The 215,918-nt window shown below is 39.1% G+C and overlaps 8 protein-coding genes and 1 long non-coding RNA gene across 11 annotated transcripts in view; 2 read left to right on the plus strand and 7 right to left on the minus strand.

Moving 5' to 3' along the window:
* The window catches only part of LOC118826918 (H-2 class I histocompatibility antigen, Q9 alpha chain-like), a 17,556-nt gene extending 835 nt beyond the window's left edge, over window positions 1–16,721 (minus strand). The window contains exons 1-8 of the mRNA XM_036597981.1: window positions 16,636–16,721; window positions 14,114–14,374; window positions 1,556–1,828; window positions 978–1,256; window positions 743–844; window positions 595–627; window positions 444–507; window positions 1–300 (exon numbers count right to left, since the gene is read on the minus strand). The exon at window positions 1–300 is cut by the window's left edge and continues 835 nt beyond it. Coding sequence (XP_036453874.1) covers window positions 473–507; window positions 595–627; window positions 743–844; window positions 978–1,256; window positions 1,556–1,828; window positions 14,114–14,374; window positions 16,636–16,696 — 1,044 coding nt within the window. The 5' untranslated portion in view covers window positions 16,697–16,721 and the 3' untranslated portion in view covers window positions 1–300; window positions 444–472. The remainder of the gene's footprint in view (window positions 301–443; window positions 508–594; window positions 628–742; window positions 845–977; window positions 1,257–1,555; window positions 1,829–14,113; window positions 14,375–16,635) is intronic.
* Window positions 16,722–45,165: 28,444 nt separating this feature from the next.
* LOC118827413 (class I histocompatibility antigen, F10 alpha chain-like) lies at window positions 45,166–55,201 on the minus strand. The gene is made up of 6 exons (XM_036598769.1): window positions 55,100–55,201; window positions 51,041–51,187; window positions 50,030–50,290; window positions 47,079–47,354; window positions 45,557–45,853; window positions 45,166–45,441 (listed from the first exon to the last, which is right to left on the minus strand). Exons 2-6 carry the CDS (start codon window positions 51,099–51,101, stop codon window positions 45,356–45,358), a joined length of 981 nt encoding a protein of 326 aa, XP_036454662.1. The 5' UTR covers window positions 51,102–51,187; window positions 55,100–55,201; the 3' UTR covers window positions 45,166–45,355.
* Window positions 55,202–61,841: 6,640 nt separating this feature from the next.
* Window positions 61,842–70,240, minus strand: aldh3b2 (aldehyde dehydrogenase 3 family, member B2). Its single transcript, XM_036598828.1, has 10 exons — window positions 70,100–70,240; window positions 67,303–67,498; window positions 66,265–66,375; window positions 64,255–64,375; window positions 63,974–64,059; window positions 63,604–63,685; window positions 62,732–63,121; window positions 62,379–62,545; window positions 62,182–62,281; window positions 61,842–62,086 (listed from the first exon to the last, which is right to left on the minus strand). The coding sequence occupies exons 1-10, from the start codon at window positions 70,150–70,152 to the stop codon at window positions 61,887–61,889; spliced, it is 1,506 nt and encodes a 501-aa protein (XP_036454721.1). The 5' UTR covers window positions 70,153–70,240; the 3' UTR covers window positions 61,842–61,886.
* A 1,325-nt stretch (window positions 70,241–71,565) lies between these two features.
* ube3b (ubiquitin protein ligase E3B) lies at window positions 71,566–93,589 on the minus strand. 3 transcript variants are annotated; one of them, XM_036598398.1, is made up of 27 exons: window positions 93,465–93,589; window positions 92,660–92,822; window positions 91,421–91,623; window positions 90,497–90,614; window positions 89,960–90,019; window positions 89,750–89,854; window positions 89,493–89,589; window positions 88,573–88,658; window positions 88,403–88,485; window positions 88,183–88,288; window positions 86,333–86,453; window positions 85,645–85,822; window positions 84,901–85,070; window positions 83,706–83,873; window positions 82,855–83,026; window positions 82,455–82,573; window positions 82,031–82,145; window positions 81,346–81,445; window positions 81,055–81,174; window positions 80,633–80,809; window positions 80,053–80,301; window positions 78,496–78,561; window positions 78,349–78,407; window positions 77,300–77,482; window positions 76,739–76,850; window positions 76,374–76,466; window positions 71,566–75,779 (listed from the first exon to the last, which is right to left on the minus strand). In XM_036598398.1, the coding sequence occupies exons 3-27, from the start codon at window positions 91,579–91,581 to the stop codon at window positions 75,588–75,590; spliced, it is 3,210 nt and encodes a 1,069-aa protein (XP_036454291.1). In that variant the 5' UTR covers window positions 91,582–91,623; window positions 92,660–92,822; window positions 93,465–93,589; the 3' UTR covers window positions 71,566–75,587. The 3 variants fall into 3 exon arrangements, with proteins under 3 accessions (XP_036454291.1, XP_036454292.1, XP_036454293.1); XM_036598399.1 differs by having other exon boundaries at window positions 92,654–92,822; XM_036598400.1 differs by lacking the exon at window positions 93,465–93,589 and adding an exon at window positions 93,334–93,452.
* Window positions 93,590–94,678: 1,089 nt separating this feature from the next.
* On the plus strand, window positions 94,679–100,720 carry kctd10 (potassium channel tetramerization domain containing 10). Its single transcript, XM_036598585.1, has 7 exons — window positions 94,679–94,764; window positions 96,092–96,305; window positions 96,963–97,132; window positions 97,489–97,575; window positions 97,756–97,808; window positions 98,050–98,245; window positions 98,748–100,720. The coding sequence occupies exons 1-7, from the start codon at window positions 94,762–94,764 to the stop codon at window positions 98,964–98,966; spliced, it is 942 nt and encodes a 313-aa protein (XP_036454478.1). The 5' UTR covers window positions 94,679–94,761; the 3' UTR covers window positions 98,967–100,720.
* A 1,247-nt stretch (window positions 100,721–101,967) lies between these two features.
* myo1ha (myosin IHa) lies at window positions 101,968–126,179 on the minus strand. Its single transcript, XM_036598481.1, has 33 exons — window positions 125,982–126,179; window positions 120,093–120,248; window positions 119,804–119,919; window positions 119,271–119,469; window positions 118,505–118,585; window positions 118,035–118,214; window positions 117,694–117,792; window positions 116,824–116,937; window positions 116,559–116,630; window positions 115,810–115,929; window positions 115,473–115,540; window positions 114,909–115,014; window positions 113,992–114,072; window positions 113,595–113,686; window positions 111,901–111,995; window positions 111,253–111,299; window positions 110,987–111,067; window positions 110,189–110,294; window positions 109,978–110,095; window positions 109,641–109,754; window positions 109,444–109,520; window positions 109,122–109,190; window positions 108,927–109,011; window positions 108,289–108,451; window positions 107,873–107,956; window positions 106,667–106,760; window positions 106,404–106,459; window positions 106,092–106,227; window positions 104,998–105,068; window positions 104,719–104,816; window positions 104,256–104,263; window positions 102,953–103,044; window positions 101,968–102,074 (listed from the first exon to the last, which is right to left on the minus strand). The coding sequence occupies exons 1-33, from the start codon at window positions 125,985–125,987 to the stop codon at window positions 102,048–102,050; spliced, it is 3,111 nt and encodes a 1,036-aa protein (XP_036454374.1). The 5' UTR covers window positions 125,988–126,179; the 3' UTR covers window positions 101,968–102,047.
* An 11,342-nt stretch (window positions 126,180–137,521) lies between these two features.
* Window positions 137,522–145,895, plus strand: foxn4 (forkhead box N4). The gene is given in 9 exon segments (XM_036598353.1): window positions 137,522–137,586; window positions 142,017–142,183; window positions 142,489–142,637; window positions 142,961–143,044; window positions 143,567–143,688; window positions 143,805–143,901; window positions 144,296–144,503; window positions 145,041–145,442; window positions 145,625–145,895. Coding segments are annotated over 9 exon segments (1,545 nt in total). The 3' UTR covers window positions 145,876–145,895.
* Window positions 141,842–144,312, minus strand: LOC118827131. The gene is made up of 2 exons (XR_005008844.1): window positions 142,487–144,312; window positions 141,842–142,164 (listed from the first exon to the last, which is right to left on the minus strand). It is a non-coding gene; the product is annotated as an uncharacterized LOC118827131 (long non-coding RNA).
* A 2,833-nt stretch (window positions 145,896–148,728) lies between the features above and the next one.
* acacb (acetyl-CoA carboxylase beta) lies at window positions 148,729–201,896 on the minus strand. The gene is given in 57 exon segments (XM_036598354.1): window positions 148,729–149,891; window positions 151,170–151,306; window positions 151,450–151,620; window positions 151,942–152,096; window positions 153,029–153,141; window positions 153,500–153,677; window positions 154,519–154,654; window positions 154,912–155,008; window positions 155,149–155,245; window positions 155,785–155,905; window positions 156,163–156,306; window positions 156,955–157,065; window positions 157,165–157,285; window positions 157,979–158,076; window positions 158,465–158,734; window positions 158,985–159,107; window positions 159,826–159,981; window positions 160,191–160,394; window positions 160,748–160,903; window positions 161,145–161,360; window positions 161,441–161,482; window positions 161,625–161,681; window positions 161,918–162,025; window positions 162,181–162,280; window positions 163,028–163,171; window positions 164,732–164,755; window positions 167,605–167,723; window positions 167,980–168,069; window positions 168,859–168,972; window positions 169,077–169,190; window positions 170,481–170,605; window positions 172,018–172,106; window positions 172,756–172,856; window positions 173,760–173,948; window positions 174,226–174,372; window positions 175,024–175,158; window positions 175,483–175,633; window positions 176,507–176,652; window positions 176,737–176,818; window positions 178,151–178,254; window positions 179,129–179,157; window positions 179,160–179,278; window positions 179,718–179,881; window positions 180,039–180,200; window positions 180,527–180,697; window positions 180,957–181,166; window positions 182,769–182,879; window positions 183,636–183,745; window positions 184,551–184,649; window positions 186,145–186,226; window positions 186,870–186,979; window positions 187,217–187,355; window positions 188,180–188,312; window positions 197,227–197,421; window positions 197,677–197,807; window positions 198,726–198,911; window positions 201,641–201,896. Coding segments are annotated over 55 exon segments (7,008 nt in total). The 5' UTR covers window positions 197,736–197,807; window positions 198,726–198,911; window positions 201,641–201,896; the 3' UTR covers window positions 148,729–149,761.
* Window positions 201,897–215,918: the final 14,022 nt, after the last annotated feature.

A 215,918-nucleotide genomic window follows, 5' to 3' on the forward strand; every position in this document is an offset into this window, starting at 1 on the left:
AGGTCAACAGAACAGCAGCAAAGACATGAAAACATCATAATTATCAAACTAATCAAACTCAAATACAAAACTAATTCAAACCCTCTTAACCCTTTTAACTGAAATAAAAATAGTTTCAAAATCAAAAGCTCATCAAGTCAAGCACAGCACAGTTACCACCCAGATTCCCAAAATGTGACAGGTTTGATGAAGATCGCATTAATATTGTTTAGAGAAGTAAATATTTGCAGATATTTTGTGTAATTTATGTGCTGTTTAAATGTTCTCTTCATATCTGCCCCATCATCCATTCTCCATCACCTAAAATAATAAATACAAAGACATCATGAATGTTCTGAAATATGTAATGTTACATTAGTCTTTCACAGACAGAGCTTAGTGAATACGCAGCATAGAATCAGCTTTCTGTAAAATAAATATCACAGTGTAAAGAAAAGACTCACTCTCTCAAATCAGCATGAGGACATTGTCTTTAAGAGTTGTTGGATGATGAGTCTCCCTCAGAGGCTGTAAGACAATAAAACATTCAAAATGCTCAAATGTTCATGATAATGTAGACTAAAAGATACAAATACATAAAACACGCTCACTTACGGGCGTTTGGGTTTCCCGAAACAGGTTTGAAGCCTGAAAAACAAATGATGAAAGATATTAACTTCTTATAATGTTCATGTTCCATCCCAAATGACACAGAGCAGTTCTCATCTGCTTATCATGAATCAGGGTCTCTGTTCTCCCTTACCAGACTGCTTCTTCTTCCAAATGAAAACTCCAACACATCCAATGAGGACGAGGAGCAGAACAGCCACGACTGCACCAATGATGATACCAACTGACCCTCCACCTGAAACACCAGAGTGTTACATTAGGAGACACTTTTTTTTAGTTATTTTTAGCTTATTGTAAACAATAAATAAATAAAATAATTTAGAAAATAAAAATGCACAGCTTTTTCCTTCAGTACTAGAAGGTCCCACCTGTCTTGAATGGCAAAACCAACTCCTCTTTCAGGCTGCTGTGCTGAACGACACAGCTGTACTGATTCTCCTTCAGCTCCTCAGGTGAGACAGTCAGAACGCTCCTCTTCTGGAAGGTTCCATCCTGGTTGGGTAGCGTCTCTCTGAGCTCCACGTCCTCATGCAGATCCTCGCCATTCTTCTGCCAGGAGATCATCACTGCTTTGGGGAAGAAACCTGTAGCATGACACACCACTGGAGAAGAAGAGTCCTTCTGGAACAGGTCCACCTTAGGAGAGACTGGAGAGAGAGAGAGAGAGAGAGAGAAAGACGGGGGGGGGGTTAAGTTAACATTAATAATCTGTAATTATATTATAGTCAGTAATATTCTGATGACAGGAATTCATAGAATTTCACTGATATATGATACTCATGTGCAACACTGGTGAAGGGTATTGTTCAAATGTATAAAAGAGATTTTCTTATCAGCAGTGCAGCTGCAAAAACATGTGGAGCGTGCTGCTTTTTAAAAATCTGTCCATAATACTGGAGACATGATAATAACAGTGACAGTAACAGGGTTAGATCTCAGACCTTACCTTTCCTCTCCAGAGTGGATCTGCCATAATCCACATACTTCCGCAACCACTCAGTACAGGTGTTCTCCAGGTAGGCCTTATTTCTAGCAGCTACTCCCAGGCCATCCCACCTCTGTTTGGTAATAACAGCTTTAGAATTAGGTGCTATATAAGTGACAGCATTTAGATCCAGAACAAGGAAGTCTTCTCCATCATAACCGTACTGCCTGTATCCTCTAATTGTTCCATCATCATGCAGCTCACAGCCGTACATCAACTGCACTGTGTGAACTCCTGCAGAGACACAAACACATGAACACATCTCGGTTATTACACGGCCACATGAAATGTGTTTTATAGGAAGTACCTATTTAGCACATTAATTCAAAGTAAGCGAACCAAAGCCACCAAGTTTTCCACATAAGGCCTACTTATGAATTGGCAGATCTAAGAAGGATCTAAGAAAAGTAGAATACAGGGATCTTGAACAAGCTTGGGGATAGACCTTCCACTGCCAGTGAGGTTAATTTATTTATTTTTTTATTTATTTTTAAAATAATATATTTATTTTTTTGCAGTGTATTACTAAGCACTTGAGTTTTTGATTTAATCATTTTTTTAATTTTTGCAATTTGGACATTTTGGGCTTTGGAGAAACTGGGAGGGGGGGCATGGAATACTGTTAAAATTTGATGGTGTGAGGGTTCTGTTTGTTGATTATAAATTGTGTATGTTTTGTCAGATACATTTAAATATATAAAGCATTTGGTTGGCAGAATAAACGGGGTCTGTTAGGTTTTTTGGTCCGCATGTGTTTTTGTGTTCGTCCTAATTCATCTCCTAATCATAAGCAATGTATTCTCGAATTATAAATGTAACCCCTAAATCAAGGTGATTGTTACACAGTACTGTGAGGAAAATTAACATCCATCACAGATCCACTACTACAAACAAAATCTTATTCAACATGCTCAAACCTTGTCTTTAAATTTGACTTTTTTATTTAAATATGACTTTGAATTATTTGGTCCACCTGAACACAGTCAGCATCATTTTAATAGAGTAGATATAAAACCTTCATCTGAGGGGCTTCAGATTTTTCACAGTCAGGGTCTCAGAACAGTTTAATCCAGCTCTGATTTTAATCCACAATTATTGTTCATGTACTGAATTTCACATTTTCACATTTTCTAATATGTTAAACTTTATTTCTAATATTTATTTCTAATATGTTAAACATTTCAGGCCGATAATTTAAAATACCTCATTAAGACATTAATAATTAATTCGATAAAAATGTAGAAATTCTACATGAATCATACAATATTAAAAAAAATTTATCATGACTGAAAGTTGATCTGCAGTGTCATAAAAATACACTAAACTGTTCTGATAATTTATTATATATTTCAAATATATAATTATATATTGATCATTCAGTACTGTGATCTTTTAATATTGATCTTCATTTCTGAGTTTATTGATTTTATATTTAGAATTTTTTTTTCATTTACATTATTATTAAAATACAGTGTTTCTCATTATTTCACTGTCTGACTGTTAGGATGATTTAAACGAGTCTCGACTAATTAAAGAGCTTAAAGCGATTTTATCAAATGTTCAAGTTCAAATGTTCCACAAACACTTTACTGTAATAACTGTATTAACACTGTTTTACTGTATTAAATCAGTTATTTTTCACAGTTAAGTCTCTTTATATGAGTTTTCTCTGATCCACAGGAGCTGAAACACTTATAAAAATAAAATCACTGCTTTTCTTTATTAAACAGTCTTTCTGTTATTAGTTATAATCATACTGTAGTTTATTATACAGCCTGAAGAATCAGCTGTAATCAGTGTTACACTCTGCAGTGTGACTCATTTCACTGTGAGCTGAAATGGCTGTATCAGTTCTACAGTATCTTTACTGTAGAGTGAAACACAGCAGCTCTCTGGCTGGTTGTTACAGTGAGTTGTGAGGTGTGTAATGTGCCTGATCTGTGTGTGTCCACTGTATTAAACTGTATTAAAACTGTAACCTTTATTAAACTGTATTAAACCTTATGTTAACTGTGTTAAACTGCATGTAAACTGTATCTGTGACAGTGTTTTGATCTGGATTCAGAGAGTAAATGTCTTTCATCACGACTCTGAAACTCCAGCTGTCCTGAATCGTCTTTCTCTGTGGTGAAACACTGTAAACTCACTGTAAATGATCTTCGTTGTTTCTACAGCATCATTACTGTGTTCTGAAAACTGTTTTGTCTTAAAACTGTTCTATAATATCTCGCTGTAGATCTTAAATGCATTCTGGGAAATATTTTCCGTATTACAGTGTTAATGTTTTACTGAAGATCTAAACAGTATTAATACCTGACTGTAGATCTAAATACAGTAATGTAAACTGACTGTTATTAAACCTGATAAAGTGAATGTACACATGCTACACAACTCCATCTCACACTGTTTTTATTTCTAATCAGCTCTTCTACAGGAAAACAGCTCATAGTCACTCAGTGGCTGAGTATCAGTGCTGCAGTTCTGCTTCAGTCTTTTGAGTTTGGGCTGAATACGTGAGTCTCTGTTCAGCACCTCACGACTCACAGTGCAGCACTTCAGCCAGGGACACCCTCAGTGTTTTGTACTGAGAGAGGGAGAAATATTTCCTGTTTAAACTGGTGAAACAGAACATTTCAGTAATGAAGTCTGACCAACATCACTGTAACACTGAAGTGAGAGCTGCATGACCTGTGTATCAGAATCAGCTGAGATCTGGGCTGATATGTAGCTGACAGGTCATGAACACACTGAGACCACAGAAATGAAGGAGTCGTTCTGGATGAATCTTCTATATGAATTTTAGGTCTTATTTATTTCTGACAAGTTAAACTCAGGAAATAAACAGGAAATGCAGAGAGACGTCATATCTAAGTGTGTCCTCTGTAGAGGATGAGTTCATTTATCTTCACTTACAAAGTTAACAAAACACAGTTTAATCAGGGGCGTTCAAACTTTTGCACACGACTACATGCTGTCAGTTGCATTATAGTGTAGCCTAAAAACAGAAGAGCAACAAATAAGATAAAACACTTTAAAATAAAGATCAGACTGGAACAATAATCAGCTATAAACTCTAATAAACTGATCTTAAATCTTATAATAACCTACAGTGATGAGCAAATTTACATTTATTTACATTATTTAATCTCACACACAGTTAAGGGTGCACATATTTATGCAATTCTACATTATTATTATATTTATCATCTCACAGTAAAATCTGTCTCAAAAACAGAAGAATCTCATAATACTATAAATACAATCAGGTTAAAAAAATAATAATAATAATAATAATTATTATTATTATTATTAATAGAATCTGAAATAAGTTAAATATCTTACATAAAAATAAAGCAATATTTGAGTTTAAACGTTTTACCCTCATAAACAGACGCAGACCTGCATGAAGAAATATAAAGTATCACTTGTACAATTTAGAAATTTTATTTATTTTACCGTTTATTCATATTTACAGTTATTATATCTTATTAAAACGTGTTTAACACTGAAGCGGTCAGTGAATGTCCATCACACAGGAGCTCATCTGTGATCTTTATATATTAATCATAGTGGTCAATCACTGTACATATTCATTATAGCGGCTCTTATTCTGGAAAAAGCTGAAGAAAATAAAAGAAGTTCCTAAATAAACTCTTTAAAGTGGATTTTTAGATGTGATGACGTTTTAAAACCATTTTAGGCTGAAACTTAAAATACTGCATTTAGAAATTAATAATTAATTTGATAAAAATGTAGAAATTCTACATAAATCATTTAATATTTAAAATATTAATCATGACTGAAATTTGATCTGCACAGTCATAAAATATATTAAACTGTTCTGATAATTTATTAACATGAAACTGTTGATTTAAATTAAATTATTATTCTCGGTTTTTAATTTATTCACTGTAAAAATCTCAGTTCAACCTAAAAAAACTTAATTTGGTAACAATTTAATAAAGGATTTTATTTAACACAAACACTTTTAATGAAAAACACAAAGTAAAAGTTAAACTCAGAATCTGAAAATATAATTCAATATATTAAACTCAAAATAATGAGTTTATTAAACTTTAAATTTATTTATTAAATAATTTATTATTTATTTATAAAAAAACTTTTAATTTATTTGTTAACTTTTAATTTATTTGTTAAACTATTTAATTCATTAAATTAAACTCAAAATAATAATAAACTTCAGTTTATTTAGTTTCACCTTTAAATTACTTTCAGTGTTATGAAGGAGATTTTTACTGTTAAAATGATGAAAATGACAATAATAATAATAATAATAATAATAATAATAATTTGGGTGTTCAGTCAAATTGAAATATTTAAACTTAAATATATAAATATTTTATTTATTTGTTTAGATAATTTGTTGAATTAATTTATATGATTATTTATATTTAACTTTGGTCTGATTTATTTGTGTTTTACATCATTAAGATGTTTCAAATGAACCTCAGTACTGTAGTTACAGTAGACGGTCAGACACACACTGATAGAGGGATTTAAAGTCTCCCTGCATGAACAGCGTCTTCAGCTCTGTGTTTAGAGAGATCAGAGAGAGACGATCAGCCTGATTCTCTACCAGCTCAAACTCACACGCTGAGAACATCATGGACTGAAGCTCAGCCTCATCACTGAGGCACTGAGTCTGAGTCTGAAACTGAGGGCAGCTGCTGGACGTCCTGCTGTCCGAGCTGCCTCATTGGTCAGGGCCTCAGACGGCCTCAGCTTCGTGATGAAGGCATCTGCAGCTGAATCGGGCTCGAGACTCACTTTGAAGGCAGCGATACGTCACGTCGTTGCTAAGATACACAGCTCACTGCTAGCTGTTAGCGTTAGCATCTTTTACCCAGAGATAAATGAGTTTAATAAGTCCAGCATACGGAGCTTTATAAACTAATAAAAGTACTGAGTTTGGACTCAAACTGGTCTCTCTCTCCTCCACTGACTCAGCGCTGCTGTTTACTGATAACTCTGTAACCACATCAGCTCTGACACAGAGGATTATGGGAAATGTAGTCAGTGAAGGACACATCTACACTGCCTTCAACACACAGCTGAACGGAGGAACCTCAGCAGCAGCGTTTCATACAGACAGTAGATCCAGACGAGACCGGCTGCCTTCCTGCCTCTGAACTCTGTCTGACTCGCAGCGTTCATTACCTTTCAGACTCTGACTGAACACAACACCACCAGCAGGTGGAGCCACTGCTGCACTTCCTCCACTTTTTCTGATCTCAGGTTTTAATATGGGCTCTTATAAACACCAGAGCTCCACTCTGTCCATCCTGACCTGCAGGTGGAGAGTCTGATCACTCTGTTCTCTCAGCTGGTGACGTCACTGTAAACACTGCAGCTCCCACAGATTAAAGATCAGATTCATTAGAATCACATTAATCATTCATATTAAACAGGGTTTCACCAAATAAACCATAATTACCTTATTTACAGATTATTGTCTGACATTTTATATTATTTTAAATAATTATAATTATATATTTGATCATTCAGTTCTGTGATCTTTTAACATTGATCTTCATCTCTGAGTTTATAGATTTTATATTTAGAATATTTTTACATTTACATTATTATTAAAATACAGTGTTTCTCATTATTTCACTGTCTGACTGTTATGATGTTTAAAAGAGTCTCGACTAATTAAAGAGCTTAAAGAGATTTTATCAAATGTTCAAGTTCAAATGTTCTACAAACCCTTTATTAAACTGTAATAACTGTATTAACACTGTTTTACTGTATTAAATCAGTTATTTTTCACAGTTAAGTCTCTTTATATGAGTTTTCTCTGATCCACAGGAGCTGAAACACTTATAAAAATAAAATCTCTGCTTTTCTTTATTAAACAGTCTTTCTGTTATTAGTTATAATCATACTGTAGTTTATTATACAGCCTGAAGAATCAGCTGTAATCAGTGTTACACTCTGCAGTGTGACTCATTTCACTGTGAGCTGAAATGGCTGTATCAGTTCTACAGTATCTTTACTGTAGAGTGAAACACAGCAGCTCTCTGGCTGGTTGTTACAGTGAGTTGTGAGGTGTGTAATGTGCCTGATCTGTGTGTGTCCACTGTATTAAACTGTATTAAAGCTATAACCTTTATTAAACTGTATTAAACCTTATGTTAACTGTGTTAAACTGCATGTAAACTGTATCTGTGACCATGTTTTGATTTGGATTCAGAGAGTAAATGTCTTTCATCACGACTCTGAAACTCCAGCTGTCCTGAATCGTCTTTCTCTGTGGTGAAACACTGTAAACTCACTGTAAATGATCTTTGTTGTTTCTACAGCATCATTACTGTGTTCTGAAAAGTGTTTTGTCTTAAAACTGTTCTATAATATCTCGCTGTAGATCTTAAATGCATTCTGGGAAATATTTTCCGTATTACAGTGTTAATGTTTTACTGAAGATCTAAACAGTATTAATACCTGACTGTAGATCTAAATACAGTAATGTAAACTGACTGTTATTAAACCTGATAAAGTGAATGTACACATGCTACACAACTCCATCTCACACTGTTTTTATTTCTAATCAGCTTTTCTACAGGAAAACAGCTCATAGTCACTCAGTGGCTGAGTATCAGTGCTGCAGTTCTGCTTCAGTCTTTTGAGTTTGGGCTGAATACGTGAGTCTCTGTTCAGCACCTCACGACTCACAGTGCAGCACTTCAGCCAGGGACACCCTCAGTGTTTTGTACTGAGAGAGGGAGAAATATTTCCTGTTTAAACTGGTGAAACAGAACATTTCAGTAATGAAGTCTGACCAACATCACTGTAACACTGAAGTGAGAGCTGCATGACCTGTGTATCAGAATCAGCTGAGATCTGGGCTGATATGTAGCTGACAGGTCATGAACACACTGAGACCACAGAAATGAAGGAGTCATTCTGGATGAATCTTCTATATGAATTTTAGGTCTTATTTATTTCTGACAAGTTAAACTCAGGAAATAAACAGGAAATGCAGAGAGGCGTCATATCTAAGTGTGTCCTCTGTAGAGGATGAGTTCATTTATCTTCACTTACAAAGTTAACAAAACACAGTTTAATCAGGGGCGTTCAAACTTTCGCACACGTCTACATGCTGTCAGTTGCATTATAGTGTAGCCTAAAAACAGAAGAGCAACAAATAAGATAAAACACTTTAAAATAAAGATCAGACTGGAACAATAATCAGCTATAAACTCTAATAAACTGATCTTAAATCTTATAATAACCTACAGTGATGAGCAAATTTACATTTATTTACATTATTTAATCTCACACACAGTTAAGGGTGCACATATTTATGCAATTCTACATTATTATTATATTTATCATCTCACAGTAAAATCTGTCTCAAAAACAGAAGAATCTCATAATACTATAAATACAATCAGGTTAAAAATAAAATAATAATAATAATTATTATTATTATTATTATTAATAGAATCTGAAATAAGTTAAATATCTTACATAAAAATAAAGCAATATTTGAGTTTAAACGTTTTACCCTCATAAACAGACGCAGACCTGCATGAAGAAATATAAAGTATCATTTGTACAATTTAGAGATTTTATTATTTATTTTACCGTTTATTCATATTTACAGTTATTATATCTTATTAAACGTGTTTAACACTGAAGCGGTCAGTGAATGTCCATCACACAGGAGCTCATCTGTGATCTTTATATATTAATCATAGTGGTCAATCATTGTACATATTCATTATTGCGGCTCTTATTCAGGAAAAAGCTGAAGAAAATAAAAGAAGTTCCTAAATAAACTCTTTAAAGTGGATTTTTAGATGTGACGACGTTTTAAAACCATTTTAGGCTGAAAACTTAAAATACTGCATTTAGGAATTAATAATTAATTTGATAAAAATGTAGAAATTCTACATAAATCATTTAATATTTAAAATATTAATCATGACTGAAATTTGATCTGCAGAGTCATAAAAATATATTAAACTGTTCTGATAATTTATTAACATGAAACTGTTGATTTAAATTAAATTATTAATCTCAGTTTTTAATTTATTCACTGTAAAAATCTCAGTTCAACCTAAAAAAACTTAATTTGGTAACAATTTAATAAAGGATTTTATTTAACACAAACACTTTTAATGAAAAACACAAAGTAAAAGTTAAACTCAGAATCTGAAAATATAATTCAGAACTAAATTAAACTCAAACTGATAATAAACTTCAGTTTATTTAGTTTCACCTTTACTTTCACTGTTATGAAGTAGATTTTTTTACTGTTAAGATGATAAAAATGACAACAATAATAATAATAATAATAATAATAATAATAATTTGAGTGTTCATTCAAATTGAAATATTTAAACTTAAATATATATTTTATTTGTTTGTTTAGATAATTTGTTGAATTAATTCACATGATTATTTATATTTAACATTGGTCTGATTTGTTTGTGTTTTACATCATTAAGATGTTTCAAATGAACCTCAGTACTGTAGTTACAGTAGACGGTCAGACACACACTGATATAGAGGGATTTAAAGTCTCGCTGCATGAACAGCGTCTTCAGCTCTGTGTTTAGAGAGATCAGAGAGAGACGATCAGCCTGATTCTCTACCAGCTCAAACACACACACTCACACACACTCACACACACACACACACACACACACACACACACACACACACACACTCACACACACACACACACACACTCACACACACACACACACTCAAACACACACACTCACACACACACACACACACACTCACACTTACGCACACACTGATGTAGAGGGATTTAAAGTCTCCCTGCATGAACAGTGTCTTCAGCTCTGTGTTTAGAGAGATCAGAGAGAGACGATCAGCCTGATTCTCTACCAGCTCAAACTCACACGCTGAGAACATCATGGACTGAAGCTCAGATACACAATTTCCTGCTGCAGCTCTTCCACTTTACTCTTTTCTCTCTTCTGCTTGAGCAGAAATGTCAGATTATGTTAAAACATTGTTTGAAGTACACATTTCCCCATAGCTTTCATGGCTTTCACACAGAATTCTTTTATTTATTTGAAGCAGACTGTTGCAAATACTAAGTACAGTTGTCTTCAATTGGATTTAAAATATGACAAGAATGGGCTATAGTCATGTGCAAAAATGTGGACACCCCTAGTCAATACATATTTAGTTGTTTTTCTAAGTAAAAAAAGAAGTTAATTAAACTACTGTATGGAATAAACTTAAATATGGCATTTTTTTTTTTTTATAAATCTTGATGCAATCAGAATTTATTTGCTGAATTTAAATTTTCTAAAGAAATTAACCCATACAGGTAAAAAAGAACATGTACATACATATACAAAACTGGTCAACCTTTTAGTCAATCCGCTGGTGTTATTTTTTGTAAAGTTTTTGATTCAATCAAGTTAAGTGTATCCAGTTCCAGAGTGTAATAAATTCTGTGACCCTTTGAATCTTCTCAGGGTGTTATGCTAACACACAGCCAAGAGCTCATCTAAGTGGCTGACTGAGGATCTGAAAGTAAAGATAATTGACTCTTACAAATCAAAAGAAAACCACAAAAGATATCTACACACTTTCTGAAAAAATATCAACATCTGAATCCTGCAACACAACACTTGGACAAACCCATTTTGGAAGTACCACAGTTTGATGAAAAAACTGAACCCTTTGGCCACAGTGACCAAAACATATGTTTGGAAAAAAAAGGAGCAGCAGTTTTTAAAAAGAACACCTTATGATAAGCACAGGGGTGGATCTTTTATGCTTTGGGGTTGTGTGGCAGCAACTGGCACATAAATTGAGGGAGTAGAGGGAAGAAATTGGGATAAGAAGTGAAGAAGAAGTTGAACATTGTAACACAGTTTTTCTCAATTGCATAAAGATGTTCCATGCTGTTACACAGTTCTGAATATGTGAAGCCCATGTGTTTTTTTACTAGTGTCAGTGCAGCGAAACTGAATACAATTCACTGCAGTTCTCTCTCATTACTAACTGCTTATACACTTTTTGCAGAACACTCTATACATCTCTAACCACAATCATCCCTTATTAAATCTTTTTCAAACATAAAGGCAGAAAATGCATAAATTTAGAAATCTTGATTTTACATTTTACATTTAAACTGTGCAGTCTGTGATCTGTGCATTCTGTTGTCTGTCTACACTCACTTGCAACAAAATTTTACAATCACAGTCTTTACTGAAATGGAGGACAGTCAGCATCTCTACGTGCTCTTGTGAGAGACTCACTCTCCTCTGAGAGCAGATACTCCCTGTTGCAGAGAAGATGTGCTCTGATGGAGTGGATGGGAAAATGGCTAATGTTTGTGGCAAACCTGTTCTCTATGAACAGTTAAATTTGAATGAACATTTCATTTCAACGGTAACCCTTCATGGTGGCAAACATTCAAGGAAAACAGGAAACTGTTTATAACTGTTGCAAATGTTCTCCTGTGTTTGCCAAATTTGAATTTTGATGTCAAGACAACGATGCACTGTTTAAAAGTGTAAACATTACTTGTAATGCGAACAGTGTAGTATGAATAATAGTTACTTGCTTCTCCGTTCCAGCTCAATTAACGATTCAAGAGAGCAGCATTTCTAAATAGAAAATGTTACAGCTCATAACATTAAACAGGACGGCTTTTAACATTAACATTAGCTAACTAGCTCACTAGCACAACTATATTACAGAGATGAACCTTCATCCAGTGAGATGCTCCAGCATCAAGGATGTGCTCCCATGGCAGCTAAGGTCGGCTTTACAAATAGCACAACTGACAACCTTGTTTTCTGAGTTTAGTGTGAAATGCTCTCACACTTCTGAGGATTTTGTTCTTGAGGCTACCACTGCGCTTTTGTCAACCCTCCAGTGAGCGGTACTGTAAAAACGTTCCTAATGAGCATGAGAAACACCTGCGATGACATCACCAACTACATGACTATTAAATTAGTTGCCAACAAATAATTAGTTTTAGTCAAATAATTGTTGCACCTAATCACCCTGCTTCAGATTATGGAAGATGCATTTAGGAACATTAGAGTCAGGAACTGAACAGGACTGAAAAACACATTCTGGACATGGCCGTAACTAGCTATGTGAACACCGAGGTCCGGACCTCGGTAGAGTCAGAAAGATTTTTTTTCACTTTTGCCCATTCATGAAATTAAATGTAGAAACAGCACCATCATAATAATGTGGTAGTCTACTCAGGGCTATAGTCACGGTGTTACAAACCTACCCAAATGGGGACAGACTGTTTATTATGTGTCAATTTTATGCTATATGAAATTTGATTAGATTTCTGTGAGCGCTGTCACGGTATTACAACCAATCAAAATCTGACAAGCACCACCTTATTTTCCTCAACCTTCCAATTACTGCTTAGCTCACATGCTATAGGCTGACATATAACATTGTTATGATAAAAATGCAGCTAGCTAAGACTTTATGAGCACAATTAACACATTAAGATTGTAAAATGCAAACCCACTAAAACAAGTAATAAAGCCATCTATGTAAAATTCAGTAAATGTATATGAAGTTTATTTTCGTTGTCTCTAGTCTGTGTCTGTATTTTTTGTAGTCTAAAGACAGAAACAACTCACAGGGACTGAAGTATTTTCTCAGTTTCTCTCTGTATTGTGAAAAACCTGATTTATTACAGAAATTCATACAATAGATGTGTTTGGTATTTTGATGTGAAAGAGTTTGTGGTTTTGTAACCAGATGTTCATTCTTCTCTCATATGGGAGAATTTACTAAGTGTTTAGAGAATGTAATTACTTGTTTTCAGTTCCCACACACATATTTTCTTCATTTGGATTTATGCTCGGTTCTCTCCGAGATACAGTGGCTGCTTCACTTGTAGATGGCCCAGCCTTGATTTCTATCTTTCGTTTTGAAAGAACAATTAGTGAGCTCAAAATAAGTATGATGTTTTACTTTTGCAAATAATCAGCAATATTTTTTATATTTAAAACTACATTTGCTAAAATGCCTTAATAGTCCATGGGGGCCCCGGCCCACAAGTTTAAAACCAATACACTACATGTTTAAATAAAAGCTGCTCACTGCTGGACGAGGATCTAATTGATCTTCCCATAATGGCTTAACTGGGTATTATTTGTTTATAGATGGTAACAAAATTCTCCTGTATTTTTTACCTTACTGTGGGCTCTGAAAGAGAAAAAAGGCAAAGAACCACTTTCATAATCACAGTTGTCTGCATTTTGTCAGCATTTTGACAGTCTAGGTTTACTCAGTAATAAAAAGTCATTGTATTTTGGTGGCACTCACTGTAATCACTGATAAATTAAATTCTGAAGCATGACAAGTTTTTTGAGTGAATTATGTTCTTTTTCCAGGTAAAAATACTTAGTTGTCCTGCACAGTATAAAATTGATTTCGTGACTATACTTAAAGATTTGATCATTTCAACAGAAAATGTGCCAAAGCAATTGAAACAAAAGTTCCAAGTGTGTTTATACTCACCGCCAGTCTGATTGAAACGCTTCATCAGAACATCCACATTAGCTTTGAAGGTCTCCTGAGAACCCTGCATAATCTGTGTCTGTGAATTCCAATAATCTTCACCCACATTCTTCTCCATCCAGTCTGTCTTTGGGATCACTTTCTTGATGTCACTAGAATACAGCACAATCTGCTCTCCGTCCACAATACCAACAGCAGTGAACTCTGGGAAATTAATTCCTGGCGTGACTGCAGTGTAGAAGTTATGCAGAAAGTGGCTTTCTGAAAAAAGTAAACAGCAATTTAAATTATTGCGACAAAAACAGTTAGCATATATGCAGTTATGTTTTAACTGAAGTTTGGGGGGAGGAGCATGGCTGAAATCCCTCCTTCTTCCAATCTAGCACCCTATAAATTCACATCCTCACCTTCCATTCCCCACCGCCCCCCATCTCCCCTCCTCACAGTGATTAGATTATGTGTACCAATCCGATATCAGTCCTTTTTTTAAAAAAAATCATTTCTGTATACCTCACTTTGTCTAACATGAAGCTGTAACTAGAGCAACCGAGTAATAATAATGAAAATTATTAAGAATGAAGAATAAGAATGAAATATTCCAAAAATGTTGTTAATAATATGCTTCTGGATAATGCAACAGCAAAATAAACAGTAACTACAGTTCCAGTGTAATCTTTTCAGTGCCAAAATAAAGCTGTAAAATCTAAACATTCAAAGAAAATGTGATTTACCCTTATATTAAAAGTTGCTGTACTACTAGCAGCTGTATCAAGTGTAAAATACCTCTATATTGGAAACATATTTGTTATTAGCCAGCATGAGTGGTGCTACTTGTTAGCTGACGTTTGAATTCAGCATTTTTAAAATGAGGCAGCCTTATTATTCATTTCATACTTAACCACATTATTAGACTTTAGTTTAACTACAACTATTTTTTGTCTACATGAAATTGATGATAATGCAAATGTGTGAAATAGTTTTTCGCTTGCAAATCTGACACAGTACAGAGAAAAGTTCCTGAATGGGGTATTTATTCTGGTGCTGAAAAAAGGCCTTCTGCACCTCAGCGGTATGCGGCCAATATCGGCATGAAGCCACACACATGGTGGCACCGTGACTGTGGCTTTATCAGTGTACATAGTTTTTTTAAGGTGGAGAAAGGCAGGAGGTCACTCTGTACTCTTTCATTTTCGTTGTACTATACTGAGTTCGTCTGGAATTTAACTACAAAATATTTGGTGTCCATGGCTTCCAAAAGAATTGGGTTGGGAAAATTGAACTCTTCACTGAGTGTTCTGTTCACTGCTGCGGAACAAGTGGATCTCAAGGGAAAAAATAAAGTACAAAATGAAGGCGTCATTAGGGGCCCTTTAAGTAAAGAATATAATGTCCTGGTTATTTGTGTAAGAATATTAAAGCAAACAACAAAAAGTGTTAATAGTAATGCCCTTAAAATAGCATTAACAACAACAATAATAACTATTATTATTACTAGTCAGATGTTTTGCTGACTAATTAGTCACACCTCAAAGAAACAAACAACAATTATTTGTAATTAAAAAATAATAATGTCCTTCACATTCGACAGCAATAATAAAATTAATTACATTATTATTATCACTATGATCACATATATGTCCTATCCAATACCTTAACGTTTAATTAGCCACAACCCAAATAACGTCACCAGTAGTTAGGCAGACTGAACTTTCCCATGTTAAAAATGAAACTAATCCCACTTCTTCGTTCATCACAATAATGATAATAAAAATTATAACAATAATAACAATAATAATAATAATAATATTTCATCATTCGTAATAAACATGCTTTACAAATATCCGATGCATTCTTAACTGAATTAAAGACATAATTGTGAGTCTTCTTGAAGTATTATCGTTGGCGAGAAACACACCTCCAGCATACCATAAAAAAGAACATTTAATTAAAGAATGCTCACTGACTACAGAAGCTTTTTTTACAAGGTCAAACTCATTTAAATCATTTCAGTTACATCACTTTACTGATTTTAAGCATTTACTTTTTAGAACAATAACTGTAAGACACTTTATCTCTAACAATGTTGCATTGTAGCCTAGCTGCATACAAACACTTACAGTGAAGTTTTCATTCTATTATTTGCAAATAACTGTATTTTAACCAAAATTTTATATTCAAAACAGAGCAGTTTACTTACTCTTACGTTTCAGCCTTTTAACTGTCCTGTTGATGGGTTTCGGTGTTAAATATCCACAACCTCTTTATTTAGAGTAAAATTAAGCTGTGTAGTTAAACCAGTAACATCTGTAACAAATTGGGAATTCCTCTCCAATATGGATAATGTGATGTAGTTACGGCACTGCATTCATCGATATTTAACCTAGTCCTACTGTTCCATGAATTGCTTCATGCTTCAACGTTTTAATACTTGTTTAAAATGTTTCAGCTAGTTTCTATAAATTTTATTAAAGCATTTTCTACAATCAGGCTTTAAACCGTTTATTATAAGACTATGAACTGACCTGCCGAAGACAGCTGAAGTGTAAAAGCGAAGAAAATGAGGGACTTCATGATCTGCTCCATGTCTCACTGCAGAGTAACCAAAACTAAGGGCTGAACATGCCAGGAGGTGTTTATATAATTGAAATCTGACCAATGAGAATTCAGGATGCAGGAGCTCTGGCCAATGAGAAATAAGGAGTCAGTATCAGCGTCATCAGTCTCTAAGCAGAGAGGAGGAGAGCAGGTTGATACTGAAACTAAAAGACTGCAGATCACAGAGAAGCAAACAGTTCTATATTAAAGCAGAGCTGTAATTCACCTCCACAATTTAGAGTGTTTCTGATCTAACTGACCTAATGACAGGATTCAGGACAAGAAAATCACTTAAGTGTACAGAGCAGACTGAACTACAGGATTGAAAATGGAAAATTATCTGAAATCACTAACAAGTGACTAAAATATAGATAAAATATAACTTCATATATAAAATGAAAAAACGTGCATTGCAGGTAGTATGTACTTGGACGGTGTTTTTAGTTTTCACAGAATATCAGAATAGCATTCCTATTGCAGTGTCAGCATAGAAGAAGACATGAAGGCCATAATTTCTGCTCAGTGGAAGCTCTTTATTAAAACAGCCCACAGAAAAAGTCACTTCTCTCACACAGAGCAAGTGGCAGCCACCAAATAGCACCTCCCTCAAGGGTCAGCCATCCCAGTGACCTACACAGTCCAAACAAAGTCTCAGCCAACCACAGGAAGTGCCACGGGATGCCCGTTCCTTGGAGGCAGGTGCCCCAGTCCTCTCTTGGGGCCACGTCACATGTCACATGCCACTTCTCCCACACGGAGCAAGTGGCAGCCACCACAATATTCACTAAGTACTTTATATGTAGCTGGAATGAAATGGCAGGAATTTTGCAGGAATTTTGGGGTTACTAGTCAGGAGAACATAGAAACAGAGGAATCGGAGATAAAATACCATCACAATTAGAACAGTGAAACAGCAGTGTGTGCATGAGACATTACATTCAGTAACAATATGAACAAACACTACAGTGTAAAATGAATGCATGTAGATCAGGTTATTGTAGAAAGAGGTGAAAAAGTACAGAGATGCTGAATTTAAAGGGGCCATATCATAGAAAACCGACAACTAAAGATTTTGGTATGTATTTTATAAACACTGTTAAAAAGTTAAAATGTAGCCCAGAATGCTTTTTGAATGAGGGACAGGCAATCAGATCGGAGCATATTTACATATATCAGTTTTTAAGGCACACAAACAGCCTGTCATTACAATACATACATTTTCATAGCTATGCTGACAACACACAGTTATACATTTCCACTCCTGATGATCAAGACTCTGTAGACAGACTGACCAGCTGTGTGTCAGATATTTCTCAGTGAATGTCACAAAATTTCTTACAACTTAATGACAAAAAAGTGATATACTGATCCTTGGTACTAAAGCGCAGCTTCGTACACCAAACCTGAAGTAGGAAACCAGGGTTTGATCTTAAACTCTGAGCTATTATTATTATTATTGTTGTTGTTGTTATTATTATTATTATTGTTGTTATTGTTATTGTTATTATTATTACATTCAGAACAGTACTTCAGCTCCTGAGTGGCGCAACCGTTGGCCCTATCATCAGGAGATCATTGCGAATTCGATTCCTGGTTATGCTACAGCCGTCCGTAGCCGGGAGTCCAAGAGAGCACAATTGGCCTCGCTCTCTCTGGGTGGGTAGGATGGCCCCTCCTTCCCCCCCCCATCACTCAGCGCGATGCTAGTCAGCGCAGGCGTCTGTTAGCTGACGTAACAGATCTGGCGGTTGGCGCTTTCCTCCGAGCGCGTTCGGCTGTCCAGTGACGTTGCGTGAGCGGCAGTTTGAAAAGGAGCGGTGGCTTCACAGGTCTCGGAGGAAGCCTGTGCTGCCTTCGTCCTCCTAGCCTTGATAGCATCGTGTGATTGTGGGAGTCCTAACTAGCGGGTGGAATTGGAGATGACTAAATTGGGGAGATAATTGTGTTAAAAATCAAAAGAACAGTACTTCAGTACCGTCATACATCTAAGCTTCACTGCACGTTTTATCTGTTTACTCACACTCACTCATTAGCTTACACTCACCTCAGACTGTAAATGTGGGTTACCTCAGTGTATACAGACGTCTCCAGAATCTGCAGCAGCTGTTTACCTTGCATTGATACATTGGATTGATACATGAGAAATTATTGTGTATGAGGAACAGGCTGCTTTAAGGAGTCACATCTGCCATGACATACTTGACTTGGCACCCTAGATAAACACAGATAATCATGACTACTAATTTGTGAATCATTTCATGTCATTCGCTGTCCTCATCCACCTTAGTGAACCTGCTTTATTTCTAACACACAAATAATAAGAACTACTTAATGTTTGTACAAAATGCACTCAGAAGAAAAGGAGCTACGCTGGCTAATGTGCAGTTTATCTTTTGCATTCTCATCTGATATATGAGCGCATAATCTGAAATATAGCTGTCTACATTCACTGTTGTGACTGTGATAAGCATACCAATACAAGGCAAACTGAGCAGGCAAAAATTAGCATCTGTCTTAATCTGTAGCACTGTTTTTTCCCCCATATGCTCTGGAAAAGTGAGCTGCCTTTAGCCTTTCAGTGCCGTTTTATCCGCATAACAGCTCCTCTTCCTCAGCCAGTGCCTCTCTATTTCTGTAATGTTATTATTAAACAGTGGACAGCCACAATTTTAAACTAGGATCTCTCATTTACTCAAGAGCCAGCTTGTTTGCACAGCTAGTCTGTTAGCTAAGCCATCTAACATTAGCTTCACCCAACGAGTTACAAACACAGCCTGTCAGGTCTTGGTAGACAAGCAAACTGCCTAAATTTCACCACAGGAACCATTTATAGAGATCTACATATACAAATATGTTAAATGTGTTACATAAATATGACAAGGATACTATTTGGTAAATCAGTGCTTCTTGTATTTAGAAGACATATACAAAATATATATAGTGTGTGTATATATATATATATATATATATATATATATATATATATTACATATATTGTGATGAGGCAAACATGTTGCCCATCACCAGAGACTATACGTGTGTGTAATACTTACCTGAACACCTACCTGTAATACTCACTCATGTTGTCTGTTTCCTAACACCAGCAGCAAAGGGAGGCAGAGCAGACGGAGCTCACTCATGAGTGTGCCGGAGGGCCCACGGCTAGCTCATGAGAGGGGTGATGTCTCTACCTAGGGCACAGAAGACAGAGTGAGATAGACTAGTAAAAGTGCACACCGTATGAAACATCTTCCCGGTAATGTCATACATTAAGGCCTGGTGATGTGAGATTATGATTTTATCTACCCTTGTTTTTAATCCACTCTTATAGGACAGCAACACCCCTGCAGAGTGGAATGGTTTAGCTCAGGTGATGCAGGGGTGGGGCTAACCCTATAAGAGGTAGGGGAAAGGTGTAGTAGGGGGCTCGACGATACTCACCTCAGACTGTGAAGAGACTGAGGGGAAGGGAGTAAGAGCCAAGCTAGAGAGAATATAGTCCTATGGCCTTGCGGCCTAAGACTCCTTACCTGGACTGATCGAGTCAGGTCAACATTTTACCCACCACTTACTTTGTTTGTGCAGTTTTTCTTTTGTGTGTTTCCACCATGTAAATAAATCTCACTGATTGCCAAGAATCATCCAGAGTCGTCACATCTTCAGTCTGCAACTGCGTTCCAACACCCATTCAGTCACAATCTACCCGGTGACTCCGTGTCTCCTCATGGGGTCCGGCAGAGCATCGTCACATATATATATAGTAATACCATTGTTTTATTTTTTTTCTTTTTATAATTTTTACCCCGATTTTCTCCCCAATTTAGTCGTCTCCAATTCCACCCCGCTGGTTAGGACTCCCCCAATCACATGATACTATCAACGCTGGGAGGGTGAAGGCTAGCACAGGCTTCCTCTGAGACCTGTGAAGTGCTACCGCTTTCTTTTCGAGCTGATATGTCAGATCTGTTACGTCAGCTAACAGACGCCTATGCTGACTAGCATCGCGCTGATGGGAGGAGAAGGGCAGCCATCCCACCCACCCAGAGAGAGTGAGGCCAATTGTGCTCTCTCGGACTCCCGGCTACGGACGGCTGTAGCATCACCAGGGATTGAACTCACAATCTCCTGATGACAGGGCCAACACTTAGATGGTTGCGCCACTCGGGAGCCCGTAATACCATTGTTACTTGGTCTTAGAGGACCAACCCATATTCCCTCATTTTTGCCACTTTGCCATTTCATACCTTATACAAAAATAATATTTTGGTTAATCAGACTAAAGGCATTCTGTCTAAATTTACTTAATCACAAAACTATAAACAATGATATGTTACAATTCAGTGACTCTTCGTATTTTCATAGAGAAACATACGAAAAACTTCTGCAGTTGCTTAAAACTAGTCAAAATAAAAATTAAACTCTTAAAAGAGCATGTTGACTTAACAAATCAACGTAGAAAAAAATAAAACAAACAGTATCAAACTCCATACCTTCTTAAATGCTCAGTATGTTCAATATTTAGAAGAGAGTATACAAATGTATGAGTATGTTTTTTTGTTTTTTTTTCACAGAGGTACATACATCTGCATAAAGGGCTAGGCAAGAATTATACTGAGGACAGGCAAAGGATCAAACACTCATGACCTTTCTGAAGTTATAGAAAAACACATAAAATATAAAAGAACACAAGACAGGAGGAATGCCCTCTTGGGAATGCATTACATGTACTATGGCAGTAGTTGTAAAGTATAAAAAATGCCAGTGTGTAATTTCACTTTACTTCCCATGAGAGAAACCAAAAATAAAATGAATTACTACCAAGTGAAGTAAGCCCCAGTGGACTGATCATATTCTAATCAACTTCCCATTGATTAGGTTGAATAGAAAAGAAATTGCCATCAAAACCGGCTATGTCTTTCAAATACACACATGTCGTTTTGATGTCTGAGCACTTAATGAGTTGCACATTGTGAAAGATGGCATTCTCCTTAACCGGATGAAGTGGCTCCTGTCAACTACTACAAGTGACTGGATCAATGAATGTATAGCCGAGTCTAAAAGCTTGCCCTATGTCAACAAATGATCTAATTAATGGTATGGTAATGGTATGGTATCCTTCATCCTCCTCATCCACTGAAGAGCACGATGGTCGGTTTCCAAGGTGAACTCTTGCCCCAGCAGGTAGTTTTTCAAGGAGTCGAGGGCCCACTTGATAGCCAATGCTTCCTTTTCAACAGTAGAATAGTTCTTCTCCCATGAGAACAACTTCCTACTAATGTACAGGATCGGACGTCGTTCATCCCCTTCTCCCTGCAGAAGGGTGGCTCCGAGTCCTGCCCCAGATGCATCCGTTTGTACCATGAACGGCTTGTCCCTTTCTGGTATTTTCAACAGTAGAGCTGAGCATAAACATGCCTTCAGATCTTGGAAAGCCTGCTCACATTCTGCCGTCCATTTCACTCTCTGTGGCTGGTCTTTCCTTGTCAGTTAATGCTACTGCTCTACTGGAGAAGTTGGGTATGAACCGTCTGTACCATCCAACCAAGCCTAGAAAAGATCTCACTTTCCTCTTGGTAGTTGGCTCTGGGCTGTGTTTGATCGCCTCCACCTTGTCCACTTGAGGTCTTAGCACTCCATTGCCCAAGACATACCCCAGGTAGGACACTTCAGGTTGTGTGATGCTACACTTTGTAGGATTGACAGTTAGGCCCGCTTCCTTTAGTCTCTCCAGTATCAGCTTCACATTGTACATGCTCCGTCCATGAGTTGCTGTAGATAACTTTATCACCGACCTTCAACGTTCTATCTTTGGCTGTAGCATCATACCATCTCTTCTGCTTTTTCTGGGCTGTTGCCATGGTTTGCTGGACCTGTTCTGTGAGCTGCTGCATCTTCTCACGCATTTTCAGCACATATGTCAGAATGTTCATCTATTGTTCTGGCTTATGTTCTTCCCATGCCTCTTTGAGCACATCCAGCAGGCTTCGCACCTCTCTCCCATACAGCAGCTGGAAAGGCGAGAAGCCACTTGATTGTTGTGGTACTTCTCGGTAGGCAAATAGGAGATATGGTAGCCAGTCATCCCGGTTGGAACCTGTGTCTGACACAAACTTCCATCAGTCTGGGGGTGATAAGGAGTAGTCCTGATACCCTTGATGCCTAACAGTTTAAGCACCTCTGTTAAAAGTCTAGATGTAAAATTAGTGCCTTGGTCTGTCAGAATTTCATTAGGGATGCCTACTCGTGATATCATTTGGATTAAAGCATTTACAGTTTGCCTTGATTTTACTTTCTTCAATGGAAAGGCTTCAGGGTATCGGGTTGCGTAATCGCAGATAACAAGGATGTAGCGGTTGCCTTTTTGAGATCTTGGGAGCGGACCTACTACATCCATCGCTATTCTTGGTAACGGCACCCCGATAACTGGCAAATTAATAAGTGGTACCCTATCAGACTGTTTTGATGGTGCAGTTAATTGACACATAGAACACTTTTTGCAAACCTGACCACGTCTTGGTGCAATTTAGGCCAGTAAAACCTACTTGTTAATCTCTGAATGGTTTTCGTATGGCCCAAATGGCCTGCCCAGGGTTCAGTATGTGCTCATGTTAATACCTTAGTTCTGAGTTTGGAGGGAATTACCAGCAGTTCCTGTCCTGCTTTAATTTTATATAACTTCCCTTCTTTTAACTCAAAGTGGGACTCAGCCTCCTTAAGTGGGGTAGCTTCATCGCACAAAGCAAACACTGGCTTCAGTGTAACATCCTCCCTCTGCATTTTACCAATATCTGCCAGTTGGACTAAATCCTCACAATTAAACTCAGGCAATTGTTCTTTCAAGTTTGTATCTTTTATTTTATCCTGTCTCCACTCTGCCTTTGTTTTCTTTCCCCTGGCCCCTAGTGGAAATGGTAATTGTGCAAGCAACTGTTTGTTTTTGTCTGTATTATAGGATTTAGCTTGCCTACGAGTGGCTACCAACACCTCAGCTGTAGTGTTTTGCTCATTCAGTAGGTCTAATAACACTGGGACATCTCTCCCCAAAATAACTGGGTATAGCACTTTCTCTACTACTCCCACAGTTAACAGATAAACCTGTCCTTTGATATTAATCTGCACTTCTGCTGTAGGATAGATTTTTTCGTCACCATGAACACATCTCACTTTTACACTCCCTGCGTGTAGGGTTTGAGTGAACGGCAAGCTGTGTTTGGTTATTAAGGTTTGGCTTGCTTCTGTGTCTACTAAAGCCTTAAGACTGTGCTTGCCTATTTTTACTTGAATGACCACCATTTATGGCACTTTCAGCATCACTGTTGGGCTTAGGGGTGTAACACAACCGGCTAGTGCTACTTTTGGTCATTCTGCATTCTCTACTTATGTGCCCTTCTTGTCCACAATTATAACATTTAACACTCCTTTCAGCACCACGTTTAACGTTGCCACTTTTACCCATGAATTTAGACCAACGATTCTTATTCCTACTATCACTAAGGGTATCAGGACTTCTCGAAAAAAACACCATCAAACTTACTTGATTTCTGTGCTGTCATCTAGATTCTGTCTGCATCGTCTCTGAACTCCCTCTTGGCCTGCCTACTAGATGAATAGCCCAGTCTTCTTATGGCCAACCTGCCGTTTGAGTTATTCTTTCAAACATTGCCAGATAATGTTCTATGTGATCAGACTCTTTCAGTTCAGGCAGTCTTGGAGTTGGTCTAGAAGCACTTTGCATTAATATTGCGCCCCTCTGTCTTGTTTCAGGATGTGCTGCCGTGAGTGGCTGATCTCTTGTCAGTCTTACAATTTGTTGTTGTGTGTCTGCTCTTTCGTGCTGCACCGAAGTTTTGCCATGCTGACTTTGCTCGCGTTGTGCAGACTCCTGAAGTAGCGTGAACTGATGTTGCAACGCTCATCATCTTTGTTCCTGCTTCTCATTGGCCCGCTGTTCTGGGTCTTTCTTCTGAAGCCGGTTCGGGCGTGTGGCGTTCATCTACGCACCCCTCTTCTTCGGCGTCTGCAGCTTTTTCCGTGTTTTCCCTGGCTGCCTTCTTCAGTGGCATAATTGAAGTCTTTTCTACTTAACTGTGTGCTTTGCTTTTTGAAACTTTCTTCTTCACAGCTTCCAGTGGGCTCTGTCACACATTCAGAATAAGCTCCCTTCGCAGGCACCATAATGGACCCCAGTTTCTTACAGAAGATGCAGCATGAAGCAGTATATGGACATTGTATGAGACATTGCACTTTCCATACAACCTCTCAAAATGGTCAACAAAGGTAAACAGCAGCACCTCTGCATTGTTGATATCATCCAGTGTAAGGTCAGCATTTAGCAGCAAGTATGTGGCTTGAACTAAAAGGAGTAGATGTTCAAGATATGGTTGTGATAAAATACCACTTAAACAGGGAAGAATATAAAACAAGAGAAAGTGCCTGAACTCTGAGGCTTTCCAGTATTTTCAAATGCTGATGGAACGTGGGGGTCTTGTTATACTGACTGGAGATTCACAGCAGCCATTTATCAACTTTTCCAAGGTCTTTATCCAAACACCATGGTGGTATTTAGAATCAAACCACAGTGTTACAAGTAGGCACGTTACTCCCAGTAGAGTAGCATGCATACAAGCAAATGCAAAGGGAGCGATCATGTTAAAATATGTCAACAAACATTAATGACAAAGGTCCTTTAACACCTTTGACATACATTCCTGATGACACTGCTTGTGCTGCATTGAAAGTGCTGGTTGTGATCTTGTTGTTTTATTGTATTGATGTATACACACGAGTAAACCCATTGCCCTTCTCAACAACTTCCCCTTTTCAGATCAAATCAAATCAAATCACGTTTATTGTCACATCACATTTACACAGATGGAAAGTGAGTGAAAATCTTAGGTGCATAGCCCCCTTATAGAATTTAAATACAAAAAAATATATAAATATCTAAGAAGAAAAAGAAATATATATACACCGACTCTGAATATACACATGTACACAATATACACTAGTATTGCACTATTCCAATGTACAGTTGTACAGTAATAAGTTATGAAATAAAACTATGAAATGTACTGTTATACACATTCCGTATGTGCAGTTAGTCTGAGGTAGATAAATAAATGAGATGCAGGTACTCAGGGGATAGAATACTGATATAGAAATCTTCTATATATAGAAGATGTACAACATGTCAATCTATATGTGTAAGTACAGAGTTGCTAGATTGAATTTGCAGAGGATCAGAGTGAGTCTGATGAAATGTGAATGAGGTGTAGATTGTCCATGGAGATCATCATGATGATGACTCAGAGGTGCAGTGACAGGCCTATAGACCGATACACCAGCACTACTGGCTGTTCAGCAGCCTGATGGCCCGGGGGGGAAGAAACTGTCTCTGAACCGGCTGGTTCTGGACTTTATGCTTCTGTACCTCCTCCCGCTCGGCTGCTGTGAGAACAGACAGTGGCTTGGGTGGGTGGAGTCCTTTAGAATCCTCCTGGTCTTCCTCAGGCAGCGGCTGGTGTATAAATCCAAAAGGTTTGGAAGCTGGACCCTGGTGATGTGCTGGGCTGTCCGCACCACCCTCTGCAGAGCTTTCCGCTCAATAGCAGTGCAGTTTCCATACCAGGTGGTGATGGAGCCTGTTAGAATTCTCTCCACAGTGCATGTGTAAAATGTTCTGAGGATGCGGGGGTTCATGCTGAACCTCCTCAGCTGCCTGAGGTAGATGTCAGTTCCTCTGAGATGTGAACACAGAGGAACTTGAAGCTGCTGACCCTCTCTACAGTGGCTCCGTTGCTGGTGACATGGGGGTGCAGTTTTGCTTCCTGAAGTCCACTATGAGCTCCTTGGTCTTGTTGACATTGAGAGAGAGGTTGTTCTCCTGGCACCAGTGTGTCAGGAAGCTGACCTCCTCTCTGTAGGCCTCCTCGTTGTCATTGGAGATCAGGCCCACAATCGGCCCATCAGGAGGTTCAGGATCCAGCTGCACAGAGAACTGTTCAGACCCAGATCCCAAAGCTTAATGTCAAGCCTTGAGGGCACGATGGTGTTGAATGCTGAGCTGTAGTCCACAAACAGCATTCTCACATACCTGTTCTTTTTGTCCAGTTGGGAGAGGGCAGTGTGTAGAGTCAGGGCTATTGCATCATCAGTGGATTTGTTTTGTCTGTAAGCAAACTGCAGTGGGTCCAGAGTTGGCAGGTAGTGAGGAGCAGATAAAGTCTCTGACCAGCTTCTCAAAGCTCAGTCAAAGTTAGTCAAAGTTAGTCAGTGTGCTGTTATATTTGCATTTTTTTACGGGTTACACTGGCAACATTTAGTGCAAAAGTAGTTACAAATAAAAACAAAATTAACAAAAAACAAACAGAAGTTAAGGGAGCTTGCAACACGGCAGCCATGCTCTGCGCGATCTTGGAATCATCTTTTTGGAATCGACTGCAGATCGTAGAGGAGTATTATGAATGAATACTATGATTTAATAATGATGAGATTCAGGAGAAGAGAAATTCTGAACTGTACAGAGGAGGTTAAACCACAGGACTGAAAAAGAAACACTGAGTTAATGATCTGAAATCACTAACAAGTTATTAATAAATACAGAAAACATGCATTCTGTTTTCACTCTGTACTGCAGCTCACTGGATCTGACATGAGGTTAAAGTGCAGAATGTAAGAGTGAAATGTATCCACTGAGTCCTTTACATGTAAAGGAAATGTGTTGTGTCAGTGTTCAGGAGAACAGCAACACAAGGTCTCAGGGATGAAATACAGTCACAATTAGAGCAAGTTTAATGCACATGAGTGGCAGAGATTACTTTCTCTCATGTCACATGTTACAATTTTGTTTTTACCACTACAGTGTGTTGATATGTGCAGAAAGATGACTGTACTGCTGCCAGCAATAGGCTATAATATGATTATTATTATTGCTTGTCAGTATGCGATTGTCTTTATGTAGCCAGTGCAGGTCAACACAGTAACCTTCTTTCTAAACAATAACAAATAAATGATGAATAATTTTGTTTCACATTAACCTATTATACCTAACAGAAATATTTAATGCAAGAAGTTTGTTTCTAGAACAACTTAAATATCCTGTTTTATTTATTTTTCTTTTAATTGTTCTGTAAAGCATGAGCCCCAGACTGTGCAGCATGGTTGGAACATTCAAAAATAGTCTTGCAAAAACAAACATTTGAATAAATAAAAAGTATATATATGATAGTGGTGATGTGCCTGACACATTGCTTAGTGTGCTGCCATGGTACTGCTGAACAGCCCTCTTGTAATCCCTGACCACCAATAACGGTAGTCAGACAGGGTCCGAAAACGTGATGATCCAGTCTGAGCTTTTTACTGCATTTTACTACACAAGTATATGCAATATTCTGTACATATGATGATGTAATTTTGTGTGAATTTTGTGTTTGCCTCCTACACCACCAGTTTGTCATCCTGCCCACAGGTGTATGGAATTGTCCTGTGTGTGTAAGTGAGCGTTTATGAATCTTACATCATATTAAAAATGAAGAGTCTTCACACTGAATTGAGATAATAAGTCATTGAATTTATTAATAGCAATAAAAATAACACATTACCAAACAAATTAAATCTGTTCTATACACGATTTGAAAAGAATCCACCTTTGATTGTGTCTAGCTGTGCACCAGTATCCCCACCATTCATCATTACTGAGGATAACGTTAGATCTGTTTTCAATATACAAAACCCAACCCTGGACCAGACAAGCTCTGCCCTGCTGTGTTAAAACATTGTGCTTCTCAACTGGCTTCAGTGTTGACAGATATATTTAACATCTCTCTCAGTTGGTGTGTTGTGCCACAATGTTTTAAAGAATCAATCATCATTCCTGTGTCTAAAGTTGCTAAACCACTTCACTGAATGATTTTAGACCCATAGCACTTACTTCACTGCAGTGCTGAGAATGACCCACCACCCAAATAAGAACTGCTCTGTGGTGGTCCTGTGGGGGTTTATGTTGATTTAAGTGAAAATAAGTTATGTACTCTAAAGATGACAAACTTAAATATGGCAGTTTTCAGCTAATTTTAGTTTAGCACATTGGAAAACATAAAATATAAATGTGGCATAACTTTTGAACAGACCACTTTTTATACAAACACACACATTTTCTAAGCTGCTTATCCTTCTGGGCCACAGGGGGAGCTGGAGCCTATCCCAGCAGTCATTGGGCAGAAGGCAGGATACACCCTGGAAAGATCACCAGACCATTGTAGGGACCACTTTTTTATAGTTTTGTTAAATTTATTAAATGTTAAATTCAATAAATAAACAATAATTGTGCATTAAAATTTGCAGAAATGTGTTCTATATACACTATATTGCCAAAAGTATTTGTTCGTCTGTCTTCACACGCATATGAACTTAAGTGACATCCCATTCTTAATCCATTGGGTTTAATATGATGTCGGCCCACCCTTTGCAGCTATAACAGCTTCAACTCTTCTGGGAAAGCTTTCCACAAGGGTTAGGAGTGTTTATGGGAATTTTTGACCATTTTTCCAGAGGCGCATTTGTGAGGTCAGACACTGATGTTGGACGAGAAGGCCTGGCTCACAGTCTCCGCTCTAATTCATCCCAAAGGTGTTCTGTCGGGTTGAGGTCAGGACTCTGTGCAGGCCAGTCAAGTTCTTCCACACCAAACTCGCTCATCCATGTCTTTATGGACCTTGCTTTGTGCACTGGTGCGCAGTCATGTTGGAGCAGGAAGGGGCCAAACTCCCCAAACTGTTCCCACAAAGTTGGGAGCATGAAATTGTCCAAAATCTCTTGGTGCTGAAGCATTAAGAGTTCCCTTCACTGGAACTAAGGGGCCGAGCCCAACTCCTGAAAAACAACCCCACACCATAATCCCCCCTCCACCAAACTTTACACTTGGCACAATGCAGTCAGACAAGTACCGTCTCCTGGCAACCGCCAAACCCAGACTCGTCCATCGGATTGCCAGACGGAGAAGTGTGATTGGTCACTCCAGAGAACACGTCTCCACTGCTCTAGAGTCCAGTGGCAGCGCTTTACACCACTGCATTCAACGCTTTGCACTGCGCTTGGTGATGTAAGGCTTGGATGCAGCTGCTCTACCATGGAAACCCATTCCACGAAGCTCTCTACGCTGTTCTTGAGCTAATCTGAAGGCCACATGAAGTTTGGATGTCTGTAGCGATTGACTCTGCAGAAAGTTGGTGACCTCTGCGCACTATGCGCCTCAGCATCCGCTGACCCCGCTCTGTCATTTTACGTGGCCGACCACTTCGTGGCTGAGTTGCTGTCGTTCCCAGTCGCTTCCACTTTGTTATAATACCACTGACAGTTGACTGTGGAATATTTAGTAGTGAGGAAATTTCACGACTGGACTTGTTGCACAGGTGCCATCCGACCACAGTACCACGCTGGAACTCACTGAGCTCCTGAGAGCGACCCATTCTTTCACTAATGTTTGTAGAAGCAGCCTGCAGGCCTAGGCGCTTGGTTTTATACACCTGTGGCCATGGAAGTGATTGGAACACCTGAACTCAATGATTAGGATATGAAGAATGAAGAACTATTGGCAGTAGAACTATTACCAGTAGTTCACTGTAAACAGGTTTAAAGTGGGTCAAAGTGTAACACTATTATAGAGTGGATTATATTTGAATCTTACCACTGTGTTCAGAATGGCTCAATCGTTAATTCATTCACTACTCACTACGTAGCATGTGTTCTATAGTGAACTGGGTAGGGAACAAAAAAAGTGATGGATATTTGAGTGACGCATTGATCGTCTGTCGCATAAACAAATCAAACATATGAACTACTGACCGCTATAACTGATTTTGGAAAATACTACAGTTTTCAACAGCGAAGAAGCTTTTTTCAGTGCCAAGTTCACTTTTTCAAAACTCTTCACACCCCTCTCTGCAGAAACACACAGCTGAGCACGGCAGCTTATTTTGTACTCAAAATGCTCTACAGCTATAAAACACTGCAGAGACAACTCACAAGGAGCTCCCTTCATCAAAAACATCAACACTAGAGTTCTTACCACAGAAATACTTCATCAACCAGAGCACAGTCACCTCACAAACATTAATAACTGCTGGCATTACAGCAGATCTACTATTTTATATAAATTCATGAAGTAGTAAAGAGGTATTTGCTCTGTAGTTTTGTTTTGTATTTGTAATTAGTTAATTATTCTTTGGATGATCATGTAACAACATTATAAACAGTGGAACAGAGCAGAAGTTGATTTAAAGTGTTTTTAAAGATTGATTTGATTATTAAATATTGATTTTGTTCATCTAAACTGAAATTTTGCCTTTTTGCTGTTTCATTATTTTTTTTTTATTTGAGTTGACTTAAAACACTTAAATTGCTTGTCACCACATGAAATAACATTTTAGTTTAACTTACAAATGATTTTTTTAGTGAATAAAAAAACTACATCAGAAAACCATTAGAAGACAGAATGGTGTATATTTATTGAATATGTACAAATGTAATAGAAAAAAAGTAATAGAAACTAAAAAATCCAGTACTTTACAGTATCCGGCAAATAAAAAATCACAGATACTGTAAATGTTACCCTTGTCTCAGTTGTTCAGCCACACTGTAAAAACTGTTTGTCAGTTCAACCTAAAAAATCTGTTAATGTGGTAACAACCTAAATAAATACTGTGAAGTCATCGCATTACACCCAATCTCCTCTCTTGTTTACACACATACGAATAAGCACTTGTTTATTATGTTCTGGGCCTGTAATGGATCCTCCATTGTCACTACAGAAGTGACCCTTTTTTATAGATGCTCAGCTCATCTCAGAAGGGTATTGGCTGTGACTGGCCTTATTAAAAATACATTCAATCAGCTGTTTGTCTCCATAACATTATCATTATTTGGGCTTCAGTTGTCTGATACAGTATTTGTGATTTAGCAAAGTGATATGCCATTTATTTTAATGTTAGGTTCTGGAGATAATTATAATTTACTGAATTTATTTACTGAATGTTTATTTACTGAATTTAACATAAAATAAAAAATAAAATGTGGCCTGTGCAAACGTTATGGCACATTTTACATTTTATGTTTTATTTTTTCCTATATGTGAAACTGAGCAAATAAATAAAACTTTTGTGTGCATTTCTCTACTGTTCTGCAATTTTATTTCTATTCGAGCAGTAATTTATCTATACTTCTCTTCCATTCTTCCATCACTGAGACAGACCATCAAACAGAAGATAAAACTGACCATTCTATAAGTGTCATGATGCCTAAATGTCTCATAACAGACCAGAATAGACTGTGCATCATTGTGAGAAGCTGATTACCGCCAGTGAGTGTCATTTATCTTTTTCATGCGAGTGATCTGAAGTGTCTGAAGTGTACTTTGTTACTGTTTATTAAAATCATCTACAAAACATCTACAAAAAAAATTTGTAGTTGTCTACAGTATGCATTTGATTAAATCTAGCACATCATCATCACTCAGTTTCACTTTCTTCACCAGAACTGATACAGCCAAGTGTAACAGTGTGGTGTGAACACTTGGCTGTATCAGTTCTGGTGAAGAAAGTGAAACTAAGTGATGATGATGTGCTAGATTTAATCAAATGCATACTGTAGACAACTACAGTACAAAGAACTGACTTCAGTACAGCAGTGACTGTTAGAGCTGTTTTGCCTTTACTGGTGAAAAAAGGGAAATAAACTGAGTGTTGATGTCAGACAAGGTCAGACTGTGCTGAGTGGAGACAGTTCACACTGAATCTGTTTGTGTTTGGTACAGTAGATGAATATTCATAAACACTGAAGAAATGGAAGAAATGTGTCCTCAGATTACGTCTGATTATCACACTTATAAAATAATGTGCTTTGATAAACTGTAGGTGATTCTCTCTGCTCTTTCTCAATGCTGTACAAAGTCTGTAAACTCCCTGGTGCTGTTTGGCACTCTGTGGACTATCTTGCCAAACCTGTTTGTGTGCCAGAGCTCTGTGTGCCAGAGAAGAATGAAAAGTCCCCTTTGAATAAATTATATATTATATATGTTATATTATATTTTCTGTGTCTAATCAAAGTTATTTGGGTACGCTTAAGAAATTATTTTCAACCAAAGACCTAGAAAATCAGAAAATCTCTGACCGAAGATAAGAAAGTGTGAGAGAATCACACACAGAAATGACTCATATAGAATAAAAACTAAAAATCTAAAAGTTTCACAATTCACAACATGCTGAATCAGTGAAATTTTTAAAAAGATAAAACTAGGATAAATTTAAGTTTGACGTTAGTTAGACAACACAGCCTCAGCAGCACTGTGGTGCTTCAACACAACATTGTTAGACTACACAGAATTCTTTGTAGAGAAATGAACTGGAGAGACAACTCTGTAACAAATCAGGTCATAACAGGTCGTTTATGATATTGACGTTAGCAGAGTTGGGATTTCTGGGGGTTTCCCTCCACTGAACTTTTCAAATACACTCTGTGCTGTTCTACACACTTTACTATAGAGGATATGTTTACACACATTATTGCCCATCAATTTTACCCTGTGCAGAGATGATATCTGTGACTATGACAAATATCCACTTGTAAAAGACAAGGCCAAAAACTACAACTGAATGCCTGTGATCTTCAACCCCTCAGATGGATGTCACTGCAAGAGCTCAGGAATATTTTGATGAACCACTGTCAATGAACACTGTCAGTCACTGCATCCACAAATGCATGTTAAGACTGTGCTATGCACAGTGGAAGTCATATGTCAACAACGTCCAGAAACGCTGCCGACTTCTCTGGGCTCAAGCTCATCTGCAATTGGACTGATGCACAGTGGAAACCTTTCAGATTATTTATGGAAATAATGGATGTTGTCTTCTCCAGGCCAAAGAAGTAAAGGACTATCCAGACTGTTACCAGTGTAAAGTTCAAAATCCTGTGTCTGTCACAGCATGGGGGGGGTGTTAGTGCCTATGATATGGGTTATTGCACCTCTGTGAAAGCACCATTAACACTAAAAGACATGTATACATTTTGGAGCAACATACGCTGCCTTTTAGATGTTATCTTTTTCAGGGATGACCATGATTACTTCAACATGACAAGACCAAGAAACATTTTGCTGGTGTTACAACAGCATGACTGCATAATCAGAGAGTGTGAGTGCTAGACTGACCTACCTGTCTCTTTCAGTGCATTTCAGTACATTTCTCATTTCTCCACTGATTTCCTGTTCAGTCAACATATAAGCAAATAAAGTAAACATGAGGTAATTTCTCTGTGTGAGGCAGCAAATGAACAAGCTCAGCGTCATGAGTTGCTGGGTAGAGATGGACAGAGCAGGTTGATGTGTGAACTGAAAGTAGAGCAGCGGAGAGGAAAACCAGCTTTACTTCATTCTACAGATCTGGGCTGGTTTTACAAAAGCATCTTGGCACAAAGATGATTCTTGAAGTTGATCTTCACAGTAAGATGCTTTTGGCAAACTGGGCCCAGGAATGTTCATATATGTGCTTATTTCTCATTTATCAATGAAAAGTCTGTATCCATATAAGTAATAAGCTGTTTATCACTGTAGAGTGTTTTTATCCCATAATACCACTGCAACACTGGACTGTATAAATTCTATCACAGTTAAACACTGAGGTAAACATGAGGAATCATGTTACCCCTTCATTTTAAATTTGTAATTTGATGATTTGATACAGTATAAGGCTGATTGAAGGGGCTGAAGATGATGCTGCTCTCAGCTTTTACACTGAGCTTCACCTGCTAAAATAGCAGAGACACTAAAGCCTGTGTGGTGAGTTCTCTTTAAGAAAAATGTCCTTTTCCCTGCAGTCACGCCTGGTGAAGAAAGTGAAACAAACTGAGTGATGGTGATGAGGTGGGGGAGGGGAAGATCTGTTCTTTATATAAAAGATTAGGCCTGTTTCATTCAACAGAGGTGAAGTCATTTTACACTGCACGTTTTCTATTGATCACAGGAAAGCGAACACCTATGAATGCTGATTAATCTATAATATTTTTAACAGTGTTGTCAGATACTTTTTCCTTGCCCAAAACTTGAATAAACAACATGTACACTTCCAGTGAATACTTTGAACCCAAATGATTGAGGCCGTGCTTCATAATCTTAAAGATATTTATCTAAAATGTGCTTAAATGCTTGATATTTAACAAATACAGATCAATATAAATAGTAAATGTGATGCCTGTGGATAATTTATTACCAAAACAAAATATTGAATACATCTATTTGGAAATGTAGTTTTCAGCAGTCAGCATATGTGTATCTTCTTCAAATCTGTTGACAAAGTATCTCAGGTGGCTCCTCATGATGCTGCTTGAGAGAATGCTGGAAATGCATAAAGCTGCATCAAGACAAACAGGGCTACTGGAGAATCCAAAACAGAAAATAGCGCTATTAGTTCATATATAATTCCATATTTAATGGTTTTGACATCTTGTTCTATGTTCTAGTTTTGACTGGTATCATATTAAGACAAAAACACTTTGAAAATTGTAAAGATATGAACAGACATATGAACAGTGTGTGTAGTCTAACACACAGTGGCCTTTTTGACTGCTCTCTTTGCAAATGGGAACACAATAACATACTGCATCATGAGTTGCTGGGCAGAAATGAAGAGTGGAGGTTGATCTCTAAATTGAAAGTACAGCAGGGGAAAGACTGGGATTTTTATCTTAGGTCTGTTTTTTCTTGAATGTTCTTACTGTCTTCTGCTGTAATGATATTATTAGTGTTTATTATAAAGAGTTTTAAGCAATATTGTCTCAGTAAACTGAACTGCCATCAGTACATCAGTGAGTGTTAGAGCTGTTTAGTCTTTACTGGTGTCGAAAGTGAAATAAACTGAGTGTTGGTGGCCAGATGAGGTCAGATTATACTGAGTGGAGACGCTTCACACTGACTCTGTGTTTGATACTGTAGAAGATATTCATACACACTGAAGAAACAGAGGAAATCTGTCCTCAGGTGACGTCTGTTTATCAGCCTTATAAAATAATAGACTGTGATAAAGTGTAGGTGTGTCTTTCTCTCTTTTTATTCCTTCATATTTCTGTATAAGGTCTGTAAACTCCAGGCCGTTTGGCCCTCTGTGGTCATGTTCATGTCCTGAGGGGATGGAAAGTCCCTGCAGTTCCAGAATAAACACAGAAACCCTTTCAGTTTGTTCAGACGAAGAACAGCTCCCCCTACAGGCGACTGTACAGTTATTAATCACATCCAGCTACTCACTGGATCAGTGGTGACACTAAAGAAGATTTAACATGCAGAAAATAAAAGAGCTCAGTAACTGTAGGACACTTCTCATTAGAACAACACCAGGAACATTACAGAACAGAAACATTACAGCTACAAAATATTGAAATATATCACAGAAAGAGGAGGAACAGAACTAGATATTAAGGATCAGTTGCATCTGAAGCCCATCAGAAGGCCTAGTTCAGCTCCCTCCTTCTTCCTATTCCTCAGAACAGATCAGTAAAGGACTGAAATGTTTTACATAGTTACTTAGTCGTAAATTAAACACATTTTCTAAGTTGTTTATCCTCCTGGGTTGCACAGGGTGCTGAAACCCCAGCACTCAATGGGCAGAAGGCAGGAAACACCCTGGACATGTCACCAGTCCATCACAGCGTAGACAGACAGCCATATACATTCACATACATCCACATACATAGGGCCAATTTAGCATCTCTAGTTCGCCTATTCGCCAATTAGACTACATATCTTTGGACTGTGGGAGGAAACCCTCTCAGACACGGGGAGAACAATCGAACTCCACCCTGAGAGGACCCTGGTCACCCATCCAGGAAAACCAAACCCAGGCCCTTCTTGCTGTGAGGCTCTACACACTGTGCTACTGTGTTGCCCTTCATCATAAATCAAGTCATTAAAAATTATAATCAGAAATGTTCTCAAATAAAAGTGAAAGTGCTCCTCCATGATGTAAAATACTCTTCTCTTAAATCACATGTCAAAAGTGGAAGCAAAGATATTTCTTAAAATGTTATAGCCTATTGTGTATGTTTAAAACAGAACCAGAATATCTGAATATCTGAGACTTACAGGTGAATTAGCATAAATTTATTATCACACAGTTGTCACAGCAATTATTACCAGCATATCAGAGAGTTAGTTTCTCACCCTGTAAATGCAGCTAATTGAGACACTGTTATAGGTAATGATTTAAACAGTTTTTTTAATCATCCATGTCAGTGAGAGAGTGTTTACTAAACACTAGTCTTCTAGTTCTGGAATTAAGAGCCCTGCAATAAAACATCTACTTCATACATTCATCTAAATAGATTTATCATAATCTGTGTAACAGAAACTAATTTTTCCACAGTTTTAGTAATCCCTTTTTGGAAATCTAGCAGAATTTGTAAGTTGGAAAGAGAGGGCACTGATACTGTTCAAAACTTGTAAAATGTAGGATTGAACAGTTTAACTCAGTAGATGTTTTATAGCAGGGCTCTAAATTCCAGAACTAGAAGACTAGTGTTTATGCAGAGAAAACACCAAACTGTGCTGGACTTCAGCCCTCCAGGACCAGAGCTGAAGAGGAATGTGTTATAGAGGCTCTCACTGAAGAAGGAATGTGCATCATGAAAGTGATTTTATACATATGGCTGCGCATAGGAACCTACACCAGCACACTGTGATTTTGGTACAACACTCCAATCACCCTCACTATCGTGATTCAGGGAGAGGGATATTTTATTATATTTGAAGCTATTTGCTGCATTCAGCCAAAAAACTACTGTAGACATCAATCAAATTATAATGTCTCAGGCATCAGGCAGTGATTCATAACCTCTTAATGTAATTACTTTTAGAGGTGGATGTCTGGTTCCTATCACCACCACTGTGAACAATTCTGACTGGGTAAGTTTCTCTAGAACAGAGCGTTTCACACCAAACCACTCTGAACGACTCTGTTTACACCTTAAACATTTAATTATACAGACTGTCAGCATAATGTACAGTATTCTTCAGTACAGCAGTGACTGTTCGAGCTGTAAAACAAAGCAATAAAGAGGGTGTGCCAGTTCAGATGAGGACATGCAGGCTGTGCTGAGTGGAGACGCTTCACACTGACACCAGTTTGTGTTTGACAGAGTATAAGAATATGAAGTGTGAAGCGTCTCCACTCAGCACAGTCTGCATGTCCTCGTCTGAGCCCCCACACACCACACACATAGTTTCTTATTCTCGTTTGTTTGGGAATATCAGCAGAACATTCACTCACACAAACAATAAGGAAGAAATCTGGCCAAATCAAGCTCATTCATTAAGATTCATTTAATTAAGCTGTATTTGTTGGCCATGTGTTCTGCGTTTAGATTCCCTCTCCAGCTCAGCACATGAGGCACACGATTAAACACGAGGTCTCTGTGTGTGGTGGTGTATGAACATGTTCTGAGTCACGAGTTGCTACATAAAGATGAGTAGAGCAGGCTGATAAACTGAAAGTATAGCAGTGGAGGGGAAAACCAGCATTAATCCGTTCTAACGATCTGGAAGTTTCTTACTTCAATAATGATTAACTATTTCTCAATAATCACGAAACCAAAAACAGTCTATGTCATCAATATAAGTTATTCAAAGAGTGTTTTCATGAGAAATTAGACCTTAATGTTTGAAGTTGTGTCCAATTACCCCCACTTATTGTATACATGTGTTTTTGATTTTTAACAGTCTTGTGGTTGCTTTTGGTTACTGGATGTGGCCAAAATATATTTTCAATCATATAGTTTTGTTTTTAAACACACTGTAAAGGGGAATTCCACAATTTTGCAGTTTTTCATAATGGTTGAGGTGTAAACAGAGTGATTCAGAGTGGTTTGGTGTGAAATGGTTCAGATGTCTTTACAGTGGAGGTGATAGGAACCAGGGGTCGCCATGACTACAACACAAATATAGACATTTTATTTACTATCCAAAACCACCAGTAAACCTACACGAGTCTTCTGAGTTTATATGGAATGTTGATGATGGGAAAATAGTCATAAATCTGAAGAAATACGAGGTGATTTACACAAATAGCTTTACCTGCTAGAACAAGAGAATCTACAGAGTTGTTATTTTGGGAAGAATGTGGTTTTCCCTGCAGTCACGCCTGGTGAGGAAAGTGAAACAAACTGAGTGATGGTGAAGAGGTGGGGGAGGGGAAGATCTGTTCTTCATTTTTTAGAAGAAATTTAATTCAGTAGAGTGAATATTTTCATGTAAAGTCATTTTACACTGGACTTTTCACACTAAACATAAAGGGAAGTCAATGGTAAATTAAATTAAAACTACTTTTTATAGTGGAGAAGAAAGAACTGATTGTTCTTGAATAAAAGACAGAATGTTGTACACCGTGAGACGAACATCTACTTTACATTTACTTTCCAAGTTTACTTTAAAGACTATATTCGGTTTGCAGAGTGAGTGCCTCCCTAAACAAGGCCTCTCTGTGTGAATGAAAGCAGAGGAAAATGCTCTGCATCACGAGTTGCTGGGCAGAAATGAAGGGAGCAGGTTGGAGAAGGTCTGGCTCACTGGTGTTCAATGTGTTTATCTCGAATTTCCTTGTCACTCCTTCAAATTATACGGCGGTTAGAGCTTTAATGCTGTAACTAGGAGTCAGACACCTAAAGAAAAATGTTGTAGGCATCACTGGTTTAGTAAACAGAGCTGCCTTCAGGAAAGTAATGATTATTTGAACAAACTAACAAAGCCTGAGGGGGAAAACAGGGTCAGATGAGGACAGGAAGATTGTGCTGAGTGGAGACGCTTCACACTGACTCTTTTGTTTGTGCTTGAAACAGCAAAGGAAAATCCAGACACACACAGAAGTACAAAGAAGAAATCTGCATTCAGGGTGATAAACATGACCTGTTTATCAGCCTTATAAAATAACAGACTTTGATAAAGTGAATGCATGTCTTTATCTCTCTCTCTTTCTCTCTCTCTCTCTCTCTCTCTCTCTCTCTCTCTCTTTGTCTGTCTGTCTCTCTCTCTCTCTCTCTCTCTCTCTCTCTCCTTTCACAATGCTGTATAAAGTCTGTAAACTCCCTGGTGCTGTTTGGCATTCTGTGGGGAATCATGCCAAACCAGTCTGTGTGCCAGATGGTGATGGAAAGTCCCTGCAGTTCTAGAACAGTCGCTGAAATGCTTTTGGTCTGTTAAGATGGGGAACAGCTCCCTCTGCTGGAACTACAGTGCTTCACTGCAGTTATAGTCCTCTAAGTTACTTGGTGGTTGACCACACCAAACCATAAACCACCTTTACTGACCATAAACCACAATTAGTAAACAAAAACACAAACCACCTTTACTGAAAACACTTCTGGTTTGGCTCTCATTTTGCAGCAGTTTAGTGTTAAAAATCCAGTCTCAGGACAAACACCACCTCTACATGAGGGTCCTGGCATGAAAAAGTTTTGGAACCCTTAAATTAAACTATGTGCGTGTGTTCTGTCACTGTGATTACAGCTATAACTCTAATACTAATAGCAATAAATCTAATAATAATATTTAATGACCTGATCTTTCCTGGCATGTGTCTGACAAACACCATCACTCTATTGAGGACTCAAAAAGTTGCCCTTATTTATGGATCTGGTCACTGTCTCAGAGGTCATCATCTACTTCTTCTTAAGCTGTGGGCTTCGCTAAACCTGTGGTCACTCATGGTCGAGCATTTCTGTTCACCTGTTTGAGCCAGACTGGCAGAAATGTGGACACTCTATAATTAAACATTTGAAGTGACGTCATCTTTCCACCATTTCATGAGCTTGAGTTATTTTCCCGCCTCTTTCTCTGTTCAGAGCCTCTGTCTCCCCCTGCTGGTGACCTCTGCGTCTGTTCATGCACTGAGTTTAAAAATGGGACTTTTTTACATACCAGAGAATTCATGATTTAAATGTATGTTTTACAAGGATTAGTTCTGAGAGACTAAACTGAAAATATGAAATATTATCAGACTTTTGATTTCAAACAGAAACTGGTTGAATGGAAGATACAGATTGTAAATAAATGGGATTAATGGTTAATTTTTAATAAAGTTTTCATCATGGTACTAAAATCACATCCTTCAGTTAAAATGTATTGTTTTGACAGCAGCGCAACAGTGTGTTGGAATCAAATTCATCCCATAATTTCTCATCATAAGATTGTTTTCACTGAAAGTGCTTTCTAATAAATTCAGTGATGTTAGTGTTCAATAAGGCTCAAATTAAAGAGTAAAGAAACAGAAACGAGCCTGTTTAGAGACTGAAACCAAACCATGAAAGAGGCTCCAAGAATTAAAAACACAATATCTGCACCTAAATGACTCTGTGTGTGTGTGTGTGTGTGTGTGTGTGTGTGTGTGTGTGTGTGTGTGTGTGTGTGTGAACAGATGCTTTAAATAAAAATTTTGGAAGCAGAGGACAAATTTTATACTGTATTGTGTACAGTTCGGGTTCAGAGAATTTTACAGTAAGACACAGTGATATTTTCTTGTATACAATAAACAATAAATGACACAAACTTTCCTGAACAGACTGTAATGTTTCTGAGAGGATCTGATCCAGTAGCGTTGCTGAAAACAAGCAGAAACCCATAAAAATCTAATGAACATTTCCATTTTAACATCACCTCAACACTTTACTATACTCAGTCTGGCAATCATTGCGAAAGGGTTTATGGCCATGAAGACCTAAAACAGGGTTGTTCACCTTGGCACCATGGTGTATCCATGAATCTGGGGGGTGGAGCTTCTGAAAGAGCACTGAAGGGAGGGGTGTGTTTGTTTTGCTACTGAGTTCAAATATCAACAGTCATTCTTCAGAATCACTTGCTGCATTTATAAACGAGGCATCCAGCCCCGCCCTCGATCGGTATCAGCTGTCGGCTGATCGTGGTGAAAGGCGATTGGTGATCAGTATCGGCCCCAAAAACACAGATCAGTCCATTTGTAGGTTTATTTCTATTTTTCCCAAACCTGCAGTGGTTGTGCACTCAGAGGTGGGCAATATGGCAAAAAAGTACCGTGATAAGTTTTCAAAATAAGATATGTCACAATACAGGACTGAGACTAAATGATGTCGAGACCAAGACAAGACCGAGACCAGACTCCAGTACTACAGCTCTAGCGATCAGGCTGCTGTGTTAAAGTCATTAATAAAAAATACAGCCCAATGTAACTGAGCCTGCCCCAGGGACAATTTCAGTTTTTTAGCAGCATATTAAGCATTTAGAGCTCATCAAAAAGGGCACTATTCATTTTTAGACAACAAAAACAAGCCCTCCACCCACCATGTACGTGGTGCTCAGTGCTGTAAACACTAGAATAATCTGCATAATTAAAGAAGGGCACTGCCATTTTATTCATATAGTCAACACTAGAACAAATCTGATATTCAGTTATCCAGAGGAAGAGCATTATTCTTTGGTAGGCGAGGCGCTTTAACAGGACATGAAAAGAGAGAGAGACAGAGGGAAGAGGGATTATTTTTTATGCATTATATGCTGCTCAAAAAAACAGCACTTAGTTAAAATCAAGTAAAAATAAAGTGATGAAAAGAAATAATCAATGAAAATAAGCTCACAGTCAAGTAATAAAGCTTATTCTGATAGCAGGGTCACCCATACATGTGGAAAACATGGAAAATACTAGTAACTAGTATTTAATAGGTAAATACATGGTACTTACATGTAATTTTCTGGTGCATAGTTTGCATAAATAGTAAATTATATAAAAACTACCAGGTACAAACAGCAGGGCTTACTCAGAATTTAATGGTAAATATGTACTACTTGATAGATATTTTGCATGATCAGTATGTAAATACAATGTCAGAAATAAGTATATATAAGCTAAAAAATAGTGGTAGGTGTTTCAGTAAATATATGCATACCCAACAGGAAAGTACAGAGTAAGACAGAGTAAGTACCTTTATTCCAGTACAGTAATTCATTCCATATTAATTAGTATGTTTACAAGTGAGTCTTCTGTAATACTGTAGTGTAACTTTGTACATAGTAATTACACAGTAACCTCTTATTTTCATATCATACGAAGAAATTAGCTAGACATACTACCAGGTACATACTAGCACTCTGTGATAAGATGAACAAAGGACTGTAAAATAAAGTGTAACTTTGTACATTGTAATTACAGAGAAACTACCTGTATTGAGCATAACCCTGACTCATAATACCAATTAATATGGAATGAATTACTGTACTCGGAGGTACTTATCAGGTACTCAGTGGTTGGTGCCCTATGATTTTACACTATTGTCAACTGTACCTGTAAACTACTCTTTTCTAACACATAAATATGTATGTACTGAAGCAGTTTGCAGTACTTAACCCATTTTGTAGGTTCTTAGCCTAAACTGACGACCTTATTTTTTCACATTAGTTACTCTGTATTTTTATACTGAAGTTGCAAAGGATGCATATAGTATTAAATGTAAGTACATTGTTACTACTTGATATTAAATTCTGCATTATATTAAATTCTGCTGTATATACCTGTCATGTATGTGGAAAGTATGTACTAGAAAGTTACTTGTAAGTGCTCCATATTTATCCATTACATATTAGGCATTTACTGTACTGTAAAATAAAAAAAGTGATATTCTCTAAACAGAAAATATGCAATTTACAAGTTTTATTTTATTTTTCAATGAAATACAGAAACACATACAGGCTTTTAGTAGCATAAAGCCATGTTTAATGCTAAATTAAAACAAGCACAGACAACTAGCAATTAGCCTTTAGCTACCACAGTACAAAAAAGAGCTATGAAAGACACTGTGAAGGAGTCTGGAAAATATTTAGTATTCTAATTAGCAAAAGTTCAGAAAGACAAATAAGTTGGAGGGTCATGCTAAACCTTCACTCTCACAGCCCATCAGGTTATTAATAATAGAGGATACATATACTAAAGAGGGAACGTACTGTAGCTAACATTGTGTCCTAATAGCAAGGAACGCAAGAAAGGGACAAAAACAAAACCAAAATGCTCCCATTATAATCCATGAGCAGCAGAGTGCGATGTGCCATTTTTGATGGGCCCATTACTGCCATTCCAACTTTAGAAGCCGTGTAAACGCCTGTATCTGATTACATTCCCTATCGGAAAGTTTAAGTACGTTCTGATCGTGTTCGCCGCGTCATAGTGAAAGTTTATACCATTCAACATGGCGGAGCAGAAACTGGTCTGCAGAGGATGATCTTTAAAAGACGGCGGTGGGACGGACGTCCAGCATATATGTCTCAGAACACGACGTCTTCCTCTCGGCCTTCTTTAATAAGGACATGTGAAGGACGTCTTCCTGAGTCTGACATCATCAGTAATTAAAAACAAAAGCACTGCTCTCTGCTACTCGTCTCACTCTGACGGGACTCACATGATGCTCGTTGTCATGGTAACGTCTACACTAAGTGGTACTTTTCGCATATTTGTAATTTTGGATTGGATTACTTGTAGTGAGATTGTGAACGTAGATTAGTATATAAACACCTCAGTCTTATTCTATAATCGGAATGTATTCAAATAAATTGGCAAAAATCTTTGCATGTAAACACAGACACTGATTAATAAGGATATGTAGGTAGTTAGCTATGTAGACCCTGTAGATGCCCAACACCAGGGGGCGGTATAATGCTATTTTAACTATGTTTAGATTACTGATGTTAAATTTTGTGATAAGCCAGTACGCGCTCTATTAAGTCAATGTCCCAAAACCACAGCTGAACAGCTCCATCAGTAAAGAAGCTCTTTTCTGATAGATTCATGTTTTTGTTTACATGTTGGCTTGATGTACGTACTTGATGTTTCCAGTGTGGACATTCTGAAAACTTTGCGATGCAACACTACATTTGAGCGCTCGCTTGCTGTTAGGTTTAATGTTGGGAGAACGTGGGAACCCAAAAAGCGAAATAATTACAGTTTATCTTTGATAAAGCGGTATGCAGTATTCCCAACATTTCAAGAATACTTACAGCGGTACTTGTAGCTGTAGCTGTGTTCTTTACAACTGTCATACATCAAGATGACATATTACCTTTTTTGGTATAACCTAGATCAGAACCTGAGGCTGAAAGAGTGAGATAGATTATGATAGTCTATTATAGTATTGTATTGTATTGTATTGTATTATAGTATTGTAAAAAACAAAGGACAACATACAAGCAAAATACAAATTTCTTTGCAAAACACAATAACATTGTCAGGAACAACAAACTGGACCAGCAAATATGACAAAATCATGAACACAAAGTCAGAATGGAAATGTGTGAGATTCCAAGTTGAGTCTCGAGGCTTTAATAGAGACATTAAATTTCCTTTCATTATTAGCTGCAGGCATTGCATTGAACAAAAGCAGAACCCAACTAAAAACTGTTGACACAGCTTCAAATAACAAGTCTTTTATTACAGAAAATGTTTCGGTCTAAAGGACAGAACTCAAGAAGTCGTACTTGAGTCTCAATCACTGATTGGAGTCCCTGACTTGAGTCCATATTAAAATCTGCCTGAATTGAATTTAATTAAACTGTTAGCTGGATACTGTTAAACACACGGTTAGATCTGAGCTTCACACGTTCTCTCACATCTTCTTCCAAATGAAAACTCCAACACAGCCAATCATGAAAAGCAGGAGAACACCCACGCCTGCGTGAACGATGACGCCAACTGACCCTCCATCTGAAACACCTGTGTTACAAAATTGTACATTTTCATTAGCTGCATATTTAATACTGTGATTTTCAAAGTAACAGTTTTTTGCCCTTTAGAATCAGATCGGTACCTCGTGGCAGGACTCTGTGATTAATCACCTGTAGCACCATCTCCTCCTGAAGGCTGATGTGCTGAATGACGCAGGTGTAGTTGTGTTTGTTCAGCTCCTCAGGTGAGACAGTCAGAACGCTCCTCTTCTGGAAGGTTCCATCCTGGTTGGGTAGCAACTCTCTGAGCTCCGCATCCTCATCCAGATCCTCTCCATTCTTCTGCCAGGAGATCATCACTGCTTTGGGGAAGAAACCTGTAGCATGACACACCACTGGAGAAGAAGAGTTCTTCTGGAACAGAAACACTTCAGGACGGACTGGAGCGCGCAGTAGAGATAGAGCACATGAATATGTTTACAATCCCTGGTATTGAGGACGTACAATTTGCAATATTCTGAAATTTATATGTGCAATATACAACAGTACTAAAGGATAAATTACAAATGTTGAAGACCAGCAAAGTACACATTACCACCCACAGTGGACAGCGCAGTGGCCGCTCACAGGTGCTTAATTATCATGACCGGCGGCATCTGGCTAGAATTATCCATGCAAGCAGACAAGCAACTCTGGCAGAAATCACATCCACATTCAATGCAGGAGGCTCCACACATATCCCACAGGTCAGTGCAGCATTCTTTAGCTTCCATGGGATTTGGGAGCAGAAGACCCACCAGAGTGACTCTGTTTACACCACGACACCGGACACAGCGCCTCACCAAAGCTCCTGGGGTTGCTAACTGGACCCTAGAGGACTGTCAACATGTGTTGTGGTCCGATGAGTCGTGGTACCAGTTGTTTTGGGCTGATGGTTCGTGTGTGGCGCAGACCTCATGAAGCCATGGACCCCAGTTGTCAACAAGGCACTGTGCAAGATGGTGATGGTTCCATACTGGTGTGGAGTGTGTTCTCATGGCATGGGTTGGGTCCACTGGTCCGCCTAAAAATTTCATTGACCAGTGACCGCTATCGCTCTGTGTTACTGCTTGGTGACCTTTTGCAGCCCTTCATGGACTTCATGTACCCCCAAAACGATGGGATATTCCAGCAGGATGATGCACTGTACCATCAGGCCCAATTTGTCCTGAACTGGTTTGAGGATCATTCTGGAGAGTTCTGACGAATGGTGTGGCCTGCAGGTTCGCCCCAATCGAGTATTTATGGGAGGTGGTGGAGAGGTCCACTCACAGCCGAGATCCTGCACCTACAAATACCACAGTGCTGTGGGTGGCTATCCAGACAGCATGGCTCAACATCCCTCCAGACATCTTCTGTCCACTTGTGAAATCGATGCCACGTAAAGTTGCACTTTGCTGGACTAGAGGGGTTTTACACAATACCAATTCCTGTCCCATGACTTTTGGCACATCAGTGTAGGTGAATTTTACTGTCTATACTATCAGCAATATTATACCATGTTAGTAACAGTTACTGTCAGTGTTGAAGGGAAGGGTGTTTGTGATTAAATTACGAGCAGGTTTTCAGTGATGAGGGTGAAACAGTGAGAGTGAACAGTTACAGTAACAGATCAGATCACTGTACCTTTCCTCTCCAGAGTAGATCTTCCATATTCCACATACTTCTGTAACCACTCGATACATTCATTCTCCAGGTAGTTCTTCCAGCTGTTAGTCCGACCCACATTAGAATCCCACTTCTGTTTGGTAATAACAGCTTTAGCGTTGGCTGCGGTCCAGGTTTCAGTGGTCAGATCCAGACTGATGAAGTCTTCTCCATCATAACTTTCCTGGTGGTATCCTCTCTTGGTTCCATCATCATTCAGCTCACAGCCGTACGTCGCTTGCACTGTGTGAACCCCTGCAGAGACATGATTGCACATATATCATGTTAAGTAAAGTGATTAAGTGAGGTCAGTGTCCATCGTGGAGCAGTCACTGCTGAACACCTGTCAGGTATTTTTTTAGCTGCACTATGTAAGACTTATTTTTGTTGTTAAAATTGAAAGAGGCTATTTTGTGTCTTAACTTGGAAAATTTTGTTTCAATTTTCTTAAACCTCAACAAGTAGCCTGGATTAGTTGCCGTTATTTATGCTGCTAAATCTGAAATAATTTAAAACATTCTGTCACAGAGAAGTTTGCATAGGCAGATGCAGCTGTCAGTATCTGGTGCCCACCACATAGCATATGGTGCTCACCACATAGCATCTCGTGCTCACCTGATACCATCTGGTGCCCACCTGATAGCATCTGGTGCCCACCACATAGCATATGCTGCTCACCACATAGCATATGATGCGCACCTGATAGCATTTGGTGCTCAACACAAAGCATATGGTGCTCACCACATAGCATCTAGTGCTCATCACATAGTATCTGGTGGCCACCACGTAGTATCTGTGGCCCACCATGTAGCATATGGTCTGCATCTGATAGTATTTAGTGCCCACCACATAGTATCTGGTGCTCAACACATAGCATATGGTGCTCACCTGATAGTATTTGGTGCTCACCACATATTATCTGGTGCTCACCTCATAGTATCTGGTGCTCACCTAATAATATTTGGTGTGCACCTGATAGTATATTTTGTTTTGTTTGTACAGATCATTTCCAGCCAAATCACTTTAGACATATATTCAGGTTGTGATTGCAGATATACAAAAAAAAACTCAATTACTCAAGTAGTTTTCCAAAAACTGCTTATTTATACTTTCTTGAGAACCGTATCTGGATTATCACTACAGCACGTACAGGATCAAAGAAGGTCCGGCTCGATGTTTAGGTCTCAAATGCAAAATGAACACTGTACTGATGAAGATATGATGACAATAGTAGATCGTTCTGACTGAGTTTTTTTGAAATACCCTTTCAATGCACTCGCAATCATCAGATTCATCCACTCTAGGAAGGGATCCAAAGCACAACCCACATTACAAAATGTTCTTCCACACCTTGCATGCAATTACACATTTCCACCAGATAGGGTTGGTGTATCATAATGGTAATAAGGTATACCGCGGTATTTAAAAATGATGGCGGTATTTTAAAATCACGAGGTGTCAAATTTGTGTTCCACGTCTGAACGACCAAATAAACACATTTGACCTATTTATTTTTCAGAGGACTCACTGATCGGTGCTGTGGGAGCTTACTGATAGGTGGCACTGATAGAAAGAGGGGTAAATCAGAGCCAGGAAGACCCTCAGAAAAACTAAAAGCCACACATCATGTAGCATCACATATCAGAGCACTGCTACAGAACACATGCAGTGAGGATGCCAAGTACAGGCCCCAAGTACATTTTTGATCAAAACTACTCAAATTCATAAATATATCAAAATTCTGTTAGTGTTTACATGTTAAATGATGTTATATCTGAGTAGCCCAGTGGCTCCTAAACAAATTAATAGTATGACTTTCTCCTGTAAACATTTTGTTATTGTAATTGACTCAAATATTCATTGTAAAAAATAAAACTAGCTTAGGATTCATTGGATTAATGATATATTTTATTACAATCTGCAAATATCTTAATATGTTTAACATATTTAATAAAGTTAATGTGTGCAATATGGACTTTTAAGGCCACAAAGAAATTAGAATTATAAGCACTTTGCCCTGTAATTGGAAGAACACAGGTTTAAATTATTTTTAAAAGGCCTGTATCATGTAAAACTGAAACTTCCTTGCTTGTTTTTGAAACTGGAACTTTGAAAACATACCATTCACTCTCCGGTTCATACATGCATATGGAAACTAAGCTATAAAAACACCCATTCACACTGAAATTAGGAGTGATTTAGGTTGCTTTTTGAATGAGACAGCCAATCAGAACAGAGTTCAGTATTAAAGACGCTGTAAAAAACAGCCTGTTTAATTCTAAGAGATAAAGAGAGAAAATGGTCATATAGAAATATATTACGTACACACAGCCACACAAATGTTACTCAGGGGAAATCTCCAAGTCAAATGAAGGACACGGGTCCTTTAAAGTGTGTGTGAATGTTCAATCTGTGTTCAGACTGATGAGATGATTCAGTGAGTAAAAGGAGCAGAATGAGAACACGTTAAATCTGATTCAGATTATGGATTAAGACTGAGATCTTTATATGCTCATTTTACTCAAAAATCTGGTATCTGGTGCCTATCAGATAGTATCTAGTGCCCACCAGATAGTATCTGGTGCTCACAACATAGTATCTTGTGCTCACCACATGGTATCTGGTACTCCTCACATGTTATCTGGTGTGCACCTGATGACATCTGGTGCTCACCACATAGCAAATAGTATCTGTTGCTCACCACATAGTATCTAGTGCCCATCACATAGTATCTGGTACTCATCATGTTATCTGGTGTGCACCTGATCACATCTGGTGCTCATCACATAGCATATAGTATCTGGTGCTCACCACAGTATCTGGTGCCCACCACATAGTATCTAGCACCCACCAAGGGGTCAGTTTGGCTTTTGCCAGTGGGCGCTAACGTTAGCTAGGTTAGCTAGTGTTTAAAGCGTCTCCATGTTCACCTCCAGTGTGATTGAAGCGCTTCATTGCTGTAGCCAGATTAGCTTTGAAGATCTCCTGAACTCTCAGATGATCCTGTGTCTCTGCGTCCCAGCAGTCCTTATCCTCGTTCTTCTCGATCCAGTCTGTCTTTGGGATGAACTTCTTGATGTTACTGTCATAGTACACAAACTGCCCTCCATCCACCAGACCCGCCACAGTGAACTCTGGGAAGTTAATTCCCGGTGTGACTGCAGTGAAGATGTAGCGAAGAGAGTGGGAGGCTGAAAATGTAATCAAAAATTTGTCATGAAGGAAATATGTATACAGTGAACAAATATGCAAACAGTCACCACAACCTCCAATATTGCAGCTCCATCAGCCACAACACTCGAAAAGACCAAACAAACAACAAACCAGTGCTGATATCAGTAATATCTTTTAAATTAATGTAATTCATTATTACTCATTTTTAATAAACAAAACGGATCTTGATCACTTATCCTGCAGAATAAGTTAAAGACACAAGCAAGTATTGATTTTAGTAATGGCCTTAAAATGAATGTTATTACTATTATTGTTATTAACAGTATTAACATTATTATTATAATGTTATTCATTTTTATTATTAAGCAATCAAATATGTTTCCAGTCAGGTGACCGGCTGAATAGGTTAATTAGCCACACCCCCAGCATCAGTCAAACAGAATGACCCTCTCAGTGTTCAAAAAGGGAACCTAATCTCATTTCTTTCTACACATTTCTCATTATTAACATGATCTATAATTTATTAACCCCTTAAATGGCCAGAGTTCCATTACACACTTCTATAACTTAATAATAGATCAACCAGTTCACTCTGAAGTCCCCGTAGATACTGAATAATAAGCCTTAGCATGTAAGAAGCCTGGCATTTTAAGGGGTTAATGATTTTAATGCACTATTTAAAATGTTTCAGCTAGATTATAAAAATGTTTAAAAACATTTCCTACAATCAAGCTTTAAAACGTTTATTACAAGGACTTTAAACTGACCTGCTGAGGCCAGTTGAACTGTAAAGGCGAGGTAAATGAGGGACTTCACGATCTGCTCCATCTCTCACCACAGACTGGCATCAGAGCCAACCGACAAACATTTGGCAGGAAGAAATCTGACCGATGAGAATTCAGGATCCAGGAGCTCTGGTCAATGAGAAATAAGGAGTCAGTATCAGAGTCATCTGTTTCTAAGCAGAGAGGAGAAGAAGAGCAGGTTGATACTGAATGTGTAACCCCCAGTTTCAGTACCGGTTCTAAAAGCCTCCGTCCACTTGGACACAGCATTTCTCTTTGTGGGGAATCCCCCGCGCCATTTTAAGGGCAGTTCCATTACTTTATTAGCTGAAGTGATGGATGTGAGATGAGCCCTCGGAGGGGCGAAGGGATTGAGCGAACACCAGTGTAGACTTCAGCAGCAGAACTTACCCAGAAATCATTGCAATCTGATGCATTCCCCTTCTCAAACCCTAAAGTCACTGTGGACAAAGCTGTTCATAAGCTGAACTCTACTTTAAAGTGATTAACATTCCAAAAACCGTAATATTCAATTTGTAGGTTACAAACTGCTCCATCTGTTATTCATGATGACCAATACAATTTCAGCACTTTCCACTGCTGGCTGACTAGCATGCTAAAGCGTACACGGTTAACAAGAACCAAAAGAAAAGCACTACACCACGGTTCTGCTCCAAGTTTATAGCCGGGCAAAGCAGTTAGTCACACACGTTGTGTGAGTTATGTTCAAACATCTTAAACGCTTTGCATTGCAAAGTATGCAAGGCTAGCCGATCAGCTCGCTGAGGCGAGGGCGTTTGAATGATTCACTCCTCACTGTCCCTCCTTCCATACTGCAAAGAGTGGCCACCTGTGTGATGCAGGACTGATGCACATCTGAGTGGTGAGTCAAAGTGGGACAAGGGTTAAAAAAAGAATTGAAACAGAGCCAAACACAGCAGATCATAGAGGAGTGACTTAAGCCCTATTTGAATTAGTTTTACAAGAGGAGGTCCGGTATTGTAATATGGGCTTGATTTCATGGCCGATTCATACGGGATAAGGGATCCCAAAGTAGCCCAAACAGCCCGGATCAAGAGATCATCGTGTGGGCATTTACAGCGGCATTATAAGACAGGTGCCACTTCTGAACAATAACATGCTGTATGGCTGACTGGCATAGCCTAGCACTAGGCTAGTAAAGTGGGTGTTTGTTCAACTTGCCAGATGTCGCCCCAACAAGACAGAAAACGCACTGCCTTGAGAGAGGAACTTTCAAGTTGTTTCATTTTTCTTCTCCGTGTAATTCAGCCATCCCCAAAATTGTGGATTTTTATCAGTCTTGTCATGAACTCGAGGATTAAGAGTCAAATCGAGCTTCATTTTAGGTGACAGCCTTGTCTTCACAAAAATGAAATAAAGGGAGGCACCGTTTTCTACAAAGCTGGAGTCAGCTTCTTATTCGCCAGCTTCTAGTTCGAATTTTCTCATTCCACTTTACATGGTGCAGCAGTTACTGAACTAAAACAAGAAGCTGGCGAATAGGAAGCCAACTCCAGCATTGTCAGTTTTCTACTACCCAGTTTTGTTATTATATCGCTGAGATGTCAATTCAGGTAGGATTACTATTGCTGAGGCTCTCTGAGTTTATAAATTATAGGAGGTACTTTGCTCCAGAATTATTACTTGGCAGACCTGTAAAGACTACAGACATGGCAGATTTGTACTGGATTAAAATCACAGAGCAAATTACAGTTTGTCCCCAGGTAATACTAATATATATATATATACTACTAAACTAAATATAAACTATATAATAATATAAACTACTATGCTGCTCAAATAGGGCTTAACATTTATTCACTGAGTACTTTACATGTAAGATAAATGTGTTGTGGTGTCAAAGCTCAAGAGAACAGAAACAGGAGGAATCAGAGACTAAATACAATCACAATGAGAGCAAGACAACAGCCAGGTCACATTCAGAAACAATATAAACAAACACAATGTAAAAATAATGCATGTCCACCGTATATACCATGATATTACAGTCAAGTGGAAAGCGCAGAGAAAAAGAGTACAGTGAGAGTTTGGGTGCTGCGTCAAAATCTTATTTATTAAAAGTGGAAATGTTGAACCAAAGACATACTTGAGCGAAAGCCAAAAGTACATATTTTTTAAATGTTAGTAAAGTTCAAAAACACTTGAACACTGGAATAAAATTCCACAATCCTATCACCAGTGCAGATCATGAGTGTGGTGGGGTGACTAATGAGTAGTACTGGTCCTTACACAAGGGAAAATTAGCATGAATTAGTTGTGGACAGTTTCATTTCTCACTGATTTAAACTTTGTTGGATGTTTCAATAATAAAACAAACCTATATTAAAATAACTGATATGAAAATGACTGATTATGCCAAAGGTCTAAATGTAAATACAAGGGGTAACTGTTATGTTTTTTCTCTTTTATTTATGGAGACACAAATTAGCTTTGGGAAAAGAAGTGAAGACTCAAACACAGACATCCTATAATAGGAACAGAATAAAATCATTACACTATAAGAAAACAGACTTATTGTGCTTCAGCATTCTGTCTTGGGGCTGGGGTAGGGAGAAGATGACTTCTACATCACACACAATAGAGGAAAAAATACAAGGAAAAAAAACAACAAAATATCTTCGTAATTTCTCCTAGAAATCAATGAGATCAGATTGAAAAAAGACGGGCCCAGTCAAAGCTGCTGGAACCGCAGGTGCGAGCGAGCATCTGACCCACCACTTTCTTTTTTTTTAAGGATCTAGTTATGATCTAGTTATGACTCCCCCAGTCACATGATTCCATCTGTGCCAGGAGGGCAAGCACAAGCATCCTCCAAGTTATGTGAAGTGCCACCGCATCTTCAAGGTGCCACTATACCTGAAGGAGAACACTAACCGCCAGTTCTCTTACATCAGCTAACAGATGCCTGTGCTGGCTAGCATTGCATTGACTGATGGGGGAGAAGGAGGGCCATCCTACCCACTCAGGGAGAGCAAGGCCAATTGTGCTGTCTTGGACTCCCGGCCGTGGATGGCTGTAGCATCACCAGGAATCGCACTCATGATCTCCTGTTGATAGACCAACGCTTAGACAGCCGCACCACTTGGGAGCGACCCACCACTTTCTGATTGAGCTCAGATCACTTACATCGTAAAGAAACTACTCGGAGTGCCAACAGACACAAATAGAGAGAGCGTCAAACACATTGGTGGAACCAATCAGAATCTCCATATCAGCTGGGGGGCATTTCCCAAACAGTAAAGCCTTTGTGAGTTGGTGTTCAGTGAGAGGAGCTGCAGCTCACTGATCTGGTAAAAGTGTTTTTTACTGCGATACAAGAGCTAAAGCACAGTCACAGTTTATGTTACTACACTGTGTGAATGTAGTAAATGTCAGTTAGAATATTTCTTACTGCCACATCGCTAAAATAAGGTTGTTTTCAGATCTATCATGGTTGCCGCGGATGTGTTTAACTTTTCTATTAGTTCAGTGAACGCTCCACCCATATTCAGATCTGCTCTGAAGAACTAATTCACAAGGGAATTCAACGCCAGTGTGGTTTTCTCAGTGCGCATTCGTACTGTACTGTATGCCTGATTCACACAGACCGAGCTGCTGTTATGACAAAAGACAAGCAATAAAATAATAGCAAAGATATGCGTTAGATTTTGGCTCATTGATTCCACAGCGTAGGGGAGACTGGGGACGGTTACAATACGTTTTGAACTATTAGGACAAGTCCAACCACATTTTTATCAATTAAACTTACACCCCAAAGCTGGGGACAGTTGCAACATGGATCAGGGATGGTTGCAAAATGTTAAAATTACAATAGATTTCACTAATTGACTTTTACTCTTTGTCTCAATAATCATAGCATTCTGAAAATATACATTGTTTTACAATAACATCACCATATTATTTATTTGTACAACATCATAGTATTATTTATTTATTTATCAATATTAATCAAATGACAGTTATTGAGTTTTGTTTGTTTATGCATAGAATGTAGCCTACCTTGAGTCAGTGCGCAGATGTTACAGATGCTGTTCAATCTCTCTGCATTTCAGTGTGGTGGAGATGTGGAACAATTTGCAATGCAGCAAACTAAAACAAAACTGCAGCTGTTTTAAAAACAGATTTTTTTTTTTTCACACTTCAGTGAACATGAACTGCAACCTTGGGTTTCCTGAAAGGCGCACAGACATCCTATAATGACACAGCTAATAAGCAAACACTCCCCACACACACACCCACACACACACACCCACACACACACACCCACACACACATTCTCACACAGAATAATGCTGGTTGTTAATGCAGTGCCATCTGAGGGACTGAAGGTCATGGGCATTCGGTTGTGGTTTTTGGCCTTGTCCTTTACGCACAGAGATTCCCTGAGTCTTTTGATGATATTCTGCACCATAAAAGAGTGAAATACCTAAAATCCTTCCAATCGCTCATTGAGCAAAGTTATTTTTAACAACTAGTTGCAAACGTCCCCCATCCTATCACCCGTGACAGAACATCATGTACTAGCTAGACACACTGACCCTGGCACATGCTAACCACATCACTTAGAAGTTAACAAAACAGTGACTCAAACTAAATAAGTTTTGATTAATTTGTACGAAAACTCAGGACAGTACGACAAAACAGTTCAATAAATGCAGCAGCAGATGTTGAAAGTGCCGTCTTCCTGGTGGGGGGGGGGTCTAACTGAGCACGTGCAGTATTAGTTTCATCACTCTAGCATGTTTCTGTTTGGAGGAATCAGACTTGTTGCAACCGTCCCCAGTCTCCCCCCATTTGATGATTTTGGCTCTGCGTCAGTGACCTGACCGTTCACGTTTAAACCGACACACCAATCACTTAGAAGGAGATATCAAGTATGACTTATTGGGGTTGCTATGATTGTGATACACTTTTTTCTATTTTTTTCTATTTTCTTGGTGGCACTTGTGAGAGTAACAGAGAACCTGCCTCCTGCTAAACTGTTGCAGACTTCAGAAAATGAGCTGGGTACAAAAATAGCCTGATGTACTTGATGTAGAGATGTTAGCTACACTAAAAAAATGTAGACATGTTAAGAAAACAGATCAAGTTTACATGGATTTGACCTATTTTATAATGTACTTAATGTATTAGCATTGAAAGAACATAATTAGCCCCAAGCTTTAAATCAACCACATTTAACAAGTCAAGTAAAAGAGAATGAATTGTGTTTCTCTAAGTCAGATTTCCACTTGCTATGGGATGCATGCTCACGTCTTTTGTAGTTAAAATAAAATAAATACCATGTTACTCAACTATTTTGGGTTAGGGGGATGTTTTTGATTATGTCTTGTATTCAGAGATTTTATTGGCTCTTGGCTCCATCTCTTTGTATATTGGGCCCCTGTTCCACTTGGTATTTCTATGTAGTCTTTCCTCCTAGGCTATCTTCTCTTAGGTTTATACTCATATTCTGGTCAATCACCTACCCTCGTTATTGTTGGCAATTCCACATTCTCCATTGCTGAGTGTGGTTCTAAACTGCCTGGGCACTACAATGTCCACTTTTAAACCAACTCCAGGAAGATAATTTGAACTAACTTAAGTCAACACTAGTAAAATCAAGTTTTAAGGACTTGAGTTGGAATTGTGATAGCAGATTAAGTTTATCCAGTTCAAGTAAATTAAAATGAATCAACAAAATTTGCCTTATTTTGAAGGAATTTAATTCAGTTAAGTTTAGGTAAAGAATGATTTTTTAATGTAGTAGTTTACTATCCGTGTGTGAAGTTCAGGGTCAGCCTTTGTGCTTTTTTTGTTTCTTTTTTAAAATGTAAGTTCTGTCCCACCACTTTTGGAGGAGTGGTGCCACCTCTGAGCCCAGTAATCTTACTGATGCCTCCTCTTGAGTTTTAGTAGAGATCTTAAAGTCACACACTCTGCTCTAATTTGCTGAGATAATAAAGCCCATGTTTATCTGCAGCTGAACTAAAGACAGGATATGAACTCAACCACTTCTCTGGGCCAGAAGTATCACATGGTTCCCTTTTGTCATTTGTTGGTTACTGCACAAAACACGTGTTCTCACATGATGCAACAGACAGATGCAAAAACTAACCATCACATGAAAATTCTTGGCTAATAAACACATGTTTGTGGGCGTGTGGCATGGGTGCTTACAGCATTTATTTGGCTAACTTAAAGTCTAAAGTATCCAAAGCTTCCCAGCAGTTTAACATAACAAGCATTAACATTCTCCAGTTTTAAACTAGAGTGATGCAGCTCGGTTTTACAGTTACATTATCAATTCAGGCTGAGTGAGTTCAGTTAAACAGATGGGGTTGAACATGATGAAAAGAAAGTGTGGTCATGTATGTGAAGGCATTCATTTAGGAGGATCCATCTCATCTGTAACATGTTCTCTTCCTTGTTGTCCTTTTTCTACTTTCCTTGTCTACTTCTTCTGACTTCCACTCTTCCTCTGGTTCTCGCTTGCTTTTTGTTTTCCATTTCACCATAAATACTACAGAATGCCTTTTTATTGTATGTAATCAAACTGCAGTTTCAGTTACAGTGTTTGTTTTTACCTGTATGTGTTAACACAGCTTGTTAGTGTATAAACCATGACAGCAGTGTGTTATCTGTGTTTCACTGTAGTAACTGGAGCTTTGTGTTCTAAATGGTGGAGCTTTCTGCATGACAGCCTGTGTCAAAAACAATGTTTTGTTATGACACTTGGGTTTCCTGTTACGTTAAAAAAAAAGAGAGAGAGAGATTAGTGCCTAAATATTTGATGAAAGAGTTTTCATTTAAGCCACTGGTGAAAAGCTTTGAAGAATTGAGTTTAGAGTCAGATAGATTAGTTTTTAACATGAACATGCAAAGAAGTGAAACTCACAAATAGCTGTTTTTTCCAGTTTTTAAAGATAAACAAAGTAAAAAAGAAAGAAAAATTAGTCACAGCCATAAAGTAGGAAATGAAATGACTCTGATAAAAATAAGTTAGTGAAAATAAGTTAGCACATCATTTATAGAGGACACACTTAAATATTCCATTTTCTGCTAATTTTAGTTTAGCATACTGGAAAACAAAAATATAAGCCCATTAACATGTCAACCTAGCATAACCACTTCATGTAATAACTAGAGGTGGACGTCTGGTTCCTATCACCACCACTGTCAACAATTCTGACTCAGTTTCTCAGAGCATTTCACACGAAACCACTCTGAATACCTCTGTTCACATCTTAAACATCTAACTGTCTTCAGTACAGCAGTGACTGTTCGAGCTGTTTAGTCTTGACTGGTGAAGAAAGTGAAACAAAGTAATGAAGAGGGTGTGCAGGTTCAGACGAGGACATGAAGGCTGTGCTGAGTGGAGACGCTTCACACTTTATATTCTTCTACTGTGTCAAACACAAACTGGTGTCAGTGTGACGCGTCTCCACTCAGCACAATCTCACAAATACCATATACCACACATACATGTTCTTATTGTTTGTTTGGGAATATCAGCAGAACATTCACTCACAAACAATAATAAGGAAGAGAGCTGTCTTCAGGCAATATTTTTGGTGTGTGGTTCATTAAAATTATTGTCAACATTAATTATTTATAGAGGCTTTTCATGAAAAAATATCACTGATCTATCTTTTAAGGATATGACCCCTCATTGTTTGAAGGGGAGTCCAATTATCCCCACTCAATGCATCCATGTGTTTTTGTTTTTTTTTAAGTGTGTCAGTTGCTTTTGGTTGTTAGATGTGGCCAAAATCAGATTTTTTTAATCATGTTTGTTTAAAACATGGTTTAAAGGGGAATTCTACAATTTTAGTCATTTATTTCTGTATAATTCAGTGCTTGAGATGTAAACAGAGTCATTTAGAGTGGTGTAATGTGAAATGGTGGATTGTAGAGACTCAGATGTCTTTACAGTGGTGGTGATAAGAACCAGGGGTCACTGTGACTACAACACAAACACAGACATTTTATTTACTATACAAAACCACCAGTGAACCTACACGAGTCTTCTGGGTTTTATATGGAATGTTTATGATGATAATATAGTGGAAAATCTGAAAAAATAAGAGGTGATTTCGGTAACAGCTTTACACAAATAGCTTCACCTGCAGGAACCAAATAAAATCTACAGTTTTTAAGGAAATGTCTTCTTCCCTGCAGTCATGTCTGAAGAAGAAAGTGAAGCAAACTGATTGATGGTCATGAAGTGGGAGAGGGGATGATCTGTTATTCATTTTTTTTATTTAAAGACAAATATTTAAGATGTTTAAGTAAAGTTATTTTTTTGTAAGTAGTCATTTTACACTACTTTTTCCACATGGAACATGAAGGACTATGGTTGACTATAAATTGAATTAAAACTGCTTTTACAGTGGAGAAGAAATATTTTTTTCTTTAACAAGAACTTGAATAAAAGACAGACATTAATTTACTTTATATTTACCTTACAAATTTACTTTAAAGGCTGTATTTGGTTTGCAGAGTCAGCGTCTTCATAAATCAATGGTAAATTAAAACTACTTTTTACAGTGGAGAAGAAAGAACTGATTGGCTGCTTGAATAAAAGACAGAATGTTGTCTACAGTGAGACGAACATCTACTTTACATTTACTTTCCAAGTTTACTTTAAAGACTGTATTTGGTTTGCAGAGTGAGTGCCTCCCTCTCTGTGTGAATGAAAGCAGAGGAAAATGCTCTGCATCACGAGTTGCTGGGCAGAAATGAAGAGAGCAGGTTGGAGAAGGTCTGGCTGACTGGTGTTGAATGTGTTTATCTCGAATTTCCTTGTCACTCCTTCAAATTATACGGCGCTTAGAGCTTTAATGCTGTAACTAAGAGTCAGTCACCCAAATAAAAACGCTGTAGGCATCACTGGTTTAGTAAACAGAGCTGCCTTCAGGAAAGTAATGATTTTTTGAACAAACTAATGAAGCCTGAGGGGGAAAACAGGGTCAGATGAGGACAGGAAGATTGTGCTGAGTGGAGACGCTTCACACTGACTCTTTTGTTTGTGTTTGAAAGAAAATCCAGACACACACAGAGCAAAGAAGAAATCTGCATTCAGGGTGATAAACATTAACTGTTTATCACCCTTATAAAATAACAGACTTTGATAAGGTGTAGGTGTGTCTTTCTCTCTGCTCATTATAAAGTCTGTAAACTCCCTGGTGCTGTTTGGCATTTTGTGGGGAATCATGCCAAACCAGTCTGTGTGCCAGAGCTATGTGTGTCAGAGGGGGATGGAAAGTCCCTGCTGTTTTATAATAGACACTGAAATGCTTTCGGTTTGTTAAGATGGGGAAGAGCTCCCTCTGCTGGAACTACAGTGCTTCACTGCAGTTATAGCCATTAAAGTCACCTGGTGGTTGACCACACCAAACCATGACCCACGTATGATGAACACACTTGCGGTTTGGCTCCCATTTTGCAGCAGGAAATATACGATTTTGTCCTAGAAATGTATTGTGCTTCCACAGTCAAATGGTGGTCACAACAAATACTAAGATTTCTGCTGCACAGCCCTCCATGTCTTTGTGGGGTTTTAGTCATATCTTCACAAAGTGTTGCGAGGGACAAAGCACAGATATCATACTGCTACTTAAAAACAGCAGCATTAGATTTTAAATGTCTACATCAATACCTTTCTCTGCATTGGCCTACCTGCACTGGGTGTTAACAGCATCTGCACTTAATTCCTAAAACCTGGCCACCTCCTAATCTTTCTTACAGCACTCATTCAATGAAGTCTGGGAAGTTTCTCCTCTATATTCCTCCCTGTGTACTGTCGGTCCTATTGGTCTCACAGCCAGACTCTCCTACACTGGTTCCCCATATTTATCGACCTGTCTGACTTCTCTATGCCGGAAAAAACAAAGCGATTCTGCATTTGAACCCAGCCTCATTTGTTTCAAAACACTCTAAATAAAAATTCTGACAAAGCATTCTGCATCTTTATTTTATCACAACATTATAGTTACGTGAGATCACCTAGATTTGAGATTACACAGCATGTGCTGGTCTGTTTTCGTCAGAAAAATATTCTCACAGTTCAGTTTTTCTTAGCCTTAACTATGTGCATTATGCAAAACATCGAAAAGCAGTTTTTCTTTCAAAATCTAGAGGCATAGAGGGAGTGCCTTGTACAGAATGGCATCCGAAGTGTAGATCATCTACACACATTCGTTAAAGAGCTCTGGGTTAGACATTTCTCTCCTTTAATTGTTGAGTTAAATACATTACAGGACAAAAGTATAAAAGCAAGCAGTCAATCAGCCAATAACCAACACTGCAGTGAGTTAACTGATATCTAATCTGGCCAAATCAGGTTATTCCAGAATATTCTACTGGTGCTGCAGTGCTGTACCTTTACTCTCTTGTACTCTAATTAAGCAGTTTTTAATTCATCCACACTCCTAATGTAACACAGCTGACTGAGCTGATGAAGCTTCAGGAGCATCTGAATTGGAGAATCGGGTGGATCTGATTAGAGCTGCAGTAAAACTCTGCAGGAGAATCAGCAGCAGATAAACTACATAATCTCGTAGCAGTTATTACTATGCAGGTTTTGCCTGCTACTGTTTAATCAAACCATTTTGTTGTAAGTTATAATAAGCATAACTGCCAATTATCTATTAAAAATAAAAAATATGGATATTTTTACAAAGCTCGTATTGCTTTGAAACTTATGCCATGTAGGGTTTATGGCTCATTTTTATTATGTGGAATGTGTGCTTGATTCCTGAAGAAGACCACCCTTTCTGTCTTTGTGCTCCATACAGTTCCCCTCTCATAGTATGGAGCACCAGCCCTGACTCCTCAGACTCAGCGAGCTGGCCAGTGTAGCCAGGGACAGGTTCCGGTCCTCGTACGGCGGGTAGCGCAGGTACGTCACACACTCAATGCGCGTGCTCCTCAGCAGACATGACTTCTTGTGAGAGAAAGCGTCAAAGCTGTAGCGGCCGTGGTACGAGCCCAGCCCACTGGCACCTGATGGTTGTTAGAGAGTCAAGCTTAGCCTTTTAACAAAAAAAAACATTTTGGCATTTTATACTAATCTTAAAAAAGTGCTGAATGTGTCTCACCCACTCCTCCAAAAGGCAGCCCCACCATCACGCTCTGCAGGGCGCTGTCGTTAGAGCAGAAACTACCACTGCACGTCTCAGCCATTAGCTTAGAGATCACCTGCAGAGGGGGGTTAAAAGAAATGCTTTGTGAACTCATCATGTACGCCTGTGTGAATGTGATGTTGATCGTGTGTACCCAGGTGTGTTCAGTTCACCTTGCTGTTGCTGGAATAGACATAAACACAGAGCGGCTTCTCCCTGCTGTTGATGAAGGCTACGGCCTCATCTGCGCTCTGGACACTCAGGATGGGCAGGACAGGGCCAAACACGGCCTGCTGCATGATGGGGTCGGACTCTACCACATCCACCAGAACTGTGGGGGCTTTAGATAGAAGATGTAATTGATTTTATTTTCTGTATATAGTCTGTGATAGAACTACAAAGTGCACCTATACGGTAAGTGGAGATAATAAATTGTTCTTTGAGTGTAGATACCTAATAAATGAAGTGCTCAGTGAGTGTTTAGTACATTTGGTGTGAGAAGAAAACTATTCTTTCTTCCACTCACCTATATATTTCTCTGCCTCGTTCACCTGCCCACCCACTGCCACCTTCCCGGACCTCCAGAGGGCTTCCCTGACCCTGCTGAAGTTCTCCTCGTTCACTTGTCGCCCGAAGCTCTTGGATTCGCGTGGCTCAGAGCCGTAGAACTGCTGCAGGGCACAGCGCAGGGCCTGCACGAGGCTCTCACGGGCATCTGCGTGGCAAAGGACATAGTCCGGGGCCACAGCGCTCTGGCCGGCATTCTGGAAGCGTGCCCAGGAGATGCGGCGGGCCGTGGTGTTGATGTCACACTGACGGTCCACATAGCAGGGGTTCTTCCCACTCAAGACCAGCGTGGTGCGGGCGAGAGTGCGCGCTGCCGCCTGGGCCACTTTGAGCCCATCTTCCCTCGTGCCTGGAAGACCAGAATGCAGTTACAGTGGAGTAAAGCAGATTTAACACTGTGGAGACATTAATGAACTTAACATGTAGTTTGTGCCTTATTTTACAGCACTTTTGCTTATTCTACTATCCAGTGAATGCCAGAGGAGAATACGTTTGATTATATATTCCTCATGTTTTTAGGACAGTGGTCACCAATCCAGGACCTGGTGATCTACCTTCTACTTCCAGCCACAATCTGCTCTAGCTAAATAACTTCTTCATAAATCCTTAACTGGCTGGATCAGAGACAGCAGGTGCTAAGTAAAAGAAGGACAGCATGTTGATACACGTTGGATCTAAACTCTGCAGTAAATGAGATCTCCAGGTGAGGTTTGGTGGCCATCATCTTAGAGGTCTTGGAATATAAAAGGTGTATATGACAAAGCTGTTACTGTTTTAATCTGAACATATCTGAGGGAAAATATCTGATTTATTTAGATTCAAAGACTCTACCTGAGAAGAAAACGTGATCAAATTTTAGATCCACAATCTCAGGAACCTCATGGCCTGCAGCTAAAACAGAGTGGTAACATTCCTGAGGAGACATGGACAGATTTTCTTCAAATTAGTTAGCCTTTCTGGATACTCATTGCAGGGCTTTTATGCCTCTTTGATACTTTTTTTTTTTACTTTTACATATAAGTTAAAAGGAGAGCAGAGAACAAGACAATACCAACAATCTTGGCGTTTGAAGGAATCCATACTGTTTACAAATTTTCAGATTTTCCATACTTTTTCTGGTGCAAGAACCAAGTAGAAACACTGCTACTTAGCGCACAACATTAGGACAGACCTCTAAAACATGTGTAGTGTGGCGTCTTACATTATCCAGGTAAGCAGGCAGGAGTCGGTGCAGAAGCTCAGCAGTATGAGAGCAGCTTTCTGATGGGCAGATTATCACACAGTTTCCTACAAAACAAGCCAGAGATTCTTAGCACTTCAGTGCGAAACTCCAGGCCTGCAAGGTTAAGTTTAGTTTATCCTGATTTAGCACACTTGATTCATCTCAGGCGTTGGAGGGTTGACACCAAACTGTACAGGGATGCTCATGATCCTGAATTTGATACACCTGTATTAACCACCACTTTGAAGATATACTCTTACCTGCTGCAATAGCCCCCACTAATGGCACAAGGCAGAGCTGCACAGGACTCGTCCAGTTTCCTACAATTAGCACTACTCCTAGTGGCTCGCTGACTACCATGCAGTCATCAAACGCTGTGGCCTGGGACAGACAGGAAAGCCACAGGGTAAATAATTTGCATCTTCAAGCAACTTTCACACCACCATAATCATCACATAACAACAGGAAGACATAATATGACACTGTAAAAAGAGATATTAAAGTCAAAATAAGATGGCTTCAACACTAAATAAAAATCCACCTCCCTTTTCTAGAATATCAAAACTGTATACAGAGAAATTTTATTTCCTTAAAGCTGGTTGTTCAGCCCCAAACCACATTTAGCCTTTTATGGACCAAATAAACAAAACAAACTCCAATTAAGCTGCCACCACATGTGGTAGTTCAGGAAGGTTCAGGAATCTGAAGAATTAAATTACTAAAATACTGCTAATCTGTGTTAAAAGGCTGTGTATTACAGAGTTAACCCCTGAAGCTCCAAGTTTAATCACGTTAACTTATTATTCAGTAACTACAATATTCATGTTACCTACTATGAAAACTAATATGATACTAATAATATTTTATGAGAGTGACCAATTGAAGTGTGGACTAATTAAATGGGTTAATATACTGATGAAGTCTCAAAGTCTCCAAACAAACCTGAACAAACACTGAGATATGTTTGCTCTAAAGCAGGGATGCCCAGTCCCGGCCCTGGAGATCTACCACCCTGGAGAGCTCAGATCAAACACACCAGGCTCTAATCTGTAGATGCCCCTGAAAGCCTTCATTACCTGGATCAAGTGTGCAAGATTTGAGCTAAACTCAGCAGGGTGGTGGATCCCCAGGACTGGGACTGAGCACCCCTGCTGCTGAATTCTGAGTTACTGTATTTGCTAACACTCATTTTAATACATCAGTAATATAAACAATATTACAGAACAGTGTTAATGTCAGATAATTAAGTTTTTTCTAACTAACTTTTGTCAGTTAGCCAGATAACTCAGATTGAACAGGACAATATAGTGCTCACACTGGCAATTAAAAATATTAATTGTGATAATTAATATTAATGCATTGGTATGCATCACATCATTTGTACTGTTCATTAAAGTTTTCTAAAAACCCTGTGTACAAATCTTGTGAGACGAGTTCTCCCCAGATGCCACTTTAACATTCAGTGGCTAAACAATTTTTTTTTCTAGTTTGATTATTTGAGGGGGTTTTTTTGCTCGCTTTAAATGGACCTACATTCATGCTTTGTCAAGTATGTCTGCACTGAACATATTTTAAAGTCTGTTTACTTTTTAACAGTAAAATATGTTAAAATGTAGCAATAGTAGCTATGAGAGGATAAACCTGTCAGAATTTTACAGTTACATTACACCATCCCATCTTCTCTGTCAGTCTGATCTCAGGGCCTTTTCCATGAAGCAACAAGAGAACCAGCGATCAGTAAGAACATGCAACCAGGTGCTGGTACAGTCACCATTATTTGACAGGCTGGCGAATAAAAATGCTAATACTAAGCCAAGCCTGTGTGAGAGAGCACCTGTGAAAATCTGTGCTGTAATCTGCTTTGACTGGCTGGAGGAAACACAATGTGGGGCTTTGTGGCTGAAATACAGAACAGCGTTTCTGAGTCACACAAAGCCTAATCTGAACAAAACTATATCCATACATCTCTCTCTCCTCTCTCTCTCTCTCTCTGAAAAATCTTTCTCTTTAAATTTCTTTATCTTCCCTCTCATTCTCTTTTTCTCTCTATTATCTTTTTCTCTTTTATTACAATTTTCCATTCCTGGTTTTATAGCATCTCCACACTTTAGTTTTCTTGCTCCAGCACTCCGGCACTCGGCACTCTCATTTTAATGTCATGAACAACATGGGAAATTACCTTATGAGATGAATCAGAAAGAAAAATTGTGAAATGCAGTCTGATTTCCAAGAGCAGGATCGGGGAACCCTGTCTTACAGTCCTCTCTTACCCAGCTGCGCTCCATGCGTTGGGGCTCCATCCACTTTTTCAGGTTGCTGGCTGCATGAAGCGCTTCATTTTTCACCACCATCAGCTCCGACATTACAGTCTCAAAGCGAGGCTGAAAAAATATAATGATATAAAATCTTATTTTTTCTAGCCAACTTTTTTTGACAGGACAAGAATCAGTCTTATAGCCTTATAACCACCACAGAAATGTACTTTGAAAGCTTTACTGCATTACAAAAATAAGCAAACACACATTTAGAGGGTTAAATCACTTTCATTATACTTCATACACTCCTGCTTATAAGATAGTTCAGTTAATTCAGTACACATATATCTTTCGGCTTTGATATGTTAAAATGTCATGAATGCTCTAATTATAAAAATATGCCTCAACGGCTGAAGCTCTTTCTTCTCCTTTCTGTCTTCTTCTGATAATTTCCATGTCAACCTTCCACTTCCTGTGACAAAGTTTTGGCACCACCTCCCCAGCTCCTCTCTGTTCCTCAGTTCTATCTCTGTTCAAGGGGGGGTCCGGCCCTCTAGCTTAAAGTACACCGCACAGAACTTCAGCCCAGGGTCTCAGAGTTCTCTCCTTCCTACAGCCATATAATCTCTACTCACACTAAAGATGACTGATCTCAGAAAAGCACACTAAATTATGTATAATGAGTCGGATACTAGCATTAACTTAACCTGAGTTGCAGTTTCAGTGCTCTAAAGGTTTCATATCTCAATGAAATGGACCATGAATTGACCACTGACAGTGGTTTCACAAAAAGACTGAAATTAGAGAGCCTCAGAACCGACAGACCGTCGATACGTTACAGTTTTACATTTTCATGCACTGCTTTGCACGTTAATGTCCTTTTATTTTTCAATACTGTATTGACATTGTTAGATCTTTAGTTGTTTTAGCCTGTTCAACAACTTAAACAGGCTAGGTTTGATTAAGACTATGTTTGGGAACACCATGAAGTTATTAAATGATAAATAATACACTATGAACTCTTGACAAAGCTTGCATCTCAAGACTTCCTACCTTTTTGAGGTCGCGGTCGAGAGCATCCACAAAGTCGCACTCATGCTCCATCAGCATCCTCACTAGAGCCTCCAGCTGGGCCAGCCTGAAGCTCTCTGGAGCCATGCGGCCAGCATGGAAAGCAGCTCTGGCTCTCTTCAGGACTTCGGAACATGCTGATGGACCTGACTTCTGACACGGCTCTCCGGTCCTGGTCCTGCAGGAGAACAACAGCTCAAACTAACCACCATACACTCAAAAACATGCAGCGCAGCGCACTGTAACTTAGTAACTGCTTAGTCACTGCAACATAAGATGTCAATCAGTATATTTTCAATAGTTAAATAAGCTCCTTTGTTCATTTTTGAAGGTAATGATTGACAGAGACTGTTGGCTCCCACACACCCGCCCTCTGCCTTCCGGTTAACGCACCATCGTGCAGTGAAGTGAAGCCAATTTGCTAGCATCAGCTAACTGATGAATGGTTAGCTTAAGCATTCAGGGTATTTCTATATGGTTACATTTCAGTGTTTTACTGCTCTACCACACCAGATTTACATTTAAAGATGCTAAAGATTCGGGTAACTATCTGGCTTAGCTAACTACGCTAACGTTAGTCAGATAACTAACTTAGTAGGATATTTTCTCTTTCTTCGTAGTTAACGTTGGCTTACTACACACATTTGCTGCTTTAACGTTACCGTCATTTAAAAGTCCCTTTCAGCCTAAAAGGCGTTTTCTTTTCTTAATCTTTGGTAGTTTTTTAAATAAAACTATACTCTGGTCAGTAATCAGATGCTGGGTTAAACAAATAGCAGCTAACGGATAAATACGTTATAATTTAAATTAAAAATGAAACGGTATCTCCTCTGTGATTGGCACTGAAGTGTAAAAGGTCATACATTCAAGAGATTTTCAGTATTTTCAATATTTCTGCAGTATTTTTCTATGTTTTTGCATGTAAACAGAGTCATTCAGAGCGGTTTGGTGTGAAATGCTGCATTCAAGAGAAACTTACCGAGTCAGAATTGTTCACAGTGGTGGTGATAGGAACCAGACGTCCACCTCTAAAAGCTCCCTCACAGAAAGTTACTACAGTAAATGTTAATAAATTTGCTGTCTGATGTCTGAGACACTGTTTTAGGATAGTTTTGAGAAGTTTTTGGCCTTAAAATCCATTCGTGGTGGAAGGTAGTCCAAAAGGAGAATCTTATTATTTCAGATTTTCCACTATTTTCCATCATAAACATCCATATAAACTCAGAAGACTCGTGTAGGTTCACTGGTGGTTTTGACAGTAAATAAAATCTGTGTTGTAGTCATGGCGACCCCTGGTTCCTATTACCACCACTGTAAAGAAAGCGTCTGTACAATTTCACACCAAACCGCTCTGAATGACTTGCATCTCAGGGATTTAATTACGCAGACAGTTTAAGAATAGGTGAAATTCCCTTCTAAGACCCTTTGTAATTTTTTTAAACTAGCATTCCCTCAAAACTCTTTTACCTCCTGCATGTTAGTCGGCCGTTCCTCAGACACACGGGGCAGGCTTTGGTTTTCTTCACCCAGCTCAGACTCCCAGCACTGCGGGGCTCCATTAATACACAAACTCCTAATCTGACTGACTAATACATAAGACTAAACCACAAACTGAGATTAGCGCTAATAAGAAAGCACAGCCCACTTAAAGAACCAATCAGTGCTAAATGAGACACGAGACGTAATGACATTCTGATTTTATACTGGTTTTGATAGAACAGGCCAAATGCAAAAGACTTTCCTTATTTATTATAAAGAGATCAAATTATATTTTGTTCATCAGGCAGCTTTCATATCATTTATATCATACAGATCCTGTTTTACAGGCAGCTGTAAATATATATGTATTTATATAAATCTTGTCGCCATCTGAATAAACAGATGCATCTCAAAAGTATGAACTTTACCGGAGAAGGAAAAAACATGAACTTTTTAATGTAAGATAATAAATAAACAAATAAGGAGCATTTCTACTGGTCCATTCATCATGATTTTCACAGTGTTAAGGACAGCTCCCGTGTCCACATGATGTAGAACAATAAAAATCGATAAAAATGGCGATTTTTTTTTACAGTGACAATATATAGTAAATTCTATATTTTGATCATTTTTTAAATATTTATATTTTTTACATTTTTTCTCTATTTTTCCTGATTTTTCTTTCTACCCTTTTCTTTTTTAAAACATAAATCGTTTTATTTTATTCTTTTTTGCCACGCTCTTTTAGTTGTATTGTTTTATTTACATGCACTGTCATATTGAGCACTTATGTATGAAAAGTGGTAATAACTATTATTATACATGAGACTACATTACAGGAATGGTCAACATGATGATATTACTGTTGTGATAAATTATGTCACAGTACAATTTTCAGAGTATATCTTGATTGTAATTAGTATTTCTAGAACATTGCACAACTGCACACATCCTGAAAATACAGATTTAGACCAATTATAGGACACCTGTAAATAATAACACCCACTGCGGAGTACCTGCATAAACAGCATAGTAACATTATTAATTTGAATTGTCTGCCTGTTCTTTCATAAATAATTTATGTAAGAATACATGAGTACTCATTGTTTTCATACTTTTCAGCCCTAATGTTTTGCTGGTGAATTTTGTTTGCTCCAGATTGCTCACAAAGTGGTCTGATGCACATTAAATGTGTCATGATTTCTGCCATATTGCCCACTGTTGATATTTCATCATTACCTGTATTTTAATATGAGGACCCCAGTGAAACAGGCAGAGAAGATTACAGAGACTCACTCACCTCCGTAAGGCTTTAAACCAGCGGGTGGGAGACGGGCTCGGTGGAGAATTCATCACTCCTCAGGTTCAGACACTCCACAGCCGTCAGAGAGTGAGTGAACATCAGAACTCACAGCAGAGGAACCACAGAGGAGCTCACGGAGATCTGAGCTTCATCCAGACAGAAGTGCACTGCAGGCCTGCAGCAGAGAAACATTGTGAAATAAGCAGCAGACGTTATATAAACAGCTTTACCTGGAACACTAGCACACTGTACACATGTGATTCTGTTACACGGCCATAAAGGACATTTCACACCAGTTTCAATGCATTCCCAGCATTCTCCAGCACAGCTCTGAGGAGATCTCACAAAAGCTGTCGTCCATAAGGTCCAGGGTGACACTAAACAGTACTGTACCTCAGTCAGACACCATGGTTTATTTGTTAAGGTTCCAGTCAAAACAAATTTAAGTGCAAGTTGTTTATTTCTTAAGAAAAAAAGCGGAAAATATCTCCTGAATAGAAAACTACACAGAAGTTTCAACAGCTAAATCTACTCTCAGCTGTCTGAGTGTTCAGTGAGTCACTCTTTCCCTTTATTCCAGCCTCCATTCTTTTCAAGAGACTCACTTTCAGTTCCTCAAATAATCTGCAGACACACCTCCAAAGATCAGTCTTAGAAGCTGGTTGATCATTTTCTGAAGTAATCAAACACATTCAGTGGTGTTGAGGTCTGGACTCTGGGGTGGTCAGTCTATTGTCCAGCTTCTTTGTTTGATGTGTCCGTCTCCTTTTCTCAGTGAGGTTCTTCTTGATCAGCTACACATCCTTTCAGACCCACAGCGCTGAGTCGTCTTCTCACAGTGGAAGGATGAACAGAAACACCTGTGGATGTTTTCAGATCTGAAGCAGCTTGATTTTCTCCTCTCTCTCAAAGTCGAAAGCTTTAAGTGCTGTTTATCTGATGGGGGCAGTTTTGGTGTCTGCCAGGTCTTCCAGGTGGTTGTTAGGAGACCAATTTCTCTGTAGTTTTTAATTGTTTTTTGAGCTCCAATTTTGGAAACGCCTGTTTTTTACTTATCGTGTTTCCTCAGAAATATCTCCTTAAGCCATTTTAGAAAAGAACGGAAGCTGTAATAAAGGCAGAAGGTGGACAAACTAAAAAAATCTTTATATTGATAATATGACTTATTTTGTTTCATTGTTGGGTACTTAAAGGTGGTAGATACATTGTTTGTACACATCTTTACCTCTACCTTGCAAATAAAATTACCAATAAAAAAAACAAATGTAATTCAGGTCAGTGATAAAGGCCTCAAGGCCCCATTCTCTTCAGAATAGCTGTAAAGGATTGAGAATGTCCCTTATAATCCTATTTTCTCCAGTCAAGAGTGCATGTTCACACAGTCACATTCAAACACCTCCGTACACTCAGTTATTTAATTTCACTTAAAAATATGTGAAAAATGAAACACAGACACACTTTGGTTGTTTAGTAAAGATTTTAGAATATTCAAATGTTTACAGGATTGACTGGATCGACGTTAGGTTTACACTTTACAGAAGAAATATCACTGTACACATGGAGAGGTTTACAATGAACCAACGAACGTTTTCATTATCATAACGTCCTGCAGTTCACGTAGTGCAACCGAGCTCAAAAACACGTCCTTTTCTTCACACACAGAAACGGAGACCGAGAAGCTTCCTGGACTTTTCACTCCGAAAAGGGGACAAAAATAGCAAAGACTTAATGACATCATTAAATTCAGAGGAGTGACCTCATCACACAAGCTCCGCCTGCCTCCAAAGCCCTTGGGGTCAGCTCAATAGGAGCAGCATCGTCCACTTAGCCACACAAAACGATCAGGATATTTGTGTACATATACAATAGCGGTCAAAAGTCTGGATAAACCTACAGAAGGACTTCTTCTATCGCCATTTCACACATTTTAGAATAATAACGAAGACATCAGAACTAATTTGAATCTTCTATTTTATGTTCTTTAGTAGCCCCTTTTGGTTTGATGTAGCTTTACACGCTCTTAGCGTTCCCTCAAGTAGCTTCATGATCAGCCACCATAGATACTTTTCCACTTTGAATCACTTAACATCTGAGCTACTGAATTATGCATAAGATTATGAAGAAAGTACACTCAATCTGGCGTATCCACTTTAGACTGGATTGAGGTAAGAGGGCAAAATGGCAGATGCAGTTAAAGCCACCAGGTTTACAGCTGTGGCCCTCAAACCCGCCTTCAGGTACCTCTGCAGTGCACGGTTTAGTGACCTTGATCCATCACACCTCGTTCAATCCATCAACTGACCATCAAGCTCTTTATGAGCTGAATGAGGGACATAAAATGCTAAATATGTTTGGTGTCTAAGGTTTGCTTTTTTAGCCTAGCACTAAAGCTACAAGGCTAATGTAGGCCAGCTAATAAGTTCATATTAGCATTGTGCTAACTGCATTCCTATATCATCACGTTTGCCTCAAACCAAGCTACATTAGCTTTGTAGTGCTAAAACTAAAGAATTAATCTTCAGACACCAAACATTTCTTAGCTGACTAAGAGGAAACGGTGTAGACTTCACTTTAAAGTGGATAACCAGGCAGTGCAAAGGCTTCCCGCGACTGGGTTTGGGAACCTGCCACTTGTAACAGTTCATATTTAAACGACAGATGGCAATCTTGTGGTTAAAGGGGTACAACTGTACAACATGCTGTACAAATGTGTTTTTATACATATTTAGGGATACAGTCCAGTACTGCACCTACTGGGCACTGGCTGAGGGAAAGGTTTGCATTCAACGGCGCTTCTGAAAAATAACTATTGCTCTTTATCAGACCCTTTAAAAAAACTTGTAAGTCTCATCAGAGTTTTAGCAAGCTAACGCACCAATCGCTGCTCATAGAGTTTAGGAACCCTGTTTAAAAAAATTAAGGTAAGCTTTTTCTGTGTGACCAGTTGTCTTTTACGGTACTGACAGTGCTGAAAGAGACAGGCCCAGTTTCAACACTGGTTTTAACACACCCTCGCCAACTTCGACCCACCACACGGACGTATGTCACATCTACATTACACAAGCGCAGAAGGAGAGGACAGCGAGAAACGCACTCGGCCTCAGCTAGATTAGCCTTAATGTGCTAATTAGCTGTATTTTTTTAAGAACAAACATAATATATGTGTGAATAACTTTGTATGACTACACATTTTGGTGTAAAGCAGTGGTTTAGCCTTAAGTATGCTAACTAGATATACAGCAAAGTTGTATTAGCAGTCATGTTTAAGAGATTTAATGGTTTTCAACCTAAAGCCACTGTAGTTTTACAACGTTATTCATTTTAAAGAAGTTTACTGTTGTATGAAAAGCTTTGTCCACCATTTTTTCAGGTATGAAAAGGGAAATGTGCCTAAAGCTAAAGTCACTTTAGCTGGACTTCAGCTTCACCCCTTCACCACTCCAAGACCTAATCCAGTAAACTTCACGTGAGCTTCATTGAGATTCTCCAGAGGGCCATGTGGACGAGGGCTTGTTAAATCTGGTATTGAAACAGGCGGAGAAAGAAAACCCTCATTTTCAAATTCAGTAACAGCCTTAAGTTCACAGGTTTGATTCATCTGTTGACATCATGCTAGAGGAGACACTGTCCAGTTCCAGGCTCTAAGGCATGCTTCGTCCAGTCTGTTTGCAAGGACGTCCATCAAAACACAATCAAAATGTTCTCACTCATCAAAACCACGGACGGAGCCTCCATCTTTTGGTCCAGTCTGTTCAGCGTCCTCCTTTTGAAGAACCGCTGAATAAGCTGGTAGCTGGTCTGAAACGCATATGGCTTGTTTCCAGTGTAACACTCTTTAAAGACGAGTAGGAGAGAATGTGGGTGGTGATCACTACACGGATAATCTGGGTGCGGTTGAGTGATACAGAAGGTAGGATTGATACGAAGTCTCTCTTTATCATTATTTTGACTGTTATGGTTTCTGGAGAGATTATAGTTGGGTGAGCTCCAAGATATGGGCCACATTCACAGTCCTCCACAACCAGATACTGCAGATCTTCCATCATTACATCACCTAGGAGACATCAAGGTCCATCCACTGCTCAGATTGTTAGCTTTCAGGGAACAGGAGAAGCAGGACAGGTCAGATTGGGTCATCACAGGATTTACCATGTCATAATTTAGCATAGTCAGATAGGACCCATACGGGAATGAAATAAGAGTTGACTAGATGCTAAAACAATGAAACAGCACTAGTGACAGACAAAAACACTGATAAGAACAAACAGCCCCGACTGCAGAAGGAAGTGGAAAATAAAGAAGTTTGTTAAGAAATAAAAACAAAGTGAAAATTACTTCCTTAGCATCCTTCAATGTTTTTGAAAAAAAAGACACAAAATAATAAGAAAACAATCATTTTACTAAAATAATTCATTTTACCAACAAAAGAACGCTCCGCTACACAAATTCGGCTTCACTTGTTTAACAGACTGGTTTGCTTCATTGTTTTTAAACAGCACTGTGCTGGAAATATTCACTGCAACCTACTTTATTCTAACAATATGGGGAAATACTGAACTATTTATTTTCTTTCTACACATTCAAAACAGTCCGATCATTGTGTGTTTTTGGATTTCTGTTTTGGAGCAATAAAATCTGTTAAACAAGCGTTCAACTTCAAATGGACGTAAGAGTCGAACTTCAACCAATTTTTTTAAATATTGTGCAAAAGCCTCTTCAATTTGCGCTCTCCTTCTGTAGTGTTTGAGGAAAAATATTGGACAGAAAATTGAAAATTTGTTATTCTAGCTATTTCAATGTGGGGCCACAATATGAATAACATCATCAAAGTTCTACATTTGTGCAATTTATTTGCACAATTTTTTTTTACTATACAAAAGTCTCAGTAAGCCTCAGAGAAGCTTCAGTAAGAAAGTTTATATGCGTGTGAGAGAAGGCCAAGTTTCTTCGGTGTCCTGTGGTTGCATGGCTTGTGTTGTACGTGTATTGCTTTCCAATGCAGAGAGGGTGAGAGAACACGTCTCCGCTTGCAGGCCTGAGAAAGACTGGCATAGACTTTCAGCAGTTTTATACATTTCCTCACAATGAGTAACGGTCCAGGAGTGCTAGCGATGAGGAAAGAAGGGACGATGCATTTCCAAAACTCCCATTTGAAACACTGAGAGGTCTGGATCTGCAGTTGTTTTGTGACTGATCTGTGCAGGCATCTTCAAGCTGAAATGTACTTTATACAGGTAGAAGGTCTAATGGTGTGGATGGATGGACTTCCTGCCCAGACAGGTTGAGTGTGAGTCTCCTGGATGAAGAGGCTAAGGCCTGTGGAGCTCCTTTGGCTTCAGATGCTGAGGAGAAGATTAGAAGATCCCTTTCAGAGCGATGTGGGACAGTAAAGAGTGTGTGTTTTATGAGTGTAATGGACACGCTGTCTGTGTGAAAGATCTTGGACACACACACTCTGGCCAGTTTGTGAGTGTGTGATTGTGTGTTAGGAGAGCTCGAAGCCCGTGTTCATGCTGATGGCGTAGCGGAGCTTGTCTCTGAGGATGCTCTTCTTGCTGTAGTTGGGCAGTTTGAGCAAGTTGAAACAGGTGGATGATGTGGGCAGGCGACCCCCGGGCTCTTTCTTCCGGATGGTGAAGAAACCCCTCAGCACGCTGCCCAAGGTGTCCCCCGTGTCCTACACACATAGGAACAAACATATTAAGAGTGATTCAAATCAACAAGGATCAAAAGGCAGCCTGAAAGCACAGGTCAAAGTGCTTCACATGTATGATGGTACCAAACATTGGTATACTTAATCGTAAAAGCCCCTGGGAACCTTAAAGCCAAAGGGGACCTGAATCTTTTTCTTTTTAAGTAGGGTTAATCTTGCTCTTGTGGGCACAATATATACATGTACAAGCCCACAAATACCAATAAATGGCCAAAAAGTGTAATGTAGCCTGGACGGTCCTGGACGGTGCATACGTCAGCCTCACTAATCACAAAGCTGTCCTGCCCACACAACTCTGGCAAAAGTCTCTTTCTCACTTCAAGTCGGATAAACTTACCCAGAGAAAGCTAACCACCAAGCGAAAGTATTAATAACTACTAGCAAGCATGAGGCCACACCTGCACTACCGGAATGCACAATGAATGCATTCTTGTTGGATATTTAAATTAACACTCAATTTTAGTATCATACAAACATTTTAATAATTTACTCTGTATTCCCTGGGACCTTAAGTCCATGCATCACTTCTAGAAGAATTATTGTATTTGCAGATCTGACCTGATCATCAGAGACTTCCACACAGCGGATGGAGAAGGGGGGTTTGAGGTATGCAAAACCCAGCAGAGGAGGTCTGGAACAGCTGGTTACAAACTAAAACACACCATCACAAAAACAACACCAGTGTGACTTATAAAGCTTTACAGAAGACATACAAAACAGGTTTACTGCAGACTTTAGCTGTACATGAAGTCACAGATTAAGCCCTGTCATCAAAAATCAGCCTTTTCTTAACAGGAAACATTTGTTTGTATACATGTATGTACACATCCATATAAATGTAAAGAATCATTTCCAGAGGTTATTTGCCATTTAAAACCCTGTTTAGACTGGGCCAGAGTTTAATCTGTGCTGTAGAGAATCACCTTGAGGAACATAGCCCTCTCTTCAGGAGTGAAGTCACTGGACAGGATGTCCCACAGCCAGATGATCACCCTGTGGCTGCTGTGGAAGCCTCCATAGTACACTGTGTGCTTCCTGGTGGACAGAGAGGAACACAAAACATCTCGTACATCAGCTCTTTATTACAGATACTCATAGCGCTGGTGGTAGTGCCTGATTATAACGACATATCGAAATCCCACCTCTATTCTTTTTTTCTGTTGTTCAGAAGAACGTTCAGTTGAATGGGACAAGTACATAATCAAAGACAACAACTGTACTGTGAACAGTGCATGTTTGAAGCACTATACTCATTTAGCTAACTAAACTAAACAGGGTTTTTTCTTTTAACATTTTGTCTTGCATTGTAACCATTGTAAAGTTTTTTTAAAATCCAAAAACAAAACTAAAAATAATTAAACAAATAAATAAAAATGGTGGCATCTTTTGACCAAATATCAGTGAATATCACCAAATTTTAGCTGCTTAACATGAGTATCAGAACATGTTTACATCATTCAACTGACATATTGTACAGCACGTACTTGAGGTCGTCCAGGTCGATCTCAGCGTTGTCCCCAGAGATGAGTCTCTGCACCTCGGGCGTGGAGAACATATGCAGCCACTCGGGGTTGATGATACTCCGGAAGCCCCTGATAAACGCCCCCGTCTGGTCCTTTATCTGCGTGTGCATCCGGAAGTGAGCCATCAGGTGGATGTAGCTGATCCTGCAGAGACAGAAGATACACTGTTAACAAAGCACATACTTAAGGCAAATAAGCTGAGACAAAATATGTTTGTTTATTTCCTCTTTATTTAATTTTCTGGTGCTTTGATAGGTAATCTAAAATTGCATCCTTTTGCAAAAAAATTGCAAAAAAAAACAAAAAAAAACAACATTGATAAGGCCTGACCTCAGAACAGAAAACTGAAAGAGAAAAATGCAGTTTAATTACTAAATCTTCATCATACTTTAACTCAGGCATGTCAAACTGACCTTCTGGGCCAAAGTGCTGCAGAGATCAGTGTTTACCCTCATCTAACGCCCTGAATTCAGTTCATGAAGGCCTTGATACTTAGCTTATGAGCTGAATCAGGTGTGTTTAATGAGGCAGTGTACTGAAATCTGCAGTGTTTTGGCCTACGAAGACTGGAGCCTGACACATGTGCTCTAGATCCTATATTAAGCATTAAGCAGACTGTAACCAGAGACATTACAAAGGAGGAGGAGACCCAGTGGTTTTATGTGTTATTTGAGCCAAACGCAACAAGCTATTTATGATGCTATCAAATTTTACCAACGATTTCAAGTATGTTTTTTGAAATGTTAATGTGGCTTTTAGTTTTGGATTTATAGGTCTCTCCCCATTCAAAGAGATACAAGTGTGGTCTTGTATGACAGGGGCAATTGCTAATTCCTTCCTTTACCTTTCAAGTAACATTTACATGGTGGATGATCAATTAATCATTTTGAACTATAAATACTGTGCTCTGCTTTAGCAGCAGCTGTAGGGATTTCTGTGAGACGCTCGTGAACAGACAGAACAACGCTGTCCGTGCAGTGTCACGGCCTGTGTGAGCATGAAGTACTCACTTGTTCTCATTAGTGACGGGCATGGTCTTCCCACCAGGAATCAGCTCATGGCACACTAACTGTGGGGGAGAGAGACGGTAACAATGTGATATAAAAGAACTGCATGTCTATCACGGGACTGGAGAAAACGGAGCTGATGTTCTTTACCTGACCCATGACGTCCTCATCATACGACAAAGTCAGCCCTAAATCACTCACATCTCCATCATAGCGCTGAAAATCAATCACACACATATTACCACCTTCATGTGCAGCAGGAGATTATATTATACAGTGACATTCATAAGCCACTGAAAACATCTCTGTACAGCAACAAAGTAAAGCATACACCACTGTAGATTCTGAATTCTCTGAATATCCTAAGAATGAGGCTGCACAGTAAAAATATGTGAGGCAGTAATGGCTACATTCAGAGAAATCTGCATTACCATGAAAAGCTTTAAAAGGTGTATATATATATATATATATATATATATATATATATATATACACACACACACACACACACACACACACACACACACATTGATTTTTGTAGGCCTTAATAGGAAAAAAAAGATTAAAATGTGCTCGCAGTTATGATGTACGCAGCTATATTAATATTAATAATAATATATGAATGTAACATTACTTTTATTTTGATGTGTTTGCACTTTTGTATTTTTGATATTTGCTTAGATTTCTGCTTACACAGCAAAAAGAAAAGAAGAGGGTCTGCACACCCAAAGACACACTGTACACACTGTAGTCATTATTTATCCGTTTCTCATATTGTCATTGTGATATGCAAAATATTTATTAATATCTCACTGCATGCCCATACCATGCAGCCCTAATAGCACAGTCTAAACCACTAGAAGTCCAGAAGAAACATTTTATGAAAAAAAAAGAATTTGCTTCTTGTTATAATGAGCTTTTAGTGTTAAATAAGGTGCAATAAACAAATATCTTTGAAGCTCTCTACAAGTTGATGCTTCAAAAGGAGACTGATTGCGCCCTCTACCCACATTCAATAATATTAGCAAGTTAACACAGTGGAGTTGAAAATGGGTGAAGCTAACAAGTCACAACAACGTCCAATCTCCTGACAAGCACATAATCTGTATGGCTGTTGTGTAAATGTAGCTGAATCTGGTCTCTGTTTTGTTTTTCACAGTAAACCAGACCCAATCTAAAGCATAGCAGTTGAAAACAAAACAGCGAGACGGTGGCTAATCGCATCTCTGCTGACTGAATATATGGATGGAGGTGTGGCCTCCGTGTTCACAACAGAGAAGGATGAAGGAAGGTTTGCAGAGAGTAACTAATCTAGGAAATTTGAGTTTTGGCTGAAGCAAAAAGGTAAATATTCATTTATTGGTCATTATATATTGGTCACTGCTTACAGTGCTGTATGTTATTGTCTTTATTGCTTTATGCTGTAAAAAAAGGCTTTGCCCATAGAATACACTACAGTCAGAGGACAAAAGAGCAACATAGACTGAATATTCAGAAACTGATTTGGTTAGGCCAGTGAGCTTTGTATGGCTCCTCTTTTTCTCTTAGTTTATGTCATTGCACTGATTCGATGATGTACCTCATTGACCTGAAGAGATTAAACTAGATGTCAATAAACGTGTTTAGAACTTAAAAATTCCCTGCTGTTGGTCTGCAGTGCTCACACACACAGCTTTGAGAGTGTTTCTGGACATATCAGACTCTGACCTTTATGGAGGTGAGGTTCTTGTAGAACTCAGAGTCGAGTGAGGGCAGCTCGTCGATGGAGCTGTAGAAGGAGCTGTGATGGTGCCCCAGAACCTGGCTGAGGAAGAAGGAGGCGAAGGGCACGTCCACCACGATGCCCTCGTACAGCGCCTTCCCCAGCATCTTCCCCACAAACTCAAACAGCTGCAGGTGGTTTTCATGGATGTTGGATGTGGGCGAGGGGTAGAGGCGCTCGTTCCCGCTGGTCGTCTGGAAGAGGAAAGGGCAGATAAGGGACTCTCACTATGGAAGCATGACTATACTCGTTTAAAGGTTACTCACACATTTAATTAATCATAAAAAAAAATCTGTCCTTTGTTGACATTAAAATAAATGGAAAAGAGTCTGAAGCGCAGACCCAAACCCATCGGAACAGAAGATAAATGAAGGTAGACAAGGTTACATTCTGTAACGTAATCAATCATGAGGAATAACTCTCAGTGTCTAACGATCAACACCTATACAGACTTTCTTATCCTGCTTACAATTTTACTGTGTAGAACTTGATGAGAAGAACATTTCTGGTGGGAATGCTAAGTACCTTGAACAGGTTGAGTGCTGGGTTGAAGACCTTCTTAATGATCTCCTCCAGAAACTCTTTAAACACTCCATCCTGATCGATTCCAGCCTCGTCCACTCCCAGATCATTCACAAACTTCACCCGGATCACACCCTTAATAGAGTTCACAGGCAGCCTACGCAACTGGTCATAGCCATCCTGGAAAAAGAGAGGGAAATAAAGACAGAAAGAGATAAATACATGCTTATGTTAATTGATACAGATATTTTACAGACTGTTAAATAAATAAATAAATAAATAAATAAATACTGATGTGAAGCACTAAAGCTACTTGGTTGCTAACAGCCCCCCCTTGTGATGAATCATTAGCTTGTGAGCAAGTGAGGAACTTACAGTAAATCATGTCTATGATTGTGTTTTGCATCTAAAATAAATAAACTGACCTCCAGCATGCGCGAGCGGCGGATGGTTATGTGAGTAACGTGTGGGGAGGCGGAGCTCGTCTCCACCAATCCCAGAGTCTCCTTCTCCTTCGTAACAATGTTCCGGAACAGCAGAACCCTCTGATTGGACAAAAATAAACACATGCACGAATTTCAGTAAATAAATATATACATACTGGACTATTAAAGCAAGTTCAATTAACCGTTTTCCTGACAAAACTGAAAGTCAGTCCAGAATTTCAAATTAATTCTTCATTATACTGAGAACCAGTTCTGAGGAGTGTGACTGACGTTCTTGTGAGGGATGACGTGGGGGATGTACTGCAGCAGCAGCTGGGCTCTCTTCTTGCCTTTCTCCAGCTCTTGGAAGAGCAGACTGGGCTTCAGGTCCCTAATTCAACATACATACCGAAAAGAGCACTTACATTTCTAATTCAGCAATTTGAGAACAAAAAAAAAATACTACTGTACCCAATTCAGCCACGTTTACATTTTTCTTGTAATAAATTTTAATTTTTTTGAGGGGGGGGGGAGGGGCACTTATAACACATTTGTGTTGTTTTTACAAAAATTAGAATTATAATAACTGTTAGAGCTTTGATATGACAGTTTTTCAGCCATTCTTTATCCCTTAGAATTAAACAGACTGTGATACTGTGCCTTTAAGACTGGTATATGCAAATCAGCTCTGTTCTGATTGGCTGACCTATATTGTGTCTCATTCACAAAGCAGTCTGGGCTGAAACACTATTTATAACTGCATGAACATACATTTTCCAGGGCTAACCTGCTGTAGTGCTAAACAGACATATATACACACAAAATGTGCTCATTTTTCCTGACACAAAAACACCAAATTCAAAACAGGCTGTTTTTGTAGCTTGTTTTCCACATATGCACTGTGTGGACCGTGTGGACTGGGGAGTGTATGGTACATTCTGAAGCTGCAGCGTGGGTGTGAGAGGTTGTTACTGACTTGCGGAGCCAGTGCTCGTCGGGGGTGAACCTCCTGCGACAGTCTCTCTCATACAGCACCATCAGCCAGCCGTGAACGCTGTGGAACAGCTCCAACTTCTCCCCCTTCGCATTCTCTACAACACACAGTAAACACACAGGATGTTTATTTAGTGAAGAGATTTGATTTCAGAAATCTGAATGCTTCAGAAACCATTGTTCTCAACGCGAGGAGACGTCTGCCAGGAAAATCACAGAGATGTGTATCTGGACAGTACTAAAAAGTTTGGACCACCACAAGAAAAAAGGAAAAAGAAAAAGCAGGAGAAAAACATTGATATAGCCAATGTGGGTGAAAATAGTCACAGAATAGCACCTGTAAAATTGGACATTACTCCACTGCTTTTCTGAAGCCAGTTTTTGCATATAAGACTCAGTGAACTCACCCAGAATGCCGTCCCAGATCATTTTGTACACAAATGTGTTTAGAAATGATGAGATGGTGATGAGCTCCTCCATCTTGAAGGAAATCTGCTCCTCATAAACTTCAATATCATCCAGGATTCTGTAATAAAACACACAATACACGTTAACCATGAAGAGACCGCTCTGTTGGAACTGGAGGACAGTGATTGTTTCCATCAGATCAATGGGCAAGAAAATTAAACAGAACACAGGTTATTTTGAGGCTGAAAAGGAGACCCTCCCGAACTTCACGGTTGGTAGTTTTTCATTGTTGTCAGTTTCTTGGGCCATGAAGAAAGCGTAACTTAACATTTCTGTAACCAGGAAACGCTCAAAGCTGTTTAAATGGTTGTTTTTTGTTTGTTCATGTGTAACACTGACGTTATGAGGTGTCTGGAGCAGTCACAGAAGAGCATGAGCATGGCCAGCAGCTGCTTGGACTCATCCGTGTCATTATTCAGACACTCCAGGAAGAGTTTGAGCCCCCCCTGGGGGCCGAGCTCACAGATGAACGCCCACAGCTTTGGCAGAAGATCGTCCAGATACGTCAAACCTGCACAGGACATACGCACATACAAAACATTACACTTTATCGCCTTATACCTGCAGAATTATTACATTATGAGACTCATTATTCAGTAATTATATGGAAAATCATGCAAAGAGCTATTCATAAGTAAACAATGAGAGCCTGGATGACAAGTCCAGGCCTATTAAGTGGTTAATACACAACAAATCACATTAGTGGCAGGAATGAACTGTCACTTTAAAAGGATGGTTTGACAAATCTGTGCTAAAGCAATAAAAATGGCAAAAAAACAAAGCATAGCTTATATCTTTTATTCTGGTCAACCACACTAACACAGTTTGATTAAACTTTCACTTTAAGGGCCTGTATCAAGGAAAATGAATTTTCCTTACTTTTTTGGTTTGATGTTACACGGAAACCGCGTTAAAGTTATTTAAAGAATAAAGAGAGGTTGGAAAAATATAATATAAAAATGAATTCTCACTGTTTTTGGCCCATAAAACCTCACAAATGTTATAAGTGGATCTCAAGGGAATAAAAAAAAAATACAAACACAACTGAAAGACAAGGTCCCTTTAAGAAGAGACCCACTGTTCTGCAAGTTATGCACTGTTATGCTAGTGTAAAATATATCTCATTAAATAAAAATCTGAGTTTGTTTAGTCGTACTGATTTCACATTTGACTAGTGTTGTGAGGCTGACCTGTGAGGATCTGCAAGCGGATCTGTGTGAGTGTAGTAAGGGCTGTTTGATACAGCACACACACACTGCACACTTTCTGCACCTCCGCTGAGTCCACCCTCCGCCCCCCCACCGGCTTCAGGATGTTCCGCACCGACGCCGACTTCTGGAACGCCCGCTTGAACAGATCTGCACCAGAAAACAGGAGACAGAGTGAGCATTCACAATTTAACATGCGGAATAAACTACTATACTAATAGTATTTAAAGGAGCCTTAACCTATATTTTTATATTTTCCTATCTTTATTTTTCCAGCGGTGCATTTATAACATTTTGTTTTTTTATGTACCAAAACCAGTCATAATTAATTTTTTTTGTCAGTTTCTAAGCTCTCTTTATTCCATAGTATTAAACAGGCTGTTTTTGTTACTGTGTCTTTAAGATTAATATATGTAAATGACTTCTGTTATGATTGGCTGGCCTGTATTGTGCCTGGGCTGAAGTCCTCCTTAGAACTTCGAAGTGAATGGGTGGAGCTTAACTGCTGTAGGCTGGATACGTAAATGAGTTGATTTATGCAACATCACACACACACACACAAAAAAGTTTTTTCCACACCAGGGTCCCTTTAAATAAGGCTTCCATATGCTGATTCCAGATCTTTGTGCCTTTTTCTACATACTATTAAAGTTTTTTTTCTTACACACAAACTTTTGTCCTTCCACTCCATATACACATAATTCACAGTTCATACAGTACAGTGGTCCACAAGTATTTGCACATGGGAGTTTTGGTGCCCATATTAAACAATGAATAATGTACTGATTTTCATCACGTCTTTATAACACACAAACAGATATTCAGTTCATGTGAAAAAAAATATATATGGGAAAAAAATATTTTCCTAAATGTAATTGGATTTGCTGTGACACATGGTCACACAGGCCTTAACTGATATCCTTAAAAGCCTTGAGGCTGAAGCTCTAGCATTAGCTAGAAAATAGTCACCAAGTTAGTAGTCAGTTGATATAAGTTGATATCACTAAGCACTAACCTTTGCACCTAGGGTAAACACTATGCTCAACAATTACATCTAACAGTGCCCAGAACATGTACATGATAGACCACTTCTAACATTCAAAGTGTGACAAACAATAAGAAGCTTGTGCCGAGCTCTGGTTCAGTAGTACAGAAAAAGAAGGAGGTTCTGACTCACTTTTAACAGGCAGGTTGTTCTGTAGTGTGTTGGGCTGAGGAGAAGGGGCAGGGGCGGGTTCCTGGACCTCGAGTTTTTTGCTGAGGACGTCACAGAAGAACGTGCAGATCACAGGAACTCCCCACAAACACTGCAGCTGCTTCGTCACCAACGGCATGGACTCATTCAGCCTGGAGGAAGCGAGATTTATTATTGAAATCAAACATTTTTTGATATTGATACTGATCACACACTGTCACTGTTTTCTCCCTCATCCTCTTTAGAGTCAGGAACCATTGCAAAATTACCGGAAGAAAAAGTGGCGCTATTATTATTACGAGGAGTGTTAATAATAGGGCTGGACAATACGACAATAATTATCATTATTGTGATAAATTATGTTACAATATGCCTCTCTGAGTACACGGTGGATATTATCAGTACTTAAACAACACTTACAAACAGCATGTCTGATTACAAAGAGAGCATATTTAGTCCTGTTTAACTGGACACAGTGCTGTGTAGTACGTTAAAGGTTAAACACAAATCAATTGGACAAATTAATCTCTCTCAAATTAATCTTATCAAATGTCAGAAGAATAAATATTGTGACTTATTGTGTAGTTCTTGAAGTATTATAAAATTACAGACCTAATTGTCAATGTTTTTGTTCAGTACTGTAGCTAAGAACATAAAAAAGGGGAAAAAGGAGAAAAGGAGCACAACGAACAAACAGAGTGCGTGTGTTGTGTAAACAGGCCGTACCCGTAGTCCACAGTCTGGGAGAACCAGCCCAGCACTGGATGCCAGTGAGTGAGGTTAGACTTCTTCTGAGAGACGTATCTCTGACAGTAGGACAGCATGTCCGTCAGATCCTTCACAAAGTGACCAGCCTCCTGTTCCAGCACCTTCACGTTCAGGTAGCCCAGCTGAATCAGGTTACCTGCACGCGCGCACACACACACACACACACACACACACACACACACACACACACACACACACACACAGGTCTGGGTCTGCATGTACAATGCATGTCAGCTGTCAGCCCATCTCAAAACAACCTGACTCTCTCTCTCAATTATAGTTTAATACACATATTAACTGTGTTTTTTTTTACTAAATTTTTTACTAATAAAGTAAAAATACATTTCTTCAGTATTAAATAAAAACAGCATGATTACTGGAAGAATATTAAACAGTAAGAAAGAACAAACAGACAAACTGGTGTTGTTTCTGACTTTTGATGGTAGAAATGTTTTATACGGGTATCAGTGAATTTATATGTTTGGAGGCTGTGAATCTGAGGGATTACTGTCTCTACTGGTTGACATTTATGCATTACATAATGCGCTTTTGCACTTTTCTAATTTTATACATACCAACAAGAACACAAACCCACACAGAAATAACACACACACACCTGCACACCTACACATGCAGTGAGTCTTACCGAGTAAGCAGAGTGTATGGCTTCCCTCCAGACACACACAGATGTCCGAGCACTGCTCTTCACGACTCAGGAACAAGATAAACTTACGCATGAGGTCATGAGTCTGGATGGTGATCATACACTGTACACACACAAAAAAATATATATATTTACATGTTCCTTTAAATGATTTCAAGCTGGGGGTGGAGAGGGGACATCTCACAGAACATGATCTCTCACTTCAGCCAGATAACTTAAGTACAAACTCAAGTCTGTCCAACAGGAGGAGATCCTCACTTCTGGCTAAAGTTATCGGCTAACTAAAAAGTCCTACTTTGTAAAATACTCCCCTTATAACAGTCTAAGCTGAACTTATTTGATGTGTGTCGTATTTGTGTTGATACATAACTGTCTTAACACATGAGAACATGAGCTGGTTGAGAAATGCTGCACAGTAAAATAGAAGATAGGACAGGACTCAGCTATAGAACACAGGAAGCATCCCAGTGAGGATTAAAGGACTAACTGAAACTTGTGACATGCCACTAGAGTGATAATAATAGCTTACAAACTCAACTTCTTTAAAAATATGTGATTGGCTGCCTTTCACTATGTAAAGATTTGAGCAAAAGTCACAGCTCATCTATTATGTCTTTATGTGGTCTGGCTCTGGGTGTTATACAATGCAGTGATAAAAGATGATGAGTGGTGCTTACAGATATCGATCAGTGCTGGAAGTCGCTGACATTCAATGTCAGCAGCAATGAGTGCACAATTCTACCCACTAGCTGGGTCTCCTCTCTCACACGTTAAGCCACAGCACCTCTTTACAAACTGCTGCAAATGTGTCACTGGATAGTACAATGGGCATTTCAGCCAATTTGATACATTCGAAATTTGTAAAGGCATTATTTGAAATATACTGACATAGTTGAAAAAAATGTAAACATTGAAATAACAATCTTATTATGTATTATATGTAAACCAGACCCTGACCACAAATCCATAGTAAGTGACATGGCTTGAAATGTACACAGATAAAGGTGTTGATCCCTTATCTAAAGATAAACAGACAAAGGCAAATCGTCATTTATATCAGCTAACATGACCAGCCCAGTCACATCATAACTTACTTCACCTCGTATCTTTTGGCTGGAGTTTTTGAAAAGTTAGTTAGGTAACTCTAAATGTGATAAATTCACTAAATTAACCTTTATTTCATTAAATCTTTATTATTATAGTATAAATGGACTTGAGCTTCTTGTTTATCAGTACTTTTCCACAGTGCTTCCTATGTGCCATGGCTGCGCTTTGTACTATCTTTGTAATATATGCACTGAGCTTCTTGTCTGGTGTGCAGTAGCCTTCAGACGGCTGCAGTAGTCTGTCTGTTTCTTTCTCTGGACTAAACAGATAAGGAACTCGACCAACACATAAGACACAGGCTCCACGCTACCCTCTGGTGGAGTGTAGAGCTCAGACATGATTCTTCAATATGAGATTGTAAAATGTTAGAGAGGAGACAATTTGCACACCAAAGATGCTAATTTTATTATTCAGCCATGTTTCATTACTACTTGAAAATTCTGACTCCTCCCTATTGGACAGCTCAGCACACTTGGAGGAGAAGTCTCCCTGCTAATTCTGTTATGTCAGCTAGCAGACACCCATGCTGGGTGAGGGAGGACCATCCCAACCCACCCAGAGACAAAGACAAAGGACAGTTATATGCTGTCTTAGACGACCAGCCACAGATGACTTTGGCATTACTGGGGATCAAACTCACAATGCACCTTCATTAAAAACAAAAGTCTCAAATATTTATGTACACTGTGTTCTGTATGTAATGCGATGTGTGTGTGTGTCCTTACGTCTGGAGTGAGCGTGTTGAGGTGGGAGATGACGGCAGGGACGGACATGATGTGGATCAGGAAAGACCTCAGCAGGTTATCGGAGAAATGAGCTGCTACAACAGGTCTGCAACACACACACCCAACAAGATTAAAAAAGGCTAATCCAATATAGCTTTTTCCAGAACAGATGCATATCACTAACCGGACATGAAAAAATGTGGTTTCCATGGTAACTGACCTGAGTGACAGTGTGAAAATGGCTGTGAGTGTGCCTTTGGAGAGCGAGGGCCTGGACCGCGCCAGCCCATTGGTCAATAAAATCTGCATTAAAAATCAGAAAGCAGAGGAAATAAAAAGCTCACAGTTCAGAAATAAATAACCGTGAAATATATTTAAAATGACCTGTACCTGTAGGACAGAGTAGAATCCCTTCTGGTTCAGGTGGCCCATGATGTTCTCACATATCCTGTTTAAAGCAGGTTTCAAGGCCTCTCCTTCATAGAGACAGAGAAAAAGAGCAATATTTCCTTTTACCAGCAGACCTTTGTTTCAAAACAGTGTCTGTGTACTTCAGTTTGAGTCTGTAGGGCTGCAGAACTGCAACAGATTTAGCTCATGAGGGATTGTGCTGATGATTAAAATCAGGGGCATTAGTACCGGGAAAGCACTGAACTGTGCAGGATTTCTCAGTAGGCAGCAAAAAAGCAATATTTAGGGAAAAAAAAATAATTAACACAAAATTTCCCCTTATCCTAAATGTTGTTAAAGCTTCACTGTGTAAGATTTGGGGATTTGGCAACCTCTCTGGTGGCAATGTAAAATTGCACGTGGATGAACATTTTGTAAGGTGGGTTGTGCTTTGGACCCCGTTCCCTGAGAGGATGAATCAGATGATCAAAAAAGAATTCGAAGAGAACTCAGGCAAAACTTGGTGATGGACGGGTCTTCTGGGGATGTAAGTGAATTATCCACTATTGTCATCATATCTTCATCAGTATAATGTTGATCTTGCATTTGAAACTTAAACACCAAGCCAGATCTTTTGATCCTGTGCGTGTGATGTTAACATGTAAAGATGATCCGAAAAACTCCTGAACCGACGTCTCTTTAACTTAAGATACCAAACATGTCTTGGCTGACTGACTACCTATTGGTTAAGAGGTAAAAACTGTAAATCGTTTAAGCCAACACTGAGGGCTGATGCTTAACTCTTCTCCTATTGGACAGGGCTGACTCTGGCTTTTAGGCTTCCTGGCTGAGAAATGCCTGCTTTGTGAAATTTGAACTTCCCCGCAGGAACTGACAGACCTCCGCCCTGAGGCACTAACCTTTCCCTCTGATAATTTTCCATGTTGATGTATCGGTGAAGGTGACCAGCATCGTCAGGTAGAGGGTCACCAATTTGTTGTCCTGCATGATGTCCGGCTACAGACGGAGAGAAAAAAACAAGCAGATAGAAAATCAGTGATCAGAAAATCTGACCTACATAACTGCCAGACTCACAGAATGAACACAATGTGGCTTTAACTTCTAGATGGAAAGCAGCTGCATTTCAGTCAGCATAACATTAAACTTGTATAAATACCTTCAGTTTTTTCAGGAACTCACAGGAGACCCAGAGAACATCTTTGATCTGTTTGAGCCAGGGGATGGTGAGGTCTTTGGAAAGAGCCAGAGAAACATACCACACCTACAAAAGAGCAGATATACAATCAAAAACCCTCAAAGAACACCAACTTCAGTAATTCATCTGATGCAGCCACCACTGAATCTTTTTAGCAATGTGAAAACTTACTTTTGACTCATTTTCAACTTCCATGCTACTTAAAATCGTCCGACAGAGCTTCTCAAATCTCTGCAGAAGGAAGCAAAGACTCAATACCTCCAGTATGTGATCCAGGAATTACATACAGTCCATTTTAAATTATTAGGAATGCACAATGATATCAGAACCAAACTGAAGTTACCAGATACTCGCTTAAAAAATTGGCTTTAAAAAGATCTTTAGATTTGACTAATATTTAAACTGATACTGGATTATGTATTCATTGTACTGAAGTGCAGAATGTTTAGGTGATGCTGTACCTAAACATCAGCATTTTATTCATTTTATTACTGCATTTGTGGCCCCATAGAAATAAATGTTACATAAACGTCTATAATAAATAAATGTGTCTCTGCATTGCTAATAATGCAGGAAAAGTTCTTGCAAATTTCTACATGTAATAAATGCATCAGGAGATGTATACATAAAAAATATTAGATTTCAGCACATATCAGTGCATTCATACAAATGATGCAAACTGCTATTAAAGCATGAGATTACACCTACCAACTTATCTTCTTTGTCGAATATGAATAATAACTTTCTTGCAATCTTAAAGATGGATAATGCATTTCTTTTCGTGGTTCCTGATTCAGTCGTTGCAAAGAAGTCATCGACCTCTTTCCTGAAATATTGAGAAGAGAAGCACTGAGAAAATAAAAGCACCACAAACACTTTGTTTATTCAAGACATATAGAATACATACTGTCATCTACAAAACTGAGCAAAAGTATTGACAAACTGTATGACGTACTGGTTTACAGCTAACATACAGTGTCAGAAACCACATAATCAAGTCTATTATAGATTACTGAACAACTCCACGTGGTGTGAGGCAAGTATATAATGATTTAGACATGCAGTTAGTAGGGGCTGGGCAATATGACGATATTTAATTGTTATTGTAATAAATTAAGCCACAATACATTTATCTGTGCATATTGTCAAGATCGTCAGCAGGTAAACAAACACTTTCATTATGACGAAAGCATAATTAGTCCTGTTTAATCAGCAAACATTGAATTTAATAGTATTTTTTAATTATGGCAGCACAGGTTTTTTTTTCAAGCTAATTAGTGGGGTTTCCACCAGAATTACTTGATAGCTATATTAGCCTTGTAGCTCCAGTGTAAATCTAAAGAAGCAAAATTTAGAGACCTCACGTCACAACTAGGACTGGACACTGCTCAATATTTTGCAATATTGATACAAATTCCGACACTCTGACTTTGACACCGACTACTGATCAATACCTGTTTTTAAATTCTAAACCAACAGTGGGATTGGCTTAAACCAGAAATCAGTGCATGTGGAATGTACTTTAGACAGCCAATCAGCAGTCTAGATTTCGGGAAACAAGCCTCCTTACAGGCACGCACACGCTGATGAGATGATGGTCCGTTTTTTGACGAAGAGCAGCTGAGAGCTCACCTGATTTCTCTCTGCAGTCTACAGCGGCAGAGGAACCTGCGGATCAGAGCCTGGATCTGTGTGGCCGCTCGCTCTTTCTCTTTATGCCCCCTCCTCTCCTCCCGCGCCAGCCGAGCCTTGTCCAGGAACTGGGACTTGGACGTCTGCGTGGCGCTGAACATCTTTCACTCCAGACAGCGGCTCCACAAGTCAAAGATCAGGAGCTAAGATGAAAGATAATGAAACAAGGAATCATGTAAACATGACACTGAACAGTACGTTTAAGCATGAAACTGAAAGACAATTAACAACAATAACAGTTCATCATACATTTTACATTTGGGTTGTAAAATGTATGATAAATCAATTTGGACTGTTAGAATAAATTATAATCTAAAGGTATGTAATAATGCACTGTAATATAGCAAAGCAAAACTGCATCATGGTGAGCCGGCATTCTATTAACTATGTCATCAAATGCAATTGCACTGTTTGAAACCCAGAGTCTGCAAATGATCAGCACCATTTAACACCTCACTCCAGCACTCCTCCCATATCCCAGCTCTAGTGTCATTAGTAACTTGTGTGTCAACGTGATTACAGTCATAACAGAATTTTGTTAAAAACATTATGAGAAAACCAAATCGTAATGCCAGTATCATGAATCGAAATGAATCATGGGTTGAGTGTATCGTTACACCCCTAACAATCAGTTAGAATATTATTCAATAATGGATGTGTGTATAAATGTTTTGAGGTATGTTAAAATGTAAAAATACAAATCAAAGTTTGGCGTATTGACTTTATTGTCTAGTATCTCAGTTACATCTAAATGAAAAGGTGTAAAACTGGTGGTTTCATGACGCATCAAATAATTTCCTGTGGAAACATAAAGGAGTCATTTAGAGTCAAACTGAATTGTGAGAGAACAGCATTTCTAGGCAAGTTCAAAGGGAAAATAAACATAAAAGAACATGTTATCTGTTTACTAAAGTTAAAAAGGATGAAAAATAATCAGAAAACAAAAAAACAGTAAGAAAGAGAACAGAAAAAAAGAGTAACTAATAAATATAATAAAAGATAAAGTGTGTGTGTGTATATATATATATATATATATATATATATATATATATATATATATATATATACACACACACGCACAAATATACATATAAATATATATTTGTGTGTGTGTATAAATATAGTCTTTTTTTTTCACCCATGAAATGTCATAAAGCAAAGCTTGGTACTGACCCTTACCTTCCCTTCCAGCAGTGATGGGCGGTCCTTCTCGGTTTTGAAGCTCATAAGAGCAGCTACCGAACGTCCACTTCTCTACAAATGGATGTCTTGAGGTCCATCAGGGTCAGCAGAATAGAAACTCTGACTAAAACTTCCTTTTACAAGAGGATTGATGTTATTTCTGTATAAAAACAAAGAACAGTATTTTATGTCATAAAATAACATATAAAACATCTGTCAACAACAAAAAACACAGTTTAAAATGTATATATTGCACTGCTTGTTAGATGGTCAGTTGGAAAGTGACCTTGTCACGTTAGAAAACATTTAACAGTAATTAGTAACATTTTCATAATCTCGTAGAATTTAAATGCTCCATCTTTGTATTTCTAGGTACTAAAATGACCTCTTTACTAATAAAATTCACAAATACAAACTGGAACTCTGTAAATAAATAAACAGCGCTAATTAACAGTCTGACAACAACGTTAGAGGCTCTTTCTGACAGACACAAGCTAACGGCTAAAAACACCACAGGCACTCTAAACCAGACACTGTCTTTATTTTAACGGAGTAAAAAGTGTTTATGTTAAGCAAAATAAGCCTCAGCCCCTCACTGCGTTCCCACCGCGCGACCAGTTGTTTGTAAACAACTCTGAATAAACAGTAAACAAGTAAACAGCCCGGCTAACCCGCTAGCAGGACGAGCTAACGACTTTGGACGCTTTTCATTCGGACCAAACACGGTTGTCATGCGTCGAAAACAACAGAGTGTAGGAGCTGAGGCGAGTCTGGAGCGCAGTGCGGTGGATGAAAGACGCACCGGAGCGCCTGGGAGCTTCTTCATAAAGATAAACCCTGAAGAGTCTCCAAAAACTGCTGGCTGTAATCCTGCGCGGGTGCAGCGCGGAAAGCCTGCTGGATAGAAACCGGAGCGCTGAATAAACGTTCCTACAGCGCGACAACTCGAAGAAGCACAATTTCTATTAAAAACAAATAATAAAACTGAGGTTTAAGATGTTATGTGCTAAAATGTGTAAGTAGTTTACATGGGTTTTTAGACAAAAAATGCTTCAGAAAGAGAATAATAAAGCCTAACAAACTTCAGTTCCTATGCTGACAGACGCTTGATCTTCTCAGAAGTTCCACTGCGGTTCTTTACGTCACTCAGTACTCGGTACTTCTTACTTCAGCTGGTTTTATTTATACATCAGACATTGTTTTATTGCAGTAAAACACCTTTACTATACGCACAGTTTTAGATTATATCCGGCTCTGTTTTTTAGAACAGATTGCGCCGCATATTTGTGGGTTCATTTGATAGTAACATTGTAATAAATGTGTAATACCACAATCTTACATTTAAAACGTCACCATCATCGTTTCATAAGACATTTTAATTGTTTTATTTAAATGTAAACATATTGCACATATGTTTGATTAATATAATTATTATGAATTAAAATATTTTAACATCATTCAATTAAAATTTTACATATACTTTAAAATGTAGCTGCATATGCATATTTTATTTTTAAAATATGTTTTGATTTTAAATAAATGCCAGTTCCAAATAGTTAGTGTTTCTGAGCATATCTATCTATCTATCTATCTATCTATCTATCTATCTATCTATCTATCTATCTATCTATCAATAAATAAATAAATAAATAAATAAATAAATAAATAAACCTCTCTCTCCTCGTGAACGCGCAAGTGCTGGATATTACGGCTCTTTTCATCAAGTCCGAACAATCGGCTCAGTTCACTGATAAGAACCGACTCTTTCAGCTTGAAAACAGCTCTTCAGTCAGAACCGTTGTCGTTTTCAATAAAACACTAGCTTTCAGTTAAGTCATTTTAATTTAAAAAATCAATATGACAAAAAGAAATAAAGAAAAGAAAAGAAAAAAAAAGAAAAGAAAACAAAGGTTTCGGCTCCTCAATGCGAGTCGGCTCCCTTTGTTAACCTAAAAGAGCCGACTCAAAAAGCGGATTCAAAGAGCCGATTCACCGAGCCGACTCGTTCTGGAACGACTCATCAGCAGAACGCGCCCCTCTCCGAGCGGAAGTGCGCGATTCCTCTCAGGTCTCTGGGCCCGAACTCGTCGGGGATTTCTATGGTAAATAACTCTGTTTTTACTGAATATAAAGACTTTAACTCGCGTCTGGGGATACTGTTTGATCGTTTTTAAGCGCCCTGTACTTGAATCGATCATCTTTTTGCTAGTTCGGCCTTCAGAAAAGGTAGTTTGGGGGTCAGTCGCTAGTTAGCTTAGCATACTCGATACCTAAACGATAAGGGTGTGAGTTATAAACAGAAAAGTCGCAGTGATTATGTAGATTTCGGGTGTTAAACGTTTAAATTATACGTCTGTCTTAATTCACTACAGTCCATCCAAAGGCGACAAGTGGGATTTCATACTACGTAGTCAGTGAGTTCGGTAAGAGCTTAAGTGGGTTAGCAGGCTGTAAGTTATCCGGAGTGGAGCTCATAACCTAAATGTGTAGATGGATGATAGATAGATAGATAGATAGATAGATAGAAGAGTCATACATACGTACATACATTTAACTGGGCTGAACTCTTTTTAAATGTTTAAGAAATTTACCACTGTTAGTTGAATCAGCTGGTGTTTTTTTCACGCCCTCACATATAAACCGCTTCTGTGTTTAGTCGCTGTAAAGCTTTACTGCTTTTGGCTGATCTTCCTAATACAGTATAATTACGTGCTCTAAACGTGTGACATGTGTAATAGTACTTGGATCCGCTGTCAACAACAAAGGATCCAGCAAAGTATGACACGGATTTCCACTCAGCAGAGAAAGATTGAAGATATGTGTTATATATGTCTCTATAAAGGAAGATCAGAGTCGTCCAGGAAATGTTCTGTGGTTCTCCATGAATGTAAAGGCTAAACAATAAAAAGCAGGAGAGGAAAACATGCCTTTGAACTTTGGTGCTGGTGTAGATGTTTGAGAGTACCTTGGATGCTTATAACCAAGTGGATTCTTGACCAAAGCCCAGATAACCAAACTAAAGCTGTTCTTTTGCACATACTAGAAAACTGTTCAATTGGAAAAGATTAGACTTGGAACAGAGGACAGGCAGCAACAAGATGGGTGGACACAGCCAGAGGAATCATGAACAAGCCATTAAAAAGCCTGAAGACCCAAATTTAAGACAAGATATTCAGGAGGAACAGTAACCAAATGGTCAGCAGGAGTTGGAACCAACTTTATCATAATAATATTCCAAGTAACATAATCTTTTAAAGGTCTGCGGTCTTCTTAGGGTATTTCTGGTTTAGTGTTGTCCACCCATCTCAGTGTGTGATGTTTTTAGATACGGTCTGATCACCCATTGTGATCTAAGTTTATAGCTGGGCTTTTCTTATTAGTCATGACTTTTCCGTCTCACCTCCGCCCTCCTTACTGTGTGTGTGGCAGGAAGAGATGTCAGGAGAAAGCGTGGTGAGCTCAGCCGTGCCGGCTGCTACAACGCGGACCACCTCCTTCAAGGGTTCCAGCCCCAGCTCGAAGTATGTGAAGCTGAACGTAGGAGGGGCTCTATACTACACTACCATGCAGACGCTCACCAAGCAGGACACCATGCTGAAGGCCATGTTCAGTGGCCGCATGGAGGTCCTCACAGACAGCGAAGGTAAGGACCTGTGGCTCATAACCACTTTTGGCATCTGGTTCTAGATCAGAACTTGCTCTCCTATTAAGTCCTGTATTTTCAGGCCCAGTTCCAATATAGCAAAATGTCTAGATCAGGGGGCAGTAGGGCCAGAATCCAGCACAGTTTGGTGTTTTTTTCCCAGCTCAAATACTCCTAAATACACTTTTTTAGTAGATTTAGGTTTAGTAGGTGTGTTTGAACAGGGAAATCACCAAACCGTGCTCTAGCACCAGAGACCCTTGGTCTAGATTGATCAGTTTAAATGGGTCAGCTTCCTTTGACACTGCCTGTATGTTGATTGGCGAATTGTTGCCATGTTGATTTTGAATTCTGCCCTTTGTTAAGGAAATTGGAGGTTCATTTGGCTGAATTGCAATGCTAGTAGTGATTGACCATTGGAAATCCTTCTTAGTCTGGGTCTAATCTGGAACACGAAACTGACCCTAAATGCACTATATAAAGCAATCAGTTAGTTAAGCAGAAAGAGTTGATGCTCCCATCTCTACTATGATATGTTAATAATGCTAACCAATCAGCACTTTTCCTACAGACGTGGAGCTAGGCGTGTTAAACGTTGATTCATGTCATTACTTTGTCACTACAAAGTCACAGCACTTGCTGTATTGCCTCCTGCAGGCTGGATCCTGATCGACAGGTGTGGGAAGCACTTCGGGACCATCCTTAACTACCTGCGGGACGGCGTGGTGCCTCTTCCAGAGAGCCGGCGCGAGACAGAGGAGCTGCTGGCTGAGGCGAAGTACTACCTGGTGCAGGGCCTGGTGGACGAGTGCCAGGCTGCTCTGCAGGTACTACTCACTTGTTAATACCTGTACAACACAGCTAGAGTTCACCTGCATGTACCAGGGGTCCTGGAAAGCGACACAGTCCAGCACAATTTCTCTTCTGATTTATTAGCGCACCTGATTTGACTGATCAGTGAATTGCAAAATTCAGTTGGGTGTTGGAGTAGGACTGTCCCCAAACTGGCCCCAAACCTCCAGCCCTCCAGGACTTGAACTGATGACCACTGATGTACCTATTATACAGCTTACTGTACAGTAGCACAGGCACAGTAACACATCTGTCAATTCAGATGTGTTGATGTTTCTTACTGGCATATGTGCTTATTGAATGATGTTAAATCTTTTTTTTTCCCTACCAGAACAAAGATGCCTATGAACCCTTCTGTAAAGTGCCCTTGGTAACATCGTCTAAGGAAGAGCAGAGACTCATTGCCACGTCCAATAAGGTAACAGAGCATCATAACCCACTGTATAAGTCTTGGAGTGCTTTAGTTGTATCGTGTGATTTCTGGCTGATGAACTGTTTAATGCTCAGGATTCCCTGCTATATTACAGTAATCACACCACATACTGTAGCTCCATGCACAACCAAATAGCCTTTATAAAATTGATCTGTCTCTCCACAGCCTACCGTCAAACTACTGTACAACAGAAGCAACAATAAATACTCCTATACCAGGTGAGCACGATCTAGATGTACATTTGAACAATGATTCGTCAGTGATTATTAGAGCAAGAACATTAATTTAGTGTGGTAAACGCTAAAAACTGTTTTTAGATCAGCTCTCCCATTGCATAAATAATGCGCCACTAAGTGTACGTCCTAAATCTTTCCTGAAGCCTTAAATACAGGCTGAATTTGCTGTGGAAGCTCCGCGTCAGTCTCACGTTGAACCATAATACCTTCTCCCTCTGTACAGTAACTCTGATGACAACATGCTGAAGAACATTGAGCTGTTCGACAAGCTGTCTCTGCGCTTTAACGGACGCGTGCTCTTCATCAAAGATGTTATCGGCGACGAGATCTGCTGCTGGTCCTTTTACGGCCAGGGCCGGAAGATAGCCGAGGTGTGCTGCACCTCCATCGTCTACGCTACTGAGAAGAAACAAACTAAGGTAACCAGCAGAAAATCCTACACTGACTTGATATACACTTCAGTCTAATAGATGCCAAAAGCTGGATCCTCACAAAAAATATTTTCTGAAAATCATCAGCTCTGAGAGGATTTTTAATATGTTAATTCTGGTACTCTGCATGTTTTACTTGCTCTGAGACAACCAGTCCAGCCAATAAGCTGATGAACAAACCTTTTCTGGATTTGAAGAGGGTGTAGTAAATGTTTGCAGGACAGGGGGCTCCAGGACCAGGGGTAAAGAGGAAATACTGGGCTTCAGAATATTGCACATTCTAGCACATTGTTGCTCTTATATCTCAGAAATAGCAGTTTTACAGGAGAAGGAAAAAAAATGTCTTAACTTTAATGTCTGTTTATGTAAGCAGGTCATTTTAGCTCTTTTATATCCATTCATCATGAAAAATTCACACAACATAAAAGTAGAGTTACTAGTAAATTAACAAAATGTTTACTAAGTGTGATGTTAAACGCTGCTTTCCCAGGTTGAGTTCCCCGAGGCTCGTATCTATGAGGAGACACTGAACATCCTGCTGTACGAGTCTCAGGACGGCCGCGGTCCAGACAACGCCCTGTTGGAGGCCACCGGGGGCGCCGCGGGACGCTCACACCACCTGGACGAGGACGAAGAGCGCGAGCGCATCGAGAGAGTTCGCCGAATCCACATCAAACGACCCGACGACCGCACGCACCACCACCAGTGACCTCAGCAACCCTGTTTAAACTTCAGCCCCTGACCCTGTGCCTTAAAGACCACCAGCGCTTCAGTTATTCCTCCCATCCATCCTCTTTCACAAACTGCGACCGTACACGCAGCGCTGGAGAGTGAGAGAAGGACACGCTTACAATAATATTCCAAGTTTTGCCCTCAAGCTACACATGGCTGTAATGCCGAATCCATTGGGCTCCTCTTTAGTGTCCTTTAGGGGGTCTGTCAGTGCTTCCTCCACGTTTTCTTTAGGGATCCTTATTGTTTAAAATGGAGACGATCTCTTACGTTACATTTGGGAAGCTGTGCCCAGGTTTTGTAACTGAGGTTTCATGAGTTTAAAAAGACAGTGTTTAGGATTCTCTCTAAAATCAAATATTCAGAGACATTTCGGTCTCAGGAGTTAAAATGTGGACCTTATCTGTTTAGTGCTTGACCAGAGACATTCCCTTTGTGTTGAGCCCCAGTTTTGTGCTTTTTTCAGTGAATGTAGCTCATTTCCATACAGAAAGATTAGTATGTGAGCTTTAAGGGTCCCCAGAAACAGCACTGTGGCCACCTTTTGGGCTTGTCGGCTGTTTCCGAACATGAGAAGCGGTCCTGTAAAGTCACTTTTGTTGTTTAAAGGTTGTTGACGCAGTATCAAAAACTGGCGAGCTGCTGATTGGGCTCCTGATTGGGGCTTCAAAGTGGACAGTGTTATCTTTTGGCAGGTTTTGGCATGTTCTGTGTTGTCTAATGTGACAGGATCTTGTTTGAGGTTTTGGAGTATGTGTGAAAAGACTGTAGGGCCAATAGTGTGTGTGTGCCTTAGTTTGTTGTTGTTCTGTCTTAACTGCTCAGCTTGAAAGTGGTTTGTTTGTGTCATGTTTATTAGGAGTCTGTCACTGTGTTTGTGCGTCTTACTCATACTGATGGACGGTTTTTGAGAGATTTGGTTTTCTGTGATGGAAAGTTTAGCTGGTTTATGGTTTTTGAGAAAAGAGATGAAAGAATTTGAGTGGCGTTCCTGCTTCAGCCACCAGAGGACAGCGTTGTGCCTGTGTATTCCAGAGTCTACGTGCTCCTCAACATGAGCAATAACTAATATCAGAAATGTCAGCGTACTGTTTCTTGGCCGCAGAGCTGCGAGATTACGAGATGAAAATCGCGTCTTGTTTCACCACGTGATGTTTAATTAATCGCAGGCAGGTAACGCTGTCTCTCTCCGCGGGTCTGGTTGGTGATTATGCTGGGGTGAAAACTGAGACGTGGGCAGAGCCGATGGCTTGTACGTGGCTGATTTAGTAACAAAGGATTAGGAGGGAACCAGATACTGCAGGTTCTGCTGAAGAAGCACTTCCTCAAAGGAGGCAGGGAGAGGGTAGGTCTGTCATATTTAGAGTGCAGACCTAGATAAGTTGACAGATCAGTTCTCTGGGCCCACATTCTGAATGGATCAAACAGATCAGAGTAAAGGTGCTGATCCAGAATCAGTCTGTGCTACATGTATAATTATAGTCATTACAGTAAGACAAGCGAAGCTGATTCAGACCAGCACTTTCACTCTGCGCAGTTCAGTAAATGCAAATTTAGCTCATCTTCATCACATACCGTCACATTTTCTCACTAGTTTTATTAAAGACATATTTAGAAATGAATAATACAATCTGTACAGATGTGCACTTGATTAAAAAAAAGTTTTACATACTGTTATATTTATACACACCTTATCGTAAATAAAGATTTCTACAGATTTCGTAGATCAAACTTTGCTGTTTTTTGTCCTTTATTTCTGCATTTTTGGTATAAAACTTTATTGTACATATGGCTTCATGTTACAGGTTCAGCAAATGGAACATAAAATATGTAAATAAAACCGAGATAAAGTTACTGATTATGTTTAGCTTTAATTTACTGATATCAGATGTGCTCAGTGTGTCTGGGACTGAAATGTGGTCATCTTTGTGGTCAGCTACTGTGTCCCCTTGTGTTCATTGTTCGCAAGAATGAGAATAAAAACCTTATATAGGCAAGTGAGCTACATTACAGTCATGTGTAAGGCAGTGCTGAGTGGAGCAGAAGGGCATTTTAGGTTTAAGTGATAGCCAAAAAAATACATTTGCACAGTTTTCCCCACTCAACCCAACTGTAGTTGATCAGCCAAGACATTGAGGTTTGCTTCTTTAGTGTTAGCACTGAAGCTACACGGCTAATGTAGCTAACAAGAAGCGTGCACTGATCATGAATTTTTAAAGATGATTCCAATTTCTTTACAACCGAATTAGCTGATGGCTTTTTTGGGCTAAATGAAATGTGCAACACACCATCTTATTTCCAGTATGTTTGGTAGTCTGAGCTGGGGGTGGGCGAGATGACGCAAAATATCACAGTACTTTAAGACATTTTCACGCTACAGGATATGCATAATGATATTTCATTTTTCTGAGATTTAATAAGTTACACTAAAATAATTAACTTACAGCTACAATGATTTTTATTCATGTTTATATTATTCATGTTTTACATACTGCACTGCACTAAATCCACTTAAACCTGCTTAATTATGCTCAGTTTGTAATGAAACGTAGTCTGTCTGTGTTCTTTAAGTACTGACGATATCCACGATATAATCAGAAAAGTGTATTTTGACAGAGTTTATCATGATAATGATAAAGAAGTGTCATATTGCCCACCCCTAGTCTGATTTGGAATAGAAATAATATTGTTGGCTTTTTAATAAGCCAACTGAGATTTTACAATTTACAATATTCTTATTTAAATAACATCAATCAAATAAAATGCTGAACTGAAAGTAAGAGGCGAAGGCTATTTAGCATAATTATGCTACAACATTCTGGTGCAGGTGTAGCAGCAGCATTCAAATACAGCGCTGGTGCAGTCTTTGCTAATTAAGTTTGACGTAAGGGGGAAATTGTGTAAATTATTATTATTTTTTTTATTACCAAACTATTACTTTGAAACTGACATGACTGGACCTTGCAAGATCTATCAGACGTGAGTAGGTATGGATGTGGGGGTGATCAGCTCTGTATGTGTGAGAGGTCAGTGGTCATATCTTCCTCCATGATTCAGCTCATCGAGTCCTCGTCCGAGGTGTGACCTGGGAAACAGATGACAGATGACGTATGACTGTGATGCAGCAAACAGAGCAGCCAAAATATCAGATCAGTCCATGTTATTCCTCTGTTCAGCTCCCGACACACAAGAGCCACACAGATAAGAGCTCAGCATCAGTTGTGTCAGAATAAATATGAAGCATGGATGATAGACAAACTTCTGCGCTGCATACAGCAGGTATAAAAAGTCACTATGTACTTTAAAATGTAACAAAATTTCTGGAAAAAAGAATAAAATTAATATACTGGGTTAGATAAAATAGCCTGGACTGGCCTGGAGCCATTAGAGGCCTCCACTCCTCACTCCTATAACTGAAGAGCAACCAGACATTTTGCATTATTTCTCACATAATTACTGAATAATAAGACTCACAATCAAACAGTCCTGGGAATTTAAGGTGTTTATATTTAAGGGGAAGCCTTTTCCTTAAACCCAGCCTTAGGGTTTTTTGGACACATCTGCACCAACTTTGTACACCTAACTGGATGAACATCTGTCCATTCCTCTTTACACGGCCTGTTGATGCTCTGCCAGTTTGGTTTTCAATGGAAGTCCAGAATGACTAAGCCACTCAAGGACTTTAACATATGAGCCCTTTAGACACTGGGTGGTTGCTTTGGGTCACTGGTGCATTGAAAAAGGAACCTTTTCCCAGTTTCGGCTTGATGGTATTGACTGTGCTACGAGGGATCCCCACCTACTGACTTGTACCTATCTTTGCTGAACTTTATCTCACAGACCGTCTTTGTTTTGAAATGCACTTCTAAGATGTGAAATTACCCCCAAAGTTTCTGTGCCCAGTATGTCTGTGTAGAGCATGTTTTTCTGGATATTCTTGTAAGGATGTAGTTTTTCACTCACCACTGTCAGATGGCCATTCTTGCCCTTGTACACCAGGGGCTCCTGCCCAGTGCTGAAGTCCACAAAGTTCTCCTTTCCTCCTGGATTTCGAACTTTATACTTGAAGAAGATGAAACATTAATCCATTAATTACAGGCCATATAGAGTACAAGGCACTCTACATGACATATTACATATATATATATATATATATATATATATACATGTATATATCGCTGGTGTCTGAAAAAAAACTTTACAAGAGACTTTACAAATGACTTTACAAGAGAAAAAAAAACTTCCTTTATTTTTAATGTAAGTTAATGAAACCAGACTTTTTTCCAAGTCATTTTGGGCCGTTTCTTTTGGTCCATTCATCATGGAATTTACGTACAATGTAAAGGGTAATTTTCAAATTATGTCAAAAACTGAAAAGGAGATACGAGGTTTTGTCCCGACAACAGCGATATAAACCAGGGCGTCCAAACTGCATGCTAACATTGCTGAAATTTAAAGGTGCAGCTTGTGAGATTTAGGGGGATCATTTAGCAGAAAAGGAATATAGTACAGTATAGTACAGAAAACCATGTGAGGGGCATTTGGTTGGTTGTAATCTGCAACTTCACCACTAGATGCCACTAAATCTTACACACTGCGTCTTTAAAAAATGGAAAAACTGCATGAATTCCACCGATTTTTCTGAATTTCTGCACAATCAAATGGTTAAGAACCAGAAACAGAATCATTCAGAGCGGTCTGATGTAAAATACTTTACTCTAAAGACTCTTACAGAGTCAAAACTGCGCACAGTGGAGGTGATCTTTTTAGATTTTACACTATTTTACTATCATCAACATTCCATATAAAACTGGACGAAGACACTGTAAAGAAATTGAGTCAGCAAGTTTTACTAGAATGAAGCATTTCACATCAAAGCACTCTGAACAACTTTCTTTACATCTCAGCCATTTAATTATAAAGAAAATTTGAAAAACTGGTGGAATTCCACTTGAAGCCAAGAGTTCGCAGTGTAGATAGTGTACAGACTATCGCCTGCTAAGATTACTTAACGTTAAAAACTATAAAGCGGCATCACTTTCCTTAAACTTGCCTCTTGTCAAGTATTCAGCATATCTGTTAATCATGTAAACTACATAATTATTATTAGAAGTATTATTATTAACCCATCATAAATCAGAAGACAAATGCACTTGGCTATGTTTCTGCAAAAACAGATTCGCAGATTAACTTTTTGCCCTATTATTCATTTTTTTGAAAATGATATTTGAGGTCTTTGCTGCAAAACAACTTAAAAACACAAAACATTTTAGTCTAGAAAGCTTAATTAACACAAAAGGGATCATATTTGAAATGTTTAACAATCTGATTTTACAATTTTACAAGCTGATCAAACCATGTGGCTAAAAAGTGAGTTATTATAACAGATATTTATCATGATTTCAGTCTTTTGGTCATGTGACTGTTGAATCTTAATAAAACAACTGAAAACCCATATTTGATTCAGTTTTTTATGCATCTTAATTTCAGGTAATCAAATTTCTGCTTGTTGTTCATTCAAAGTATAGCTGTACAAAACTGTACCACTTTAAACTGATCACAACATGTTCTGTGAAACTGCTCCTCATCACACTACATGTAGAATGAATGGGTTGATGCTCACTATCTGGTGAATGATCTTCTGAAGCTCTGCAAATCTGCATAACAGCTGCTTTATTCAAGAACACCATTCATTTTACATCAGACAGGAAGTGATGTCAGAGCCTTACCTTCCCTGAAGCACCTTGATGGTGTTCTGCTTGTTTGCGAGCACGCTCAGTTTGGTCAAAAACTCATAGAGGTGGTCGCACTGAAGCACAAGGTCCCCCTGATAAAGGAGGATTCATTCACTGATATCAGTTACAGCATCATTTGATTCCAAATGACTGACATTCATTAAATTTTATGTCCTTTAAAATTTCAACTCATAAATTCAAAACAAATATCATTTTTGTCATTCTTTTAGACAAAAACTTCTTTCGTGGCCTTGAAGCTGGCTCTGTCAGTACCTTTTGTTTGTGGTCATCATTAGCAACGTGGAGGATCATCATAGTGTCGCCCAGATTACTGACAGAAACACCTGCAGATACATCAGCAGAGCATTTTACAACAACAGTGCAGCATCAGCCTCTTACAACAGGAAACACAGTAATGCACTCTGAACACATCAACATGAAAAATATTCAATAATGTCACAATATGTACAATAATTTAGCAATAATGGAGATTTATTAGCATGATTCAGTTTACAGTATGCTAGCTGACCACCAACCTGTTGGTTTAAAGGGCCCATATGATGGAAAACCAAATATTCCTCGCTTTTGTGGACTAAAATAATTTTGATGTAGTATGAAAACATTGTGAAAGTTTCAAACCCTCCCATTCACTCAGTCCGTTCAGACCTTATATAGATGCTAAAATGCAAAAACAGCCCCTTTTTTAACTTATTGTTTTTGTGATGTCATTAAAAAACAACATATTTACATATTTTCATCCATTTCAGTCTACATCAGTTTAGCTCCGCCCACTCACACCAAGGTTATAATGTGTGTTTCAGTCTGGATGCTTTTTGAATGAGGCACAATACAAGGTAGCCAATCAGAACAGTGTTCATTTAGTCTTAAAGGTGCAGTAAAAAAAGACTAAGTAACAAAGGCTAATTTTTCATGAAGAGAGAAAATGTGAAAAATTAATTATGGCCAATTTTGATATATAAACATAAAAAAAACATAAAACGTCAAAAGTGAACCTCATTGCTGTTGCACAAAAAACGTTGCATGTCCATTTTTGTTGTTTTTACTTCTTTTACATAATTTGAAAACTCACGATGAATGAAAAAACAGAAATGGTCCAAAATTACATTTTTTTTTAAAAAAGTTACATTAACTTCCATTATATGTTAAGAAGATTTTTTTCTTCTCCTGTAAAGTTACCATTTTAGAGATGCAAGGTTTCATAAACACGAAAAATTGCAAGATATGGGCACTTACAGGTGCAAAATTGAGAATCCCCACTGATGGGTTAGTTTAAACCAAGACCAGGTTTAATCTCAGCCCAGAAAACCAGGCCTGAATATATATTGTATACAGTTCAGTAGTGTCACCTTTGAGTGAGACGTAGTCCACTCTCTGTTTGATCTTGGCCTCTTCTACAAGGTAGACTGCAGACTGGGTCAGGATCAGCTGCCTCGGTCTAGGCTTAAACCCGTTCCGATCATATTTCACCACAGGAACGCTGTACTACAGAGAGAGAGAGTCAAAAAGAGTGAGAGGCCCCAAGACAAAGACTGATAAAGAGACAAACTAGATAAGAGAAGCTATGATTTGTCTTTAAGCACTTCTGTGTTGTTAATTTGAAGTGATGCCGAATGCTGAAAGCGATGCTATCATGAGCTGGACTCGTCTTTATGATGTACCTTGATGCGTTCGTGGCGTATCGTCTGCAGGACGCGCATGTTAATGTCCTGCTCACCTGCTCAGCGCACAGAGAAAGTGGACACAACACAGTATTCAAAGACAACATGGTGTTAGTGGTTATGGAGGCATTATAAACCAGAGCAAACTGACCAGAAATAAACCTTATGGTCATCTGCACAGTGGGTCAAATAAAGGACTGAAACTCTAATTTAAATGATGTATGGCACTAATGGAGAAGATTGAGAGAATACAGTGTACTGACTGATTCTGGTGTCCTGGAAAGGCACAGCGACACTCTGAGGGTAACTGTCCTTCTTCCCCTTAAAGATGGCACTGGTGACGACCTTTATCTGCATCTACAAACAGAGAAGTCATCTTAACGTTATTATATTATTACATCATATTAACATTAAACACATCATAAGGAGGTTTTCCTGAAAATGATCAAAAAGAAAAATGGCTGATGATTTATCACTATATCAGATCTATTATCAAGGAGGGGTGACATTTCATTAGGACACTAAAGGCTAGTTTTCTAGACAAAATTTAGTTTAGTTTGAGACTTTCATAGATTTTATGTGGTTGCTGGATGGTAATGGACTGCATGTGATCTAGACTACATAGTCTGATTACAAAAATCAGATGTAATCAGATTAGGACTAGGAAAAATGCATAACTTTTTTGAAGATTTATTTTGAGATTTACTATTTAAAGATTGCATTTTTGATTAGGCAATTTCAGTAAGTCAGATTATTCCTTCTTTATATGCAAATTAAACAATTAAGAAACCAGATTAGCCAGTTAAATTCGAAGTAGTCCAGTAATCAGTAATTATGGAAGGACATGAGGTAGTCATAATTTTCTGGACTGTGATCTTGAGATTACAACTTATTTGTCTGGTGATCTCAAGATAACGAATGTTGTTTTATCAAGATCACAACTTACTTGTCTGGTGATCTCAAGATAACATATGTTGTTTTCTCAAGATCATAATTTATTTATCTTGAGATCTCAAGATAACAAATGTTGTTTTCTCAAGATCATAACTCATTTGTCTTTTGATCTGAAGGTAACAAAAGTTTTTTTTTTCTTAGACAGCTTGATAATCTTGATAATCATGAGATCATGAAAAAAATAAGTTGTGATCTCAAGAAAACAACTTTTGTTTGACAATTAAAACATGATCTCAAAATATTCAGTCCAGAAAATTATAACTACCTCATGTCCTCTCTGGAATTCCAACAGTCCTAAATTACATCTTCTAAAAGAACCCGTCCAGTGCTGTTTGTGCTAAACACCGTATCCAAACACCTTAAAGGTGGACCTCATCCAAAAATGCTAATAAGCCAAGCTTGTCTTTATTCATTTCGAGGAGAGCTTTTAGTTCAGACTAAGACAGAACGTCACTAGGTCCAAGATTTCCAGCACAGAATCTGGAGTCAGAGTGGAGATGAGGTGATGATGGTACCTGAGCTTTCTTCTGGGGTGTGATGCCTCGCACATACTTCCTCACCAACCAGCGCGAATGCAGCTGCCTCAGAAGCTCCGACGTCTGTGAGAACAAGAACAAAGTTCTCCAAAGTTCTCACAGTTCACAGTGTCTGATTCAACTCAACAGCTACTTAAAGATCTTATTAGACGTTGAGGTGTTTTAGAGAAGGGAAAACACTAAGCTGTGCAGAATAGTAGACCAGGAGTGGGACTGAAAATGGCCTTGCTTATTTGTTTATGTTTTTGCCTTTTATTTACTTATTAATAAACATATAAACATCAGCTCGTGCACAAAATCTATTCAGTTTGAAACCAGCTAAGCTCAAGCAAACAAAATCTGTCAGAGACTCGATCTGCAAACCTCCTGTAAATCTCAGTAAGATATCTCAGTACCTCTGTCATCACTGGTGGAGGGGTGAGCCATGTTGTTTTGTCCAAAACCGTCTTTGGTAGAGCATCTTTCAGCCTGTTGAGGTAACTCTGTCTGACGAAGGCCAGATATTCAGAGTTGTCGGTTGTTTTTGCCTGACCACGCGTCATATATCCTTTAATAAATCTACACAAAACAGAAATGAAAGCATGAAAACACATTAAACTTATTTCACGCTCCTATTAGGTGTGCCACACTTTGATCCTGGAGCCTGATACTCACAGATGAGTCTGACTATGATTAAAACTATGGTAAAAATGCCAAGAAATACAATACAGGGCAATAGTATGTAATTAACACTAATAATAAATAAATAAATAAATAAATAAATGAGTGAATGAATGAATGAATATGCCATTATTTTTTCAATCAATAAGAGACAGCAATATGCTTATTAGCACATTAAAAAACCTGCTGTGGATAATCTAGTTGATAATAACCGAAACTCCTCCGGCAGCCAAACTGATTTCACTGTAAAATAATCTTAAAACTAAAAATTTGCTTCCATACTTTTGGCACAGTATCACGTTTGTTCAACCCATGACTCCCTTAATGTTTATTCCTTTGAGCGTCTCTGTCCTAAAGGCCTTAGTCTACTTACTTTTTGATGACTTTGACGGCCCAGGCTCGTCTCTCTCTCTCCTTACGAGCCTGAACTCCTCGCCAGCACGTCTCGATTTTAGTCGCTGATGGGAGGAAGATTCAACTCAGTCTCAACTAGAACTACAGTCTCCATATAGTGTTTTTACTCTAAACATTTTAGATGAAACGTGGATCCAAATGATCTGTGACTCACCTGCTTCCTTCTGCTTCTTAAACTCTCCTTTAGCTCGATAACCTTTGTACTTGGCTTGTATCCTCGTAGCTGCAACACAGACATTACTGTGTCACAATGTTACTGATATTCGTTTCAGATTGAATTATTATTAAATCCTTAATAATGGAAATAAACTGACCTTTAAAATATCTACCTACATTTCGTAAGTACTTAAAGAATATCTAGATTCTATTTAAAGATTTGAAATATTGTATTTTTAACGTATATCTAATTAAATCAACCAATTAGCAAAGTAATCAAGTGATTAGTCAAGTGGCTCACTGAGCTCCTCTCTACTGACCTAACTCATGTTTACAGATCTCAAAGGCGTCCTCAGTGGCGAACAGCGTCCTGGCATAACGAATGAATATTTTAGTCCTGCAAACAACAGCAAGAGAAACAAAATCACTAAAGATGGTGGTTCCCTGTCACTTTATTGGAAACACCCACCACCATTTTCCATTCAGAAAAGTCTTTTTAAACATGTTTGTGTGTTACCTGCCCATCTTGTACTCATCAGGCTGGTAGCCCAGGTGCTTCACCAGTTTCTCCACCCCGTCCGCAGGCACCCCTCGCCAGTGAGGCCATGTATCAGGACACAAGGGCTTGTACCTGACCAACATCACAGGGTTTATGCAGAACAGTTTAGTTCTCTCTCACAGTATTGAATATTACTCTAAAATGTGTAAAATATTCAAAATAATGTGAAAAAGTAGGTAGTAAAAAAGCACTTTGTATGGAACCATGTTGTTATTGCCCGGTGGATATAAAATTGGCTTGATATTATTATAAACATGATGTGATAACAAAAGTAGGTTCTCCAGAGTCAGACTACCTTTTCAGAAACTCCTCGTATCTCCTCCGATATGCAAAACCGGCCCGCCGAACCCTCAGATGTTCTATCAGGCCCAAGTACTTCACCTGGTGCCTCACTAGGACGTCATCAAACTTGCCTAAAGGAGAGACACGGAGAAAACTAATGCTAATCAGAGGTGTACAGAAGACCTGCGTCTAATGTTTTCTATAGGAAGCACTGACTAACTTACCTGACTGCTTGTTGTCGTTGGACTTGAGGCAGCGCACATACCAGGCCTCCTTCGCCATGAGGATCTCCGTCAGCTCCAGCAGACTGTTCTTAAACTGAGTCGCCACCTGAATGTCCCATTCAGATACACAGCAGGTTGGTAATCTATCTGATTTAACGGAGATCTTGGGTTCAGTTTGCCTCAGGTTTGCATAGCTCAGTGGTGTTTAGCTACAGGGGGGCTTAATCCAGCACAGATTGCTCAAACTGCTGATTAACTGCTGATTTAAACTCAATTTCTAGGTTTAGATGGTGTGTTTCAGCAGCAAAACTATGCTGGACTGTGGTCCTCTAGACAGCTCTCAAATCATTTAGGGTAGGCTGTTCCCAACAGCAATTTACAGGGGAATTAAAGGGGAGGGAATTTCTGCATAATTAGATGTGAACAGAGTCATTCAGAGTGGTTTGGGGTAAAAGGCTCTGTTCAAGAGAAACTTACAGAGTCAGAATTGTTCACAGTGGTGGTGATAGGAACCAGACGTCCACCTCTAAAAGCTCCCTCACAGAAAAGTTACATGAAATGAATTCACTGCCTGATGCCTAATTCATTTTACGATGGGTCTGAGAAAAGTTATTTTTAGAAGTCATTTATGGTGGAGGGATGCAAGCAGGGTGTTGTGAGACAAAATAGTGGTCGAAATGGTGGTGGTCAGTGGTGGTGATGTGTCAGAGCAAAGCTTCATCTTATTGATAGGTATGTGTTTGAATTACAGGTTTCTGATTGGTCATTTTTCCCTTATCACACCAATCAGAGCCTCACCGTCTCTGGCCTTCTCCTGCTGTCCACCTCATCGCACAAGAAACACTGCCGTATTATAGAGTTCTTAGACTGCCGCATCGCCTGGTGGACACACACACACACACACACACATATAGAGATGATCTTGTCAGTCCGATTCGCTGCTCTCGGCTCCTGTATAATTTACACTAAGTCCACTGCAGGGTAAATAATTAAGGAACACTCTGGGCCGACTCGTCCTGCTTTCTCCCGGCCTCAGCGTAATCCCTCAGCTTCAGTCCACTCACCTCTTTGATGTGCCTGTACAATAGGTCATTGTTTTTGTCAATGAAGCCTGCCAAAAAGTGAGAGGAGACAAGACTGCTTAGGGCTAAAGCGCTCAAAGCGTCCCAGGGTGAGAGCGCTGACCTATGATCAGCTTCTCCAGTTCATACAAATGTATTCATCCACTCGTTATTGACAAAAAACTGTTCCCAGATCAGCCGTTACTCAAGGATTTACACAGTAGGATTAAGTCAAGGTGCCTCTCCTTAAAGTATTTGCCAGTCACAATACATAGACCCTAAGATAAATTCATAAACTATGCTTTCTTATGTCAACAAATCAAGTTTAATGATGTGAATTTAACAACAGCCATTTGTTTTTCTGAGTGCTAATCATGGGGCAAAAAAAACCAAAACAAACAAAAAAAAGGTTTAACTGCAACAATATGAGTGGTATGAATATTAAAGCTCATATTTAAACTAGAAAATATATTTTAATTGTTAATTTTAGCATTTATTGTATTTTTTTCTAATTTATATATATATATATATATATATATATATATATATACATATATATATACATATATATATATATTATTTTTTTCTAACATTTTCTAATTTTTATAATACTGTGATGTTTATTGTTGCATTTATGGTAATGTTGCTTACCTACAACACAGTAGGTCACCTCGCCAGCGTAATGAAGCAGTCGGAAGTCGCCCCTATCCAGAGTCTTACGGGTCTTCTTATCAGCGAGTTTGTGTCTGCCATTCAGTTCGAAAATTACAGATATTAGACATGCATCACAGCCTTATTTATAACTCTAATTACAATGATATTTAATATTTCTGTTTTACACCCATGACTTCTGAATTAAAGGATCCTTTAATGTTTCTGTCACGATTTAACATCTAAACAAATGGAAAAAAGTCAAAAGTGAACACTTGAATCTGTTGGTACAGAATGTAACTCCAATATGACTACAGTAATATGCAATTATTTATGTAATTACATAGTTTAGCAAAACAACAATAACTCTAAACTTCTAATGGTTACTCAACGTCTGAATATTAGGTTAGATTAGGTCTCTGCAGGGCAGCAGGTAGTTGCTTCTATTTAAATCATGGACGCTGTCTCTTTATCTGGAAATGTACCCACCTAGTTCACATGTGTTCTGGGACACAGCCAGTCACCAGGTAACTTTAAATACGTATTCAGTCTGGATAAAGAGTGAGTAAGGCAGTATCACAGCCTGCCTGTCAGCAGGGATAACAGAGACTGACCGGGGGGGGTGAACGCTTCAGTTTCAGAAGCAGCAGTGCTTGGCAAATACTCAGATTGCACATCACACAGTGCTACTTCAGCTACTCCTGAGATAAACACTGAGCCAACTGAGGGAAATAAAATATATTATTCCATATTTCCAGTTACACATATGCTGTCCACTGTACTAGAAACTCCCTTGTACTCACGGGTTGCTTTATTGGAAACACCTACTTTGTACCTCCACTAACTGGCCACTTTATAAGAAACACCTACCTTGTGCTTCCACTCACTGGCCACTTTATTAGAAACACCTACCTTGTGCTTCCACTCACTGGCCACTTAATTAGAAACACTACCTAATAGCTCCATTATGTAGGTGTACAGTTACAGACTGTAGTCCATCTGTTGCTGCAGTTTATCAGCTCCCCTTTACTCAATTCATCACCGGTCAGTTTCTGACCACAGAACCACTGTTGTCCAGATATTATTTGGGTGGTGGTTCATTCTCAGCACAGCAGTGACACTGACATGGTAGTGTGTGTGGTGCTGGTATGTTCTGGTATTAACACACTGTTTCCTGACTGCTCTGTTGTCAGAAACTGACCACAGATGAAAGACTAGAGGATGACTAACACAAACTGTACATCAACAGATGGTTTGATGTTCACGTCCAAATGTGTCCAGACTTCCATATAATCTCCACAGAAAAGCATAAATGAATAGAGTGGGATGCTCTGGAGCCTAAGGTCAATGTCAACCGTCGGTTAGAAGCGTATAAAGCGCCCCAGCATTGGGCTGTGGAGCAGTGGAGCTGCGTTCTGCGAGATGGCGCTCCATCCAATACCTTTGGGATGAGATGGAGTGATCAAGAACTGACCATCCAACAGTACCTGACCTCAATAATGCTTTAAATCACAGTAATGTTCCAACATTTAGCTTAATACCATTAATTACAAAAGAATCAATGAACACGTGTCTACAAACCTTTGGACACATAGAGTAGATGTTTTGACCAGTTTTGCCTTTTTCTGTTCGACTTTGTTAAACTGAATATTTAAGAAGAGAGTTGTGATTGTGTTCTTCATTTTTAGACTCACGTGACGAAGTGAGGATGGTTCCCCATTTTCTCCTCCAGTTTCTCCAGAAATGTGAGATCAGTGGCATCACCTGGCCTCAAGCACTCCTCATCCTAACCACACATACAATAATTTGCATTAAACCAAACTGAATAGAGGAAAGTGCCCTGGTTACAGCATATTCAGCAATGTCTTTTCTATCATCAGCCAGTATGGAGGTTTTCTGTACCTCAGACAAATCATAAAGCATCTGAGGAAGACAGTAGTGCAATCACATGGTTACAAAGTGGCTTTTTGGCAGACTGAGAGGTCAGATCGCTATGCAAAAACTGAAACGGCACATCAGTAGCTTCAGATCCAGAGCTCAGATCCAGGTGGCCACAGTTTGGTCACAGCTAATAATGAAGATAAATCATACCAGCACTGAGATGATGCCTCTGTATTTCTCCTCCACCAGGTCACAGATGATCTTGTTATTGAAGAACTGCACTGGTTCCCACTGACACACAAAAAGTGAACAAATAGTCTCAGATTACTATGTAGATTTGCATTATCATCACAGTATCATTATAATCAAACAGTAACCTTTCAGGTCAAAGTATAGTGATAATATAAAGTGATGTTTACCTCTGTAAAACTCTGGAAGATACATTAGGCCTACATTTCTTCATATCATAAATTTTCCACCCAAAAATATGAGGACAAGTCATTGTATGTCTTACCCCGGTGATCTCTATATTAAAGGTACAATATGGAGTTGTGCATCTTACCCAAAGTCCTGTGCACCGAAGGGACAATAAGGAGTTTTGTGTCTTAACCAATGCCTTTGCAATTAAAGGTACAATAAAGAGTTGTTTGCCTAACCCCAATGTCTTTTACATTAAAGGCAGAATAAGAGGTTGCGTGTCTTACCCCAGGGCCTTCTAAATTAAAGGTACAATAAAGAGTTGTGTGCCTAACCCAAATTCTCTCTATATTAAACTTAGAACAAGAGTTTGCATGTCTTACCCCAATGCCTTCTGAATTAAAGGTATGATAAAGAGTTGTGTAGCTTACCTCAGTGCCCTTTTACATTAATCATAGATTAAGAGGTTCCATGTCTTACCCCAGGGGTGTGAGCACACATTACGTTGCAGTGCATGCTGGGAACTGTAGTGCAGCTCATGGTGAAACTGGCTAATTTTAATAGAAAATTAAAATAATTTTGCGGGCCGAATAGGATTGTGCCATGGGCCTTACCCCAATACCTTCTGCATTAAAGTTACAATAAGGAGTTGTCTGCATTACCCCAATTCCCTCTGCATTAAAGGTGCAATAAGGACCCGTGGGCCTTACCTCAATGCCCTCGGCCTCATACTCCTCCTGCTCCGCCTTGAGTGTGAGCTGGATAAACAGCTGCTGGAGCTTCTCGTTGCAATAATTAATGCAAAACTGCTCAAAACTAAACATAAACAAACACAGCAATGAATCAGGCAGTCACAATCACAGATACACAGCAAATATGGGCATCCACACAGTGCACATCCTCATGCATGCCTTATCTTTTATCCACGAGATCTTATCTGATACGATGTAAAGCAATATCTATTGCACTGTATACATGTTGAGCAACAGTGTCCTCAGTTACAAGGGTGCAAGGATCACATGCTTCATTAGACGTGCATCTCAGTATCAGTTATCAGCACAAGGCGCTAATTGGAGCTCTTGAATTAGTACACTAGGAGTTAATAATGTACAGCGCTGTGGAAAATGTTCCGCAGCTTAACATCTTAAAAAGGGCGGTCTTCTGAGGTAGCTATGGTGACAACCTGTATTTCCATGATGACCCATAGATCAGTTTTGTTGTTTAACATGGCCACAGGACACACAGATAGTAGACACCTTGCTTCAAACATGTACCTGTTCACATAGAAGACCTCGAACCCATAGATGTCAAGCAGCCCGATAACTGTCTTTCTGGTCGAGTCCTAAAAATCAGAAATGAAGTGCAGTGATGAGATGTGATGTGTCTTATATTACTGCAGTAGTTTCTTAGACTGTATCAACCTAAATCTGGGATCAAAATGAAATTAAATAAATTCAACCTTTGTGTGAGAACCTGGTCCTAAACTGGGAATCTCCTAAACCAGTATTAAACTGAATCTGGCTTTGAGAAACTGGATTTGAGAACATGAGGTATTTGGTTTCCATCAAAGCTCATTTTCCTTTGATGGTAATCTATTTTTTGTTTCCTGACCTGATTCTCCAGCGACTCGTTGATGCGGTTAACTAGCCAGGTGAAGGTGCGTCCATAAATGGCTTTGGCCAGTGCATCTCTGACATAGACGGCATGGTCCACCATGAAGGGGCACATCACCTGAAACCCCAGGTCAGAGTTAGACAGCATTAAACTGCTGCTGTGCACTGTTTTGTTATAATAAGACACATTAATTTATGGGTATTATCACATCTCATGTATTATCAAGTCTTGATCCATATATATATATATATATATATATATATATATATATATATATATATATATATATATATATATATATATATATACAAACATACATACATAATGGTTTACTTATAGTGTTGTTTAAAGACGTGTGGCCAGCAAATGTGGCAAGCACTTCACATGCGAATTGAAGTACTTGAAGCAACTTTAAATCCTAACACCTTGGGTTAATCCAGGTTACACAGACCTGGATTAAGCATGGTCTTGGACTAAATTGAACTGCCAACAGTGAATCCACTGAAAACCATTGGAAATTCCTTTTAGTCTAGGCTTTGGCTTAATTTGAGTCTGTTCATTGTAAAATGATCAGCAGTGTGAAAAATGACATCATCTGCTTTGCTCACTTTTTTAAAGAGTGCCAATAATTCTGCAGCCTGCCTGTGCAAGCAAGAACTCTGATCTTGATCACTTCCTCTGTGTTTACCACCAGCTTACAATGAATGTCTCAAAGACGTTTCATCAGGCTTGTCTGTCTATGTTACCTCATCTGTTTTGGCCTCGATCTTCCTGTAGGTCAGAGCCTCCTGAAGAACCTGAACATGGACCCCAATCAGCTGCACAGGAAGCAGAGATTTTCATTCAGTTTCAGTAACAATGTGTGTGATAACTCCCTTAAAAACACCTCTAGGTGAACTGCCTAAAGATCACAGGTGTAAAATTTAGAAGGACTACTTTTACACGCAGACTATTTTTGGAGATCATGGCTGGCAGGCTGATGGGATCGCAGAGTATGTGATGTCATCGCACCTTTGATACCCAGCGCAGTTCTGCATTGGAGTTAAGGACAGCGTAGCCTTTCGTATCTCCGTCAAAATGGACGTTCCCCAGGTGCAGTACACTGGCAATGACCCCAAACAGGTGCTTTGGGAAAAAGCAGATGAGTGATCAGTTAAGTGGCACCTTTAAATGACTACACAAAAGTGTAAGGTGATGTGGTGATGACTTTTTAACAAGATGTGGCCACAATTAAATATATAGAGGCCACATATCAATACATTAAGGCAATAGATTAATATATTGTGGCCACAAATTAATATACTGAGGCCATTAATTAATATATTGAAGCCACAGTTATATATTATGACCACAAATGAATATATTGAGACCACAAATTAATATACTGAGGCTGCAAATAATTGTAATGAGGCCACAAATTCCTGTATTGAGGCCACAAATGAATATATTGATGCCACTAATTAATGTATTGAGGCCTAAATTCCTACAATGAAGCCACAAATAGCTATATTAAGGCTACAAAATACTATATTGAGGCCACAAATTAATATACTGAGGCTAAACATCAATATATTGAGGCCACAAGTTATAAGTAACTTAACACATGGCCTCAATATATTAATTTGTGGCCACATCCTATTCAAAATAATCATCAATCACCTTAGGGGATCCATACAATTGAAGTGAAATCAAATCATTTTAATTTGTATGGCACATTGTACATCACACATCGTCACACAGCAGCTTTCCGAAAATGTAGTTCCCCACTGAGCATCGCCAAAGGAAACCGTGTCAAGAAGAACCACTGAGAGGAACCAAGACTCAAAAGGAGAACCTTCCTAATACTGCAAGTCTGATCTTACTGTTGCTGTATGTTCTCACCTCAATGTCACTGTTATCAAAGTGGATGACCGAGAGGGCATTTTTGACTGTTTTCCAGTCGTTCTTATCATTGATGGAGCTCACATTGGCACACTCACCCTGCAGAAGTACAGCAATAATACAAACCTCAGAAACATGAAACAAAGCAAACCTTACATCTCATATTCTCCATTATACCATAGCGTGTTTATCATAAACCTGTTTATTTGGATTGAGTCAACAGTACTATGTTAATACTATCTAGAGCAATTTGGAAGACTAACTAAAAACTGGCCCCAGAGGCCATTCTAGCATGTTCCTTTGTGGCCAGTTAAAGTTGAAATAAGATCTGGCCGCCGTACCCCCACCAGGTAATTATAGTGCTGCGTGTCTCTCTCCAGGCCCAGCTGCCTCAGCAGGTCCTCCTCTCCTCCCTCCACCAGCTGATAGAAGATGTGAAAGTTCCTCTCACCATGGTTCTGATGGACCACCCGGGACTTCTCCAGCAGATAGCTGAGGATGTGGCCCCCAACCGCATCTCCCTACAAGACAGAATGGCAGAGCTGGAACTTAAAGCTGGCCAAACATGGTCCAACAAAATTGAGCACTGCCTAAAACATCACCCTCAGCAATCCAGTTATGATGATAGTGATGCTACTAGCTTTCATTCATTAAAAGAGATAATCAGCAGTGCTTAGCCACTGGAAGCCTCCATTCAGAAACGGGTCTTAATACGATTTTAACAAAAAATAATGGCAGAACATAAAAATGGTGAAATTAATGACAATTTTAAAAACAGTAAAAATGGTTCAACATTAAAAACAGTTCTAACCTGACTGTCGAACTGGATGTCCATGTACTTTCCGAAGCGGCTGGAGTTGTCATTCTTCAGTGTTTTGGCATTTCCAAAGGCCTGATCGGAAAACAAAGCCACCTTTATCACTCATCTCATGAATTATCTACAAATACTCGTCAATGGGTTCATCTTTCTGGTCTTTTCCCTGCACTAACACAGCAAATTCAACTCATCAACAACTAATTCAACATACATTTAACTCATCATTTACTGTACAATTTGGTCAAATTACAGCAGCAAAAGGGTCTGCATAATATTGTCTGCATAATATTGTCAGTCAGAGTGGTTTGGTATGAAATGCTCTGTTCTAGAGAAAACTTACAGTCAGAATTGTTCACAGTGGTGGTGATAGGAACCAGACATCCACCTCTAAAAGCTCCGTTCCACAGAAAGTTATTGCATGAAATGGTTATGAATTCACTGCCTGATGTCTGAGACTCTGTTTTATGATAGTTTTAAGAAGATTTCGGCCTAAATCTACTATTCATGAACATCAGCATCCCATATAAACTCGTGTAGTTTCACTGGTGGTTCTGGATAGTAAATAAAATGTCTATATTTGTGTTGTAGTCATGGCGACCCCTGGTTCCTATCACCACCACTGTAAAGACATCTGAACCATTTCACACCAAACCACTCTGAATCTCTCTGTTTACTTCTCAAGCACTGAATTATGCAGACATTTGAAAAGTCAGTGGAATTCCCCTTTCAAACGAAAATGCGGAATTATCTCTGTTCTGACCTCCAGGACAGGATTGGACATGAGCATGCGGTCCCGGACGGTGTCCAGTAGGGCGCTGCTGGGGCAGCTAACAGCATAATACTGCAGGATCTTCTTAGAGGCCTCAGTTTTACCCGCCCCGCTCTCTCCAGAGATCAGGATAAAGTGGTTGTTAGCCTCTGTTAGCATGGTGTGGTAGGCATTATCAGCCAGTGCGTAACTGTAGTGTAAGGAAAACATATACATTACAGGTCTTAGAAATCAAGGAATCTATTTTCAGTTCTCGAGCACCCAAACTACACACTTAAAAAAGATGGTTCTTCAAAGGTTCTTTAGTAAAGGCACCATGAGTTCCCTGAATTCTACACAGAACCACTTCATGATTAAATGGTTCTTTGCATGGTAAAATGGTTCTTTAGACTGAAAAGAGTTCTGCTATTGTTACAAGCTTGTCATTGTAAAATAAAAGAACCCTTTTTGATGCTGTGCTATAAACCCACACAAACACTCTAAGAAGACTTAAGACGACTGCAAATGAACACAAACTGACTCACATGTGAGGTGGAAGCTCATAGAAATTGACCCCCATGTAAAGGTCCATGTGTTTCTTGTTGTAGATATCCAGCTCTTTGTACGGGTTGACTGAGATCAGAAGGGTCCCAATGTAGGTCTTCAAAGAGATGTGAATACAATTAAATGATTACCATAAAACGATTCTTCAGCATGTTATATATCTGTTATTTAACAGAGTGGGCGATTGATTTATATTGATTCTCTATCATGCCAGTCTGCTTCTCCTATTCATCATCAGTATCTGCTTTGGGACGTCAGGACCTCACTCACATATATCAGGTCCTCCGAGAAGCGCTTCTTCAGATTATCCAGGAAGGCTGTTTCACTGTTGTGGGCGTCCAGCAGCACAAAGTCCTGGACGCCAACTCTGTCTCTGGCAGTCAGCGCTCCCTCCAGGTCCAAGTGACCCAGCTTACCTTTTCCTTTCTGCCAAGTAGAGAAGGACATTGCTTAGCAAGACTGAAGGTGATTGGCTCATGCAAACTAACACTGCCATGCACTAAATTGACAGCATAAGACCGACTTCACCAAAATACCCATTGCAAACCAGCAGGCTTAGTCCAGTGTGTCAGTTCAGAGGCTTTGGCAGTTTCAGGCTGCAGTTTCAGTAGCTGGTGTAGCAATATATTTATATTTTGACTGTGAAGCAAACTTCACAACTCAGAGGATTCAGTGGGAAACAAGTTCACATGGCAGAACTTACTGAGTTGGGACCATTTTTGTTTACCACAAGACACAATAGATTTTGAAAACGCCATTCATTTTTCTCATAGAGAGAACCAGCTTAGATTGCCTAATATGGGCCTGACACCAGCATGTTCTATCATATCTGATTTAACTCACAAGTGTATTCATCTGACAAGCTGGCTCAAGAACACTACACAAAACACACTGGAACTGTAATTGGAGAACCTTGATTATAATTAATAATAGCACACAATTGATACAGCAGGAGTTTAACAGCACTCTTAAAAATAACTGTTCTCAAATGTTCTTGGCTTAAGCATACACTCTTAAAAATGGTTCTTTTTAGTAAAGGTAACTTCTACTTAGAACCATTAGTTCTATATAGAACGTTTTCTATATAGAACCTTTTTAAAATGATTCTAGACACCACCAATTTTTTTCTCCTGTTGTTAAAAGCTTGACAACAATAGCAGAACTACTGCTACATGGATGGGTTAAAATGCGGAAGTAAAATTTCCTGTTGTGGGACTAATAAGGGTCACTTAACTATCTTAAAGTCCAGTCTTAGAAGTTGGTTTAGCATTTTCTGCTTCTCAAACACATTCAGTGGTGTTGAGGTCTCTCATAGCACCTTTTTTGATAATATATAGAACGCTTTTTTCTGAGAATGTATACCCTTTACATTATGTGGAGCTTCACACCCAACATCTCATAAACCAAGTTCTTTATAGGACCATTCACTGAAAGGTTCTTCAGAGAACCAAAAGGGGCAAAAGAAACCATCACCGGCAGGAAACAGTGAACAGTAAATGAACAGGCCCACCAGCTTAGCAGCAACATTTCTGCAGATCTGAACTGAATTAGCTGAAATGCTAGAATAAACTCAGATCACTCCTCGGAGAACGTCACACAGAGAAGGTGACCCGTTTCCCCTCGGACACACTTGTGATAATCATACTCAGATCGAGTGCTGGGCTCTTATAGACGCATAATTGAGCCGCAGTCATCCAAGCGCATAATCTCCTGCTGATGTTTAACTAAGGGTCTTTATGGAGCTCTCCTCTCTCCTGGAGCTCTGCGTGGTGTAATTAGATATCGTCTGCCCGTATGACTGACAGCATAACTCCTTCCCTGAAGCCCATATGAGCAGCTCTGGGCGACTGGACGTGTGCCCGCAGATCGTGTCACATCACCTCCACTCCAGTGCCCTTTAAACACACTCTCACATCGGTTTAGGCCTTCACTGAGACATGCACTGAGGAAAGGCGCTCCATACTTTAGACATATAATGTGTAATAAATGCTATATTAACTGTTATCTCATAAATGAGACCTCTTTCAGTTGTGAGCGCTTCCAGGCACTCAGGGGTCAGTTAGATCATAATGAGGTTTATATTGGTGTTAAGTACAGAGAGACTCACATCAGCTTACTTGAAAAGTAGAGTTGAGTTTTCACTAATTCTGTATTTGGATAACCTACTGTAGATGCTTTGTAGATGGCTTGAATTCAACTTACATTCATCTAAATATATGTTAAATTAACATTCATTTTCCATGTTCCTCGACTCAAAATCTAACTCTAACTCTAACCTGGTACTAATCCTACTCCCAACTCTAACACTGTGTAGAATGGACTTATGTGGAGTTTCTTAATAATTTGAACATCTTTAGAAAATATAATATAGGGGGCTATCTAAATAAAAATAGGACTGATTTTGGAAAAGTGTGAGTTAATTTTCTCTGATTATATTTTTTATGGAGGTAAAAATAAAAAAACAAACAAATTAGATTTCTTTTTATATTAATCTCTGTCTAATTTTTTGATTCCTTGAAGAAAATTCCTTGACTGGTTTTTTTAATTAGGTTTTAATTATTTGTTTGTTTGTTTGTTTGTTTGTGTGTTCAGTTCACAATAAAATGAATAAAGCTGACTGATTTTTATTTTTAAAAGTATGTATGTATGTATTTGTTTGTTTCTTTCTGTATGGATTTAGTTAGTTATTTAATTAGTTAGTTGTTTAGTTAGTTAGTGAGTTGGTTGGTTACTTGGAAGCACCTGTTGAATTATTAACAGATTCTGATTCAGAATAAATAAAATAAAAATTATTTTTTAAAACTATATATAAATACACGTTTTCAAATCCTTTTTTCTTTCTGTTCTGTTTTCATGTCTTCTTTTTCCCTCCATTGCTGAGAAGCAGCAGTTATTTGACTTTCAAATTACAATGAAAAAAAAAGAAACATTAAATCTAATCTAATGACCCAAAGCCTCCTGAAATCTCCCCCTTCACGCACACAATCCTCGTTAGCCCTCTCCTGAAAGAGGCCACTTTTTTCCCTTTCTTTTTTTGTCCTGTAAATTCCTTTGAAAAAAGACGAGGGACAATGAAAAAGCTTTTAAAATGCAGTCTACATTCCATTACATATATTCCCTCTGCATATCCTTTCAAAATTTATTCATTAGAAAACATTTAACGTCACCCCGAATTTCACACTGGCCAGTCCGTGGACAATAGGGGAGATTTGGCCTATTTGGGCTGCAGGAGGGAGGGATGGAGGGATGGAGAAAGAGAAGAGGGCAAAGGAGCGGGGGACAGAGAGCGAGAGAGAGTGAGAGAAAGAGAGAGAGAGAGAGAGGGAGGAGGAGGAGGGAGGGTTCTCTATGTTTGTCTGATCTGAAAATGGGGCCTTCTTGAGACAACGGCGCAGACTAAATAGTGCTGTAACGGTCCGTGTCCTGCTGCTCTCGGGATCCCTCAATTAGAACGCCCTCCGGCCAGACAATAGGGGCTTGTTATGAGCAGTAATATGGACTACTGAACCCCAAAGTTCAGGAAGGGTGGGGTGCGTGTATGTCTGTCCATTGGAGTGTGGAGTTCACTCCATCCCGGGTGGCTTTCTCCCACCTGTCCACCAAAAACATTTTCAGGCCCTTCCAGAAAAAAACCCCACAAACTTACCACCATCACTTCATAACACCCCCTCCAACAACCGACCCTAAAACACCCCCCACCCCCCTCTCACCCCTCGCTCTAAGCCAAAGAGGCAGGTGAACAATATCATTGAAGGTCCCCCATTTGAGATGTCAGAACCAATCTGAGTCTCGGGGGGCATTGTGAAGAGGGTGGAACTGCCCCACCACCCCCCATCTCCACTCTCTCTTATTTTCCATCGCTCCTACATGGGAACAGGCTGAACTTGGAGCCGAACGGCCAGAACAATGGACGCAGAGACAGAAGGGATGCTAATACTTCAGAGTGTGACACATCGGGCACGATAAGACGTACAGACATTGGTGCAGGAAAGGCCGGTTCCTCCCCTAAGAACGGTGCTGTAAATTAGGTTAAGAGATCCAAAACAAGACCGAAATAGTGCTTTTATTTAAGCGTCCTTTAAGAAGCACAATGTTCATTTTGGTGGAAATCATGAAAAAAGTGATGTGGTGTTGATTCTGATGAAGCCTGTGCAGTGACTGTAAAGGTTTCTCATGCTTCTGGAACAGCTAAACTATCCATGCACCATAAAGGGAGTTCCTCCCTTGAGAAGAGAGCCATAAATTAGGTTAAGATCCAAATCAAGACCAAAATTTGCTTTCAAGGGTCTCAATACTTTGAAGAGTCTTTCAAGGAGCAAAATGTTCCTATTTGGTGGAACTCATGAAAAAGGTGGTGTTAGTTTGCACCTTCAGTTCTTATGAACCCTGTGTATAGACTGTAAAGGTTTCTATCCATGGACCATAAAGTGACCTCCTGAAGGGAGTTCCTCCCTTGAGAAACAGCTGTAAATTAGAGACCCAAAACAACAGCGCATTGCATTTAAGCATTTCAAGATGTTGAAGTCCTTCAAGGAGCAAAATGTTGGAACTCCCCCATGCATAGACTGTATAGGAACAGCTAAATTGTCCATGGAGCATTGGATGACCACTTAAAGTAAGATCCTACCTTGAGAAATGGTTGTAAACAAGACCAAGACAACACATTGCTTTTAAGCACCTCAAGATGCTGAATCTAGAAGGAACACAGCAGTCATGCTTGAAAACGTGGCAGTAGTATTCTGTAGCTTGTTCTTATGAACGCCAAAGGTTTCTTATAGCTCTGGAACTGTTAACCTGTTCATAGTTCATAAGGTAGCCTCTTAAAGTGATACAATAAGCATGATAAGACATATGGATGTCAGTGCAGGGAAGTCCAGCTCCTCCTTTGAGAAATGTGCCTTAAATAAGGTTAAGATCTAAAACGAAACCTCTATTTTCAGAACTTTGCTTTGAAGTATCTCAAGACGTTGAATAGTCCTTCAAGAAGCACAATGTTCCTGTTTGGTGGAACTCATGAAAAAGGTGGGGCTAGTTTTCTTTCACTTGTGCTCTCAATGCTTGCGATGATTATAAAGATTTAGGACACCTAATCTGTACACGGACCACCTTGCCATGATGTTCAAGGCCTAGTTCATGAGCTATGCAGTTTTGAAGTGACTGTAAGAAAACGGCCGGAAGAACCCAAAGAAAGTCCTACTATGAACTCAACCACCTCATTGTCAGACCAGGTGCGTTACCAAGTGTCCTCAGTAGTGAAGCCATTGTCTTTTAATTAAGAGATGGTCCCTCAGCCCAGTGTAGTGTGTCCGTCATGGCTGAGTGGAGATGACCTCATCTGAGGGAAAGAAAGAGGGAGGGAGGGAGGGAAGGAGAGAGAGGGAGAATGAAACACAGAGAGAGAGGGAGGATACTCTACTCCTCAAGCTGGTTAGGCCAAGAAGAAGAAAGACTATCCATGACAGGATCTCTTGAAATGACCTGTGAGATCCTGTTACGCTCCTCTCGTAGAAAGTGGGTGGTGAGCCGCACTGTAGGTTGCTTCTTATCAATGATCAATGGCATTGATGGGGGATTTGGGTGAGAAAACTATAGTGCATCAGACCATAGTAGAAGACCTGAGTGGGCATAATTCAAAGGCCTTGAAATGTAGCTACATACAGTACCATGCAAAAGTCAGAGGCCACCCATCATTTATTTAATCAAAAATCAAAATGGACATTAAGATTTTCAAGAAGTAATTCTGAAGAGATTAGATATAAGATAATCCACTGGTATAGGGAAAGAGAAGGCGAGTTTCCAAAACTAGAATTCAAAATCTATTAAAAACTACAGAGAAAGTGGGACTCCTAACAACCACCTGGAAGACCTGGTAGACCACCAAAACTGTCCCGATCGGATAAACTGCACTTAAAGCTTTCATCTCTGGGAGAGAGGAGAAAATCAAGCATAAAACCATGAGTAAGAACTCTTAGACTGCACTACATATGCTGCAACAAATATTCTTGAATCCTTTGTTGCGCAGCACAAATGAAACTACTGCTACCTTCAACACATGCCAGTCTTTATAAGGTTTGAAATCAAAATTTGTTCACCATCATCTGGGCACACCCTTGGCATGTACCTCCCAGATCCCAGGACGACTACAGACACTCATCATACCTGCATCTTCACTGTAGTCTGCTCAGTATCTTCCAACAGATGACATCCAGCCCTGTATTGCCCTCAGAAAGTTCAACCACATCTAGATACAAGCAAGTCCTCCCATGCTAGCTTGTTCCACAGAACGCCCTTGGAGTTCCACACAGGTTCTAGAATGGAATCCTAAGATCTTCCGGAGTTCTAGAAGATGACCTTACTTCACGCTACCCTCTTCCAGCATCTGCAGAGTTGGTTTGGATTCTAGCTCCTTGTGCTAGCAGCCCTAGCAGCTATGCTAAATCATTCATGGCCTGGTCAGGGGGGTGCAGGCAACCAGATCTTATTCAGTGCTTAACTGGGTGTCTCCTACTCTACTGGGTGTGTAACACAAAGATACAGAAACACAATCCGACCAAACCTGGCAGTCCTCCACTCCCTCAGCCTCTCCTCTCAGAGTGCCGCTCTGCTACGATGCCGGTCCCGTTACTGATCTTTGATTAGTGAAATACAATGATGCCTAATCACTCACTGCTCAGGCTCGCCCATTCTTTAGGTTGGAGCCTGATGGTGAATCAAGCTGTCACCATGACAAACGCCACTCCTCCGCACCACCACCCTCTCAGAGGCCAATGAATCGCGTGTGCTAACATCAAGTATGCCAACCTCAAGTGTGCTAACACCAAGGCGCAGTTGCCTGGTGTCTCTTTTCTTGCATTTGGAATAAAAAATATTGAATTTCTCTATTTGCAGCTACTGGCTTGCATGCTTGGAGGGAGGCAAACACTGTAGAAATTTCAGAGAGAGGCCTAGTGTCCAGTCTCAACACAGACAGCCTGTTTCAAAATAGGCTTTAACACACCCTTGGCCACTTGGCTTTGCCAGCTTAAGAGCTGTTCTATTAGTTTTTAAGCTTTAATGAAGTTTATTGGATGAGACAGATTAACAGGGGATTGTGACCATAAGTGTCAACTTCAGCAGGAAAACTTGACCAGAAATCAGATGCTTTTCAAACCTGAAAAAAATGGCAGACAAGCTATTTATAAGCTGTAGCAGCTAAACTACTTAAGTGTCTAATATTTCAAAACCATACCATTTGATTTCCTGTGTTCAGCCTGGGTGTTAAGTTACAAACTACTCTTACTTGTACTACTACTGTTATACATGACAGCTGATATGACTTCATTTTTCTGCTAGTTAGCAACCTAAAGGCACAGTTAACAACAACAAAACATAAGATAACTTCACCAATTTTAAAACAAAGCTTACAGCCAGACAAAGAAGTGATGCACAGAATTTATGCTTGTTATGCTCAAGTCACGTATATCACATCAGTACATTTTGCATTATAACGTTTACATGGCTAATTAGCTCACTGAGGCTAACCTATGATGTTATGCACTAGCCTATGTTGTTATACACTTCCACACTGAAATCTTGACCTGAGTCCAGAGTGGATATTGAATCTCCCATCAAATGAACTTGGTAGGGCGCTAATAAACATATCACACAAAGACTGTACTCTATAACGGATTGTATCAATCATTAGCATGACTGAAATCGTCTGCGGGTTTATGGTTTACTCTTACTCATCAGATGCTCTGTTATTTGATAGGCATTTTTGGACACGTTTGACAACTTTTCCTTAAACTTTGTCGATCACCCAAGATATGTTTGGTGTCCATAGTTTGCAGCTACAATTTTGCAATAAAGTTACAGGCCTAATGCACCTAATGTATGTAATGGGGGGTTATGCTAGTTAGCACCATGCCTAAATCATCATACACATGCATGAAACCCAGGGATGGATTAATGACCAGTGCCCAGGGGCCTCTGACTGCCAGGGGCCTTAACCCCAGGCCGTAAGCCCTGAGGCAGCTAAAGGATTGGGGACCGCCCACAGCAGATGTTGAAATTAAATGAACGATTAGCCTATGAATATATAACAACTAAATAAATGAAAAAAGTCAACAAGTTGTGCAGCGAATTTTCAAGCAGCAATCAAAATATAACTGGTATATAATTACAACAGCTAGCTAGCATGTAACTTCACATACACAGATTGGACAATTAACAAGTGAAACAGGAAAAATCTCACATTTTAGAGTACTCTGGATAACCAAACGTATTTATTACCTTTTTTTGGACACATTCTGAGAACAAAATAATTGGGAAAAAATCGTTATGCTTTGAAGAACTGAAGATAAGAGAAAAAAAGAGGACGACCGGGTACAAGATAAATGGAGACAATCAGAGGAATCATGAACCAGCCATTCAGAAGCCTGAAGACCAACACAGAAAATATTCTGAAGAAACACTATCCACATGGTTGTCAAGAACCAGAATTGATTTGACAGCACTTAATAATAATAATATAATCGGTCAGACGTCTGAGTAATTTTCTGTTAAATAAATGTTATGTACTATTTTTGTTCTTAATGGCCATTTTGACCAAAGAATAAATACCACTATACAGTACTGAACCATATTAGCCTTTATTCCTTCTATCCTGATTATTGGACAGTAATATTCCTCCCCATCATGAAAACATCATCTCCTGAAGTACAGTTATCATGCATACAGATGAGTCTTCTTCTTCTTCTTCAGTGAGATCCTCGACAGCTTTCCTCATTCACAGTTGTCCCACTGCCAAACTGCGTTGTCAGGGCTACCTCACACCTCTTACACCGCTCCCGCCCCACCCCCCCGGGCCTGTAATGCTTGTCCAACCTTAACAGGCTTTGTGCCGCCCGCTGGGCCCCGGTACCGCACGAGACTCGGCAAATCCCATTACACATGAGTCACAGCACTTGATTCTCTCATTAGAGATTCCAAAGAGAGAATAAGGGCGTATTATAACACGGGCTTTGCGGCGTTCCCACCGAAACATCCAACCACCTCTCCCTCTCGCTCTCTCTTACATTTTCAGATCTGCTCCTTGTCTCAAATCTCTGCTGTGTTTGGCTGTTTTTTATCGCCGTTCTTTCTCGTGAGAAGGTGCTACACTTATTCCCATAAAACAAACCTGCGCTGCTGTTTTCTTCATAACTATGTTGTAAATGCAGGTAAAAAAAACCCTTTAGGGCCCACACCTCAGTTTCTCACCCTCATAACTACACAACGTACAGTACTGTCCAAAATCAGACCACCGTTCATTTATATAATGTCCAGTCAAAAGGGACATTGTTATTTTCATGAGTTTTAATTTTTAGACTCATATAAAACAGAAAAAAATCTATTTAAAAGAAGCTTCACACCTCCACAGTTCAGTCCTAGAAGCTAGTTGATCATTTTCTGAAGTAATCAAACACATTCAGTGGTGTTGAGGTCTGGACTCTGGGGTGGTCAGTCCATTGTTCAGCTTCTTTGTTGAGTCGTCTTCTCACAGTGGAAGGATGGACAGAAACACCTGTGGATGTTTTCAGATCTGAAGCAGCTTGATTTTCTCCTCTCTCTCAGAGATGAAAGCTTTAAGTGCTGTTTATCTGATGGGGGCAGTTTTGGTGTCTACCATGTCTTCCAGGTGGTTGTTAGGAGGCACATTTTCTCTGTAGTTTTCAATCATTTTTTCAGTTTTGGAAACTCCTGATTTTTCACTTACTTTCTTTTGACTTTCTCCTTCCTTGTGCAAGTGGATTATTTTATAGCTAATCTCTTCAGAAATATCTCCCAAATTGGCTGAAAAGTAAATGAGTAAACAGTGGTATTTAACTAGCACAGATACATAAGACCAAGGAAGACCAATCATTTAGTCTGCTTCAAATAGCTAATATTTGTTTTTTAAACGTCTGGAGGAGATTTCTGATGCTAATTCTCTCTAAGAGTGTTTGAGTCTCTTTGAAAACACACTCTTGAACATAAGTGTATGTGTGTGTGTTGTGTCATCTTCAAAGAAATCAAAGGTGAACAGCTCTGACATGGACCAAAGACACACGGCAGGCTGTGTTGAATGGACGACGGAACTGGTGACAGACCCTCGCTGGCAGAGTGTGACGTTCACTGTGACCTGTGGACGTGACCAAAGGTCATGAGTGCGGTCAGGGGGTGACCCTACTGATGACCTCTTGGTGTGATGTCTCTAAAGGGATCACAGAAAGTGAATCTAAAGACCCTGCAAGAGGAGGAAAGCACAAGAGACTTTATTCACTCATCCACTCACTGCTGATGTAATGAGGATTTCATTCTTGTTCAGTTCATGGCTGCTGCAATGTGAACAACTTGTGAATATACACTGACCAAACCAAGCTGAGATAGTCCTATATGAACACTGTACATCTTAGGTTCTTAGGTAAAGCCCAAAAAAAAGAGGCCCATGGGCCAAAGTCAGGATGCAAAGGACGTTTGATTTGCCCCCTCCTCACCACCACAATCACAACTCCCCCCGATTTCACAACATTTAACACTGTATTTTAACAATATAAGTAAAGATAAATTACACAGCAAATTACTGTGAGGTCTATTTTGAGCTGTGCTGCACAGGATTATCGGAAATTACAGCAACTGATATTAAAAAAGGGTAAAATATTTTAACAAAAACGCATTTTAAGTGTTTGGTGTTTTAAAGACTTTTAAAGTTTTACATTTTTCCTAATTATTAAAATGCAAGAACACTGAGGTGTTAACTGATACTGTGAAACTGATACTGTGATATTGCCAGATATGCAGATATGTTGGTGCAAAATATAAGCAAAATTAAACATATATTCTTCTAAACATGGTGAATAAATATGTTAATTGGTGTTTTTATTTTATTTTCTTGTAAAATTCCATTTTTAGACATAAAAATTACAGTTTTGTCATTTTGGCACTCTTCTCCCAACAAATAGTATACTTTAACCCGCCAAGACCAAAAGTTTGGGCACCCCTGCCTTATAAGATGCTGTTATCGCTGATGATCATATGGTAATATTATATACATGTTTACTGACTACTAGTTTATTGAAACCAGTGGAGAAAATGTGTGGAAAGTGCAGATTTGGAACTTTCAACATTTGTGTTTATAAGTAGGAGATTTTTTTATCATTATGTTTAATTAGACACATTTTGGTCATTTTGAACATCAAAACAAAAAAATCAGAAGTGCAGACTCCAACCTGTTTGTACACATTTTGTGGAATGTATAATTAATTATGCAATTATGTAATTATATTTAAATAAAATACCAAAATGAAAATAATAGTGCTAGTCTTCTAATGGTCAACCCCTTAAATCTCCAGTCTTTATTATTCAGTAAATACTTAGAAAACAGTGTAAACTGGGCTACTCCTAAAGGAAAATTCCACCAGTCAATTTCTTCATAATTCAATTATTGAAATATAAACAAAGTCTATCCAAAAGCACCAGTGAACCTACATGTGTCTTCTGAGTTTATATATAGAATGTTGATGATGGTAAAATAGTGGAGACTCTGAAATAATACGTTTTCTTTGGGGACTTTTTTGCCTCACAACTCCCTGCATGTACCCCTCCACCAAAACCTTCTCAAAACCGTCGTAAAACTATCTCAGGCATCAGGCAGTGAATTCATAACCATTTCATGTAATAACTTTAGTAAGTTTCTCTAGAACAGGGCATTTCACACCAAACCACACTAAATGACTTTCGTTTACATCTTAAGTGGAAATTTAGAAAAAACGGTGGACACCCCATGAAGATTGGACCAGCTAGTGACTCCTGGCCATTTAAGGGATTACTCAACTGCACATCTGTGCACGATCAGATCGTGGTTGGTTTCCAGGAGATCCATGTCAGCCAATAAGATTTAAATCATTTACTAAATCATCACTACACGACCGTAATCCTGATTTTCGTCCAGTGGAAACAGGCCCAGTTATTCACTACTATACTGGCACTCAGAGACCAGCCGGCCCGTCACTGACCTTTTCACCTCTCCACGGTCTGCCAGGCAATCAGTCTGGGTCCTCTAACCCACTGAGCCACATTTACACAGAAAACAATTCAAAGCGTCAGCTCTGTTTTGCTTCTCTGCCATCCCTGCTTGGCCCGGGTGGCCACCGCTTCCTTCCTGTGGGCAGGAGGTCACTGCGGGTCATGCTCTAGCCTGGGCAACACCGATCCTTCGTCCAGCGAAGGGAAAGATGGAGGGAGATGACCTCTTTCTGCCTGTGCTTGTGTTTGGGCCTGGGAGTGAAAACAAGAGCACTGTGATTTTGTGATTATAGGTAATTATTTGGGATTATGTGGAGGACAAGGCCATTGAAGAGCTTTCTTAAGCTACAGGGAGCCCTGAATGAGGACGGCTCCTCTGAATGCACGGTAAACAATAACACAAGGAGGGGATTAACGCTTAGACAGGCACTAGTAGACCACTCCAGCCTCACAGCCCACACCCGTAACTACATTAACATGCCCACATATGGTTCAGTATTAATCAAACTACAGCTGCTAGTGCAAAATACACTGTGTGTCCAGTTCCTTCTGAAATGAGGGGTGTTAATAGTGAGTTTGTCCCCCTTTGCTGCAGTAACAGCCTCTACTGTTCTGGTGAGGTCAGGTACTGATGTTGGATGGTCAGTTCTGGATCTCCAACTCATCCCAAAGGTACTGGATGGAGCTCCATCACTCCAGAGAACACAGTTCCACTGCTCCACTGCCCAATACTGGGGGGCTTTATACCCCTCTAGCCCACGCATGGCATTGAGCAGGTTTACCTTAGGCTCATGTGTGGCTGCTCCAGCGTCCCATTCTATTAATGCTTTTCTATGGAGATTATACAAGCTGTGTCAGCAGTGGGTGAGCCTTAAAGGGCCCATATCCTACACGCTTCTTGCAATTTTTTTTTCTCCTGAGATTCTCTGAGACATCTGTGTGGATTTACATACCAGCCATTTTACATCCATTCCACCTTCTTTTTATTCTTTACAATTAAACAGGCTGTTTTTGTTACTGTACCTTTAAGAGTAATATATGTAAATGAGCTCTCTTTTGATTGTGCTGTATTCAAAATGCAGTCCAGGCTAAAACCTCCTTAGTTCAGTGTGAATGGGTGGAGCTAAATTGCTAGAGGCTGAATAGTTAGATAAATGTAAATGTATAGTTTTTTGTGACATCACAAAAACAGTGAATTTGAAATGAATTTAAATGAATTATATGGACTGTACAGTATGTAAATCAAATCTATATCCAAATGTTTTATTTCAAAAAAAGAGAAAATTCAGTTCCCTGTGATATGGGCCCTTTAAAGTAACTGAATCTTCTGATTAGAAGGGCTATTTGGATACTTTTGGACACATAGTATATCAATTAAGCTAAGTGTGATCAAAATGTGGTCAAAGCTGATAATGTCTAGGTAATTCAGGGTAGATTTTGGGTCTTATTGAGCTTTTGCAACATCATGCCATTTGATTTGGCCAGAAAGTGACCATAGTCCCCCCACCTCTTCGCCCAAGGAGAGTACAAAAACAATTTCATACAACGTTGGCATATTAAAATTCTTTTTTTTTTTTTTAAGATTTTATTTCTGTAGTACTTTTATTCACAAAACATTATAAATAATGTAAAAGTATTTTTAAAGAGCCCAATTTGTCTCACTTATCTTTTTATTTGTATACTGATTTGTCCATTTGTCCACAAACACAGCATTTTGGCCCTCCAAGACATTTCTGAGGTAGAGACAAAAAGAAAGCCATATTCCAGAGTATTTCTCTATAATCACATTCCTACAGCAGTGATAGCGTGTAGTCAGCTTCAGAAAGCCTGTCCACATGTTTTAAACAGGAGGGAGACTAATAACTGTGTAGGACCATCATGAAAACAAGGAAAGCACTTCATATTGTAGTTTAGTCAGATCAGGCTGTCGTGCATGTAAACAGAACTACTCTCCGATCTACAGAACAGCACTGTTTACCAATCATGCTCTGTATTAACCCTCCGCAGGCCTTTTAGCTCACAGCTCCTACACAGTCCCTCTTATCTGAGGGGTTTGAGAATGAGCTGATGAGTGGAATCAGGTGTGATAGACACTATTTCAAACAGCAGGTGCACTTTTAATGATTTTTTTATATTTTAAGATTGTAGCAGGGGATTGTGTGTGTTTCTTTTTACTGTTATCATATAATTATCATTTTTTAATTTTTTATGTTTATTGATTTTATTAAGATATATGGTGAACGGGTGTGTGGATTTACGTTAAATATATCATTTTTATTTAAGTGTACATTTGATTACATCTTAACCATTTAATGCAGAAAATTAGAAAATTTGGTGGAATTCCCCTTTACGTTAAGACGCCACATACTTACAGTGTGCTGTAAACACAGTGTTAGTAAACGCTGCACAGGCTGAGGCTGTGGGGGAAGCAGGCGTTAGGGCCCTGCGGAGGAGCCCGGGAGGGTGTCTCTTTTTGTCCGTTGCAGCTCGTGCATTGATTGTGTCCATTGTGAGTTCGGAGCTCCACCATCTGTAATGTCCCATGTGGCTCGAGTCAATTAACGTCGCGCGCTTCCCTCAGGATTAAAAACGTTTAAAATCGCAATGAGAGAAAAACACGCACAGCGGTCCGATAAACACCGGGTTTGACCAGGCTGGACTTAGTTTAGCCCCGAACTTAGTCTGAGTCAGAACCTGCCGTCCCACCTTAAACGGTGGAACCACCTTAAACGGTCCACCTTAAATGGTGATGCAGAGCCAGAGTGTAAGTGCTGCGCCATTTAAGGTGGAGCGGTAGGTTCGGACAGAAGGCGGACTCCAGCCGGGTCCGTGTTCAGGAGGGATGCAGTAAAGCAGTAACTGATCAATCTTTATTATTTATTACTTATCAACCCATCATCACGCACGTGCGCATCATCTACAGTCACTCTCCAGAATAAGAGTGTGGTGTTTTCCCGCTGACTCACTGAACCTCTCTCTCCTCTCTCCTGTCTCTCTACACCTCCTCACGCGGCTCTCCGCTCCCGCAGCCCCGCGCCGCTCGCGCCTCTTTTTCCCGCTGCAGCAGCCGCGCGCGCAGCAACGGCGCGAGGAGGGAGGTGTGTGCGTGTGTGTGCGTGTGCATGTGTGTGCGTGTGTGTCTGTGTGTGGGTGTGCGTGTGCGTGTGTGTGAGTGTGTTTGTGTGTGCGCGCGCGCGCGCGCGTGTGTGTGTGTGTGTGTGTTTAGCGCTCTGACACACTCAGTGTTGTTTTTGGTCAGTTTTTGGTTGCTCAGGGCTGCAGGTGCGCGCGAGTGAAACTGACCGCACAGCAGCTTCTCTGGAGAGGAGTGAACAGAGTGAACAGAGAGACTGCTGTGATTTTTTTATTTCATTTTACAAAGTTTTAGTGTTTTTATGGAAGTTTAATCTTTTAAAAGCGCATATTTTTATTTTTGATTAATTTTTAAAAAACTGAGTTTACATTTTTTTGTAAAAAATCTACAGAAAGAACAGACGTTTTTTAAAGTGTGAAAAATTTACTTATTTGATATTTTATTATTTTTTATTGATCTTTTTTACTTTTATTTATTTTTTAGAGAAATCTAGCGCTGAAAATGCTGTAAATGTTGTAAAGGTCCTGCTTGTTTTTTGTATTTTTTTTAAACTGTGATTTTATTTTGATTTTTTTATTATTTGCACTGTTTCCCACAGTCTGATACTTTTATCTGCTTTTAAATATTTTAATCATTTTTATTTTTATTTTGTTATAAATCTCTGTACAGTCAGCGCTCCAGTTTTAAGGTTTATCTTATTTTTTGTTGTTTATCTACAGTAAAAGTCTCTCGCTGCTCTCTGTACAGACAGAGCAGCATTTTAAGATTTTTGTTATTATTTTTATTATTTATTTTCTGATTTAAGTCTCTGTACAGTCAGTCAGAGCCGCGCGCTCTCTGCAGCTGTCAGAGCTCGCGCCCTCCTCCTCTCAGTGCGCACGCGCGGAGCTGCGCGGGGAGGGAAATTTAAAAAACGGTTTTTTGGAGCTCGAGCGCCTCGAGACCGACCGGAGAGCAGCGGCGGAGCGAAACGGAGAGCAGCGGCGGAGCCAGAGCGGGTAAGAGAGACACACAGGGGGCTTTTTATACCGAGTACGAGCTTTACTGAGGGGATACTGAGGAAGACGCGGGTCAGCGGACCCGTTTAGCCCGGGTTACGTCCGGTTCTGGTTCGGGTTCGGGTTAGCTTAGCTCGCTGTGCTAAAGCTCAGCCACATCCACCTGCCTTCATCCCACACGGGCACGGCGAGACCGAGCCGGGTTCATATATGGAGACGATGCTCCTCTGTTACTCGGCCACTGTACTGCGTAACCCGGTCTAATTTAATTTGGACACAACCTGAGTTTTTCAAACAGAGCCTGAGTTTATCACGCTCACATTTAGGCTGCGTCCACAACCGCACTGGTCTGATAAACCCTTAAAATGCTTCTTCAAGGGTTCTTTTGTAAAGAGAATGATTGAGTTCTAGATAACAATTTCATGCTTAAATGGTTCTTTGCATGGTGAAATGGTTCTTTACAGTGATTGAGCATTGAGAATGTGTTGTATGTGGTTCTATATAGGATCCTTTTTGAAAAAAGGGTTCTGCTGTTGCATACAATCTTGACGTCATCACAACAGCAGAACCCTTTTTGGTGCTAGGTTACACAGAACCGTTTCACCATGCAAAGAGCCATTTAAGCACGGAATGATTCTGTATAGCAGTCATGTATCTGAATAGAACCATTCTCTTTACTGAAGAACCCATTTTTTAACAGAACCGTCTTCTTTAAGTGTGTATGTATATTACACCAATGAATGGACTTATTATGATGGTGTATTAGTTTTGACACACAATGTAATGCGGTAGTATGTGGATTAGGACACAGCCTTAGCCTGCTGATCACAGAGGACCAACATTAACATTACTGATTTAACAAAACAACAGAAAATCTGAACCTGGTTGTGAGTAAAAGCGAATGAAATTAAATGGTTATTATTAGATGCTCATTCGAGATGTAACATTATAGAATTTCATCACCAACCTGAACAAAATCTGTAGCATTTTTCCTTATTATACTAAATATAGTGATATTCTGTGCAAATTAAATGTTACATTAACTTAAGTCAGTTAAGTACTTACACAAAGTGATTACGCTGATGTAACGTATTCATGTGGAGCCTGTGTACACAACTGAGTCAAGTGCATGTAAAACAACCTTTAAGCAAGTGTAGCTGTCGGGTGTGAATGTGTTAATAACATAGAGCCTCTCAATGTCTCAAACTTCCTTTATTCACTAAACAATGTGTCAAATAACTGACAAATAACTTTGTCAGTATTTTCCATTATGAACAGAACCAGACAGTCAGCTCTGAGAAGCATTTCTCCTCTATACATTCAGGATATTAGTTCTCTGCACTTCGTTGGCTGCAGTTTCCTAATAGACTATCATTATGAAGAGAATGAGCTGTTCAGACTTTAAAATGGGGTTTAATAAATTAATGTAATACCTTTTCCAGTTGTTTTGTCACATACTCAGATTACAGCACACTACAGTTTGAGTATGTGTAGCACAGCTCCTTAAAAAAGAGGTCTGTGTGTTTGTAATGAGGATGAATGTCGTATTAAAGTCTGAGGTTTGTGTATTTCTCCTGTAGGAAATGATAGAAGGGGCTTTTCCACACAGGATGGCAGGACTGATGGAAAACTCAGCTCAGGACTACAGGTACAGTTCACTGTACTACCGCATTTACATTTCCTTTAGTTATTTATTGACTTATTAATTTATTTATTCATTCTTTTTTGTTTCGTCTTCTGTAAACTGATGAGGGGATAATTCGCTGCATATGCTTGCTTACATTTTTTCCTTAATTTTTGGGCTTTTCAAAATGTTTTAACGTATAAACTGGTGGGTTTGAGAGGCTGATTTCTTTTTTTTACTGTTGCACAGATCAGAGTCTAGATTATCTAAACTGGTGGAGGGGTTTTCAGTGTGAATTCTCACTGTACTATTTAAAAATAATGTGCGAAGGTGGTTTTGGGAGACCTACACACTTAAGAGATTGTTCTTCACTCAACATTCAAAGAACGCTTTGCATGATTAAAGAGTTCTTTTCATTATAAAAGTGTTTCTCAGATTCATAGAGAATTTGTTCTAGGTGGTTCTATATAGAACCTTTTTGAAAATGGTTCTATATGGCACCAAAAAAGGGTTAATCTATTGTTAAAAGCTTGACATTATAACAATAGAAGAACACTTTTTGGTGCTACATAGAACCATTTTTAAAAAGGTTCTATACAGAACCATCTACAGCACATTCTAAGGAACCCTTTCATGATGCAAAGAACCCTTTAATCATGCAAAGTGTAAGTGAACCCTAGAAGAACCATCACTTTTAAGTCTGTAGCACAGAATGACAGCATTTAGAAGAGCACATCATCATATTAACACTGACCCATTTTAAGTGTATTTTAAACAGCTTTTGCAAGTTTTATGGATTAAAAACAGATTAAAAAACAAATTATTTGAGTTTTTTTATCTTTAAGAAGTTATATTTACGTTTTAGGACGTCGACTGTAAACGACTGTTCATGTGAGAGGCAGAGTGTTTTGTGCAGACATTAAGGAGTGGGAGAATGCGCCGTGTTTGGCTCTGAATGGAGCTGTCAGAAAGCATCAGCTCTGTTTACGCGCCTGCTGGGGGCGCGCAGCCCCTCTCTGTCAGGAGAGAGGAGAGAGGAGGAGGGGGGCAAACTGAGAATCTCCCTCCATCCATCCTCTCCAACCCCCCACCCCCCCCCACACACACTTTTTCCGTGGATACTTAACGGTTTGCAACACTGAGCAAATCATTTTTTCTCTCTCTCTCCTTCCATTCTCTCTCTCTCCTTCCATCCAACTTCACTCTAATTACCGTGAACAAATCTTACAATACGCAGCTGGGTTTACAATGAGACGTCAGAAATGCAAATAAGTACCAGGATGTGGCCCCCCCACCCCCCCCAGTGCCCATCCTTGATTATCCCAAATTCGTGTTATTGTTATGAATTATTTAAGAATCACAAAAGACATCCTCGACCCTCCGGACCTCCACAATTAGTACAGCACAATGAAGAGTGTTTTATAAATCACTATATTCATTATCCTCATTATATTTGTGCATCATCAGAAACTGGACCATGAACGGAACCGTTTGATCCGGGTGTGGCAGAACGCAGGCGAATGTAGCGCATTGTTGCTGGGTTTTGGGACGAGGCGAATTAAGATTTCATTACAGGTTAAAAATCTGGATCGTCAGGGTTACAGTTTTTGCTGTCGCTCACTGTGAACAGCAGGTCGCAGCAACAAGTGTGACTGTGGTGTAACATCAGATTGGCTGTCGTTTTCGTGCCAGAATCAGCCCCAGAACATCTGCTGGATCCACATGGTATTTTGAGGATTGGTGCCAAGCATTTAGTACGTTAAAGACCAGAACGCTTTATGGATGTCTTCACTGGACAGAGCGGGTTTACATGTATAGCAGGCAACTGAGTTTTAATGGGAGAATCAAACCTACCCGTTCTGTTTCGGGCTTTAGGCTTTAGTTTCAATTTTAGTTTTAATTAATTTAATATATTTATAGCTATGCATTTGTCTGGAATTTGACTTAACAGTTTGTTCAGCAACACTGATAAAATTTCTTTTAGGCTTGAATTACTGACGTTATTACAATTTTACCAATATGTAACATTTGGACAAACATTTTATTATAAATTTTTCATCATATTTTTCACAAACAAGAGTTGGTCCTAATGAGGACTAACGACTGCGATGACAATCTGTTAGAAATCTGTTACAGTCGTACGAACGGTACAACGTTCCCGAGGCGTTCGCCAGGTGTCATTCAGCTGGGAGGCTTTTGTGTAATGACACTTACAGGGTGGAAACAGCTGTTAAACTACGCGTGTAAGTGCGGTTGCAAGGTGTCTTCTTTTTGCGGTTCAGGGCAGGAAATCCTACTTCAAAGCTCAGAGGAATAAAGGATAAGTTGCCTGGGCGGTGTAAAGTTTCACTTGAGCGAGCGCATGTTCTTCAAGGGTTCTTTAGTAAAGGCAATAGTTGCATGCAGAACCATGACAGCTTAATTCTGAGCTCAATGTATTTTATTTTAACTATTATTTTTTTATTATTCAGAGGTGACAAAACTCATATTCCAGCAGAAGTATTGTTACTTCAGTGAAATAATGACTGTGATGAAAGTAAAAGTATCGTAGATAGAAGTACAAAAGTTGCAGCTTAAAAAACTACTTAAGTACTGTGCAACTTAAAGAACATTAGGTTATCCAGCATCTAGAATAGGAACTGAAGTTTGATTAACAGTGTGACCAATAGCACAGCAGCACAGATGTCAGTACAAATGTAATATAATGAAATTAAACATGAAAAATTATGTCTGCATGTGACAAAAAGGTTAACAGAATGAAAAAGTAGTTTCCTCTACTATTTTACTTGAGTATCATTTGAAAATACTCCAAAATATTTACTAAATTACATGTAACAGTAAATTGATCTACTATTATTATGATTATTGAGTATAATGTCCATGATCAATAACCTATTTTTATATAGTGGTGCTATATAGAGGTTATAGATACACTCTTAAAAAAGACGGTGCTTCAAGGGTTATTTAGTAAAGAAAATGGTTCTATGTAGAACTATGAATACTGAAAGAACCCTTTGCATGATGAAAGGGTTCTTTGCATCATAAAAAGGTTCTTGGAAATTGATGGAAAATGTGCATGCATGTGCTATAAATGGTTCTATATAGAGCCTTTTTGAAAATGGTTCTATGTAGCACCCCAAAAGGGTTCTTCTGTTGTTACAAGTTTGACATTGTAATAATAGAAGAACACTTTGGGTGCTTTCCATCAATCTGAGCAACAATTTCATAATGCAAAGAACCCAATCATGCAAAGGGTTCTTTGAGGTTTCCTCGTTCTATATAGAACCATTTCCTTTACTAAAGAACCCTTGAATCACCATCTTTTTAAGAGTGTAGTTCTATAAAGCACCAAAAAGCCTTTGTTGTTGCTAAGTCAGAACCTTTGGTACTATACAGAACCCTTTTTTGGCTAAAGTGTGGAGCCCAAGGCCGTGTCCCCGGTCTCCCCTCTCCAATGATGTAATTTATTCAGGTGACAGACTGAGAGTGCTCCTTCTACTACCCCCCCTAAACTACCCCCTCAGGCACTGTCTACTGCCCTGTGTGCAGGGGGAGGGGGCAGAAGGCAGGGTTCGGGTGGAAAGGGACAGGGAAACAGATGGCATCCTATTTGTCCGAGTTGTGTGAGGCCTGTCATTCCAGCAGATTAATGCAAGGGGTTGGTTAAAAAAAAAAACGGTAGAGACAATCAAGGAAGGGTCTGGAGGAGGGGAGGAGGGGCGGGGGGGAAAACAATGGTGCCACGTGCCGGGCTGCAGATTTGTCGTTTGGGACACAATAGGTGATCATTTTTCAATAGGGCTGGACCAACTGTTGCAGACAACGTGTGCCCCATAACCATGTTTCAAATGATCTCACGCGTTGTTTACATACGATTCAGCCAATCGCGGAGAGGCAGGCCGTGGTCACCTGACTGCAGTTAGAGATTTTGAGTGTGGGGGGGTGGAGGGGTACCACAGTGTCCCCCGACCCACAAAATAACCGAAAAAGTGAGGGTTGTCATAGCGACCCCAATTATTGGGCTGAATGGTGAGTGAGTGCAGGGACGTCTGGAGAGGATTCAAGAGCCTCTCCTCTCTTTATTCTCTCTCTCCACTCTTCTCCTCTCTGAAGTGCATTACTTCCCTCATTCCATATTACTTTATTTTTTTAATTACACAGTGTAGGACTGATGGAAAGAGCTCTGTTTTGATGTTCTCTGCCACAATGGAGGTATTCTTCCAGTTGTTTAATAAGGGTGATATTACTAAACATTTCAAATAACGTCAATTTCATGATGAAAGCTTTTAGTTTATGTTTATTTTGTCGGGGAACATTACTCTGAAGAGACAAAAGAGTTAGCTGACTGGCTAATTTACATCTGATAACAGGCCTTTTCTACCAGCAGCTGTTTTAATCCCGGCTGATTTGAAAGTGTCAGTTGGTCTAAGCGGCGCTGTGTTCTGTCTCCGAAGGCTGTTGACCACAGACCCCTCCCAGCTGAATAAAGATGAGCTCCCCAGTGACCTCCAGTCTCTGTCCTGGCTGACTTCAGTGGACGTTCCCCGGCTACAGCAGCTCGGCCCGGGACGACCCGACTTCAACGTCTCCGCTCAGAACAGCCTGCTGGAGCAGCAGACAGGTCAGAGGAAACACTAAGAGAGGAATCACTCCTTCAGAGCCGTTGTTTAGAATATAGAATATTTATCTCCAATATTTTTTTACAGGTGATTTAATGTGTATTGATAAATCAACATAGTTTTAAAGTGTAATTCTAAAGTTAACACCATTATAAATAATACTATATATATATATATATATATATATATATATATATATATATATATATATATATATGAGACTTATTTTCAGATCAGAAAGTTATTTTAGGATAAAATAATACAGAATATAATATCATGATTTTAAATTCTGATTAAAAACCTACAGCCCAGATGAATAATATGACGGTAGCAGGAGGAGCAGCTTCCATGATCCATCTGCAGAGCAACATGCAGCACAGCCCGCTGGGAATGAACAGCGTAAGTAACACCCAGCGACCTGACGGATATCGAACATGCTTTTAAAGGAACACTCTAGCATTTTTCAATCTAATCTCTATCTGTGCATCAGTATCCAACTGTTGATCATCTCGGACAATAATATGGACGATTTCCTTTTACGGAAACGAACATAAACCTGGAACTCACCGACAACTGCGCACTGACTTCTATTATAGGTGTTTTTCAAGTCAGTGGGTTTTCTGTTCTTTTGGGAATTACTGTCCATGATCCATGACTGTATACTGCAGATATGCCAGATAGAGATTAAGCACAAAATGTTGGAGTGTCAGTGTGCTTTGGGGTTCAGATTCATACCTGTGCTAATGTGAGTGCTGTGTTGTGTTTCCCAGATGCCTCAGTTCTCTCCTGGGTTCCCTTGTCCTGCCTCCGTTTACCAGGCCTCCTCTCAGCAGGTGCTGACCTTTTCCCAGGCCAACCAGCAGGTACTTGAGATAATTAAACAATTGTTTACGCGCACCGATACCAGACCAGTCCTTGAGGGAAATGGCTCTGCGTGGTTTCTCATCCTTGATTCTGGAGATGTAAGCAAGGCTGGGTTTGATTTCATCTATTTCATCTATCTGATAAACCTGATCAAGCCTCTAGGTCTTCAGGAACACCTGAATATTGGAGTCAATGGCTCATGTTTATCTTAAAATCAGTGCTTTTAAAAGCTATGTAAAATGCCTTCTTACTCTTTGACTAACGTAGACCAATTTCGGGAGATCATTATCATTAGAGATAATTAGGTGTTGAGAAGATAAACTATGTATAGTGGCGTACTGCATCATAACTATGAGTTATGCTAATTATTAAGCCCTACGTTTTGCCACTTGTGAGCTATTGTACATCATACTTTGAGAAAGGGTGGTTTAATGTTAGAACTGGTAGATTAACCAATTAACAGTTAAACTGAGCACAGAAAATATAAATTATAACACAGTCTGTCTCTGTGCTGTCTCTAGTGTTCCCCTGGAGGACTGTACGGTGGTTATAACAGCCAGGGCCTGTTCCCCCAGCAGCGCATCCCTCCACACAGCCAAGACCTGCAACCCAAATCCTTCCCCAAACCCATTTACTCCTACAGGTAAGCGGCTGTCTCTAGGAGAACAAGGCCTAAAATTTCATATCTGATCTAGATTAGGAATATCTTTCACATAGCAGTGTCTAATGTAAAGTCTACCATCTCTTCATTTTCCCAAGTTGCCTGATTGCTATGGCTCTGAAGAACAGTAAGACAGGCAGCCTCCCAGTCAGTGAAATCTACAGCTTCATGAAAGAGCACTTTCCATACTTTAAGGTAAGCTTTTAAAGTTCAAGAGCAGGTGAAAGCAGTTTTTTTTGGACTTTCCTTCATCTAGCACACCTGACTGAGCGCATAATAACTAACAATAATAATAATTACTCCATATGTTTTGGGTCAGATGTGCTAGTGTGGAAAACACAAACATTTGCAGGGCATGGATTATTTAGCACTGACTTTAGGAACCACTGTGTTATAGGCTTTCAGAAGAAGGCTTGTACAAGCATTATCTCTTATATGGTGGTGTTGTCTCGCAACAGAGAAAAATCCTCTTTAAAAATGACCAGTATTCTTCAAAAACTAGCAAAAAAAAGTCAAAAATCTAAAATTTTTGTATCAGATGACAAACACTTGACAAACATGTACTTTTCTGTGTGACTGTGATTCTCAGACAGCACCAGACGGCTGGAAGAACTCAGTGCGACACAATCTGTCTCTAAATAAATGCTTTGAAAAAGTGGAGAACAAGATGAGCGGCTCATCACGGAAGGGCTGCCTGTGGGCGCTGAACCCCGCCAAGATCGACAAGATGGAGGAGGAGATGCAGAAATGGAAACGCAAAGATCTGCCGGCCATCCGCCGCAGCATGGCCAATCCAGGTCAGTGTCTCAACTCCATACTGACAGGTTTTCAGAGATGATGATTTTGTTTATTTTTTACAACTAACCAAAATATAGTGAAAAACTAGATATTTTTGCTAATAAAACATATAACTAGTCTGTGTATAAGGTTAAGCGTTGTTCTAAACACATTATTCAGGTGCTACATTCTTGTAAGGCACTGGGTAGTGAAGAGCAAAGCAGATGCCGTACAAAATGCAAAATCACAGAAATTGTTGGACTTTGAAATATGGTTCAGTGGTACGGTGAAAAATGGTATGATTCCATGGTGGTATATGGTGTTTACTTTCCACAGTACGACTTCAAATATGATACGCCACTTAAAACTGCAAGTATATGTGGCATTGTTGTGTTAAACTGTAAAAAGCATTACTGACTACAAAGCAGGTGACGAGTCAACTTTTAGTTGAAAAATTGGCTTTTTGGTTGTCTTAGTAAATTCTTAGTTAAAGGCAGCACATTTTTTTCTCCATTACAAAAAACTTCTTTCTGACTTCACCCCATAACGTTCTTTAGACGAACTGGACAAGCTGATCACAGACCGGCCGGAGAGCTGTCGGCGAAAACCGCTGGACCCCGGAATGACCCACTTACCCAGCTGTCCTCCGGGGGCTGCTCTGTCCGTTCCAGCGCAGCCTCAGCTTCAGCCACAGCCGGTGGTGACGCTGTCCCTACCGTGCCTGCCCATTCACCAGCAGCTCCAGCTGCATCTCCACAGTCAGTCCCGACTGGCCCCAGCGTCTCCAGCCCCGGCCCAGACTCCTCCACTCCACACGGTACCGGACCTCGCCAACAGCAGCCCCCTGCACCAGCACCCGCCGGCCAAACAACAGCCCCCTGACGTCTACACCGTCCACAGTGATGCCCACTCGGAGGTGGACACGCTGGACCCAAGCATCATGGATTTCGCTTTGCAAGGTTTGTGTTTCATAAATTTTAAATCTAGTTTTCGGCATTAAATTTGTAAATATTACTTGTTCTTGGATTTTATTTCTTATCATATTATCTAACACAATATTTTAATATATTCTGGGGGTCATTCATTCATTGTAAATGAAAATCACTTACAGCATCTTTAAATACACCTTTTCTGCCTGTAGGAAACTTGTGGGAAGAGATGAAGGACGACAGCTTTAACCTGGATGCTCTAGGAACGTTCAGTAACTCTCCTCTCCGTTTGTCTGACTGCGACCTGGAGGCGGTGAACCTGACGCCAGTGTCCAGTGCAGCGGGACTGCCCTACTCAGACCTGCAGGTGACCAGCGTGTACACCTCCTACAGCACACTGGACGGCCTCTCAAACCAGTACATCAGCGCACAGGGCACCAGCAAACCCATCATCCTGCATTAAAACACCTACTGAACAGGAAACAGGCAAAACAAGCTTTACTCCAAAGGACCAGCAATGAAGACAACTGTGGCTTTTCATTTTTATTTCCGTTTAATTAAGACTGTGGCTTGTATGGTGAGCCAGATATTAAGGCAGCTGAAAAGCACAGACAAAGTATTTTTCTGGACGGCTTTAGCTGAATGAACTCTACACTACTACGATGAGGCATCATGGTGATAACACATCTTTGCCAGTAAGATGGAGCCTCTGGAAAGCTGATTTTTAAAACTGAAACACAAAGAAACATCTGCCACCATCAGTTTCTGTTACTGAAAAAAAAAAGAAAAGATAAATGGAAAAATTCTGGAAAAGAAGGGAAAACAGTCGGACTAATGGCTATGTACATATGGGTGCTCCAAACAGAACTCATCAGAACAATTTTTGCTGAAATACATTTTGTTTGCAGCACTTTTTTTGTTTGCGCAAATAACAGTATTTTTCCCATTAATGATGCAAGTGTGTACGTATTACAGGCAGCTCACAAAATTCCCTGCGTAGTGCGAGCAAATCCTACTCAAGCCAATTACTGTGGGGAAAAAAAGGGAAAACGTGGTGCATGGACACCTTGAGATGTTCCGCAAAGATTTGAGCCTTTAAACAAGCTGTTTTAAAAGAGGGATCGACTGTTCTTATTTTTCACTGTTTGCATGTTTATGTTGTAACTGTAGTTTGTGTGTCTTTTGTTGTATTGTGATAGATGGCAAATGTACTTTGTAATTATTGTTTATTATTTATATTTATAAAAGAGTTGGAGTGGGGCACAAATGATTTTTTTAAAATGTATACATCAAAATATTTCCAAAATGACTGCTAGCAGTGAAAACTCATGGCAAACTCTTATGTGGAAAAGGGGAATTCCACTGATTTTTCAAATTTTCTGCATTGTTAAATAGTTAAGATGTAAACAGAGTCATTCGGAGTGGTTTGATGTGGTTCTAGAGAAACTTACAGAGTCAGAATTGTTCACAGTGGTGGTGATAGGAACCGGACGTCCACCTCTAAAAGCCCTCTCACAGAAAGGTACTACATGAAATGGTTATGAATTCACTGCCTGATGACTGAGACACTGTTTTATGACAGTTTTGAGGCCTAAAATGTATTTTTAAATACCTTCATGGTAAAGAGGTACATGCAGGGCATTGTGAGCCCACAAAGAAAGCTTATATTTTCAGATTCCCCACTATTTTTCCGTCATCAACACTCCAGATAAAGCTCAGAAGACTCGTGTAGGTTCACTGGTGGTTTTGGATAGTAAATAAAACAGCTATATTTGTGTTGTAGTCATGGCGATCCCTGGTTCCTATCACCACCACTGTAAAGAAATCTGAGTTTCTACAATCAACCAACACTCTGAATCACTCTGTTTACATCTCAGCCACTTTGAATCCTCCTTCAAAGTGCTGATCGTGAATCACTGCAACTGGCAGGCCAGTTTCTAAATGCCCCAAAATCTTTAAAAACTTGTGCTTGCCAAGTTCTCTGAGCTTTGGCGGAGTTTAATGTGTTTTCACTGATTCCTAAAGATGTTTTTAAGAACAGAGACCCGCAACAGTACTGACGACACTGATGTCAACCTACATCACAAAGACAGCCACAATAACCGACAGCAGCTACTGCTATACCTTTCAGAAATACCTCAGGGCCCGAGGCACCACCCATTTCGAGGAACGTGCACTCACTGAGTGTACATTTCTAACACCAACACAATAAAAACACTGGATGAAATAACCACAGGTGTCCTTGTGAGAGTGTGCGAGTTGACAAAAATATTTTTATTCAAGCCATACATACTGGTGGCCATGATCTTTTAAAACATCCTAATCATTTACAGCAAAAATCAGTCAGGCACTTCATGATGAGACATCTGTTCTAATATGCTGTTCTAACATAGCTAACTGAAAAAATGACATTTTAAACACTATTAACTATTTGTAGCACCAAAACGGTTTCCTTGCAAGCTAAACAAGTGGATCTGATTGTTCAACCCAAATTATTATCGAGTCATGTTTAGTTACTGCGATATCTGCCATCTGTGTAAACTCTAATTTTGTGAGCATTAAAAAAGAAGCACTACTCATCTGAACACAACATCTCCCAGCATTAATCCAGGATACTCACAAGCTAAAAAGCATATACTGGCATTATTTTTGTTTTTGTAAGCAAAACCTGAGGAAGTTATACTGCTCAAACATACACACGTACAACCCTATGGCAGTCTGTCAAAGGTCCAGTGGCTATTGTTAGTTTATAATACTGATGTGTAATTAAATAAAAGCTGTATACATAAAATCATTTGGCAGGTCTGATACAAGTGAGCAGTTTCCCTGAAAGAACACTAATGCTGGTCCTACTCTATGTCAACGTCTTACAAGAATAAAAAGTGATCAAATTTGCTAATACAGCTAACGAACTGAACTTAGTAGCCACTAATTGTCTCATCCACAAATGAGTTCTTTACAGAACGCTCGTAAAAGTCTCACTTGGAGCACACAACGCAGTTTGTATCATTAATATCTAGAATGAGTTATTTATTCAACCTAATGAGAAACTGTAGAACAGACTCAGTTTATATCACAATACCTACATTTAGAGTCGGTTATTCATTCAGCCTAATGAGAAACTGTAGAACAGACTCAGTTTATATCACAATACCTACATTTAGAGTCGGTTATTCATTCAGCCTAATGAGAAACTGTAGAACAGACTCAGTTTATATCACAATACCTACATTTAGAGTCGGTTATTCATTCAGCCTAATGAGAAACTGTAGAACAGACTCAGTTTATATCACAATACCTACATTTAGAGTCGGTTATTCATTCAGCCTAATGAGAAACTGTAGAACAGACTCAGTTTATATCACAATACCTACATTTAGAGTCGGTTATTCATTCAGCCTAATGAGAAACTGTAGAACAGACTCGGGTTTTCCTCAGAGTTGTGTTCTACAGTTTCTTTGTCGGTTGAAAAGGATTTTGAACTCATTTGTGGATGGAGCACAACTAGGACAATTGGCCTGATGTCTGGTAATGCTATTTTGTAGTAGTTCAGTTTCATTTACTGTTGGCATCATTAGCATTTCAGATTAACTTAATCCTTTAAAATTACACCAATCAAAGCTATTTGGTTTTCAGTCTTCAACTCATGACAGTACATTCATGTGTCGGAAAAAGGCAGCTCCATCCAGACTCGGCATGTCAGACTCCAGTTCTGAAGGACAGTACTTAGTGTTATTGTCTAACTGCACTAATGACAGTAAATCAAGGGCTTGGAAATGAGCTTATAAGCTGATTTAGTTGTGTCAGGTTTAGTAGTGCTGCAGGACTGGAGTCGGACATCCTTTGATCTGGACCTTGACATATTATATGGACTGAAATAACAAAAAACGCAAGGCTTAAATGTGAAATGCAGGCAATGCTTACAGCATAAAGTGGTTGTACTTATTTGTGCGGTGATTTGTTTTTAAGGCAACAAGTGTGAAGGATATGAAAATTAACATCTTGAAGACAAAACGTACAAGTGCTCAGACATTGGTGCAGAGGAATAACCACCAAAAAAACAAAAACCCCACATTGAACATATCATGAAAGGTGAAATGCTCAATATCTGAACACAGAACTGAAAGAAATGTACTCGGAGTGACTTGGCATCTTCGTGTGTGCGTGTTTAGATCCTGAGATACAGACAAAAGAAAAGTCCTCTTTTATAGTCCATCTTATATTGTCTTACCTGCTTCTGACCCAGCTAAAAGTGGACAGCCTGCTTATGAATCCTCACCATCCACTCAAGGCTCGACTGGCATGTTTATTGTGCGTGGTGTTTAATCTGTATCTCCGGTGGTCTGTGTTTAGCTAGTGCTGGTGTTGTTGTCCATAGTGGCCAACAGGTGGGACACTTTGGCTCTCTGGGACGGAGTGATGTTCTGGGCCATGTGCATGATGCAGTCCATAGCGACCTCCGGATTGGCCTCCAGCAGGCTGTGAAAACACAACATACATTTGTTAATAAGTATCTAAATAGCGATTATTTCTATCTGTCAATCTCCTGGCTTTGTCTTCGACCAAATGACCAATGTAACTAGACTATTCCTGTTTCAAACCTGAACTTATTCACATTTATTTCTCTTGAAGAGTAACACAGCAATCATTGATTCAAAAGAGCTATTATATTAGTAAATATGTGAACATAAATATGCTGTACATGCATTTTAAAGATTAGTGTTTCCTCAAATACGGCAGCAAATATTAAGATATTCAAAGTGTAAATAAACACATTTTACAATTACTATTTATTTGCTGAATTTAACATGTTGAGGAAAAACACATTTTTGCTGAAGGAAAAGTTCTGGCAAATTTTATATTTTTCCAATATGTTAAACTCAGCAAATAAACAGAAATTGTGCAATAAAATAATAAGTTAAAAATGAAAATAAATAATTAAACAAACGACTAAATAATGACTGCTGCCATCATTCAAAGTTCTGCCTGTACAACAAGTGATTTCTTCCTTTATGGTGCCGTATTAGAAACCACATTGACCCCAATGCTTCCTGTGCCCACGGCTTTGTAGCAGGTCCATCAATAAAGAAACAACGGGATGTGAATGGAGTATTAAAGAGTAACTCCTCTACTTTTTCTACATTTCTGCATAATTAAATGGCCAGTGTCATTCAGAGTGGTTTGGTGTGAAATGCTTTGTTCTGGAGAGACTCAGAGTTTTTCACAGTGGTGGTGATAGGAACCAGACGTCCACCTCTAAAAGCTCCCTCACAGAAAGTTACTACATGAAATTGTTATGAATTCACTGCCTGATGACTGAGAGACTGTTTTATGATAGAAAAGGTTTCGGATTTAAAAATTTATTCATGGTGGAGGGATACATGCAGTGCATTATATGGCAAAATAGTCCCTAAAGAAAACCTATTTTTTCAGATTTTCCACTATTTTACCATCATCAACATTACATATAAACTCAAAGACTCATGTGGGTTCACTGGTTGTTTTAGATAGTAAATAATATGGCTATATTTGTGTTGTAGTCATGGCGACCCCTGGTTCCTATCACCACCACTGTAAACCATTTCATACCAAACCACTCTGAATGACTCTGTTTACTATTATATTATGAAGAATTTTTTTTAAAATCAGTGTTTAACAGTTTCTGCCTAAGGGCTAAAAGTAAGTTGTATGTCTGAATATGTGTGAAAGTGTTCACCTTTGCGTGTCCCTGAGGTGAAGCTGTTTTAGAGTATTTACCTGCGTATGTGTTTGAGAGCGTAGTCCCTCTTGAGGTATTTGATGTTCTCTCTGATGGCTGATCGTGTGCCGTCCTGCTGTGACAGATGTTTCTCCAGCCACTCCACCACAGCTTTATTATTGTCCCACAAATAGGCCTGGAAGAAAAACAACACTTTTAGCCCTTTAGGCCTAGAACACTTGTGCCATATAGCTTTAGATTACCTACTTCTAAATCCTTAAACCAGAGACTTACTGGCAAAATAAATAAAAAGCAAAAAAGCAAGAATCCTCTACTCACTTTGACGGTCCCCTCAGTCTCGATGAACCAGCGGCGCAGCATGGACTGGATGTGACCGTTGCTCAGGTCCTTGTTGGCCTGCACAATCTCACCCTTCGCCACCTCCTCCAGCAGGAGGCGCCGCAGACGCCAGTAGAAAAACAACCGAGCGTTCTTCCAGTCCAGGATATCCTGCAAACACATGACCAGTGTCTAAGATCAGTACATATAAAATAAGCGTAACTGCAGATGAGACGATTAACTGATTAAGCGTCAAACTAAGCTCAGAACTGATATTCTGTGATGCCTTTAAATGAGCCCAGATGAGAATCACGGTTCTGTATGCAGAAAACATGCACATACCTCCACTAACACTAATAAAATTAAACCTTAACATGGCAATGCTTGTTTGGTTTTACACAGATGGTCAGACGTTGGTGTTTACTGTAAAGAATTTGTTCATCGTGTCTGAAGATAAGGTAAGCGATAATTCATGTGTTAATTGGTTTTTACCGTGATGACGCCCTTCTCCTGCATTCTCCCAGGCGTGTCATGGAGGTCGACAAACTGCACAGCTACTTGGTGGTAGATGGGCAGAAGGAACTCTTCTCTGGCTCTCAGCTGAGCATCCAGCTCACTGCGCTCGTCCTCCGACAGCTCCACAGAGTCTGGCCACAGAGTCAGCATCAGTGCAGAATAAATACAGAGAATAAACATAGAAACAACACCAGAGATCAGCTGACTAACTAAACTGGGCAGTGCTGTGGCCCTCCAGCCCTGGACCTGGTCCATTATATCAACAGTATCAAATCAATACTTCATTAGTTCCATTTTGTAATGCGTTTGTGACTATTTTACACTAAATGCCAGTTGTGTGAACATTTCATGATGAATGGACTGGAGACGAGCAGAAATGAAAAATTCTCGACGGAACTAGAATTTAGGACACATTTGGCCAACAACCGAAACCAAAAACTCAAATTGGAAACCAAAAGAAATCATTTTTCATATAATAGTATATAGAATTTGCTGTTTCATTTGATGCTTTTGAATTCTAATAATGCTGACAATGTAAAGGCGAAAATCGCTGTGTTAGGAAAGAGAATGAAGAGAACTAGAGGACTATTTTAATTTTAATAAGCTTGCTAAAGAATACTAAATATTAAAAGGTTGAATTCCAGAACGCAAAACGTGTATGTGGTTTCTGAGCTCCTGTTTAGCAGTCTTAAAGCTTAGAGAAGAAACTTTGTAGAGAAGAAACAGCCATGAACCCACACCAGAAGGATTTAATGAAGGCATGTTTTAAGTAATAACTTCCAAAACTAGAGGTAAAAAAGTGATTACCAAAAGATATGGAGTTACTCAATATAGTATTATTTATGTGATTTCCATTAAGTACTATGATTAAATCGGTTAATGCTGAAAAGCATGTAAAATAAACAATGTTTTTTTAAGGATTTTAGAGATAAGATAGCCGTGTTACGATAGTGACAAAATATTAATATTAATTAATTAATTAATATTAATATGATCCCAGTTACCTAGTTACAGGTGTTACAGTCAGTTCATAAACAAAAACAGCCATAAGGTGAGAACTCACTGAGCTGTTCGGCCAGTCGAGCGTACTTAGGGTCGATCCTGCGCATCGTCTTCAGCAGATCCTTCTTTCTGAACTTAATCTCCACCGTTCCTTCTGCCTCTAATACACCACCCCTACACAGAGAGCGGGAGAGAGAAATGTACATACATAATGAACAGTGAAGACAGAAAAAGATGGTGATTAAGAGGAAAAACATGCAGAATATTAGATTTAATCTGAGCACATTTACATCTAAAAAGAAGTATCTGCACTGAAGTCAAGGCCAGGCTTAAGGGCAAAAGCAAGAGAAACAAGCAGGAACTGAAATTTCTGTGCATCCCCTCTATGTTACACTGCTTCTATTATAGACAATTAAAGAGGAATTAGGGAGAGAGAGATAAAGTCAGTGTCTCCTCCTGTATGTATATCTTCATAAAGCCCTGCGTGTTGAAATAGTAGTGGCTTTAAGTGAATGTGCTGCACTGAACCCACCTGCTCTCTCTGTCAGCGTAGAGCTCCATGTACTGAGGGTTGATAGTGGGGTCGATCACTACCCATGATCCTCCTCTCAGCTCAGCGTGGGGAGGGATGTAGACCAGGACAGGCTGACGGAACTCTCTCAGAGCATCCACAATATACGCGCCGAACTTCAGCACCTGGTCATACATGTCTAAAACACAAACTCAGCACATTAACACCACATTTCTCATCAATGTTAATACAAAACGTGCTGTACAGAAAAGAAGTAATAGGTAAGGCCCTTTAAAATCAAAGTGTCAGTAAACAGCTCAAGTGATGAGTTTTCGTTCCTCTCATGTTACTGTCTTTGTTCACCAGGTGCTTCAAAATCAAGTTAGTAATGTCAGTTAAGTCTGCAAGATCTGATCTGTGAAATAATTCGTGGCTGGGATTAATTTTGAGGCACTGCAGGTAAACAGCCAACAGGCTGTGGGCTCAGGCTGGAGGGTATTATGGCTTGCTGGGTGGGACGGGCTTGTACAACTATCAGCTGCTTGTGGAAGTGGACAGGCAACGAATAAGCTGAACAAGCATGTTAGCAATTATCAGGTGCTGCGTACATATGATAAAGCTATATAACCTCCACTAAATAACTTACTCGCAAAACCTAACTGCATTTTTCCAAGAAAACTGTTTTGGTTCTGCCGCAGCATCTGTTTTTGCTTTAATTTAATTTTGTCTCTAGCGAAGCTGAACTGCTTGGCTGTTATCAGTGATGCATCGCGATTCTTACTGTAGGGAGCCGTGTGTGATTTCTCACACCTAAACACACACAAAATAGTTACTTTATTTTTTTTTTATATTCAAACATTTATTTTTTTTATTGCAGCTGGATTTGTGAAGGCTGTTCCGTTGTGTCGTAGGTGTGTTAGTTGAGCATGCTTTTCAATGGAACGGAAAAAGGTTTTCTCGTCATTCATACATCACAGACAATTTATGTTAAAAAAAAATCCTTTGGATGGAAACGTGGACTAAGAAAGTTCTTTTCACACCTTTCATCCCTCCAGAGAAGCCTCTCCAGTTGGCGAAGACCATGAGGGGCAGATTCTCCCTGTTGAAGTCTTTGATGGCCTGAGCTGTTTTATATGCTGAGTCAGGGAACCACACCTGCCCAGCCTGCTGTACGATCTAACACAGACAGGCAGACAGACAGAAGAACAGGGATTTCAGGCAGATACTCACTGACTGAGTAACACAGCAGATTTCTGTGTTTTCCGTGCTATTCATGAAATATGCTATTCATATTTCGGTTTTTTTTTGATGCTTGACAACTTTCTCAGTCATTTTACAATCTTCTACAGCTGCATTCATCATTCTGGACACATCTAACATTTCTTACTCTTCACAGTGGTGGAGCGTTTCTTCAACACAGCACCAACACTCACCTTCGCCTCCGAGTCCAAATTAGCTGGATCTGCTGGGATGGTGAGCTCGACGGTCCGCGTTTCCACAGCAATGACTCCGAGAGGAATCCCGCCAAGCCTGCAACGAAGTGCCAAGCAAAAAGCACTTTCAGTACATCACCATATGAACAGAGTCGCACTAAAGCAAGCACACAGATTCAGAGGGGCTATGATATCATATGGGGACAGACAGGTTAACTAAACTGTGGGTAAGCTCACCTGGCCCTTCCCACCACCACCGTCTGAGCCCACACGGACATCACCTCCATGAAGGTACCATGGTCGAAGAAGCCGCTCTGCCACGCCCCCTTCACATCTATAAACACAATACAAAATAAGCAAATACACAAACACAATAATGAGCATCTACAAGAGTCTTATTACTCTCCTCGGAGCATAAAACATAAAATAATGCAGAAATTTAGTATAAATATATCTAAGCTCAGCACTAGTCAAAAGTTTGGATACATACGAATTTCTGTTCTTCATATTAAAGACTTTTTGACCTAAAGGCTTAAATGCTTGTGAACAGTGACGTTGTTTATGTATGAATTTATTTCCAAAACAAAACAACTTTAATGAAACAAACTATATATTTTTAAATGTTTCCTCCTGTATGATAAAATGAGGAACAAACTTTCAACTGGTACTGTAAATGTTTTTCTTACTAATCACCATGGTATAATAAGTTGTTTCTTATTCATCAATACACCAAATCTCTGCAAGACATTTAAGCTTTACATATCACATGGTGTAAAGTAATACAGAACATATTATACACACAAAATGAATAGTCAGTAGGACAGATTGTGTTAGAGAACAGAACTGATGCAGGGTTGTTAGTGGGGCTCTCACTGGGGTGGGGTCGTCCACAGAGCATCCACCGAGGGTCGTACGGAGCTTTGGTGGGGACAAACTCTATCTCTCTGTCCACTGGGTCAGTAGGGGGCATCACTGGCACTGGAGTAAACTTGTTCTGAAGCCACAAAACACCATAAAACACAAGATGATACCACATGTGACAACAGTAAAATACAGAACAATGACATATTTACAGTACTATGTAATTACACAGCGGATTGCCATACAATACAAAACTCTTCAGCACTACTCACTACAGTACCAGACAGTACCAACAGGTGGTGCTAATGTACTGATAAATATTAACACACTGCTGTTCTTAATAGCACTTTTTTTCTTGAGCTTCAAAACAATAAGACAAACCATTCGGACCTTTGGCATGTATGAGAGCCACTTCAGGATGGTGAAGACCCCCTCAAAGTCGTCAGGCACAGTGGTGTGTGTGACTCCGTTGTTGTGCATGATCTGCACTCCACCCAGCTGGTTATTGGAGGTGTACACCTCTCGGCCCAGCACCTAAACAACAGCAGAGAGAAAATAAACACACAAGTGACAGTAGAGAAAATGCTAAAGGACAAAAACAAGCTTGGAGTGCAGAGGATTGAAAATTAAAGAACGAAGAAGGCAGCAGAACTGCAAGTTTAGTTCATTAATGGTCATTAATTAGGTCATAAAAACCTTAAAGATCATTAATACCCAGTGTACCCAATGAAGATGTGATAAAGCTGACTGTTTAAAGCTGACTAATGTCGAAGACAAAGTGAGACCAGTAACCAGTAACATCTGAGCTTTAATGGTATAGATGAATGTGGGCTCACTATTTGGCAAGCAACATTTTTGTCCTTTATATTTATGTGCAGTAACTGCTTATTAATGACATTTAAAGTGTTTATGATCAAGTTAATGATCATTAATAAACTCATTTTAAACCATTCATAAACTTTTATAAGGGTAGTCTTACTGTAACGTGGTACTGATGTCTTTTACAACGTCATATAAATGATTCAGTGCATTTTTAATATCTTGCAATGCATATTTTTACATATTTTAAACATGTGGCAATGTAACTGCAGTACTAGAACTCTGTCCAAATTGTGTGGCCCTTAGTAACCCAGTAAGTAATGATTATGGGGCTACATGTATGATAAAGCATAAGTGTAAGACCTTGTTGAGGGCCCCTGCTCCAGTGAGGATAATGTGGGAGTTTTCCACTTGTATGACTCTCTGTCCCAGGCGAACCAGGTACGCCCCGATGCCTATAGCTCGACACGTCACCTACAGAGACAAATAATATTCCTCATCAAACAACATCATCATAACATTAACATCTGTACCAAAATCATACAAACTATCTAGTCACTAAGCAGCTCTCACCATGCTGATGGTGACAATCTCCTCGTACGCCTGTGATGACTCTCCTGCTATCATCCCCGACCCCCTGAGATTCTCCACCCCGAGACCCTCCTCCTTCCCGATGATGTCTGTAATGATGTACCTGCAGCAGGTAACAAAGGGACATCATGTCAAACCAGCAGTTTAATAAGATGTTATAGCACCACATTCTGTATCTATTAAGTAGGATCCCCCCCATACTTCTGCTAATGATAAGTGAATCCTAATCTTATATCTACAGCACACTGTCTTAAGCCTCATTTGGACAGGATTAAATTTACATGCAATCCCAGGCAGCAACAGGAGTAAAGCTCTATTCTATACCCAGTATTTATTGTATGTCCAGAAGTATTTGACCACGTGTTACGCAAACATTTCGTTTTGTAGAAAATACAACCCACTAGAAACTCATTCCTGCTGTAATTTCATTGGCATCTGGATGTAACAGCTGGGTAAACATTTTATTACAGACATCCTGCTAGCAAACTAATTCAGTTCGAATAAGACTATAATGAGTTGGAGTAAACAGTCCAGATAATAAAGAAAAGGGCTATTTAGACTGAACACTGACATGCAAATCAGACTGTATCATTATGTGATTATGTGCTGAAAAAATCTGCTGATATACGAAGGTTGTCCAAAAGGGAACAGAAAACATACAGGTGGATAAGATATTCTTCTGGTTTATATCTTAGATATGTGCAAAACATGGTCTGGTTGCTGAAGCTTAAAGCTAACTCAAAATGAGTGATAGAAAAAAATCTCATGGAAGCTATGAAAGGTGAAGAGGATTCACCTGGACTCCCCTTCCTCTTCCACATGGCGGCAGTGGACGGAGTTAGTTGTGCTGATGCGTGTGTAGTCCTGGGGGGTCAGGTACAGGTACTTAATACCCTGCAGGAAGAGTGAACACAGAGTGAGACCACAGAAAAACACCAGTGAGACAACATCTGTACAGCACAACACAAAGGCCCACCAAGTACAGACAAAAACGTTTTTTTAGTCACGTACTTTAGTCCATGTTTAAAGATAACAGTGTGTCATACAGTATCAGAAACCACATAAATAAGTCCATTAGAGATGAACAGCTCCACACAGTTTGAGGCAAGTGTGATGATTTAGACATGCAGTTGGCATCATGCTAATTCTAAACTGAAGAATCAAACATTACATTTGGAGTAAATGAAAAAAACATATAAATCACTATCAATCAGATGGTTTCAGTAAATTAACTAATCAAGCATTCAAAGAGTGTCAACATTTATTAATTGAAAGCAGTCACCTTGTAGGGGTCACTGGGGTCGAGCCAGGCCACCTGAAACTTGTTCTGGACCTCTGCAGCCAGACCAATGCGAGCACCGCTATTGGCTGAGATGTAAATACGTGGGATGCCCTCGACCCGGGCCAGCTCAGACGCTCGCAGGAACAGCTGGTCCTCCTGGGGTCCGAAAGAACCGATCCGATACGTGATGTCATTACAGATCACGATGATCTCCCGTCCCTCAGGGTACTCCGGAGTCTTCATCGTCATCCGGAACGCCACCATCCCGGCCTGAATGAAAACAGAGAGCAATTACACGGTTTATGCAAGTACAAACTACGTATGCCTTATTTGAATACTCAATTAAAGAAACACCAAAATGAGTTCAGATATTTATATACAGTAGTGGAAAAAAATGCTGTTTCCAAATGAAAAAATGATCAAAAGCTACAGAAAAAATGGGACTCCTAGCAACCAGGAAGACCTGGTAGACACCAAAAGTGTCTCCTTCAGATCAACAGCAATGCAAGGTGTACAATACCTCGTTGTCCCCAGGCAGTCGGTTCATCTGTACGAGTCTGCCCTGAGGATCCAACACCAACTCATTACACTGCAGCACATCTTTAGGGTAGCTGTCGTCCGGCCCCCACAGCTTAAACAGAGCCTGCCAGACAAGGAGACCAAGGATAGAGCAGTTGCATTAAAAGTGACAACAGTTCCATTAACGTATCTCTCAAAGCTTAAGAGAGAGAGAGCGAAAAAACAGGACAGCTGTTACAGATCTTAGAGTCTGAGTCAAGAAGAACACAAAATACATTATAAATAACCACAGTTATAGTTACATTAGCTTACATGCAGCCTTTTCTGCAGTGATGCCATTGGTCCATTCCAGTGAACATACGCATTGTTCATGCAATAAATTTGGCACTTGGCTGGCAGTTATGATTTGGTGATATGACAATTTACCAACTTTAGAGCCATCCTTGAATGAACAGTAAATGCAATGAACAGTAAATGCAATCCAGATCTAGACGTCAGGCTCTTTTTGTAAACTCGAAACGGTGAACCCTTAGAATTTGTGGTTATTGCTGGTAAAAACAAAAGTATGTTGCATTTTTTCCCCCACTCGGATATCTCACTGAAACAAGTGGTGAAAATCTGCAGATTCTAAACATTCAAATGAATGTAAAGTTTGTTGATAATCAATTATATAATTATGTAACTATGTGAATAACACAGCAAATAATAATATCAATAATAATAATTATTAATTTATTAATAATTATTATACAGTTCTCCAGCTAAAAGGGTCAATGCCCTCACTGTAAGAACATGTTTTAAGATGAAGTGTGTATAATATCAGGTTGAGAATCTCCACACACCTGACGGAAGAGCTCAGGGAAGTCGTAGACGTAGGTGGTGCCGAGGCTCTGGGCCTGGAAGCGTTTGGCCTGCAGCAGGTCTTTAGTGACGTAGGGGGTGTTGATGAGCATTCCGTGTAACGGGCCATGCTTCCCTGTGTACGACTCGAACATGATCTACAAAACAGAGGGACACAGACAACAGAGTCAAGACCCAGAGTCGCATACAACATAAAACACACAAGCCTTCATTAAAATGTGGAAAGCTTTAATGAATTCATTTCTTTTCAAGTATTTGTACTGACCATCTACTATTTCAAACTATTAGCACATTAACTTTATGTAAATTGTAATCAAACTTTAGAAAAAAATAATTGAGAGGTCACCTGTCCCGTTGTGGGGTCCGTCACCTCCTTGTAGAGGCTGATGTCGAGGTAGTATCCGCTTTCGTCGGTGATAAAGAGGCGGATTGGGATGGTGTTTCCGTTGGGAGTCAGACGGATTCCCATCTTCAGCTCAGCCTGCAGCACACGCAGTTTCCACAGACGTCGGCCGTAGCGCATCACCATAGTGCGGACATTCTCCACAATCTGAGAGAGGAGACGTGAGACACAGTAGAATGGCGTTAGCTTTCAGCCAGCAGATGGAGCTAAATCTAACAGCTTCAGAGTAGAAGTGCAGCCTCCACCAATGACTCCTGAAAACATTACATCTTTAAAGCCGTAATTCAGTAAAACTCAACTGTACACAAACGTCTGCTGGAGCTACGAGGTAATGTAACTAACAAGTAATAAAAGCTTACACCTCACCAACTAGCATGGTGCTAGCTGCATACATAAACCATCACTCACTCACCTGAAACAGTGTGGAGTTATGTGGTTTCTGACTCTGTATGGCACACTGTTATCTATAAACATGGAACTGCCATGTTCTGGCTGCTCACCTTGATGGGATCCATGATGACAGTGGGGACAAAGTTGAGGAAGATGTGGTTGCAGTCTGTGCGTGTCGGAGTGTTACTGAACGCCACCTCCAACTCATCCAGCGCCTCCAACAGCAGGCGCTCGCCCTCGTTCTGCAGGTACTCGAACGAGGCCTCCTGCACACAGGCAGGAAAGAGTCAAATAAAATCTGTTTAATAAAAGCTCGCTATTGGCTTAACATAAACACTTTTAGATTTCAGATTATAAAAAAACAACAAGGGCACCACAAATGGAGCAACACAGTTTTAGACCCACTCAGTTTTCTAATTATTTGAACTTGGGAAGTTATAAACGACTAACAGAGTAATTTTATGCATCGTATATACACACACACATTTCTGTGGCGGTGGATAATACCTTGGTGACAAGGTCTGAGTGGCGGACGATGGCTCTGATGAAGAAGCGGTAGTCAGTGACCTCAGCACCCTCCTCTACGCGAGCAGCTCCCAGGTACAGGTGCATCTTGTGGTTGGCGCAGGGAACGGCCTTTAAGTCGAAATTCCTCATGCGGTTCAGCTCAAGCTGGAAGGCCAGAGCCGGCTCCAGATTCCGATAGATCCGGTCCTCCTGAAACTGCGGCGAGAGGAAGCGGGATACGGTCAGATACGGGTACTGCACCGATGCATTTAAAGTTTGAATTTATTTTTTTTTACCTCATCTCTGGCTCTGAAAGTGAAGAACTTGGGAAATTCCCTCTGTTTAAATAAAAACAAACATGTTTACACAAACAACTACGCACACATTTCTACATATCTATTTTATTTTAGTGCATTCATCAATATTTTTGTTATTTATTTTTGTGTTAACATTTGAATATCAACTTTCACCAGCACTTACTTTCTGTGCCAGCAGGAACGTAATTCTTCTGATTCCGTACTCATATAGCAGAGCTTTCTGAAAGAAAAAGAGACACAAAGCAAGGTCAGAACAGCTTTAGCGTGGTATTATTCAGCCATTGGGATAAACTGACAATAATTAAATGTGCAAATAAAGGCACTAAATTAAATAAATCAGGACCGAAGCTATTGAGACTAAATCTGCCCCAGTATACAAATGCTTCACTGCTGGAGGGATGGCAGACTGAAGTGGAGAGGAGCAAAGTGAGACCATATGAGATTCATTCAACTCACTTTGGACTGAGCAAAGTCAGTGAACGCTTTGACCAAAGCATCATCGTCCTCAGTGTCAGCCGATTTGATTGAGACGTTGATGATGTGAATGGGATTCTCCCTCATGCTCTGCAGAAAACAGAGAACCACACCACGTGAAAAACACGACCATGGAACATCGTTATTTTTCTTCTCGGTTCTGTTTGAGCTATCTGTTCTCCCTGTAAGATACGTATATGTATGTGTGGTCTCTCTGCTAGCTCTGTGTGATCTCCAGTCCTTACCTTACTGCTCTCCTCATCGTAGAGGCCGGAGACAGAGTCGGTGAACAACGAGCTCTCACACAGCGGGTCAGCAAAGCAGGAAATCACCTCATCAAAACACCTGAACGCATACATTTTCATTTTGAATAATTACTGAGCTTTCACACATACCTTCGGCTGCATTAGACAGAGCGGTCACTACTGATTATACTAGTAATTGAGTCATGTATTGATTATTTAGAGAAATAAATGAGTAGAGTGTTTTAAAAATAAAAAATACTTTGCTCTAACATTTTGACCGTTTCAGATTTTTAAAAAAACATGTTCAAGACATGTTCTCCCCCCCCCCACCTTCTCAAACATACTCCTATTAGCATCCCTCATCTTTTTCATCTTGTTCACTTGAGGAACCACTGCATTCTTTCGGTTAATCCATGTCACTTTATCGTAGTTTTGCGATGCTATAGAAACACTGTTAAAAAGCACTACTTTGATGAATTGAGCAAAAGTATCTTTCACTTGAGTAAGATAAACATAACCAGGAAGCCCCAGAAAAAATGTGAGATTCGATAAAAAAAATTTAAAACTTACAGATAAAAATGTGAAAAAAAAACATATAAAAGTGTGCACTAGGCTCCGTTTCATACTGCTTGTAAAAAATATGTTTAACGAATTCCACTCAATGTCTACACTGGTATTAACTTATTAAACCTCATCACTCTTAGGTTACAGATTCTTGTAGCATCTCCAGGTACTTTGCATGACTTTGGCGTCTACTGTCTGTCCATGTTCTGATTTGCTCTGGGATAAGCGCATCCACTAAACGACTAAACGACTAAACATGACAGTCCAGAAATAAAGTTCATACCTCTTAAAGTCGTCGAAGCACTGAAAGGCCACCATGGCTCCCATCCTCTGACAGGGAGGAGACAGCGATCCATCCAGGAAGAGCTCGCTGCCCTGCCGCCGCATCGTCTCAAACTGATCAGAGCTGCTCACCGCCAACGACAACCTGCGTGTTAGTGTTCGTGTGAGGAGTCAGGGCGTTAGTCACAAACCTGAACAAGAAAATACAGTGCTGACTGTACTGAAGCCACACAGAGGACAGAAGGTATCTGGAGCTACAACACAAGCCACTTCCACAACAAACCCATATTACTCTTATTTCTACATATTACTCACAAGAACTAACGTCTAATATCTTCTAGATGATTATTTGGACTTTGTGAATGGAAAATAGCACTGAATTTTCTCTCCATGATAGGTGGGGTGGTGGGAGGAGAAGGGAAAACATGATATTAAATAATATAATAATAAAATAATACAGTGACGACTGTTTTCATAGCAAACTGTGTAATATTATTGTATTAACACATCATGTTTATATTTTCTTGAACCTCTGCTTAAATAGAGAAATAATGAACCACTTGAATGTAAAACTCAGTCAGCTAGTTAGCTACATTAGCTAGCTAGCTTAGCTAGGTTAGTTAATGTTGTAGGTAGCCTAATACATTTTTGAAACATCTAAATTCAACAACTTAATATTTTGAACAAAATAGTAGGTAATAGTTTATAGCAGATGTCTTAAGACTTCTGTATTTTGCTCTAAACACCAAATTCCTCTCTTTTGCTCAGATGTGACTGTTTCATTCAGAAAGTTGAGATGCTAACTTAACCAGACTCTAAAACACAAAGATATATCTCCATTTTAGCATTAATAAACAGATAAAATACTCTTGGAAATACCATATAGAGTTTTACTCCATAAAAACAAGCTAAGTTTGTGGTTTTAGTGACCATTCCTCTCAGAAAATGAAGGGAGAGGAGTTAGCAGCAACGCTAGCAGCTCAGTAAAAGCGACTCCTATGCTAAGCTAAGCAGTCTTAAGGAGCTTTTCTCTGAATAAACATAAGAATGTGCTATTTAAACGTCTGCAAACAAGACTCACCTCCTTGTAGGCAGTGGATATTATTCAAATTTTTATTTTATGTGACTTTGCTAAATATGTTTCTCTTTATTCACCACACAACAGATGGAGTTAGTAAAGCATAGCGACTGTTACTACACTGAGGAGTGCTGTCCATCAAAATTCAATTATTGTAATTAAATGTGGATTTAGATTGATCAAATAAAACAACTAAAATATATATAAGAATTAAATAAACTATAATAAATATAAATATAACATTTCTCAGTTGTACAGATTGATGTCGGTTCGTCCTCAACCAAACATCAAGTCGCCCTTGTTGACTGGGAGCTCAGTTGATTGACACTTTTCAAAAATGATTCAGTATTTTCTGAAAAGCCCACAAATTACAATAAATTAGGAAGGACCTAAACCTGAGAGGTCTGTTCAGCTCAAACAGGTCTAACATGGCCACTGTTAGTCTTGTTACAGCTGCTGAACTGAACTGTCCCCTTCAGACAGGGCCTGTCCTTCTAAACACTATCAATCTTATTAGAATAATGAATGGAAAACGGTGCACCCAGCATGCATTGCTACAGACACACAGGCCAGGTGAAGACAGAGCATAGAGGCAGCTTGGTTGGCAGGGAGGAGCTCGTACTCTACCTGTTCAAGGTGGGACTGCTCCCTCTGTAACAAGAGCATTCACAGGTCAGTGTTAGGCGAGGGGTCATCGACCTTAACCTCTACACTTTAACTGCGTCAAGCCTTGGTTACAAAGCAGAGGACACACAGACTCCGGACAGAGCATTAATCAGAGCTGAGCAAAGAAAAGAACGATCTGACCTCTACATTTTATGGGTTAAAAGTCAGAGTTCAACCCTACAGTAGATAAAAAAACACTAAAGTTCCTGCTGAAGGACTTCACAAAAGACTGATGTTTAAATAGACTGCAGGTCATGCAGCACTGCAATGCGCGTGGCTGTTGAGTTAGGCACTCAGATATAAGCAAGTTATATATATTGTTACTGTCATAACAAAACATTTATTCAGTTTTTATTCAGTGTTTATTTCAAATGCTGCAATATACATCGTAAATGTCACGGACCAAAATTACTATATCTTATAACAGTAACATTTGGGCTGTCATAGTTAATTCGTTACTATCATGTGGCATGATAAATCTGTATCACTAGTTTTTTAACTGTGTAAACACATTTTCCAAGTCTAAATCCACTGTATGAGTTTGAGTTTAACCACTGACTGTATATATGATGATATATTCACTCTTTGACTGTATGATATATAAATCCTTTGATGTTTGACTGATGATATATAAACCTATTGTGTATATGATATACACAATATATATATATATATATATATATATATATATATATATATATATATATATATATATGAGTATATATCATACACTCATGTGTATAGCATATATATAGTCAATGAGTATATATACTCATTGACTATGTATATGCTATACACACTCCTTAACCATATAAATGATAAATATGATATGTTTACTCTTTGTTTGGAACATGCAGATGCTGTTGCTCTCACTGTACATCAGTGATAAAAATTGTAAACTGCATTCACTTAGTGTTATTCATCACAATTCATTCTTTTAATCATTTGACAGCCCTAATTAATATACATTAAAGTTAAGAATGTTTTTTCCTTCTCTTGATATATTCCATTTCAGCGATACAAAAGCAAGGTTTTGTTATGCCAGAGACATTATATGTCATGAAAGTTCTTAAGTAGGAACTTAACAGTCATAAAAAAGTCTGGGCGCCACCAGTCAACTGACATTTTGTTGATTTTCTAAGTGAAAACAAGACATCCTCTACAGAAAACACACTTATGCACATTTTAATACACACTTTCTATTTGCTGAATTTAACATTCAGGAAAAAATAAAATATAAAATGTGACCTGTGTTTTTTCTCAATATATTTAACTCAGTAAATAAACAGAAAATGTGGACTAAAATTTGCAGTTTCTCTGTAGAGGGTGTGTTCACTTATGTTCCTTCAGAAAATCAACAAAATGTCATTTGACTGGCATAGAACTGTATATCAAAAGTGTTACTGAATAGATTATTAGATACAAAACAGAAAGGAAACCACTCTGCAGTGAATAATAATCATTTAATATGTCAAAAATGTGATTTGCTGTGATTAACCAAGCTGCTCAAGGTGGAAGCTACCAGATCAGAGGAGAAGAGGAAGGCTAATATGACTGAAATCAGGCATCTGCAAATCAAGTCCTCATTATTGCTACGTTCTCCAAAAGCACTGAAGTGGTGTTCAGATAAGCTTCATGTTTATCCTGGTACATAACACCTCTGCTCACTGATAAATCGCTTGAACCACACCAGTGGGACTCCATACGCTCTCACTGCAAACCGCTAGCCCCTGTACAACCACCGTGAAAGTTAAGGAAAGAGTCCAATAAAGTGAATGGCTGTACATTTTAGGATGGACATACAAGGCCTGCCCAGTGTAGCTTTAGCACAGGCTCTAAAACCACAGGTTTAGCCCTGCTAGCCCCGTTAGCATGGTGAGAGTGAGAAGTTGCTTTAGTGGTGCACACCCTCCACTGCAATACCAGTTACACAGTTAATTAGTGGTTTTAAGAAATAAAGAGGCCGTTACGTGGGTTTGGGCATGGAGTTGCTCACTCTGGTGTTCGGCTCTCTTTTGTGGGGAAACATACATAAGACACAAAATCAAAATGGGAAAATTAAAAGAAAAAAGCAAAAATGCAGCGCTGAAGCCTATTTGTAACTTTAACCACTAGTGCTTATGCTGACAGTTTTAAAAGTATTACAGATCGCCTACATCATTAGAGCCAGATTAGTAGAGTCTGATTACGTACGACAGAGTTTCTGTTAACATCTAACAACTGTGTGATTTATTCAAACGCTTAGCCAAATTAGCTTTAGCCACAAATCAAATTTAAACAGTTTCCTCTTTTACCCCAAATGTAGTCGATCAGCCAAGACATGTTTGCCATCAATTAGCATAGTGCTAACTGGATGCCTAAATCGTGTCACACTAGAGTTGTTCAGTCATCTCAAACAGACTTAATTATGTGCTAAGTACATTAGCATAGCCAAAAACATTTGTAGTAGCCAGGTTGAAGGCAGAATTCTGTCTGTACATTAGCGTTTATAGAGAACAGAGTGTCAGAAACCACATATACAAGTCTATTAGAGATGACCGAACAACTCCACACTGCATGTGAAGCATGTGAAGACACAGACATGCAGTTAGCATCATGCTAATTGGTAAGATATTAGCTACATCAGCCTTGTAACTGCAGCGTAAAACCTAAGAAGCAAACTTCAGACACATCTGGCTGATCGCCCACGTTTGGAGTGAGGGGGGAAAGATTTGATTTGTGGCCGAACCATTGCTTTAAGCTCAGATCTGGATGGAATTTGCTAGAAGCTCAGGGCACTCCAGATGTGTGGGTGTTGGGGTACAGATTAGGGTGGGGTAAAGGTTTCACCCTACCTGTTAGGATGGGATGAGGGCAGCATGAACTGAAATAGTACAGCACACGTCCCGTCCTGCAGCTGATGGTGCTGGAGGCTGTTCAGCTCGTAGGCTATATAACCCCTCCGTACGTACACCTGAACACATACAAACGCTGTTATTCACAATACACTAAAGGCATAAAACCTGAGGAGGTAGAGTGTTATAAGCAGTGCCTAGCGACATCTTGACCATCCTTATTGGTAAAATAATACAAACACTACATGCCCAAACACTAGAAACATTCATTATTCTTATTATTTATGATGAAGCCTTTGTATGGCGTATGTGTGTCCTTCACTACTTTCTCTTCAAAGAAAACAAACAGAAAAACAGACAATAATCAAAATGTACCTCTAAAGCAGCCATGCACACCACCCGGTTGCTGTGGTAGAAGAAACTGGGCAGAACATCGAAGATGGAGGTTTCAGACATGATGAGTTTCTGTTGAGGAGAAAAATATGTGAGGAGAAAGAGGAAGTATTAGATAAGAAGCTTAATTTCTACACAAAGCCCTATTTGAGCTGGACTGGTTTTATCTGGGGAGGTAATTCATTTAAACCCAGCATGAATCTTACAGTCTGACGGTAATAATTGTGGAGTGATTTTAATCCAGTGTGAATCTGCAGCGTGTGTAGTTTTACAGTCTGACGGTAATAATTGTGGAGTGATTTTAATCCAGTATGAATCTGCAGTGTGTGTAGTTTTACAGTCTGACGGTAATAATTGTGGAGTGATTTTAATCCAGTATGAATCTGCAGTGTGTGTAGTTTTACAGTAATAATTGTGGAGTGATTTTAATCCAGTATGAATCTGCAGTGTGTGTAGTTTTACAGTCTGACAGTAATAATTGTGGAGCGATTTTAATTCAGTATGAATCTGCAGTGTGTGTAGTTTTACAGTCTGACGGTAATAATTGTGGAGTGATTTTAATCCAGTATGAATCTGCAGTGTGTGTAGTTTTACAGTAATAATTGCGGAGCGATTTTAATCCAGTATGAATCTGCAGTGTGTGTAGTTTTACAGTAATAATTGTGGAGTGATTTTAATCCAGTATGAATCTGCAGTGAGCAGTTTTTAAAGTCTGACAGTAATATTTGTGGAGTAATTGTAATTCAGTATATATAATAATATGACATTACACAAACACTTTATCTGAACCAGTTGGCTAATCAAATCCCATACATTACATTAAACAGCCGCCTCAGGCAAAACTAATCTATCTGAGCTCACCTTCATGTTTTCAGGGCAGAACTGGTGGCCGTACATGTCTATAGCAGACAGAAAGATGGACTCCACCTGGTTGTGTCTCACCTCATATGAGGGTAAATGAGACGCAATGAGTGCCTGCAAAACAGGAAAAACTCTTCATCCTGCTGCACCATGAAGGCTAATCACACAGGTAGATCAGAATGGGTCAAAGATCAGACGCGATCAACCCCCCTACTTACCTGTCTGGCACACAGAGCGACTTTTGAGTTCTCCATCTTACTGAGCTGAGTGAAATCATTCAGAATCACCATAACATCATCCGGCAGCGTTGGGTCCCGCCCACACAGCTGGTCCTGCCAATCAGATCACACAAGTGACCTCGAAGTTCCCCAATGATTTACTAGAGTGTTAACAAACAAATACACACACTGGCCCTTGTTCAGCAGAGCTGCGTAAAAGAGTGCAGCTTTGACCACTTTTAATGACGTGTGAGCTGCTCTGCGTCTGACTCTTATAAAACATGGAAATGAGTGGAGATTTGAGCCCAAAGAGTGAATCAGTTTCAGTGCGTGAAATCAAGCACCAGCCTACGAGCATCTCATTTACATATCATTTACATGTAATGTGCCCTAATCCATGCCGATGTTTCAGTAGAGAGCCAATAAAACAACAGCATACACCAGCTCAGGAGCCAATGGCTGTGCTCGCAGGCAGAGTGTGAGGTCGAGCAGTGAGTGCACTGCTCCCCCTAGTGACCAAACTTTATACCGTTAAAATTACAACCACTGGAAAGAGTAAAATGTGAAATAAAAAAAATGTCTTAGTTTTTTATGTTTAGTTGACATGATTATTTTCCTCTAATAACATGTCTAATATGTAGTATGTTTTTATTTGGAAATAATATGTAATATGTCTTTAAATGGAACATGGAATAGTTGCAGCATTTGTTTATTTTTTTGTACTGAACTGCCATCTGCACACATTCTTAGTAATATAGTTATTGTCTACTTTTATTCATATTACTGGGGATATTGATAATTACATACAAATTTACACACACTCCTACCAGATGCGAGTTTAACTGCACAGATGCGCCAAAGATGAAAGTGATGAACAAAACTTCAGTGAAATTTGTGTGTGTTTATTTTTCGATCACATTGGACTGTACGCAACTTTCATTAATAAGGGCCACTGTACATTTAAACATACAACAAATAAATGCAAAAAGCTGAAGCCATACCAGAAATACGGCTGCTCAGTTTTGCTTATATTCATGTAGAGGGACATTTTTTTCTGTTTTTTTTTTTTGCAGAAATGTCTTTTTAAACACAATATTATCTTCCATAAAATCAATCTTACAGTAAATAGTTGCTTGTATCTTTCACACTGTGAACTCAACACACAAACAAAATTGTCAGCATCAACTATTCACAATGCAATGACAGCAGTTAAATTGCCCAAGTCTGGTTTATATTTTGACCGAGATGTTAATATTGAGCTAAAGGAGCGATGTTAGTCCAGCAGTACTTCAAACAGAATGATGAATGATTTAACTAATATGTCAAAATACACCATTACTGCCTTAAGTCTATTTGGATGAGAGTGGCTGCTAAATCGAGTAAATATGAATCTAGAAGACTTACTATGAGCATTGTGACGAGAATGTTCTTCTTGGAGATCTGAGCGTGGGAGAAGATGTACTCCAGCACAGGGGTCATATCCGGTTTATGCTGCTCCCTCAGGTTTATCACACATTTATCATAGGTGGCTAGGAGAGACAGAGAGATAGAGAAGGGCACAACTCATTTTGTGATTCACATTAAACATAATAGTGAAAAACATGATGGTGGAATTATACCACATCGTTCTCTGAAACTCCAAAATACCCGATTAAACTAATTATCAGGTCTTCTCTGAGCTGAGTCACGCATGTTAGAGCAGGGACCCAAGAAATAGTGTAGTGCTACGGCGCTAAGAAACTAGATTTAAACCTTTTCATTTATTAAGGTTAAAGCTGCACTATGTTCATTTTTTTGTTAAAACCGAAAAAAGTGTCATAACTGAGTGAAGAGAGTAAAAACAGGCTAAAATATGGTGACTGTACGCTGCTGCACGTCACTCTATAAAGCAGGGGTCTTTAATTTAAATTCAGTAAGGTCCAGTTAAAGAACATTTCCTCGAGCAAAGGTCCAGAACATCATAATGTCTAACTTGCATCATGATTCAGTGCCATATACTGTAAACTGAAGTAGCCTAGTAGGTATATCAACATCTTATGTAGTCAACAACCAAATGTCAAATCAAATAAAGTACAATTCAGTAACATTTCAACAATATTGGTCAGTTTTCTCTTTTTAGAGCACACCATGTGAAATAATCTGGCTCACTTTCTTCTCCGACTGCTGTCTCGCCTCGTCCCTCCCCTTTGTGTGCGTCACTCAGTCAATCTTAGTGTTCATCGTAATGCACAGATCTGATTGGCTGAGTAGCGTCTCATGTAATATATACAACGCATGTGATTGGTCTGTGAGTCTCCCGAGCCGCTAAACCGGTACCGTAATGACTAGAAATGTTACGCCGAATAAAATAGGACCACCCAACGAAATTAAATAATTCTCCATAGTTTATCGGTTATAGGTCCATTTCTGCAGAGGACAGTGTCTGGGTCCGGACTCGGACCGCGGTCCGCCTATTGGTGACCTCTGCTATAAAGCCTGAAATAATCATTTAAAAGCCAGAGGCGTCAGTCGTTTTTCACACCACGTACATCCTTATGTATTAAAATCACACATACAGATTCAAAAAGAAGGTCTGACTTGATGTTTAGGCCTCAAATGATCTCAAAATCAACAGCATACTCATGAAAATATGATGACAACAGCAGATAATTCACTCACATCCTCAGAAGACGCATCGTTCACCAAATCTAGACTGAGTTCTCTTTGAATTCTCTTTCAATCATCAGATTCATCCACTCAGGGAAGGGGAGCTGAAGCACATCCCACCTTTCAAACTGTTCTACCACACGCTACATTACACATTTCCACCAGAGAGGTCTCCAAATCCCCAAAACTTAGAGAGTAGCTTTAAAAATATAAGCTCAGATGTGGCTCTAATCAGCATTTTTGAGAGTGAGCTGGATGTTTGTGTCTTTTTCCAGGGAGAATAAGAATATTTTACTTTGCTGAAACTGCATCTCCACCTGCAGGTAGCGCCGCAGCAGGTCCAACACCACAGACTTCATATAGCCTCGAATACCACTGCGATACCTAAACATAAACAAACAAACAAACAAACAAACAAACACACCTCAGCATGATGGTAAGATACTGAACTTTAATTAACTCAAGCAAACATGCAAATGTGGCTAAAGCTATTTAGCAACACGATATAATCGGCCTATCACTTACTGGTGGCTATATTTTAATTATGATCAACATTAGCATGTTTTATTGAACTATTCCTCCACTTTTCAGTCTTCCATACACAGATTAAACCTAGTCTTTGCCCAAATTACCTATAAAATTTTGATTTTAAAAACTAGCTGATAAATTAGCACCAAATGGAATGTATGTGAATGTATCTGTTAACAGTCATCGAGGGAATGCTCAAAGAGACGATATGTTTCACCTAAAAGTTATCTAAAATGCAGGCGTGGTCTGAAATAAAGGTTAGTGTAATGGAGTGCATGCTATATATACAGCATGATTGCGCTCTCTAAATGATAACTCACCCCCGGCTTGCTTGCTTCCTTTATTTCCCCATTACCATTTCTGACTCATTTTAATGGCTCACTGGACTAGAAAACACGTGTGGCTGTGTTTTTTCCACTGTATCTGACTGACTCAGCGACCTTGAGATATGCTCTGGAACTCCAGCTCCACTTTAAACAGCCCTGATAAGACCGGGGGCGCTCACCTCTGCACCAGCTGCACGATGCTCTGAGTGTTTATGAAGAAAACCTCACGGTCTGCTTTCCTCTGCAGAGTGGCCGCATGACTGTCCAGGATATTGGCTATCTGTGGCAGCAAGCCGTTCAGGAAACCGGTGTCAATGTGATTGCTTTAACCATTCAATTGATTATTGAACAATATTGACTCATCAATCAATAAATAACAGTTACTACCATCAATATTCTGGCATTTTCTAACCACTGTGTAATTGCTGAGGATAAACAGTTAACTCTCAGAAGTGCTGTCTTACTATTGTTATTTTGTTGTAACATCTAAATTACATAATTAACTAAATTTTTGGCTCTAAATTTGGCTCTGATTGATTCTGCCTTTCTTCTATTTGATATCAAGCAATGACAAATTAAGATAAAAATGTGCAAGGTGTTGTCATCAAATTCAATAAAAAGATCTAATTACAAACACAAATGTAGCATTGCTGAAAGTTTACAATCTGTTCTTTCCACATAATTCACATACTTTTATTACTCTTAGCAGTAACCGTAACTTAAGGGATAATCCGGTCTTGAATTTTCCTCAAGGGAAAATGTTTTACTACATAAACGTCAGTCTAGCCATCAGTCTCTGTGTTCTGTGTGATCCTGTTCACTGTTCTAGCTTCACAGCACTTTTTTATCTTTTATTTATCGCTGCAACAGCCTGTTAGCTGACTGTACTGTATTGGAGTTTGTGGTAATGCAATCCACAGGTTGAATCTTTACTGCACTTTCACAGTAAAGCAAGCTTTTAAATGTGTTATACTAATAAAACCATATAACACTAACGTCATACTTCTTGTCATATAATACTGCACTTTCACAGGATGCTGAGATACATGTACATATTTATATAATTTTTAAACATTCATATATATGATACTTATCTTTACTTTGCTTTTAGCACTGCTAAATGGATTGTGAGTATGATGGTACTACACTTGACCTAAGCTGCTCTGAACTGGTGTGAACTCACCCTCTGGCTGGGGAACTGGCTGAGGACGGAGGTGATGTTGCTGGCGTACTGAGCCATGACCTTACGGATGGCCTTCTCCACAGTAACAGGGATACGTCCAGACACGCTGGTCATGATCTCCTGCAGCTCCAGCAGGGGCAGGGAGGGGTCGCGCAGGGTTTTCATCAGAGTGCCCACCCACTTATTCAGCTAATCAGAGAGAGGACAGAGGGTCAGAGAGCAACACCACAGAGACAGAAACAGCCCTGAGAAACTGAAGGAACAGATCACTTTACTGTGAGAGAGATAACGTTCACTGTACTGTCCCCTGTTAACTCTTGTTCAGTGGCAATCACAATACTGTACCAGGCCTGCAAAGCAATATTTTGGTGAAACTGCCCTAAATGTAGACTTTTTTTTAAAAAGGTTTTTAAGTAACGATTCTATAAAACAAAAATGAACCAAAAATCCATCTGTATGTTCTTACTCTGCTGCTGTAGTAGGGCTCTGGGAGGCAGTATCCATCCATCACCTTCTCCAGGTTCTCCAGGACGTTGTGGAATATCTGGTGCAGCTTCTCACCCACCATGGGAAGGGGCTCCTGAGCAGGTAAAGGCTGAGTGTTCAGCTCCACCTGGAGGGAAGAACAATGTTATAATGCAAGGTGAAGCTTGGGGAGGACTGAGAAGCAGATCAACACAGATAATATATGATCACAGAAGATAAAGTCCTGTCACTGGTGCCCTGAATCCTTAAAATGAGGCGAGACGGGAACATTCTGTTCATCTTAGATCGTTTATTGCATCTTATGAAATAAGCACCATCAGCACCATCAGAACCATAAGAAGTCATTTTATTTGTCAGTGTAAAGCCCATATTCTGAATAATTTCTCTAAGCTAAATTATGAAGTTGTTAAAAGGCTGAAATACAAATATTGCTGTGTGCAAGTTAACACTGCTGCAGACAGAACTGATATCATAAGACTGGCAACCTCACCAAAATACCCCACACAAACCAGCAAGCTTTGTCCAGTGTGGTAGTTAAGTTGCTTTGGCAGTAATAGAGTACATCCAGAATAGCTGGTGTTATTATATAATAGTGTTGATGTTTAATAGTAGACTTTCATGTGATGTCATTTCAGCGTACAAGATAGTTTGCTATTAGCACAGGTGTAGCAATGTTGATATTTCAGCTTTTTAGGGACCTTGTAATTCAGACGATCCGGTGATATTCAATGGAAAAGTGTACAGAATGACATCACTTCTGAATAATGAGAGTATTTACAGGGTGAATACTACTGGGGTCGTCCAGGTCCATGTGGGCTACTACACAGCCTGGCTCCAGCATTGCGCCTGGCCTCTTCACAAAATGAACACAGCCCGATTCCTGAACCGTCAGCGTCATCACCATCTTCATCACCTGCACAACACACAAACAACACAACCACAGATTATTATCTAAAGAATTAAGCAAAATAACCCACAATGTGTGGTTAAAGACATCAGCCCCGTATATGGACTGACACTGAATACAATAAACATATATGCAACTATAAAAATATATACACACAATTATAAACATACTTATAAATGCAAATATAAATATAAACATAAAATTTTGAACTAATGCTATCTTAGTATTGCAGCAAAGTTACTTTTGGTCCAGCTCATGACTGCTGTCAATCGGACCATGTAGCTTGGTACCCAGTGTGCTTAGTTATGCAGCTTTCCTTTAGAGTCTCACCTCTATTTCAGCGTATGGGTGTCCAGCTGTCACATGACCCCCATCGTCCACAATGTACTGCAGCAGTTTTCCAGCAGAGGGCGAGCGGAGCACCGTAGGGTCGCGTTCTTTCTCAAACACGCACGTCTTGTTGCCCACAGTGATCCGGTAGCTGTGGAGGGGACAGATCTGTTCACTTGATTGCCCAATCAAATTCCTGTGGGGGCCGGTGCCACCTCAGCCCCCCCCATACCTGCCGCTGTTACTCACGATGCTACACCAGCCACACAACATCTTCATATACAGTTACATAACATTCGTCGCTGATGGAATAAAGCCTTGTATTAAATTTTTTGCAAAATGTACTGCAGTTACACTCTTAAAAGATGGTTCTCCAAGGATTCTTTGGAAAAGAAAATGGTTCTATATAGGACCATGAATACTCAAAGAACCCTCTGCATAATTAAAGTGTTCTTTGTATCATGAAAGGTTTCTTCAGATTGATGGTATGTTCTGTACTGTAATGTAGATGGTTCTATTTAGAACCTTTTTGAAAAGGGTTCTATATAGCACCAAAAAGGGTTCTTCTATTGCTTTGATGTCGAGCTTGTAACAGTAGAGAAACCCTTTTTGGTGCTAAATAGAACCCTTTTCAAAAAGGATCTATAGTGAACCATCTACAGGACATTCTCCATCAATCTGAAGAACGCTTTCATGATGCAAAGAACCCTTTAATCATGCAAAAGGTTCTCTGAGTGTTCATGCTTCTATACAGAACCATTTTCTTCATTAAAGAACCCTTGAAGATCTTTTTTAAGTGTGTACCGTTTACTCTGCGTCAGAATTTCATGACAAATGGACCAAACAGTCAAACTCGACACAGAATAAAATCTTGTTACTGTAACTTACATTAAAAGCTAAGAATGTTTTTTTCTTTTCCCTGTAAAGTTACTTTTTGGAGACTTTTCTTTCAACAACAAAGACATAGAATTACACCATATACAATTAACAGCAACATAAACGGTTCAGATACAGCCAATCAGACCTGTCTATTTCCTCCTTCATGTAGGTAGTGTAGCTGCTGCCGCTGTAGGAGAACAGCAGGCCGCCGTCGCTCAGCCTGTGCACGTCAATCTCAATATCTGACCTGTTCATGATGATCACGTAGGTGGTGGGGGACTGCCGAGTCACCTATCACACATCAGATCAGTCAGAAATAAGACCACCACAGAGATTCCACAGGCTTGAACAGGTTAGTTCATAATCTTCTGTTACCTGAAGGGAGTATTTGATTCCCTCGTAGATCAGATCCACATCCACGGTGTTAACCAGGCTGGCAGCAGGTAACACCTGACCCCTGAGCACAGATAAACCACAGATTAGAGCTCTAAACTAGACAAAAGACCAATCTAGACCATCCACGTGATACTTCTCCAACTGACACAACTCATCCTCACTTTAAAGATTAACTGATATTGGCTTTAAAGGAATGGTTAGGTGAAAAATCTAATGTTCCTCTTTCCCCAGATGTAGCTGATCAGCCAAGACATGTCTGGCGTCCAAGCAGACTGGCTGATGTGGGTTAGAGCACGTGTGACTTACTGTGAGCTATAAAAATGAACATAACTTCACTGCGTAACTGAACACTGCAGACAGGCACTTCAGACAACACCTCCAATTTTAAACTAACAAAGCAAAATTTGTGCACTAAACATATCTTGGCTACAAGATACTCCACTACGTCTGGGGTAAGTGAAATATTCGGTAAATTAGACTTTTTGGAAACCACATTTCTTTAGTCTAGGAGCTTTATTTGACACCATAAAACCAGCTTTCTGAGAACACTGACATCATGTCATTGAACTTGTAGCCCTTTTAATTAATTAAGGATGCAGAGCTCTGTTTGAAATACAGCTGATGACTGGGGATGACTGTTTTTTTTTTTCTGGCAGAAATCAGACTTTGAAAATGTGTAAAATATCAAATTATGGAGGTCTGACAGCCTGCAAATGAAAGCCTACTGTGTTTGTATCACGCCAAATCACTTTAATCAGAGGTGCACTCTATGTTTTGTGCAGTGTGAATGCTCACTGTGTTCTGGAGGTGTTTGGCATCAAATTTTATGAGGTGTTATCGTCCTCTACTGTGCTGGCATGCTCAGGTGAGTGCTTTCAAGACATTTTTGTGTTCTTGTGTGGATGTAGAGATTTACAAAAATGCTGTTGGTGTGGACAAGGATTTCTTGAGATATGTTCTGATTTGTGTGGACAAGGCTTCATTCATAAGCACGCTGTGAAGTAAAGGGGCTTGTTACCTTGTTACAGCAAACTTTAGTGCTTATCATTTGTTTATGTAAAACATGAATTTCTGTAAAACTGAACATTTTCATAAACTGCTTGGATGAAAATATAATTTAATAAAAGTTTTAATTGTTTCAGATCTCACAGGCATGACAGCCATATATCAGTCATTAAAACGCCCACATGGAAGAGCCTGAGGACCACTGACACAGGACAGCTTTCCATAATTTACCTGATTAGCTACAGATCAGTTTAAACACTACAACAGGCAAAGACATATGACAGACAGAATATAATTACCAGGGTTATTATATTATACGCAGAAGTTCTTTTGAAGTCCTTGTTCTTGTAAATCAGTCTATGACTGAATCTTTAACTGAACAGCTCACCTCTCCAGTGAATGCAGGAAGTCAGACATGCTCTTCCTGAAATTAGCATCGGCTACATGGAGGGCTCCACACACGACTCCCAGCATGGTGTCCGGCCTTTCCGCCTGAAACAAACGTGCACAGACGCAAGTCTAGCTGTAGGTCGATTTAACAAAGAGATGTCCTACAGAAAAGGTGCACAATATACTGTTTTTTAATTCTAACTGCAATTTTTCACTTTTGCAATATTGCTTTCACACAAGTCTACCAAACATGCAAATGAGTCTCTAATAAATTACTGGGATTTTTTATTAGATGCCCTGACCATTCTGACCAGACATCTGAAGTTCCAGAGAAGTTTCTGTGTTCATGAACGTAAACTGGTGGTGTAAACTGGTTTTCTCAAGGGGAAAATATAAAGTTTCTTGTTTTTAAATTACAGCTGTCACACCACATGGTAAATAAAAATGCTCCAAACCAGATTTATATCTTGTATATGTTTTTCACCCAACTGTCACTGGATCCTCTGAATTATGAGGTCATTAAAGAGGCAAAATGCTAATATTGCTACCTACACACTGCAAGCAAGCTAACACTCCTTCATACTGAAATGAAGTTATGTAAGAGTAAGTCTACTATTAAATTTCTAGACTGTTATATACCAACACCAGCTGTGCAAACTGCAGTCTAAAACTGCCAAAGTGTCCAAACTACCACAGTAGTTTGTGTGGGGTATTTTGATGAGATTGCTCGTCTTATGAGGTCAATTATATGAACATTATTGTTAAAGAGTTAACTGGAACATTGAACTAGTGCATTAATTCGCCATCCAAATGTATTCTTTACTGCACTATTTACTGCAAAAAGCTAAAGCATAACAATATGACTTAACTACAGAGCACAACAACTGGTGTGTAGCATATTTGGATATCAATCATTTCAGACAAAAAAGCCACGGTGCTTTTCTTTATCTCCCTCTTTATGTGACTGTACTCGTACCTGCACTTTCTCAGCAATCAGGTGGTCAGCCAACCTGTGTCGATGTCGTTGTTCCTGAAGCTCTCCGTCTCCAGCAGTTTAATGAGATACTCCACGGTGGTCCTGAAATCCCCCCGGATAGACAGCTCCTTCATAGCTACCACCATGTTACTGTACACAGCAATACAGGACAAAATCAGCACATTCAGTCAATACACTATCGAACAAATGAAGAACCTTTTAACACTGTAATGTACAGTACTGCCTGGAATCAAAGTTTTTAATAATACAGAACCACTTTTGTTCCAGATACATTTATAAAGTGACTATAATGTGTGTCTAGTACAGTGCAAAGCTTTGATGCAGCACTGCAAGTTCATATAAAATAAACAAAGACCTAAAATGCTTCAGATTTTAAAGTGGTGATCACATGGTTAAACTTGAAATTACAGATAGAGATAATAGTACAGTATTAAAAAAAATCAAAATAGCTTTTAGTGTCATGTTTACAAATCTTCATTGTGTATAGTTTTCAATCTACGTTGTGCTATTATCGAAGACTAAAAACTATTCCAAACTTTTGGACAGTAATGTATGTGACTGGACTCACGAGATGGCCTCCTCGCGATTCTCTCCCCAGGAGAAGCAGTGGCCGAACTGCGAATCGGCAAATTCGTGCAGACCGCCTGTGGCCCCAACACTGAAATAGCCCCAAACGTTCTTATTGCTGCGGAAGTTCAGCTCCTGCACTGTGCCTGAACTCGGCTTAAAGCCCTGCAGAATAGAACACAAACACTGGCTCACTCTGCTCAGCCTAATAAATGCAGAGGCACAAAACTGGACTTAAAGTATTTAATGGTCGATTCACATTAGCCATGGGATTTAGCCCAATGCACGGTTTACTATGTCAAATGCACAAAAAATGACTCACCTCATCTGGGTTCTCACTTGTGATGCGCGCTGCAATGACATGTCCTCGAGGACAGGGGGTGCACTCCGGAGACTCAAAATTAATCGGGGTGTCCCCCCACGGCGACTCACCATACAGCACTCGAATTTCCTTAATTCTGTACAGAGGAATCCCCATCGCAATCTATACACACAAAAATGTAATAATAATAATAATAATAATAATAATAATAATTGCATATTCTAATTTTTGCAGTCTTCTGTATATCATCACTGTTTACAAAAGCAAAAAAATCAGATCAGATCACAGTGGATAAATTTACTACTTCCACTGTTTTAATTTCACGTCTTATTCTTATTATTACTACTATTTTTCCCTCTCCTGTCTTTTCTCAACTTAATTTAATACTTGGTGTGGTTGAAGGGGTGACCTAGCATGTCTGAGTTAGCTCAATGTAAACTGATGTAAGTTGATACAATATGGGCATTAATATTCTGTATGTTCTGTACCTGTAGCTGTGCAGCGGGCAGGTTCACGTCTGCGATCATCTCAGTGCAGGGATGTTCCACCTGCAGTCTGGGGTTCAGCTCCAGGAAGTGAAAACTGCCGTCCTCCGAGAACAGATACTCCACCGTCCCCGCGCTCACGTAGCCCACCATCTTAGCCATGCGCACTGCGTACTGAGACAAACACGCACAATTTCAGTGTCTACCATGTTAGCATTTTAAGAGCAGTACTCCTGAAAGCCTTAATAACTTCCAAGAAACAGTGGTTCTGCTTAGCACTGCTATAAAAGAAAGTCTACGCAAATCACAATCATTCTGAAGATCAGCAGTGCATCATCTTCCATCTTCTGCTCCACCCATTCTACTGCAGGACCACACCTGCACTTCTCTAGTACTCTATCTGTGCTTCTACCAGACTGTAAACTCTTCTCACCCGCTCCATCTGCTCGAAGGTGGCTGGTGAAACGATGGTGGGCGGAGCCTCCTCGATAATCTTCTGGTGCCTCCGCTGGATGGAGCAGTCTCGGCCGAACAAAGAGATGGCGTTTCCGTACTCATCCGCCAGGATCTGCACTTCCTGATGACGAGCGTGCTGAGCCAGCTGCATGATGAAGATCGGAGAACCCGGCACCTCCGCCTGGACCTGCAGAACGCAAAGATAGAATCACATAATATAATGAAGCCTCTACACCACAGCATTTCACCATAGCAAGAGGAGTAACAGTACACGTATAATAACATAACAAACCAATATGAAGTAAACTAAGAATGTTCTGGACCACAGGGGTCCCCAACTCTGGCTGTGGAGACCCACAGCTCTGCATCCTAGCTCTACAACATAAGATGATTTGTGATATTTAGTTGAGGAGCTGTGTTAGAGCACGGACAACACTAAACCATAGCTGTAAAAAGCCTAACTAAAGACATGCAATGTTTCAAACAGTGCATTAAGCGACTGAGACGAACTTTGATAAGATCATAGAAACATAAAAGCATTTTCTGGCAACAACTTCCCTCTCAAAGATTTACATGACTAAAAATGGAAAACCAAATAAAGTGTCTGGAATTCAGCCAAATTACTGAAGAACTGCGTTTATCAGCGTTTCCCAACTCAGTGCCTCAAAGACCCCTGAGGCACTCTGCATATTTGTTTGAGAACACTTAACTATCTGGTTCAAGCAAGTTTGGAGCTGGAAAAGACCAGATTTGTTTACATCCTAGAGGTTATTAACCCCTTTTTTCACAGTAGCAATGCCTGTTTTGGAGCTCCTTCAGTTTCTTTCCTTCCTTCAATAACACTGATGGAACATAATTTGATGGATTTGATGGAGATGTGTACAAATTATAGAATTTGAAGTGAACTGTACTTTTTGTTTTCAGATGCTATTTTATATTGTGTCAGTTGTGCAGGACTCATATGAAGAAAGCTGCAGTTGTCTAGTTTATCTCTGCATGGTCATCTTTGTGGAGAGGTGTGGATTGTTTTTACAGCAGGGGGTTCTGTCACTTTTCACCCCCATTGCTCGCTAGCAGCTCTACACAGTCACAACATCTCACACACCAAGAGAGAACAATGTCCTAGTTCATTTGATAACAGAATTACTGTGAACAAATATTTTATCTTATTAGATTAATTCATGTCAGAACAGGCATCAATGTTTAACAGGTACATTCTGTTACAAAGGTCTGAACACCCCTGGTCAAATGACATGCTTTGTTGATTTTTAAGTGTAAATATTTGAACATCCTCTACAGAGGACACACTTAAATTGATCTTAGTGCACAATTTCTATTTATTAGCTGAGCTTAACATATTGGAATGTTTTACATAAAATGTACCATAACTTTAGTCATGTGTCATATATTTTTTTTTATTTTGTTTCCATTATGTTATGTTCAGCAAGCAAACAGTAACTGCGTATTAAAATGTGCAGCAGGGTGTTCTCTGTTCCTCTGTAGAGGATGGGTTAACTTTTCACTTCAACAACAACATGGAATTTGACCAGGGGCCAAACTTTTGCATACGACTGTGTATGCCCTCGCTGTCATAAGATCTCTTTTTTTTTGCTTTTTTATTCTGCACCTCATGATGAATGAATCAATACAAACTTTGAAGAGCAAACCAGTTAAGTTACATGAACAGATTATTTTTTTCCTCCTAAAACTTTAGCTGTCAATATTTTTCTTATGCCAACTTTCTATGAGTAAACCACACAGATGGGTCACTGCGACCGAGTGTCTGTACCTGTCTGAAGAAGCTGGGGAAGTCTTCAGCACTGTCCACTTTCCTGATGCCCTTCCCTCCACCCCCCTCTGAGGCCTTAATCACTAAAGGATAGCCGATCTTCTCTGCCCCCTAAAAACAGGAAACACAACATTCACCACAGTCACAACAGCACTGCAGCAACATCACATATGGCACGTTACAAACAAAGTCCACTTTTTAAGGAAATTTGTGTCAAATGTGTCATCTAAAATACACTTAAATACTCATATTTGCAACTGGAACAGCAGTGTTTCCAAATTTAATGACATAACGAATAAATTAAGTAGGTCCAAGTCAGTGATGAACCGTGACTACTAGAGCTAGGCCTTCAGTTCTGGCCAAAAATTAGGAAAAAAAAAACCACCTCTACAATAACGCTAATTTCTGCTAGCACCCCTGTGGGATTCTAGTAGCATGTTAACGCTAAGCTAACACTGATGAATATTTTTTAGCCACTCTAGATTAAACACAGACATTACAAGCTTATACAAGACATTTATATCTTATTTGGAGCTTGTAACAGACATTAAGAGTCCAGCTTTCCATTCCTAACAACTTAGTCTAAACCTGCTTCGACTAGGGCTTGTATTCACAACCAGTGACGCATCTAGAACCTCCAGAAGAACTAGAGTGATGTTTATTTCTCACCAGCCATTATCAATGATGATTCTACTAAATAACACTGAACTAAAAAATTCAGTCACATATTGGTTTTTAATTCACAGGAACCATTACACCTTCTGTAAAGACCTAGAAGGGTCTGAGGGTTCCCCACTGGTCCAAGTCCAACGCCAGATACATGTTATACTGGCCAAGGTGTATAAAGATATAAAGCAGTGTAGTTACAGCGAGGCCTTCTTCCACGTCCCTCACACAGCCTTTACTGTAAATGTCCAGTGGGACGCTGACCACGTGGCCTGGCCTCTGTTCCTCCTCCCCCCAGGGCACCTTCAGCCCTGCAGAGAGAGAACACTCAGCATTCAATCACAGACACCACAGCGATGTGGGGTCTATTGTTTCACTGGCCAAAAAAAAGAAGAAATAGCTTGACGCACAGAACTTTTTATACTGGCGCTCTGTGTTTGGACAGAGAGAGGAAACCACAAAAGACGTAATATACTAGTTCATGACCTGAACAGTTGACATTAAAGGGGAACTCCAAAATTTGTAAAAAATTCTGCATAATTAAATGTTTAAGAGGTAAACAGAGTTATTCAGACTGGTTTGGTGTGAGAAGCTTACTAAGTCACAGTGGTGGTGATAGGAACCAGACATCCACCTCCAAAAGCTCCCTCACATGAAATGGTTATGAATTCACTTCCTGATGTCTGAGACACTGTTTTACAATAGTTTTAAGATTTTGCTCTAAAATGTAAATCATTTTTAAATCCATTTACAGTGGAGGGATACATGCAGGGTATTTTGAGATAAAAATAGTCCCCAAAGAAAACTTATTATTTCAGATTTTCAACAGTTTTCCCATCATCAACATTCCATAAAAAAACTCAGTAGGTTCTCTGGTGGTTTTGGATAGTAAATAAAATGGCTATATTTGCGTTGTAGTCACCACCACTGCAATAAAACCTGAGTCTCAACAACCAATCATTTCACACCAACCTACTCACAATGACTCATGATTTATTAAATCATGCAGAACTTTGGAAAAAGCAGTGGAATCCAATGAAGAAGCTGTTGTTAGTTACAGCCCTATGCTGATGCAAAGGAGGGAGAAAAAGAGCAGAGGAGGCTGCAGTGTATTACCAGTTCCAGTCCAGGGTAAAGTGGGAATTCCTGCAGTCTGAGCTACGATGGAAGACGCTACTTTATCTCCCAGAGCCCACATGGCTTTACTGGAAGGACCTGCAAAAGAGACACAAAGCTTATAAAACCACTAAGCACAACGATCTTCCTAAGATGGAAGAGAAAGTGTCATTTTAAACACTAAGCTGGTTTTCACATGTTAACAGTTTCAGTTTCAGAGAGAAAGGCAGGTTTCCTTGACAGTGATTAAAGTACAACTGAGACAGGATTACATAGGGAGGTGTGGTAGTGTAATTATAACCAGATTATTTCTGTGATTTTGTCATGTCAGTAGATTTTTATGGACTGTGTCCTCCTGGGTCTGTAAAAAGTGTGGAGGCTTTTGCCTACTATAAAATTACCTATATCTCTCCACATACAGTACTGTGCAAATCCACCCTACATTTATTTATTGTCCAGTAAAAACAGCCATTAAGCACAAGTTATTAATTTCTCAATAGACTGGATATAAGGAAGGAGAAAGTCAAAAGAAAATGAACAAAACAAACAAGAGTTTCCAAAAACGGTGTTCAAAAAATTCTTAAAACATACAGAGAAAACTCCTAACTCCTAACAACCACCTGGAAGGCCTGGCAGACCAACAAAACTGCCCCCATCAGATAAACAGCACTTAAAGCTTTCATCTCTGAGAGAGAGGAGAAAATCAAGCTGCTTCAGATCTGAAAACATCCACAGGTGTTTCTGTCCATCCTTCCACTGTGAGAAGACGACTCAGCGCTGTGGGTCTGAAAGGATGTGTAGCTGTCAAGAAGAACGTCACTGAGAAAAGGAGACGGAGACATCAAACAAAGAAGCTGGACGATGGACTGACCACCCCAGAGTCCAGACCTCAACACCACTGAATGTGTTTGATTACTTCAGAAAACCATCAACCAACTTCTAAGACTGAACTAGAGGTGTGTCTGCAGATTCTTTGAGAAACTGAAAGTGAGTCTCCTAAAAGGATGGAAGCTGTAATGAAGGTAAAGAGTGGACACAATAAATACTGATGTAATACTGATGTAATATTCAGTTTTGAAGTGTGCGTGTAATTTTCTGTTAACCAAGTTTTCTATTTTTTCCAGCAATGCTGGAAAATGAATAACTTGTGCTTAGTTTCCATTTTGACTGGAAATTAAATAAATGAAGGATGGCATCTCGAAACTATGGCTACACAATTGTGCACAGCAGCCTGTCAAGCTCAAATTATGTGGACGCAAGTGAACTTCTTTTTCTGTTTTTGGTGTAAATCTGTGAACCATTTATGGTCTAAAACACATTTTTAACAGTGAGAGTGTAAATTTAGTATGAACTGAGCTCAGTCTGAGACCAGGTGGTATTTTACAAAGCAGGACTTCTAAGTTTCACCAGATAACTTAAGCCCAAGGTCAAACCTGTCATTTGTAAAATAGCTAAGGCACATTTTAATTGAACAACCCTCAACTTTGGGCTTAAGTTATCTGGCTAACCCGGAAATCCTGCTTTGTGGAATACCCAGCAGGAGGCCTCCTCTCACAGTCATTATTTGAGCTTGTGTTGGTTTTCAGGGTCATACCTAAAAAAGAAATGCCTGCTTTATGGAGCAGCTCCGGCAGCTTGGGGTTTTCCGAGGCGTGACCCCACCCGGCCCACACTGCCTAAAGAAACAACATTATCATTACTAACCATAATCTTGTTTATAAATCCTTAACTGATTAGCAGAGGCAGAACACTGATATGAAAGATTATTACAAAAAGTACAGCTACAACTTTATCCTACAGCTGTAACTAAACAGCTTAATATAAACAAGGTCCCAATTACTCTAACAGGCAGGAAAGCTTTTAGTGGAGATGGGTAGTAACTGGCTACATTTTCAAATTATTATTATTATTATTATTATTAATATCTTTTCTTCTACTCCAGTACATTCCTGAGTAAAGTAATCTCTTTTCAACTCAGTTACACTTTTTTCATTAGTCAAAGCAGCTGTACTATTGGTCACATCTCATTTCGGTGCTGTAGCATCTTATTTTTTGACCCATTGATCAAAAAAAGAGAAGAACCAGAAAAAGAGAAGAGACATACAAACTTCAGTTCTACTTTTGCACTTATACTCAAGCAGTTTTTAGGAAGGCATTTTCACATTTACAACTGTTGTTACTTCACTGACAATACAAATATGTACAACACTCTCTGGTAGTGATCTGCCAGCTAATCCACCTGTAGAATTACCTATTTATGGTTAATAACTCAAAGTTTTTTAAAAAAAAAAAAAGAAAGTTTGGGTGTGATGGCTGTACCTGCACTGGAATCCTCTTAGCGATGTCCACAATCATCTCCACGTTGGCGTAGTTATTATTGTTGGGCCCTCCAGGAACCGGCACGTAGTGATCCGCCATTTTAATGTACTCTAAAGTACAAAAATAAACTTGAATACTGTATAATGTCAAAGTCAGTAGCACAACGGCACTGACCTACATTACGGGCTGCACAGTAACAGCAGAATTTTATACTGTGATTTTAACGGCAAATACTGAGGTTTTCTATCAAGACTATTTTAAATGTATTACACAACATTATACACATATCGATCATACTGGGAGCAACAGTAAAGTAAAACTGTTTCACTGAAATTTTCCAGTCTTACCTGCATTGGCTTTCAGGTCCTCGGGTGTTACCATGACGACGAAGCGAATGGTCCTCTCGTTGCGGAACATTTCGTAGGACCAGCGGCGGATGGAGCGCATGCATTTCACTGCCGCAATGCCGTTGTTGGCTATGAGCACCTGGAGAGAGAGAAAGCGTAAACATTAACTCCAACACAGCTTCTGCAGTCATCAGTCTGCTCACAGCTCTGTGCTCACACAAACAAAGCTGCACTGTAAAAATATAAACACCAGAGGTGTAAGTCTCTAATCTCACACTGATTTGATTCTTATTTGATTGTTATCATGATTCAATTCAACTCACTTATTTTAGTGTCTTATGTGCACACCCTTGGATTACTGAGCGGGTCAGTGGGGCCAGTGGCCAGGGGTACCAGAGGCCTTAAGGGGCCCAAAGACTGTGGACAGTCCACTGCAGGCGCCAAAATTAGATAAATGAGAAGCTCTTGAATATGTAAATAATAAATAAAAGAAATAAAGGCTCCTGGACCCACAGCCCACCACCATATTTAAAATAATAAAAATCCAACTAACACAAAAATGCCCAAAAACAGTGGAGAAAACAGGCTATTTCACACATTTTAAAAAATAATTTTGCTTGTTTTCATTTTATTTGTTCCCAAAATTTATTTAAAGCACATGTAAACAAACAGTAGCTGTTAATTAAAAGAATTATTTTTTTTTTTTTACGTTTTTTGTTTGTTTTACTGTCTGAGTATGGGATGTCGGTGGGGAAGATGTTTGTGCCCAGGGGCTTAGTGAGACCATGATCCAAGCACACCTTCATTAAAAACAATGGTTTCAAATTTCTGCCAGTCACAGGCCTGACCGTTTGGGGTGTGGTAACCTTCACATTGCAAAAATCAGTGCTGTAGAATAGCCAGTTTCAGAGAGATGCTTCAAAGCATTATTCCCACACTGTCTTCTAGGCCCACATGCTTCACCTTTTCTATGACATGGGTTCCTCCAAAGCGTTTGACGAATTCGGCCGGAGAGGCCACGGTGAAATCTCTGGGCACGTCCATCCTCCTCTGCTCTCGGCCTCTCCTCATCAGGTGGGGACCAGACATACTAGGCCTGTAACAGACAGGAACAAAGGTACAAGTATATGTGACTGATGTCGATTACAGCAGGAGGTACATGTGAGAAAGTACACTGGAAATCTGACCCTTTTACCTCTCTCTGCCAGTTGACCCTGAATAACCTACAGAGCTCTGATAACTCTGCTGATATACAGTGCTTAACTTGCTTATTATGCTGATTTGCTTGCATGCAAAACCGCTGCCTTGTGTTTTTTTTTATTTTATTTCTTAAGTATATTTTTCTGTTTGTTGTAGTGCCGGGCGATGTGGTAAACACCTAACAACACATTTTATGATACACAATAAGTCCTACAGTATTTACTTTCCCTGAGGTTTGATACGATGGAACACATGAAAAAGCACTTGTATTGCCACATTTTTAAAAATACTGTCAAAAAGTGTGAAATCAATGATGTTTATTCAATATTTCACATACTGCACTGGACTAATACAACAAATACAACTAAACAGGACTAATTAAGGTTTCCTTGTAAAGAAACATGTAGTTTTCTGTGATGCAGTGACATATCGCATGACTACTCACCGCTAGTTTAATATCAGTGTGTTTATATGGAAGCTCTTTTCTTGTATGTGTGTGAACTTGAATTGCTTGCTTATAATATCAAGCCTTGTGGACTAGAGCAGAAAATTAGCCAGTTGGCTAAAAGAACAGAGGATCATTTTAATTTTAATCAAGCCTACAGTTACTAGTAGAAAACCATTTGGCAACATGCACAGATGCATGTTCTACACAATGCAGTAATCTATCAAATCTAATAGCAACAAAAAACAAGAATACACTGTCAAGCGAGCTTGTGAAGCTAAACATGCCTAGAACTTATACAGCACCAACACATACACATGTACAGTGTTCTTTTGTACATACCCGGTAATAATCCATCAGAACAATGTGCCACACTCAGCTGATCTGAGCTGACCGTTCTGCTCTCTGTACCCTGCTCGTCTAGGTAACTGCACTTGCAGGCCTATTACACAGGCCAATCACGTCTGAGTATCTAATCACTGCAGTCACAGGGAGGTGGTGCTAACCCCTTCATCACAGTCTGGACTTCAACACTTCATATCCTGCTGAAGTGTTATTTCTTGACAGCGACAACAATAATAACAGCACAAAAATACAGTAGGAACCAGAGCACGCAAAGGACCAGCACAGAACCTTAAACAATTTTATCATAGTATTGAAAAATGAAAAAATGAGTATTAGTAAATGTAAACCTGCACAGCTGATACAGCCCTCGCTTTCTTCTCAGCATCTCTCATTGAAACCACTAAGCATCTAGATACAGCCTATCTACAGGTTATAGCTCAGCTGTACTGATTTATGAGATCACTATTTTGCACAAGCGTGAGCTACTCTGCAATATTCCATTTAAAAATCAATTAATTCTTTAATAAATAACATTTCAGAGCCAAATCAATCCATACAGTATATAGGTACAGCGTTAAGATGTTTATACTTAATATCAAAAATCAGATCAATTCTTGATCTCCAAACATTAAAGTAGTTGTAAAGTAAGTAACACTTAAAGGAACACTAACGTCCAGCTTCACTCAGCATCTTGAGGTCCATATATTAAAAAAAAAACAGGAAATTTTTCTTTGACTAACTAAATGAGTTTCTTGTAGTACCTAAACAATGTAATAGCTTCAAAATGTAATGTTCAGTCCACAGGCCATACTCTCACCTAATGAGGCAAGACAGTCTGAACCTAAAAGGTTAACGGCTAAACCTAAGCGACTGACTTTTCCTTCCTCTGTCTTTTTCCCTTTAACACATTACAGTGTAATGTCTGCTCTTTCAAGAACAAGCCAGACTAAAACTCACTAAACGGGAGGTGAGATACTCTGTGCTTTGCACCGTTTTACATTAAAGAATTTCAACCTGTCCACTACTAATGACAGCCATTCGTCTTACTGCAGTAAGACAGCTACTTCAGCCTACAGCAGTTTAGCTCCGCTCATTCAGCCTACAGCAGTTTAGCCCCACCCGTTTCCACTGTAGTGATATGGAGTGCTGTTATTGTAGACAGTCTCTAGTTATTGTGATGAAAGTGGGAAATGGATGTGGGAAAATGATCAAACGTTGTGCTGTTCCTGTACTGTCAGGCAGCAAATTGGATCATTGCAGTTTCCAAAGGACCTACACATCTGAAAGGAACAGCTGAGGTTTTTTTCCACATTTTAGTCCGAACTACTTTTTAAACGAGGCACAATACAGGACAGCCAATGAGACAGAGGTCATGAGCATTTATCAGTCTTGTAATACGAACATGTTAAAAGTATGCCTGTTTTGATGCATAAACCCACATTAATTTTATGTTATGGACATGGAAAAGATAAAACAGAAGAAAAATATCCCGTTATATATATGGGCCCTTGCTGGCCTGCTCTGTTCTGTCCAGCTGGAGAGGTTAAAGGGACATGTGTTTTTCCAGCTGGCTTTGACACAGGCTGCTTTGATACTGGAGCAGGTGACAGCAGAGACAGAACAGTCAAACAACAAACTAAGGCTAGATGGTATTGCATAAGTTAGAGGTGGGTGATATAAAAAAAAGGTATAACACAATACTCAGACATTTTCAAGATACACAATATGTATCTTTTGATGTTTTGACGCAGACAAAACGCACCAGTTGTGCCACATTTGACACTGAAAATGAACAACTTGTAAGCCTGTGACGATTATTACATACTTGCAATTATTTGCTGATTTTGTTAATTTTGTTAAGCTGACCGCAATTATTTTCCACAGTTGTTAACGTTCACTAATATATGTTTATGTTGCAACAAACAGAATATGAATCAGATGCTTTTTCATCTGTTGGGTTGAGGCAAATAAATGTAAATACAAGAAGGCAGAAAGTGTATGTATTGAGACACAGCCAAACCACGAAAGTTCTTCTGACTGACATTATATGACCTTTAGAGGGCAGCAGTGAGTAATGTTTGTTTATTTGAGTTGAGCTGTTTCTACAGTCAGTTGGAAGCTACTAAGTATTGACAGCTAGTGGACAATCAACTAATAGAGGCAAGACGGCTTATTAGTTTTAATTAATTTAATTTAATAAAATAATCATCAGCTAAAATGTCAAGAGTTACAGACATAATAACTCGCAATTATTACATAATTACCAACTCACAATTACTTAAATATGATCACAATTACATAAGCTGACTGCAATCACTTTACACAGTCACTGGATTTCAGTCATAATGTGCTCCAAGAAACAAAATGTGAACTGGAGGCATTAAGGCAAATAAAGCTAAATAAAAGAAAGCAGTTAACTTCTTTAAATCAGAGGCTCATTACACACTACGGCTTATTCATTTACTACACAGACTACAATAGAAACTAGCTGAGTTATTAAGCTATAGCAGTGTGCAGTAAAACACCGGGCCTGCCGGTGGGCCCTGGCCTGTTAAGGGGCTAATGCATTCATTCAGACATGAATCATGGGGCTTACGATGAAAACGAAAAAAGGGTCTAATGTCCAACTTGGTGCTCTAAAATGCTCAGATGTGCTGAGTGTGCAGTGCTGAGTAATGTTTTCTCCTTATCATCTTGCACATGTTATCCATGTAGCAACCTATAAGGTCTTTAGCATGTATGCTAGCAGAATCAATTGTTTTGCTTATATTCTTCCTCTCGTGAAGAATCTGTAGAGTTGCTTAACTCTACACATAATTCTGTGTAACTGTGGACATTTTTGTGAGTAATGACTCAACAGTTTTAGCTACTAAGCAAACATAGCTAGCAAGTTGGGCCAATTTAGCCACTTGTGTTTGAATAGCTGCAAACAATGAACAAGACTATTATATTGTACTGTACAGTACATAATCACTGTACATACCGTGCTATAATCCTACTGAATAAGAATCTTCCCCACTTACTGTAGTCAATGCACATACACACTTTCATTCACTGCAATATACATGTTTTATATATACGCTTACATTTATATTCACTGCTATTTTTTACTTTATCTTTTTATATATGTTTTTTATTGGATTTAATTTTATGTTGACACCTGCACCAAGAGAACCCGATTCTAACTGTTAATCACAAATAGTTATTTGCCAATTAATCGCAAGCTAAAATGTTGTGATCATGACAGCTCTAGCTTAGTGGTCATTTGGACTCAAAATGAAAGGTGGCCTCTGAATTTTGCACAGTACTGTAGTATTAACACATCTTAAACTCCAAAAGGAGGCCACTGCAAACTTTCAGGAGTTCCTGGAGACATGGTGTGGGAAACAAGGAGGGAGGGCATGACTGTGAAACTGCAGCTCAGTCTGAGCAGGCTTTGTTCTCAGCCGTCCAGCTGCAAATGCTGAACATGATGCACGTCTGCAAATGCATTAGGATCAGAAACAGGGCCTGTTCATTCTGTCTGCGCGTGGCTTCATGCATTAACTGATCTTGATCAGCGCTGTAAGAAGCTGGCAGCAGTAGCGGAGAAGCTAAGAGTTTCTACTGACCTCCTGAGCTCCTGAAACCAGTTGACCACTTGCTGTCCATCGCTGTCCATGACACAAACTTGGACATTCGAACAGAAAAAAAAAGACAACACCAGCCCCTTTTGCACTCTTTCTTTTCCTCTTTCTTTTCAGTAACTCTTCCTTAGTCTTTCTCTCTCTCTCTCTCCGCCCTCTTCCTTTTTAACCCAACCCCTCTCTCTCACTGCTGTTCACACACTGCCTCTCGTCTCTCTCCTCCTCCTTTCTCTCTCTCTCTCTCTCTCTCTCTGTCCCCTCCCCCACGCGGACCAAAACAACTCTGTAAAACAGAAGCACGTGGCTCAGAAACACAGTGTCAGTACTGAGGCGCTTTCAATACCACGCCTGCAGGAAACCCAACACCACGCTCACTCGAACACACTCACGTTTCCGCTTTTGGAACATGTTGTACACAAAGAGTTTCACTTACATAAACTTCCTGACAAACTGTAAACAAAAGACTTTTTTACGGTAACTTAATGTGTGTGATATACGGCCTGACAGCTTTTCAGAGCTGACCAACATGGCAAAAATGCAACGTCACGATACTTGAAGTTTTCACGATGTCATATTTATATTTACATCATCTGATAAATCAGAACAGAGGAAATAGTGCCCCAACTGAAAATACGATTAAAAACTATGAATCACACTAAATCCAATTAAAAAGTACTACTGGTGCTCTCTTTGTGAGCAAACATGCAGTGTTTTTATCATCTATATTCCACTACAGCCTGAGTAACACAGGCCCTTTTACAGAATTAGCTCAAATTGCTGTCCCACAGTAAAAAAAAAACTGTTTAAAGAAACAAGAATTATGCTCTGATTTATTTTAACTCAGGTATTAATCTTTAACGTTCTGCTCAACATTTTGGTAGAGCACATTTTGAGTCACTATATATGTTCTGATTTTGCCGCAAAGTGCCATCTCAACAGTTTGGTAGGCGCGAATATTTCAAAAACTGTGGGGTAAAAAAAACGAACAAAAACATGAAAATTACAAAAAAAAATTCCATTGTTTTTTCTTGGTGAGGACATCAAAAGGTTTAACAGAGATAGCAATAGGCCACATATACAAAATTATAGGGTTCTTTCTGTTGTGGTATCTGTCCCAAACCCCAACCCCTAAATTTACACATGGGAGATAATACTTACATTTTTGGGGATTTTAAATGTATATATTTTTTAAGATCTTTCTGATTTCCTTTAAAGTGAAGTTGAAAGATTTCGATGTAGAATGAGTTTAATTTTTTAATTAAAAAAATGCTGTCCCACGTTTTTTAATGTCACCACTGAAACACTCAAAGTTTTAGTCTGTGGGCGGAGACTTATTTTAGCCACACCCCTGCATTTTGGAGCAGGAAGTGAGACTGCATCCCTGTCCCTCATGGCCACATGGTGAGCAGTTAGATCCCACTGTTTTGAAGTAAATGAGCCCCTAAGACTAAAAAAATCAGTGTGGAACATTAAGAATTAGAACTGTCACCACCAAAACACGTATTTTCTGCAATTAAGTAAACTTTTTTGTGTTTTAATAAAACATTTATGATTTTATGTGTGAACAGCTGTTCAAAGCTGTGTTTGCTGATCATGTTCTGGCTGTGTTTTTCAGTTCTGCTCAAAATGAGCCAAAGTTGTCACTACCGAAGCAGACAGAACTGAAATGTGGTAGTTTGGGTTGTGTTATGATTGTGTTGTTAGTGACAAAATGGAACGCTCAATCATTTATTTTAATAAAAAAAAAAAACATAATTAAGGTATAACATCACTCAAAGCAAAAGGATTTTAGTCCAAGTAGGTTAAAAGTCCAAATGTGTTTCAACTCGACTTTGAACCAGTTAAGCAGAACGATGAATTTCGGACACATTAACTTAAAAACAGTGGTTCACCATGTGGCCATGAGGGAGAGGGATGCAGTCTCAAATTCCTGCTCTAAAATGCAGGGGCGGGGCTAAAATAAGGCCCGTCTACTGACCAAAACAGTTTTGGTAGTAACATGAAAACGAGTGGCAATTTTAAATGAAGTCTTTTATTTAAAAATTAAATGAAATGAAATCTTTCAGCTTCGATTTAAAATAAATAAAACATTCTTTAAAATTAGGTATTAATTTCACAAGTGTAAATTTAGTTGTTAGGGTTTGGGACTGACTCCTCTCAACAGAAAGCACCCTATAAATGATGATTTTGTATATATTTGGCTCATTACTATCTATATTAATGCCTTCGGATGAAATAGACTAGAACATAATTCTTTATCCAAGCTCTGAATACTTCATTGCTGATTTTTCGGTAAAATGGTTCATATCTACAAAAACTTGTGACTAAATGTAATATTTCTTTGAGTGTTACAGAATGCAGCAAAAATAAAAAAACAAAAACAAAAACAAAATAAAAGCAACAACAATAACAAAAAAAAAACACTTGTGCAGCAACCTATCATCGCTTAAACATTCTCCTTTTCTGGAGTGCAAGAAAGGTGTCATCATACATTGTTTTGAAATACTGGCCAAACCTAAACATAATTCCAATGCAGATAAATGTTTCTTAAACAATCATCTGCGATACTGATAGGATTCCCTGCTCACTAACCTGTAGATCCTCTTCTCCTGCCTCTTTTCTCACCTCTTAGCTCACAAAGATTCACTTCCATTTCTGAAAATGTGTCCCTGGAGTAGCAAAACAAGAGTCCTCTTCAGGAGAGATGTTCTTTACCGGCCAGGGACCCGGCTAGTGCCGCTATCTGAGTCGAGTACTCATGGTTGAGGCCCTAATTACCCAGACTGGCATTCTTAAAGGCTTTCAGTGCAGAAGAGCTGATCCAGGATCAGACTCCTCAGCCTGTTTACGCTGATCTAAGTTGACCAGAGACGCTTTGTGAATGCCGGCCCAGATTCTTTCCACAGGTCAGGTAAACACATAAAACTAGCCTTCACTACAGTGCGTGCCCGCTCAGAGTCCATCTCTATCTATGGTCTTCCCCAGAGGACAAACAATCAGGAGGAATGAGGGGACACAGTGTGTTGGCCAAAACCATCTAGAGGCCTGTTTTTTGTTGCCATGTCATTGTGCATGCTGTTCACAGTCAGTGTCAGACAGGAGAGCTTCCAGAAATAGCACAGAGACGTACGGCATGCGGTTATAACACACAGGCCGAGCACATGGAGAAAGGTCATGTGACCAGGTCATGTGAGTGGCCACAACACCTTAGAGTCATAAATCAGACAATTTCATGTGCAACAACGCCCTCTGGTGGTATAAATGTAGGAGGAAAAGCTTGAAATTAACAAGAGAATAGGAAAGACAAAAAAACTCACACCGAACTCAAAAGTACCTTCAAGTGAGCCGGCTGATTAGCCAAACTAGATGCAATTTAACAGAATAAATAATCAAAATAGCTTAATTTAAAGTAATTCAGAGTGGTTTTATTGTAGAGGAACAGACTCAGATTTCTTTACCGTGGTGGTGATAGGAACCAGAAGTCACCATGTCTACAACACAAATATAGACGTTTTATTTCCTATCCAAAACCACCAGTGAACCTACACAAGTCTTTAAATGGAATGCTGATGATGGTAAAAGCAAGTTTTCTTTGGGGACTATTTTGCCATATAATGCCATGCATGTACTTCTCCACCATGAACAGATAAAAAAAATGCTTTTAGAGACATTAAACTCTTCAGATGTCTGGTTCCTATCACCACCACTGTGAACAATTCAGACTCTGTAAGTTTCTCTATAACAGAGCGTTTCACACCAAACCACTCTGAATGACTCTGTTTACATCTTAAACATTCAATTATGCAAAATTATGCACATTTTGAAAAAGAGGTGGAGTTCCCCTTTAAAGCACATACAGTGTAGAAGCAGCTGTCCTGCTTAATAATAAAGAATAAGAAAAGATTTCACTAGCTTATTTATTTTCTAGATACTTTTTAAAATATTTCAGGCACACAGATAGTGTGTCCTTTTTATACGCATAAATGTTATTTTGGTCAACTATTGTTGTTTTTAATGTTCTTTATAAACGAGACCCTCCAACAAAAACCATATCCTAACCATTCCACCCTTTTTGTTGCATTATCAGTTATTTTGTTTTCTATTTTTGAATTGTTTTCCTTGTTTTCTACATTAAAAAGCCCAACTATGCTTTATTTACCCCTTTATTTGAACTACACGGCATCAAACAATGCCATAACCTGCTTCTATGATTTTTATAACAAAGTCACAGATACTATTTTCTACTTACTATTTATTTACTTCACCAGTTACCTACAGTGTTACTCTGAAAGCAGTGCAGTGATGAGTCTTCAACCTTTCATCAGATGACATGATCAGAGTAAACATAAACACAGAGCTCAGAGGTGTTACTGAGTGTTAGAGTAGACCCCTACCTTATGCTTATGGAGGGCTGAGGGGGGGTCTGCGTCTCCTGTGAGGTCGAAGTTGTGGCTTCAGGGGCTGCTGAGTTTTGAGGTTTGGCAGTTTGGCCCAGAGCTTGAGGTTCGTCATCAGACGAGTTATCTTCAGACGCTCCCAAGATGAACTTCAGCTTCTCTCTGGCTTCTTCAGCTGCTCCAAACCTGGGCCTGGAAGTGTGTGATGATATTTATCATTAGTGTGAGAAATTCTGTCACATCATATTATCATGATGTCACCAGCACTCAAAGAAGACTGACCAGCTGCATGTTCCACTGTAGACCATAATTAGTCCTGTTTGATTTAGTGCAGTGCAGCATGTGAAAATCACTGTACTCACAATTTTTATTTTTTTTTAAAAATGTGGATCTTTTTTTCTAACCAATCAAACCTCAGAAAAAAATATTTCTTTTGTCCACCCCTACCTGGAAGCTTCCGTGGTAACTTCAGAAGGGCATGATAAATCTGGAGCTGTTTGTTCCATGGCGTCTGATTGGATGGACAGATGGTCAGTTGAATCGACTGTCTCACTATCTGTTAGCACACAACAATCCCCCTGTAAGAAAGGGAGGGAGAAACATTGATATAAATGTATGCAGCAGTGTTACATTATGGATTTTAGTGTATTGTTGATAAGCCCCGCCCACAAGGGAAATCACTAATAGCTCCGCCCACACGGGTAATCAAATATAAACTTAAACAAGTGACAATTATCAACAAAACAAATAGCATCCCTCAACCTTTACATTATTAGAAACACATTTTTTCATCAATCAACCAATCAATGAAGTAATTTTATGAGACTATATTGTAACATCTAGGGCTGTTACTATTGATCATTTACTAATAATTTGCCATTTACTCTGACAATTAATAATCAGCTTTAAAAAAAGGCCAAACAATAACAAACGACTCAACTAAACAATAATGAGTCATGCAGAGTCTTTCAAAAGATCACAAAATCCATTACAGGAAAAAGATAGTCCTGTGCAAAAGTTTGGAAGCCCCTGGTCGAATTACATGTTTTGTTTGACTTGTGAAAGTCAGTACACATCCTCGACAGGGAACACACTTCTGCACATTTTAATGCATGTGTAACGTTTACTAAATTTAACATACAAATGAAAAATACAACATAAAATGTGCAAAAAGCTATGGCACTCTTTACATTTGAAAAAGTGCCTGTCTTACAACTTCATGATGAATGAACAGACTGATGGAAATGGTCCAAACTGACTCGCATAAAATCTTGCATTTTTCCTTCTCTTTTCTGAAGATACGAGGCTTCGTTCTGACAGCGATGCCATATAAAAACACTGTGGCGAAAAATCTGACAAGTAAACTCCGCTGACTTATTGAGAGGATATATTATTTTTTAAATCCAGTAATTCTGACAGCCTTAGTAAAATCAGCCTTATCACACTGTTATTGATCAGACTGTGGTATATGCTGTGTTATAAACATCATATCCTACCTCTAAGTGGTTTGCCGCGCTGCAAAAGCTGGATCTCTTGCATCAGCTTCTCAAGGGAGGCATCCAAACAGGCTGTCAGTTTACAACAACAGAGCGTAGAGGACATGAGAAATCCAGCTCAGAGGCCATCAGCAGGACTGAACGTAAGTCCTTCAGGAGGGAGTCTTTTTAAGCATCTAAAATGGCCTAAAATGGAAAAAATAAACAGTAAGAGATGGTTAACTAAATACTGAATAACAGTAGTGATGGCCTTTTTGAAGCTAAAGTGAGTGGCTATGAAAATAACAAAAAAACTTTTCCATACTGAATAAATACTTGTGGAATGTATAGTCAGAAATTAGCCTCTTTTTTTTTTCTAAGACAGTCTGAATCTCACCTACAGGACTCAACCCTTGATATTAGCCTGGACTGTGATTCACAGAACATACAGCACATGTCAAAAGTTTGGGGACACCTAGGTACAAGATTGAAGTGTTTTCCTTGTCAGGTTGCCATTATTTGCCATATCAAACAGTAAGATTGATAAACAGAGCTGATAAAAGTTCTACCTTGGGAACAAAGCCAAAGGCCACGTGTTTTACTCTCTTGTGACGTCAGTACACAAACCTTTGGGCCAAAAGACTTCAACAACTTTTAACAACAGACACTTTGATGAACATCAAACAACAAAATCATTCACACAGAGCTGAAGTTCACAAAACCTTTTCGTTTTTTAAATAACATTGACATTAACAGTGAAACTCAAACATTACTCAAGGCAGGGTGTCTCCAAACGTTAACACAAAATTTACATAAAGATCATAAGCAACACCACTTTGAAAAAAACCTACTTACCCACAACGACCCATATTAATCAGGACAGTCCACATCCCATTAGAATCTGCTAAGCCATATTTATATTAAGGGCTAAAACTGTGACATAAGCAGCAGATGGACAAACAGAAATGGTGAAAGCAGCGGCCAAACAGGTCAGTAGCTGCTGGACACAAGTCTGCATGTTGTACCGGCATGGTCTGTCCCGTCAGCCCGATCGTATTTTACCCCTTGCCCTATGAGCGTGACCTCACTGTGTTTATTTCCAGCCCACCCCCTCCTCTCTCCTACAAACAGACCCTCAGAAGGCATGCAGTCAGCACTTCAGTATCCACACATCCACTGCAGGCTCCAATACAGACCAGATATTAATGATACTAATCATGCTGAAAGAGTGCAGGGCTGAACGAAATCTGGGTCTAAGAAACTGAGAGCAAACCTGGACCTGGAGAGCGGCTGAAAGCTGCAGCCTGTCCTTTATGCTTTGTTGATTATGGAAGGAATAAAAAGAAAAGAAAAAAAGCAGAGGGACTCTGGCCAAGAGGAGGTCGACTGCTCCTCCGTCACCACGACACAGAACACGTTAACAGGCTGTTACTGTTTGGGACTTTGTGCCAATTTGTGACTCTCCTTGTTTGTGCCTGTTGGCAACTAAGCCTACTTCTTTTCTGTTCGTGACTATTTTTTTGCATGTTTTTACCTGTTTGTTACTGTTTATACCCATTTCTGTTCAATTACTGCAGGTCTCACTGCGTCTGTTTTTGGTCTTTATTTTCCCTAGCTATCTGTCTTTTTCCTGTTTTACCTGTCTGTAAGAGTATTTATTATGAAGTTAACGTATTTATCCTATTTTTAAATCAATTTAATGAATTTCTACCTGTCTGTGGGTGTATCTATCCTATTTTTAATCCGATTTAGTAGGTTCTTACCTGTCTGTGGGTGTATTTATCCTATTTTAATTAGGTTTAGTAGGTTCTTACCTGTCTGTGGGTGTATTATCCCACTTTTAATCTGGTTTAGTGCATTTTTACCCATCTGAGAGTGTATTTATCCTATTTTAAATCTGGTTTATAAGTTTTTACATGCATGTGAGTATATTTATCTTAATTCTAATCCAGTTTAATAAGTTTTTACATGCTCGAGTGCATTTATTTCAATTTTAATATGGTTTAGTGTTTTACCCTCTGGGTGTATTTATCCTATTTTAAATCTGGTTTAATAAGTTTTTACGTGTTTGAGTGTATTTATCGTATTCTTAATCTAGTTTAGAAGTTTTACCTGTCTGTGGGTGTATATATTCTATTTTAATCAGGTTTAGTAGGTTCTTACCTGTCTGTGGGTGTATTTATCCTATTTTTAATGCGGTTTAGTAGGTTCTTATCTGTCTGTGAGTGTATTTATCCTATTTTTAATCAGGTTTAGTAGGTTCTTACCTGTCTGAGAGTGTATTTATCCTATTTTAATCAGGTTTAGTAGGTTCTTACCTGTCTGAGAGTGTATTTATCCTATTTTTAATCAGGTTTAGTAGGTTCTTACCTGTCTGTGAGTGTCTTCATCCTATTTTTAATCAGGTTTAGTAGGTTCTTACCTGTCTGTGGGTGTATTTATCCTATTTTTAATCAGGTTTAGTAGGTTCTTACCTGTCTGAGAGTGTATTTATCCTATTTTTAATGAAGTCTAGTAGGTTCTTACCTGTCTGTGAGTGTATTCATCCTATTTTTAATGAGGTTTAGTAGGTTCTTACCTGTCTGAGAGTGTATTTATCCTATTTTAATCAGGTTTAGTAGGTTCTTACCTGTCTGAGAGTGTATTTATCCTATTTTAATGAAGTCTAGTAGGTTCTTACCTGTCTGTGAGTGTATTTATCCTATTTTTAATGAGGTTTAGTAGGTTCTTACCTGTCTGTGAGTGTATTTATCCTATTTTAAGCAGGTTTAGTAGGTTCTTACCTGTCTGTGAGTGTATTTATCCTATTTTAAGCAGGTTTAGTAGGTTCTTACCTGTCTGTGGGTGTATTTGTCCTATTTTAAGCAGGTTTAGTAGGTTCTTACCTGTCTGTGGGTGTATTTGTCCTATTTTAAGCAGGTTTAGTAAGTTCTTACCTGTCTGTGAGTGTCTCCGAGCCTCTTTCTGTCCGTTCTGACCTGTCTTAGTGTCCCTGGAGCTGTATTTGGGTGAAGGGTCAGCTGGAGCTGGTGAATGAACTGAAGGAGTTTCCTATCAGCTCTCACAAACAACTAGCAGCTTATTCTGGCAGTGAGAACCCAAAGGTCAGAAATGCCTCCGTATGACACTTGTTACAAAGACGACGGGTTAGCTGTGAGCATGAAACACGTGTTTCTGCGTTTCTCATTTCAAACTCAACACTTATAACCCGCACAGTGGTCATTCTCCGTTCGAGCAGGTCAAAACCCCCTCTTTCTGTATAAACTAACGTACAGCTATAGAGCAGCCACCGTTAACTGACTCGTTAAGGCAGTAAACATGACGCTACGCGTTGTTTTCATACTCTTGAGTGGTTTCGTGTAGGATATGTTAAGCAAACTTCACCGTGAACGTAGTGGCCACATTAATGTGCCGCTGACCGAAACAGACTGACCAGGACAGGTGTTGGTCAGAAAGTTTAAGTTGCTCTCTTATTAGAATTTTCCGTTCCACCTTAAATGGTGCAGCAGTGACGCTCTGTGCATTGTGGTGGCTGTGCGGGCGCCAGGGTGTAAGCGCGAGTATTTAAGGTGGAACAGAGGAGTCGCTAAGAAAACAAGCCTCGTAAGTGAACTACGTTACGTCGTGTTGCACGTTTGTAAACAACTGGCTAGAGTGAGTTATCGGACACCAACCCCCTCAGCATCAGATAACAGGTGTGGCTGTCTGGCTTATAATATCTGATAATCACCTCTTCGGGCTGAGTTCGCGAAAATCAGGGCGTTGACATCGACACCTAAACCTGAAACTGCTCCGCACAGTTACCATCATGTCATCCTGCAGCAGAACCAGAGCTCCGATATAGTTTGTGGCTGCGTCCCATTTCACGAGCATCGTTCACTTCTGCTTGTTTTCCTCACTTGAGGTTGAGTGGCTGCGTCCCATTTTACTATTATTGTTCACTTAAGCTTGTGCCCTTCAATCAGTCCAAAATAGAGGCTTGTAGCTGTGTGGCTGTGTTCCATTTCACGAGTATTGTCTACTTCTTGTTTCTTTGACTCACTCATGTTGAGAGGACAGATGTGGTTGTGTGACTGCGTCCCATTTCAGGTTTGTCGTCTACTTCAACTTTTGTCTCCTTCGCTCTGTTTTAAACAGAGGACAGTTGTAGCTGGGTGGCTGTGTCCCATTTCAACATTCTCATTCGTTTCAGTTTGTTTCCATCATTCAGTTTAAAATATAGAGGACTGTTGAGGTTGTGTGGCTCTGTGCCATTTTACTATTATTGTTCACTTCAGCTTGTGCCATCAACTCGGTTCAAAATAGAGGGTTGTAGTTGTGTGGCTGCATCCCATTTCACAAGTATCGTCTACTTCAGCTTGTTTCTTTCACCTATTTTGAAACCGAGGGCAGTGTATGGCTGTGTCTCATTTCACTATTATTGTTGACTTCAGCTCGTTTATTTCACTTAGTTTCAAATAGAGGACCCTTGTAGCTGTGTGGCTGCGTCCCATTTCACGATTATTGTTAATTTCAGCTTGTTTCCTTCGTTCAGTTTAAAACAGAGGATAGGTGTGGTTGTGTGGCTGCGTCCTTGTCTACTATTAGTGTTCACTTCAGCTTGTGCCGTTCACTCAGTTTAAAATAGAGGGTTGAAGTTATGTGGCTGTGGACAGTGGTAGTTGTGTGGCTGCGTCACACTTCACAAAAAAACGGCCATTTTTATTTCTTCATTTATTTATTTATTTTATCCCTGACTGCAATAGGACAGTTGTAGTTCTGTGTCTGAGTCCCATTTCACAATTATGATTCACTTCAGCTTATTTCCTTCAATCATTTTAAAGTAGATGGCCGCGTCCCATTTCATGATAGGACAGTTTTCATGTTTATCATTCACTTTATTTTATTTTCTTCATTCCGTTTAAATTACAGGACCGTTGTAATTGGATGGCTGCATCCCATTTCATGACAAGACAGTTGTAGTTGTGTGGCTGCGTCCCATTTTAAGATTATCATTCACTTCAGCTTATTTTCTTAATATTCATTTTGAAATACAGGACAGTTTTGGTTGGATGGCTGCGTCCCATTTCACAATAGGACAGTGGTAGTTGTGTGGCTGCATCCCATTTCAAAATTATGTCACTTCAGCACATTTCCTTAATTAGTTTTAAAACAGAGGACAGTTGTTGTTGTGTGGCTGCATCCCATTTCACAATTATCTTTCACGTCAGCTTGTTGACTTCATTCATTTTAAAACAAAATAGCCCAGATTGAAATAGGACAGTTGCAGTTGGATGGCTGCGTCCCATTTCACAGTTACCATTCACTTTGGCTCATTTCCTTCATTCATTTGAAAATACTTGGCCGTTGTAGTCAGATGGCTGCGTCCCATTTCACAATAGGACAGTGTTAGTTATCTGGCTGATATACACCACAGTTATAGTTATATGGCTGTGTCCCATTTCACAATCATCTTTCACTTCACTTTGTTTCTTCATTCATTTTAATATACATAACAGTTGTGTGTCCCATTTCACATAATCGCCGACTTCATCTTTTGTTTTAACCCAGATTGAAATCGGACAGTTGTAGATGGATGGCTGTGTCCCTTTTCACAATTATCATTCACTTCAGCTCGTTTCCTACATTCATGTTACAGTAGAGGACATTTATGGTTGAGTGGCTGCGTCCCATTTCGCAATTATATTTCACTTCTTCTCTTTTACCCAGTCTGAAATAGCACAGTTGTAGTTGTTTGGATGCGTCCCATTTCACAGTTATCTTTTACTTCGGCTTGTTTCCTTCATTCATTTTAAAATACCCAACAGCTGAAGTTGGATGGCTGTGTCCCATTTCACAAACTCGCCCACTTTATCTTCTTTTTTATTTTACCCAGATTGACATAGGACATTTGTGGTTGGATGGCTGTGTCCCATTACACTATAGAACATTGACATTTATGTGGTTGTGTCCCATTTCACATCAGCTTGTTGTCTTCATTCATTTTAAAACACACAACAGTTGTAGTTCTGTGGCTGCGTCCCATTTCATGATTATCATTCACTTTAGCTTATTTCCTTCATTTTAAAGTACATTTGTGGTTGGATGGCTGTGTCCCATTTCATGATAAGACAGTGGTAGTTCTCTGGCTGTGTCCTGTTTAACAAGCACCATTCACCTCAGGACATTAGTTGATTTTAAAATACAGGACAGTTGAAGTTGTGTGGCTGCGTCCCAATTCACAATTATCTTTCACTTCAGCTTGATTCCTTCTTTCATTTTAAAATATGCAACAGTTAAAGTTGCGTAAAGTTGTGGTTGGATGGCTGCGTCCCATTTCACTGTAGAGCATTGATATTTATGTGCCTGCATCCCATTTCACTTTAGGCCGTTTCCTTAATTCATTTTAAAATAGACGACAATTGTAGTAATAGAGGACAGTTGGACTTGTGTGGCTGCGTTCCATTTCACAATGATCTTTCACTTCAGCTTGTTTCCGTCTTTCTTTTTAAAAATACTCGACAGTTGAAGTTTGTATGGCTGTGTCCCATTTCACATAATCGCCCTACTTCATCTTTTGTTTTAACTCAGATTGAAATAGGACAGTTGTAGTTGTGTGGCTGTGTCCCATTTCAGGATAGAACATTGATTTTTATGGGGCTGCGTCCCATTTCACGATTATCATTCACTTTAGCTTATTTCCTTCATTTTAAAGTACAGGACAGTTGTAGTTGGATGGCTGCGTCCCATTTCATGATAAGACAGTGGTAGTTCTCTGGCTGTGTCCTATTTCACAAGTACCATTCACTTCAAGATATTTCCTTAATTGATTTTAAAATAGTGAACAGCTGTAGTTGTGTGGCTGCGTCCCATTTCATAATTATCTTTCACTTCACTTTGTTTCTTCATTCATTTTAATATACATAACAGTTGTGTGTCCCATTTCACATAATCGCCGACTTCATCTTTTGTTTTAACCCAGACTGAAATCGGACAGTTGTAGTTGGATGGCTGTGTCCCTTTTCACAATTATCATTCACCTCAGCTTGTTTCCTACTTTCATTTTACAGTAGAGGACATTTGTAGTTGAGTGGCTGCGTCCCATTTCGCAATTATATTTCATTTCCTCTCCTTTTTTTTTACCCAGTCTGAAATAGCACAGTTGTAGTTGTTTGGATGCGTCCCATTTCACAGTTATCTTTTACTTCGGCTTGTTTCTTTCATTCTTTTAAAATACCCCAACAGTTGTGGTTGGATGGCTGTGTCCCATTTCACTATAGAACATTGATATTTATGTGGTTGTGTCCCATTTCACATCAGCATGTTTTCTTCATTCATTTTAAAATATACAACAGTTGTAGTTCTGTGGCTGCGTCCCATTTCAGGATTATCATTCACTTTAGCTTATTTCCTTCATTTTAAAGTACAGGACAGTTGTATTTGGATGGCTGCGTCCCATTTCCCAATTACCATTCACTTTTATTTTCTCCATTTTACTGTAGAACTTTGATATTTATGTGGCTGCGTCCCATTTCAGTTCAGGCCGTTTCTTTAATTCATTTTAAAATAGACAACAGTTGTAGTAATAGAGGACAGTTGGACTTGTGTGGGTGCGTTCCATTTCACAATGATCTTGTTGTCTTCATTCATTTTAAAATACACAACAGTAGTAGTTCTGTGGCTGCGTCCCATTTCACAATTATCTTTCACTTCAGCTTGTTTCCTTAATTTATTTTAATATACACCACAGTTATATGGCTGTGTCCTATTTCACAAAATTTCCCACTTCATCTTTTTTTTTCCCAGATTGAAATAGGACATTTGTAGTTGGATGGCTGCGTCCCATTTCATTTCAGCCCTTTTCCTTATTTCATTTTAAATTAGAGGACAGTTGTAGTTTTGTGGCTGCATCACATTTCACAATTTTCTTTCAGTTCAGCTTGTTTCCTTCATTCATTTTAAAATACATGTAGTTGAAGTTGAGTGGCTGCATCCCATTTCACTTCTGCTTGTTTCCTTCTTTCATTTAAAAATACAGGACAGTTATAGTTGTGCGGCTGCGTCCCATTTCACAAAATCGTCTGCTTCATCTTTTATTTTTTACCCAGATTGAAATAGGACAGTTTTATTTGGATGGCTGTGTTCCATTTCAAGATTATCATTCACTTTAGCATATTTCCTTCATTTTAAAATACAGGACAGTTGTAGTAGGATGGCTGCGTCCCATTTTGCGATAAACCATTGATTTTTATGTGGCTACGTCCCATTTCACTTCTGCTTGTTTCCTTCTTTCATTTAAAAATACAGGACAAAAATGCGGCTGCGTCCCATTTCACAAAATCGCCCACTTCATCTTTTGTTTTTTTTACCCAGATTGAAATAGGACAGTTATAGTTGGATGGCTGCGTCCCATTTCCACATTATCATTCACTTCAGCTTGTTTCGTTCATTCATTTGATAATACACAACAGTTGAAGTTGTGTGGCTGTGTATATTTTATTTTAATATACATGACAGTACACAATAGAACTTTTCATATTTATTTGGCTGCGTCCCATTTCATTTCAGCTCTTTTTCTTAATTCATTTTAAATTCAGGACAGGTGTGGTTGGATGGCTGTGTCCCATTTTACAAAATGGCTCACTTGTCCAATTCACGATTATCATTCAATGTAGCTTATTTCCTTCATTTTAAAGTACAGGACAGTTGTGGTTGGATGGCTGCGTTCCATTTCACTGTAGAAAATTGATATTTATGTGGCTGTGTCCCATTTCACTTCAGCACGTTTACTTAATTCATTTTAAAATAGAGGACAGTTGTAGTTGTGCGGCTGTGTCCCAATTAATGATTACTATTCAGTTTACCTAATTTCCTGTCTGTACAAAAATGAATGGGAGCTTCTGTACAAACTTTGTAATCTGTAAATATTTAATCTTTTTGCAGACAGATGTACTCTTTTACAGCCATTCCATTTAAAACTCTCTCTGGCGCCCTCTAGTGTTTGGCAGCTGTGTTGTATGTATATCAGCAAGACAAGCAAGCAAATAGCTGTTACTAATAATGCAGTGAAATGAACAAAACCCACTTTAATGTATTTGATTCAGAATTTATTTGCATGGAAATCACAGAAGTACAGTAATGTGTCTTCAAAAAGAGCAAATCAATGACAAACGTTTTTTTTTAAATCTCTAAATCTGAAATAACTTTAACCCTTATTTGGAACTTTCGATAAATTACCTGATTAACCTCAGATCCCACTGCTGAATTCTATTATTTCTTACTTAATATGAAGTATAAAATTTGAATTTTGTGTAATATTTCAAGGTGCCTCTCTTATTTTGTCAGAATGGCGATGTCCTGTGTGCACCTTATCAGTGTTTTTACAACACCTCAAACTCTATATCATTTTAACAAAGAGGTTTTATGCAGGACTTTTTTCTAAACTGCAGAAAGGAGCTTACATTTCTTTTTTGTGATGCTAGTTAGTCTAGTCTGTATTCTAATTTAATGCTTCAGTCTTTAGGATTAACAAATAAGTAAATGCACACAGTAAAGAGCCAGAATGATAGGACCCAAACAGTTTCAAACATGCTAACTAAGACAGATACTACTAATAGAGCAAAAATAGATCAAAATACTTTTCATGATACATAAAGTCACAAGATCTGTTTTTTCTGAGGTTTGCTGAATGGACAAAAAAGAAATAGTAGTAGAAAATACTACCAAATGCTTTGAGTACAAATATTTGTCTAACATGCTGTACTGCACTAAGCCAAATTAAACAGGATTGTTATGTGCTTTTTGTAATGAATCATGCAGTTGTTTGGTGTTCTAGAAGTACTGATGTCCTCGTTATGCTCAAAAAAATTACTGTGACGCAACTGATTACAACAATGATCAATATCAGCATATTGCCCAGTCCTACTACCATGATCAAAGGTCCTACATGTAAAGTCACATATGCAGTGATACATTTGGTCTTCATGATCATTCTTTTTCTTCTGATCAGTAAACACAAGCAAGTTTGTAGCATTTTGTCTGGCTATTAGTTGACGACCCAGACCCCACTCAAAAAAAATCAAATCAAAATTTACCATAACCTGTTGGTTGTAATGGTAAAAGTAAATTATGCAAGTAACAATCATTAAATTGAATTCATATGTGAAAATCATTACATGCAGGACTTTAACATGCACTAAAACTGTAAGAGAAATTTAGATTATATTGAAGCTTAGCGTAAAAGCTAGTAATTGCAATGCACTATATTAACTGACTGATTGAAAGTATATGAAAGTAAAGAGAGAAGAAAATAGAACATTATCATTATTTATAGACGCTCATGCTCTCCAGATTCACTTCACTTGGATTCAGTGGCTTTGATGCCCTTCTTTATCTGCACTGCGAGTTTCCACAGAGCGATGCCATGGCTCATCTCCAAGTCCTGAAGTTGCTCCAGACACTCCACAGCCTTTACATCAATCTCATCGAAGTCCAAAAAGGCTTCAAAGGTTTCGTTGATTCTGTATATGGAGAAAAAACAATACGTCAACAATAAGTCAAAGTCTGAAATATTTGGAGGATGTTGGCAGTTCTTGCGACTTGGCAATAATCTGTCAGAAAAAATGTGTTTTCAAGGTCTTTCCAAAGAAGGTACAACCATCTCCATACCAGGAGATATTGTTATCCATGTTGCTTAATTGCATTATTGACTGTTGAATGTCTTTAATGTGTTTGTGTTTCTATGGGTCACTTTGTGTAATTGTATTTTTCACAAATTTCCATTGTGGTGGATAATGAAGTTCTAATATCAAATGCAAGGATTTTGTTTAGTTTTTAATACCAAACCCAACAAATAAAATGTCTATATTTGTGTTGTAGAAATTGTGACCCCTGGTTCCTCTCACTACCTTTGTGAAGAAATCTCAGTAAGTTTCTTTCTCCAAAATGCCATCATCACTGCTAATGCAGGACTTAACGAATTCTTCTGAACAGATCTTAGAAGCGCTGAAAACTGTACCTGGGTGGCTCAGGAGGGAATGAGGCTTAGCGAACCCCTCACAGTTATAGTTATTGGTTAAACTGGGATTTTAATTGGTTCATGTCAAAAATGGAATTTCTATTGTCATTCATAGTGAGTGTGTTTTGAATAATGGATCAGTTTATTCGTAAGAATTAAGATAAAACAAAGTAAACTTGAGCTGTTATTTTTGGTGGGCCAGTGACAAAAATGTGTGGGCCTAAGCCTTGTAAAGACTGGAACTTATCCCTGTAGTTCTTAGAAAATGCAAAACTGACTAAAACAACATGTCTGACACAGCGTCACATCAGGCACTCCAAAAGAGAATTCTCTGGATTTGCACAACATAAGAATTGTGTTTCTTTCTTTTCTAACCAAGATGCATTTAAAGTGACACATTGGTGTAAATGGAGTGTAGATACATCTTATCTGAACTCCACCCAGATGAGATGCATGGAATTAAGTGGTAGTAGGTTAAAAGATAAATGTTTCACTTAAGGAGAAAGAGACTGTTTAATAGCAATAGTATGGAGAACAAATACAGTAAAAACACTCACGTCCATGTTGGACCAACTTCCTTGATCTTGATGTTCATGATCACATAGTGGAGCTCAGTGATGAGGACATCGATGTTACTGAGACCTGCCAGAATTCTCATCTTTTCATTCTTCTGATCTTCTGTAAATCCTTCATGAAAATGCTGATCTTCAATCATGAAGAATGGATTCTGAAACACAAATGATGTATGCTTTATTTCTGCGCATACTCAGTCTTTATTAGTGACTATATAACTTATCTGATTTTTATGTAGTAGGCAGTAATTTAAGGTAGCATTTGCACACTCCTGAGACACAGGCTGTCCCGTTCTTAAGGCAGCATGAATCAGCTGTCTTCTTAGGTATTTTGACTAAATTTGAAGGCAGCGTCACATGTATCCATCTAAATGAAGGCAATCCCATAATGCTGTTCAAATTTTACCATAGCAACTGGTTAACAATACCTTAGCAACCACCTAATATAACCACAGTAACTGTTTGGCAAAACTATAGCAACCCTTCTAGTATAATATTGCTGACTTTTTAAATTTAAGAATTAAGGAACCAGCCACAGCAGCTGTAGAAGGAACTGTTATCAAATGAAGAATCTCCTGGACAGCTTGGAAACACTGATCAGAAAACTGTACTCAGAAGAAGACTGGCAATAATAGGCTATAATAAGTACCTGATTCATCTCAATGAGTAATGATGACTGTCTCAAAGACAAAACCTCCCACAGAGACTGAATGTGCTTCACTCTGCTGGTTCTCAGCACCTGACAATAAGTAAAAATTTGTGAGAAGATCTATAAAGAGATTTCTTTTGTTTAAAGCTACATTGAACTATAAAGTCAATGTACCGGTAAGCTAAGAGTGTGTGTTCTGTCCTCCAGTTTCAGGTCTTTTTTCAGGTATGTCATGAGATACAGCTCTGGGTCAGGAAATGAGAGCTTCATAAATCCAATAGCAATCTTCAGAGTGGAAAGGGCTGCAGAGATCTCGTTCAAAAACCTAAAGTCATTCATGATGCAGTTCCTGTCATTGGTGTTCAATGGCTCCTAAGGCAGAGAGAGAAGATAAAGTAGGCACATCTTTTAAAACCACTTACCACTCACTGCACTACAGAAAAGATTTAAATCCATGAGATCAGTTATTGGTCAATGGCTGATACTGTAGATGTGAGCTAGTCATCGTTTCATACCAGCTTGTCTTCCACAGTGCTGAAGAAAACACGAAGCGTTGTTCCAGTGTTGTATTCAAATAATGGAAGTGTCTGGAAAATGAGAAAAATGAGGTTTAATAAAATGTAAGAATTTTGCAATTTATTAAACAGTTGTGGTTTCATACAGATTAATTTGTGAGATTAAGTTGTGATTTTTCTTTCCCCTTTAACCTTGTATCCTTCACACTGTATGACAAGAGCTCAAGATCTGCAGGACTGATGGACAGAACATAGGATTTGTCTCCTGTTTATTTTCTGCATTTTGCATGCTTTTAAGAATCATCCAGATGCTTTCTGGAAATTAAGGACATCTGATGTTGTACAGTGGGAATATTAATTTTCAGTCCTAGTTTACCCTTTGTTCCTGTGTCTGTTTCCTGTTCTGGTTTGTAGCCATGTGCTTTCTGCCATATGCTTGTGTTTTTGTACATCCAGCCTCCTTGCTTACTACACACAACAACATCTGATTCAACTCATCTGTTATTTTACAGGCCCACTTATCGTTCAGCATTAATTGTGCCTTCACAAATGTGCACGTCACCCATACCATGCACACTAATGCACCCCATACCATCATGAATACTGGCTTTTGAACTGTGCACTGATAACAAGCTGAGTGGTCTTTAGCCCAGAGGACACAGTGTCCATGATTTCCAAAAAGAATTTCAAATGTTGATTTGTCTGACCACCGGACACTTTTCCACTTCTCCTCAGTCTATTTTAAATGAGCTTAGGCCCAGAGAAGGTGGCAGCATTTCTGGATCCTGTTTATATTTGGTTTCTTCTTTGAGTTTTAACTTGCATTTGTGGAAGCAGTGCCAAACTGTTTTCATAGACAGTGCTTTTCAGAGGTGTTTCTGAGCCCACACCGTTATTTCTTCTGCAGAATCTTGCCGTTTTTAATGCAGTCCCGTCTGAAGGCCTAAGATCATGGCCAGCAAATACTGGTTTTTGGCCTTGTCCCTTGGGTACAGAGATTTTGCCAGATTCTCTGAATCGTTTAATGATATTATGTACTGTAGATGATGAAAAGCTCTTTGCTATTTTATGTTGAGAAACATTGTTCTTGAATTGTTGCCATATTTGATCGTGCAGTCTTTCACAGAGCAACAGTCTTTCACCTTATCTTTACTTCTGACAGACTCAGCCTCTTTGAGATGCTCTTTTATACTCAATCATGTTACTGACCTGTTGCTAATTAACCACCAGGTGTTTTTTAAGCATTACACAACTTTACCAGCCTTTTGTTGCCCCTGTCCCACATTTTTTGGAAAGTGTTGGTGGCAACAAATTCAAAACAGGCAAATATTTTTCAAAAAACAATAAAATTTCTCGGTTTCAACATCTGATATGTTTTCTTTGAAGCATTTTCAATACAAATAGGGTTTAAATGATTTGCACACCATTGTATCTTGTTTTTATTTACATTTTTCACAGTAGTTTTTTTACATCAATTTAATTTTTTTTTTCATAAACTGAAAATGGCCAAAGGCACTTACAGTAAGCCTGATCATGGGTTTCTCCATGAAGAACCGGTCTGCCAGCTGCCTTTCCACAATTTTGAAGTTGTAGTTGGTGCTTTCTGTGCCATCCTCATATACCACATGGTCAATGTTTGAAATTGCAATGGTCAGGAAATCTTGTTCAGGAACACATGTGATTACATGTGACGGTTTGACTTCATTCGCACTGATTAACCTAAGGACAGAATGAAAATAACACAAATATAACTATGCTTTACTTAATTATACATATGGTATATTTAAATAGGACTACATGCTCAATCACACAAGCAATATCAACACATGTATTTGCTAATAACTACAGTTAACTAGGCCTGCTTTGATTATTACATTTAGTTTTAGTTTTTACATATGAGACTTAATATGTGAACATCATAACACAATGGCCCGTATTCATCAAAGTGGCATTAGCCTATCAACGCCTTATTTACATACATATTAAATGAAGCCTGCCCTAATTCATGCAGTGCACTGCTCCCCCTACTGACTAAACTTTATAGTGGTCAATTTATGACCACTGTAAAGAATAAAATGTGAAGTAAGGTAGAATGATATGGTTGTATAGCGTGATTATTGTCTTTAAATATTAATGCTGTATTATTGCAGTGTATGAGATGCTTCTGCACTAGCTGTGTTTAGTATTGTTTATTTTGTTGGGCTGTGCCAGTAGTATAAAACAAAAGCACAGTGTAATATGTCTATAAAGGAACAGTTGCATGGAACAATTTATATATAATATATAATAGGTACTTCCACTTTTGTACTTGTTTGCCGTGTGCACAAACGATAAGTATTATTAATTTTTTATTGGTATTGTAGATGATAATGATCATAGGTTTGGCCATTTAATAGCAAATCAGACATTATTTTCACATTGTTAAACTATTACGCTCAAATTTACACACACTCCTACCAGATGTGAGTTTGATCGTACAGATATGCCAAAGATGAAACTGATGAATAAGAAATTTGTCAGTGAAATTTGCATACGCTCATGTCACGATCAGATTTGACTGTACAACATGGCCTAAATTTATCAAACTCCTCAGTGAAACACTGCTGATTCTTTTACACAGTACTGAATAAGACTACTTGAGATCTGATCTTAGTTCTTAGTTCAGTGTTCTTACTCTGAGATAATATGACTAATAAAGACCCTACATATGCAAGTGTATTAGAGATAACTGTACAGCTCAACACTGTTTGAGGCAAATGAGTGATGTGTTAGGCATGTATATAGCACCATCACAAAATATTGCTTTAAAGACGAAGAAATTAATTTACTGCTCACAAAAAAGGCTCTTCATATAGAATTAAACTACAATAGTGCCACAAAATAATAAAAAAGACGAATTAAGCACAATTATCTGTATGCCAATTAACCATCAGCTAAAACTTCATGACCTTGACCAGCCTAAAATTAACTGTGTTTTACTGAAATAGCTTTAAAATTATTACTAAATGTACCTGTCTGCTTTGGGGTTGACAAGGTTTATGAAGTCATTCTGCATTCTCACAAGATAGTCTGTTACAGTCCGAGCAACAGATTTTTCCATTGGAAGGAAGTCCAGAATCATTAAGTCATTCTCGTCTTTCTGCTTCAGTTCTTGGGGTAATTTGGGGTCTACAACAGTGATACAAATCTCATTTAATTATTATTTTAATATAAAATCTCATATAAAAGTCATTTTTTCACCTAACATGACTGATAAACAATGGGCAAGGACATTAAACACTTAAAAAAAATCTGAATGAAAATATTTATAATAAGATGAAAATATTTAAAATCTTACAATTAATTTTCTTCAAATGCCTCCATATCTCCTTCACAGCTGAAACATTTTCCATAAAGACCTGATCATCATCATCTGAAGAAAAAAAACTTTATTAACTTTAGTAACTCATGTCCAACAACTACATTTAGTATCATGTTTTTTACAAGATTAACTGTTCCTTATTTAATTGTATTGTGCCTAATTCAAAAAGCAGTCCAGGTCAGTCCATCACAAGTTGGCAGGGAACCTAAACTTCACAAAAGACATTACAAAATCAATACATGTAGAGAATGTTGTTTTGCAACTTCATATCCATACATGGACTGTATTGGCTGGGGAGTCAATGGTATTATGTAAAACATACACTAAGCTTTTTTATTTAAAAAAAATCAGGGAAAAATATGGGCTTTTTAAGGAACACACAGCATATCTGTGTATCTGTGTAAAACTTTAAGGCTCACTTTTTAGCTGTATAGTTTGAACATATATATGTTTATAAATGTAAAAAAAAGATAACACAGTCCAAAGGAAATTTCAAATTGAAAACTTGGGTGGCAGGAGGCTGGAAGAGCATTTTTAGTATAGCATTTTCTGTGGTGGGCAGAGTATCCATGTCTAGCAAACATCTCCAGCACAAAATTCAGCATCCACCAGATCAATGTCTTCCACAACTACATTTTCAAATCATGTTTTTCCCCTGATCTGTCAGTTGTTGTTATATGGCTGTGTTGTGAAACACCATATAAGAAAGCAGATTAACCTATGAGAACATCTTTCACCCAGTACAACTACCAGATCTCATTCCACATAAATGAGTCTGCATGGCCAAATTCTCTTTGATTGAAATTGTTTTCTTTCAGCATCGAAACTGCTGGTTTTCCTTTTAGAAAGAGCTATCAATACTTTAGACAATCTAGGGACTGAATGATGTTCAGCTTTTATTTTAGTTTTAAACAAAATGTTTTTAATGTCCCAATACAGGCACTGAGGCATTATAAAGCTTAAAGGACCTAAATAATTTTCATCTCACCTGCCACATTCTCCTTCATGAATGTTTTAATGGGTACATCCTTGTAACACTGCGGATCCACGTTTTCAAAGTTACACATTAGTTTCTGCTGAAGTTGCAGGACTTTAGGCAGGTATCTGATGTACTGGATGTG

Source organism: Colossoma macropomum, unplaced genomic scaffold (genome assembly GCF_904425465.1).
Source record: "Colossoma macropomum unplaced genomic scaffold, Colossoma_macropomum, whole genome shotgun sequence".
In the NCBI taxonomy this organism is placed as follows: Eukaryota; Metazoa; Chordata; class Actinopteri; order Characiformes; family Serrasalmidae; genus Colossoma; species Colossoma macropomum.

Excerpts from the sequence above, each read along its gene's own strand:
- kctd10 (XM_036598585.1), top strand. Across the intron at positions 97,133-97,488 it reads AGTGCCAGGCTGCTCTGCAG|AACAAAGATGCCTATGAACC; the intron begins GTACTACTCACT and ends TTTCCCTACCAG. Across the intron at positions 98,246-98,747 it reads CTGAGAAGAAACAAACTAAG|GTTGAGTTCCCCGAGGCTCG; the intron begins GTAACCAGCAGA and ends CTGCTTTCCCAG.
- LOC118827413 (XM_036598769.1), bottom strand. The coding sequence starts at position 51,101 with ATGGAGCAGATCGTGAAGTCCCTCATTTACCTCGCCTTTACAGTTCAA. Across the intron at positions 47,355-50,029 it reads GCGCTTCAATCACACTGGAG|GGGTTCACACAGTGCAAGCG; the intron begins GTGAACATGGAG and ends ATGTCTCTGCAG. Across the intron at positions 45,854-47,078 it reads ATCTACTCTGGAGAGGAAAG|TCCGTCCTGAAGTGTTTCTG; the intron begins GTACAGTGATCT and ends TGCGCGCTCCAG.
- aldh3b2 (XM_036598828.1), bottom strand. The coding sequence starts at position 70,152 with ATGAATTCTCCACCGAGCCCGTCTCCCACCCGCTGGTTTAAAGCCTTA. Across the intron at positions 67,499-70,099 it reads TGGTTTAAAGCCTTACGGAG|GACCAGGACCGGAGAGCCGT; the intron begins GTGAGTGAGTCT and ends GTTCTCCTGCAG. Across the intron at positions 66,376-67,302 it reads TCGACCGCGACCTCAAAAAG|CCTCGCTTTGAGACTGTAAT; the intron begins GTAGGAAGTCTT and ends ATATTTTTTCAG.
- ube3b (XM_036598398.1), bottom strand. The coding sequence starts at position 91,581 with ATGTTCAGCGCCACGCAGACGTCCAAGTCCCAGTTCCTGGACAAGGCT. Across the intron at positions 86,454-88,182 it reads TCAACACGCTCACTCCAGAC|TGTATGATCACCATCCAGAC; the intron begins GTAAGGACACAC and ends GTGTGTGTACAG. Across the intron at positions 77,483-78,348 it reads CCCGTCACTAATGAGAACAA|GATCAGCTACATCCACCTGA; the intron begins GTGAGTACTTCA and ends CTGTCTCTGCAG.
- myo1ha (XM_036598481.1), bottom strand. Across the intron at positions 116,631-116,823 it reads AACTGCGCTGGGTATCAAAG|CTGATTGGGGTCCATGTTCA; the intron begins GTGCGATGACAT and ends CTTCCTGTGCAG. Across the intron at positions 109,012-109,121 it reads TAAGAAGCAGAAGGAAGCAG|CGACTAAAATCGAGACGTGC; the intron begins GTGAGTCACAGA and ends TCCTCCCATCAG.